A 288,358-nucleotide genomic window follows, 5' to 3' on the forward strand; every position below is an offset into this window, starting at 1 on the left:
TCTCCAGGGTCTCCTCAACCTGCTCCCTACTATCGCTACAGATCACAATGTCATCAGCAAACATCATAGTCCACAGGGACTCCTGTCTAATCTCGTCTGTCAACCTGTCCATCACCATTGCAAATAAGAAAGGGCTCAGAGCTGATCCTTGATGTAATCCCACCTACACGTTGAATGCAACCGTCGCTTCTACTGCAGACCTCACCACTGTCACACTTCCCTTGTACATATTCTGTACAACTCTCACGTACTTCTCTGCCACTCCTGACTTCCTCATACAATACCACAGGTCCTCTCGAGGCGCCCTGTCATATGGTTTCTCCAGGTCCACAAAGACGCAATGCAACTCCTTCTGGCTTTCTCTAAACTTCTCCATCAACATCTTCAGAGCAAACATTGCATCTGTGGTGCTCTTTCTTGGCATGAAATCATACTGCTGCTCACTAATCATCACCTCACTTCTTAACCTAGTTTCCACTACTCTTTCCCATAACTTCATGCTGTGGCTCATCAATTTTATTCCCCTGTAGTTACTGCAGTCCTGCAAATCCCCCTTATTCTTAAATATCGGCACCAGTACACTTCTTCTCCACTCCTCAGGCATCCTCTCACTTTCCAAGATTCTGGTTAAAAATGCCACTGCCATCTCTACTAAACACCTCCATGCTTCCTTAGGTATGTCATCTGGACCAATGGCCTTTCCTTTTTTCATCCTCTTCATAGGTGTCCTTATTTCCTCCTTGCTAATCTGTTGCACTTCCTGATTCACTATCTCCACATCATCCAACCTCTTCTCTTTCTGTCGATCTCTTCATTCACCAGTCTCTCAAAGTACTCTTTCCATCTGCTCAAGACACTCTCCTCTCTTGTGAGTATGTTTCCATCTTTATCCTTTATCACCCTAACCTGCTGCACATCTTTCCCAGCTCGGTCCCTCTGTCTAGCCAATCGGTACAGGTCCTTTTCTCCCTCCTTAGTGTCCAACCTCTCATACAAGTCATCATACACTTTTTATTTAGCCTTCACAACCTCACTCTTCACCTTGCGCCTTATCTCCTCATAATCTTGTTTACTTTCTGCATCTCTATGACTATCCCACTTCTTCTTTGCCATCCTCTTCCTCTGTATACTCTCCTGTATTTCCTCATTCCACCACCAGGTTTCCTTTTCCTCCTTCCTCTTTCCAGATGTCAGGCCAAGCACCCTTCTTGCTGTCACCCTTACTACATCTGCTGTAGTTTCCCGGCTGTCTGGTAACTCTTCATTGCCACCCAGTTCCTGTCTCACCTCCTTCCTAAACTCAACCTTGCAGTCTTCCTTTTTCAACTTCCACCATTTGATCCTTGGCTCTGCCCTCACTCTCTTCCTCTTCTTGATCTCCAACATCATCCTACAGACCACCATCCTATGCTGTTTAGCTACACTTTCCCGTGCCACCACTTTGCAGTCTTCAATCTCCTTCAGATCAACTCTTCTGCACAGGATGTAATCTACCTGTGCTTATCTTCCTCCACTCTTGTACATAACCCTATGCTCCTCCCTCTTCTTAAAATATGTATTCACCACAGCCATGTCCATCCTTTTGGCAAAATCCACTATCCTCTGACCTTCTTCATTCCTCTCCTTGACACCATACCTACCCATCACCTCCTCATCTCCACTGTTCCCTTCACCAACATGCCCATTGAAATCCGCTCCAATCACCACTTTCTGTCCCTTGGGTACACTGTTCATCACTTCATCCAACTCACTCCAAAATCTTCTTTCTCACCCATTACACACCCAACTTGTGGGGCATATGCACTAACAACATTCATCATCAAACCTCCAATTTTCAGCTTCATAATCATTACTCTGTCTGACACTCTTTTCACCTCCAAAACACTCTTGACATACTGTTCCTTCAGAATAACTCCTACCCCATTTCTCCTCCCATCCACACCATGATAGAACAATTTGAATCCACCTCCAATCCACCTGGCCTTACACCCCTTCCATTTAGTCTCTTGCACACACAATATATCAACCTTCCTTCTCTCCATCATATCTGCTAACTCTCTCCCCTTACCAGTCATACTGACAACATTCAAAGTTTCTACCCTCAGTTCCACTCTATTTACTTTCCTCCTCTCCTCCTGCCTCCGGACACGTATCTCCCCTCTTCTTCTCCTTCTTCTTCGGCCAACAGTAGCCCAATTTACCGCCAGCACCCTGTTAGCTAACAGTACTGGTGGCGGACGTTGTTAACCCGGGGCTCGACCGAACCAGTATGGAAATTTGTATTGTTGTTTCGCATATTGATTTGGCAAAATTTTACACCAGATGCCCTTCCTGACGTAAACCTCCCCATTTATCCGGGCTTGAGACTGGCACAAAGAAACACAGTGGTTTTTTCTTTGAATAATCTTCTTAATTTGAAGCCATGGTTTTCTGTTAATTAATTTGTAATTTACTTAGATGTTGTTAGGTGATTTTCTATTATTTCCTTTGTACCGTTTCAAGAATTCCTACTACATTTGTCGAAAGGCTAACTATATTTTAGCGGTTCTGAATCAATTAGTACTTTTCAGTACTCAATACTTTTCTGTCTAGGTTCTTCTTAAATATTGTGTTCAGTCACTGTGTACAGATTGCCTCAAATAAGGCGATACATTGCTGAATGACTTGCCATTTACACTTCATTGTTAATTGACATCAAGTTAAGAAAAGAAGGAATTGGTCTTTACATGTAATCAAAATAAAAAATGAAGTAAAAAAAAATCTGCAATGTCCAGCATATGACTTTCTCTACATAAAGCTGTGATATTGAAAATATAGGACAGGCCAGCATTTTATTACAAAATTTAGTATGAAATGGAAGAATCATATATTGTTTCCCTAGTTTTGCTGCCATTAGGACAAAAATATGTGCAAAAAAGCAAAATCATTATCACTGTAAAGAAAATCTACTTTGGAGAATTTGCTCAGCATTATTAGGTGTCTACCATTTTATATTGCTGTAGACAAGTTTCTTTCAGACCAGATAAATTGTTTTGGATTTATCATGTCACAAACGCACCTCCTCATACACAGGCAAACAAACAGTCAGACATCACTACAGAAGTGGTCAATCTGTCTTCAGGAATGCCTAATTCATTGAAAATGGAAAAAAAACCCATATGTCTACATGGTGACGTAACTCTTGTGTACTAGATGATATGACCGCAATCAGCATATTTATGTTTTACAGAAGTCTAAAATCTTTTGTTAGTAGTTTGTGACATTGCTTACACTTATAATTCCTAATAAAATGACAGAATACAGTATGTTAGCAAAAAGAAATGGATTCAAGCTAGGAAAATAATTGGAAAGAAAACTTCTGTGGTACTCCAGGAACTAAAATAAGAGATCTCTGTGCTAACACAATCCGTGACAACACCATTAATTCATTCATTCATTACTGGTTAAATGGCCACTTTCTGAATTTAGCTAGTTGCCCCCAAAACCCTTTTCCTTGTGATCCTGGATGTGGTTTGGGTATCTAATACCACTTCCAACCACTTCTTCTTTAGCTTGCCTATGTACATCATGGCCTACACTTCCATCTTAGTGCAGTCATCCTTTACCTTTCACTCCCCATGCCCAAACCACCTTTTCCTGTTTCTCCTTAGCAGAACACCTTTAATCTCGACATAAAAGCATTCATCTTCTTAGCACTGTGTTACACTCCACACACTTACCTGATTCTTCTTAACCTCAGTTCTTTACAGCTGTGCTTCACATTCTACTTTCAACTGCCATGTCTCACTCCCATAGAGTACACTATTCATCATGAGTGTTCATAAACTTTACTAAAGATTCATTTAGGAGTCATAATGGGGTATAACTCCCAAAATGTCTACTATGCTCATCTCACCTTGGCTATCACTGCTGCACCCGCAATTCCATCTTGAGTCAACGTCACCTACTTCCCTACTTTCCCCAAAGCAACTTCAATGTTGTCATCTAAATTTACATTTACTACTTCAGTATTATGCACTTCATTCATATATTTTCTTCATACAAAGGAGACAGGACCAAGCATGTTGCTAGGTGGAAGTAAAGTCACACGCAAATGAATTCTAACAGCACCAACTCAAACTCCCAACACCCATTCAGCCTAAAGTAGACTTTTGGATGCAGCTGTCTTAATTAGCGTAGACATCTGATTTGCTTTAATTGACAGCATTTTTAAAACCTACAGTCACAATTTAGACAGGTGACAGAATATCCTACAGAAGGCCAAACTAAGGTCCCATGTTTATTTGGAATGTGTTTTTCTTTTCCTAGAAGAGGGTGGAACAGCTACAGATACCATTGAGAGAGTAGGTTATAGATGATCTTTTATTGAATACCAAGGGTTTCCTTATTCCATAGCCTTCATACTGCATGACACTGTATTAACTGCTATTCTGCTTGTAGGATTCAAGGTTGCAAGACACTTCGGTGTTAGATTTTCAATATACTTGTAATCTGGCATTTGTTTTACCATTATTGATGCTTGGCTGTATTGGCAGGCTCAAGAACAAGAGCCCCATTTACTGTAGGAGCCATTGTCATTGATGCTTGTCTCTTACCACCACCTCTAGCTCTTGAATCTATGGACTGGCACTTTGTAGCTCTGCACCTCTGAAAGGATTCTTTTCATCCCACCTACAAGAACCCTTCTTTAATACTCAAAGTTATGCTCTTCTACCTCTTTGCAATTGTTGACTGGTACAGTGCTTATACCCCACTCAACAAGATTGGGGCACTGTTAGGTAATCCTGCCAATAGTGGGACATCCGCTGTTTGAACACGGAGCTGCTGCTTTTTCACAGTATGTTTGAATAAGCATAATACACAATCACAAGAAAGACATAGCTAGAGCTGCTGACACCACGGGCTTAACACTGGTGAAGTGGGTTGAATCTCATGGTCTTCTTATGCTTACACTTTGCAGAAAAAGTGTTTGACTATGGTATGCAAGGAGAAGTAGTTTGAATGTCCACTTCAGCACAGTAAGTTGGGGAAGAATAGGGCAATATTATTTTTGCCCTCTTCCATGCAATGTATGTGTCTTATACTGGGGTATGGTTCATTTTACAAGGATGCAGGTTTCAGTCCCACAAAGTTCTGGATGTAAAATCTTCTCCAGCAAAGTTTAGATTCATTCATTCAGGTTTTGCTTCTGACACAATTTATCTTTGTTTTCGGAGTGGGATGTGGCTTGATCATCCAAGCTGAAGCTCATATTAGCATTGAGGATTTGGCCAAAAATAAGTAATGTTTAATTTTTTCCACTCTTTGACTTTTTGCTCCCAAAGAAATTCACATCATGTTGAGATGAGTGGCCTAATTTCATTAAACCTTTTCTTGGAATCCCATATTCATAATCTCTCTTGTCACCATTATCGGGTTTTATTAGTCCTACCCACACAACATAAAGAAAAGTCAATTCAGGTCCACAGCTAGCAGCATTCCACAGGGCACCAGTCGATTGCACTACTCTCTCACATGGGACCACTTGGGACAAATTTATAATGGCTAACTAACCTAAAAAAGCACTTATTTAGAATGTAGGAAGATAAAGTATATCTGTTTTATCTCTTAACTCAAGAAGCCTTCACACAAAAAAATGTGGGAAGCTGGAAAAAATTCCTGAGTAAACAGGTTGAAGGAGAAACTGTGACAAACTTTAAAAAGTATCTAGATAAGAGAATGGGGCAATGTAGCTGTTAGTTAGCTAGACAAGCTTACTAGACTGAATGTTCTGCTCTTCTTCGTCAGACTTTATTTTCTATACTCTTATAAGGACACCTGGAGAACCAAAGTGAAAGTCCATGCAGATACAATGATACCATGCAGACTTCACTCACACTGTGGCTGGGATTTGAACTCTGTCACTATGTGCACCACTCCCCGAGTTCTTCAAGCAAATTAAACATTTCTCTTGTTCAAAGAATGGTAAGGCAGCTACTACTGTAGTGACATCAATCTACACGGCGACACTGTTCTGTTATTGTCAATAAACAGGTTTGAAATGTCGTACAGTTAGCCACAGTCCTTCTTGGTCTGGTTGTGCCAGATGCAACACTTTGACCTGCTGCTCTGTTCTGTTTTAGCAATTGATAGTATGTATAATTCTGAGAAGAAGAACAAAAGGGCATTCACATGCATTTTGTCAAAAGGAGACTTACTGTCCACCTTAAGAAAGTCTCCACTTACGTATAAGCAATGTATCTATTTTGTACCTGCCAAAAATGATATATCCTTACAGTACAGATTATTGCATAATAGTTATTTACTGAAACTGTCATGGAGAATGCAGTGCCACAAATCATAGAATGGAATCAGCCATTCCAAATAGCATCTACTTCCAAAGCTAGTCAAATAAGACAGTTCAAACATGGCAGAATAAACTCAAATGGAATATATTTGTATTTTAGTGACACAAGCTGATCACGTTGCCTTTATACTGTAACTTTAACATATGCTGATGTTTCCTATTATATCATACATAACTTCCAGTTTATATGTCTGAAATTGTGTTGAGAGCTACAAGGATAGACTGAAGCTTCCTTTGACATTGTAATTGCAATGAAGTATAATGAATTTCTACTGAGGAATCAAGGCTTATTCCATGTCGCACCCTCCAAATAAGTTACATTTCCCTCATTTTGACCAAAAATTTCCTTAATCCTAGTATCTCTTGAATGTATCGGTGAATGCGCCATGAAAGTCCACGCATTGATGTACTTTTGTTTATTTGTTTTTAGAAAACAAATCATATTAACTTGAACTAAACAATTACAATGAAATGTATAGCTGGCATTTGTCACTGCCAAACTGTAATGTTTTTATTAGTTATGATGTACAGTATATTGTCAATGGTCATCGGTCATTTCTCCTCATCTTCCTATCGTCATACTTTGAAATCAATTAGCACTTGTCTACAGTATGCAAGAAATAGTATGATTATACACTTGAAGGTGAAGTCCAGATGTTTTAATGAATCAGAGGGCTTAATTAACAGTACAAAAACAAGTAAGTTGCTGTGCTCCACTGATGTTTTTTTAACACTTCATAAGCCATTTTTAGTCAGACCTACTTTTTGAAAAAAAAAATTTTCTCCTGAAAATTAATTTTAGGAGCTGTGCCTTCTTTCAAAATATTGTGTATTTGTCAAAAAAGCCAACAATTTTACAAGAAAAATCTAAAACAAAGTGGAGCTTTTTTTCCACTCTTCTAAAATTAATGATCCTTGTTCGCATTACATAATTAGTCATTACGTCCTTCTTGTTACTCTGATTGCCTGTTAAACCTGGCAAGAATTATGATGGTGAGCTGAATTCAATTTAGGCAAAAGTGATAACTGCTGTACAGTGCAGTGTAGAAGCAAAAATAAAAGTGGCTCAAGGGTGCCATCCTGTGGTAAAGAAAGGAACATTACATTTGGTTTCTAAAATCAGCCCACACTAGAGCAGAGGTGTTCAATTCTCATTGTAGACGGCCACAGTGGCTGCAGGTTTTCCCTTTATTTGATTCCATGGCTTGTTGGTGCTCTCATTCATCCATACCAAACATTTTTAAAACTGTTGATGTTTGTTGTTGTCTTTTTTCTAAGACCAACGTAAAAAGTATTGGTGGACTTGAACCAATCAACATTGCATAAAGATTGCATAAAGATGGTCATCTTTCTGATTTTCAAGTATTGTATCATTGACACAGGTTAGCTGTTCATGTGTTGGTTTGTTTTGTACCTCATTATTGTTTGGCTGCTAATGAAGGAAAAAAGAAAATTAAGGTCTTGGAATCTTAACCAGCAAGTTAATCAAAATTAAGGCAAAAAAGTTAATTAGCTGCAAAAACTGGTCACTAATTAAGAAAAGGGTTACAATAAAAACCTGCAGCCACTGTGGACCTCCAAGATCAGAGTTTACACCCATGGTTTATAGTTTATTATTATTATTCATTTTATTTATTTTAAAATTACTATCATAAATCTGTTTTCTGAACCTACTTATTTCTTTATGGGATTATGAGGAATTGGAGTCAGCTCCAGCACCATCACACAGGAACCATTCCCGGACAAATAAAACATCAGATAAAACACCAATTAAAGTTACAGTGAATAAGCAATTTTGAACAAATAAGTTTTGAGATTAGCCTGGAATTGGTGAAGGGTAGTCATGTTCCTAAGGTAAGCAGGTAATGATTTCCATAGGGAAGGTGCCGATCTGCTAAATGCTCGGTATCCCATCGTGACAAGACGTGCTGGTGGATTATTTAAGTTGATGGATCTGAGCATGCGAGAGGGTTTAGTGACTTGTAGGAGCTGTGAGAGATACTGTATGTGGGGGCAAGATTATGAATGGCCTTATATGTAAGGACTAAGATTTTGTAGTTGACCCTGAACTTTAAATTAAAACTAAAATTAAGGCAAAACAAGTTAACTAGTAGCGAAAGCTGATGACTAATTAAGAAAAGGGTTAGAATGAAAACCTGCCGCCACTTTACACCCCTGCTGTTCATTATTATTATTATTGTCATTATTATTATTGTTGTTGTTGTTATCATTACCACTAAGTGTTAACTCTAGCTTTTCTGTTTATTCTGATATAGCTTAAAGTTGTTCTGGGTCTACCATAACTAATTGATTTTATTTTTTAACTTGTAGCCAGCCTTTCTTTTTTGTATATCCTCTGTAAAACTCTGGACAAAATGTAAAATAAGTGTAAATCTCTGTCAAACAGTCTTAAAAGAGTATACATAAGTATACAGAGTTCATATACAAGCTGATACCTCCTATAAGCCTCCAGTGTAACACATGGCAACTCTTGCAGTTGGTACTTATAGTGCCTTTCATATTACAACCTATCTAAAAACAATGTACAAAACAATTCACGATATTTAATTTAGATGGAACAAACAAGATATTTTCACCAACGAAAAAGCAGCACCAATAAATAAATAAATAAACAAAAAAACTCTATGATTAAAATTGAGAGAGAAGACAGTATCAGAACAAGTTTAATACTGTCTCTTTATGAGTGTGTGAAGTAAAAGATGTAACTGCCCTGGGATATCCAACAATTTTATACTTTAAAATACTATGAATAATACCTAATTGTAATAATACGTTATGCTTCAAATATAATCAGCAATTAAAAAAAAATGATAACATGCAGCTCAAAGTACCAACACTACTTCTAATACTGCTAATAATAATAATAATGACCATTGTTACTTTTCAAGGGCAAACATTCTGCCAGTTTCATTATCAGCAAAAATAATAAGCAAGTAAGTGAAAATGTGACTCTTGACAATATCTTCCCTGCTTGTATTATTTCACTTTCCAACCACCAGAGGAGGCTAATGTCTATTTCCTCCTTATAACTAAAAGATACATTTTTTTAACATATATTTTTCAAAACAAGCTAAAAAATTGATTTATTACATTTCTTTTTGGAATCTTCCTTTGCCAGACATTTTAAATTATATCTTTAGGGTTTTAAATAGATAACATATGGTTTTGTTTCCATGGCAGTGAAATGCACCGATACTTCAATGCAGCACACAGACCACAAAACAAAATACTGACACGATCAGCATTTTAGCTGCAGATTCAAATCTTGAGACTTTTGTGAAGTAGAAATGAAATAGGTGAGATTTTTTCCCAAAGCTTGTGAAACATGTGCAATAGCGTCTCTTTCCAACTGATTGTTTCTTAACACATTTTTATAGTTTAAAAATAATTTTGCAGATGAAAGAAGGGCCTTCATCAGGTGAGCTAGATGACAACAAGATCATCTCATAAAATCAGTGAGGGGCTTGGATTTTTTTCCATTCCTATTATGAACAACACAAGCACTTTGACTCTTCAAAGGTGAGATCATATTGTGTGTATTTTACTGTGTTTTTTTATAAAGTATATTCCCTTTTTGCTTGAACCCCTGTAGACAGTAACTGAAAAGAAACTGTATTTTGCCATGTAATTAAAACAATTTATTTTAAGCATACCTTGTGCTGGTCAAAGTCTTGACGAGTCTGAGCCCATCAAAGCAACACACAACTGCTAGGCTGGACCCAGCATGAGATGGAGTGCAGTGTGTCACAGGCCACAGACGCAGCCATGTGTGTGTTGTTTGAAATCCAAACCAATCGGCCTGATAGCACGTGTTTTTAGCATGTGAGAGAAAATCAAAGTTGGTGGAGGATACTGAATCCTACCGAAATATTTGCACACTACATTTACTTATTTAGCAGAGTTTTTTTTTTCAAAGTGCCGTACAATTCATAAGCACACACAAGCACTAAACCACACATTCTTTGTGTGTAACAAGGTTAGGTTTATTTCACAGAATAAAATATAAGTCAATCAATAAAGCTGCAGAAGATTGGACATGTTTAAAGTCTAAACCCTACAAAGATATTTTTTAACTTAAAGATTCACTAAAATAAGTAATTTAGCAAATGCATACATGCATCCAATTTACAGGCTTAATTATTCCTAGAAATTGGTGGCTATTCATATACTGAACAGACTTTTCGCATTATCTCTAAAGGAAAAAATTCGTATTTGTTCAAACCAAGTTCAAGTTCACTTAAAATCACTCTAAACCCAAATATCATAAAGAATACTACTACTGTCAAATAACCGATGAAGTAAGGAATAGTTTTGGCTGAAAAGAGACTGCGTTGGTCAGGTTTTTCATTCTAACTATGATAAGGAAACCAGAAGCATCCATCCATCCAAATTTATAGACATTGACTTAGCATTTAACCTCTGAAAGGCAATGCGTTGTGGTAGATGGAAATCTATACTTATCTAAATAATTCTGGCAAATATATATATTAAATATGAATGACAGATGATTTGTATTTGGGTTCTTGCAATAGCTCCCAGGATCAGAACACATAACCTTTTAAGAGCAAATTTTGACTGTGTATTAAATCCAGACATAGACAAGTCATCAACATCTGCAACTCTAACATCAAGAACCACTGTGGTAATTTCGCACTTTATTAAAGACCACCATCTCTCTCTGGTCCATGGAGATTTCTATATCCAAATGTAAAAGAATTTTCTTCTTTTAGTCAGTACATCATAAATGCTCAATAATTATGAAATAAATTTCTACCCTCTATCAAATCTTACAAATATGAAGCTATTGTTTTCTCAGACCATACTCCTCTTATTCTGGAGCTCAAGTTGTTATACTCCGCAGACCCATCTCACATCTGATGACTCAATCTATTGATGCTAGCTGATGGGGATTTTATAAAATTCATCTCCACACAAACTGGTATTTTCTTAGAGGCTAATGCTTCCCTAGAGATTTCTGTAGCAATTCTGTGGGAAACGCTGAAGGCAGACACAAAAGGACATATTATTTGATACTGTATGTTTCACATAAAAATAAATTGCACACTAGAAGAACATCAGAACTGAGATTTCTAGAACTGATGGGGAATACACGAGATTGCCAAATCAGGTGTTGTATAAGAAAAAGGTTGGCTCTGCAATTAGAATTTATTCTTTTGACAACGGACGGAGTGGCTAGGGATCTGCATTGGCAATCATAAGGTTGCTGGTTCACATTCCATAAATGCCGGAAATGATTCCAGTCTGTTGGGCCCTTGAGCAAGGCCCTTAACCGCCATCCTGGGTATGATGTTAACCTGTATTCAGCCCTGTTAGTAGTCCCTCCAACCTGCAGGGAAAATTTGGGGATTGGTGGCAGGATTGGCACTCCAGCCACCATAAAAAAATTTCACACTGTTCCATTCCATCTAAACTAGTGTGGTGCTGAGGAGTCACCCGTTGCATGGCTGCACTCAGGTCAACAAACTTTAAACTCAGCTGTATCAACGCATGCTCCTAACCTCTCTTTCTCTTTTGACTACAAAAGAAACAGAACAACTTATCTTTAATTCATTATCACCACCATTATGAACATAGAAAATACCTGATGATACTGAAAAAAGGTATTTGGTGCAGGTTGAACCACTTTTGGCCACCAGTTGCCATCTTTTGTGCCTTGCAGGGTCATGACTTACTATTGCATTTATGAAGTGTCTTGCAATGGGTCATTGTGATCAATCAATTTAAGCAATTGACATTAATCCAGTATGACAGTCGGTGATTCTACAAGAAAACCCGCAATGACTCTCGGTGGTAATTTTCCATGGTAGACCCTCCTTGATCTGGTGGTTGTCTGACTGCATCTCGAAGACACTAACAAGGTCAAGAAGGGTTGCAACAACAACAACATTTATTTATATAGCACATTTTCATACAAATAATGCAGCTGAAAGTGCTTTACATGATGAAGAAAAAGAAAAAAGACAAAATAAATAAGAATTAAAATAAGGGAACACTAATTAATATAGAATAAAAATAAGGTCTGATGGCCAGGGAGGACAGAAAAAACAAAAAAAACAACTCTACAGAGGTTCCAGGCCACAAGACCATCCAGCCCTATCTAGGCATTCTACCTAACATAAATGACCTCAATCAGTCCTCATGGTATTCAGTGTTCTAATGGAAGAACTTGACGATTACGGTCATGTGGACTTCTGGCCTTTAATCCATCAATGTAGGGACATCAGAGTGCTATGATCAGGTGGTGGTGGCGCAGGTCACCACCCCAGAAAACCGGAAAAAGAACAGAAGAGAAAGTAGGGGTTAGTATGGATTTTTAATATAAATACCATGAATAATAATGATAATTAATTGAATATACAGAGCATCAGGATTAAACTAAGATGAGCTGTTAGAAAGCCATGTTAAAGTAATGTGTTTTCAGCAGTTTTTTAAAGAGTTCCACTGTATTACCCTGGCAAATTCCTATTGGCAAGCTATTCCAGATTTTAGGTGCATAACAGCAGAAAGCCACCTCACCACTTCTTTTAAGTTTAGCTCTTGGAATTCTAAGCTGAATTCACTCATTTGAAGTTCTAAGGTTATGATTGGGAGTGTAAGGTGTAAGAGATTCCGAAATATAAGATGGAGCAAGATTATTTAAGGCTTTGTAAACTATAAGCAGGATTTTAAAGTCAATCCTGAATGACACAGATAACCAATGTAGTGACATCAAAACTGGAGAGATGTGCTCGGAATTTCTTTTCCTAGTTAAGATTCTAGAAGCTGCATTCTGCACTAGTTGCAATCGATTTATGTCTTTTTTGCGTAGTCCTGAGAGGAGTGCATTACAGTAATCTAGTCGACTGAAAACAAAAGCGTGGATTAATTTCTCAGCATCTTGCAATGTTATAAGAGGTCTAACTTTTGCTATATTTCTTAAGTGGAAAAACACTGTCCTAGTAATCTGATTAATATGTGATTTAAAATTCAGGTCAGAGTCAATAGTTACCCCTAAATTCTTTACCTCCGTCTTGACTTTTAATCCTAATGCATCAAGTTTATTTCTAATAAACTCCTTGTATCCATTATTGCCAATCACTAACATTTCTTTTTTCTCTTTATTTAGTTTGAGAAAATTACTACTCATCCATTCAGAAACACAAGTAAGACATTGTGTCAGTGAATCAAATGAGTCGGGGTTGTCAGGCACTATTGATAAGTAGAGTTGTGTGTCATCAGCATAGCTATGGTAGCTCACGTTATGCCATGAGATAATCTGAACTAACAGAAGCATGTAAATCAAAAAGAGCAGCGGACCCAGGATGGGCCTTTTCGAACACCATATAGAATATCATGGGTATTTGAAGTATAATTACCAGAACTTACAAAGAATTTTCTACCTGCCAGGTAGGATTCAAACCAATTTAAGATACTGCCAGAGAGGTCCACCCATTGACTAAAGCAATTTCTAAGAATATTGTGATCAATTATTGTATCAAATGCGACACTCAGATCTAAGATGATATCAGATAAACGGCCTCTGTCTGCATTTACCCAAAAGTCATTTACTACTTTAACGAGTGCAGCTTCTGTACTGTAATTTGTTCTGAAACCCGACTGAAACTTATCAAGAATAGCATGTTTATTGAGATGGTCATTAAGCTGTATAATGACTGCCTTCTCTAGAATTTTACTTAAGAAAGGCAGGTTAGAAATAGGTCTAAAATTTTCCATTTCCATTCTTAAGAAAGTCTGGGAAGACCCCCGTATCTAATGACGAGTTTACTATGTCAACAATACTATCAATTAGTACACCCAATACTTCTTTGAAAAAACTTGTTGGTATTGGGTCGAGGACGCAGGTGGAGGGTCTCAGTTGAGAAATTATTTTATATAAATCAGGTAAATCTGTCCTGGTGAAAGAATTTAATTAGTTTAAAATGGAGTACTGGGGTTTAAGTGGTTCAGTATTGGGGAGATGTGCTATATTATATCTAATATCATTAATTCTTTGATTAAAAAATGCAGCAAAAGCCTTACGAGTTTCACTGGAAGTTTTTTGGAGGCATTCCACTGAGTGACCTGGATTTAGCAGACGATCAATTGTAGAGAATAAGACTCTGGGATTACTAGCATTGTTATTTATAATTCTAGAGAAATAACAGCACCTCTCAAGATGGACTATGTTGTTGTTTTCTGTTATTTTAACCTTCAATATTTCATAATGGACAGTCAGTTTAATTTTTTAGTAGAAAGGTACATGAGGGAGCTATTTCTGATCTATAACGTGTAGATACTGTAGATGGTTTATATTTCCTTGACATTAAAAATGTTTGAATAGCTTATGACATTTACAACTTTGCACAGTATCATCTAACATATGACACTTGGAAAGTGGTCTATGCATCATTATGACTATATTACGACTACATTTTGAGTGATTCTTCTGCCCAGTGTATTGGTCATATTATTATATTACTTTCACAATAGTTATACAGACGTTTTATAAACATCAATAATAGGTATAAAATATATCCTTTTTAATAATGGCATATTTCAACAGTATATTGTGCCAGTGTTTACATTTTAATAATCTACACCATGGTCAAATCAGTATTGAAGGAATATTTTCTGAGTAGGCTGTTATTTAGCCAGCCATGAAACAGCAATCGTATCCCTGCAAAGCATTAAAAGGTGTGGCCTCAGTATTCCTTATACAGTCTATGCCTGGAGCAATTTTTGTCATTTTTTACAACCTTGTGTGAGCTGTTCATTTTCTTTCATTTACATAACTAATTTACATATATTAAATAAGTATTTTAAATTAATGTATTAATTAAACTGTTTCTGTTTCTATTAAAATTCCTACTGAGATCAGAACACTAGGGATTAAAGAATAGTTATATATAAAATAACAACTTTAATAATAGGGTTGTAGAATCCAGAACCCATAACACATCTAAGCAAGAATATGAATACTTATGCGGTGTTATATAATCCTTTATTAATTATATATTTTTTAATGTATAACTTCTGTTCCTCCTTGCATTCTGATGGGCCTTCATCTATAGTGAAAAAGAAGTGAAGAAAAAAATCAATGGGAAAAGACAAAATTCATAAGAGCATTAATATAGTGCAGCAACGCATGAGGGCAACAGCACCAACAAGTTTGTGGGCAACACTACTGTGATTGACCTCATCAGCAATGAGATCGAGACCGCGTACAGCCAGGAGATAAAAGACCGGACCATATGGTACCATGACATCATGATGAGGAAAATGAATCATACTCCATTCTATATCAATGGCTCTGCCATCCAGGCATTTAGTAGCTTCAAGATTCTGGGTATCAAGATCATCATCTGCCTGTTATGGAGTCTGTCAACTCCAGTGACATCTTTAAAAATCCTTAGCATTGGCTATTTTTTCTGAGAAGGCTAAAGAACTTTGGAGTGGGAAATAAAACCTTGGTGATCTTCTTCCTTTGTACCAGTGAGAGTACTGTCCTTACTGGATTCGTCATGTACTGCTTCCAAAATCACTGGGGCAGATCTTCCATAGCTCCATGTCTGAGGAGGGCTGAATCCATCATTACTGATGCTAGCCATCCAGTTTAAAACACTCCATCTGCTTAATGGACAGTTTCTTCCCCAGGGCATGTGGTCACAGAACTATTAATAATCTAAATTTACCTGCCCCATACTGTACCCATTTGCTGCATTATGTCTAATTCTACTCTATGTCACTTCTGTACTGTCATCTGTGTTTACCTGCTTTTGACATCAACACTTGTACTTGTTTTTTGCACTGATTTGCAGTACTGTTGACCTGCACAATTTATATGTCTGTATAATTCTGTTTTTCAGTATGTGCAGTACATTTCATTCTATTTAATACTACCATACTTATTGTCTTATTGTCTGTATATATATCCCTGCAACCCCCCCACACCACAACCCCCACCAAATGTGGCCCAAGAATTTCACTATGCTAATGTAGTGTATGTGATAAGAAAGAAAGAAAGAAAGAAAGACGATAACAACAGACTGTCGTACACAAGTATGATCATTTAGACTTCTTTGTAGCATTCAGTTAGGTTGACATTATGTCTTTGAACTATTTCAGAAAATCTGTGTCTGCTGTGAAAGCCAGCATGGTGAAAAATGTAAATTTAAGTACAAAGGGTTCCCCTGCTGGGGTGTAAATTACTGAAAGCCCTGTGAAGTACTGTACCAGCCCAACCCACTATCCTACCTTTAAATATTGAGTATCTGTCCAACCATTTTTGAAGCCATTTAATCATTTTCAGGGTCCTACATCATGGTAGAGCTTATTCTGGTATCATCAAGCTCGAGACCAGACCCAAACCTGGATGAATAAACTCAGACCATTGTAGGAATGTCTCTCACACACACACACTCACTCATGAACAGCCAACATAGAAGCCACAGTTAACCTAAAATAGATGTCTTTGGGAAGCGAGTGTAAACAGTAGTACTTGGAGGAAATGTGGTGAATGTGCAAACCTTCTAAGTCCCAAGAGAGTATGTCAGCCAGTCAGCCATTTACTACCAGCTTTGTCCTGAACAGGGCCATGGGTTGTTCAGGAGCCTAACCAGCAAGGGCACAAGGCAGGAACAAACCCTAGACAGGGGACTATTCTATCACAGGCCCCAAGACAGTATGTGCTTTTTTAATTGTGATTTTAAGATTTTGGAACTGGTGTTGTGTTGAAACCATTGCTGATGTGAAGAAAAAACATATATATTGTGTCTTTAAAAAAATTGCAAGATAAATACTTGATCAACTTACCTTATGGTTTGCACCTATGACTATGCAGCTCTGTAGCAGCAGGACTAGCCACTGTATAACGAATTGTTAATTTAATCTTTTACCAAAATTTCTTCTTCCGGGAACAGTTCCAGTGCTTATCCTGGCTTAAACAACAACAACAACAACAACATTTATTTATATAGCACATTTTCATACAAACAGTAGCTCGAAGTGCTTTACATAGTAAAGAATAGAAAAATAAAAGACACAATAAGAAAACAAAATAAGTCAACATTAATTAACATAGAATAAGAGTAAGGTCCAATGGCCAGGGGGGACAGAAAAAAAAACTCCAGACGGCTGGAGAAAAAATAAAATCTGTAGGGTTTCCAGACCATGAGACCGCCCAGTCCCCTCTGGGCATTCTACCTAACATAAATGAAACAGTCCTCTTTGGATTTAGGGTTCTCACGGAAGGACTTGATGATGATGGTCACGTAGACTTCTGGCTTTTAATCCATCCATCATTGTTGGAGCATCATTAAGCTTTGAGTAGGTGGAGGTGGCGCAGGCCACCACCACAAAGAAACCGGAAAAAGAAACAAGTCACATTTACACACTTTCACTAGCCCAGTTTGAAACAGAACCTTAATGACTTGAAGAGAGAAAAATCCACTCAGACAAAGAGAGTTTGTGCAAGCTTCATACATGAAGTGTTCACAATGGGTTTCAAATACCAAATTCTGGAGCTGTGAGGCAGTACTTTGCTACCATGCCAGCTACTAATATATCAATTATACATTGTAATGTACTGTAAATAATATTATTATTCAAAATCTATTATCACAATTTCACTGTCTACATTATTGTACAGTTTCCAGAAAACCAATGATCATTTTTGTTGTCTTTAGAGTGAGAGTACTCAACAGATGCGAGTGACGCTGTCATACGCAGATAACACCATCTCACAATACCTGAAGATTGTATCTGTACCTGTTCTTTAACTGCACTTGCTTCAATGCTAGTAATCGAGCTAAACATTGGTAACTACAATCAATCTGACATGTAAATCAGTACTTTATTCCCAACTAGCTGAAATACCTGACATTACTGGTATAATCAAACAGAGAAAAACTTTCTTTTGGCTAAACACAAGCCACGATTAAACAAAATAATGTACTCAAAGACAAAAGCTATAATTCAGCATGACAGTGAAACTGTTCAAAAGAAAATGCAGCAGTCTTTGAAGTGGTACTTTGGCCAATAGGAAATCTTTTCCTCCTTCAGCTGTAGTGCATTCCTGCTGCCTGAAGGAAATTGTAGTCCCCATGTTGGTGCTGTTTTGTTGGTTTGCCTGTTATAACCCATCTCCCTAAAATCATATACAGTCTGTATTTTAAGTAGCAATGTGCATGCAAATTTTGGTGAAATTTGGTTTTGACATTTTTGTGTTATACAAAAAGACAAACAAACGAGACATCCAAATGGCTTTTGATTTTGTTTATATAGGTGTCACTTGCTTGAAATTAGTTTTGCTGAAGCTCATACAAACTAAACATCAATACTAACATACAACATAAAGACAACAATAATCATCATTCAAATCACAGCCCAAAAATAATTTATTTAAAAAGCACTTAGACACTGGGCAGCACTGTGGTGCAGCGCTAGTTTTTCTGCCTCTCTGTAAATAGACCAGAGTTCACGTCCTGGGACCTTACATTGTATACCTCTGTCTGCATGTATGGGTTTCCTCCAGGTGCTTCAGTTTCCCCTTACTGCTCAAAGACTTGCAGGAAAGATGAATAAATATATACATGTGTGTTTGGTGTGGGTTCGCCATGTTATGGACTGGTGCTCTGTTTAGGATTTGTTCCTGCCTTGTGCCCAGTGCTTGCTGTGATTGGCTGATCTGCTTTAAATGGGTTAGAAAATGACATGACACTTAGACATTCCTGAATTCTTCTCAAGATGTTTAATTTGTGCAGCTCATCATTTCTGAATAAGTGTTATTATGAACTGTGATTGTTCTGGCCTTGATTGACTGTTTACCAGAAGGAATCAAAATGAATAGAATATTAGCAATTCATTTTTGGAAAGCAGAGTGAATCTACAGTGATGAGGAGAAAATTGTCTTTTTTAGAAGTGGTGCTCACCATTTCTTGTAGCTGCTTCTTGTCCTTGGCATAAAGATTGGCAAACCATTGTGTGGCTCTTTTGGCCATATCGCATTACAGAGTGATAACCAAAAATGAAATAGTAGTGAATAAAGAAATCTAGTAATAGAAATACAAAATACACTCAAAGAAATTAAAAAAACAAATGTTTCTCTTTGATACTCATATATGTACTGTGTGGTCTCTCTGTCTCTTCTGTTTGCTTTGTTGGCTTGCCATCTAGTGGCCAGACTACACATAGCCGGCTTTCCCCACTCTCATAATGGAAAGCAAAAGGTGACTTCAGGTCACATTTCTTGCTAATATACTGTAGAAAAAATCATCAGAAAGTTACGGAGGAGTATTACATATTTCATGCAGATGGGCTGATTTTGCAACATGGAAAGAATGTTAAAAAAATTGGACAGAATATTTATGTATTATTTCTGTAAATTACATACATTCAACCAGCTTTAAATCTCATGTTCCTACTCAGAATTGCAGGAAGCCACTTTAAAATTGCAGGATACACCCTAAAAGAATTACAATTAAAAGAAATGGAGGGATGAACAGATTGCAACTTAAAGAATCTAATAAGTAGAAATCTCAATCCTTGTGGTGCCTCTGGGTCTGACTAAATAGGTTTTGTCTTTTCAGTATGGAAGAACAGCTCACCCACTTACCCATTACTCAGGCAAAGAACTCTTCCCAACAACACTTTAGTGCCTCGGTCTTTCTCAGATTCCCTCTGTGAATAAACCACCTACTCTAAGTGAATCTAGGACTCTAGTAATAGTTGATCTTTAATTCTGAAGTTACCCTTTTGGGAACTGTTTCTGAGAACAGGATAGCCTCCAGAAATCACAGTGCCCTCTATTGGCCCTTGAATTCACTACACCTCTGGCTGTACTGCTCTTTAACTGTCACGGGGCTTTCATGACTTTCAGGTTACTATTGAATCTATCCTGGGATGACACCTGAAAGATTTTTTGTAGCTTTCTGCCAGTCCCCCTTGACTTATCTTTAACATCAATGCTCCTTGAGAAAATATAGTCATTTTATGCTTAGTTGACAAACTACCCTCTGGTTGCACTTGTCTCTGCACACTATCATGTCATCCTTCACCAGTATAGATTTCCTTTCTGTACAGGTCTAGTTGGGTACATACTGTGTCATTTGTCATTTTACTGCCCCCTACATAATAAAAAAAAGTCTGATCGTGTACATCACATACTGGATATAACAGTTGGGGCATTAAAAAATAAGTAATGGCACTTCCTGTTTCACTCAGAAGTAATTAGTTTATTGCAAGTCATCACTCCAAGCATTTCTGAAACAATAGTAAAAAGAACAGTGTGGCCTAGTGGCTAAAGGATTGTACTTCAAACCTTTGGTGCTCCTTTGACCAACACCATTGACTTCCTTTCATTTAAACGGTCTGTGCTCAGATTGAAAGAAAAATGGGATATTTGTATATGTAACAACTATTCTGTTTCACTGTAAAGCTCACAAGCTCTTAGTTTCTAAAACAGAAAAACATCCATCCATCCATTATCCAACCCGCTATATCCTAACTACAGGGTCACGGAGTTCTGCTGGAGCCAATCCCAGCCAACATAGGGCGCAAGGCAGGAAACAAACCCTGGGTGGGGCACCAGCCCACCGCACGGCGCACACACACACACACATACACACACCCACACACCAAGCACACACTAGGGAAAATTTAGAATCGCCAATGCGCCTAACTTACATGTCTTTGGACTATGGGAGGAAACCGGAGTACCTGGAGGAAACCCATGCAGACACAGGGAAAACATGCAAACTCCACACAGGGTGGACCCAGGAAGTGAACCCGGGTCTCCTAACTGCGAGGCATAGAAAAACATTATATATAATTTTGTGGTTCATTTTGTATATGGGGCAGCATGGGAAAATAACTTTGCTTCACTGCTGTAGATGCAGGGCTCATATCCTGTCCCAAGTCCAATCTGTGAGGTGTCTCTCTAAACTGGTCTTCAGGCAGGGGTATCGTTTTCCTGACTGTCAATTTTGTGTTTTGCACAGATTATAGTTGTTCCCAGTTTGATTGTCAAAGTCTTCTGAAATGGAGAGTAGGACAGTGTTATGCAGATCATGGTTAAAAACCACTGTTGCAGGCAGGTTTACGGTATTCACACTACCAACTCAACAGGACAAAGCCACTTACCACTCAGGTTGAGATTTTAAGATGGACAGGTCACAAGACAGTGGCCATTTGTCATGATCATTTAGACAGGAAACTCAGGAATTTTACTGTCATCCACAGGAGTCTATCTTCATTTAGTAAACACAAAACCTACAAGATTGCTGAACTGACACTTTTTTTTAACCTTAATGTCTATGAAGTGTGGTTGTCAACAATGAAAATAGCATAGTAGCGGAACCTACAGTACAATTTAATAATCTCATTGACACATAATTATGTAACCCAGCCACAGGGTATGCACAAACCAGTGTGTTTCTTTGTGCTGGTCCCAAGCCCGGACAAATGGGGAGGGTTACGTCAGGAACAACAACAACAACAACATTTATTTATATAGCACATTTTCATACAAACAGTAGCTCAAAGTGCTTTACATATTAAAGAATAGAAAAATGAAAGACATAATTATAAAAAAATAAATCAACATTAACATCGAATAAGAGTAAGGTTCAATGGCCAGGGGGGACAGAAAAAACAAAAAAAACTCCAGACGGCTGGAGAAAAAATAAAATCTGTAGGGATTCCAGACCATGAGACCGCCCAGTCCCCTCTGGGCATCTGGTGTAAAATTTTGCCAAATCAATATGCGGACAACAATACAAATTTCCTTACCGGATCAATCAAGCCCCGGGTTAACAACGACTGCCACCAGTACTGCTAGCCAACAGGGTGCTGGCGGAAATTGGGCTACTGTTGGCCAAAGAAGAACTAGGCGAAGTAGAGGGGGGAGACATGTCCGGAGGCAGGAGGAGAGGAGGAAAGTAAAGAGAGTGGAACTGAGGGTAGGAACTTTGAATGTTAGCAGTATGACTGGTAAGGAGAGAGAGATAGCAGATATGATGGAGAGAAGGAAGGTTGATATATTGTGCGTGCAAGAGACTAAATGGAAGAGGAGTAAGGCCAGGTGGTTCGGGGGTGGATTCAAATTCTTCTGTCATGGTGTGGATGGGAGGAGAAACGGGGTAAGAGTTATTCTGAAGAAACAGAATGTCAAGAGTGTTTTGAATGTGAAAAGAGTGTCTGACAGATTTATGACTATGAAGCTGGAAATTGGAGGCGTGATGATGAATGTTGTTAATGCATATGCCCTGCAAGTTGGGTGTGCAATGGATGAGAAAGAAGATTTTTGGAGTGAGTTGGATGAAGGGATGAATAGTGTACCCAAGGGACAGAAAGTGGTGATTGGAGCAGATTTCAATGGGCATGCTGGTGAAGGGAACAGTGGAGACTAGGAGGTGATATGTAGGTATGGTGTCAAGGAGAGGAATCAAGAAGGCCAGAGGACAGTGGATTTTGCCAAAAGGATGTACATGGATGTGGTGAATACGTATTTTAAAAAGAGGGAGGAACATAGGGTTACGTATTCGCCATAAACTCACTCATAAACTCTCTGCACTTGGCCTGCACCCCACCCTCTGTGACTGGCTCCTTGACTTTCTGACTGGCAGGCCCCAGTCTGTCAGGATTGGTAATAAGATTTCAGCCACCATTATTACAAACACAGGCACCCCACAGGGATGTGTCCTCAGCCCCATCCTCTACACCCTGTTCACCCATGACTGTGTCGCCTCCCACAAACATAACATCATCCTGAAGTTCACAGATGACAGCGCAGTGATTTGACCATCACTGGTGGGAATGAGGCGGCCTACAGGAGGGAGGTGGACAGTCTGACGTCATGGTGTGAGGACAACAACCTCACCCTCAACACAGACAAGATGAAGGAGATGATAGTGGACATGAGGAAGGAGAGGAGACCTTACCGGCCACTGTTCATCCAAGGGCTTGAAATGGAAAGGGTGAGCAGTATGAAATACCTGGGTGTCTACATCAATGAGGACCTCTTAATACCACACAACTGGTCAAGAGGGCTCAACAGCGGCTGTACTTTCTAAAGGAGGCTGAGGAAGTTTGGTATGTCGACTAAGATCCTCTGCAACTTTTACAGCTGCATTGTTTTGAGCATCTTGACCCGCTGCACCACCGTGTGGTACGGCAACACTACTGCTATGGACCTCAAATGCCTTTAGAGAGTGGTAAAGACTGCTGAGAAGATCACCAGGACCCCAATGCCCTCTCTGCAGAACATCTACAACTGCAGAGTCCGCAGGAGAACTGCCTCGATCCTCGGGGACCACACCCATTCCCAACACAAACTGTTCACACTTCTACCCTCAAACAGGAGGTATAGAAGTATGACACGCAGGACTTCCAGGCTAAAGAACTCTTTCTTTCCCAAGGCCATTAGACTCCTAAATAACTGACTGGGCCACCTCGTTCTATCTACCTCACACAACTGTATTTGACTTGTCCATCACACACCTACCTGCACAATTACACTTTATACTTCTATTTTGTTTCTATTCTGTTTTTATACTTTATGCTGCCTCTGTTACTTATTATTTATCTGCTACTTTTTATTAATGTTTATCTTTATACGTTGGTTTTGTCATTTAGTGTGGACAGCAAAGAAAGAATTTCACTGTACAGGGAAACATGTTTCCTTACTGTGCACATGACAATAAACTTGAACTTGAACTTGAGAAATATATGGAAGAAGATGATGCGCTGTGGCAACCCCTAACAGGAGCAGCTGAAAGAAGAAAAAGATTGACACATAATTATGTAGATTCCAGACAAAATGATGAACAGAAGCCAAAAAAAGCACCAGCACATGAAAATAAGCAATAAAAATGGTGTCCATTATTCACAATCCTGAAACATTTAATGACAACAAGGCACCAATTTCTAATGTTGCAAAGTACCCCACAAACATGACATTAACTCAGCCTTGCTTTAAATCTTCTTACAGTAGAAAGCCATGTTAACTGCACCCATGTCAACCAAAATGTTCTGGATTTGACATATCACTAGAATTATTTTCCAGAATTCTCAACAATTACCTAAGTGTATTTTTTAAACACGAAGTGAAAGGTCAGATTCTTATTATTGTGAATAGCTTTTGCCTTGGATCCGATCCTACTTCTTCCAAATGTCACTGAACTCAATGAGACTAGAGAGCCCTATAGACTTACACAGCCAAGTAATCCTTTCTGCAGTGATAAATGTGAAGGCTTTTAGAAATTTCCTTTGATCATATTATGATTTGTCACTAGAAAGTGCATGCTTATAGAAAATACTAAAGTTGGTCTCATTTAAATTGAAGATCAGACCTACCGTATATACTCGAGTATAAGCCAACCCGAATATAAGCCAAGGTACCTAATTTTACCTATAAAAACTGGAAAAACTTATTGACTCAAGTATAAACCTAGGGAGGAAAATGCAGCAGCTACTGGTAAGTTTCAATAATCAAAATAAATACCAATTAAATTACCTTACTCATTAATTGAGCACACAGCCTGGAATGAGTCTCACAGAGGCTGCACAGCACCACATAGAGCCTGCAGCAGTTCTTCTACCACCCGCAGACCAAACCAGGTACAGTGGAACCTCGAAGTAATTTCCCCCATAGGATTGTATGTAAATACAATTCATCCATTCCAGACCGTACGAACTGTATGTAAATATATTTTTTTAAAGATTTTTAAGCACAAATATAGTTCATTATACCATAGAATGCACAGCATAATAGTAAACTAAATGTAAAAACATTGAATAACACTGAGAAAACCTTGAACAACAGAGAAAACTAACACTGCAAGAGTTTGCGCTATAGCACTACGAATTGCTTGCTAAAAACACTTTTTTTTAATGAGTTTTAAGCATAGGGAAAAAAAATTAACATTTGAAAAATCCGTAATTTAATAAACCACCAAGAAAAGTAACATTGTAACAATGCAACTACGAACCGATCGCTGTAAGCAGAAGTGAAGTGGAGGTTAAAATCCAATAGAAAAAAGTCTTTATTAAATAGAAAGAGGTTAAAACAATGCTCGAATCTGTCTCTTTAAAAACAAGCCCGGTGCATTCTTTAACTGCCTTCTCGGCCCTATGCGACCAGCCCCCTCTCTCGCTCGCTCTCTCTCTTGTGTGTGTGTGTCTCTCTTGCATGCGTGTGTGTGTCTCTCTCTCTCTCTCTGTCTCTCTCTCTCTCTCTCTCGCTAGCTGCACAGGGAGAGACTGAACACGTGCGGAAATCATTGGCGCGCACAAACCGAAAGGGAAACTGGCTTGTTCATAGTCCGAGTGTGTGGTTGTGAACAGATGCAAAAGTTTGGTGAACTTTTTGGTCGTAACCCGATTTGTACGTGTTCAGAGACATTTGTGAACTGAGGTTCCACTGTACTGTACACTCCAGCTTTTTGTCGGGTTGGCGGGGGCAGTGGGACCTGACTCGAATATTAGCACATTTTGGGAGCTGAAAAACTCAAATGAAAAAAACAAATTATTAAGACAGCTTTTTAGCTTTCCTTTTAAATGAGCAGGGTTTATGAGAGTTAGGATAATAACTTTTCAGACCTGAAGATCATATTTAATTACCTTGAATATAAAAAAAAACAATAAATGAAAGAATCAACAAATGCTAGTGTCATCTGTCTTTTAAATACTTTTTGTTTACTGGTAAACGCATTAAACAGCCTGAGGAAATTCACTACGACAACATCTGCAACAATGCAGACAATCAGACCTGGGGAACACTGTGATTTCTGAATTCAGTATTAATTATTGCTAGATAGTCAAGATAGACTACCACTCTCATTAGTGCTTTGACATACCGTGTAAAAAACAATCAATGATTATACTGTATCTACAGTATTTAGTTTTTTCTGTGAACCACTATTTAATGGTTATTTAGAAATGATCATTATTATAACAGCTCCAGTTCTAAAAAGTTGAAGTAATAGTTCTGATCTATAAAGAAAAATACAGTATAAACTTTCTCATTTGCCATCATTCAAGACTTCTTAATATTCTGAACAAAAAGGGAATTGATCCAAAATTATATTTTCTGTGTTACCTACAATTTACCAAGACCAGTTCTTTCGGTCTATTTTCAATGTTATTGTTATCTGAATGCTGTTGCAGTAATACAATGAAATATATAGTGGAGGCTGACAAAGTTACATGCTTACACACAATTAATATGCATTCTCCCTAAAGCTGACACACATATTAAAGAATACAATATGCACACAATTTGTATAACATTCTTTTGCTTCCAGGTCCTCACTCATTTGCAGCATATAAAGTTTTTAAAGAGCCACCAATAAGTGGAATCTGGCCAAACAGGCATCTGTTTCAATTTTCTTTTCCCTCAGCATTTCAAAAGTAACCAAGTGTCTGTTCACAGGATTATGTGAGACAGAGCCTTGGATGAAAGCAGCAAGTGTGCAGTGCCAAATTCACCACTTACAGTGAAAAGTACAAATAATTGGCCTTTGTTAGGAGCATTTATGAAATAGAGTTTCCCAAAATAGATAGATAGATAGATAGATTTGTCATATCTATCTATCTATCTATCTATCTATCTATCTATCTATCTATCTATCTATCTATCTATCTATCTATCTATCTATCTATCTATCTATCTATCTATCCCATCAAGCAGCATTTGAATAAAAGTATCAGTCAATCATTTGGTCAGTTGCTGCATTAGTGAAGCAATAAATCATTCAATAATCTCATTAGTCATTCAGCCAGTCTCTATATTATAACATTAATTGGGCTTCCCCGTCCCATGTGCCCACAGTAGGAGAGGAAAACAGGGCTAGCTAGAGGAGTGAACAAGGTCATAGATACTTATGATTTTTCTTTATTTTGATGGTGTGCCTGGGACCTTAACACAAGAGGGGAACTGCAGTAGGTACTGCACTCCATTAATAAAGTAAGGTGGTCCGGCATACACAAAAAGCTTACATGGTGTCCTGTGTGGTTTCCTTCTGTAACTTAGTTTCCAAAAAACAAAAGTTAAAGCTGATAAGATTCATAAACCGCAACTTAACAGCTCTCTCAAAGGGTTACAGCTTTGAATAAGCACAGTTATTGTGGTCACCCTTACTTAGAACAACACAAAAGCCAAAACATAGACAAATAGGGATGTTTTAAAATAATCAAATTTAATGGAGGGTTACACAGACAGAATACAAAGTAATAAATAAACAAAGGTAAAGCAAACAAACTTTAGCCAGATTGGGCCAAACTTTATAGGCACACACACTCAGGTGTCTTTTCTCTCTCTCCTTCCTGGCTTTTCAGTTCCTCTTGCCAGCTGTAACCACCCTTCTCTGGTCTCCATAATGAATAAGCCACTGTCAATGAAGTGACTTTAAAATCCACCACTTATTACAAGCACACATGGCCAGAACATGTTCTAGTGGCCCCTGCACTCTTACAAATAAAGTCACTAATGTGGTTCTTCAGAGCAATGTCATAGGGGAAATATTTTTGGTTCCCAAAAGAGCCATTCACCTTTATTTATGTAGATCTGTAACAGACTATACAAATAAACATGAGTGAAATGCCATTGGGTTCCTGCTTTCTTGTTGTAAACAATTATTCAGGTGTTCTTGATCTGTTGAATCCTGCTAGACAGCCTACTATACATTAAAGATTTCTCTTTTATCCACAAAGTTGGAGCCTTTTCAAAGCCCCGATAACTGGTTTGTTGCCAAGCAATGGTTTAATGAGGAACTACATAACCCAGTAATGTGCCATTACTGAGCCGATATTTTGAAGAGTGTGGGGTCCCTGTAATGTTGTTAGTTAAGCTGCTGACTATCATCACTAACAGGGTGAAGTTTACCATGATGCTTGAAACAGTGTTATGGGAACTCTGCTTTTGCTGTCTGTCAATAGATGTAAGCTAAATTATATTGATTCACTCATTTTAATATACCATTAAAATTCTCGAAGCTGATCAATCCAACGCAAAGTCATGAGGACCTGTAATCAATCGTAACAAGTGAACCCATCTGTCATAAGGCACTTTCAAAAGCTTGCACATTGGGGTCAATTTAGAAATACAAATTTAACTAACATGCACATCTTTGGTGATATTGGAAGAAAAAGCAGAGTACCATAAAGAAAACTTATATGCAGGCACTGGGACAAGTTGTGAATGCTATACAGACAACAACTAGGCATGGGATTTAAACATGTAAACCCATAATACTAAATAATCTTTTATTTTCTTACCCTGAATTACTTTTTCACAGAATAATGACTTATTTATTTTAATCATTTATTTACTGTTTCAACATGAGCTTATTTTCCCTGTTTTGTCTATCAGTGGTTGTAACATTGCAAGTTCATCTTCAGGTTATCTATCTATCTATCTATCTATCTATCTATCTATCTATCTATCTATCTATCTATCTATCTATCTATCTATCTATCTATCTATATATCTATCTATTTATCTATCTTATAGTGTCTTTCTATTTATTATATAGTTCCTTTCTCTATCTATCTATCTATCTATCTATCTATCTATCTATCTATCTATCTATCTATCTATCTATCTATCTATCTATCTATCAACGCTGATAAATGAGGTGTTTTGCCTTTTACTCATTGTTGCATGTGTTGACTCACTTGGTAGCCTGTTGCTCTCAGCATATCAGGTCTTCATGACAGATCCTTTATTATTTGTTTTATCAAACCACAACCCCATAAACTGCCCTAGGACTGCGTGCCTCTGTCTTCCAGAATGTGTTTCTGCCTGTGGCATTTTGTCTCTTATTTAACCTATCTGAGTCGGCTGCATCATTTGCAACTTTGTAACTTTTACAAGTTGGATCATTTGTTTTCTCTATCTTTTGCTGGTGCCCCTGTTTTCCATGGCACCTTGGACACCTACAGCCTATATTTTTTCCTCATGCTGGTAGTCCAGCACATATTTGTTTGTCTCTCTCTTATTCTTGGGGCCTTGTTTGATCCTGTCCCTGTCATCTTATCTTGATTATCCAGTTGCAATCCTGTTACTTACTGTGCAAGCCATCACAGAGTGAAAAAAACATTATGAAGGTGTAACATGTAAAAAAAAGATTTAATTTGTAAACCTGGTTTTGTGCTGTTATTAATGAAATCACCTGTTACATTAAATATATATATAAAACTGAAGCAGCATTGATATGTCATTTTAGTTCATGCATTCAATGTGATGAAGCAATCAAAACCATTTCAAAATAATGTAATATAAAATAGTAATAAAAAAAACCTGGTGGATGGCAGTGTGGTTGTTCAATTGTAAGCACTGTTACACTTACATGTGTGGAGTTTGCATCTAATTTTGTTTTTCTTTTTTTGCTGAGTACTTCCTTCTCACATCCAAAAAAGATGTGCTGGTTATGTCAATTGGTGACATTGGTTCTAAACTGGCCCAATGTTCCTTTGTGCCCTGTCTAGGATTCCTACTTCACTGTGACCCTGACTTGAATTTAGTGGTCTTGAGGATGCTATGTTATGTCTTTGCTGGTGTATACATATCCATCTTGAAAAATCTGTCCATTTTAGATCTATCCATTTTTCCACATAGAACTTTCTCTAGTACTGGATAGCAAAGAGGCTGAACCCATCCTGGCAGCAATGGGTGCAAAATAAAGCAATAAAGGTAACTCAATTTAGTGTCAGGGTCTGTAATACTTTGTCACAGAATACACCAGAGGTGTTGCGAGCTTTAGCACTTATATAATAATAATAAATTATATATATATATATATATATACCCTTTCAATTGGTCACAGGGCTTGGCCCCACCCGTTAATGCCACTAATTGAACATTATGGAGTATGGAGGCCGTGACAGGAATTTTGCGGCCATTGAAAGGTATGGGAGGTCCCCAATGAATTTTTTCGTAGTAGAGGAATGTCAGGTGTCCCCCATTGAGTTCCATGCCAGTCAGCCATGCATATTTGAGAGTGTAATGGCAGGAATGGGTGGTGCCATCTCCATAACCAGGAGCTGGAAGTAGGGGATCATGAAATGGGGTGGAGGTGATGCTCTTGAAGATCAGGGGCTGGATGTCTCAATTCAGGGGCTAATGCCTCAGAAGCCAAACATGACCACTGATGTACACCATCTACAGTAGAAACTCACTTTGAACCACTCCATTCTTTAGTCCATATAACAGCAGTTGTTTTGGATGAAGGAGGTATCTATTGAAAATACAAAGACATGAACACTGTGAAAACATCAAAGTGCTATGCAAAAGGCAACCCAAGTTGGACGTCTGTGACAACATAACATTCTGCACATAGCTCATTTGGAACATCAATATGACAAATAAAGATTAAATTAATATATTTTGGAAACTCTTTGAAACAATAGTCAAAGCATGTTACATCTGCTGCGGTGGGCTGGCACCATGCCCAGGGTTTGTTTCCTCCCTTGTGCCCTGTGTTGGCTGGGATTGGCTCCAGCAGAACCCCGTGACCCTGTGTTAGGATATAGCGGGTTGGATAATGGATGGATGGATGTTACATCTGGGAGCCTCTTGAACCCAAAATATTGACTGAGATGAGCTGGGCAAGTGAAGGCACACACACACAAACCGCAAGGATAGGTGTAAAAGTGTCAGTGCTTTTATTAACAAATCCAATCAAAAAACACAAAGTGCAATTAATGTGGTGATTGAAATCTTCTTCTATTTTAAATAAATAAGTAAATAATCCATAAAATTGTGAAGTCTGTGGTTAAAAACAATTCAAATAAATAATTCATTAAAAACGGGGGTAAAATCCAGAGACAGTTCGCGAAAAAAAAAAAAAAATGTGAGCCCTAATGATTCCTTCTAAAACATGGTGTCTCCTCCCTTATCCTATCTGGATCTCACAGTAAGAAGAGACGCCCGCCAACAGGTGCAGTCTCCCTTTAAGTCCAGGCTCATGTCCCCATTACCAGGCCTGAAACAATCATGGGGAGCCGCACCAAGCTGCACATCCATCTCCTGCCATTTGTCCCTTGGTGTCAACAGGAGACGCCACATAAAGGGCCATTTCTACTCCCCAGTATGATTCGATAGGATTGCCCCTTCATTAACCCCAGACTCCTCAGCCAGAGGCTTACTCATGACCACCTGTCGTTCGTTCCTTTTCCGCATGGGCTGTCTCTTTCAACCTTCATTCTCTACTTCTTTTTTTCTTTCTCTCATCTATTTCCTGATTTTGTCTTTCTGCGCATGCTTCTTTTTATCTTATCTGTGTGATTGGGTGCAGGTGTGGTACACCGTTACCTCTAAGGTGCAAATGAAGCACCTAAACTGATCTGCCCACCTCCACACGTGTGTGCGTGATCAGCCAAGTACCCCAATCAACTCTGGAGCCAAGTGCGCTCGCACACACCCACACCCAATTGGAGCCCACACATCCCTGAATACGATTACTTATTTAAAAATCTGCCCTATGCCACAGACCACTTATCACAGCAGGTCAAATTTTTGATTGGGAAAGTAAACTTTCAGAGTTCCCCTTTTCTAATTCTCAGTTTGGAATAAAAATATAGACATACTGTTTTTTTTTTTCCTTTCTTTTTTGTCTGGCCTTAGTATTCTACTACATGAAAAACACACTGTGGGTTGTTGAAAACTGACAGAAAAAGAAAGCACAGATCTGTTTTGGTGCAGTAACTTAGGCTTTGGACTTCAAACCCAGAGGTTGAGGGTTCAAATCCTGCCAGTGACACTGTGTGACCCTGAGCAAGTCACTTCACCTGCCTGTACTCCAAATGGAAAAAGAAAAGAAATGTAACCAATTGTATCTCAAATAGTGTAGGCCAGACAACATTAGTTTTGTATAGGAAACTGTATTCCAATTCAAGTGATTTCTTGAGTGGCAAAGTGTAAGGAGCATTGCAGAAAGTCTCTAACAGCAGCACAGGCATCCACGATCTGCTGCTGTTTATTCCTTCTGGCTTTCCTGTGTTAATTACTCCCCATCACCCCCACCATCGTAATTTAAATGCTACATTTGGAATGTTGTTGGTGACTAATTGAATATATAAACATTTTCTGGAGCCTCATTAACTGTAATAGCTGTTTTTGCACTAAGTTAAGTCCATATTGTTTCCTGTGAAGAACCAAAATGAGTCCACAAATACATATTTACTCAGAAAGCCGTGCCAGCAAGCTAAGAGGCGTCTCTACGTAGGACATCTGCATGCATGGATCATTTCCACTTTCTCTGTAACTCATACTTACCTCAACTAGCAATCAACAGTCTATAAAACACCCCAGATCTAAGTCTGATGTTTTAAAAATGGCATTCATCATCTTGCCTGAATTCCTTGGCATTAGGCACCCTTTCATGTGGATCACTTAATTATGTTATTCTGTCCACTTGCATTGTAGTTAATCCCATCAATTTATTAATATTCTTTATTTTTTTTTTTTGGTCTACATTATGACTTTCATGCGAGGCAACAAAAAGTCCATCTTTCTGTTTTCATTGACATTTACAGGGAGCCTGGTGCTAGTCACAAACTGATGGGACCAAAACCCATCACAGAAACAGACACCCACCTTCACTTATACCCAGCTGATCTAAATAAAAAGTGAAAAGTAAATTCAGTAGAGCTTTGAATAATTTGTCAGGGATTTAGTTATTGGCTTGTGTTTGACTTTGGAGTGAACTTTTAATCCACTCCCTGAACAGACTGGAATGTGTTGTCCATAGCATGTTTTTCTCTGGAAGAATCCTGTATAATTAAACAACATTTGGCCTACAATACTGCCTTACACAGAGAAAGTGAGTGAGGGAGAGAGGAGAGCAAACGTAGGGGATTACTTTTTTGGAATTCTTGCTTTGCTGTTTTTTCATCTACTTGACATAAATAGAAGAGGAGAGTCCCCTCCTGTGTGGAACAGGTGAAGCACACACGATTAATGAGACTCCAGCCTCAAGGAGAACAACACCCTTCTGTGAGGAGCTCGCTGGCTCTTCCTGTCCTAGCCGTACCACCCACCGACATGCTGTTAGACTGACTGCTAATGGTGAACCAGCCGTGGCTAAGTGTGAATGCCTTGTTCGTTATGTTGTACAGGGTTGCTTGCTTTGCAAAGTCAGAGAAACACTTTAATTAAGAGTGCTTTGGATTGCTCAAGGAAATGTGCTATATCCAATAGAATAATTCATGAAAGGGCTTTGTGATGCAGCTATTTGAGAAATGAAATGAAGAATCCATAGTTTCTTTGTAAGCTGTCTTGTGGTAGGGATCACTATGAACGTGTGCACTATGTTACACTGAATATCTGATTTTTAAGGACAGTGATCCGTAGTATTGTTAGATGGGTGTTAAATAAAATAGACAGTTTAAATGTTTGGAGTAGAAATTGCTCCAGCATGGTGTTTGTATATATATATATATATGTATGTATATATTTTAGGCAATAGCATGAGAACAGGACATGTCAACAAATATTAGGAGTTAATCAGAAATGCTGACTATTCCAGGCACTAGCCTGCCAGAACTCTATGGAAAGATATTAGATTTCTGGGTATCATGAACAAGATTAAGTCTACTATGGTGCTGGCTGCTAACAGATGTTAGTTAGACTACATTTGTTCTGCCATTTTAATATACCATTACATTCTCAAAGCTATTCAATCCAATTCTAGCTCATGAGGGGCTATAATCAATCAATCCTGGAAAGGGAACCAGTCTATCAGAGGGGACATTCATGCCCACATACGCAAGGAGGTCAATTTAGAATTATCAATTTACCTATCCAGCCATCCATTTTCTAACCCGCTGAATCCGAACACAGGGTCACGGGGGTCTGCTGGAGCCAATCCCAGCCAACACAGGGCACAAGGCAGGAACCAATCCTGGGCAGGGTGCCAACCCACCGCAGGTCAATTTACCTAATTTAATTTAATTTAATTTACCTAATTTACACCTCCATGGGGTTGTGGGTGGAAAATCAGAGGAAACCCTTCATAGACAGAAGAATAGCTTGCAAGTGCCATACAGACAATAATTAGGCATGTGATTTGGACGCATTACACTTAAACAACAGTGCACCACAGTCTTGACCTCTATTTTTACATATTCCTTTTACAAAGATTAATGACTTATTAAATTTAATAAATTAATTGCTCTACTGTTTCAGCATGAGTTTATTTCCTATGTTTTTGTGTATCAGCTGTTGTAACACTGCAATTTCATCTTTAGGTCTATCTACAGTATCTACTGTATCTACCTAACATGAAAAGCAATAGACAGAGTAAAGATTTCTTATATGTACAAGGCTATGGAAATAATTGAGCATATGCCATTGTAATAAGTGTATATGTTTAATATGTCACTGTGTTCTGTACAAATATTTTATAAATCTACTTTTCTTTTTACTCACATGCACAACTAATACAAAGCCAGATTTAGCACAGGGGCTCATCATTTAGAACTGCTAGGCAAGCATTAGAAGACAAAACAGGGACAACTGCAAAATGGGCATTGTACACTATTTTTCATCTGTCAGAGTCAGCATGAAATTGAATCTTCTTTGCCTTGTTTGGAATTGTACAATTCACCTAAGTGGGGGCTTGCATATGAAGAAAGAGTATGAAACCTTGGAACATTGCCCAGCACACATTTGAAGCCAACGGATGAATGGAAGATAACGTCATCTGATCCAGAAAATCCTTCCAATCCAGCGACAAAAATGGCAGACTCTATACATCGGGCCCCAACTCCCAAAGGTCTTGTCATGGCTTCCTTTGTCTGTTATGCCACGTAATCTGTCATTAAAGAATGCAAAGTTATTTCTTCTATGTGATTTCTTACCGTCATATCACTAAGGGAGGGGTATCTCCTTTTTATATTACTGTATATCTATATAGTTTCGGGTTATGTAACATGCCACAATTGAAAAAGAACTCATTCCAACAAGGGAGCTAGCACCCCCTGCTGGATATAGCCATGTAAAAACATTATGATAAAGGAGGCTTTGTGCCTTTCACCTATTATTACAACCTCTATGGTAACCTTAAAAGGTATATAGAAAGAAAATTGATGATACCTTATCCATCTGTTCACCCATTTTTGAAAGATTCCTTGCTTTCAGCGCATGCTCCCCACCACAGAAACAGTAGGTCAATTCTATGGCACAGAATTGAGGAGACAATCTCTTCCAAAATAAGTCCCAAAGATAAACTCCATTGGACATCAGTCTAACATTGTACTTACTCCTGGACACATTCGCTCTCTGTAAAACTCGACCAGTTTAGAGCTACTAGTTAAGCTAATGTGCATGTCTGTGACAGCATCTGAAGAAATTGTATTTGAATGCAGGGTACATGTACCATATTTACTACACTCAGATTGTGACTAAGAGACACAACACTAACCACTGCATAATTCCACAAAGCCAAAAGAAAAATATCCGTACTTATTGTAATTGAAATGTTTAAACAAGGACTGTGCCAGTATTTATCAAGTAGGAAAATGGTTCTGACTTGCTCAGAAATCTCAGAGTTATGCAAATTTGGTCTTACTCTTAGCAGTAAAAGTACAAACATTGTATCAATTTCACAAAATTAGGAAACTAGTCCTAACTTCACCAGAATTTAGGAGAGCTTGTGATCTGTCCTAACTTGCTATGAACTGCCAGAAGAATGCATTCAGACAGACATCAACACACACATCCTGGGGAAAATAAAATGTTTTGGAAATGCTGGAGAACAATGAACTTGTAAAAAGATATCTGTCGATTGACAGGGATGGAATAATATTCGTAACAAATCTTGTGCATTACATGATTGCTCCATGTATTTGGAGAAGCCATGTATACTGTTTTCCAAAATGAAAGTGTTGGTGACATTACATATAAAATGTAGCTTTACAATAGCAATGATTTGGGATTGTCACAACCAACTATATCTCAAAATTTGCACTAAACTTTGACTGTCCTTACAAAGAGTGAGATAATATGCAGATTAATACATTTCCCCACTACTCCACATGACGTAATGTTAAAGCACTCTGTATTAATGATTAATGAACAAATCGGCATGTACATTGTCACACATGTCTCGCATGGGAGCCAGCTACATGGACCAAAAAAAAAGAATTCCACGCCAGGCCGAGGTTTAGGGTGGGGGGATTAGGGTACACTAAACCTTCTTATTTTATTCCTGCAGACCAGACACAGGAAGTTCTGCCTGAGTCTAAAAACATCACTTTCACTTCAGCACTGAGGACGTCACTTCCGCTCCCGGCTCCAAGGACGACGTCTCTTCATTTGATCAGTTTTGTTTTGGACTCAACTCTGTACTTTATTGTACTGAAAAGTATGCCTTTTTGCTGCCAAGGTCATGTTTATGAGTGGCTGCCCCAAACCTTTTTTCGTGTGTCGAGGAAATTCATTTCACAACATAAAGATCATTGCCCCAAGTATGGATGAGAATCTATATGTGAAGTTACATCACATCATTCATTGTTTAACAAACATGCTCATTATCTGGCCTTATTCACATTGCTTTTTTGTGTCTCCATCTTTCCATCTTGGTGCTCGTTACAGTATTATTTAAGATGTTGTTGTGAAATGGTAACCATTACGTACAGCTGAGAGCAATATCCTACTTTATTATGTTTTCCTTCTTCTTCTTCTTTTATTATTATTATTATTATTATTATTATTATTATTATTATTATTATGGTGAAGTTGTATCAGTGGTATCAGAAAAACACAAAGCGTCATCATGATTTCTAAGGGCAGTACAAAATGTCATTCATTCTTAAACACAAACTCAAACTCATACTACTAGCTGGGAGTAAGAGTAGGACAATTCAAAAATACTTCTTATCTCCTACTCTAGGGTAGGACAAATTCTTATCCTAGTCTGACTTTTAGTGCAATTCCTTGGAATAAATCTGAGATGTCTGATTTCAGTGTAGTTCAATTCCTTACTAAGTGCTCATCCATTCAAGAGTTCAGCATGATATAAAACTTTGAAAAATATAGTATTAAAAAATGACACATAAAAACATAACATAACGTTGAATCATAAAGAGAAACATCATATGTCATGCAATATAATGTCAGTCAGTCAGACAGTTATTGTCCAACCTGCTATATCCTAACACAGGGTCACGGGGGTCTGCTGGGGACCAGCCCACAGCAGGCAATATAATGTATATACAAAAAATATACTTACTGTATATAATACTGTATTTACAGCATACTGTATATAGTAGCAAAACATGGTTCCAGTCTGTGGTAACCAAATGGATTTTTAATAATTGCTCCTTCCCTTTATTTAGCTTACTATCCTTAGAACAACTGCTCAGTATGCCACGCTGATATGGTGACAACATGGCTGTTGTGAGACCACTTTTCTATAAGTCCACCCCAGCAGCTGGCATTAAACCTGCTCATTTAAATAATGTCAGCTCAGACTACTATCTCTGTCCCACCCTTGGCACAGCTACTCTTCTTGTTTTTTGCCTGCCCACACTACTGCTAAAGTTAATGCTATTTCAGAATATACTGACGATCACTTTCGAGATCCAAATTACAAAAAGTAACGGAATACGTTGAGAAGGGCTAAGCAAACCAATGATCCTCTGCTTCTGCAGAGGTAGATCTCAGCTAGTCTGGTAAACCATAATAACACCAAGCCTCACCTACCTACCTGTCTTTTGCAGTCCTGTCATTATTTTAAACCAAGTGTTTAGACCAGTGAGGGAGCAAACCACACACAGCATAATGAGACAGTGAAGAAAATGGAAAAAAAAAAAAAAAGTGGTCAACTTGTCGACGACTTTTTTGTTTTTTTTTCATCTTCACAACGTACACATACATATATTTATACTGTATATAGAGAGGAAGATTTTGAGCTATGATTCCAACTATCCTCAGTCAGCCAGACATGTTCTTAATTTGCTTTTTATGATATATATTCCTGAAGGCAATATTATTTCCTGACTTAAGCCAGCTAAATGATTGCTTGTCGCACCATGGCCAGTGATTTTTTCAACTCACACAAATAAAAGAGAGCTGAATAGGTGTGAGGACCCCAAAATAGGTGTACAGTACTGCTTATAGCTTCAAAAAGGCAATAAACTGCCTTGCCTGAAGATCCTGACCTTTACTACTTTTTTATAAGGTCTTCAGACTAATGGCTTAAAAGAAAGGAAAAACTAGGGCCGAAAGTACATAGGTGATGCATTCATCTTGATTTCCATCTTTTAATGTGCTAGTAGCATGTTATTATGAAAGCTCTACCTCACCTTAATATTTAGGACATTCACGACACAAGTTAAAGTTCAACATGAGGGGGAAAGAATGGTAGTCCCAGCTGCAAAGCGTTAAAGAACCTCTGGATGTCAGACACAGCTGTTTCACCTTAATCTAATCTTTACTTTAGCAGTTTGTGCTACATATGTAAACACTGTGATTCATCACAGTGAGAAATGTATACTTTAGTTGAATGTGCTTCAAATATATTAAAGTGGCTGCCATCAGAAAGTGCAGTAACTGGAATGTGTTTAGAGTAAAGCATTAACTTCAATGTTTTATACTTCATTTGTCAATATTAAGGCCTGGTTGAAGAATGGGTCAAGTAGTTCAGACATGGCCACATTATTTGGCTTGGCACTCTTTGTACTGTAAATTACTTACCCATGAAATTTGCATTTCTTACTTTTGTCCAGTAGGTGGAATAAATCTTGTCCATCAAGAAAACAGAAGGCTGTCAGTAGTAACTGCAAAACAGCAATATTTTCTAATTTTTGTTTGGGTAAAAAAGCCTTTGGGGAGACAGTGTGATGTTATAGTTAGTGCTGTTACTTCATGACTCTGGGCACCTAGGTTTGAATGTCTGCATGGAGTTTGCATGTTCTCCTGGCCACAATCAAAAACAATACGAGAGTAATACAATACTAGCCGGTACATACTTATAGAATACTTATAGATATTGTCTCACTGGGTCACATATACTGTATATACTCGCATTTAAGTTTTCAAGCGGATAAGTCAGAACTTGATTTTACCGTATAATTTTTGGCATTTTATAATCTTGGTCGTATAAGTCGAATGTGGAAAACTCACACTATTGGTCTAAGAGATTATGATATGCTAACACCCACCTGAGAGAATAACCATGGAGCACAATGCCTTTTATTTTCTATGTATTGTGCCTACATCACCACATCCAAACTATTCCGAAGCGACATTTGCATTGATTTGTGTTTTTTGTATCTCATATCCTCCTACACCTTTATCGTAAGAGCATCCCTTATCTACAATGTAGTATTCAATCAGAAGAAAATATGAAGGTGGTTTTAAATTAAAACGTCGTAGAAGTAGCAAAAGAAATTTGATGCGTCTGAGAAACTGATGCAAGATTGGAGTAAACAAGCTGTTAAAAAAAAAATTTAAGTGTCGCATTTTTGAACGACTGCGGTGGGTTGGCACCCTGCCCAGGATTGGTTCCTGCCTTGTGCCCTGTGTTGGCTGGGATTGGCTCCAGCGGACCCCCGTGACCCTGTATTCGGATTCAGCGGGTTAGAAAATGGATGGATTTTTGAACGAGTGTATTAGTTGGGGTCTGATTTTATGATCGATTTTTCGGGTTTCAAGACCCAACTTATACGCAAGTATATACTGTAGTTATAAATTAACTATAAAGATTGCAGTACATGTCAAAAAAAAGAATAGTTCCAGTGGATGTACATCAATGAACCCATTATTTCTAGTCTATTTCTAGAGATGTGTTGGTTGGAGAGCACTTTTTTATCACAACCCAGGACTGCTGGGGCTCAGTAGTCAAATTTTAGTCAAGGCAGAATGGATCTGCATCTCCAATAAAACTGTTGCAGAGTTAATGTGTCTTATTTGACTGATCAACACTTAATTTGGCCTCGTACACACTAGTATGTTTTTGTTTAATAATGCAAATGTTTGCCTCAATTTTCGACTTTTGTACACTCTACCCCAGCGTTTTCAACCCATGAAAATGAATACTTTTGAAAAAAGTGCACTGTTTTAGTGTGGAAGGGTGAAAATGAAGATTTTTCTGTTGTGCAATGGTTTATTCATGCTTATTATGTTGTTCTTCACTGATAGGATCCTGCTTATTACAATTTCTTATTCTCTCAATGGTCACCCTTCATGGAAGAAAAACACATTCCAACATAATGGGCAAAGAAGAGTTGCTTTCCATGGCACATGTTGTTTGCCTGAATGCATTTACCTTGTGTTTTGTGTGAATTCATTGTCAAGTGACTACTCACACTACATGAGTTTCCATTTGCATATGTGCTCAAACTGCACAAGCATGTTTGGTACAATTGACATGACAGTAATTCGTCTGATCAGGCGGTAGTCAAACTATGAGAAGCAATCACAACCCCTTTCATACTGCTCATAAAATGATAGTCAAGGAAGATGAAATTTGGGCCAACTCAGAAAATTAGTGGTCACCTGCAAACTGGGTTTAAAATTACACACAGGAAATGCCATTTGAAGATGTCTATGCTGCGTGTACGGCCAGTGTAGGCAGACGATTATGTCATATGCGTTTTTAATCATTGCAGTATGGATGAGAATACTTTCGTAATATGATATGAAAATGCTGGTGTAGACTGAGATTGTTTTCGTTTAAAAACACCATTTTTAAATGTTGTAGTGTGGACATAGCCTTTGTGTTGATGATGGGACTCTGGTTTTTTCCTACGGTCCAAAGAGATGCTCTTAGATTGATGCATTTGCTAGTATTATCTCATTGTGAGTGAAGACATATGTATGAGTGTCCCCTGTTTATATTTAGGCTAAAAATGGAACATAAAAAGATGAATAGTCAGACAGTTGAATTAAGTGACCTTTTCCTGTATTTTTAGGACTAAGACTGTATTAAGTTGGGAAAAGAAAGGATAATTAGTATAGTTGAGTCATGCAAGAAAAGTCATATGAAACTTAAATGTGCCGCATCAGTTTGCTATATTAGTCAAAATCTGAGGGATTTAATGCTGAGTGACAGAGTGAAATGTCATGTATGATTAAAATTAATTTGCTCTGCAGAAAGAATTAAGCAACTTAGCTGGTATTCGCCCCAAATTATTACCACATGCTGCATTTATTCCTCATAAAAAAACGTTCAACATGAAAGGTGCTGGAAACAGAAAGATGGATTTCTTCTTGAAAATTTATCTGCAAAACTTATGTGGGACTTTTAGAGAAAAATGCTTATTATAATAATGCAAATTCTACATTTATTTTTAGATGGATGCTGTTCTCAACTTAATGTGTCAGATTGCTTTAACACTGCTTAAAAATTTAAACACACTGTGAATGTAGTGTAAAGCAAGACTACGTGATCCAGTGAAAAATACTGTCAATTTTAAGAACCTTAATGTGTGCAGAGGGAAAAAAAATGAAGGAGTACTCAAGAAACAATATTATCATGATGGAATCCGAGGCCTATTTTATACAGTATACTGTACTACCCAACATTATTTGCCTTAACATATGGCAGATTATGAACTCTGAGAGAAGAGCAGATAAGCACCTCATCTCTGTATTAGGCTGGTATAATACCTTGAAGGACATCAAATCTAAGCATAAGAATTGATTGACTGAGTTTTAAACATTTTCATTCTTAAAAATAAATCTTTCTGACCCTGCTTTCTTGCTTTTTTTTATTATTTATAGAAATGTTTAGCCTGATGCCCACATTGCTAGAGTCAGTGCCCTGTTGTTTGTCAGTCTAGACTGCACTTTCGTTCGTGACACGGCACTGCACTGTGTTCCAGCACAAGGGCTTCCACACAAGACCAAATGTTGGCCCGTTCCCCAGTTTCCCAGTACTTTTCCATTCATCCGTCTCCCTCCTACACATTGAAGGGCATGTGTTTGCCATCTCTGACTAGAGTTTTAAATCTGAGCATTTTACAGTAAACTGAGCACACATCATTTTTCCACATGCATCGCGTCACCTAGGATTTTTGCTAAATACTTTACAGTCTTGACAAAGAAGTGGTAAAGCTATTACAAGCAATTCACTTTAAAAACAGACCAGGGAGCTTGTATTTCTCTCTACTAGTAAGCATTTGCCAAAGTCACTGTATTTACATATTTCCCCATCCTTTACAATTACAAAACTTCTGTTTATTTAATTTGCATTGAAAGGTCGCAGGGAACTAGACTACATTATGCCAACAATGGATGCAAGGCAGGAAGCAGCTCTAAACTGAATCCCAGTCCTCTGAAAAACACACAGCCACCCTTACAGCCAGCCTGTTTTTGAGTGCATCCGCTATGGCTCTGTCCTGTTTTTTTGGTTGCCCTGTCTGTGCGTCAGCAGTCATGTACTTACACTTTGCAATTCTAGCATGATTTTAAACACGATTCGCAGTTGTCCACTGGTTTTCTGAGTTGACCCACATTTGACCCACTTACCTTGGCAGCGACATTCATTTCTCTGGTGATTCTACCAGTGAAGTCAGTAGATTGGGAGATCATTGGGGGTCATGAGGTCACTGGAAAGGGGTCAACCATCCAAGTCTTTAGAGTCCTGGTGCATCTTGTTTTGCTCTATGGTTGTGAAACATGGACGCTATCCAGTGACATGAGACGAAGACTGGACTCCTTCGGCACTGTGTCTCTTCAGAGAATCCTTGGGTACCGCTGGTTTGACTTTGTGTTGAACGAGCAGTTGCTCATGGAGTCCCAAATGAGGCACATTACCTGCATTGTGATTGAGTGTCAGTTATGGCACCACGGTCATGTGGAGTGATTCCCCAAGAGTGATCCAGTTCATAGAATCCTCATTGTTGAAGACCTGAATGGCTGGACCAGGCCAAGGGGATGCCCACGAAACACCTGGCATTGGCAGTTAGATAGTCATTTCCAGAGGGTGAGACTTGTCCGCATGTCTGTCTGAGGTGTTGCCAAGCTGCTCATCATGTAGTGGGTCTGGCAACACACTGTAGCAGTGCATGCTCCTCAACCTGAACCTGAACCCACATTTTAGCTTTATTGGCCATCATTTCATGTGCAGTATGAGGGACTGCAATGCTTGATGGCAACATACAACAGGGCTGTCATACAACTGAAAGACTTTCTATCATGTTGGAATTTTTTTAAGCAGTCTTGTAACATGAGCAACCTCACAACCAGATTTTCAGATGCAAATTACATAGTGCATCAATTGTAGTACAGTATATTGTACAGTATATTGGGTACTGCAATTGTCATGCTTATTTTCACATTTTTGATTTCAAAACTTTATCATATAGAAACACACATACAATTACATTTCCAATGATAAAAGCATCTTAGAAAACCTTTACTTGTAAAACCCAAAATAAACATACACAATGGTAAATTACATAGAAATTTACTTGTAATTCTCTCTATAAACTAGATAGACCATATTGTTCATGCCTCAACCTTTGTACTGTAAGCACTACAACAAGAGTCAGAAATGCAGTTCTTTTTTATGCAGACATTTTGAGAAGAATGTGGTCATTACTTTTTTTTTTAAAAGTGTTCATTGGGACCATTTGCTCTTATAGCCTGAGCACCAACATCGTAACAGCATGTCAGTTCGACTGAATATGTTTGTACAGTTTGAGCATGTATATGACTAGCAACTATATTGTTCATTGAGTTGTCACTTGACCACAACTTCTATAAATTGCACAATGTATGCCCGGCACAAAGAGAGTAAACTTGAATTCTCAGCTCCCCCTTTTTCATCCTATATTCATCTTATGTTCCAAGAATGCATCCTAATCCCACATCTAATCACAGACTAGAGTGAATTTAGGATTGCCAGTCTTTGGACTGTGGGAGGAAACCGGAGCACATTCATCTCCAAAGACACTATGTTAAAAATCACTGTTAAACAATATTAGCTACAATGTCTTTATAATTAAAGGGTATACAACATTTTTGCATAATTTGAATGCACTTACTAATTACAGAATGGCAATTTGTCCGGTCCTTCTTTTGAACTGTTTAATGTTGCTTACACCAACTGACAATTCTCTTATCTTTGAGAAAGGCTTTGTAGAATTCCTGACCCTACTGAAGATCAAGTAAGAATAATTAATATTTACCACTGACATTTGAGTTGCCCATTTCAGGGAGAAACCCATAAAAAACGTGAACGATATAAGTTCAAAGTGATGGGGTTTAGTGCAGTTATGTTATGCGGCAGGCACGTTGAGCACAAACCTATGCTAAGCCTTATGAGCAGGCCTCTGCTTTCTTAAACATCCAAAAGCCTTTACCAATTAATTTTGCTAAAAACGTACATCCACATCTATATCTTTTTCTTTCAAATGACACAAGAAAATTTACTGGAAACGGTTGATTGGTTCCAGAGGTAAATATACTGACAGAGATGAACTTGGCCGTAGCATAAGCACATTTCTTTAGAGAAAGTGCTAAAGGGTATTGTGCATTACATTCAAAAAAACTATTCAGTTCAGGTAGAAAATTTAAATAATTGCTTACCTTGTTGTTATAGAAGATAACAGCTGTGGTGGGATATTTGCGAAAAAAAGGGTTCAAGGTATCAAAAAGTTAGAAAAACAACCCTGAAAAGAAGTGAACCTTTTTTCAGGTTTGCTTTGTACAATCAACCAGTTCAGTATTAAATAGCCCTGAGATTATAAGAGCTCATTGAGTAAGGCTATTCATACTTAAAAAAATAAACACATTTTTTACATTAGGGAGAGTTGCAAAATTCAGGTTTTCCAAAAATGGTGATCATGAGAAATAAATATACAACACTAGGGGACTGTAGCTTGTAGCCAGTATGTAGCATCTTGGAACACTTCTCCTTCTACTGAAATTTCGACGGCCTAACACTAATAGTGTTATTCTACTGCTGGCTGTAATTACTTCTAATATGAACAGAGTGACAAGCTGATGCAGTGGTAGTGCTGCTGCCTCACACAGAGACTGAGGTTCACATTCTGATTGTTCCCAGTGTGAAGTCTGCATGTTGTTCCCATGTCCATGTGGGTCTCCTCTGGGTGCTCTGGTTTCTTCTCAAAGTTCAAAGGTATGCAGATTAGGTGGACTGGCAATATTAAACTGGCCCCTGTTGTGTGTATATTTACCCTGTGATAGACTGGCAGCCTGTTCAAGGATTTTCCCTGTCACATGGCTGATGCTTGCTGGGATAGCTTTCGGCTTACTTGTGACCCTGCTCTAGAAAAATAATTTTAGTTAAATGGATGATTGAATATGCATTTTGACATGAATATGAACATTTAAATTAGTACAGGGTAATAACTGAAGAAACATTATATTTGGAAAGTGGATGAATGATACATACAGTATATATATATATATATATATATATATATATATATATATATATATATATATATATATATATAAAAGCATCTGTTAGTCAGTGTGCATTCTTACATGTTATTGATAATCTGTGACGGCTGACATTTTTTGACTTGAGACACACTTAACTAATCATGACAGCCTGTAAAACTGTGAAAAGGAATTTTTGTTATTTTGGGAAATATGATAACAAAGCTGTTAATCTTGGAAATTTCTTTAAAGCAACCTACTTAGAAAATCCCTTCTTTCCTTTCTTCTTTCTTTCCTTTTTGAGTCTTTAATAATGAGCTTTCAAACAAAGTGCTTTTTAGAATAATTGAAATGCCCATTGCTCATTCTTATCAGTGTCTGTTGTGTCAAACTTCAAACATAAACCATTCTCAAACTCTTTTAATTTATCTCAGGGTCACTGGGCACAAGGCTTACACCATCTCAGGTTATCCCAGTGTTCACTTGCGTGCACTTACCCACAGATTCTCTGGGAGCTAATTTAGAATTTCCACTTAAACTAACCAGCATGTCTTTAGGATGTATGAGAACAATTCATGCAGATATGGAAGACTGTGCAAACTGTACACAGGAAGCAAATGTGATTTTATTTTGTGAAGATTTGATTTGTGAAATCAGAGTAAGAGGGTAGCCAATCTGAGTCCCACTCAGCGATGATGAATCTGATGTTTAAACCACATCTTGTGAATTGATACTGTGAATAATGGCATTTGGTGCACTCTGGGTACTGGGGTACTACCCCATTGCATTTTACCAGGTTTGTGTTGAGACATAGATCTATGGAAGGCTACAAAAATTTACTGACGCAGAGGTTGGTCCCAGACACACAAGTGATAACAAGTTAATTAAAATCAAGGAAACATACTATGTTCCATTATTATTTGTCATTGTTTACAAAATAAGAATATGGCTGGAATGAAAACCTGCAGCTACTGTGGCCCTCCATAAATTGAGCTTGACATCCATGGAGTAGTAGCTTGTTATATTTATATATGCCTTAAAATAGATGTACATACTCAGATATTCATTTCCTTTGCACCTTTACTTAACTGTAATATTTACCTCACCGAATTTCTTCTTATGTTTGATACTAATCTTTGCAAGCTCTTTAATGGCCTGATAGTCATAGTGAAAGGCATTATAGCACCCACCATATTTTACTAGACACATCACAGGGAGGGTATCTTTAGAAAAAAACATCATCAGCAGTCAAGATTTGCCTTATGGGTAATCTATTATGTCACTAGTGTTAGTTATTTTCTTGTGCCCAGTTATGACATAATAGCCACTGGCTCACTACAGCACTAAACTGGACAAATAGGTAGAACCTTTGTGTGATTGCAGAAAATAACTAAATCTGCCAACATTAAATCCTGTATCTGTAATATTCACTAGAATTAGGACCTACAACTTTTATGCAACATCTTCATGTAAATTTTTTTTGGCTAGGGTATGTTGGTTTTGTTTTATATATTGTGAGCATAAAGAAAACTTTGTGATGTGGCTGATCAATTAAAAACATATAATACAAATAATATATAAGGGGCTGAAAACATCAAACTAGAAACTTAATAAGAGATTCTTCTTTCTTTATCAACATCTGCAGACTGCACAGATCATGGTTGTCATCTGCAGTCATCAGCAGGCAGATAGGACAGAAACAAGGCAGCTGATGCTTAGGTGGACAAGCCAGCTACTCTGACAAGCAGGAAGGAGGCAGCTGGTGGTCTCCTGTAAGCTAGCCATTTCTGTATATAAATAGAAACAAGTAATCTGCTGACTGGGTGGCATGACACTACAAAGGCAAGAAAGAGAAAGGCAATTGCCAGTTATGCAGATGATAAGCTGTCAGAGAAAGGAGGCATGGATGGCTAAATAGAAGGAAGAGATAATTGTTTCTACTTTTGGTGAGTACATGGAAAAAGCAAAATAACCCCAGGAAAGCTTTTTTGGCTAGCTCAAAGAACTGGAGGGCTGCCTCTCGATGTGACACAGTTATCTTTCCTATAGATGTGAATGAACTTCAGGAATGAAGCAGAATAGTTCCAAACCACTATTTGAGAAAACATGGCAGAATTCTGAGAAAAGGTTAGCCATTGCTTAGGGAGACATGTCTGACTTAATAGCTACAAAAACAAAACAAAACCACTGACTTTTTCTAGGACGCCTACTCTGTCCAAAGTCCCTGCTAAGCTAAAAACCAAATCTTCTATGTTTAGGCCTAAAGATTCAACTGGAGCTAAAGGCCTTCAAGTCTTGAGTCAGTTGCGTTATCCAGGGTCTGCTGAACCAAAGAATTGGCAAAAGCACCTGTCTTTTAAGCTCCAGCTGACTCCTCTGAATTGTAAACTGGAATTGTCAGCTGGCAAGAGGGAGACTCGTCTGAGGCAGACAGACCGGGAGATATGCATTTAATTGGGAAACTCTAGTGAGGGTTTATATCAAAACACAGAGAACTATTCTCAAACTGAGGTGTAAAACTGTGATTAACGTTGAAACAAGAATTGTCACAAGTCAACAACCAGAAGACATATGCCTCCAAAATTCCAGGTCAAAAGCACAGCTAACAGCCCAAAGGTGAGCCATAGCTAAAACAGACCTAAAACCGTAGCATAACCAGAATCTGTTCCAGAAAAAGAGAATTGCTGTGAATCAATAGTTAAAAAGAAGTTTGCCATAAGGACTCGCAGACAGTGATTTGAATGTGATATTGGGAAGTAGCTCGTAGCGACAGTGTAGCATATCCTAGTAACAAAGTCACAAATTGTTCAGACTGCAAAACAGTGATGTGTCGAATATAAAAATAAATGATAAATACATTTTTACTTGTTCATAACTAATGTAAATGACCAAAAAAAACACAAAAAAAGTTTGGGGTCCACCCCATATGACCACTGGGAAGAAAAAAAAAACACAATTTAATCAGTTAATGCTCAAGGGAGCCAAGTAATCTCTTCAGACTGAGTCCAAGACAGCACTAGTGACTAGGGAAAAATGGAAGCTTTTATAGAAGATGAGGAGGAAGAGGTGTGCCCAAGGTGGTGGAACTGGAAGTGAGGTGAATGCTAGAGTGAGGAGTTAGGCAGGCTTCTGCTTGGAGGATCTGCGGGGGAGACTGAAAAGGTGCTAGTGCACTCAGTCAACCCCGGCTCTGGCACACTGCATCTAGCCAAGCCCATTGACTGCCCATCATGTGCATTTTGTGTGACACATTAGATTATTAATACAAAGCTCTCATGTTTGAATATTCTAAAAGGTTAAATTCTTCTGAAGTTCAACAATAAAGCAGCAAAAAAATAATTCCCCTAGGAAGAAAAAATAATAACAGACTGGTCCAAATTATAGCATAAAAATTTTAAAAAGGCCTAAAGTGGCAACAAACTTCTTGTTATAATAAACAAACCTTATATTTAATTTAATTTAATTTAATGAATAAACAAAAAAACTTAAAAAAGAATTTTAAAACTCCATCATACACTACAGAAATAATCCCTCCAAAACAAAAGATTATATTGTCAAAGAACAAAAAAATGCTAAATAAACAAAACATAAGGTAATCCCAATAATACCCAAAACCAGTCCACTAATCCATAAGAGAGCCCAAGGACCAAATCCAAAAAAGCAAAACAAAAATAATCAAAACAGTAACAAAAGGAAAAAGAAGAACAAAATAGGGCTGGGACCTCATGCATAACGCAGTGCGTAGAACTCGCACTATAACATGACGTAAGCACAAAAGCCGAAATGTGCTTACGGATAGAAAAATCCAGATGCAGGAATCTGTGCATACTCCAACATCCACGTTATTCCGCTACATAAATCCCGGTCAGCGTGAAAAGTAACGCACGTGTACGCGCCTGCTGTCCTACCCCAACTCCTCCCAGAATTACGCCTCTTTGAATATGCAAATGAATATAAATCGCCCTTAAGCTCAACCTTCTGTGAAAAGACAATGGGAAAAGCACGGGGGAAAATATAAGAATTTCAGTGAATACCAAGTGGAGGCAAAGGAAAAACATACTATTTGTTGATTTAAACTGTGGTATAATCAACAAAAGAAAATTGATCGAGTGATATAGCGTGTTGGAAAAACTCGAAAGCTCAAGTTCACAAAGTCGCACAGTGCCAAAATAAAAAAGAAGTCACATATCAAAGTCGCCGTGAAAAGGCGAGTTGCAGCTCACCGTCTGAGTGTCATATGAAAGCTTATTAGGGTACAGACAAAAAAATATGCACACAGTGGGAAAAAAGCGCGAAATGTCAACTTTAATCTTGAAATTTCCACTTTAATCACGTAGTTTATTTTGTCATTAAAGTAGAACATCATAAACTTCATCTTAAAATTATTTAATTTACTAGTTTCTCAAATCCCATCGTAACTAAAGTAGTATGTTAAATGCTTTGTTTTGTATTTGATCTTCTATGTGCTCTATGTGTGTGAACCACTACATGCTTCCGTTCTTTATCGTTCTCCGACAGGACACAGAATCCATTACATTCATGATATTACAGCTCTCTGAATAATTAAAATACTGAGATGTATACATGATATCATTTTCATGATGATTGGAATAAGAGCATGTTATTAAACATGGGAACATGATGGTGCAGTGATTGTTCATTTCTCACACAAGATACTGCTGCGCCATGCGTGACCTTCAATGAAATAATTTATTGTAGCAGTAATGTCTCTTTCAAACGTACTAACCTCCAATTTCTGTCCTTACTTTTCTTTCCCCAAATACCCAATTGCCACACAATCAGCTCTGTAATAGATGTTAAGCCATCTGTAAGCTTACAGCGATGACTCTTCAAAACTTTTAAGGAACATTGAAATATCTTCATAATACATGTTTAATTATTCTATCCATCTATCCTTCCTGTGTCGCTCCAGCCTCAGCAAATATACAGTACAAGGCAGGAACAATACGTGAACTTGCTAGCGCTGTGGCACCGTGTCCTCACATGTTAAATTAACAATACAGATTATTTAAATAAAGTTAAAGTTTTATCTGTATAATATAATCAACTTATTTTGCTGCATTTCATCTTAGAAATGATATCGTCATCATATGTAAATATGTGCTTTATAAAGTGGCGCAGGTTGTGAGATATTATAACTGTAGTGCAAGTTTACAGTGGGGTAATTGTATTTATAAGTACAAACAGTTCTACAAGGAGCAATTGATTGAGTGCATTTATAGTTCTTGGGATGAAACTGTTTCTGATCCGCGAGGTCCGTACAGGAAAGGTTTTGAAACATTTTGCCGTGGCTGAGGCAGCGTGTGCTTAAAGCTGTATCCCGATTATTCTCTTTCCCGATCAGCTGCTGCTGTGATTCCCCACACAGATACAGTGATATAAATACTCTGAGTGGTGCAGTGAGAGTAATATGGAAAAAGATGATCCGCTGTGGCAACCCTTAAAGGGAGTAGCTGAAAGAAGAAAAAGAGGAAGAAGAAGATGGTGCAGTGAGAGTAACAACGCTAAAGCAGTTATGGTATTTGGAATACCATGACTATTCCCTGGACCATTATATTGGTACAGGTTAATTACAATCAGCTGCATTACACTAATAAACAATAGGCGGTTAGTTTCAGTGTATTTATAAAGCCGCGTCAGGAATGTGGATCTAAGAAATAAAGGGTAACAACACAGGAACAGTAGCACTGCTTTGACGCTGGGTGCCACCAGTCTGCAAAACCGAGCACAGAACTTGTGCACGACAGGGTATGAGGTACCATTGAAATGTGCATAGCTTTATGCCAAGTTTAGGTTTTATACAGTACATCGTGATTTGAATGTGGAAACGTTCTTATGCAATATTTCTGTGCGTACGCACCGCTTATACATGAGGCCCCTGGTGAGCACAGCTCTGCTTGATGATGCCACATCAAAAAACTCTGACCATCAGTTGGTTCAAATCGGGCTTTTTAGCTGAAGGCAATAATTGAGTGGTAATGAGAAAAGGAACCTGGGAAAAATTATAAAAAAAGAGGGGGAAAAAAGGAAGCTGGTAAAAACAACAAAGCTTACATAAATCAAAAAAGCAACAAAACCTCAAACGAAGAATCTTAACAAAAATCAAATCAAAAAGTAGCATTGTGTTAAATCAATGATCTAACTGACACTCTAAATAAAAAATCTGAACCAAATGGAAGGTTTTCTGTCTTCTTCTTCTTTATTTTTAATAATATATAAAAAAGGACGTGACTTTCTTCTTGTCCTTAAACAATCATTTTGTTTTTTTCCCACTGGTTTCTAGAATGTGTGCATCTCCAGGAATCACTGAAGGATTCACCAGCAAGAAGTGAACAGAATGTCAAACATGTATATGGCATCAGTGACATCACTTGTGAATAATACATAAAACATACAATGGTCAAGCACTTCCACAGAGCATGCTAATATTGTCCTCAAAGTGCAAAGCCTTGAATGACAAAACAAAAAAATAAATATTGTGTAGCTGCTCCTGAAAGTTTTCTCCTGGTACAGATGAGACCACACTCCGACTAATGTTTGAAGAGTATTTATTTGCTCTCCCTCTTTTTTACAGCTCTCAAACACCATAAAAAAATAAAATAAAATCAAGCTAGTTAATTAAACAATAAATGAGTTACACAGGTGTAAGGATAACAAAATTAAAACATACCATGTTCACCTTCTGACCAGAAAGTCAGGATTCTTTATTAGTCTGACACCACACTCATTTCCATCTTATTAAAACAAAACACCTTTCTTCAGCTTAGTGTCCGTTAAGCGTCTCACTTTGTGCATTTCCACTCCACTAATGAGCCTGATCACATGACCATAGCACCCTTCCATTTAGACCAACTTTGTATATTTATGTAGAAATACAGAGATCAAAAATAAATAAAATAAAGTTACACTTGAATAGAAAATAGTATCTATGAGCTCAAGTATCAAATTTAAATCTACTCTATATACTGTATATAAAATTCTAAACCTAAAAGTGCAACGATTTTATGTGACTTTTTATGTCACGTTTTTTGTGACGCTTTCAATTGGGCTTATTTTAAAACCTACATATATATGTTTGGTATTATTCTTTTTAGATTTTATCGAACTGTAATGTGATGTTGTTATATTTTCAGATTCTTATTCCGTTTGTAAATTATAAGCTAAAAAATATCAAGAACTCATGTCCCGTGAGACAAGACTTTGTGCCAAGAGATTTAACTACGCTCGAAGCTGGAAATAAAAGACAAAGAGTAGAACAGCTGTTGTACAGGCTTTTAAATGTTTGCAGCGCCACATGAGATAGAGGTCATGCGGCACGGCAGCAGCAGCAAGCCAGCAGCTGATTAAATAAAGAGGAAGTAAAAAAAAAGACTGTTTCTCATTGTATTACCGTTTAAGAGGGGGTTTCGGAGAAGCGACTGCATCTCCTTCGGGTGCGTTCAGCCCCCCTCTTCACAACATGAGCAGTAGAGACTTGAAGTGGCTAGCACGCAAAGCAAGCAGGCGGCAAAACCCCTAGTATATATATTGTAAAAGAAAGACACAAGTCGTCAAGGTTTGGAGTTTTCCGGCCCAATATACTGTAAGAAATATGTACAACACAGTTATTCAATGAAGCAGTTTCCATCTATCACAGACAGTCAAAATGGCGGAGCAGTTATGGAGAGGGACCGGAAGTAGGTAAGAGAGGAATGCTGGGAAAGAATCGAGATGGATGCTGGGAATGCTGATGTTATCACAGATCGACAGAGTGAAGACGGAAGTGGTAATGTGTGGTCAGGGAGTCGTGGCAGGTTCATGGTGGCGGTGTGTCTTTCTTTCTGCAGGAATAAAGAGAGAGAGGTTAGTACCCCGCCATTCCCTTCTGGCATGCGACTTTTCGCAACTGTTTGGGTCCTTACGTGGCCCCCTAATTGCACGTGTGTGACAATATATATACAGTATATTGTCACAAAGCTGAGACATACTCAAAGAAGTTTTGGGGCAGCCACCCGTATATTTTGGTATCCTGGCTGCAAAGTCGTTTTTTATCATAACAACAGCACTGATGTGCATACAATCGAGTCCAAAGCAAGACTGAGGGTAAGGGGAAAAAGGGCAGGCTTTTAAAGGGGAAGACAGGAAGTGAGGTCATGGGAATCGGGCACGTGTTCGCCACTCATTGGATCAGGCCCGGACGTGACATCAGGGGGGCCGGCGCCGGTTAGTTCTGTCTCCATTGGTTCGGTCCCGGAAGTGATGTCACGAGAGCCAGGTGGAGTCTCCCAGGGATGGTCTACAGGGAAGTGAGAAAAAGAGTCAGTGCACTCTGCCACAGCCCGGCCTGTCTCAGAACTGCCGTCACTCAAGCCCTTTAGCTGCCTCCCATGCGCACGTGTGTGACAATATATATATATATATATATATACACATATATTTTGTGACAGCTAAAGTAAATGCATCTAACAACCCCAAAATCCTAGTTTATTCTTTGAATGTTATATTTCAAAATGTACATTTCCACACTGGAATACCCATTAAAAAAAGAAAATTGAAAAAAATACATGATTTATTTAGTAATTAGTATAATCTATACTTGTATTTTAACTGAGAATTCTCAGTGTTCTGTGCCTGCACTCAGTGAAGATCACAATTGAAAAAATAAGTTTTATTATCGTTAGTAAATAGAGACACTTTGTCTGCTCATTAATTTGTGAGGTTTAATGAATTTTTTTTTATATTTTTGTGATAGCTGTTTGTTGGGGACTGAACCAGTAATAGTCATCCTAACTGCTCCTGTTTCACACCTCATAAAAAAACTGCAGAAGAAAGAACAAACAAATGCCAACATGTGTTTAAGTATATGTCTGGCAGGTCTTTCTCATTAATGAACTGTTTGTAACATCCTCTTTTATTGCTTACCATTCATGTTCAAAATGTCTTAATTCTGATTGGCTTAGACGTATTCTTTTTCAACTACAAGGGTGAAGTTTCACCTTGTCAGCATGCATTCTTATAAAGAGGTCTAATGTGGAAATTACAGGGACAGAACTTTATTAAATACACAGTAGTTTCTTGGGTTTAAATCCCTGGCTGGTGGTTGATCATGTTACCCTTGCACGTCTTTCCCATATCTGCGTGGGTTTTCTTCTGGGTATTCTAGGTTTTTCTCCCTCAAAAATATTTAGAAAAGTTGGTGACTTCAAATTGGCCTTGTGTGAGTGAGCTAGCAACTTGATGGACTGCCTTACTGCCCAGGACTGGGTCTGCTTTGTGCCTCATTCTGCTGCAAAAGGTTCTTGTCCCTCTGTAACCCTAAATATGGTTACATGGGGTTTTACCTTTTTGGAATGTACACTTCCAAAGACTTCCATTGAAGGACTACGAATAATTTTGGAGACACCTCACGATACACAGTCAATGAAGTTGGTATATGTCCAGTTGATTTATGTACTTACTTTTTCTAATTTAAGATCACAAGTAAGCTAAAGCCTCTCCCACCTGGAATAAAGCAAGACCCATCTTGGAAATGTCCGAAACAAGTTTACACTATAAATGTATCCATATTTTATGTCCATGAATTATAAATCAGGTTCAAAGCTCTGCTACTGATTAGCAAGCTATGTATTCTGAGGCCTCAAACCAGCTGACACTGGCACTTGAAGCATATTAATTTGCCAAAAACACAATGTCTTCTAATGCCAGCCATTTTACTGTTTTAAAACTGTGTTATGGTACACTTAGAAAAAGTTCCTTTCTTGATCTTTTCTCGAGAGATTTGCCTGTGAGGCTTTGTCAGTAGTAAGACTTGGTTTGTCTTGCCCATTTTATTGTTTAAGTTGGCATTGTCTGTGTTTCTTTAAAGATACTCAGGTTGGATCGTTTGGCATCTCTGATTTGACTTTTTCTGAGTAAGTGTGGCTGTGTTTAGGACAATGATGCCGTATCTAGGGTTGATTCTTTCCCTTTTTCATTTCGCTGGGATAGGCTTTGGCTTTGATTTATTATTATTTAATGTCACCCTAGGGTTGGGGAATGTTGATGCCTATACTAAAGAATCAGTTACAAGGCAGTAAACAGTGCAGGATTCATTTTTTGGTTGTGAATGAAAGTCGAGGTTTTAGATGAAAACCCACATAAACACTGGGAAAATGTGAGAACTTCACATAGGCGATGACCAGGATGGTATTCAGACACAGTTCCCCAGTACTGTGACACAGTACAGCTAAAAACTGTGCCAATGAAACATCCAATATAATATTCTACTGCCTGAAATATACAGTCATTTTGTCTGAGAAGTTATATATATTACTATTAACTCAAAGGCTCTTTCTTCAAGCCCATTTTTTCTTCTCTGTTGAGAGTTCAGAAGAACAATAAACAGCTAAAATCTACAAGAAAAGTGTAGCATTTGACTCATTTTTCAAGTCAGAAGCATTTTTGCCAACAATGAGGGCTTTCATTGACCTTGACATTTTTCCCAGACACCTGACCTATTTGACAAAGTCGGCTTCTGCAAAACTCAAATAATGACCCAAAGGCACACAAACTCATTGCCAAATGGAGATTTTCGGTAAAATTATAAGAAAGCTTTTGAAGTTTAACTGTTTCAGGCATTCCTTGCAATCATCAAACTTGCAGTTTGCTTCTTCAGCAGCAAAAATAGTTTCTAAAAGGTCTTTGTACCTTTTATCTGTACGTGAATGTGTGATACAGTAAGTAAATGATTTAATGTGGTCTTTAAGCAATCATAAGAAACCCAATTCAGTATATAGACAATTTTAGACTGAATTTGAGCACATGTATGTTAGACTGAAGATTACTGAAGGTTATAAAAAACAAAAAATAGCATCCCATTGAACAATGATACTTGCCAGTTGTTGGTGTTTTATGCACACCCTTGATCAACTCCATCCCTGCATCTGCTGCAATCCTTATGAATGGGGGAAGAGCACATCTGATCATTTTTATTCCCTGACAAGAAAAGTATAAATCAAACAAAATTTCAGATGATTTTTATTCACCCTTACCTTTTACAAAGTACTAATCTGGCCATCACGGGTCAAACCAGTCCAACTTAGTGCCGGTACCAATCCCAAATATGCAGCATAGGATGGTGGTCTGTAGGATGATGTTGGAGATCAAGAAGAAGAGGAGGAGAGGGAAGGAAGAGCAAATGATCAAATGGTGGAATCTGAAAAAGGAAGACTGCAAGGTTGAGTTTAGGGAGGAGGTAAGACAGGCACTGGGTGGCAGTGAAGAGTTACCAGTCAGCTGGGCAACTACAGCAGAAATAGTAAGGGTGACAGTAAGAAGGGTGCTTGAAATGACATCTGCACAGAGGAAGGAGAAGAAGGAGACCTGGTGGTGGAATGGGGATGTACAGGAGAGTATACAGAGGAAGAGGATGGCGAATAAGAAGTGGGATAGTCAGAGAAATGCAGAAAGTAGACAAGAGTACAAGGAGATAAGGTGCAAGGTGAAGAGAGAGGTGGCAAAGGTTTAAGAAAAGACATATGATGAGTTGTATGAGAGGTTATACAATAAGGACAGAAAAAAAGGACCTGTACCAATTGGCCAGACAGAGGGATCAAGCTGGGAAAGCAGTGCAGCAGGTTAGGGTGATAAAGGGTAAAAATGGAAACGTACTCACAAGTGAGGAGGGTGTGTTAGAGCAGATGGAAAGAGTACTTTGAGAGGCTAATGAAAAGAATGATAGAGAGAGAAGGTTGGATGAATCAGGAAGTGCAACGGATTAGCAAGGAGGAAGTAAGGATAGCTATGAAAAGCATGAAGAATGGAAAAGCTGTTGGTTCAGATGATATACCTGTGGAAGCATGGAGGTGTTTAGGAGCGATGGCAGTGGAGTTTTTAACCAGATTGTAGGATATGTACGAGCTAAGTGTGACAGTGGTGAGAAATGCAGTAGGTGTGACGGATGCATTCAACATGGAGGTGGGATTACATCAGGGTTTGGCTCTGGGCCCTTTCTTATTTGCAATGGTGATGGACAGGTTGACAGACGAGATTAGACAGGAGTCGCCGTGGACTTTGATGTTTGCTGATGACATTGTGATCTGTAGTGAGAGTAGGGAGCAGGTTGAGGAGACCCTGGAGAGGTGGAGATATGCTCTGGACAGGAGAGGAATGAAGGTCAGTAGGAACAAGACAGAATATATGTGTGTAAATTAGAGGGAGATCAGAGGAATGGTGAGGATGCAGGGAGTAGAATTGGTGAAGATGGATGAGTACTTGGGATCAAGAATTCAGAGTTACAGGGATTGTGGAAGAGAGGTGTAAAAGAGAGTGCAGGCAGGGTGGAATGGGTGGAGAAGAGTGTCAGGAATGATTTGTGACAAACAGGTATCAGCAAGAGTAAAAGGGAAGGTCTACAGCACAGTAGTGAGACCAGCTATGTTATATGGGTTGGAGACGGTGGCACTGACCAGAAAGCAGGAGACAGAGACGGAGGTGGCAGAGTTAAAGATGTTAAGATTTCCATTGGGTGTGACAAGGATGGACAGGATTAGAAATGAGTACATTAGAGGGTCAGCTCAAGTTGGACGGCTGGGAGACAAAGTCAGAAAGGTGAGATTTTGTTGGTTTGGACATGTGCAGAGGAGAGATGCTGGGTATATTGGGAAAAGGATGTTAATGATAGAGCTGCCAAAAAGGGGAAAAGAGAAAGGCCTAAGAGGAGGTTTATGGATGTGCTGAGAGAGGACATGCAGGTGGTGGCTTTAACAGAGTAAGATGCAGAAGACAGGACGATATGGAAGAAGATGATCTGCTGTGGCAACCCTTAATGGGAGCAGCCAAAAGAAGAAGAAGAAGAAGAAGTGTCAGGAAGGGTATCCAGATGTAAAATTAGCCATAACCATAATGATGAGAGATGATAGCGATTGTACATGGAGGGAGGGGATTAGGGGAGAGGACTGGGTAAGGGGAGAGGATAGCAGATTTTTCCATCACATTTAATTTGGAAATAGTTAACACATTTTTTGAAAAGAAAGTAAATCAGCTTTGTTCTACAGGTGTAGTAGTGGAGGAAGGGAAAGCCAAATAGACTTTCTATTGTGTTTCATTGAGACGCTGTGCCCACGGAGCTGTATGTATGGGTTGGCACAGGAGATGGGTTAGGAAAGGGAGAGAAGAGGAAAAATGAAAGAAAGAAAGAGAGAGAGAGAGAAACAGAGGCTTGCAGAATGAGAGTACGGCATTGGGACAGAGAAAGACAGAAGGCAATGCGGTCAGACATCCTACAACGGAGCGAGGGATCGGCGCTCAAGGGATGGATCATACCCACTGATTGTGCTAAGGAGTGGTGTGATTGAGGTGGTGTCCTCTCCATTGATCTGAGGGATTACTGCATGAGTTTGAAGGATGATGAGAAGACAACCGACCTCGAGCGGTCTGGCAGACGCTGACGGAAGCAGCCAAGATTAAGGGTCAGGATTGAGAGGACCGTGGCTGCTGAAGTCTCCCCAGCTGACCGAGCAATGTGTGAGCTGAAAGACTTGGAAGAGGTTGTGCTTGGCTTGTATGACCCAGTGACTGGTAGTTTTTATTCTTGTTTTAGCCTGGTTTTAAACATTTGGAATTTTCACTGTTTTTATGGATTATTTATGAACTTTGAGAAGTGCACATTTGGACACAGACTGTTTCTATTTTTTTTATTGTTAATAAAAGGACTTTTGCACTTTGCACCATCCCGTTGCTTTGCATGTGTTTTGTCCTCATCTGTCAGCTCATTCAGTTACGTTATCGATGGTGTCAGGTTTCAAGAAGCTCCCAAAACAGGGAGAGTTAGCATGGAGTTGGACCTGCACCATCACAGACAGTACACCATATAGTGGTGGTGATGGACTGGGAGAGTGGAATCAGCATGAAAATAAAACTAGAGCAAACATCACCAAGGGAAAAGTGGTGGAAATTAAACAAAGACAGGCTTAAGAACAGGTTTAGATGAAGTGCAATTACTTCACACTGAGTGTGTAAAGGAATGGTGGGAGAAGAATATCAATGATGTATTAACAGCTGGCGAGAGGCTTGGTAGTTCAACAGGTAGGAGCCCATTTGGGGACAAAAAGATATGGTGGTGGAACAGAGAGGTACAGGGTCTGATAAAGCCTAAGAAGGAGGCAAAGAAGACAGAGTACCAATCTGTGAGGGAGAAAGATAGAGAAATGTATATGTAGACAAACAAGGAGGGAAAGAAGACAGTAGCAAGAGCCAAGGCACAAGCTATGAGATAGGTGTATACAAAGTTGGAGATAAAAGAGGGAAAGTGGAAAACTTTTATAATGGCAAAGGCTAAGAACAAGGCTGGAAAGGGCATTAGATGGATATAGCAGATGAAAGATGAAAATAGTGTGGTCTGGAGTGGACATGGTAGGATCAAGAATAGATGGATGGATGGATAGATTGAAGAGGTATTCTGGAATGCTGTTGAATGGCAGGTCATATGTGGGGATGAAGTACCAAGAAGGAGTAGAACCAAGAATAAAGCACTGAAAAGAATGAAAAATGGAAAGGTAGCAGGACCGGATTAAACACCAGCAGAAGTGTGTAAGAGTTTAGGAGAAGAGGTAGTAGATGTATTGTGGGATTTAATGCAGATGTATGAGCAAGAGAGAATACCAGAAGAGTGTAGGAACAGTGTGATTGTACCAATGTACAGTAAAATGAGAATGGTCATATGAAGGATTGTGGAAACTCCAGAGGTATTTAGCCGATGCCACATACAGTGAAAAATTGGGACGAGGTTATTGAGAGGAGGCTTAGGGAAGAGACCAACATAGATGAGGTGCAATTTGGTTTTATGCCAGGGAGAGGAACAACTGATGGAGTCTTTGCATTGAGGCAGTTCTTAGAGAATTGTCCAGGATATATATTAGGGAGTGAGGACTCAGGTTAAAAACAATGTTGGGGTAACAATCAAAATACCAGTTAGAGCAGTCCTGCAGCAGGGATCTTCTTTAAGTCTCTTCTTGCATCTGGAAATAGATATGTTGAGTCATGGGATAGGGTGGTGCAGTGGTAGCGCTGCTGCCTCACAGTTAGGAGACCCGGGTTCACTTCCTGGGTCCTCCCTGTGTGGAGTTTGCATGTTCTCCCTGTGTCTGCGTGGGTTTCCTCTGGGCGCTCCGGTTTCCTCCCACAGTCCAAAGACATGCAGGTTAGGTGGATTGGCAATTCTAAATTGGCCCTAGTGTGTGCTTGGTGTTTGTGTGTGTCCTGTGGTGGGTTGGCACCCTGCCCAGGATTGGTTCCTGCCTTGTGCCCTGGGATTGGCTCCAGCAGACCCCTAGGTTTGGATTCAGCAGGTTGGAAAATGGATGGAGTCATGGGATAAAAGACCAATCCTCCTTTTGTATGCTTCTTGCTGATGACATTGTGTTGTGTAGAACCAGAAAAGTGGAGTGGAAGCCAGAAGAATGGAGGTGGGCTTTGGGAGATAGAGGATTGAAGATAAACAGAAAGAAAACAGGATGTATGAGGTTTAATGATAGTCAGGATTCAGAAGTTAGCCTGCAGGGAGATCTATTGAAAAAAGTGGATACATTTAAATTTCTAGGATCAGTGGTAACCCAAGATGGAAAACTAGATGCAGAGATAACCAATAGAGTGTAGTGTGGATGGACCAATTGCAACAATGTATCAGGAGTACTATGTGAATTAAAGTGAAGGTTAAAGTTAAGGTTTTTAAGGCAGTGGTAAGACCAGCAATAGTAGCAGAGACATGGGCAGTAAAAGGAACGCAAGAGAAGTATGATGTGGCAGAAAATGAGAGTGGTGAGATTAATATTACAGAAATGACTGAAAAAGAAATGAGACAATCAAAGGTACAACAAAAGTGGAAGAGATATCTAAGAAAGTAAAGGAAATACGGCTAAAGTGGTACAGACATACAATGAGGAGAGGCAATGGATACATGGGCAAAAGAGTGATGGAAATGGAAGTACAGGGAGAGAGAAAGAGAGGGGGCCACAGTGAAGATGGATGGATAAAGCAAAAGAAGATTTGAAGGAAAAAGGGTCTGATGGGAGTGGTGGTGCAGGACTGAGCTCTATGGAAAAGGTTGATCAACCACATTGACCACACATAGAAGTAGGAAAAAATGAAGAGGAAGGAGGCCTTTTACCCAATACGATGATAGTCATTACACCATACTAATTTTACACCCCGTAGATGTTTAAATGTGATATTTATGGTATACCACTTGCTACCTATCATCATGCAGTCATGTTAGCAGTGTTAAATGAATTCCATGTGTATTTAGACATTCTGTAATGAATTAGTGCACCAGCTTTCAGGGCATATAAAGAATACCCTACAAAACAGCTGATTTCGAGTGATTTGTGTTATGGTTTGTTGAGGGTCTTGTGCTGAGGGTTTGTTTTTTGCTTTTTTCGTATTTTGTTTTCTCTGTTTTGTTCAAACCTGTCCTGTTTTAACTTCATTCCTGGTCCGTGTACTTTTTGGTATTTGAAATTTCATTTTAGAAGCAAAACGAAAATACGAACATGAAAGGAATTTTCAAATTTTGATTTTTGATTAAAGAATAAGATGATTGAAAATAATGTATTTTTTAATTCTGTGGTGACAAATAGTCATAAACTTAAAATTACAAATACTTTTCTGGATTTATTTGTGATTCAAATAATGAAAGTGTTATAGCTCAAAAACAATAAAACAGACACATTTGTCTAAAACCAGAGATACTTCTTCTGCACGATTTTTGACGACATGTGCGAACAGTCCTCCTCACAACACATCGATCAACGGCCTTGAAGTTACATGGCATCAGCAGAGGATGGACCATTACATTGTTTTTCAGAACAGTAAAAGAGTGACACTCCGTTACGAGGACATGACTGCAGAAAAACTGAGTCACATCTTTCAGGTAAAAATGCAAGCGTTGCAAACTTTGCTTCATTGATGTAGCAGTTCTTTAAAAAATACCTTATTTTTCTTCATTTTATTCTTTAATCAAAAATCAAAATCTTAAAATTCCTTTCATTTTCATTTTTTCGTTTTTGCTTCTAAAATAAAATTTCAAATACCAAAAAGTACACGGACCAGATTTAGATTTTTGATTAAGGAATAAAACAAGGGAAAATAAGGTATTTTTTAATTCTATGTTAACAAATAGCAGTCATAAACTTAAAATTACACATACTTTTCTGGATTTATTGGTGATTCAAATAATGTAAGTGTAATAGCTCAAAAACAACAAAACAGACGCATTTTCTTTGTCTGAAACTGGAAGTACTTCTTCTTCTGCACGATTTTTCACAACACAACGCGTTGTTCGACGGCCTTGAACTTACACTGGCATCAGCAGAGGATGGATCATTACGTTGTTATTTGGAACAGTAAAAGAGTGACACTCTGGGATGAGGACATGACTGCAGAAAAACTGTGTTGCATCTTTCAGGTAAAAATACAAGCTTTGGAAACTTTGCTTCATTGGTGTAGCAGTTCTTTTATGAATGTTATTGTTGTTACTTACTGTAAAACAGCTAACATTTGGTGAGTTAATTTACTAACACTAAGTCTGGCAATTTTTATAGTGCTAGCATTTTTAATGGTTGCTCATTGACTTTTACTGGCTACTATAGCTAGTAAACGTTTTGTGTATTAACAGTGCACACAAGTGCAACACGTTAGGAGTGCAACGTGATTTACAGAAAGTTTTCTTAACATGTGTTACACTTGTCAATGAGCAACCATTCACACATTTACACACATTCAAAATGCGGAATGTGAAAAATGACAAAACTCTTAATACAGAAATTGTAAATGGTGATTAAAGGATAAAACATAAATCAATTAAGTCTTTATGGTGTTGGTTTATATATTATCAGTCTGATGTCATCACCTGACGTGACTTCCAGGGACACACCACTAGGAACTATAGTTTCTGTTATAGCAATGCGACTTCAAAATGGTAACATTCATAAAAAACAAATGGCATCATGGGAAAATACCAAAGCAAAATGGTACAAAATTACAACTGACTTCAAATACAGTAAATAATGTTATATCCTAATTCCTTGATATTTATATTGTAAGTTCACATTAATAGTAGCATGCAGAAAAATGTACTATTGTTAAATAGTAATGCAATCAAAACACTTGTTATGACTACAGTGAAAAAGGCAGGACTGAAGGCAAAAATCAGTATGACTGAGTGACTGAAAGATATAGTCAGAAACAGGCCATGGTCAAATATGGAAGTACCAAACTAGTACGTCAAAACTGATTTCCAATGTTCAGGATCAAAAGCATATGAAAAGCTTGTAATATCAACCTAAGAATCTTTAGCCCTAAGTATAATAATCATACCGATACCAAACCTGCCAGACATCAAAGGTCCTCTGAAGTATGCCTTTGCATTATTCCAAAGACTCAAAAGGCATTTCTGGGAGAGAATTTGTTTATGTAAGAGGCTCTTAGAATTTATAGCTCTGCCTGTGAAGCTTCAATTGTACTCATATTGCAATCATGTTTAACAACACACTCCTAATCTCTTTAAAATGTTGTAACTGGCTATAGTTGTAAATACACTAATTTCTTTTTTTTTTTACAGCTAATGTACTGATGCTGATTCTACCATATTAACAACTCATTTTATCAGCTTGCATCCATGTTTATTGTGTCCATCCAATTTTCTGAATCCACTTTTTCCAGTATTAGATTACATGGAGCAAAGAAAGGGTTAGTAATCTATTGCAGGACATAGCCACAAGCATAGACATAAACTTGTGCAATACCAAATTATCGATAATAATCAATTTATTAGGCACATCCTGTGTAGCTCATTCTGTTGGCTGGAATTGAACAATCTTCTTTTACAACTTCTGTAACTAAAGAGCTAGTAACACCTTAAGGCACTGCATCTAATGTTTTCTCAGAGAAAGCAGGTTTATTAAATGACTTACACAAACAAAATACTAATTTAGAATGTTAGTTTTAAATGTAACAATTCAAAAAGTAGAATTTTATTTAAACTTATTTAGAAAATGGCCAAAAAGAAACCCTGCTCTCAATATCCTTCTGTAGTCTAAGCAAAGCAGCTCAGTGTTAATGATCATAAACTATACTGGATAGCCCAAATTTTGGCTTACCTTTAAGTCTGGATTAATTATATTAGCCTTCTTGTTGTCCAGGTTCCTGATAGCTAAGGCGTAAATCATGAGCTTATACCTTATTAACATCTCCTGTGTTCCTTAGATTGCAAGGTGCAGAGTTGCTAACCTAAAACAAGCTGAAACAATGGTTTAATTAGCTGAAGAAAAACTAACCACAAGAAATCACAATAAATAAAGATTATAACCTTCCAATTCTTAGTGAAGCATTTTTGCAACATATTGAGTACAATAGCGTGTCCTGATAGTCGCGTGTCAGGAAAGCAAGATTGTAGAAAACCAGCGTTGACTAAGCATAGCATGGCTTAAAATAACACCATTAGGCAGAAGAGAAATATATAAAGACAGCAACCACCATAGCATGTTAAACATTTTATTTGAAAAGACAACACCCAACTTGTGTGAAGGAAGCTTGTTTCATGGCAGTAGCACTCACACTGATGCTTGCTTCTAAACCTAGGAACTTTCTAAAGATTGTTTTTAAAAACTTTAATACAAAACTGAATTTTGAAAAGTTTCTTTTAGGAAAAAAAGACTGAAATCAAAGTGTTTACACAGAAAATTACACTTGCTTAATATTCAGTAATCCTGCAACAGAAAGCAAGAGAAAAAGTTACTGTGTTGATCTCACACATTAGTTTAGGAAATATATATTTGTATAATTACACGAACAAATACTTTATACTGCTATGTACTTAAAGTAAAATAATAAGCAGTGGGGTAGTGCTACTTTGTTTATATCATTCACCACTGACATAATAAATACAGATAATATGTAGTCAGCTCTTAGAGTGCAATTACTTTGTTACTACAGAAAACCTAAAATATCTGGCATAAACAGTGATGTTGCATATTTATTTCAAGTGTTGCAGGGAGTTTGGGACACCAAAAGTAGCTGAAGTACCAGTCTTGGTGTTGTGTGTATTGCCACCCCACTTTATATAAAATGTTGGAGGGCTAATCTATAAATGGGACTGCCTGTCATTTAACTATAGTTTTTTAATTAGCCAGAAGATTATTAATGAAACCGACCTGCACCGGAGAGAGCCTGACAAAGAGAAGAAATGGAGAAGAGGCTCAAAAAGACCAACTTCATTCACTGGATCTTTCGCAAGTGTACATGTATACAGTTAATACAGTTTACCTTATCATAAGAACCTTCCTTCTAAAAAAAGTCTTGTTTCCCCACACCCTTTGTTGGTTCTGAGTAAGCTCCTATAAAAACAGATTTCTTGAGGACTCAAGCAAAATGACACCTTTCACGATTCAAAATTTTATTAGAACTAAGGGACCATAGTTGCTTTGAAAGCTTGCATATTGAACTATTTTAAATTAGGCAATAAAGGGTGTCATTTTGCTTGACTTCTCACTACATACATAATGGCCAACAATGTTCAACACCCTACTACTACCAGATTTCTTGTAACTATTATTATAGAGATACAATTCATTTGAAACCTAAAAAGGTAAGAAGGAAACACTAGTGTTTAATATACATATTTAAACTGATTGTTATTTACACACAAAATGATCACACACCTTCATATAAACAAATCCTATATGAACTCAACAGTGTATTTCTGCAGTATGTAGAATTTCCCAAAAAAGGAGAATGTCTTGTAAGTGGTGCCCCATGATAATAAATGCATAGCTGACATACAATCATAGGCGTCATCATTTTCTACCAATTTTATTTTATGAAAATGGTTTTGATTTGTTGCTTTTGCCTTCTGATGTGGCCATTCATTTTTTGCCTTTTATTTATATTTATATTTAAGGTTGAGGATAGTTTGATTGTTAGAGCTAATTAATCCAAAGCACAATATAAGACATTGAACAGTATGAATATTAAAGAAAAATGAAGCTCATATTTTTGTACTTACCATTTTGATATGCTGGTAATGATACCACTCGATTTATAATAGCAGGTACTCAAATCAATTCTTGCAGATTGGCACTGCTATTCTTACTGGTTGCCTACTTAACTGACAAGACCTCTGTTGGCTAAAGGTTCTAATCTTATTGCAGATTTGGCATTCTCTAGAAACAGATTCTGAATTCCATACAACAGTTCTCCCAATTAATCTAAATCACAATTTGTTTCTATCTGTGATCATCAGAGGTGACTGTATGCAGAGGGTGCAGACCTATAAATATCTGGGAGTGCAGCTGGATGACAACTTAGACTGGACTGCCAATACTGATGCTCTATGTAAGAAAGGTCAGAGCAGACTATACTTTCTGAGAAGGTTGGCATCCTTCAACATCTGCAGTAAGATGCTGCAGATGTTCTACCAGACGGTTGTGGCGAGTGCCCTCTTCTACGCAGTGGTGTGCTGGGGTGGCAGCTGTCACACACGGGCGCATGGGAGGCAGCTAAAGGGCTTGAGTGAAGGCAGTTCGAAGGCATGCCGGGGTGTGGCAGAGTGCACTGACTCGTTTTCTCCCTCGCCTGTAGACCATTCCCGGGGGATTTCACCTGGCAAGGGAGAAAAAGAGTCAGTGCACTCTGCCACACCCCGGCATGCCTTCGAACTGCCTTCACTCAAGCCCTTTAGCTGCCTCCCATGCGCACGTGTGTGACACAGCATAAAGATGAAAGACGCCTCACGCCTGGACAAACTTGTTAAGAAGGCAGGCTCTATTGTAGGAGTAAAGTTGGACAGTTTAACATCTGTGGCAGAGCGACAGGCACTAAGCAAACTCCTGTCAATCAAGAATAATCCACTGCATCCACTGAACAGTGTCATCTCCAGGCAGAGGAGTAGCTTCAGTGACAGACTTTTGTCACTGTCCTGCTCCACTGACAGACTGAGGAGATCGTTCCTCCCCCACACTATGCGACTCTTCAGTTCCACCCGGGGGAGTAAATGCTAACATTACTCAAAGTTATTGTCTGCTTTTTTTTTTCATTTTTTCATTTTTACTACTATTTAATTTAATATTGTTTCTTTGTATCAGTATACTGCTGCTGGATTATGTGAATTTCCCCTTGGGATTAATAAAGTATCTATCTATCTATCTATCTATCTATCTATCTATCTATCTATCTATCTATCTATCTATCTATCTATCTGTCTATCTAGGTTAAATTAAAAATTGCAGTTTTTGGCAACACCGAGCTGACCTTTAATTGGTCTTACAACATTTAAATGTCTTTGGACTTGGCAGAAATGTTAAAAAGGCCTAAAATAAAACCACAACTGCTGTGAAATATATCCTGTACACTGCAAGTTGCTGTCTTGTTTCATTGCATTTTACTTTTCAATTTATAGCACAATATGTTACATTCTCATTTGAAATAAGGGCATTGATAAATTCTTTATTTTGAAATGAAACGTAGTAGCAATACAATTCGTTTCAAAGATTAGCTAAGTGCTAAGTGAGCAAAGATAATTTATGCTTTATTTGTTGTATGTTTACATAGAAAAATAATTAAACTTAAATGATTAAAATAATTTTAAAAATTGCATCATGAGGGAAATACAGAATGCTCACACCCTCGTTTGTTTTAATAATTCTACATTGCAAAATAACCTGGTTAAATAATAAAATTGTGGAAAAAATCCTCCAACAAATTTGGATGATCAAAATAACCAGAATAAAAAAATCCTTTAAATTAATTTAATGTATTACATTTATTTTCTGAATTCATGTTTTCAATTACTGAAGTTTTTCCTAGAAACATTTACCACAAGGAAAGAGCCTACAGTGCATGAGAAGGCAGACAATACAAAAAGCCCACTCACATTCACATGTACCACCTCTAAATTAGGACAACTGAAGGTTGCCAAATAATCTGGAATTCACATATTTAGGATGTGGCAGAAAACATGAATAGGGAGAAAGCCCATGTGAACACAGGAGGAACTTGCAGTCTCCACGCTGAAAATGACTTGGAGAGCAGCCTTGGTTCCCTAAACTGTGAGGCAGCACAATGATGCCCAGACTCACAGCTACAAAATATTCCTTTTTTGTACTTAACCTCTACTGTAAAATGTATGAATGCTTTGTTTTTTCATAGAAGCTACTGTTACTTTAAAATCAATTGGTCATCGCTTCTTATGATTGGTTTCTTTTTACACCTTAAATTGATCACTTTACTGCCTGTTTGGTGACTTTATTTTTAAGAATTGCTGCACATTATGTTTCTTCTCACACAAACTGCCATGGGAAATAACTCGTTATGAACGATATACAGTACAGATCAACTGATTAATTACACAAGGCTGTGCTGTGAATAACCTGCTACCAGTTTTGTCTCTCATCTCACTCTGAAAAATAACAAAGCTTGCAGTGTGAAAAATAAATGAATACAGTGGTTGGATTAATGAGTTGAACTGATTGATTGAATGATCGTTAGGCTGTGTGAAGGTTAACTGAGTGAAATGAATTGATCAAAAATGTCATACTGTGTGATATTTGCTTTAGTACAGTACATCTTAACAACACTTTGCATTTGCAATATGGACAGACAAAGACACAAAACATTTTTTTCCTTTTTATTATCTTTCTTATGCTTCAGTTTCAAATAATAAATTAAAAACTATATTTGTTTTTTATTTATTTGGAATTACAGATTTATTGCAGCAAACAAACAGATCCACAAAATCAAAATATGAGTTTTTGACAAACTTGAGGGTGAACAGTCAAGTTAAATTTTCTTAAATCATTTCTAATTCATGAAATTCAAGTAAAAGAAATCATATTTTGATAACACTTTAGGTACTGCAAAAATACATCTATTACTCGTTTACTCTTATGTAACATGACATTAACAATCACTGCTTTGGGTCTTCTTCATAACACTTATAAAGCATAAGTATTTATTTATCTCTGCAATGTGACCTACTAACAAAACTTCATTTTGAAGTGGTGTGAGGAGACTTAACTGAGACAATTTTTTCTTGATATTACATATTTAGTATAAGACCTGAGAATCCTTCATATAAGAAGTGATTTTACCATCATGTCAATATGCCACACTACGCAGACATGAATAACTTATCTTTTATGTTTATACTTATGTTTTAAATGTGTTATGAAGAACAAAAGAAGCCTTTGTCAAGGTCTTATTACCATCCATCTATTATCCAACCCGCTATATTCTAATTACAGGGTCATGGGGGTCTGCTGGAGCCAATCCCAGCCAACACAGGACGCAAGGCAGGAAACAAACCCCGGGCAGGGCGCCAGCCCACCGTAGGGCGCACACACACACACACACACACACCAAGCACACACTAAGGACAATTTAGAATCACCAATGCACCCAACCTGCATGTCTTTGGACTATGGGAGGAAACCGGAGTACCCCCAAGCAGACATGGGGAGAACATTACATAACACTCCACGCAGGGAGGACCTGGGAAGCAAACCTGTGTCACCTAACCGCAAAGCAGCAGTGCTACCACTGCGCCACCATGCCGCCCCAGGTCTTATTGCATACGAGTAAATGAGTAATAAATGCATTTTTGCAGCACCTCAAGTGTTAACCCATATTTCATTATTCAGCTAATTTGTTACCTGAACACGAATTACCTTATTGTGCAAAACTCTCAAAATAACACTTGTCATTCCCAAGCTTGTGTACTGACATATGAACTCCAAATTGATCGAGTTCCATTGAAAACATTAAACCCATGTTGATATAAAATGCAAACAAATGTAAAAAAAAAGTAAACAAAAGTCCAAGAATTCTGGGAAATCACAATATTCATTAAAATTATGTTAAAATTAAATTATAAAATAATTTTAAATTAATTTAGGTGACTCTTGAAGTAAACATCAAATTGAACAACACCAGTACGTTTGCATAAATAATGTTATTTTCCAGTCAACTTTTTTTGTCTCTTTCTGGCATAGCAAATAATTGTAGGGCAGTAATAACGCAGTATGTTCACCTATTCACAGTCTTTCAGCATTTGCTTTTATATCTCTGAGATGATGTAAGCAGTACACCAAAAAGGGATTTTTTGTCACACTTAATGTGACACTTTGCTGCTTTCCACATCCATTTCACGTTTAGCACCACTTATATGAAAAAAGAAAAAAAAAAACAACTTGTACAAACAGTATTTGGAGCATTTCTTCTTGATTTAAGGATCAATGAATGACACTGCAATGTATCGTGTTCCACTTGTAGTAGGCAAGCCTTCGTGTAAGTGAGTAAGTCTTCCTGGATGCATAAAACTCCATCCTTTTCTAGGAGATTCAACTGAGCAGTTATACCTGTGAAAACGGCAGCCACCACCCTGTAATATTAGGAAAAGAAAACAAATTTCAAAAAAATACAGTGATTTGACAGATGATAGTTCAATTGTAAAATTTAGGAAAGAAAACAGGAAGAAACCTATCTTTACTTAAAGATAAGAGAAAACTGCCTAATTACATTATTAAACTACTTATTAAGTATCAAATTAATGAGATAACTGGATTATGTAGCTACTACCATAACATTTAAGCAAGATGGAGTGAATTTGCTTCTTGTGTCTGTAAACTTCTTAACGTTTCCCAGTACATATAGCACAATGAGTGCTTTCAATTGTGAAGTACACCCATAATTTACAGTTGCTAAACAACAACAACAAACCTCCGATGAAGAGCAAAAACTTTGGACAACGTTTTCCCTTGCCCGGACGCGGGTCACCGGGGCCCCCCTCTGGAGCCAGGCCTGGAGGTGGGGCTCGATGGCGGCGCCTGGTGGCGGGCCTGCACCCATGGGGCTCGGCCGGGCACAGCCCGAAGAGGTAGTGGGTCCTCCTCCCCATGGGCTCACCACCTATGGGAGGGGCCAAGGAGGTTGGGTGCAGTGTGAGTTGGGTGGTGGCCGAAGGCGAGGACCTTGGCGGTCTGATCCTCGGCTACAGAAACTGGCTCTTGGGACGTGGAATGTCACCTCTCTGAAGGGGAAGGAGCCTGAGCTAGTGCGCGAGGTCGAGAGGTTCCGGCTAGATATAGTCGGACTCACCTCGACGCACAGCTTGGACTCTGGAACCAATCTCCTTGAGAGGGGCTGGACTCTCTACCACTCTGGAGTTGCCCCGGTGAGAGGCGCCGAGCAGGTGTGGGCATACTTATTGCCCCCACTTGGAGCCTGTGCATTGGGGTTTACCCCGTGGGCGAGAGGGTGGCCTCCCTCCGCCGGGTGGGGAAGGGTCCTGACTGTTGTTTGTGCATATGCACCGAACAGCAGTTTGGAGTATCCACCCTTTTTGGAGTCTCTGAGGGGTTGCTAGAGGGCATACCTTCTGGGGATTCCCTCGTTTTGCTGGGAGACTTCAATGCTCACGTGGGCAATGACAGTGAGACCTGGAAGGGCGTGATTGGGAGGAATGGCCCCCCCGATCTGAACCCGAGCGGTGTTTTGTTATTGGACTTCTGTGCTCGTCATGGATTGTCCATAACGAACACCATGTTCAAGCATAAGGGTGTTCATATGTGCACTTGGCACCAGGACACCCTAGGCCTCAGGTCGATGATCGACTTTGTGGTCGTGTCGCCGGACTTGCGCCATATGTCTTGGACACTCGGGTGAAGAGAGGGGCGGAGCTGTCAACTGATCACCACCTGGTGGTGAGTTGGCTTCGATGGTGGGGAAGATGCGGTCAGACCTGGTAGGCCCAAGCGTGTTGTGAGGGTCTGCTGGGAACGGCTGGCAGAGTCCCCTGTCAGAAGTAGCTTCAACTCCCACCTCCGGCAGAACTTCAACCACGCCCCGAGGGAGGTGGGGACATTGAGTCGAATGGGCCATGTTCCGTGCCTCTATTGTTGAGGCGGCTGACCGGAGCTGTGGCCGCAAGGTGGTCGGTGCCTGTCGTGGCGGCAATCCCGAACCCGTTGGTGGACACCGCGTGAGGGATGCCGTCAAGCTGAAGAAGGAGTCCTATAGGACTTTTTGTCCTGTGGGTCTCTGGAGGCAGCTGATAGGTACCGCAGGCCAAGCGAACGCTGCGGTTGTTGCTGAGGCAAAACTTCGGGCATGGGAGGAGTTTGAGAGGCCATGGAGAACGACTTTGGACGGCTTCGAGGAGATTCTGGTCCACCGTCCGGCGTCTCAGGAGGGGGAAGCAGTGCAGTGTCAACACCGTATATGGTGGGGATGGTGCGCTGCTGACCTCACTTCGGGACGTTAGGGTCGGTGGGAGGAGTACTTCAAGACCTCCTCAATCCCACTAACATGCCTTCCAATGAGGAAGCAGAGCCTGGGGACTCTGAGGTGGGCTCTCCCATCTCTGGGACTGAAGTCACCGAGGTGGTCAAAAAATCCTTGGTGGCAGGGCCCGGGGTGGATGAGATACCGAGTTCCTTAAGGCTCTGGATGTTGTAGGACTGTCTTGGTTGACACGCCTCTGCAACATCGCATGGACATCGGGACAGTGCCTCTGGATTGGCAGACCGGGGTGGTGGTCCCCTCTTTAAAAGGGGACCGGAGGGTGTGTTCCAACTATAGAGGGATCACACTCCTCAGCCTCCCTGGAAAAGTCTATTGGGGTTCTGGAGAGGAGGGTCCGCCGGATAGTGAACCTCGGATTCAGGAGGAACAGTGTGGTTTTCGTCCTGGTCGCGAACAGTGGACCAGCTCTTCACCCTTAGCAGAGTCCTGGAGGGTGCATGGGAGTTTGCCCGACCGGTCTACATGTGTTTTGTGGACTTGGAAAAGGCATTGACCGTGTCCCTCGGGAATCCTGTGGGGGTGCTCGGGAGTATGGGGTACCGGACCCCTGATAAGAGCTGTTCGGTCTCTGTACAACCGTGTCAGAGCTTGGTCCGCATTGCCGCAGTAAGTCGAGCCCGTTTCCAGTGAGAGTTGGACTCCGCCAGGGCTGCCCTTTGTCACCGATTCTGTTCATAACTTTTATGGACAGAATTTCTAGGCGCAGCCAGGGTGTTGAAGGGGTCCGGTTTGGTGGACTCAGGATTGGGTCACTGCTTTTGCAGATGATGTTGTCCTGTTTGCTTCATCAGGCCGTGATCTTCAGCTCTCTCTGGATCGGTTCGCAGCTGAGTGTGAAGCGGCTGGGATGAGAATCAGCACCTCCAAATCCGAGCATGGTCCTCAGCCGGAAAAGGGTGGAGTGCCCTCTCAGGGTTGAGGGAGAGATCCTGCCCCAAGTGGAGGAGTTCAAGTATCTCGGGGTCTTGTTCACGAGTGAGGGAAGAATGGAGCGTGAGATCGACAGGCGGATCGGTGCGGCGTCCGCAGTGATGCGGGCTCTGCATCGGTCTGTCGTGGTGAAAAGGAGCTGAGCCGTAAGGCAAAGCTCTCAATTTACCAGTCGATCTACGCTCCTACCCTCACCTATGGTCATGAGCTATGGGTAGTGACCGAAAGAACGAGATCGCGAATGCAAGCGGCTGAAATGAGTTTCCTCCACAGGGTGTCTGGGCTTTCCCTTAAAGATAGGGTGAGAAGCTCAGTCATCCGGGAGGGGCTCAGAGTAGAGCCGCTGCTCCTCCGCATCGAGAGGAGTCAGATGAGGTGGCTCGGGCATCTGATCAGGATGCCTCCTGGACGCCTCCCTGGTGAGGTGTTCCGGGCACGTCCAACCGGGAGGAGGCCCCGGGGAAGACCCAGGACACGCTGGAGGGACTATGTCTCCCGGCTGGCCTGGGAACGCCTTTGGGATTCTCCCGAAGAGCTGGAAGAAGTGGCCGGGAGAGGGAAGTCTGGGCCTCTCTGCTTAAGCTGCTGCCCCCGCGACCCGACCTCGGATAAGCGGAAGAGGATGGATGGATGGATGGATAAACAACATACACTAGAAATAATATGATCTTTATGTAGCTTGTTGTGCTTACAGTATATTTTACAATTCTGACATTTTTACTACATTTAGGCAATTAAAAAGCCATACAAAACTCACCTGAAAATCTCTGCCTTTACTGTTCAGCGCAATATTGATTGTAAATGTAGAAGTGTCATGGTGTGGTCTCAACGATGGCTGTCTTTCAGGGGTATACTTCACAACGAAATTCAGCAAGGCAAAACCCTGCAATGAAGACAATTCACTGTTTATACCAGTATCTGTGTGTCTGTCACGTGTACATTATAAAATAATATGTTTGAATATGTTTCACAAATGTCTCACATTCAAATATTTTTACAGAAAAAAATGGTTTAAACAGTAATACTGACTTTTCCTAACCAATGAAATAGCATACAAATTATGTAAATCATTTAAATAACTGTATAATAAAAATAATACAATGTTAAAATGTTTTTGAAGCTATCACTTGCCACCCAAAATTCAAGCCAAACGGCCATTCCTAAACATATTGATGTTTAAGTCCTGATATCAGGAACATAAAGTATATCAAATCAAAATCGATCGAAAAATTAAATATGTTTACATTTAACGTTAAAAAACATGTTCTTCGCGCATCCATTTATCTTTCTCTTTTAGTATCTCCACAGCAACCAACTCACTCTAATAACCATCAATCATCCATCTCTGGCATGAAGCTAAATAAAACTGATGGACATGAAGGGCAAGGACAAAGATGTTAAAACATTACAACATTAGAAAAATTGTGACAAGAACAGGCCATTCAGCTCAAAAGGCTTGTCCATCCTATTCATCGAGATCATTATTAGGTCCCCTATAGTCCTTCTCTCCACCCCACTACTTGGTAATTTATTTTGTGTGTCTGTGGTTCTTTATGTGAAGAAAAACTTTCTAACACTATACAAAGTCTGATGTTAACAAGTTTCCAACCGTGTCCCCATGTTCTTGTTGCAGAATTCATTTTTAAGTAATAGTTGTTATCAACTGTTATTCCTTTCAAAATTTTAAACACTTTGCTTGTGTCACCTTTTAATCTCCGTCTACCTTATCTCTTCTAATTAAATTTTTCTTGTTTATTGCAGACTAGCTTATTTGAACCCCTGCTTATTTCAGTAATTGGCTGGTTATTCAAATCATGTACTTTCAGCACTGGATAAAGAATTTGCAGGAAATTTATTCTGAAATAGTTACAGCCTATCATTGTTCAAAATTATCGGCATTTCGACAGGGATCAAGTGGGCACTCGTCACGTTCAAAGGATGATGTTGCTCTCTTAATATTGAAAGGTCCACCTCTTACAGCAACGAAATCAATGGTTATATGGTTGTGAAAAATGCCAACTGTGTCTTCCCTTTCCCTGTTTATACTACTTTACAATACATCAGGATATGACATCATACTAAAAAGTACCTTAGAATTAACTATACCTTCATGGTTTTGAAATTCTAATATAAATCAATAACAAAAATATTACAGTAAACTTTCAGGCATATTAGATTTTGAACCAAAATATGATGTCTGCTCTTGGAAAGTCTAAAATTAGACTGATTACGAAGAAGTTTAAAAGGTTTTGCTCTGAATATTAAGTTAAGCACATACTAAGCTTATTTCTAAGATTTACATAAATAAGACCAGAGGTTCTGCTGAGAATCCCTTGCTCTCAAATGAAGTGCACGCTCGTATTAATAAAGTTCCAATAATGACAGATGACAGACAGTTAGAAGTAGCAGACTGAAGTAGATGGAGAGCATTGGTTTTAGAGTACAAAATGAATAAATGTGTTGACAGTGTGTAAAAATCTTTAGTTTTCTTCAGTCTATCTCATGATTTTTCACATATGAGATAATCTTTAAATATGCTTTATACATTACAAATATTGTTTTCATTTTCCACATACAGACCAAAGAATGAGGGGGAGAGACAGATCTTCAATTCAAAAGCACAATTCCATTTGAATATGTTTCCTGTTTATGCACTACACTAATTTTCTGGAAGTATTTATTTAACAATAGTTTATTCAAAGCATTTTGCATGTTGTGAGCATACAAATGGATGACTTGACATGTGGATTATTTTGTGACACAAGTAACGTAAAATTTTCTCATGTATGTCGTTGAATTTGTTTGCTGCTGTCCAATGTTGGTCTGCAAAGATTCCCATTTTATCAGAAGTTTTGTTATGTCTATTTTCCAAGAAAACATTAAACTAAATGTTTTTCTCAGTGATCACTACAAAATCCATGTAGTATTGCTTTAGGGTGCCCATAATGGTTTTCCCCCAGGAATGCATTCTCAGCATTATTCCATAAAATATACTTCTATGATACAAGTCCTAACAAATCAGTTCAAAGCTTCTTACCTTTGTGTAATATCCAGCAAAAACTTTCAAGGTTACTGGAGATATAAACTCTCTTATAAAATGCAGCCATTCTTTTTCATAGTTAATTTGTGTCATATGAATATCATCTGTTGGAACATTTTCATAACCACCAGAAATGCGCTTATCCTGGTGGGGGAAAAAAATCACTCAAGATTAAAACTGTAATACATATTCAAGAAATTAGATTGGAAAGAAGGATAGGCTGTGGATAAACTGAGCATACATGAGCAATTTGTTTTTTGCTGATGACATAATACTCTGTGCCAGAGAGTCTGAAAAAGTGCAACACTGCAGCTTTAAGGCATTATCCCTTAGGTGACTTCAAAATAAAATAAATGCTCATGTATTTTATCATCTTATGCACTATTAGAAATTCAGACATGAACTAAAACCATAACAAGTACAACGGTTGCATCTATACTGTTTAAAAACAGAAAATGTAATCAGTCATCAATTAGTCTGAATTAGACTAAATCCTTACTTAATACAGTACCAGTAGGAGAGTTATGATGTGATTCACAAATATGATCTCCACAAATTATTTACCTTATTACTTATCACAAATTATTTACTTATACACTGCATTAGAACAGACTAAATAAACTAGGTCTAAGAAGAAATATGGGAAATTAACAAGTTATTTGAAAACTGTCCCGAAGAGGATATAAACGAGCCAGGGCAAAAAAGAAAGGGGGCGACAGGAGAATGACAGATCAGGAGGCTTAAAGGAAATGAAAAGAGAGACAGAATTGTGACATAGCTGTTGCTTTAGAGAGGAACCAAGTGGTCAGGAAAAATGCCTCATATAGAGCGAGCAGACAGTGTGCATATGGTACACTCTCTCCTGCTGAGCACTGAGGGAGCAGGAGCAACTGACTCCAGGAAGTCCCCAACAGAACACTAAGGGGTGACAGTGGGAGAAGACAGCAGTACTTGCAGGGTACTCATGGATGCAGAGGGAGAGTGGTGGGTACTTGCCAGAGGATGTCTCTCCTGCTGAGCAAACCATAGCATGTTAGCAGAAGGAACGTCTGTTTCAGACTCACCTTGTGATTTTTTTTACAATTGAATCCTGACTGTATTTTATTCTTGCTTTTAACCTATTTAGGGAATATTTGTTTAATTGCATTTTAAGCCCCACCTGGTTCCTGTTTTTATTCTAGATTATTTATTAAGAAGACTGCACTACACTTTATTTTTTATTTGAACACTTGCTGTTCTATCTGCTCAGTGCCTAGCCCATCCTCAGTTTATGTCTTTCAATGTTCCAGGTTCAAGGAGGAGTATGCCAGCTGCAGGCAACCCGGGCACTACACAGTGCACTTTACTTCTCCTACAATAAATAATTGCCTTTGAATTTCTTCCATATTTTTAAGTTCAGTTCATCATGCACTGCAAGTATAGTAATCTATTAACACTTCATTCTGTTTGTTGACTCCAGTGCACCTAATTGCCATGTCTACCTTCTTCCAGCTTACAGCCAATAGGAGAATACAACGTGGGAAGCATACCAACAAGAAAGTGGCAAACTTTCTTGCCACAAGCTCATATAATGTGGAATTTTCCAGAATTTACTTATAATGTGAAGACTGCAGCCACCAAGGTTTATTTTGTATATAATTTACATTACCCTAGAGTACTTGCTTTTCTTACTTTCTTTTCCTTTAGTGGCTGACATCTAAAATATTCTATTTAACCTTTACTGTTATAATTAACTATTTCTCTGAAACTCTATGTTAAGTGCTAATGTGAATATCATTTGGCATTGTGATAAGATGTATAGAGCACTGACCCAACATAATATATATAGTTTTCTTTATTTACAAAGAAAACTAACTAAATTTAGCCTATCAAGCTAACATAATTTGACTAGACTCTTTGATGAAGTAAAACCATGGAGAGAATGTTGAGATTTTCCATAAAAAATGCATGAATTCCTTTCCATAAGGTAAAAGTACAAACATTAATTGCCACGTGAGATTTAAAATAGTGGACTTATGAGATGTAAGGCTCAACAAATGTGTATCCAGTGTGACCTTGATATAACCAAAAATGTACAGAAGTGTGAATGGTTGCTTTAACATAAGCTTAGAATATGTGCCGGTATAAGAAAACCAATTATATTAAAAGAAAAAAATACTATAAATGCTAAGTAAGACAATGACTGTGGGAAGTAATAAATACAGAATAATCATCCACATTCCAATAGTGTGCTTGTTAGGTAGACTGCTGCTCAAGCTGCTCTGAATTTTCAACTTTGATAATGAACACATGGATGAATGGTAAACTCATAAAGAACAACTCTGATAACCACATTGGTTACAATGATGAAAATTAGGTAAGTAGTGTACAATTAAAATTAAAAAAACAAATAAAATACTTAATCAAAACTGTATTAGTCATTACAAATACTGTAATACTAATTTTATGCAACATAAGAGATACTGACCCCCCAAAAATGTATGCATTAAAAATGTTTTGTCATTCTATTAAATGAGCACCACTTGGGTACCATGTCTCTATGAGATTTTTTATGATTTTTTAACATCTAATTGTATTTGAATAGAAATTATTTAAATGACTGACTCTGACATTTCTTGAGTTAATATGACATATACATATAAAATTTATGTATCCATCTTCTATCACTATTACTTCATTACAGCATCTTAGATGGAAGCCATATTCACATATATGGACATCAACTCAGTCACACTGGGCTTGTTTAGATTTGCTACTTATCCTAACCTGCATGACTCTGAGTAGTTAGAGGAAACTTAACTTCCATGGACATGGAAAGAACATGTAAACTCCATAGAGGCAGGAACAGTCCTGGAATTTAAACCAAGTTCTTCCTGTTCTCACCAATTTACCACAGTGCTGCCCAACACAGGAAAAATGATTTTCAGAATAATGTCAGGCAGTAACGTCATGCTAAATCTACAACGTTTCTGTTGTCAGAAATCATTTTTAATGTTAGGATTTCCAATGTTTGATTACGAAATTGCTCACCCCCAGTGTACAGTCTAATGAATTATTGACACTTTGTAGATAATTTGGATTGCATGTTATATATCTCCTTTACTTATGATACATCAAACAGCCAGGGGTGCTTATTTAAAAAATTATAGAAATTGCCCATATGAATTGCAGAAAGCAAGCTTCAACTTACTATGTTTTTCCCACCAGACCAAATGCCGTAGTTCTCCATTTCTTCGACCAGTTCGTCACAGGCAGCCTCAGAAAACACCGGAAACCAAAATACATCTGGGCAAGGCTATGACAGAAAAGAGACATTTATCAAACCACTTGTATAAAACACTCTTATTCAAATACAACATGATGTGTTAGAGAAAAGGGATACATGTAACCTTGGTTATATTGCTAACATAAAAAACCAACTCAGCTACAGAGAGGCAAAATATAAAAAACAATGTATGTTTGATTATACTCTCTTCATAATTACTAAAATGACTGCACATTTATAGCATATTATATAGAAATATTTTTTATGACATCAAGTTCAAAAGAAGGAACAACACAGAAATTCAAATATGCTTAATATTTAAAGCCAAAAATGCAAAAGTGTCTGTAGAGTAATGAAAATACTATTTATTTAGATGCACTCAGTATTATTGACACGTATTCTTAAGGTTACACTCACCTGCTCTGTAAGATTCTCTGTAAATATTTTAGTATAGTTTGAATGGATGTATTTTTCTTTCCAGTCCTGTAATTAGAATAGGTAATGGTTTGCTGACATCATTTGGTTTTCTGGAATTCTTACATTTCTTAAATTGAGGAACATTTTAAGTTTAGAATAACATTAGAAGGAGAAACTCACTTAAGAAGTGTCTACAAAACAAAATTGGACTTGTGAGAGTTTGACAGTTGCAAGAAATTAGCAGTTGTTGAAAAAGTACATAGTAAATCTTGTCTACATGCAGCACAAATGAAATGGATGCTAATATTTTGTTTCAGATATAATTTTTTTGCAATTGTGAAGTATGAAAAAAAAACGTACAGGTATTTTTTGGTGTAGAAAGCAAAGAATATTGGTCCCTATAGGTTTGGTAACACCTTGTTATTCCTTTTGGACCTGCAAATTCCTTGGAAAAAAGGTCTAGATGAAAATAAAGGGGGAAGTATATTTTGGTAATGTGACATGACTAATCAAAAGTTTTGCTGTTTTTCTGTCAGCCAGTTTGGAGAGTGTTAATGTGGGGCTCAGGCAGGAATGGGGGTGCTGGGGAAACAAAGTACTATGTTTTGAAACAACGCCTGCACAAATGATTGATTACAAATTAGATGAAAAAATAAACTTTGCCAGTGTAACCCTTTTACTCCAATCATGCAGACACTTAAAAAACAATTTTCAATGCTTTTGCTCCTGAAAAAAATTGTTGAGCATCAGATGAAAATATGGGAAAATTGTTTTTATATAGATAACTAAAACACTTTTCTCCTGTGTCAGTGGTGCATATTTTACTGGTGTTTTGCTAACTTATGATAATGAGAAACTCTTAAGTTCTTTCCGCAAATGCAGTTTTGTGTGAATGGCTTATAACTAACAATGATGCAAATTATATGAACAAAGCCAAAAGGAGAGCTGTTATAAGAAAAAAAATAATAATAATGTGAGTCAATCAGTCAAAATTCATATCATTATCCTAATGAAAGCATGTTGTAAGGATTATAAATTGCTGATCAGCAAAGTAGAGAAAGAGTTAGAGAGTAATGAATAGAAATATATTTTAGCATCTCAATCTGCAAAGCAAGTAGAGGCATATCCTCAATGACATATGACTATAACACCTTTAAAAAACTTATTTAAGAAATATTTTCTTAATTTTTGTATGTATGTACATTTTGGAGGTGGACACATTTTAAATGAGTTATTTATTTAATGTTAATGTATTAATTTGTTTACTACAGTACAAAATGCACAGAAAAGTGAATAAAAAAGAAAATATAAAATAAAAATGTTTACTAAAAGTATACAAACACTTAAATAGAAATATTACTTTAGTGCTCCAACTAAAAACAAAAGAATACATCCTGCAGTAAAACAGAGATATTCATGAGCCATAGCTGTATAAAAAGTAAAATATTCAGTATATAATATGCAGACATTCTTCCATGGAGCACAGTTGGCCTCTATTTATGCTCAACCCCCATCAGATTTACTTCTATTATCAGACACTATATAAGAGCCATTCATCATCACACTGGGGCTTTTATGCTGTCTCCTTGTATGTGATTCAATTCAGTCATTTCATGATCTTATTACTAGAATGCCTACTGGGAAATGAAAACACTTTAAAAACCTCCAACACGATTCCATATCTTCCGTTATGAGTCACAAGGGGGCAATCAGAAAAACCTACTTACACGATGCTGACATGTTAACATTGCTTTAAGAAAGAAGAGTGTCAAAGGAAGCTTTTCAAGGAATGACACAGTGCTATATTTTTACAAGAACAGCTGTAACATAAACGTAACACTCAGCTCCAAGCACTGACATTCATTTAAACAGTTGTGTGGTTAAACAGTTATGTTTAGGATCAATTTTATTGTTTAATCAAATAGTATGTTTAATGCCTATTTAAAAATAAAATGATATCTAAATTATTTTTTTTGTCAGAGGAAACATTATTTTCATAATATGGCAGGCTTGAAGAAACTATTGTTTGAAACGGTAACACTTCTTTTCGGAAAAAAAACTGAATAAATGAAACCTCACTACTTACAAGTTTACCTTTTCACTAATTTTCCAAAACTTTACCTTACCAATTATAACTCATGTGAAAAAGTACTAAAATAAGAGGTGTGAGGGAGCAAATGAAAAACCTCCCATTTATTCAATACAAACTCCAACACTGTCATCTCAGAGTACACTTTTAGAGGGAACTGAATAACCACGTAGCTAACTTTCCTCATTATACATTTGTAATCTCTTCATTCTAATGTACTATGTAACCATAAACTTTAAATTATAAACTCTCTCTTACTCATAAATTGATCAAATCTAATCTTTATGGTCTTGAGATATTAGCACATTCAAATATGCAATAATGGAACAAATATTTAGCCATTATAATAGATACATAGGTAAGATAGATTCACAAAATGAAAAAAAAAATACTTACAGTTGGATTTTCAAATATCTGCCACAAGTCACTATTCAGATGAGAAGTATTATAATTAGCAGTTGAAACAAGTCTTCCAAATTCATAGCGGTTGGTAATATACATGAAAACTCCCTAAATTAATAAGAAATCCTAGTCAGTTAAACAGAAATGGAAACTTGTATTGAATGAGAGAAAAGGGCAGCTAGCTGTTAAAAATGAAACACAAAACATTAGTTAATTAAGCTGTAAATACATTTATGGCCATCATTATAATTCCCTTTATTAGTGTAACTCAGAAATCCAATGTTGGAAATGGATGGACATGAAAATCTTCAATGTGAGCGCTATCAGTCACTACATTAGCTGAGTAAGTTAGGCTGTTAGTCATTTACAGTATGAAGCTACAATTAATGGTGTCTTTTTGATATTACTTTGTTGTACAGTGTGAACACTGATTCAATAAACAATAAAATAATTACATTTATTTCACCCCTTTGGACAATATATTTTAAATATCAAATTATATAGTGTGAAATGTATTCTGTCTAAAACACTGATGTACTGTACAAATTGAAATACTGGGTTGGTGAATATATTTTATAGTCATAGTTTTCAAAGTACAGTATATCTGGCTTCTTTATTGTATAATCTTATATATTGTAATGTAATTTGTCCATATACGTTTGGTACTAGTCTTGCAAAACTGACAAGAGTTCTTTATTTATATTACTAAATTTACACTGCTAAAATTTTGTACAAACTTCTTTGAATACTTGTAATCTTATCTTCTTTATCTATAATTTTTACTATGAAGACTCACATATACTAACCACTCATATAATATTTTCGATCTTTACTTTATAGTTGGCTTCATTTTCAGCATACACATGCAGCTTGAAAAACAGTATTTATTATATTTCATTTGCACAATAGTTTGTAATAATACAATTAGGAAATTATTTTATTTACATTCATAAAATATGTACTTTTAATGACAATAATTTTAAAAATATCCCAAGAGCATCATCATCCCTATAATGAAAGCTTGCTTTAAACACTAATGCATTTTTTTTATCATCAATGATTACCCTCATACCTCAGTGAAATGCCTGGCTATAGAGAGCTTTCAAAGACAAAGTATTACTGGAATTTATTACAACTAAACTCATTTGGAATCTTCAAATTTTAAAAGGGTAAATAAATAAATACTTAGTAGAAAATGGAATATATCCAAAGCACAAAATAATGAAAATACATTTCATGTAAAGTAGGAAAAGTAAGAAGTAAGTGAAAGAATCTAGAAAAAAATAAAGTTTGAAACAAAGGAACAGATATACCGTACTTAAAAAAAAATTACAGTCTCCAACTGGGGGAAGATTTTGAAGCAGAGACATATATTTTAATAATATACAGTTACATTCCTTTTCAGCCCAGGCTATATTTGCTTTATTGACTCTGTAAGAGATAACTAGACGAAAAATATTTACCATTTTTTCTAAACATGTTTAGTCCATGGTAAAGGTTCAATACATGCCAGAATTTAAACTCTTTTAAGTTACTGGTATTAAACATAAATGTAACAATTTATTTCATATCTAATAATGATAGAGTAAATAACTTGGACTGAAAAGGGTAAAACATCAAGATGTGGCTTCATTTTTTTATTTTGTAAAGAAAGCATCAAAGCAATGAATGCAGTATGATGAAAAATGTGATCTGCATATACTGTACATCTGGCTCTCAACAAGTGGAAAAATGTGTATTGTTTACTTTTGTTCAATCACTTAAAACATGAAGAAAATGCTTCCCTTTTGCTGGCAATTAAAACTAATATGTTCAGCTGAGAATAAAGATGTTACTAGTACACATGCAGCCTACCAATAAATGAGTAAGCATGGCACTAATTTAGCAAGAGACACATTTGAATCAGGAAAACCCTGTTCAAAGCCTCAGTAGTTTTGCCAGCTAATTTAGGAATAATATGTGAGTTACAGAAATTTGTCCAATAGGTTAAAATCTGGGTAAGCAGTAAACAGAAAGCTACTTCATTAACCCTTCAGCAATATTTTTTCATTGAGGCAAAAAAGTAGTACAGAGACTAATTATTCAGCAATCACACACCAGGAAGACACTGTGGATAGTATGCCTTTCCATCATGGAACACACCATAAAATTGCCACAAGCAGGTAGAAGCATAGATACAGGGATGCTGAGAGTGCTGCACTACTTGGTAGAACAGCCTACAGTAATTATGATTACGGAAAAGGGTCTGGGCTAGTATTAAGTGAACAACAGTCTATCGGTCCTCAAAATTCATTTCCAAGTAAAATAAACATTTTTTTCAGTATGGTTTGGCTTTCTTGCACACATCCAATGCTGAAGGGTAATTGATAGTCTGTTGATCCTTGCTCGTTGTATTAGCAGCAATGAGCAGCACTCCACAGCATCTCTAAGAGAGTAAAAAAAAGTTGAGGAAAGGAACAGGAATGCCATCCTAGGCTTATGGACATTAACTTTCACATCTGCTATAACGATACATTGTCAATTACAATTTTCAGATTCACATGAAAATCATCAAGGTGGGCAAGAATTCCCCAACTATTGCTATTTATGAAGCAAAATGACACATTCACTTTCAAACACACCTCCTGCCATGTTCATTACCATCAATTGAAATAAATTCCATTTTTTACCATTGCATACTGATATGAGGTGCATACTGTAGAAATATGAATGAAAGAGACAGGATAGTTTTTATGAGGAAACTCCCAAAAACATATGGAGGAAATGCATAGTTCATATGTAGGGACCACCAGTGAGGAATCAAGACTTGCTTGGTTCTCCACAGCGATACATAAATAAACCCCTGAAGGTACATGAGACTATTCATTAGAGATTCAAAGCAAAATGCAATATTTAACTAATAATATAATTAGACTAAACAACATATTCATTCATCTTCCAATTAATGTAAATGATCTTTAATAATAGCAATTAATAAATTAAAACTAAAGAAGGAAGGGGTGGCTACTTTATTTTTGTTTTAGCTGGCACATCTGTATTTAAGATAGAGCAAAGTATGTGTAGAAAGCATAGAAAATGATTATTACCAATATGAAATGTGAAATATATCTACAGGACAAAATTATTGGAATACTAGTATATTTTAATCATTTTTTATTTAATATATTTGTTGCAGCCTTTATCACTTTTAAAACCAAAACGAAACCAAAAAGCAACTCATTGAAACATTTTGTTTAAGTACATTGTTTAAATTATCGATAAGCTACCCTGGTCCTAGTTAGTAATATTCATAGGAAATAATCTCTGCATTAGAGGTGATTTCTGCTTTTAAGTGAAACTCTACAAAATTAGCTTTTCCTTTTTCAGGACTTCACTTTGTGATTTTGAGCCTTTATTAATGAATTTGCTGTCTAATTTTTTGCAGTTTATACAAGGCAAAGAAAATCCAATGCATGGTTTTCTGAGGATCTAGGGCCTATCATAACAGCCCAGGAAAGTCCACTAGTCAACCACAGGGGCCACTCAAGCACATACCAACATTTACCAATTTGAATTTGCCAATTAACCATACTCACAAGTCTTTGGAGATGTAGAATGAAAACCAAAAATAACTGGAATGAAACTGTGCCCAGATGAGAGATATTTTATCCAGAACACTGAACCTATGAAGCAGCTCTTCCTGCTAAATTTGCAAGACGTTTATTGAAACAAATCAATAAATTTCAAATGACTCATTAATAAGATATAGTCTCTGATTGGAAAGATGTTGCAGTGAAAACCTGCAGGGATTATAGCTGTCTTAAAAATTACTCAGATGTGTTTTTTTAATAAATTATGTTCTATTACTGATGTGAATATAACATAGTTGAATATAACTTTCTAATGATTTCATACTTATAATGTCTCCACTGTGTCTTTATCCTTTCACAACTATCTCAAAATACACAGTGCCCTAGTATTGTAAACTGTTTATACTGTATTTTAGATGCATGGTTGCAAGTATTCTCTCTGTAGAGGAAAGAAATGCATCGCTCATGCATACTGTCCAGTCTCTAATGCTATTTGACTAGGATCTGCATGCCTGAAATCTGAAATAGTGAGTAATGATATGTACAGTATCACCTAAGAATTTATATTGTACTCCACTCTCGTGGGTTCCTGCAGATTGGTATTGCCTACCACTGTGACATGACAGGATATAATCTCGTTCAGGGGGCTGTTTATAGCAAACAGCAACTGCAGTTTTAAAGACAATGCTGCTATGCAAATAGAGGTGATGCAGGTTTAAAGACAAGTTGTTACTATGCGGCACGTGCCATTGAGTGATTTGCAACGCTGCATTTCATTAGATTCACCAGGAGATGACTGGGGCAAACCCAGCATCTAGGATAAATGGACAGAGTGGAGGAATGAAAAGGATCAGCTTTGGTAATCAGTTTTAGAAGGCAGTTTTGGGAGACTGTGGAAAGAGAGATATGAAGAGGCTGGTCAGAGTGATCTCAGGCAGCATGAATTTTATTTTATTAAGGAGATATGCTGAACCTGTGACAGGATCAAATCAAGCTTAAACTCTGTGGGATATCACCTGTAGATAGCAGAGACAGCTCCCTGTGGGTACCTGCTTGAGGTAGAAACATGACTGAGCTCATAGGCAAAAGGCATAATAGCTGCTCACTCAGAGCAATGGAGATGAATGAAGTGAGGAACTGTAGTCGGCAAGCCTGGTTGGAGACTCCAACCAGTACGAGGTTGGAATGAGTGGGGCAAATAATTCATTATTTGTGTTTTTCATCAGGAAAGTGGCAAAATTTGTGATGTGGTCAGGTGACAATGTCCCCTGACAAAGATGTGTCACATTTGTTTCAATACTAAGACTTGTCATGTCCATGCTAAATTGTGCTTGCTCATATAATCAAGCATTTAGCTGGATTGTTATGATGAGTTACCTTTAGATGATGTGAGATGTTACCATTAATGAATTGTTGCATTCCATTGCAGATAGCTTAGATTTACTGTGTACTAGTAATTTGTTTCATATTTATCTACTGAATGAGAAAACGTATTAATTAAAGATTAAATTATAAATCCTCATTTTACTGAACACCTTTCAGTGTATTCTCAACCAAAAAATAATTTCTAGTAAAAATATTTTTTTACGCAGAACACGGGAAATGCTTTCACCATGTTTTAAAAGAAACCCTTAACACTCCTGTTAAAGATAAAGTCTTACAAATTACATCATGAAAAAATGTGAATTGTGTCTACATCATTTTTTTAGTTTGTATACAACTGCTTTTAAACTTTAAATACTTTCAATAAAGATATGATTATTATATTCGTAGGATAAAGTTATCAATATTTTACAAAAGTCTCTATAATTATCAATGTAGGGATTGTCCTCCTTTACATTTTAAAATCTGTGCTTAGTAGTACTGTATAAGGGGGCTTATATCACTGCAGGAACGTTTTAAAAATTTGTCCCCTAGCAGCATGCACTGTACTCTAGTGATGAGCGAACCTTATGGTGCTCAAAAAAATATACAATTGCACAGAGTTGAAGAGTCTTTGGGCACACATTATCCGTGGAACTAAACAGCTGCATATGACTGGCTGTTTCCATTGTTTAAAGTCACAGCAGCTCCAGCAAATGGCTAAATATGCATGCAAATTTGCCATGTGGCGCTGCCCTGCCAGATCATAGGGATCAACATTATATATCGGTAGTACTCATAATATTCTCATTATGATCACAGAGGCTAGCGTATTGATCGGGTCATGACATTGTGAATGCTGGAAGCAGCTTGACAAATATTGTGCAGTATGCATCAATTAAAGTCCTGCATATGGCTGCTACAGCTCTATGATGTCATAGTGAATTCACAATGCATCATGGGTAATTGGAAAAAAAAATGTTTGACTAAGACAGCCACAAGGCAAAATTATAAGAAATATTCAGCAAACAAGGTCACCAGTGAATACAGCATATTTGCAGTGAAAAACAGTTTTGTGAATTTCACCGATCCACACTATAACAAAGAATTTATACACAACAATTAACATGTAAAAGAATAAAAAAAAGGTAAATATTAACATAACGATCTGGGTATCTTTTGGCACTGTATGAAGATTTTATTATACAGCATTTATAAAAATTGATTATTAGTAAAAATGGGCAAAATTTTCTAAAATGTTCAACTGAATGTGCTATAGATTTGAACATAATGCAAGAATGCATATAGGTCAAGGTTTGACACAAAAAGATGAGGAGTACATAGGCCTACTGCAGATCCAAAAAAGCATTAGGGAAAAATAAAAACGTACACAGTGTAACAGGAAGCATATTTCAATAGTAGTAGTTTTGTTCAACAGCTTGTTTAAATATAAAAACATAAAAATTTCACTACCTTCTGTAATATAAATATTTTTGTCAGAACTGATATAGCAGAAGCAGTAATGGTAAAATAAAGTCCATAATATAATTGGCACATTATGTTGACCACTTGAGGTTGTCACTAATTCTATTGTGATTTACCCTAGTTTTCCTTTATTGCCTATTAGAAGAAACAAATGCCACCACACATCAATGGATTGATAATGTAATAGTTTAGTGAGGGCAAATAAATGGCATACTCAACTAAAAACATTCTTCACCAACAAAATACTAATCTTCTCAATTTAAAACAGCTTCTGGAATGAATTAATCATTCCCTGGAACATGGCTTGCATGTTGAGAATGATGATGTCAGTGATGGAAACAGCAGGCTAACTGATTCAGTTTACAGTGGCTATAAATGGTTTCATGCTCTAATTACTACATGGACTACCCTCAACATCACTGGACAACAGCATGCAAAGATAAAGAATGTAGGCTTGATCTATTTGAAATGCATTTGGTACTACCTATAGGTCATGCATCTGACATTTATAGTACTTGTTCATTTCTGACATCCCTATTGCAAGATTCCCATTTAATTAGAACAACACTATTAACACACAATTAAAGTACTAAATTGAATATACATATGTCATATAGTACATATGATTTATATTTATTTATTGATATCAGCTGCCAATCTAAAATTCATTAAAATTCTTATTAAAATCTTAATCTTGTATAACACAATATCCTAAGAGATAAAAAGTTTTATAAGTAATCATTAATGGTATATGGCAAAACCAACAATATATTGAATATAAACTGGCATATATTCATTAGGTATATTATTCATAATCACTCTTTCTTCAAATTAAATTAATTAATAAAATTAAGTTGACTTTTCTGCCATTAATAAAGTCTTAAAATGACAATGAAGCACATAAACTGTTTCCACCAGGTGTTGATACCAAGCATTGTACTTTTAACTTGGATCCATATGTCAGTCAAGCAATAAATGCTACATTTATATCCAGGGCAAAGATATTTACATTAAAAAGTGTACTTGACTACATATAAAAGTTTTAGGGTTTGTGTCCTAACATTCTGACGGATTTTCTACCTTTTTTCAACTAGTCCTACTAACTTAAACATTTCAAACTTACTTTTTATTAGCCCTTATTTATGGCATCTGAGATTCAGTTTTATTTTTTTTATATTATTGGAGTGTGTAGATTCATCTAATCATCCAAATAAGACAGCAGTTTTAGGATTCTATGTCTACAAACAATTTACAGAATATACTTCAATAATCTGAAAGAATAAGCTATGCTTCTTATATATAAACATCGCTAACATTGGCAAAATGGTATCCCTTCAACTTTCCTCCCACTGCTAATACACAAGCGAGGTGAGCACATCGGCAAAATGAAACCTCCGAAGAAAGACAAAGTCACTAAGCCGCTAACATCGGCAAAATGGTTCTTTTTAAATTTTCCTCCCACCGCAAATGCACAAGCGATTACAGCACGTTGGCAAAACAAATGCTGCTAGGAGAGAGATGCCCAGAGTAGTTCCTTTCAATTACCTGACATCTCTACATTTAAATTTTTTTTCTGACGATTTCAATAGTTTCTAGGACCCCGAGCTTTAAACAGCATGGGCTTACACAGCTAGTAAATAATAAAGCACATAGAGCAAAGCCACAAACTGACTATATAGAGTTTACAAAAAGCAGTAAGTTTCATTGACATTTTTCATGTAAATCTTTTCACGCACAAGAAACCTTGTTTCTTGAAGAAGAAGAAGAGCAGCAAGAATTCATGGAACGTTTTTCTTTAGTCTCCCTCCATAAACATGTATCCCATTAAGACTTGGGTGATGTTCTATAAAATATTACTTTAATGGATAACTATATTCCAACCCAAGCCTTGACCATGATCATTTTTGTAACAGCTACATATTTAAAAAAGAAACAAAAAAAAAAAAATGTTTCAGACAAAACATAAAATTGTGAACTTCATTTTTTAATAAATCACTAGGTTGATTTAGTAAATGGATGGATGGATGGATTCATTTAAATGACAGCATCTGCTAAGATTCTAGTTCTTGTTAGCTGCAGTGGGTGCCTAGTCCCAGCCCTGTTGTGCTTTATTGTTTTAAAGGCAGTGTCTTCTTTCTTGAGAGGTAGAACATATTCTATAAATGCTTCAGGTAGAATTGACCCTGGTTGCTACATTGAAGATAAAACAATACAAACACACACACACACATACAAACATATGGTATATTAATATACAGTATGTATAGGATACAAATACACATACTGTATATATTGAATAGTAGATTTTATTATTAACTACATTTACTAATTGTAAGTTGAAAAGATGAGTCAGGAAGTGAACTTTGTTAATAAAAAAAAAATGAAACCACATGGTTTCCTGTTACCACTTTTAAGGAAACCAGGTACTTTTGGCTGAAGAATATAGAAAATATACATCAAAAGTGCATATTTTTCTAAAAAAACCCAAAAGATTTTAAATGTTTCAGCTAGCAAAAAGGAAGCAATCTGCAGCAAGAATGACAAATTTATAATTAATTTAACAAAATAAAACTCTATAAAATAATTAAAACAAAATAACACCTTTGGGGGCCTGAGCATATGGAATGATTCCGGAGAAGGGGAGTCTTTTTCCCTTTGTATTGTCTAAAATGAAGGAGAAGCACCATGTAAGTCGTGTAACATTTGTTAATATTTTTGTCAAACCCCTTTTAAGAGGGGGAGAAAAAAGAAATTCTAAATAAAGAAAAGATGATGTATTAAAGCTGACAGGGATGCCATGTATGTTTATGGATCATGGGACATGCAGCCAGCAAGCAAAGCTGGAATTGTAGGCCATAACCTGTAAGACAACAGTAACACCCTCATGTTGCACCTTGCAATTCAGTTGCTGCCTTATATTCAAAAGCTTGCAGCACAAAATAAAAAAGCAATGAATGAAAAGTCAGAGGTGATAGTCAACAATTAACTCTAAAGCCAGCTGCATGGCCTCATTGGCTTAATGCAAGCAATTGGCAAATAGAGACAGGGAGGCAGAATGATGATGAAGGTGACAAAACAAGAGTCCGTATACCAACAAAAAGAAAGAGTTCATGCCTAGAAGAGAAAATTTCACATTTATGCATGCATATGTTTTTTTGTATTTCATTCCATCAGTGTTATATAAATTTAAGAAACAACAAATTATTGGCAGACAGTTCACAGTAATACTTCTATTTTCAGTTTATTTAATTTTCAGCAAGATAAAACACAATAACTTCTTTACCATGCTATTTTATGATAACTATTTTGTATATATACTAATGCACGAATGTCAAACTGGTTTAACAAATATTATTAATGCTTACAGGTATAACTTAAAAAAATATATTCCAAGGATGTCTTTATAGAAATACATATCAGTTTTCATTTTATACTGTGCTTTTTATATCATGAGCTATCACAGAGTGTTTTACTTAATTAATGGCTTTAACCATGCAATTATTGTTCACTGCTCTCATTAATTCCTGTGAAGCAGCCATCTAATCACCTGAATTATGTATCTGGCCTTTGCTTACCAAATCCCGCACATTTCTGCAGAGTGCCATGTCAGGATCCAGCTTCTCAAGCACAAAGTAGTTTCTCTCTTTTAATTCACTTCTAAGAGTCTCGCCCTTAATTAGGTAGACGTGGGCCATGTAAGGAATGTTCCACACACCACTAATGAAAAAGCATAAACTGTAGCTTTAATGTACATGATTCACACTTTCTGAAGAAAAAGGAAATTAACTTTTCATTGAATATTTCCAACCACAAGAACACCATGATCTAACATCATTTTAATTTTTAATATAAAAAATTAAGAACATATGCAAAATATCAAGTAACTCTTCTAAACCACTGTAAAAAGATACTTGCAAGCATCTGATATTCATACATAGAAATGGAGTGATAAGTAATATTAATCATACACTTGAATATTTGAATGAATTGACATCTGACAACTGGGAGGATATTGCATTAAACTGAATTCACTGCAATGGTATGACAACCATTACAGGACTTTGATTGCATGGAACATTATCCTTTTGAAAAGCACCAATTACAGGTAAGTAGCCGAATGCATTTATACGTTGCACCTGGTTGGCAATGATGTTCAAATACCCTGTGTTATTCAAATTTTGCTCTTATATAAATAGAACATGTGAAATGAAATCGTATCACACACCATTTTACAACCACAGTTAAAAACTTTTGCCCACTACAGTATGGCTCTATGGATGCATCAGGAACTGCAAGTTATTACACTGGAAATATACTTCTAATTCTTAAGTGTTTGTGTTCTATAGTACAAAAAAAGCCTCTTTGTTTTTTGCTACCAAAAGAAGAATGCAAATGGTTGAGTTAGCTACAGCAGATCACATTGTGATACAACCAATTCAGATATGCTACTTTTGGCAATACAGTTACAGTCAACAGTTAGATTACTGAATTTAGCCTCTCACTTAATTCTAAACAAGTCATATCGGCTTGCATTGTCTCATTTAACCAGCAGTCTGTTTCTGACTACAGCACTGCCAGTGGATGACTTCTCAGTTGAGGCCTATTGATATACCCATTATAATATTGTACCTGGAACCCCAGTCTGGATACATTATTGTCAGGACATCTAAGGTCCTCTATCCTTCTACAGTCTAAGGAACATGAATGTTTAGTGTCTCCCTTTATCCCTGTACAGCAGTTATGACTTATAGGTATATGCCAGTTTTCATTGTTTGCGCACTGCATGATTCTGCTACCAATGGAGAAACAGATTAAGTGGGGAAAAAACATGTAGCTAATAATGTGGACATGCAGTATATAAAAGCATCTTACTGTATAACTATCACATTTATTTAAAAAAAAATTCAGTGTTAATGTACTGTACAAGCCAAGGAATTCAGATGATTAAGTCAAAGTAATTTTCTTTAAATATATTTTTTAAAGCATGGCAATTTTTAGAAATGTTTTGTATATGTACAGTATTTATCAATTTTGGTCAGTTCCTTTCCTTTTTTAATAAAAATCCTTGTAGAATATAAAATAACTCAAAACTTACACACGTTTTCCTTGAACAATATCAATATAATCTTCGGATCGAGCATAATATCCATCCAGGCTTAAAGCACCCCAGAAGTTAGACCACAGTTTTCCATGGCGGGTTACAAGTGGACCAATTATTTTTCTATAGGAGAAACAATATTACTTTGACAAATACTAATTATATTATTTTAAACAGTAATATTATATGCTATGGGAGCCTTACAATTATATAACAAAAATGAAAGATCTAGCAATCAAACACAAAAGCCAGATGTAAAAAATAACCTTTGCACCTCATAGTTTGCTTGTGTAATTACTGTCAGAATGTTTCTTTACATCTGTATAAATAATGGCATAAGTTGCTTGCAATGGGGGCCATCTGACTGTGTTAATTTGAGAAAAAAAGCCTCATGAATTCTGAGCTGTTTCACTAGTCATCATGAAACCATATGGTAAACATTCATTTGTGCTTTTTAGGTTTCCCACCACGATGAGCTCATGTTCATCTGCTCAGACATTGATGGCACAATTTATATTGGTTAAAAAGATTTTTTAATATGCACAATTGCTCATTACTTGCAAATGTTTTTAATGTGAATAATAATTAATGAAATGTAAATCCTATTGGTATAACAAACTATAACAGGCTTGCCATGTTTTGCCCCAATACTGCATTACCTGTTTTGCTCAATTAATAACTTCAGAGTCTTTGGGTTTGTTAGAACGACATCTGCATCAATACTGAAATAATAGTCACAACTTTCATCCTGTCGACAAAGGTCCCTGTCAAAAAAAGAATACTATAAGCATACAAAAGCATATTCATCGTAATTTTTCTTGGTATTAAAACAGAATGCTAATTATCTAAATTTGAAATAAAATGTTATATTATGGCTAATAGAATCAAGTTACAGATTGTGATTTTGGGGTTTAATTCATTTTCAGTGCTTGCTTTTTACTTTGAACTTAGAACTAATTCTTCACAGACCAAAGCAAAGCAAATGTATCTGCACTTAGGATATTGGAGTAATGATGTGAGGAGGATGTATGTATATGGAATAGAACATTACTGAGGCAGGGTTTTAAAAAGGCTGGATTTTCTCCTTATTAAACTTATTGAAAATTTGCTTCATTTGAGAAGCATACACCTATGTTCATTCACATATGTTTGATCAATTCAACACACAATTTCAAGGAAAACAAAGTTATCTCCAAAAATATAACTGGGCTGAGTGACAGTTCATCTTAAAATCTTAGTGTAGTCAAATAAGAGGGGAAACATTTTTTTGATTTACCCATATTTTAAAAAATACTCTGTGTGGAGGGGAATTTAAAGCTTATAAGGAGATTAGGTGGTGTATCTGAAAGAACTTGGGTCTTATATTTAATCGTAAGGTTAAGTCCCTTGACTACATGATTTTAAGTTATTTTTTTTAAATACACTAAAGCTAGACTGAACTGGAAGATAATGCTAGGTTAAAGCAAACGTCAGCAGTTATGCTGCAATTGAACTGCTCTTTTGTTATTTAACCCAGGCAATTGGTCTGTCTGAAAATGTACATAATATTTCGTAGATCTGTGTAACTATCCAAACCCCACTGATAGGTAAATTCTAAATTATTTTAAATCCTTTTAACTATAGTAAGAGACTTCTTAAAGCACTTGTAAATGTACGCACTACACATAGCTAAAATCCAGCAAAATTTAAAAAATCTTAAATGGTTCCAAAACCATACATTCCCATATTCCTTGCTTCTCCTTGGCTCAGATTTTCCTCGGGGCCAACAATTTTAAAGCTCTTAAAGGCATTCCGGTTTTGCTCCCAAAACCTCTGAGTATGCTTTTCATGGTAAACTTCCTGTTGAAAGAAAAAAAATAGAATTTGGGACTAGTCAAAAGAAAAATAGACCTGTTTACTGATGTAGGATGCAGTACATTAGCCAATGCAAACTTACATTATTGTGGAGGAAAATGTAAATTTTTTCTTTAGGATAATCCAGATTCAAAAGTCTTTCAAAAAATTCTGGTACAAATGGTGTTGCTTGTTCAATAAATATACCAATCGTAACTGTGGGGTACTCCTGAAAATAAATCAAACACATATTATATAAACTAAATGTTATTGGGATCATACGACTGCAAGAGAGGCAAAATTAAATTGCCAGAGAGCGTCGTATTTCCAAAAACAAAGGCTTAGATAGAGTATGGCAGCCCCACTTTGCGACTCTGCAGAGTAAACAACATTTAATCACCCTTCCATAAAGAAAAGTACAGCTATGGGGAAACTTTCAGACCAAAACATTCATTCTTCCATTATCTGAACCTACTTATATACAAGTATTTGTCCAGTTACTGAACCCACTTAAACATATTCAGGTTTGAGGAGAACAATAATCCATCAAGCAGCATTAGGCATAATTCATACAACTCTACATATCGGGCCAGTCCATCACTGACACAATCACATACACACTACTAAACTTAGTACTTTAATAGTACATTTTCCTAAAAACTGTGAGTCTTTGGAAGGTTATTTTCCTCAGGAGCTGTATCAAATGAAGTTTCTGAATTAGCTATACCATCGTATGTCTTTTGCTAGCTAAATTTTTAATGCCATACTTTTCACCTTTGGTAATATAAAAAATATCATCAAACGTTTTGTATTTTCTCGACATATGATATGCATGTATGTATAAGATATGTAACTGTATACTGAATATGAAAACAAAGGCTGCATGTTATTGCATTTGTTGTTACTTTCTTATCTGTGCAAATATTCTGAAGCTGCATTCTGTAAAGTAATACTTTGATCTGAAGTGGATTATTTAATCAATAAGCTGAATTCATTAATCAGTGGGTTTTCTTCAACCAAGTGCACTCCTGAAGATAAGAAAATGTCCAGGGGCCTCATGTATAACGCCGTGCGTAGAACTCGCACTATAACATGGCGTAAGCACAAAAGCCGAAATGTGCTTACGCGACAGAAAAATCCAGATGCAGGAATCTGTGCGTACTCCAACTTTCACGTTCTTCCGTTACATAAATCCCGATCAGCATGAAAAGTAACGCTCGTGCACGCGCATTATGTAACGCCCCAAATCCTCCCAGAATTATGCCTCTTTGAATATGCAAATGAATATAAATCGCCCTTAAGCTCAGCCTTCTGTGAAAAGACAATAGGAAAAGCACGGAGGAAAATATAAGAATTTCAGCGAATACCAAGTGGAGGCAAATGAAAAACATACTATTTGTTCAAATTAACCGTGGTATAATCAACAAAAAGAAGATGATTGAGTGACATAGTGTGTTGGAGAAACTTGAAAGCTCACGTTCACAAAATTACACAGTGCCGGAATAAAAAAGAAGTCACATATCAAAGTCGCCGTGAAAAGGCGAGTTGTAGCCCACTGTCTGAGTGTCATATGAAAGTTTATTAGGGTACAGAGAAAAAAAAGGCACTCAGTGGGGAAAAAGCACGAAATGTAAACTTCAATCTCGACATTTCCACTTTAATCACATAGTTTATTTTGTCATTAAAGTAGAACATCATAAACTTCATCTTAAAATCGTTTCATTAACCAGTTTCTCAAATCACATCGTAATTAAAGTAGCACGTTAAATGTTTTGTTTTGTATTTGATCTTCTATGTGCTCTATGTATGTGAATTACTACTTGCTTCTTAAACCGGCTCTCTCTTCTTCCGACTGGACACAGAATCCATTATATTCGTGATATTACAGTTCTCTGAATAACTAAAATACTGAGATGTATACGTGATATCATTTTCATGATGATAGGAGTTAAAGCACGTTATTAAACATGAGTTTCACGGCGCATTGATTGTGTGCGATCTTCTATGAAATAATTTATTGCAGCAGTACTCAGGGGCGGCTCTAGGCTTGTGGTGGCACTGGGCAGAGGAAGAATCGGTGGCTCCTTCGCCCGCCAATGTCAGTAAGGTAGCTTATGCACTGTGGATGGCCACGTCCGTTGCAGACACTGCATAGCCGTGCTCATGACACAAGCATTTAACTTTTGCCGAAATTTGTTGCTGCGTTTTTAGCTGTGTTGTTATTTTCTCTTTCTGTTTTATATTCAATATATATTGGCAGAGCCACCACTGCAGTCCTTGCTTTTCTTTCCCCAAATACCCAATCAGAATTGGGGAGCGCCGATTCTTCAAAACGTTTAAGGAACATTGAAATATCTTCGTAGTACATGTTTAATTATTCTATCCTTCACGACACTCCCAGTGAAGAATACAGAGTATTTAAATGAAGTTAAAGTTTTATCTTTATAATATAATAAACATATTTTGCTGCATTTCATCTTAAAAATGATATAGTTATCATATGTAAATACGCGCTTTATAAAGTGGCTCAGGTTGTGCAATATTACAACTGTAGTGCAAGTTTACAGTGGGGTGATTGTACTTATGAGTACAAACAGTTCTACAAGGAGCACTTAATTGAGTGCGTTTATAGTTCTTGGGATGAAACTGTTTCTGAACCGCGAGGTCCGTACAAGAAAGGCTTTGAAACGTTTTGCCATGGCTGACACAGCCTGTACTTGAAGCTGTATACCGATAATTCTCTTTCCGATCAGCTGCTGCTGTGATTCACACTCAGATACAGTCATATAAATACTCTGAGTGGTGCAGTGAGAGTAATATGGAAAAAGATGATCCGCTGTGGCAACTCCTAACGGGAGCAGTTGAAAGAAGAAGGTGCAGTGAGAGTAACAACGCTAAAGCAGTTATGGTATTTGGAATACTATGGCTATTCCCTGGACCATTATATTGTTACAAGTTAATTACATTGATGCGTTACACTAATAAACAATATGCGGTTGATTTCAGTGTATTTATAAAGCCGCGTCAGGAAAATAAGGTGTAACCACACAGGAACAGTAGCACTGCTTTGACGCTGGGTGCCGCCAGTTTGCAAAACCGAGCGGAGAACTTGCGTACGATAAGGTATGAGGTACCGTGGAAAAGTGCTTGGCTTTACGCCAAGTGTAGGTTTTATACATTGTGATTTGAACGTGGAGAAGTTCTTACGCAACATTTCTGTGCGTACGCACCGTTTATACATGAGGCCCCAGGAGATTATACATGCCCTGTATTATCATGGACATTTAAATGTAGTTTAAGCTCTTAACACAATACCTTGAGTATACTATGTATGAAGTTTATCTGTTAGTTATTTTAGTCAACTTATACAATAATTACTGTTAACTATGTTGTTGGTATGAGTATTAGGTATATCTACTTCATTATGCCCCATGTGTACTTTACCTGCACATGGAGAGCTGCTTCAAGGAAAGAGACTTACTAGCTTGGCACAGGAGAAAGTAGGGTGAAATGACACTTTTTACAAGCAGACCAAACAATTGTGCCAAAAATTTCTGCCCATTTGCAAACAACCTAGGAAGAGCCAGTTTTGATTACTGGATTTATCTCCCAATGAAAATCTACCATCACAGAAATGTTAACTTAGGCATCAAAAAAATCTGATAAAGTCACTATGATGTTTTGCATTAACCACTCTACTGTGGTTATAGAATAGTAAAGATGGTAACATGTTTGTCTGTGAGTCAGCAGGATTATAATTTGAGTGTTACCTATATCATTTTTGAAAAAAAATAGTTATCAATATTACTGAGCTGATATAAAAAAATGTAAAGATTAACAATTTATTACCAACAATTGTCTTATAACACAAAAATATTGCCTCACATTGTTCTAAAACATGTAAGATATTCACTCTGTTAAGCCTTTACTTCTGCTGTATCCATTTTTTTGTATGTATTTAATACTATTTTATTATCTAAAAGCATACTAACATATTTTGATTTTCTTTGAAATTTCCAATACCATCTTCTATATTCTGTAATTCAAACTGATTACATTACCAAAGTCCCTTAAGAAAAAAATAACTGCTGCCATCTCTGTCCTGTATTGTTCTTAATTACTTTGAATATCTGTCTTGCTTCTACATAATGATTTAGCTGGGAATTTAAAATTATCACTCCAGTTCATAAGTGGGCCATTATTATTCTATATGTTTAACTATTGCTATACCTACTGTCATGATAACTGTGTTATCAATTTAGAAAACCAAAATGGCTTGCAAAATTCATTCCTTAAGTGCTGGTAATATATAATATATATAATAAATTCATGTATTACTTTATAATGTTTCCATCTGTAGTTTACAACATTTACTTTGCATTATATTATACTATAATTGTATTTACATTTCACCATTAAATGTCAAGGAACATCTCCAAAAAAGCAAACAATACAGAGCTTTTAAATTACACAAAAGATACTGCACAGTATATCCTTGAATGATATTAGCAAGAACAAAGTCTTCAATGGTCTTTTGAAAGACTCAACAAACATTACTTGAGGAGAAGGTTTAGGAAATGCTCTGCCTAATTAAGGACCACTAACATTTTGAATTATGTACTCTTCAGACATGCAATATACAACATGTATGTATGTATTATGCTCCTACTCTGATGATTGTAATAAATTTTTTTTCATTTTGTCTCTATGTACTGACATGCATTATGTAATACAAATTTGATCTTGAACCATTGACATGGGCTGTATGACTTCAAGTAATTCGTATGGAATGACCCTCAGCATATCTACTAAACTTTTCAACAAGTGAACATGACTTATATTTGTTGATGTTCCATAAAAGGGAAGAGTCTGGGCTAAAAGCACCTTGGCTCACTTTCTCTGTTTACTGGAACTTGACCTTTACCCCCTTATTCAAATATGAGTCTGTGAGCGTCCAAGTGTCAAATGAAAGGAACAAGTTATTGAATTTATTTTCCAGTCGAACAACGGAAATTTGTACAAGCAATAGTCAATAAATAATTACAAACTGTGGCTTCTCACTTAAGGTGTTGTTAATAGGTCTATTCGTGAAACATTGCAATAGTGTTAATCGGCAGGCTCTGAAATAATGGGTTACACATAGAAAGAACAGGAGGTTTTATGGCAGTTCTTTAGTTTGTTTAAAAAGTCTAAGAAGTGCTCTACTGAAAGATGTTGACATGGTTTTGCAAAAAAATGAGTTAACAAAAAAGACAGCAATAGATATTCATATTGTAAATATTTTGTCTCAGCTGCTGAATGCTGAAAAGGACAACTTCTTACAAGCTAGCAAGTCTTACGAATTTGTTTTTAACTAAAACAGTTGAAGCAGAAAACTGTAGTCACTGATATTCTACAAGTGTAGGCATGCAAAAGGTATGCTTTTTATTTTAACAAGTCAAGTTAAACTTAATGTATTACATTTACATGTAATTTTATTATGTCCTTTTATTTTTAATATTATTTTTTTGTTTTTATGAGCCAGGAACCAGGCTTCCATTAATTTATAGAATCCTTATTTTAGTTACTCAAAGGAAAATCGATACTTTGCAGATATATTTTGAGCTTTTTATAAGTTAGTGAGATACTGTATTTATCTGATACAAATATAAGTTTTGGCATCACTTTCTTAGATTAGTCTGTCTGAATTAAAACTAATATTTAATTCATATCAATAGTCATAAATATTTGAGAATGTGAATCAGGTATCCTAGATTTTTTAAGTCAGATTAACAAAAAGTATTTCAATGTAAAATATCAAATATATGCAGTGTAATACTTTAATACTATTTAATAGCAAGCATGAATAGTAGAGGTCTATTGTTCTGCTATAAGTGAAGTGTCTGCTTCAATGTGAATGTATAGAGACACAACAGTGACTAATTTTTACTTGACATTGTAAAATTTACCATTAGGCACTGTACTCAACAGTATATTGAATAGTTGTGTAACAGTCATGTGGTCTTTATAGTTTTCATTATAATCATTTGACATCAAATACCTTTCTACATTGGTCTGTTCACATGAATTTGCAGTCAGTGTTTTGGAAAAAGTGTGAAAAAACAAAAAGATGACTGTAAAAACATTAATTAGGCTGGTATTCAACTGGGGGACAGCAACACAAACTAATATATGACCATGCCACCCCAAATTATTATAAAGAACTTGAAATTCACAAAAAACGTAAATATTCCTCACTACAAGCAAGAGACACCAATTTTAAAAAGGGTGTTTCACTAGTAAAATTAATAAATTATTATTATTATAATAATAATAATAATATATAAATACCTTGGTTTCCAACAGGACAAACTTACACAACACAATCAAAATAAATATATTATTACGCAAAAATATAGTTTGTCTTTCACAAACATTTAAAACACACCAACAAGCATGCTGCACAATTTTTTTTTTTTTAATTAATTTTATTACAATCAATACATAGCAATCAAGTTTTTACAAAAAAAGAATTATGTTAAGAACAGATAGATCCCCACCCCTGAGAGAGAGAGCAAGCCAAACGGCTTGTAAAAATACCTAAATTAATAAATTCTCTGTGCTTTATAAACTTATTTTAAAATATTACTGATTAGATCCTGCCATGTTTTGAAAAAAGTCTGTACAGATCCTCTAACTGAGTATTTGATTTTTTCCAATTTCAAATAATATAACACATCAGTTTCCCACTGACTTAAAGAGGAGAGTTTGGGTTCTTCCAGTTTATCAGAATAAGTCTGCGTGCCAACAGTGTAGTGAATGCAATCACAATTTGTTTATCCTTCTCCACTTTAAGCCCTCTGGAAGAACCCCAAACACAGCTGTTAATGGGTTAGGAGGGATTGTGAGTCCAAGGCTGTCTGAGAGGTAATTAAAAATTTTTGTCCAGAATAATGTTAATTTGGTGCAGGCCCAGAACATGTGACCCAGTGAGGCTGGGGCTTGGCTGCAACGCTCGCAGGTTGGATCATGCCCTGGAAACATTTTGAGAGTTTTAGTCGAGACAGATGTGCTCGATATATAATTTTGAGTTGTATAATTGTATGCTTTGCGCATATGGAGCTCGAGTGAATTCTCTGCATTGCTACTTTCCACTCCTTTTCTGATATATTAATTGAGAGATCTTTTCCCAGTGTCCTCTTGGATCTTTGAAAGGAAGGGATTGTAAAATGATTTTATATATTGTAGAGATGGAGTCTAATTCCTTGAAATTAAGCAATATTTTTCCAGCGTGGATGAGGGTGCAAGATGAGGAAAATCTGGAAGGTTCTGTTTAACAAAGTTCCTGATTTGAAGATAGTGAAAGAAATGTGTAGCTGGAATGTTAAATTTGGAATGTAATTGTTCATAGGATGCAAAGACGTTGTCTATATAAAGATCTCTAAGCAAGTTAATTCCAAATTTTTCCAGATATTAAAACTGCATATGTTTGTGAAGGTTGAAAGAGGTGGTTCTCTTGCAGGGTGCCACAGAAAGAAGCTTCTCCGTCTTAAAATGCTTTCTACATTGGTTCCAGATTCTAAGTGAGTGGAGCACAATTGGGTTATTAGTGTATTGCCGATAACGTGTGTTTATTGGAGCACAGAGCAGGAATACAAAGAAGTACTGCAGGATTTTACTTCTATTGCGGTCCATGCCTGTGTATGTTCTTCTATTTGTGTCCAGGTTCTTATCGCCTGTATATTTGCGCCCAGTAATAAAACTGGAAGTTAGGTAGAGCCATGCCGCCTTCTGCCTTTTGTCTTTGTAGGGTCGCTCTTTTGATGCGTGGATGTTTTGAATTCCAAATAAATGAGGTTATTGTTGAATCTAATTGCTTAAAGAATGATTTATTAATGTATATTGGGATGTTTTGAAATAAAAAGGAGCTTAGGAAGAATATTCATCTTAACAGTGTTAATTCTTCCAGCTAGTGTGAGATGAAGGGTTGACCATCTATGCAAGTCTTGTTTAATTTTTTCCATGCAGACGATAAATTTTGTTGATATAGAGCTTTATGTTTACTTGTGATGTTTACCCCAGGTATTTAAACTGTTCTGCAATGATAAAAGGTAGGGTGTCTAATCTAATATTATATGCTTGAGAATTCACTGGAAAGAGTACACTTTTATTCAGATTAATTCTGAGACCAGAGAGCTTTTGAAATTCTGTGAGTGCTGCTAAGACTGCAGGCACAGAATTTTCTGGGTCCGATATATACAGTACCATATCATCTGCATATAATGAGATTTTCTGTTCCAGTCCTTCTCTGCTAATCCCCTTTATCTGATCAGTATTTCGACAATGTATTGCCAGTGGTTCAATGGCAATGCAAACAGCAGGTGACAAAGGGCATCCTTGTCTTGTGCCACGCTCTAGTTTAAAGTAGTCTGAGCAAATGTTATTGATGCAAACTGAAGCTTCTGGGTTAGTATACAGTAATTTAATCCATGCACAAATGTTGGGCCAAACCCAAACTTCTCCAATATAGTAAAAGGTATTTCCATTCAATCATGTGAATGCTTTTTCTGCATCCAATGATAATAATATTTCTGGGGTGTTTGATTTAGTTGGTGAGTATATTACATTAAACAGGCGTCGAAGATTTGAAGATAAGTGTCGGCCCCTAATAAATCCAGTTTGGTCTTGTGATATTACCGAGGGGAGCACTTTCTCCATCCTTCTAGCTATGATTTTAGAGAGTATTTTAACGTCGTTATTCAGAAGTGAAATTGGTCTGTATGATGCACATTGTAATAAGTCCTTATTTTGTTTTGGAAAGACAGTGATTAATGCTTGGCGAAAGGTTTGTGGAAGAATTGGTTATCTCTGGCTTCTGTAAATGTTGCTAATAGGAGGGAGCTAGCTGAGCGGAGAATTTCTTGTAAAACTCTGCAGGGTAGCCGTCAGGGCCTGCTGCTTTTCCACCTTGGAGTGACTTTATAGCATCCAGTAATTCTGATAATGCCAGAGGTTTATCGAGTTCCTCCACACTAAAAGCGTCAATTTGTGGTATCTGTAATGTATCCAGAAATGCATTAGATTGTATATTGTCTTCTTTAAACTCAGTAGTATATAGGGATTTATAGTAGTCTCTAAAAGTGTACATTATATTTTTGTGTTCGATGATTTTATCTCCGTTCGTATTAGTGATTACCGAGATTGCATTATGCATATCTTGCTTGTGAATTTGTTGCGCTAAAAGCTTATTAGCTTTCTCTCCATGTTCATAATAATGATGTCTGGATTTGTAAATTAGATGTTCAGTTTCTTTAGTTGTCAAATGCTGCACAATTAAAGCCATTAACACATATGCCATACCAATACTCATGTATTCCTTTGGAGTTTGTCAGAAACAGACATACAACAGCTCCAAACAGCAAAACACAAACACTAATCACAAAACACAAACAACACCATCCCGAAGCAGCAATATAACTCACTTTTCCATGTGGTAAAGAATGTTACTTATTTTGAAATGTATTTTTGTAAAAGGATTAGACTATTGTCTACGGCTATAAAGTTAAAGAACCCGTTTTTCAGGGGTGGTATCTGCTCATTGTAAAGTATTGTCCTTATTTTATACCCAATGCTGACAAAATAATGAATTGATAAATTAACTGGCTCAGTAAATTATGTTTTTTCTGTGCTTTGTTGTGGTGATAGTGTTGATGTCAAACAGCTGTTGTGAAATTAAAAATAATTATGCATAACTTAGAACTTACCTTTACTTTAGATAAATCAAAGAGATCATTGTCACATATGCCACAACCACTTTTAAAATTCCAGGCATTTGGTATGTAATTTGCAAGGAAGTTCAGGTGTATCTGTCAAGAAAAGAAATGTACTGTATGGATTTCAATACTCTTCATGGCCCTCATTTAAACTGTTTTTTGATCTGCTTAGGTACAGACCATCAGCTCATTGGATAGGTACCAGCACAGCATAATGCACACAGAATAGTACACATCAACATTACAAATGTTCACACCAAAGCCCATTTAGTTGCTTCATTTAGTTTTATAAACATATAAATTGCCAACAAGGATTGGGCAAGCATGAGTTTATATATTCACTGTAAACCAGAACAGTTCCTCTGTAGTTTACTTCAGACTCCCAATGCTTTTTTTGTACTGTTATATATTTGGCCTCACCTAACCCCTACTCAATCATGTTTGTATGGAATTTATATGGAAGTGGTAGCCAAAAATGTCATGTGGGCTTCAATAGCTTTAACTTGTTTTTGTATGTAGTTTGCTATTAGGTTATTATAATAAAATATCTTTAGTTATATGGTTGAAAAAAAAAATAAAAAAACAAGACAGCTGGAGTTATGCTTGATGCCTTTAGTAGGAAAATGGAAATATTTGTTTGACCAGTCCTTTGATGATAATGTCAAGAGCAGTAAGAGTTCACATAAGTTTCCCAAAATAATGTTGCATATGTAGAAGCTACTCACTTTGGTATTTCTGTTGCCATGAATTATAACTGGTAACGTGTCATATAAACTGTTTCTTGCTCTCACTCTTTCAGTGCCAAATTTCAGGAGGACTTCATCTAGAAATAGTAATAAGAAAAAAGGAATAGTCCTTAGTGTACCTTAAAACATTAAAAATTCCTACTAGAAGAATAATCTGTTTTTAAAATCTCACAATCCAGGCATAAAAAATGTAACTCACCAACTGCACCATTAAGATTCTGAAAAATCTGGCACTTGTGATCAAGGGTCATATTTAGGCGTTCCTAAAATTTATAAAGTAACAAATGAAAATGTGCTGTTACTGCCAAGAAAGTTTATGTAAACTTTTAAAAACACAAGAATTTCTTAACCCATTATATTCTCAATTTCAATTTAGGTTATATAATATAATATAATATAATATAATATAATATAATATAATATAATATAATACGCAAACTGTTTGACCTATTGACCTGAAATTTGGTACTCATATGCTACGTGACATCTACTGTTCACTTTCGGGGTGATGATTGACCTCCAAGGTTGTTCCTCTTTTTATTTTTATTTTATTGTAGAATCAACTCTCGGCAGCGGCAAGCAGGGCGGCTGTGTGGCACATGCGTCTGGCGTCCATTCTCATCCCTACCACATTCGCCATCACTTGCTTTACCTCTTCATATCTTAAATCATTCTTGAGGCAGACTGAAGACTTAAGTGCCAGCTTAAGTGAAAAATTAAGGAAAACGTACTAAGTAATTGTAACACAAACACTGACTTAATCAGTTTTAATGCGAAATGCTGATGACGAAATAAGAGAAGAATCGGGCCGCTAGGGTGGAGAAATGAAGAGCTGCTCAGGAAGCAGCAAGCGCTTCAACCTCTGAGTAACGAATGATAAACGTGCAGAGAAACAGTATGAAAACTAGGAATTCTCAAGTCAAGTGGATTCACTGCACGTTATTGTGCAGTGCACCTTTACTGGTATAATATAATATAATATAATATCCATCCATCCATCCATTATCCAACCCGCTATATCCCAACTACAGGGTCACGGGGGTCTACCGGAGCCAATCCCAACCAACACAGGGCGCAAGGCAGGAAACAAACCCCGGGCAGGGCACCAGCCCACCGCAGGGCATAATATAATATAATATAATATAATATAATATAATATAATATAATATAATATAATATAATATAAACTATATTACTATTACAAAAACTCTTGAGTGTGTTGCAATAATCAGAAAAGTAACAGAACTATTAACCTAGCTTGGCATTCCCTTGTTTCATATATACTGCTAGGGCTAAAATTGTGTAAATGTGTAGGTTCAGGTCTAGAGAGCTATGAACTATAACAGGAGCAATATAAACCTGTTACACTAAATTAGATTTTATAAACTGGGGTCAATCTCCAAAAAACATTTTTTTGAAGGAAACCACTGGAATTGTCTCTGATGGTTGTAGATAACTATGGCAATATGCTAAAACATTACAAATTCTAAAACTTTTTCTTCATATTTCATAAAAAATTTGAAGTTTTATTTCATCGTTGATGGAACATGCAAAAGTAAACAAAGTAATAAGTCAAATAATTTCAGTCAAATTGCCATAAAAATAATTACAAATCACCAAATATTTTCCATTGTTTTTTCTTACCCTTTGCAATGGATCAAGATATATTTTGGAGTAAAAAAGCTGATCATCATCATTATCTTGTAGATCCCACTGTTGCACAAGCTGGCTAATATAAGGTGCATATCCAATAATTCCTGCAATAATTGGCAAATGCATTAATTTAAAGTGGATTTGTAGGTCAGATGACTAAGCACTGCCATTTATTTATATAGACAAGAAGAAACAAAATAGGTTAGGCTTTAGATTCTTATATTTACACAGTAAAATTCTTTCAAAATATAATTGCCATTTTTGTGTAATTTTGAAGCTACTGTTTGTAAACTGAAGTTGGTGTCAGCACTGCTCAGAAATAATCAACAATGTGTATGTTTGTGACTACCTTGACAGATACTCTACATTGACTCAATACAATATATTACTGACAGCTGGCACAAAGGGCTGTATGCATTTGCTGTTTAAACAAATAAAGCAGTCACCGGTGGTATGATAGGGCATATTCGCCTTCCTACTGTTGTGAATATGCAGTGCAGACATCCCTGAACTTTGTTTCCATTTTTGTAATGTTTACATGTTTATTTTTGTGTATGTGTATATATTTTTATTCTACAGTACAATGCATATACAATATTGTATTTTGTTTTTTTTTCACATAGTTTCTGCCATTTTGAATCCACATTTGCAGGCCACTTCCTTGTTATTAACAGTTGCTATGCTCATTGTTTGTTAACTGTTGGTGAGATCGGTAGCACATTATCATTCTCTGCTTATATAAGATTGTGGCACCCAACAGCATGTATATGAGTTTTGGATTTTCTTAAAAAATAATTTATTTCTTCAGTGGTAATTTGAGGCAATTAAGGTGAAGTAGTGATAGGATATTTGTCAATGTTTTGTTTCACTATGAAGCTGGCTCAGAGTCTCTAGGTTTGTTGGTTTCTTTTTTGCTGGTTCTTCAGTATAAGACCATAGCCTCTATTGAGATAAAGGGGATTATCAGAGAAGGACTGGAACAGAAAGTTTCTCTATATGCAGATGATATGGTACTGTATATATCAGACCCACAAAATACTGTCCCTGCAGTCCTAACAGCACTAACAGAATTTCAAAAGATTTCTGGTCTCAGAATCAATTTGAATAAAAGTGTGCTCTTTCCAGTGAATTCTCAAGCATACAATATAAGATTGGATACCTTCCCTTTTATCATCGCGTATCAGTTTAAATACCTAGGGGTAAACATCTAGCTAGCTGTGTGGAAAAAAATTAAGCAAGGCTTGCATAGATTGTCAACCCTTCATCTTACTTTAGCTGGAAGAATTAACATTGTTAAGATGAATAATCTTCCTAAGCTTCTCTTTTTTTTTTCAAAACATTAAATATACATTGATAAATCATTTTTTAAGAAATCTTTAAATGCCTTTCAGACATCTTAGATGTCACAATCCCTCCTAATCCACTAAGAGGAGTGTTTGGTGTATAGTACTTCCAGACGGACTTAAAATGGAAAAGGACAAACAAACTGTGGTTGCCTTTACTACACTACTGGCACGTAGACTTATCTTGCTCAATTGGAAGAATCCTAACTCACCTATTCTAAGTCATTGGGTAACTGATGTTTTATAATATTTGAAACTGGAAAAAATCTAATTTGCACTTAAAGGATCTGTACAAAACATTTTCAAAACCTGGCAGGATCTAATCAATAACATTTTAGAATAAGCATTTAAATTGAGGAAGCAGTTTCTCTCCCCTCTTTTACTCCATTAATCTCTATTCATTTATTATTTTATCTATTCATTTGTCTTTACTAGCATAAAGTTTTAGATAGATAGATTGAAGAGTCGCATAGTGTGGAGGAGGAACGATCTCCTCAGTCTGTCAGTGGAGCAAGACAGTGACAAAAGTCTGTCACTGAAGCTACTCCTCTGCCTGGAGATGACACTGTTCAGTGGATGCAGTGGATTCTTCATGATTGACAGAAGTTTGCTTAATGCTTAATTTTATACTGCTGGCCTAGCTCTCTTTCTCTGGGGTTGGGGTTGATTTGTTTCAAACCTTTTTTTTCTTTTTGTAAAACTCGAGTTATGTGTAAGGAGTGTTATTTGATTTTAAAAAATTCAATAAAATTAAAATATATAATTAAAAAAAAGACCCTAACCTATTTCATCAACAACAATATTGACTGTTCATTTTGGGCTTTTCCTTTCCTAATCGCACTTCTTCAATTTTGACAAAGCCATTGTGGGTTTATGTGAGATCTAAAAACATTCAAACACACATCACTATCACTTTATCTAACATCATGATTTGAAATTGTGGAAAGAAATTAAAAGGCAAACTGCACCTAAAAAATGCCATTTACTTAGTAAAGTAAAATAAACAGGGTGCTTAATGACTATTTTTCCCTTTATGTCAAGATTCATTCCAAGTTTCTTTATGTAATACTGTACATTGAAAGTAGTGAAGCAGGCATACACTGTGTGACTATATGTGACTTATTTGACAACAAAGTGACTTGATCAAAGACATCCAGACACCAGCTTGAAAAGTTCAACATGTAATCTTGAATGCAACTCTACATCTGCTTAGTCAACAAACCATTTTTTTTTTTTTTTGCTCTGTCTTCATGCTGCATGGTTAGCATCCTAGTTTTACATCCTAGTTCTGAAATCTGAGAATTCCTAGTAAAGGTTTGGGATAACTAGCCTCAAAACACCCACTAAAGATGCATTGTTCCACTGCACTCATGAACTCCAATGTCATGTAATGTGCCAGGCACCAGGTACCCTTTTTAGGGAGTCTTTATGTGACAAGCAGTCCGGGACTTGTGTTTCCTCTTTACCATCTGTAAGCATATTTAAAATAATGTAGCCTATTATTATACTTTCACTACTGTATAGTTCTACCTATATAAAAACTAAAAGTATAAATTGAGATAATTGAATCCAAACAATAGTTCTTTAAGCACCTTTCTGGGAATTACACTTCTGTGTCCTGTATTTGACAATATAACAGTGTGCTACAAAGCTAACATTCACTAACAGAGGCCAGGTGTTAAGAGTCTTACTTTTGCTTGATACTTCTTTCTTATGATCTCTGGGCTGCCTTTTTCGTTCCGTTTAAAAAGCAGTTAGACTCTGTGCAGGCTCTTCATTTTGATCATTCTCTTTGTGTAGGGTATCACAAAATCAGGATCAAAACATGCTCATTTAACCTCCATCATTATTTTTTGGTTCATCTAAATTAGCAAAGACTGGGTTATGCACCCTGAAGTACTAAGTTTGTTTGATAGTATGGTGAAGCTAAGCTGATAAATTAATATTTCACTGTAAGTCTTTTCAATAGGTATAAGCACTTTGAAGAATACACAGTGAAGTTCTATATAAAATAATCATGGGCAATTTGAGGTGACATGATTACCTAGGTATATTTGTTGAACTTGTGACCTCTTCATACAAGTTCCTCTTTTTTCCCAAAGCAGACCAAAACTCTCAATGTTCTAATGTGAGAATGGCATTTAGAAAATGGTTCAGACAATTGCACAGACTTTCCAAAAGTCTGAGAACTCTTTGAAGCTTTGCGATTTTGGGTGAGGTCCCATTTGTAATAGCTGGAAATTGTTCTGAGTTTCTAAACTAAGGGATGAAAACAGTGTAGGACTTATTAGTATGTCTGGCATTTTATAGCTCAATACGGTAATCTGTAGTTACGCTAAATTGTAGGGTTTCACTATGCCATGGGTAGTGGTAGTACATATGGTACCATCATTAAGAGGCCCTTGTATCTTATTCAATGAGACATTTAAGCAGAGATATGTCAGAGCTGACGTGAAGAAATGGAAAGGGAATAAATGATGAGGAGATGAAAATAAAGTTAAATTACAAAGCATATATGTAAGGTTTTCACTGGAAAACCACAACTAAGCACGACCGGGCTAAATCAGAGGTAGAAAGCATAAATGAAGGCACTGTATACCGTAACGTGGAAAAACTCATTGTGGCTTTACAATTTTAGAAAGGGCGAGGCTGCTTCTTGAAGATTGCTAGACAAGTAAAGGACATCATTGTATTTTGTTTTTAGAAGACCTACTGTTTTGAAACTATCATTTGTTCTGTTTTAGGGGTTGGTTTTGTATTTATAACTTCTGAAGATACTTACATGAAACAGACAGCCAAATTATCTGTGCTTTCCCATACTTGGGTTGATCTGTACAAGATTCTGCACCTGGACTGAATTACTCACACCAGTTGGCAGCTCAAGTTTCCTGTTAACTCCTATCTATTCTTCTGAAATGCAACTTATCATACCCCTGCAGTTTATATACTGTATATCTTCATCTATGTGCTTCTAACAGGGAGAGATTTATGGCAATGCTTTACTGAACATTGCAAACAGCAGTCATATATTAGGTTCTTGCATTCTCTTTTATTTTCCTTTGAGTGAAATGGAACAGACCTAGCAGCACTCAGTGTGGCACCGTACAATGACCAGAGATATCCATATCTATATCAGTACAGTCACAAACAATATGTTACTGTCACTACTTTTGTTCAGGAAGGTAGCCAGGCCAGTGTCAAAGCACACAAAAAATGTTTGTTTGTAATCAAAAACACAGTTGTGACTTTTTAAGGCCAATCTAAAAAATATTTGTTAGATGATAAGTAATTAAAAAAGTATACAAATCCACTGTTTTTGTCATTTACCACCTGTTTAAGTCTGATTTGTCAAAGTTTTTTTCCACAATCTACAAAAACCGTAAGCGTAAGCTTTTTGCCATCAGAATATCGAAAAATAAACACTGATAAGATTTTACTAGGCCTAAAAAGTATGTGAGAAAAGTATATATAAAATTACAAGCTTAATTATATAAAATGTCTTTAACATTACATATGTATATTGCCTGAAAAGTGGTAGAAATAGTACTGCCTGGCACCAGGATTCTTGGACAAAATCTTCAGGCTTAAGATTTAACAAATATATAAACTTCTCAAAAAAATTGAAGGAACACTTTGAAAACACATGAGATCTCAATGGGAAAAAAAATCAAGCTGGATATCTATACTGATACTGGGTAATGTGTTAGGAATGAAAGGATGCCACATCATTTGATGAAAATGAAAATTATCAACCTACAGAGGGCTGAATTTAAAGACACCCCAAAAATCAAAGTGAAAACATGATGTGGCAGGCTAGTCCATTTTGCCGAAAAATCATTGCAATTGCAATTCAAAATTATACTCGGTAGTTTGTATGGGCCCCACGTGCTTGTATCCATGCCTAACAACATTGGGGCATGCTCCTAATGAGACGACCATGGATGGTGTCCTGGGGTACCTCCTCCCAGATCTGGACCAGGGCATCACTGAGCTCCTGGACAGTCTGAGGTACAAGCTGGCGGCGTCGGATGGACCGAAACATAATGTCCCAGAGGTGTTCTATTGGATTTAGGTCAGGTGAGCGTGGGGGCCAGTCAATGGTATTAATTCCTTCATCCTTTAGGAACTGCCTGCATACTCTTACCACATAAGACCCACTGGAACCCAGGACCCACTGCACCAACATAGGGTCTGACAATGGATCCAAAGATTTAATCCCGATAACTAATGGCAGTCAAAGTGCCGTTGTCTAGCCTGTAGAGGTCTGTGCGTCCCTCCATGGATATGCCTCCCCAGACCATCACTGACCCACTACCAAACCGGTCATGCTGAACAATGTTACAGGCAGCATAACAGTCTCCACGGCTTCTCCAGACCCTTTCACGTCTGTCATATGTGCTCAGGGTGAACCTGCTCTCATCTGTGAAAAGCACAGGTTGCCAGTGGTGGACCTGCCAATTCTGGTATTCTATGGCAAATACCAATTGAGCTCCATGGTGCTTTGCAGTTAGCACAGGGCCCACTAGAGGACATCGGGCCCTCAGTCTGTTTCTGATTGTTTGGTTGGAGAAATTCACACCAGTGGTCTGCTGCAAGTCATTTTGTAAGGCTATGGCAGTGCTCATCATGTTCCTCCTTGCCCAAAAGAGCAGATACCGGTCCTGCTGATGGGTTAAGGACCCCTCTATGGCACTGTCTAGCTCTCCTAGAGTAACTGCCTGTCTCCTGGAATCTCCTCCATGCCCTTAAGACTGTGCTGGGAGATACATCAAACCTTCTGGCACTGGCACATATTGATGTGGCATCCTGGAGAAGTTGGACTACCTGTGCAACCTCTGTAGGGTCCAGGTATCGCCTCATGCTACCAGTAGTGACATTGACCGTAGCCAAATGCAAAACTAGTGAAAAAATAGTCAGAAAAGATGAGTAGAGAAAAATGTCAGTGGCCTTCACCTGTTAAAATATTCCTGTTTTGGGGGTCATCTCAGTTTCCCCTCTAGTACACCTGTTGTTCATTTCATTACACCAAAGCAACTGAAACTGATTAACAACCCCCTCTGCTACTTAACTGACCAGATCAATATCCTAGAAGTTTCACTGACTTGATGCTATACTCTGATTAAAAAGTGTTCTTTTAATTTTTTTGAGCAGTTTATATTGCATATGCCATTTAAATAAGGATGATGAAACAGGGTAGGAAGAAGATCCAATAGGACTGTAAGAGTAAGAATAAAACCAAAACTGGGAATAGGAATAACAATCAATTGGCCAATATGGAAAGAAAATCACCATCAGGTAGTGGTAAGCCCTGTTACATGTAAGTGGCAGCATACATATTGTATTACTTACTATAAGTGTAATGTGCAGAATTGTGTGGCAGTTTTAAATTAGGCTGCTTAGAGTCTTCTTAGATTCATGGGATTTTTAGTCTGAAGAATTTCTAAAGGGCACTGTTACTTGGCATCCCCAAGATTTTATGGATACGTCCATAAAACTGGAAATAGTACTGGGTTTAGCCACCAATAACACCATGAGGAGGTTTAAAGGAGCACTCTTCATGGAGATATTTTTTCATTTGTTACCCAATGTAATGTAAAGTGATGATTGAGAAAAATGTTTTGTCTCAAATGTTAATGCATAACGACAGAATTGAAGAAAGCACTCTTGACCAATTAATAACAGGGAGAAGTGAATCTTCAATTCAAAAGCACAAAATTCTACAATGATTTTTCCAGAAGTAATTATTAATAATATTTTGTCAAAAATGTGTTTTCTACATGTCTTGAATATTGATTGGATAACAGACACATGGATCATGATATATATATGTAATGTGAATTTTTTTTTCTTGTTTTCATTGACATTTTTCACATCAATTGCTGTTACAGTTACAATTGCTGTTATGTTGTATCATACACTCTTTTCTCTTGTTCTGTGTGAAAACATAAGGATACTTTTTTATATTAATGTACTTCTAAAAGCTATCAGAATTTCTTTCAGTCTGGAGTCAGGTGATGAGTTGGGGCAAAGTTTCAGCTGCTGAGAGGAAACAGGGCTAGGGTAAAGAGAGAGAGAGTAGACAGGGACCAATATCCATAGAGTTAGACCACTGGAAGTCTAGGTTTGTTGTTTGTTGTTATTTTTTTTTTTACTCTATATTTGTGTTCTTTATTTTGTGAACTCCTACTTTGAATGTTTTCAAAAATTCAGAAATTACATATACTTTGTCCTCCCTTCTGTATCAAGAGTGCGTGTGCTTCATGTTACTAGAACAAGACTTTGGACAAATGAGAGGAGGTCATCCAGTCCATCTTGCAGCAGATCCAGCAAGAACATGAATTCAAATGTTGTAAAAACAGGATAAATAAGAGCACTTGAGGCTGAAAGGGATAAATATCAAGATGATAAGTTGGACCAGTGTGCTTCTAATTAATATTTTGGTACTCTTTGTACAACATATTGAAGCAATTTTGTTCATCTGCCACACCACGGGGTCTTCCATTCAGCAATAGATTCCAAAGTCTTGATATTCCAAAAGGTTGGGCAGACATCTATAAAAACTTTTTCTATAAGTGCCAGGTAGGCTTAGCATGTCACATGCGGTAACCCTCTGTATTATCAATTTTCACATGTATACAGCGTAAGCATATTGGTTTAATACTTATTTTACTCACTGGTAATCTTGCTAAATGTAGCATTTCAATTTTTGGTTAATAATTTTGAAAATCCTGAAAATTTGCTGTGGTAGTTTAAATAAAAGCAGCTGAAGCCACAATAGCATTCCAGTTGGTGAAGAAAGCAACCCATGAACATCACTTTGCAATTTAGGGCTTCAAGTCTTAAAACTAAGGTTGTGGCTTTGTGTTATGAATCACCCCCTAAAAATATAATCCTTGATATACTGCTCTCTATTACAAGAGGTACAGTAAATGGTTATGCTAAATGAAAATGCATTGCTTAGCATTGATGAAATCATAATTTTAAAGCAAATGTGAATTAAGAGTAAACCGTCAAAATCAGAGTCAAATACAACATGGAACAGAAAGCAGTTCATTTCTGATGCCAATACAGAAATATATACATGCACTATAATTTTCATCATCCTTTACGGTATTGCATTAAAACAGCACTGCAAAATAGCCATTGACAATCAGTCTAGAAAGCTGAAGAGTAATGTGAAAAAAGGAAAAAAGCTGTCAAATGAGAAAATTAAGCAATGTCACATGCCAAAACTGAAACAACATCAGATCTGTTAGTATATACAGTATATGTGGTGTATGTAAGCATATACACTATGACTAGATGCTGGTAAGTGCCTTTGTGGTTATGGACCACATCTTTGCTTTCTTAAAGTTCTTGCTTTTATTAACAAGGTTAGATTTTTTTTTTGCTTGTACCTCTGTTCTTTTTCTCTTTCATTTGGGTAGGGGTTGAATGTTGTTTTGCTTTTTTTTCTCCTCCGTACCGGTATTTCTTTTTTTCTTTGGTTTTCTCTATATTGATTTTTAGATAAATTGTATCTGCTAGGTTTACATTAACTTTTTCAATGAGTAATATGCCATTGTAATGTTCTGCTTCTTGAAAACATAATACAATGTTTAAAAAGAAAAATGAAAAAACTAAATTTCCTATATTCTAGATCAAATACTTCGTTAACATATTACTTGAGCCTTTTCTCCACATAAAACTATAAAAAATTGGACAGATTACGCATACTCTTTTAAATGTCTATGAAACACCATGAATGACAATTTCTCTTTCTTCATATGCAGTACAGAAGAAAGAAATAGTTAACTTTGCACATTTAATACATCTTGAACCTGAACTTCTCCAGGCTGATGATAAGGCTATCCTCCTGGCATTGCAAGCAATCTTTTCTTCCATTTGGGAAACTGGCGTCATCCCAACTGACTGGAAAACAGGTGTCACAGACAGCCGGGGGCCTTGCCCGGCCAGGATGCCTCTTCACTGAGAGGGCAAGGGAGCATGCATGGGCAGAACATTACCTCCCCCAGGACACTAGATGGCAGCCCCATTGGTTGCAGCAGTGCCTCGGACACCCACAGGGCTTCATGGGAGATGGAGTTGTCTATAGCCCTGTTGGGATCCAGGTGCACCCGCAGGAGGAGCTGCAGCTGCTCCTGAGACCGTATTGGCGATCCATTCACCACACCCGGAAGTGCTGCCGGAAGTAGGTCATCAAGCACCTGGAGCACTTCCAGGTAACAAATAAAAGGAACCAGCAGACAGTACTCGGTGAGCCAGAGTCGGGAGGAGGGAGACAAAGCTTGCCAAGGAGGAGTGGAGGAGAACAAAAAGAGAAAGAAAAGAAGAGTATTGTGCTATAATTGTGCCTAGTGGGACTGTGTTGTGGCTTGTGGGAATGGGGAAGATGTTGCCCACAAGTGAAGAAACAAAATTTTAAAAATGTGTGTTTTTATAAGTGCCTCCAGCGTCTGTCTGTGTCGGGTTGAGTGGCTGCTACGCCCTCTACACTTTTCACACAGGACTTGTCGTCCCTATCTGGAAAGGGAAGGGTGATTGCCTGGATTGTGGCAACTACAGGAGGATAACACTGCTCTCGGTGCTGAGTAAGGTCCTTGCTAGTGTTGTCCTCAGTAGAGTTCGTGATCACTTGGTCACCTACCAGTGACTGGAGCAGTCTGGTTTTACACCTAAGATATCTACCACTGACCAGAATCTGGTACTGAGGGTTCTCATGCAGAGTTTCTTTGCAACCTTTGTCGATTTTTCATAAAGAATTTGACTCAGCTGATCGAGCTGCCCTGTGGGACATCATGCTGGATGCAGAATGGAGGCAGAATCTCTGCGTTTTTGCAGTTGATTCCGGCATTCATCGGAGTGTGTTCTTGCTGCTCCTACTCTTTTCAATGCTTGCATTGACTAGGTGTTGGGCAAGGTCGTGGGGTCAAGCAGCTGTGAGGCATCTGTTGGTGAACAGTTTGCTGAAGATGAAGTCAATGGAGGCTCCGACAGGGGCTCTTGAGAGACTGAGTGAGGAGCCAAGCCAAGGGGACACCCACGTAAGACAGAGGGTCATTCCCAGAGGGGTGTGGGGTTGCCAACCAGGATCCCAAGCTGTTTTGTTGTGTTGTGGGTGCGGGAATGTGCTGTATCAGTGCATGTTCCCCAACATGACCTGACCTGTCTGAACCTGATTTGACTGTCAGTGGTAGAATATCCATTTTATTTCTACCATCATTTCACATGTTCTGCAAAGAAGACGTAAGTTATTTTAGTGTAAAACATTATCATCCTGAGGTACATGACAGCAATATTTATTACTAAACTGATAATGTATAGCAAACTGTCACATCATAAATATATCAGATGAACTACCACACTCTTTTAAAATAATTAATCTTAATGAGCTTAAATCCTTTCAACTTTCAGATTTTAATTCAATAATGACCTCTGTAAAATTCTTGGTCAAAGTTTTGCTAAAAATAGATCTGCTAAAAATAAATATTGTTTGACAACAAATAGTCCAAAAAAAAGAAACTTAATGCAATTAAGCAATACCAGAGTACACATGCATCTTTTACCTCCAGAATTGAGGAATCGTTTTCCACTACGGACTGATGGATATTTGTCTGCCAGTCTTTTATCTGGCCAGATCAAACTTTCGGCAGAAAAGACCACTTTATGGTTTGCTTGTTGAAATTTCTTCAGTAGTTCCTCAGGCCCTCCAGCAAAGATGACATCATAACTGAGAAATTAAAAGGGAAAATGTCCAAACAAACATAAAAAGCTGATACAATTAATATTATCCTTTTTATTCTAACACAGTTCTATTCACACACATAGTCAGTTAAATAAGTACAAATTACTAAAAGTTTACTATCTGGCATGCTGTAATATATTACTATGAGAAGGACACTGATATAATTTGTCAAAGTAAATCAAAAGAGAGCTCTCTGAAGCTCTTGAAATATTCTGTTCATATGGGATCTACTGTATCTATACATTTTCTAAACTAGATGGCTGCTTTTCGTGTTTAGCATTATAATCATATTTCATTTTTTCTTTAATTAATTTTACTAATTTTATTTATTTTTTATTAAATGACCTACTAATTTATTTTTACAGCTGTTTTAGTCCAAACATTTAATGGAGAATAGTAGCCAGTTTTGCCAGTAGTGGGAACAAAGAAACATCCAAGCCTCACTGCCAATCTGCTATATTTTGTTATATTTGGCACTAGTTTAAAATGTTACCTGGGAAACAACATTTTCATGGAACATATCCCAGCACAAATAAGTATACTACAGGCAGCACATCTGTTTTGTCAATCATTATGCAACTGAAACACAGCTAAATTAATAATAAAAAAACATAAAAACTAGACAAAATCATCCAACTGAATATTAAGTATACAGGATCTGTCAATATTAAATAAAATGAATGAAAAGCAGAATTAGAACTCAGAGAAAATAAATATACTGTATTCATAAAGCAAGCTTATTCTGCCAAACACAAAAACGTGGACAATTATTTTCATGCTAGACTTAGTTTTGCTACAGTACATATGCAAACTGCACAGAATATTTACAGCAATCTGTAATTTCTTTAGTGGATCCATCTAGAGCTCATGACCTCCTGCTCTTCAATTACCTTATGAACTGGACATTTTTATTTTCACTCAGTGACTCTTCATTTTCTTTCTTTTTCCCTTGTGCTTTGGTGTACTTTCCTGACTGTATTCGCAGCACATTTTTTTCATTCTGTTGTAGAGTGGAAATTACTCTTCAATGTGCTATATGATTTAGTTATATACAATGTAGGAAGAAGAACTAATAGATTTATTGTACTGTAAAGGCACAATGAAATGCTATATTAATGTTTATGGTAAGTTCATGGGAAGTACAGACAAATATAGATTTTATTGTCACTTGGCATATGTATAATCAGTTATTTCATTCACCTTACTATATTGTTGTTTTTCTAACTACATTGGCATTGACTGATACATTTCTTTCTATTATGCTTTAATAGATAGCTCTTTGAGAAAGATATTTGTAGTTAAACTATTAAATAACTGATTGAAAAAACATAGCAATAACAAAAGACACATTTTAAATACAGTATACAGCCCAAACAGTTCAAGTTAAAATTTACTGTCATACTGTACTGTACAGTATATAGAATAATGAGTTTTTTTTACTTGCATGTCTCCTACAGGTTACTTAGTGACAGACTTATAAAACCTCAATCAGAGAATGAATATAAAACTCCAACATCAGGCAGTATTTGACCACTTCAGGTCATCAGTGAATGTGACTCCAAGAAATTGAATGCTGCTGACACCCTTCAACATCATGTAGACAGGAGTGTAGTGTGCCTCCCAATTCCTAAACTCTATGATTGTTTTCTTGGTTTTGTTCTGACTTTAAAGGAGACAAAGATATCTTGCACCATAGTGTCAGAAGGTATATCTCTTCTTTGTAAGCCATCTCACCATTATTTGTGATCAAGAATATTACGGAGGTGTCACCAGTAAATTTAATGATGAAACTGGAACTGTGCATGAACACAGAATAGCATGTGGATCAATGCACAGTTCTACAGGGTGGTCCAGTTCTAATTATGCAGATCCAGATCATCTGGATGACGTTGATCAGCACGAAGACGATTCTTCATGTCGTCAGTTCGCACACTTCTTGATGGTCCGTGACTTTCTATGTAATAAACTTAATAAGTTATAGCGTAATGAAAATTGCATAATTAGATCTGGACCACCCTATATTCTTGTGCTGAGCATAAGTTTGGAGGAAGCAATAATGCCTGTGCCAATGCTGGGCTTCTCCACTTTTGAAGTTCAAAAATCAGTTGCAGAGGGTGGCATTAAATCCCAAGTGTAGAAACTTGGTGATTGTAAATGGTAAGATATACACTTGTAGTTCATACACAGTACTTTTGGTATGAGTTGCAAGTGATACTGTATCCTCTATTGACTGATAGTAATGACATTGTTATGTTTTTTGTGTCACAGCACCAGTCTTTTAAAGTTTTTTAGAACGATGGCACTGAATTCTACCAGGTGGTTATTGTTGAGACAGTCCACTTTTGTTTCCTCTGACATGAGGATAGTTGTTATCTTTTTGAAAGAGGTGTGGGAACCACAGATTTTCTCAATGGGGCAATAGAATTGTTGGCAAAAAAACAACTCCTTCACTTACACACCTTCACTTGCTCATTGTTGCCTAATTTAGCATCATCAACTAATATGTACCTCCTAAGGATAAGGAAGAATGTTTACACAAGGACAATGTGACAGATCTGCACAGACAGTCCAGGCCAAGAGGGTCTCTGTCCGGTAAAAATGTCTAGGAAGGCATATGAAATTCTGAGATGGGAAGTATATTTTTGGTTGAAACTAAGCTGTTGCATAAGCTGAGCTGGGTCACTGACACTATAATAAATCATAAGTTGTATTTTATATTCCAATTAAAAATGGAAATAAGTGAAAATCTCATACATTATTTTCTTGTTCTTTTATTGAAAAAGAAATACAAACAGTACAGTGTTGTTTGCATGACCACATTATTTAACAATGTGCTTTTATATTTTAGATCTTTCTGAAGTACAGTACTTAAGTTGTACGTTTCTTTCTAGCAAGAACAACCACTTATACTTATGTTTTCCTGACTGATTAACACGGATTATTAAAGGCCACAAAACTAATATTTTATGTAACTGAGTCGAACAAACAGTTTGAAAATGAACAATCACTGCACAAGTGCACTAATTTTGTGAACAGCATTTAGAATTGTTTTCAAAGTGTGCTACAAATATAAAGTGTAATGCGAAAAAAAGTTTAAAAAGACTTCTAAAGTGCTAACGCAAACACTGTTAGAGCAAACAAGCCAGGCCTCATTTATAGCTCTGAAGTAGACATGAAACATTTGGTTTACCTACAGTTAGGAACTTCCCCACCAGCTTTCTTTTTGTCAAAACTTCACTTTTTCACACTAATCAAACCTGAATTTCTGCTTCTAGTTTATTTCTTAATATGCTTTAAGAGATCTGAAACACTTCCTTCTTTACTTTGGACTACTGAGCCTTACATATAGCAAAAAATATGGTCCTTTACACTCTGGCTAATGCAGATTGTATTGCAATTGCTCAATCAACTTATATTGATTTATAAATAGTAAGTAACATACAACCTAAGATTTTAGCCTTCTTTTGCTAATTTTTTGCAAGATTTGTTTTATGCATTGATTCAGTTGTCCATTTTCTGGATCTGCTTTTCAGGCAAGATACTAATGGGTGTAGGACATTAACCAATTCTAGATTGGAGGGAAGTCTCTCAAAGGACTCACTTATACACAGCAAATCATTTCTGGACCAGATTAGAGCTATTAATGAACCTAACAGCATACTGTATCTATAAACTGTAAACTGAATATCCTGATGTAACACCAAGTGAATATAAAAACTTCTATCAACCAGCTGAGAATAATACTGAGTCAAAACACTATGAGGCTTTCTATGGCATCCATTCATTTTATAAAAACAAATAAGGAGAAACAGGTGTTTATTTTTCATCTGATTTTTTTTCTAGGCCATACTTTTCTCATTGCGTTATAGGATACGTTTGATATTTTTCCAAGTGAAAAATGATTTCTTCACAAACTAGGGGGCTCCGACCCCTGCTCGCTTTGCTCGCCCACCCCCGTGTTTGGTTTACTGGATATAAAATACAATACAATTTATTTTTTGTACGGCCCAAAATCACACAAGAAGTGCCGCAATGGGCTTTAACAGGCCCTGCCTCCTGACAGCCCCCCCTTTCCTTGAACCTCTAAGAAGACCAGAAAAAACTCCCACAAAAAAAACCCTTGTAGGCAAAAAAATCGAAGAAACCTTGGGAAAGGCAGTTCAAAGAGAGACCCCTTTCCAGGTAGGTTGGGCATGCAGTGGGTGCAGAAGGGGGTCAGTACAATACATAGAACAGAATGAATCCTCAGTACAGTATAAAAATAAAAATTCTAGAAGTACGGAGTAAAATTACACATTAGATGATATCACATAATATGATTTGGATTTGTTTTAAGTCCTGGAGACCTCATTCATCAAGCTGCCTCCCCCATTTTGCCATTTCACATCTGAAATAGCGCTAATCTGATGAAAAAAACCCTCTTTCCCACGATTCCTGCGTTCCTCCATCAGGGATGACTTTACCATACAATTTAAAGAGATTGTTATTTTCTTGGGAATTGTTACATATGCATTATATTCACTTTTACTTTAAAACGTTTTGTAAAAACAATACTTGTCCTTTATTTCTGGCCCCGTGCGTGGTTACATCTTTTTCTTTCCAGACGTATAATGCTGCTCGTGTTGTGGGTGGGGGAAAATGTAGCTCAAAGTGATTTACAAAATGAAGAATAGCTAAAAATAAAAGACACAATAAGAAAATAAAATAAGTCAACATTAATTAACATAGAATAAGTAAGGTCCGATGGCCAGGGTGGACAGAAAAAAACAAAAAAAAAAAGATGGCTGGAAAAATAAAAAAAATAAATAAAAATCTGCAGGGATATGTCTTTGCTGTTTTGCGAGCTGCCTCTTCTGCTTGTTGCATGTTGTTGTTTTAAGAGCTGGGAGCACATGATGCTTGTCTGCCACAAGCAATCCAACAACTGCTAGGTTAGATGTCTGTGGACTTGTTTTAAATGATGGCTCACTGCCTGGTCTCGCGTGACATTCTAAAAACAATACTTGTCCTTTATTTCCGGCCCCGGGCGTGGTTAAATTCTTCCTTGCAGGACGTATAACACTGCTTGCGTTGTTGGGGGGAATGAGGGCTGCTGTTATGTTGCCCTTCAATCTTTTTAAAGCCTGTACAGCCGCTCTCCTTTTTGCTACTTTGTGTCTCTGCTGCTCACGTTGTGATCGCTTCTCCGTGATCATAAATATACACCTGACCGAATTGTGTTTTCTTTGAAATTAAACTTGTCGTTGCATTAACTTTTGTGAGTCCACAGATTCCCATAGCGTATGTTCTATTATTGTGTAAATCTACGTTTCTATTCGCATTGAATGTTGCGAATGTGAAAAGACTTTTTCTGCTCCTTTCCTTTTATTTCTGACCTCACTTTGTCCTGCTATTTTTTCAATTACACCTGGTCCTGATGATTTTCCTTATTTTTGCGCTAATGCGACCTTTTATTCGCCAACGTTTCATTTATAACATATTGTCCTTTATACGCTTTATATGCACTGAGACACCTGTATCTGTGTGTGCTGCTTCCCTTTACACTACTGATTTTTTTTTGCCCATTCACTTTCGTCTCTTGGATCTTTTATTTGTCTTTCGTGATCTTAACGTGAAGATCACGTATCGTCTCCTAGTCATTCATTCCACAGGATTTTTTTTATAATAGAGAGACATGGTATTATATACATTTGCCACACAAAATTGTGTTCTAAAGTTATGCGTATTCTGCAAATATTTTAAAAGTACATAGGTTGCGCTGCTGTTTTATAATAAAAGCCACAGAACACTGAGCATCACCAGAAAATAAAAGCTTTAAAACTTACTGAATACAGTATGTAAAATTTTCAAGCCAAGAAAATTACAAACAAACAAAAAAACATAGTATTGTGAGATTCAGCCATTTTTAAAAAGACCAGCTGTATGCACTACCTCAGTGCCTGTCTTCCTGAACCTTTCACCCCCTGGGGCATAATTGCCCCTAGAAAGACCAAATTACAGTAAACCTTTCCTGCCAAGTGCCTGGTACTATGCCGATTTTCTTTCTGTTTATGTGGGAACTCCTCCCACAGGTACCATACAAGTGAATAGAAAAACACACCCTTACCTCAAGAAAAAAGTACCAGGGATACGCAATAAAAACATTATGTTCAAATCAGTTTTGTTGTCACAAACATGTGTTGGAAATACAGAAGGCATGTTTTCTTACATCAAAACTTTAGTTGCTTTAAAGTGTACATATCTGGTAAGTTTTTAGGTTTTTACTTCGCGGCTGCGCTCCATGCTCTGAGGCTTCCATTTTACAATTTCCAGGCAGGCAAGATATTTTTAAAAATGCATTAAAAACACTTAATATTAGAACACAATTTTGTGTGGCAAAGGTTGTATACCATGTTAAACTTTGATTTGAAAAAATACTAAACATATCCTTTAATACTGACATTTTGGCATGTGCTGCACATTAGTAACTTCATTGTATGTGCATATACAGTACTCTTATTAACCATAAGAATTTCTGTTTCATTTTTTTTTCATAAACAGCTATTTTGTAACGTGAAAAGTATTATAAGATACTTTCTCCATCCATCTATCTCTGTTCCTCATAACTTAGTTCAGTGTCACAAAGCTATAAACTAAAGTTTCTTTTATTACATAGATGGTTTCACAGGATGAGTACAAGACAACATTGTGCTGTTAGGTTATAATAATGTGTTTTGATTAGATAAGCTTGACTTTGCTCTGTGGTATACATACTGTGTGATAATTCAAAAAAACTCTTTGTCACACTTCCAGATATTTTTGTTTGGGTTATTATATGTTTCAGATATTTTATGTATAAAGATATTTAATTCATTCATTAAACTAATGTACCACTGTAAAGTCCCTGTATAAGGATTTGTGTAAAGAAAGAAACATTAAAACCCTGGCAAGGGTTTGAACATTACTCTGTTGCCCTTGGCTAAAGCAGAATTATTAACAACTTAAAAAAGTAAATTAGTTGCTCTTTAGAATGTGTAAAATGCTACAGTTTCCCAAATGTAGGAGTTATCTGTACTATCTTGACTAAGTAAATCATGAGAAATCACAAGATGTGTAATACAGTAATCTATTTTTGCTCTGCATTTAGAGGACAATTTATTATGAACTATATTTGCTATAGTCTGATTTTGTCTAAAGAAACATCTGGCATCATTAAAACTTTATCACTTACACAAATTTGAGAATTTGTTATCTGGCATACTTAATAATTCTTATTTTGATTATTTTTTAAATGCAGACTGAGCACATATTCTCCAAATGATATGCCAGTACGACATTGGTAATACTATTAACAAAGATAAAGGAAAATAGTATTTGAGCACAGCGGATTTCAAAAGGCCTTGCACTTAAAGAGACAATGTCCATTAACTACTGCTTTATATTCTTATGGTTATTGCAAAGGGTTAAAATGAATTTGCAACATTTTCAGTGTCTATAGACATTCTAACAAAAGTAATAAAACATAATATTCTTGAAATTCCATAATCAGGACCAGGGTCTATCTGTTGGCAAACAGCACATAACAAAAGTCAAGAATGGATAGACAAGAGATTATCACAGGGCCTACTGTCCTCTCCTACACACTCTCACTCACTGGCTCAATAGACAATCACCAATTAACTAAACATGGAAGACTTTGTGACATGCAGATACAGAGGGAATGTGCAGATGTCACAAACAAATGCATCACTGTACATTTGCAATTTAATTACTGCATTCTAAAATATTAAATAATGACAATTATAAAAGATCAATGATCGACTGCTGGATGAAATACACTTTAAATGTCACTTAACATGAGTTCAGATACTGAAAACTGAACAGATTCTTAACCATGAAAACGTTTGCATTGGTGTACAAACAGTATATATTACATTGAGTTGTGCCCTAAATTACTTCTATTTATAGAAAATAATATAAAAATTCTGAGTGAACAGTAAATATGGGCAGAATAAAGCAGCATACCTGTCAACAACCAGCACAATGAGGTCTTCTTGATCAACATAACTTGGCATTATCTCTTTTAGTAGGCGTATTTTCTGACCACCTCCAATAGAATTACTTACATCGCCTCCTTTCCATTCTTCACCTTTGCCTATAACCTAGAAAAGTATGATATAAAAAAGCCACATATGTTCAAATTATTTTATTAAAAACATTAAAAATAAAGGAATATGAAATGTTGTTTTACTGGCTGGTTTAGTCATATACAGGTTTAGTGTGAAAGGGTTAAAACAGATTTAGCAAGAGTTTAACAACAATGGGAGATTTACCAAAAGGTGTAAAAAGAACATATAATTATTCTGCTGTTATTTTACATTTTTCATCCTTTGTATAGCATATGTATGCTTAGTACAACATTTTCAAAATTACACAATCTTACATTTTCAGACAGATTAAATTACCTCTTGTTTGTCAAACAGAGTGCACATTATGGCCAATGGAAATGTGCTTTAGTGGCGACTTTTTTCAACGACCTCTTCTTAGTTGAGATGTGCACAAAATGTCACATGTACCACTGACAAATTACTCCTCAGTTACAGCAAATTTTTAAAGGCCTTTGTGTAAAACAGTTCTCTTACACGATGAAGTTGTATTATCTTTAAAGTTCAATAGTTCAAATGACATTGCTGCTTTAAGCTGTGATAATTATGTCTTAACCTTAGCCTTGCATTCATTGCATTAATGTATACAAAGAAAAGAACCTTTGGTTAAGTGTTTGTTTTAATATCCAGCTGCAATTTATGAGAAATTGTTTGCTTGATTGAATGAAAGTAATATATGAACATATCTGACTTAGCTAATAAACAAAAGCTAACAAGGATAGACACCTGCAATGTAAAAAAAGAACACATCAAAAACTCTTACCTTCACTGTATAGTTTAAGGCTTTGGCTGTTTGCATGAATCGAAGAAAGCCATCAGTTTCCTGAGTTCCAACAGTAATTACAAGTAGTTTATCTGAAAATAAATATATAACATGAATAAATCAATCTGCCTTTTGAACATGCTTATTTCAATTCAAGATCATGGGGAGATGAAATGTATTTCAAAAGCACTGGATGCAAATCATGAATTAGCCTTGCATGGATCATTGTGTGGATTAGATTAGAATAAACAATTAATATACAACATGTTATTCTGATATGGGAGAAAAACCTGTCATTTTAGAGGGGATGTGACACATACAGACAGTTGATTTACCATGATGCCCAAAATAAATAAATAAATGACCCACATGCATACACAAAATATAAAAAGAAATTAATTAGAAATTAAAATATTTTTCTTTTATTTAATTTGAGAAGGGCCAGTAGAGTTTTAGCTTTTTTTAAGTTACTTTTGGAAAAAATTAGAGTGCAACATGTTGCATTGTTTTGTAATATTGCCTCTGGGAATTACTTTAATGGAAGCAGTAAAGCAGAAACAATTTACCGGTAGTTCCTTTTCATTAAATCTTATTTTGCAGAATTTTACTTTAAAATAATGATATGTTAATAAGAAGATTAATAAAGGTAACAAGTAGAATACTGTTAGCTGAAATTACCTAATGTAACATATCAATCTAAAACAGTAAAAAAGACGCCTACATGTCTGAAAGGCTTATTTGTCTAAAAAACTAGTCCATACCTGGCACATGAACATTGATATTAATAGAAAGATACACAGAGACAGAGAGAGAGATAGAAAACTCACACAGCTTTTAGACAGCAGCTCTTTGCAACTACTGGGGGACAGGAACCGCTGGGGGTTATAGCTGAAATACAGTAGCCACATTAGATTGGCCAGAGGTTAGGATGCAAGAAAGCTTTTGATTTATAAAATAGTCCATAAAGTAACCTTTAAATGAACTGCAGCATCTCTAGGCTTGCTCATTATTTGTTGGCTGTGGATAAAAATGTTATATGCTGTATGTCAGGTAAGGTTGGGAAGCATGTACTGGTACAGCCAGAGGTGGGTAGTAACGAGTTACATTTACTCCGTTACATTTACTTGATTAACTTTATAAAAAAATTGTATTTCTAAGAGTAGTTTTACCGCACCATACTTTTTACTTTTACTTGAGTACATTTGTGAAGAAGAAACACTATTCTTACTCCGCTACATTGGGAAACACTCAAATCGTTACTGTTTTCTTTTAGATACGCTATATTTTTGACACAGAGAAGCCGCCAGTGGATCTACGGCATGACTGTTTCACCAATCAGATGTAGCAACAATAATCACAAGACTCCGTTTCACCAATCAGACGTAGCAACAATAATCACAAGACTCCATTTCACCAATCAGATGTAGCTATGCAGTCACATGACCACACACAAACTGTGGCGGCATAGTGACACAAACTCCTCACAGACAGGGAAAAAAAGAATACATGAAAAATGAGAGCCAACTCCTGCTGAAGCTTAACCATCACTTTACTGAGTGAAGAACAAGCATGTTTTAACCAAACATGCACAGACACAGACAGTCAAAGTAAAGTAAGAATTCTTGTATGTGCACAAGCTGCCTTGTTCTAATGTTATTTTCTATCAGCTGTACTATTTGGAGGGCAAGTAAATATGTAGTATTATACTGTCAGTGTACAGTATATCTTGTCACTGTAAGTAGTTTGCACTGTTCAAATATACATGTTACCTACTATAGGTATTGGCTTCAAAAGCTTTGTTGTGAAAAACTGAGATTTGGAATTTTGTGTTATTTGTGCATCTTTATTTTGTAAAGATGTTATTTATTTTTACTCATTTTGTATTTTATTATTTGGAAATAGCAGAATTTGCACATTATTTTATATTTTTGTCTGTCTTATTAAAACATTTCTAAAAAATAAATCATTTATTATGATCAAACAGTTACTCAGTACTTGAGTAGTCTTTTCATCAAATACTTTTTTACTCTTACTTGAGTAATTTTTTGGATGACTACTTTTTATTTCTACTTGAGTAATATTATTTTGAAGTAACGCTACTCTTACTTGAATACAATTTTTGGCTACTCTGACCACCTCTGAGTATACAGCACATTGCAGCACCAACCACATAAGAAAACAGCTTGGAATCCCAGTTTGGAACCCCCAAGACAGACACGTAGTCCAGTCCCACCCTCCAGAAATGACCATCTCTCTGCCGTAGTCAGGTGTTATGTAGGTGTCCCTTTGGCCTAGTCCAGCCATTTTGGTCCTCAATAATAAATCAAACCAATGGTACCCAAGGATTCTCCGAAGAGACACAGTACTGAAGGAGTCCAATTTTCATCTTGGGTCACTGCATTACATCCATGTCTCACATAGCATATGGCAAAACAGGAAGCAGCAGACTTGGACCTTTGTCCTTTTTGCACAGGTATCTGAAGCATCACACATCCAATTCCAGCGAGCTCATGACACCCCCATTTTCCCAATCATTCAATGTCACTGCCGAGGCAAGTAAACCTCTCAACCTCTCAGCAGACAGACTCACTGATGATAGCTGTGCCCAAGAGGTCATTAAAAGCCTGGATCCTGATTTTTATCCAGGACAATCGCAAGCCAAGACACTCAAACTCCTCGCTCAGTCTTGGCCCATATCAGAACCTAATTTGACTCTGCAAAGATCACAGTATCATCGGCAAAGTCAAAATGAGTGAATCTATCTTCACCGACCCTGCCCAACACCCAGTCCATGCAAGCACTGAAGAGAATAGGAGCAAAAATACACCCTTGACGAACCCCAATATCAACTGAGAAAAATGCAGAGGTTCTGCCTCCTTCTGCATTTACGCTTGATGAGAACTCTCAGTGCTATGATGAAGTCGATAGTAGACTTCTTAGGTGTAAAACCAGATTGCTCTAGTCTTTGGTAGGTGAGCAAGTGATCACAGATCCTATTGAGAATGACTCCAGTGAGGACCTTACCCGGCACGCTTCCCTTTCCAAAGAGGGACAATGCCCGTCTCCCAAATGGAAGCAAAGATTACTTACAATACCAGGAGGAAAACCTTACCACCTGCATGGATAAGTTCACCCCTGATACCACAGATCCCTGCAGCCTTCCCTATCCTCAGCTGGTTCACCACCTGTGCAACCTCAGTGAGTTGGGTGGTTCACGGCAAATTGGAGGATCAGCCTCATGAACCGTGGACCCAGAGACCCAAAAATGTCCAACGTCCTAGCCAAAGGATCAATTTTAAACAGTTTCTGAAAGTAGCCTGCCCAGTGGGTCACAACTGCAGTGCCATCCATAAGGACCATTCCATCACCTGCCCTGACTAATTATGTCATATCATCTACTGTTAAACCGTACTTCTAAAATTTTTATTATTATGCTGTATTAAGGAATTTTTCTGTTCTGTGTATTGTATTGTATTGACCCCCTACTTTTGACACCCACTGCACGCCCAACCTACCTGGAAAGGGGTCTCTCTTTGAACTGCCTTTCCCGAGGTTTCTTCCATTTTTCCCTAAAAGGTTTTTGGGAGTTTTTCCTTGTCTTCTCAGAGAGTCAAGGCTGGGGCTGTCAAAAGGCAGGGCCTGTTAAAGCCCATTGCGGCACTTCCTGTGTGATTTTGGGCTATACAAAAAAATAAACTGTAACTGTATTGTACTGTACTGTGAATCAGATTCAGATGTACGTAATGCTTCAATTTCTCAGTAAGCAGGACGTGGGTCACTAGACCATAGATGGTGTGTCACTTGCTCACATATTCTTCTAACAAATGCCTACTTATCTGTCCTCAGAGCCCTTGCAGCCATCCTTCTCAGTTCCTGGTACAGACCAGAGTTGCCTTCGAGCAATGCGCTGTGATTCCTCTCATTGATATCCAGGGTACACCACATTCTGGGAACACCAACACAATCCTCATTAACCTTCACATCACTCTCTCACATCACATTAGGATCAGCATTTACACCTAAGTCTGCAAGTTTCTCACACAACCTGCATGCAAAGTCATTAGAAGCAGCTTGACCTTGGAGTCTGACCAAGTCTAGCATCATTTTCCTAGTAGGTGGAAGCCTACTGGACATAAGCTGGATGTTCAGAATAGCAACAACAAGTCTGTGGTAAGAATGGACAAACTGAGCACTTCTGTAGACCCTGCATTTCTGTAGGAACCTTCAATGTCTGCCCACAAGGATATGATCAACCTCCTTCACTGCACCACCAGTATTTGAGTGCCATGTCCAGTGATTCACAGCCCCTGACCTTTTGTAAAGTCAAGGAACAGTCACCAGACCCATGGGGACCAACATAACCCTCATAGCCAGCCCTGTCAGTACCAGTGGTTGCTTTGAAGTAACCCATGACCAGAGAAGCATGGTAACTATCAAGGACCAAGTGAAGTTGAGAACAGAATGTCTCCCTCACCTAGACATCACTGGCTAGAGCATGCACTGAGACAACAGACAAGGCACCCAGAGAGTGCCTTAATCTGAGTCTCATAATAAGCTCATTGAAAGGAGTGACATCGGACATCATTGGGAGGAGCCGATCTGCCACAGCAATAGCTACTCCCTGAGTATGACAGCCATCAGAGTGACCACACAAATAAAAGGTGCTACCAAAGGAGATACATTTTCTTCACATTATAACTGTATCTGTAACCTGCAGGTGTAAACCTGATGTCTTTGTATTCATAACTGTTTATTTTGTACTGAAAATCTTTACTTTTCAGGAGGGTTACAATATTACATCTGACCCAAACTGGCCCACTCAAAATCTGTGTGACCTATACATGTATGTAATAGGGTGCATTTTTGCACAGTTAATACTTCTGTCTCAAGATGCCCCACTTCTGTATCTGAATGCAAGCCATCTGCAGGGGCAAATGTTATATATTCATGTTCTTGTGACTCTTCAGGCTTTTGATTCTAGTTGCTCACATGTTTAACAACAGGCTCACTGGAAACATTAGTTTAGCAAACATCTGTATATGCAGAGTTGACAGCATAATATGCTGCAGAAATTATGCATGGTGACATGTTTCTAGGCTATCAAATGATTTAAATAAAAACATTTAAATTAAACAGCAGTTCAGTCATTTTTTTAGTAAATGCTCTTTATTTGCAAGCACAATAGTATGTGCTTATACTGTGACAAATCATAAGAAACCCTACTGATGTGTGCTTATAGATGTTATTTTTCCCAAAGAGGGTAATTACAGAGTCTATAAAAGACAGTAGGGCAGGCTTCAGCATAATTCAAAAGAGTTTTCACTGCTGTCGTAGATGGATCAAATACTATAAAACCAGGCTGATTTGAATTTGTATTACATTAAGAAAGAACATTTTGATCTGTATCATGAGCATGTACACAATAACATAGATCATATGTAAATGATCCATTCCTGCAATTTTCCAACATTGGGGTGTAAAGAAATATTAACACTTCAAAATACTAGGGTATCAACACCAATTCTGGAAGTGGGCTTCTAGTATATGATAATTTGTGACAATACATACACTAATATATTTACATAAACACTTCAAAACCAGGGAAATGAGAAACATAAATGAACATAAGTATAGTTTTGACAAAAACAGACCACTTAGACCAACATAACTCATTAATTCTGTTCGCCTAATTTTTTCAAAATATTGTCTAATTGAGTTTGTGAAGGTCTACCAAGTACTACTATATAATTTGTAATTTATTCTACATAACTTTGTTTATTTGTGATAAGAAAAAGCTTCTAACATTTGTGTGACATTTGCTGTTAGCCAATCTACTCATTGCTTTTAAAATTGTGAACACTTCTATCATGTCTCCTTTGCACCTGTATTGATTCAGCTCTTTTAATTTTTCCTTGCAGTTCATACTCTGTACTCCTGAAATTAACCAAATAAGTCTTAACTGTAGTTTTCTTGTGTAGTTATATCTGTTTGCAATACAAATCCTCACTTTTGCTTTGTATTGCTTAACCCTCAAGTTATTTGTACTTGACATATCATGCTATGGAACCTAACATCTTTTTTCAATTTCAATTCTTTATTGTCATGTGTACAAGTACAAGTACCATGTACAATGAAATGCTTGCTTGCATGTGTCCCTGCAGACAGTGAACATAGACAAAAAAAACACACATAGACACAATAAATAAATTAATATAAATAAGTAAATAAATAAAACCAGAATCCTAGGAATAAATTGAGACAGTGGCAGAAGTATATGTGCAGGTAGCAGTGGAGGTGACACAATTGTTCATGAGTCTGATTGCAGTTGGGTAGAAACTGTTTCTGAACCTGGAGGTGCGCATCCAAATAGACTTTAATCGCTTCCCAGATGGGAGGAGGGTGAAAAGTGACAGTGCAGGGTGGCTGGGGTCCCGCCTGATGCGGTTCACTTTCCTGAGACAGCGTGTAGTGTGGATGCCATGGATCGCAAGGAGCTGTGTGCCCATGATCTGCTGTGCTGTGTTCACCACACGCTGCAGAGCTCTGCAGTCCTGAACTGAGCAGTTTCTGTACCAGGATGTGATGCCTCCTGTTAGAATGGATTCCGCAGGACACTTGTAGAATCTGCACAGGGTTGTGGGGGACATCCGGGCCTTACTCAGTCTCCTGAGGAAGTAGAGGCATTATTGGGCTTTCTTGACTACTGCCGCAGTGTGACTTGACCATTTAAGGTCATCAGTGAGGGTGACTCTGAGGAACCTAAAGCTGCTGACGTGTTCTACAGCCTCACCTCCGATGTAGATGGGGCTGTGCTCTGTTGCCTGTTTGCGGAAATCCACAATCATGTCCTTAGTTTTGCTAACGTTGAGGGCGAGGCTGTTGTCCTGACACCATTCTGACAGGAGTCTGACCTCCTCCATGTAGGCCGTCTCATTGTCCTCGCTGATCAGACCTATTCCAGTGGTAGCCTTTCTAATTGATTTGGTACACTTTTTGAAAAATGGTGCCCTGTTCAGGGTTTGTTCCCTACCTTGCGCCCTATGCTAGCTGGGATAGGCTCCAGCAGCCCACTATGACCCTGTTCAGGACTAAGCGGGTTAGAGAATGACTGACTGACTGACTTTTTAAAAAGTGAAGCGTCAGCTTCAACTTCTGAATCTTTTTCATAAAATGTACAAGTACGTTCAAGTTTTAGACCACCCCAAATATGCACTGACATGTAACTTTTTTACATTCTAATGGCATACATAACATTTATAATTATTTACATTTTTATTCCACTGTCACATATCTGCCCAACTCTGAATTCTGTACAGAACTAGAATCATAGATCCCGACTCTAGTGTATTCACAATTCACAATATATATATATATGCAGCTGGAGATCCACAAAGGGAGAAAATGAATCACGTATCATAAAGTAGTTTTTATTCCTGAGCTTTCAGCCCCTGCCAGTGACCTTCATCAGAAGATAATGCTTAGACTTACAAGAATCAAAGGCAATATATAGAAAAAATGACGTTGTGGGGAGGCTAAGTCAGTGTGATTGGGTTATTGGTTGTAAAGTTTTATTTATTATAAACATGTTCTTCTTAAGTTTGCATATGCTGGATTTAAGTCCAAGTGTCTGTTGATGGTGTTCTCATTTGATAGCCAAGATTCGGCCAGCTCTCTGGCACTTTTAGTACTGGCCTTAAATCTTACTTGTACATTGTCCCAGTTCAATGTATGTCCTGTAGATTTAGTATGCATATAGATCAGTGATTGTGAGTCCTTTCTTCTGACGCCGTTGCAATGTTCCTGTATACATGTTGCGATTCTTTTTGATGTTTGTCCTATGTATACCGCTGGGCAAGAACTGCATGGAATGCTATAAACTGCGTTTTGTGTTTTTGCTGTCGATTTCTTGTTTTTAGCATTAAAGAGGACCGTGCACAGATTGTTCGTGGGTTTGTATGCTATTATGATGCCTGACTTGGCCAGGATGTGTGCTGTATCTTCAGTACAAGTATATATATATATATATATATATATATATAGCTCACAAGTATCCCCATAATATCTTTGATTAAAACAAAAAGTGCCATTTGTTCTTTATTGTATTGACTTGCAGGAATCTCAAGTCTAGTGCTAATCAGTAGCCTCATAAATGCTTTACAATGAAAAAACATTTTGTCAAGTAATCTTGGGTCTACCTCAAGAGCAGAAAAGTAGTACTCTATAAGACTCTGAAAGATCATGTCCATTTGATAAACAAAAGAAGAAGTGGGTGTTGTTTTTTTTACGAAATGACAAACTTTATAACATTTCCTTTCAGCATGTTTGTTCTCCTATTGTTCTCTCAGGACTTCAGTCTGAACAGTGTGTCAGAGTATTGAAAACCCAGTTCTTAAAATGCCTGCTTAAAGAGCTCTTTAAAATGATTACATTTAAATTAATACTGATTTTCCTTTTAATGTACATATATAGTGTAACATAACATAACTCATTCTGACATGTATCTCTCTAACTTTTAAGTTACGTTGTTAAAGGTGCTCAACTCACATACAGTATATAACTATTCTTTTATATATTTGCTATGGAAAAGTGGTATCAAATCATAATAAAATAAAAGCAAAGATTTTAATTTAGCAAAAAAGGGAAGCTTTAGAGCATATGTGCACCAAATGATAAAAAAACAAACTCTAGCTTTGCCATTTTTGAGCTAAACAAAAACTGATGCTGGATACTCTAATTATCTGGGCAAAATGTACCCCTTTTAACTTTTTGACATAGACCGTCCCTGAACGTCCATCTGCCAGTAAGGGCATCCCTCAAATTCTGATTACATCCCATGGACGTAGTAATTTATTTTAATTTGTTTATTTTAGCTCCAGAATAGCCAGCCAAGATGCAACAACAGGCTCCCAAATCCTTATAAAAATTAAGCAAAAGAAATAAGCAAAAATAAATAACAAAAATAACAGTAATAAAAGGCAGAGGACAGCCTCCAGGCTACATTGCCAGCTTTGCTGAAATTAGGCCCATTTGCTTTTCGATAATAAACGTTGTCAATTAACAGCCTATATGTGTAACACATGTTTCATTAGTTTTGTTTTTATTATCATGTTCTGTTGTTATGCCTTGTTGGAAATAAACATTGCCAAAAGCTTACTTGAATTAAAACTCAGTGTATTAAAGCTATTGCTGTTTTTTTTCTGTGAATATATGCAGCATACAAGAGGAAAGCTACACTTCATTATTCAAATAAGCAGCAGAGCTGGGACATCCTAGAAACATCTGTTAACCATTAACCCAGAATCATTTATGGACAAGTATAGAATAGTTTAATAAGCAAGAAGGGCTCATAGAAAGAAACAAAACCAGCAGTAAAATACATTTTACACATCTACAGGTGCCACATTGAGCTGTAAGGAGATCATTAAATACTATCCTCATGTTGCCTTCAGATGTACAAAAGAGCTGAATGCCACACATCCCCAGTGCCAAAACTACTGCAGCATGGATTCTGATATCTGCCACAGCATGCAAACTAAGAGGGAATTGGGGTTTATGAAGAGTTTTACCCAATGCAGGACAATTTAGCAGAAAAAAAGAACTAAAAAGTTCTAAAGACTAAAAGAAGACATGTATTATTCGATTCATTAAGAGTATGATCTTGCAATCACCACAAAGTACAAATTCACTATACTGGCCATAGCTTTATAACTATAATGGGAACTCAGAGCAATATATACAAGACACAGTCATGAGAGGTGACCTATGCCAATCATGAAACAAGCTTGTCATGCTGCAAAGAATTCCCTTTAGAAAATGATATGCAAATGTGAAAAATGAAACAGGCAGCGCCCAGACATTAACACGATTTCCCCCTGATGCAGCCACAAGCCAATGCAATGTTTGAAGGCACATGTTTTATACATCAATCCTTTTGTCCTACAGATTTATTTCTTTTCAATTTGCTAAATGTGCTTCAAGAGATGTAAAAAAAAAAGTGTATGACAAAAATAGAAACAAATGCAGTGTGGCAAATAGATTCACTTCAAGTCAGATTGCCAGAAAATATGCATGCTGAGACCATGAAAAGCACATAATATAGATTACACTATGATGTACACTACAGTCTGAAAAGTATTCAAATAATTCTATCTGTGAATTGCTTTTACTGTCATGCATCTTTATACCTGTCTGCAAAGATTCCTCTTACTCCAGAAAGTGTTTAGCCTTTGTTTGCCTTGTAGGACTGGCCTATTTATAAAGGGGAAGATAAAAGGAATGCTACGTACTGACAAACAGCACACATCAGAAAACGTTAACACTGATTCTCATTCAAAGAGCTTGAAAGGATCAAGTAGTGGAAGAGATAAATATTGTGCAAGAAAAAGAGATTCTTAAGACAAGTTTATCAAGAGCCTAAGGAACTTTTGAGAACATACATCTGACACACAAAGGCAAAAATGTGTAACATTGAGAGTTACACTGTATATCTGGAGTTCAGAATAGAGGTGAGCACCCTAAATCATTCAGCAGTGCTACAAGACTAAAGACAATGATGACCTTTGAGTGATTAGGTTTTGCATAAGATTCAGTAAGTCTTTGTGGTTGCAGTGCTGTTGTAGCTAGTAGAAGACCCCACAGTTCTTTTTAATAATCCATAATGAGGCTACAGTTAAGCATAAGTGTAATGCACAGTGCAGTGCCCCAGGGCTTGCTACAGTGTGGTAAGTGAGATTCATTGCTAAAGCAACAGTGTTTGACTATCGTGTTGCTCATTCTGTAATGCTTTCTGTGAACCATAGTTGTACAAAGGGTAATCTGAGTTACTGTAGCCTTTTGCCAGCTTGAACCAGTGCGGCCATTCTCCTCTGACCTCTTTCAACAAGAAAGCATTGTTTTTTGTTTATCGCAACATTCTGAGTAAACTCTAGAGACTGTTGTGTGTGAAAATCCCAGGAGATCAGCATTGACAGAAATACTCAAACCAGCAATCACTCCATGGTTACAATCATTGAGATCACATTTTTCCCATTCTGGTTTATCATGGAAACATTAACTGATGCTCCTGACCTGTATCTGCTTGCTTTTATGAACTGCACTGCTGCCACATGATTGGCTGCTTAGATAATTGCACAGATAAGCAGCTGTGTAGGTGTTTCTAATAATTTGCACACTGAGAGTATATCTTTCAGTAAGGTTGTATACACAGGATAATTGAATTTTAAAGTTGAAAACCCAATGTTTTCATGTTTCTTCAATGTTTAATACGTTGATAATTCAAAACAGTTAACAATTATGCTGGTAATATAATATGTGTACAACCTTCAATAATTATCTTGATCTATCTCTGGATCACATGGTGGCGCAGTGGTAGTGGTGCTGCCTCGCAGTGAGAAGACCTGGGTTCACTTCCCGGGTCCTCCCTGCGTGGAGTTTGGATGTTCTCCCTGTGTCTGCGTGGGTTTCATCCTGGTGCTCCCGTTTCCTCCCACAGTCCAATGGCATGCAGGGTAGGTGCATTGGTGATCCTAAATTGTCCCTAGTGTGTGCTTAGTGTGTGGGTGTTTGTGTGTGTGCCCTGTGGTGGGCTGGCGCACTGCCCGGGGTTTGTTCCTGCCTTGCGCCCTGTGTTGGCTGGGATTGGCTCCTGCCTTGCGCCCTGTGTTGGCTGGGATTGGCTCCAGCAGACCCCTGTGACCCTGTGTTAGTATATATCGGTTTGGATAATGGATGGATGGGTGCATGGATATTTCTGGATCATCTCCCCGGGCCTTGATGACAGTCATACATCTTACTTGCCACAGTCAGGAAACTTCACCTAACTATTATGTCCAGTAAGAAAAGGTCACTCCAAAGGGCTGTTATTTATTAGAAAAGGACATTGAAATTAAGTCTTTCATTTAGGGCAAACAAGAAGAGATTCTCAGTACAGTCAAAGGTCCTGGTTTTGTAGGGGAGATCCAAAGCTTGGGCACAAATATGTGTGACTCCATCTTTCATAACGACATCAATGTGATGTACCATGAATATTGTTAATAAAAACACTATGGCCACCATTGTGAAAATACAGAAAACATTGGTGTCCACGGCAAAAAACACAAAAAAATTTCAATGAAGTGACCACAATGAAACAACCACTACCAAAACAAAAATAATAACAAAAAAGCAAAAAATTTAATGACCACAATGAAACAACCACTACCAAAACAAAAATAATAACAAAAAATGCATCTCAGAGTCCAAAAATGTGATTATAACGCTACCTAACTACTACTAGAAGTGTGTTTGAGCTCAGTTAATCCAAGTATTTAGATAGCTTTTACTAATTTATTATTTATTTATTAGACTATGCCTGTATCAACTCTATGTTCTTGCACTTCTTATGTTCAACTTGCAATTAATCTTTAAAAAAAATCACTATTAACATTTACCTCTGTGTGCTGGCACAAATTCTCTGTATGTTTCTTCATCCTGTCATTTGAATAAAAGCACGATGACAAGTATATCAAAAGAATTAACTACCCAGCAGTGAATTGTAATACCACTTTAAAATGGCTTGACATCTTTTTTCACAGTGATTTGTGATACTCATTATTGCTTAAATTATTATTAATTACTGTGCAGTTCACATTTTGTACCTGACCCAAATCAGTGACATTTCAGCAAAACGTTCAGTTTATGCTGCTGCATTCCAAGATACTGCTGACAGATACAGGAAGATGAACCAACTGCTACACTTCCAAAAATCCTGCATTAAAGTACAGTCAATGTGGTATTTTTAGAACCAAAACATTTCACATTTGTGATACGAGGTTTACCACAACCAAGATGTCAGGGTCAAAGTTACAATAGATCTCACCTTTTTAAATATAGGGATGATTATTAGAGGGAGGAACAACAGCGTAGTCTTTCAAATGCTCATGGTAAACAGCATGTGTGATTTTTAATTAACTACTTTAATTGAGTGAAACACCGCAGCAGTAGCAACAACAATCACTAAAATGCTTCTTGATCTCTGGGACAAAATTACACATCATACACCAGTATATTTTAACATACTGAATTACCCTTTTTTTTTATATTTCAAAAAAAAGAAAACTGACTTTTATTATATGTTTATATAGAAAGTAACAAAATGTGACTGAGTAACTCAATATTGCATTTACCAATGCTGCTACTCCAGGTAAGCAACAAGCAAAAGGTAAAAATGCCTATAACATACCTATATAAGTAGTAACTTCTTCTACAACAAGATTTTTTGAAATGAAACTAGTTTATGATCTCCTTAAGAATGAAAACTGTCTTTTCTATTTAGACAAAGGCATAAAAATAAGTCACATACAATGTGAATGAAGGACAGCCTAAGTTCTAAGTTGTAGAAATTTCTGGTTGTGGTGCTAAGTGGCACTCTCAGAGTCACCCCGAGAACCCTAGCTTAGAGAAAACTAGACATCTTAAGTGAAAGAGTACTTCATGACGTTGTTCTGGACAAAGAATTAGGCTCAGCCTGGGCAGTATACTAATTTTATATTAATAAACACTCTTCTTCCCATATGAGAAATCTTAAAAGAAGTTTAAAAGTGATTTACTTCAAAAAAAGCAAGCTTATTTTGCATCTTGTTGATCAGTAAAACATATGAATGTGTTAGAGTTACCATAATTGTGATCTGGTTAGGATATTCATTTGGCATAAAACTGAAAGTGAGCTATATTGAAGAACTTCTCTCTCCACCATATTTAACTAGATTGTTACTAATTATTTTAAATGACAAAACTACTTTTTCAAGTATACATCAAAATGCTGGAGATATGCTAACCTAGCGGTTTGTGCTACTACAGCATATATTCCAGTCACAAGGTTTTAATCCATTCTCACACTGATCACTTTATGTGGAGTTTTCATGTTATGTCTGTGTATGAAAGGGCTTTATAATTTTTTCCCTATTTTCAGAATGTTTGTTTAATTCTAAAGTGACAAAACTTAAAATTGTATGTGTTCTAAGATGGACTGGTGTTGTTTCTAGGCTTTCTTCCTAACTTACAGTACATGTGATATGCCCAAGACAGACTGTTACTTTCTGTGAAACTGAATACAAAATGCAGGATCAAAAACTAGATAGACTAATGGCTAAGATTTTTGAATTGCAATTTACCTTCAAGTATATAAAATTCCGTATTGCTTCCATATTGCATTTAAGATGCACCAGCCTTTCTAAAACAGATTTTGAGAAAGAAAAAAAATATTGGTATCCACAACCATTGCATTACCATTACATTACATTGATGTACCAACATTTTTATCCTTTTATGACATTTATTTCTCTAGACAAGTCTGTACAAACCAAACCATTTATCCTTTCACAGTCTCATAAGCTTATTTCCTGTATTTGATTAGCTGCAGAAGGTCTTATTAGATGTGACAAATGAAATACCTTAAATTTATGATGCACCCCAATTTTAAGCTTGGAAACATTTGAAAAAAGTGAGTTTTAAATTGGAAGCAATATAGTACAATCTTTCAAATGCGTCTTAAGTTACAATATCTATCTGTTCATAAAAGATAAAGCTGGACAAGAAATTATGCATTTTAATAGTTCATACACCTACTATGACAGTATATTTTTATCGCAAATTTAATAATACTTACTAGTGCTTCATTCAATTAGCCAAATTGTTGTATGCTTTTAATTTGTACTAGTGTCATTTTAAACTCGGAAAGAGGCAATACAAATGTTATTAAATTAATTTGAGTCTATGGCCACACATTAAGCAATATGATATTGGGCTGGTGTCTAGAAACTCTAGAAGCTTTTGAGTGATTGACTCAACTTGTTCCTCACTGTTTCGGCAGAAAGAAAATGACCTGCTTTACTTCATGACACATCAAAACTTCAGTCAGAAGAAGAGAAACACATGGCATTATTGAACTAAACATGTATAATAGTAGAAAATATATTTGAATGCTTAAGAGAGGAGGACATAATCAAAAAATACTATTTAAAAAAGCAGGATGTCATAAATCTTTTAGAAACGCTGAGAACCCTTGTGCTATGGCAAACAAGATGACAGCGCACCCTGACCACCGAAATGCAAGTTTTCATTGCCCTGAGATGCCTTTCTAGTGGAACATCCCAGAATGTTCTAGGAGACACCCTAGGACTGAATACTTTCTCCGTAAGCCACTCACTGACCATTACAAGTAGTGCCATGGCAGCAATGTAACACCACAATTTATAACATGGTTCATGAAATGAGAAACACTGGCAATCAAGAAAGGATTTTATGCAGTCTCTGGCTTTCCCACTGTCATTGGTGCCATTGATAGCTTACACATTAGGATCACATCTCCAAACTTATGCAGCCATATCACCCTGTAGCCCTAGACTGGTTGCCCACGGAAGCTAAGCAGGGTTGAGCCTGGTCAGTACCTGAATGGGAGACCTTCTGGGAAAAACTAGGTTGCTGCTGGAAGAGGTGTTAGTGAGGCCAGCAGGGGTGCTCACCCTGTGGTCTGTGTGGGTTCTAATGCCCCAGTATAGTGATGGGGACGCTATACTGTAAAAAGCACCGTCTTCGGATGAGACGTTAAACCGAGGTCCTGACTCTCTGTGGTCATTAAAATCCCAGGATGTCTTCGGAAAGAGTAGGGTGTTACCCGCATCCTGGCCAGATTTGCCCATTGGCCTCTGACCGTCATGGCCTCCTAATCATCCCCATACATTGATTGGCTTCATCACTCTGTCTCCTCTCCACCAGTAAGCTGGTGTGTGGTGGCGTTCTGGCGCACTATGGCTGCCGTCGCATCATCCAGGTGGATGCTGCACACTGGTGGTGGTTGAGGAGATCCCCTTGTATGTAAACCGCTTTGAGGGCCTTGAAAAGCGCTATATAAATGTAATAAATTATTATTATTATTATTATTACTTCTGTAGAAAGGGGTATTCTTCCCTAAATATATACATTATTTGTGATTGCAAACTTAATATTAGAAACACTGTCGTCAATTGTCCAGGTACATGATGTTGCAGTATGGAGAAACTAAAATGTAAGGCACCTGGCAGAAGATGGTGAGTTCAATTGTGCATACCTCCTCAGAGAAAACAGGTATTCCATATCTCCCTGCTTGTTAACCACTGTGTTACACCCATCATTTGAAGCAGAAGAGAGGTGCAACATGGACCATGTACACAGAAGGCAGGTGTATTAAATTGGTGAAAGGAAACTTCACAGCTTTACATCAGTCAAGTGGTGCACTACAATATTCCTTTGAAAAGGGTATAAAAATGATTGTTACATTATGTGTACTACACAAAATCGGCCAGCACAGCAGCATACCACTCACTGAAACAAAGGCACAAGAACCTGAGGATGACCAGCCAGACAGTACTGAAATGAACAACAATGGGGCGGAATGTGTAATCAGAAACACACGATACAAAATAAATGTTTCAGTGTAAGCACCCTCGTCCATGAATACACGCACACACACACATGCACACACACCTTATTTTGGGGTAATGGTGTATTTATTTACAAAAGGACAAAATGTAAAGGTTCTTTATTTTTCTCACCATCTGGACAAACACCTGTAAAAATCAGCGTGTTATTTATGTTTATGAGTGTAGAAACTGAGGTGGTGCAAGTGCACAGGCTTTCTAGTTCAATTATTATTAAATAAAACCTTCTTAAGTAATAATTTGTATTGCTTATACCCCAGGTACATTTCTCAGGGACAAAAGGGACATATGGTATTGGGTTACCCACATTCAATGAAATTGTATGTCCTTAAAATTATTAATTTACTCTATTGTACCCTTGCAGAGTTAGCACTCACCAGAAAGGGAAACAGACACTGGTGGAACTCCTATAGATGCAAGAAATCCTGGGTTCAAGTGAAGCAGCAAAAGTACCAGGGTTTGAGTGGCCACATTATGTTTTCAATTTAAATATCTGGCATAGTCTTAAGAGTTTACAATATTTCTTTAAGTGACTTTAATAATTCTCTCTGCAACCCCACCACATCCACCCTCAGCTCCACTTGTCTCTGCACATGGAGCACCTCCCTCTTTTGAATTTTGAGACGTTCTGTGTCATACTTAATTATTTCTCCACTACATGTACAAACAGCAGGATTCTGCTGTGATCTTGCCATGACAGAGCTGTCCTGAAAGTAAAGTCAACTGGTGATGCTGCGCTGCTGGATTCTTGTACAAAATATAAATTTACTATATTTCTGTTTTTTCTTCCCTTTTTTCTGTCATTTAGTTTTGTATCTGAGACTGTTGGGAAATTCATGAATACTTGTTTTATTACAATTTTCCCAAAACAGATGTTTTGAATGTCCTCTGCATTTTAAGATTTAATTTGCATTGCTTTATATTGGCTAAATTGTTTGAAGTGATACTTTTATCAGAGGTTTGGGTCGCCACACCTCTTAAAAGGATGTGTTTGTTTGGGCTTGCTTTCTTTCACCAGTGAGAGATTTCCTCTTCTCACCAATCTTCTTGCAAGCCTCTGTGAAATGCATGAAAAAGCCTGGCAAAAAACTAGTGAGAAGTGCACCAGTGAGACTCCCTCCAGTCATTATCAAGAAACTGGCCCATATTCATATATTACAAAGTATGGCTGAAAATGTAACAGCTAAAAGATACAAAAAACAACAGTAGTATACTACCTACAGTACACTATATTAAATGCTAATATAAAAGGTATATACAATGCTATTATGGGTAACCTGTACTGCCCAGGGTTGGGGCACCAACTAAATTTGTTAACAAATTCATGTGTACATTCTTCACTTGTACAAATGTGGGAATTTGTTCAAAATTTGGTAGAGACTGGCTTGACAGTGTGGATTTGTATACTGGACAAACACACACAAACTCACACAAAAACTCTTTCAGCTTTATATTAGGTAAGATTGGTACACACAGCATATGAAAAATGCAAAATATCTTTTTATTTTGTTTCCGTAATTGTTCTAAATCATTTTCTTAAAAGAGTTTAGGAATAAAAAGTATAGTAAAAATTAAAAATGTTTTCTGCACAAAATGTTAAGTGTGTTCAGTAAGTGAATACATGAAATCTGTATATTTTGCTTCTGTGAAGACAGCACTTCACTTAACTAATTCCTCCAATTATTACAAAGAAATTTTACAAAGTGAATTTGTAAAAGTTGAATGTGAATTAACTGCATGCTTTCCACTTTTCTGTAGTAAAAACTGATGAATTTGCTCTTAAATCATGCTAGTGTTAGAAATCAGAGGGGGCTGAGGTTGTCCTGTCTGGAAAGTTTATTAATATCCTTCCTGTCCATGTCATTCGGTCGAGGGGTGAAAAGGAATAAAGCATGTCTAGTGTTACAATTTATGCATGGGAAAGAGGCATTTTTCAACTCTGTTGAAACAAAGTTCTGCACAATGTAGATCTGTTTCCAAATGTATATGTAGTAATTTAAACTTTGCAAACAAAGGTCTTCGAAATGCTCCCAAAAATCTTTATGACTGCCAATGACTGACTATTTTCTGAGTCCTTTAATTGATTTGCTTTAACACACACCACAAATATTCCCAATAACTATCTGTGACATGCTGACACAGCAGGGTAACCTCTGGCTTTGGCACAGTTAGTAAGAAGTTTAGAGAAATTTTAAAACTATCCTTGGGTCCTGCTTTTGTAAACTAAAGGCAGCATTGAGATTGACCAACAAGTTAGTTGTAAATCTATTATTCTTGTACGGTATATGACTTAGTACTATTAGTATTATTGTACTTATTATTTCATTCTGAATTTGAACAAAAATAAGTAATACGATTTCTATGGAAAACTGAGTTGGCCTACCTAACATTTTGTTTCTGGTTCCAGCAATATGTGGCCAAATGTTTGTGAAAACCGAACCATCACACCTATTTGAGCTTTTTACACATCGAAACCATGGGCATTAACATGGAGTATGTTCCCCCTCTGCATCTACAACTGCAATAAAAAAATCTGAACTTTTTCCAGGGTATACATAAATTGGCTATAATAAACAAGGCTAAAATTTCCTCAACAACACTTATTTTTATAGCATATTTCAATACAAAGAATGTAGTTCAAAGTGCTTTACATGATTTTAAAAAAGTTCCACGAAAAAACAAAACAAATTAGAAACAGGTAAGAATAAGAATGAATAAATGACATAGAAGAATAGTAGATAAGAATCAATATGATTTTTCATTAAAAAAAATGTAAGCAACAGAAAAAGAAGAGTCATTAAATATAGATTTGTTTTAATGTTTCTAATGCCAAATCCAATGTAATAGTCAGATGGACAGAAAAATATTTAAAAAAAAACCCAAAAAACAGGTCTGTGATGCTGGTGAAAAAAACAAAATGTGCAGGGATTCCATGGTAAAAAGATAACCCAGTCCCCACTCAGCATTCTACCTAATAACTTTCTAGTACTCTGAGACATCAGACAATAAGCTTCATGTATCTGTTCATTACTGGAACTGGTCAAAATGAGCTGAAGGTCACTGAACTACCCAACAGAAACTTATGATTAAATAGTACAATGTACTATCTCTCTGTAACTACTACAAGTAGTACACATTCCTGAATCTGATATGCTATAATATGCTACAGGTAAAAAAATACAACAGTAAACTAAACGGCTAGTTCTAAAACAACTTCAACACAAAGAAAAACAACTGTAGCTGCACTTGTACTGAAAGTGAATAACCATGATCCTAACATTGGCCAGTCCAGAGCTGATGCTACATTTAGCCTTTCTGCATCGACTCATTGAAAATAAACACAGCAACTGGATAAAGCTAAAGTCTTTTTCCAGATAATTTTAAGCCTTGTCACAGGAAATTACAGAAATAGACATTCCCTCATTGTCAATGAAACAAACTGCACTATATCATGGAAAAACCTACTATTTCCACCCATCTGCTTTGTAGCAATTGGTAACATTCTGTCTACAAGCAAGCAGTGCCTTAAACTTAATACATGTGAAATTGGAGCCTAACACAGGAAATGACAAAACTACACCACTTCTTAAATAGTGAAGAAAACTGCACCTGTCTTCTTAGTCCGTTACTGAAACTTCAACCCCTCCTGGGGAGTAACTGAAATCTATTCCTGTAATGAGTAAAGCGGCCAAGTAATGCTCAGTAATCACTGGAAGAACTCCTCTTTGTACTCTTACAGTAACAGACCATTTCTTCTTTACCATAATACTGCAAGATGTGTTAAGGATTTCCAATATTGATTCAGTTTCCAGAAAATGCATCACATGTCACTGTCCTTTAAAGACTATCTATATCCTGCTAGTAAAAATATATGTAATAATATTTTTGGAGGTATATACTTTAGGGAAGGCAGCATTCTAGTTAAGTGGTTACAATGCTGGCCCAAACTTCAGGAAACTAAGGTTGTATTCCTAGTCACTGTCTTTCTAGGGTTTGCATATTCTCCTAGCATGTGCATGAGCATGTTAGGCTAACTGACATATCTCTAAATTACTCTGTGAAAATGATGGAATAGTACTCCATGAAAAGTGGGTTCCATGCTTTGTGTCCAGGGCTGTCAGGATAAATTCCTGTTTCCATAGCTCTGAATGAGTGGCAGACCACTTCTGCATCACATCAGCTACAAAGCAAATACCACCACAACCCATCGTCACAGGAGATACATGTTCCATGTGCATGAGCTAATAAAGTCAGTCATTTTCTAACTTGATTAGTCCAGAACAGGGTTGCAGGGATCTGCTGGTGCCTATTCCTGTTAGCATAGGGAGCAATACTGGAACAAATCCTGGACAGGGCTCCATTCAGTTGCAGGGCAAACACTCATACACACATCCACCCCAACCACACGCTAGGGCCAAGTTAGGATCACCAATTCACCTAATTTGAATGCCTTTGGACTGTAGGAGGAAATTGGAGCATCCAAAGGAAACCCATACAGATTAGGAAAACATGCAAACTCCACAGGGATGACCCGGGACATTAACCATGGTTTCTTTACTGTGAGGCAGCAGTGCTACAACTACGCCACCATGCTATGCAATACCTTAAACTACTATAAAAAATATACTTGCGACAGATGGTCGACTGTCTTCAATTATCTACTTATGTGCAGTCTGAGAGCACGTCATCATTGAAAATGACAAAAAGCAGACCGGACAGCACTTAAACATTACTGGGTTAATGCCAGCCAGCCTGCCAGGCATAGCCATGGTTCAGTACTGTCATAATTTTCAGTCACAAAAGATTAATTCACTAAATCTGTTACATTCCTTGGAGCGCTCCTGTGCAGCCTTCCCAGCACTAAGTGTAAATACAGAAAAGCCAGAGATAAACCACAGCTGCGTCAGGCTAGACAGCTGTTGAAAACTTTCATTCTGTGCAAGCAAGAGAGAGACAGAAAGAAAGCAAAGTGTGAACTCTTCTGAAAATGGCAGCAACACAAAAATGTGTGTGTCCATTGGGGAAGGGTGTTTTAGCATTAAACAAATGATGAAAACAATTAAGAAATACATTTACATACACCTCTAGGATGCTAAGATGAACTGAGAAGTAGGAATCATAGGAACATGCAGTGAAAAGATATTATGCTTCAGTGCAGCATTAAAGGATATACACACAAGAAAAGAAAAAAATACACCAAATAGCTGGGAACACAGCAAACAACTATTTCAAATTTACTAAAATCTATGCTGCAATCCAAAAACTCACTTGCATTATTCATATATGCACTGTTTTCAGAAAATATTAAATTGTTTTTTTCTCATTTTTTGAGGTGAAGCAAACTCAAATTTAAAAATATTCTTAAAAGATTCAAAATTTTTACAATGGTGTCTTAGTGGGGTGCACAAAGCAATAGGCACTAACATTCAGTTCCAAGTCTAGAAACAGTGAGATGTTTACATACTCTTTGAATGTCTGTGTGACTTCCTGATTATCTTGCTTGTTAATATGTTCAAAATTGTCCCTGTATGACTGTGTGTGTTTATCTCCTGGATTAAACAGGCATTCTAACAATACATGGTTTCTACTTTGTGCCTAACACTGCAGTAATAGGCTTATACTCACCACAACCCATGAAGAGGTTAAGACAATGGATGGAGGACATTTCCTGGCACATATGTGCAAAATTACTCCATAAAATTAATGCAGTTTTGGACTTTCCTTACATGAAATTTAAATTAAAAAGTGTAATATTGCATCTAATAGCTATTTGTCCATTTTGCTGTGACACATCAAATTAAGTTCGTAACCATTCAATTTTCTTGTAAAGTCATTCAGTTGCTTCAATGAAGTCCACCTAAAGTCATTGGTAAATTAGTTGATAGGATTTCAGAAGAGGTACACATGTCTATATCATGCTCCACATCCTGGCAGTGCACCTACAAAGACTAAATAGCTATCTGGACAAAATCCGCAATTAACTTCAGAAACAGTATAAACATAAAAAAAATCTGTTGACAAATTAAGCAGGTATGTACAATAAATGGTTCGGATGAAGGTCCTTTATATTTCTGAATAGTCCTAATTCACTTAATAATTATATTTGCTGACTGTTATGAGTTACCAACAGATGGCTGAGGTTAAGCACATAAGCATTTACAGCTTACAGTATGCAGAGAAAACATTCAGTAATAATGAACTTATGTGTAGACATAAAAGCATTCTCTTTGTTAAGCACATGTAAGTAAAGTCTAGAGAGAGGTATTCACAACTCTGCAGAAAAATTAAGGTTATTGCAACTTTGTCATTTTTGGCCAACGTTATAAAGGAAAAAATGCAGCTTGTATGATTTGCTGTCCTCCCTATCAGTGATCTGGAAGATTCACAAAGGAAATTTTTATGGCTTTTACATCTTCTCACATTGTCAGAAAGGCAAAACTTTCTTTTTAAATTCTATCAGGAAATGGTAAGTGCTGTTAATAATAATCACAGGTTACATGCAGAGTGAATTGAAGTCTGTTATTTTACAGATGAATTATGAACACATTAGCCCCTGGTCACATTTTTCTGGCTTCTATGACTGCAGGCACCACTCACTTTCAAACTCCTTATTGCCTTAATCCAAGCCTAACCAGGGTCTACTTTCCCAGGCAGTACTGATGCTGTGAGTTGCTCCCACTGTGCACTTGGGATACAAATTAAGGTCCTGCCCCAGCACAGCAGGCAAAAAGCAACTTTCTTGGCCAGTCAGAAGAAAAGGTAACTGAGTTGAAACAAGTAAACTATTGACAGCAAGGGTGTCTTTTGATGTAGCAGGTTCACTCCACCTGTATAGTGTTATACAATAGACATTTAGGACTAAGAGACTTAGAAGTAGACTGCTATATTTATTAAATATAATGAGTAATTAAATATAATGGCATCCAGTTTTGTTTTGGTACCAGCCATGCGATGATTGTGGGATTTATGGTCTCAGAACTAAAAATAGGAGAATGGATGCTCCTTACCTGAACTCCTTACCAGTCTGTTTTATGTCTAGTTAACAAAAAACATCCTGAAAGAACTCACAGTATATCCAAAGACTATGCGTTTGTCATGATTCATGTTTTTTGAATAATTGCTTATTATTTTTGTTCATTTGTGAACATTCTGGATTGTTCTTAATATTATTATTTTGTTTATTAAACATTTAATATTGTTCTTCGGACAATGCCATTTTGTGTCCTATTTAGTGGCTATCTTTGCGTGGTCACAGCCACACTGCTGTAAGTTGCTCTGCTTGTTGCTGGTTATGTCTCATGAATGTCATGACATATATGGAGTGTTAAGGCCAGCCTATAATAGATGGTGGGACAGCAGGGTAAGAATTCTAGCTTTCAATTCACTCAGATAAACAATACATATCTCATACTTGTTTTTAGATAGGGATCTATGTTTTGGTAGTCTTGGTTTTTAGACTTTGGCTCTCCTTTTTGACCACAGATTTGTCCTAACATTTGGTCTTGTCAAAAGTATGTTTTACATAACCCTTTCTGTTACCAGAATACATTCTCTCTTGCTCCTTTAATATTTTTCCATCTCTTTCTTTCTTTCTTCTTTTTTCAAAAAGAGTGTAAATTCTATTTTTGAATTGTGCTTACAACAGCAGCTACCTATCACTGATGCAGTATGTTTGAAAACCATTTTAATCTTTACAATGTCTTCAGATGCTGACTTAATAAAGCAGCTTCTAAAGTGGTACTTAATATAATACTTAAGCAATAAAGTTATTTAATACCTGTATAGGGTGGTCCAGATCTAATTATGCAATTTTAATTATGCTATAACTTATTAAGTTTATTACATATAAAATCACCTGAAAAATCCCAGACCATTGAGAAGTGTGTGAACTGACGACATGAAGAATCATCTTCGTGCCGAACTAGAATCGTCTCCACATAAATCAAAGTCATCCAGACAATCTGGATCTGCATAATTAGATCTGGACCACCCTGTATAGCTCATGTGAAAAGGTAATTCCCGCCCTTAGTTTCTCACTCAAAAAGCTGACCAAAGTTAATAATTAGACTCAGTTGCGTGAAATCTTCCAGATATGGCTGAAGCAAGTCCTGTTAAATATAAACCTTACCATATATTGAAATTTACCATTAGAGTGAATAGTCACCATAAGTTATTTTAGGATTAGTCATAGGAAAGAGATGGTGGAAAGAAGTTGTTGAAACTTACCACTCAAGAAAGAAATACAAAGCCATTTCCAAAAGCTTAGGTCAGTGTTCATGACTTAATAGTAAGAAAAAAGACTGAGTAAAAATAGGAGAGGAGAGTTGCAAGGCAGAAACCTCTGCAATCTTAGAGTAACATCAATGTTCATCTGGTATTTGCAAAAATCACCTGAATGATCCCCAACCCTTTTGATATAATATTCTATGGACAGATGAATCCCACTGTGACACAGGTTCCACAATGCCTGAAGTAAAGATAATATAGCGTTCAACAGTAGCAACATTATACAGTATCTCCAAACACATGGGGATGGTAATGTGATGGTGTGAGGATGCTTTTCTGCATCAGGACCTGAAAGACTTGCTATTATTGAGGGAGCCATGAACTGTGCACTTTAGCAGAATACTATTAAGTAAAATGACTAGTCATCTGTCCATGACCTAAATCTGAAGCATTACTGGATTATTCAACAGAACAATGACCCAAAACACAAAAGCAAGTGTACAACTGAATAGCTCAGAGGAAACAGTTTTAAAGTCTTGCAAAGGTCTAGTACAGGGGTGGCAAACTCCAGGCCTTGAGTGCCACAGTGGCTGCAGGTTTTCATTCTTACCATCTTCTTAATTAGTGCCCAGTTTTTGCTGCTGATTACTTCTTTTAATTAACTTGACTCAGGCCACATAGTTGTTTCTTTTTCTTTAATTAGCAGCCAAACAATAATGAGACACAAAACAAGCCACCACATGACCAGCTCCCCTGTGCCCATTACACAATATCTGAAATTAAAGAGAAGTGATGGTCTTGGTAAGGTTGATCTCTCAGGTCACCAAAACATTTTGATGGTGCTCTTAGAAAGAACAGAAAAACAACAGTTTTCGAAATGTGTGCTGTGGCAGAACGAGAGAAGCAACAAGCCATGGAATTAAATAACGGGTTTAATTAACAGCAAGAATGGGCTTCTCATTAAGAAAGTGAATGGAGTGAAATTGGTTGGAATTTGAAGCCCCAGTTTAGCTTGTCATCTGTTAGCTCGTTTCATATCTCAGTTTTACTTGGCTGTCATTTAATTAATAAAGAGGGCTAAACTCTTCTAACGGGGCTATTAAAGTGATGGGGAAAAAGTTCATTAGCAGTGAAAACTGTTTACTGATTAGGAAAAGGGTTAGAATGAAAACCTGTAGCCACTGCGGCACTCCAGGCCTGTAGTTCACCACCCCGGTCTAGTAAAAATTCTGATATTAACCCAATAGAGATGCTGTGGTTTAATCTGAAATGAGCAGCTCACACTCGCAAATCTACCAATGTGTCTGGACAAGCAGTTCTTTAGAAGAAGGGTGAGCTAAAGTTCTTCAGCATTGAATTTTAACTTGCATTTAGTAGCGAACTGAGTCATTTCAAGAGCGTGAAGGAGGAGCGGGTAGGAGTTATACGATAAAATGGTTTAATATTTATGCAAAATAACCTTGTGAAAGGGCTTGGTGGCAGTTATTACCATTTAACAGTATTTGCCCATAAGTATGAAATGAACACAAGGCTGATGTTAGGTATGTATTCTGCTAGTGTTTTATTTGCACCTAACTGTTAGGACTAAGCAGGTTAGACAATGATTGACTGACTACATAATTGCTTGCAGCCAGCTACATACTCCCACAACTTTTGCAAACCAGTTAACTTTTCTATGTTAAAAACAAGGGAAACTACATTTATGACTGACACCTTTATCAAAGTTGACTTACAGCATACAAGATACAATTGGTTACATTTAATTTGTTTATCCAGTTGGCAGGCAGTGACATGCTCAGGTTCACACAGTATCAGTAGCAGAAACTGAACCGACTTCCATAATTCAAAGCCTTAAGCACTATGTTATACTGCCTGCACATCTCCAAGGTGTATAGTAATTGGCATCATTGTAAACTTTATATTCCAGATTTTAGACCTGCACAGGTGAGTTACACCACATTGGGCAACCTTTATTTTCACAGTTTTGTGACAAAACACGGTAAAATTAGCTAAGTATTCAATACTCATCAATCAATTTGACATGCATGTCCCAGGTTGGTCTGGGAAAAATGCAACTTTAATTTAACAAAGGAATCTGCATTGTCACAAAACTGTGAAAAACAAGCTCAACATGATTTAACCCTTTAAGGTGCCCATTAAACATCACACTAAATCCCCTTCATTAGATGTTCAAGTATGAAAAACAAATGCCAAAATTATTTTGAATTTTGAATTGAATTAATGAAACTTTAAAAACATTGAAGTGAAAATATTCCTCACCAATTTAAAGGTAACATTTAAATAAGGGGCAGGATATGTGTGTAATTATTAAAGTTCACACTTAAACTTTTTTCTTTTAATATTTCATAATGTTAAAAAAAAGCCCTCACCAAAGTGCTGCCTGTTGCGATCGCCTTGTCACCTCACTCTCGGCCAAGTCCAACAGCATTGATGGGGGGCTCGGTATGACATGATTTTTGGCGGTTTAGCCCAGCTAAATAACTCACAGCGAGCCAGGCCTGCAGAAGGTAAACTTGAAATAACTGTAAAGACAATCAGGTGTCAGAGCTAGTGGCACAGTCTCACTCATTCTCATAGTACATGGAATGCCTACGTGAACCTGATGCTGTGTTTACATGAGGCATTTCAGTCTGTTTGTTATTTGATGGTACTATGTGCTATGAGAATGACTTGAGACTGTATCACTAAGGCTGATGCCAAATAATGTGTGTTCATGTACCATCTTTCAGTTTCTTGCGTATCTTTACATCACAGCTTCCAACTTCCTGCCCCCTAACACTAGATTTAACATAGAGAAAAAAAACTTTATACATTATTTTTCTCTTTCATGAAAAATCTTCCTTCTTGTCAACTTTTTTCCTCTTCAGAATTTTTTTTCTCCCATCAAAATTTTCTCCCTCTCCTTAAAAAAATTTTCTCCCATCAAAAAATAAAAATATAATCATTTTTTTCTTCACATAAGATTTTTTTTATCCCATCAATTTTTTTCCTCTTCTCAAAAAATTTTTTAAGACTTTTTTTTCACCATCAATTTTTTTTCTCACCTTTGGCCCTTTTGGTGCTCTGTAACTACACAGTGTATCCATGCCATTTTAGGAAAAAAACAAAAAGCAAAACATTTTTGTGAGATTCAAGCACTTTAAAAGAAGACCAGCTGTGTACTTCACCTCACTATTTGACTTCCTTTGCAGCAACCCATTGAAAAATCATCTCCAAATGCTGTTACTCACATTATTCAATATTGACACCCAGATGCGAATTGCTGTCTCTCTTATGTAAACAACTAGACAATTATCACTGAATGATTGTCATATGATCACTCGCAGTTTTTTTGCTTTCATACATAACAAGCAGCATTTCTGGAAAAAAGAGGACGGATGTAATTTACTTAACAGAACATGAAAGACTAAGTAATACTGAAACATTATTCAGGTTTGAACAGGAATCATTCGCAGCAAACCATGCTGACTGATACCTAAATACATTGGGACAGCATGTAAGATTCATGTAGACCTTTGTTAAAACATTTGAATTAAATGCATCAAATTTTACCCTGAATAAAACTAAATGAATCCGTATAATGTCTATTTAGTTGTTATTACTTGATTGCATGCTATGTGCATGCTCAGTCTTTCTCTCACTGGCTGTCACTAGACTACTGAAACACGCATGTGCAGCAGGTAAAGTCTTTGCAAAACAACACGATACATTTATTATGAGTGAAGGGTTTAGGCTTCTGTTTGATTCAGTATGTGTACCAACATTAGGGCAGCTCCTGGAGTGAATATCAAAACTCCACTCATCATGGCCACAAAAGGCAGACAAGTGAACAGGAGAGGTATCCTTCTATCCATCCATCATCCAACCCGTTATATTCTAACTACAGGATCACGGTTAGTCTGCTGGAGCCAATCCCAGCCAACACGGGGCGCAAGGTAGGAAAGAAACCCCGGACAGAGCACCAGCCCACCGCAGAGACGTATCCTTACCCCAAATAAATAGTACTGAAAATCTGTGATAAAATGTATTACTTCCAGTTTAGTTTTGTTGTCACAAGCGTGCTTCAGAATGACAGAAGGTATACCTTGTTAAGTCTAAAGTTTTACTGCTTCAAAGAGGACATATTCAGTATGTTCTGAGGCTATTGTTTTCACATTTGACCTCAGTGCTCTTCACCTCCATTTTAAGGCACAACAGCAGACTGTTTCTTTTTTTTTTAATTTATAAATATTTCTTCACTTTAGAGCACAACTTTATAAGGAAAATTAATATACAAGAGACAACCCAAAAATTCCTGTTATAGCTCAAAAAAAACCTTTATTCTAAACCTTAATTCAGTTCCTTTTTAGTCACTTTGAAAATAATCTTTCTGAGATGCAATACACTTGTCTTAGCGCTTCTCCCATTCCTGGAAACATTTCCTGTACTTACTGTATATTTGTTACTATGTCCAGAGTCTCCTGCATTTTTGGCTGGATTTCTTCCATGGTAGGAAATCTTCTTTACTTCATTCTCAACTTAAATTTCAGGAACAAAAACAACGCACATGGAGTGAGATCTGGTGAATAAGGGCAGTGTGAATCAACAAACACATTGGTTTTGCTCAAAAATTCATTGAGTGACAGTTTAGTTTGTGCAGTTGCATTGTGATGATTCAAAATCCAGTTTTGGGTACACCACTTTTCCAGACATTTTTTTTCTGATGCTTGTCATAGATGCCTCAGCAGTAATGTTATGGATTAAAAGTCTGATCATAAAGAGTTTGTTCACCATGAAGAAATCCGGCAACGTCAGCAAACGCTATCATCATTGTCTCTCGAAAATCTGCCATGGTGGCCCATATAAAATAAATTGCCAATGATTATAGAATAAATGCCAGAAATATACACTCCATCAAATAAGCACAATGCCACATGGTGGACTGATTAATCAGACAGTAAGCTTATGCTTTCTGGTGATATATTCTAAAACTACACTTTATTCCCTTGCTATTGACCAATTACAGGAATTTTTGGGTCTTCCGTTGTATATCATGATTATTGAAAAAAAAATTTTGACTTGAAAAATATCTAAGTTATCCTTTAAAGTTAATACTGGATCACAAATGATCTTTTGAAAAGATTTAAAAATTATGAGATGTTTAAATTTTATTTACCATTCATTAGTTGGGGGAAATGTAGGAAAAATCACAAACTTTCATCCTAAACAGAAGAAATTTAGGATGCTTTTACTGGTTTCAAACAAAAAACAGGTCAAATTTTACCCTAGGACATTGCAAGGGTTAAGAAACATAGTAGTTTACTGTGTGATTTTCAACAAGGCAAGTCGGCACACTGCCAGGTATATTAAGATGTCTATAAACTCCACCTTCAGATGAATGTTTGGGGTTAGTAATGGAAACTGAAAATTGAATGGTTGTTTTTATCAATATGGCTTCTGCGATCAGTTATGTAAATGACAGATAATGAAACTCAAACTATAAAAGATTATGCAGAGTATTAGGGTGTCTTTGCCTTCTGTAAATGTTTTCTTACTGACCATAAATATATTGAAAAATATGGAATGTTGGGGTGGCACAGTGTTAGCACTGCTGCCTCGCAGTAAGGAGACCTGGGTTTGCTTTCTGGGTCCTCCCTGTGTGGAGTTTGCATGTTCTCCCCATGTCTGCGTGGGTTTCCTCCGGGTGCTCCGGTTTCCTCCCACAGTTCAAAAACATGCAGGTTAGGTTCATTGGCAATCCTAAATTGCCCCTAGTGTGTGCTTGGTGTGTGAGTGTGTGTGTGTGTGTGTGCCCTGCGGTGGGCTGGCACCCTGCCCGGGGATTTGCTCCTGCCCTGTGCTGGCTGGGATTGGCTCCAGCGGAACCCTGTGACCCTGTTAGGATATAGCAGATTGGAGAATGACTGGCTGACTAGAATGTCATAACTGATTAACTAGCAGGATTTTTCTTGGACAGACCCTTGTTCTTACTTTAAATGTGTCAGGACAGGCTATTAAGCACTGTTCAAAAGAGCAAATAAAATAATTTTGATTCAGCAATAATTGTTTATTTTATATAATACATTTTAGAGTAAGTAATATTAAAAAGTGATATACTAGTAATGATAATGGAACTATTAATTTCTGTTGTATGCAGTGTTTTTGGCACAAAGTTATTCTAAATGATTTTATGTGGCAGTAAGTACTGAACTGTAACTGAATTAGAGTAGAGCTACATGCACAATGCACAATCTGCCAATCTTTGATTTATATAGCACATTTTATGAAGAACCATATTTTATAGTGCTTTAAGATGCAAATTACAAAATCACAATTTCTCTGTCAGTCTTTACTGTATTTTTATAGTACTTTTTCACACTTTACTCAAAGCAGCACTTAAAATAGGAATCAGTACAGTCTATTAGTTAATGTGATATGAAGTGCTTTTTATAATAAGCAATAAACCAAAATCTATAAGAAGGACTTAACTTAAATGACATTTATCCATCTGTTTTCATACTTGCTTAATCTAATTTTATGGTCATAACCAACTCAGTCCATCATAGTTTACACTCAAACACCCACACTCACTGATGCCAGGCTAATTTAGAGACATCAGTCAACTTGACCTGAACATCTTTGGAATGTGGGAGCAGAACTAGAGTACTCAGGGAGAAAGAAAATGCAATCAATCCATGATTTATTTACACAGTGTAGTACATTTCTCTGCAAATACTACTCCAAAATGATAGTACAAGCTAAGCAATGGACAATGAATGATGTGATCATGGATGAAGCCAGCTTGAGTGCCAGCAATCTCATATTCTCAAGAAAGCTGCAACAGTGCATGTTGTCTGGCACCTACAGTAGCTTACAATTCAGTTCCTATTGCTTAATTTCAAACTTTATTAGACTCTAGTTCAATGTAATTATTGATAGGAAGTAACAGAGTGTGGACTCAGCAGGTAAGAATGTGTCTTTGAGGCACTGTTTCTGGCCTTCAATGATTAGTTCATTATTAAACGATGGTAGCAGCTGAATAAAGTGAATGGGCACAGCAGGAGATGCTTAGTTTCACAACATAAACAAACAGGACAAGGTTCCAAGTGGCAAGACAGTTTCCTATTGCTTCTGTACTGAACCCAGTATCACAACCACTAAAAACCATCCAGGAAAGTATTGCCCACACATACTGTTTTGTGGTGGAAAACATAATTGCTAACTTATGCTTAAAAGTTTTTCATTTATTTATATAGTTTAGCGGCATATTGTTCTACCACATGGGTTTTCTATCTGAAAAAAAAATTTACTTTTATTATGTGAATGAATGTTTAAAAATCAACTTTTCACTTTTATTTTTGCTTTCTTTGTTTGTTTTGACTTTTTGCCCCTTTTGCAAACTTATGTATTATACAAATGTCTTCTGCTTCTGTGTAACATTTTTTCCATCATCCAATTCTATAAACTGTCACTTACTCCTAGACCAGAATTTCCTTGTTCTTGGATTTTTTCAAAATAGCCTCATATATTTGGTTCCAGAATGGTGATTACTTTTAAGCCATGGGCAATTTCCTTGAAAGCATCTAGTAAACATAATAACTCACTTAACTGCTTTCAAATATTCTATTTAAATAATCTTGCTTTTAATGAAAAGCCTTTGGCTGAAACAGCAAAACTGCCTATGCCTTTTTACTATAATCATTACCATTATCCCAATTAGGTCTGCCAAATCAGACTAGCTTAATGTGTAACAGCATCAGGCATCAGATATTTACGTTGCCTGTATAACTACAGAGGAAAGCTGCAAAAACATTAAAGGAGAAAGAAGAAACACAAACAGAGCACTTGACACTTCCTTGTTAACTGTCAGCATTTCTTGTGAATTGAGTAGAGTGCCACTGTCTCCATGATGTGAAAGACTAGAGCAAGTGCGTGAGTTATAGGCTGCTTCTTTTTTCACATACCAATGACTGTCCTGACTCACTGGCTATGCTCCCACATTTACAAGAAATGATTGCTTGTTGCCAGAGAACCTCAGAAATACTCAGACGATGAAAAAAAAAAACTGGAGTCTGGAATCATATCCAATGAAAGTCAACAAACTGCCTAGACAACATGTGCTTACAGAAACTTTATTTCTAGCTGTAATAGGAGATGGTAGCATGCCCACAGAACTGCATTCAATAAGGTAACCAGTCCCTGCAAGATTATATGCATTTTGTTCACTGCTTCCAATCATTGTAATCAAATTTGATTTTTATTGTTTGTACTACTGTTGTAATTATTTATTACTAGCAAAATACTCTTGCAGCAGAGAAGTAGTGTGTTAAAGAAGTTATGAAAAAGAAACGGAAACATTTTAAAAATAACGTAACATGATTGTAAATGTAATTATTTTGTCACTGTTATGAGTGTTGCTGTCATATATATATATATATATATACACACACACACATATAAACATATATATACATATACATATACACAAATACATACACACACACATATACATATATACATACATACACAACACATAAATATACATACAGTATATATATATATATATACACACATACACATACATATATATATATATAAACACATACATACATACACACATATATATATATATATACACACACAGACACATATATATCTATACTATTAAAAGGCAAAGCCCTCACTCACTGACTGACTCACTCACTCACTCACTCATCACTAATTCTCCAACTTCCCGTGTAGGTAGAAGGCTGAAATTTGGCAGGCTTATTCCTTACAGCTTACTTACAAAAGTTAAGCAGGTTCCATGCCGAAATTCTACAAGTAACGGTCATAACGGTCGACAATGTCCGCCATGTTGAACTTTCTTATTTATGGCCCCATCTTCACGAAATTTGGTAGGCTGCCTCCCTGCGCTAACCGAAACCGATGTACATACTTATTTTGATGGTATGACGTCACTGTTGGTCGCCATATTGAACTTTCCAACGTCACTAATTCTGCAACTTCCCATGTAGGTAGAAGGCTGAAATTTGGCAGGCTCATTCCTTACAGCTTACATACAAAAGTTAAGCAGGTTTCATTTCAAAATTCTACGAGTAACGGTCATAACGGTTGACAATGTTTGCCATGTTGAACTTTCTTATTTATGGCCCCATCTTCACGAAATTTGGTAGGTGGCTTCCCTGTGCTAACCAAAACTGATGTACGTACTTATTTCAGTGGTATGATGCCACTATTGGCCACCATATTGAGTTTTCCAATGTCACTAATTCTCCAACTTCCCGTGTAAGTAGAAGGCTGAAATTTGGCAGGCTCATTCCTTACAGCTTACTTACAAAAGTTAAGCAGGTTTCATTTAGAAATTCTACGCGTAACGGTCATAACAGTCGACAACATCCGCCATGTTGAACTTTCTTATTTATGGCCCCATCTTCACGAAATGTGGTAGGCGGCTTCCCTGCGCTAACCAAAACAAATGTACGTACTTATTTTGGTAGTATGATGCCACTGTCGGCCGCCATATTGAACTTTTCAACGGTCTTTGTTACTTATGGGCTCATCTTCAAGAAATTTGGTACACGGTTCCCAACGCTAACTGAATCCTACTTATGTAGATATATACATCCATAGCCTGCAGCTCGGTCACCATGTGAGGCGGTGTTGGGTCCCCCATCCCAACGCCTCCCACGTTGCTGGCTGCCTGCCTATATAAGGCCATCCGTCGCTTCGGTCTCTACATTCCCTTCCTTGCTTCGCCACGGGATTCACATCTCCCTGCTCATAACTACAGCCTTTTTATTTAATCCACGGCTTCTCCGTTGTTTTATAGTTGTCCAGGAGAAAAGCAATCTTGATTCAAATCATTGGCAACTTTTTGTAGGGTCTGTCCCTGAGACTTATTAATTGTCATCGCGAAGCAGAGCCTTACTGGAAATTGGAGGCATTTGAATTGAAATGGGAGATCAGAGGGTATAACGGTGAAGCGAGGAATACATTCAGAGTGTGGCGCTCTGCTGTTTTTTTGTGAAGCTGCCTTTACACAGCTTCTCCTCTGCTTTATAAACAAATGCCATATAAGGCCGTCCTTTCTCCTTGCTTCGCGGTTCTGTACTGTTTTATTGTTTGTTTACTACGATTATAGTTATTGTGTAGGTATTTTAGACTTACTTTACATTGTTCAGGTACCCATTTCCTTTATCATTCCAACCGTACCCCCATTAACATGTCTATCGAGGTGATCACCATTGATCAAAGAACTGTCACTTACCGTGTGGTTTCCATGCCCGGAGATGGCACCTACCTTTTCCATTCTCTTTGTTACATATTGCACCGCTATATCAGGCTCACTCTTGATATCCAGAGGAACATTGTGTCTTATGTATTGAATGACTGGGACAGGTTCAAGGTGTGGACTGATGACGGTACAGGAGATAATTATACTACACAGGAGTACTATGACAGTGAAATGCTTAAGCCCTTCACCTATGGTTCTGCATGTGAGTTGATGGCTGCCGCTGAATTGTTCGGTTGTCGCTTTCAAGTGTACCGAAATGACCAAATATTTTACACCTTTCGACAACCGCCAATGCCTCTTAAACATCTTAGATTCACAGGTGATGATTTCAGTAGTAGACACTTTGATGTTTATGAATGTTTAAACTCTCAAAAGCTGGATGTGAAGTTATCGATGAAACCGGTTGTATGCTTACAACGCTTGACAGATGCCGAATGTCACTTCAACACAAGTCCTGCAAATACTGTTGTAATTGAAACAAACCATGAAACTCAAACCGATTATGACAGCAGCAATCCAAGCTGTGAGATTTCAGACAAGATTACTTTTCACATGGCCAACTGTACGTTGCATGCTCAAGAGTAAGCTCAGCACACAGCTTGGTCATACTACAACTGGAGGACCGAATTGACAATGTGGTATACAAAGAGATCCTTAACAAATAATTATTGGTATATTTTCCCTCAGTTTAAAAAAGGTGTAATTCTCTTCTTATTAAAAATATTACATCAGTACTTCGCCGCTGCGAAGCGCGGGTATTTTGCTAGTACATATACAATATACACATATATATACACATATATATACATATCTACATATATATACATATATACATATCTACATATATATACATATATGTATGTATATATATATATATATATATATATAATATAGCAAAAAAGCGAGTACTGCTTTTTACTAAGAAGAAAAGAAAACCTTTTAAACTGAGGAAAATATACCAATAACTATTTGTTAAGGATCTCTTTGTATACCACGTTGTCAGTTCAGCACTCCAGTTGTAATATGACCAAGCTGTGCGAGCCTACTCTTGAGAATGCAACGTATAGTTGTCCAGGAGAAAAGCAATCTTGCCTCAAATCAATGGCAACCTTTTGTAGGGTCTGTCCCTGAGACTTATTAATTGTCATTGCGAAGCAGAGCCTTACTGGAAATTGGAGGCATTTGAATTGAAATGGGAGATCAGAGGGTATAAGGGGATGCAAGGAATACATTCAGAGTGTGGCGCTCTGCTGTTTTTTGTGAAGCTGCCGTTACACAGCTTCTCCCCTGCTTTATAAACGAATGCCATATAAGGCCGTCCTTTCTCCTTGCTTTGCAGTTCTGTACTGTTTTATGGTTCGTTTATTACGATTGTTATAGTTCTCTTTGTATAGCACGTTGTCAGTTTAGCACTTCGTTTGTAATATGACCAAGCTGTGCAAGCTTACTCTTGAGAATGCAACGCATAGTTGTCCGGAGAAAAGCAATCTTGCCTCAAATCAATGGCAACCTTTTGTAGGGTCTGTCCCTGAGACTTATTACTTGTCATCGCGAAGCAGAGCCTTAGTGGAAATTGGAGGCATTTGAATTGAAATGGGAGATCAGAGGGTATAATGGGGATGCAAGGAATACATTCAGAGTATGGAGAAACTCTAGAGACAGCGTGTGTATTAACTTGTGGATTTTTCTGTGAGTATTTGGAGGCAGCGTGACGAAGTTGCTTCCGCAAGACCGTGTTAGCTGTGGAGCTCAGCTCAGAGCATATTCTTTTCCTACCTTGTCAATTGTGTAATGCGTTTTTTGAACAGGTTTGATTCATGGAAGTGATCACTGGTACAGCGTACTCTCTTGTGTGATGTTGCGATGTCCACTTTATTTAATGTTAGCTAAGACCCGCCACTTAAAAGTTTTTCACTACAGCAATTTTAACTTCGTTACAAAGTGATCCAAAGTCTACTTTGTGTCTTCTCATTAAACTTGTATCTTGCGAATATGGTATTCGTCGTAGGCATGATAAAAGGCACCGGGAGCATGTCTATAAACTTAATTTAAACTTATGGTTTACACCATGCTTTTTTCCGCAGTAGCTACACTTATGAATATGCTTGCATTCGTTTTTTCTTCAGCGCTCTGTGGAGCTCTTCCTTGTTTTCTACGTACTGCGTTCACAGTCAGTTCACGTGATTATGTGGGAGAAGTGATGATGTGACACGCAGCTCCGCCTCCCACGGCCATCGAAATGCAGTCTATTACAGTATATGGATAAAAATAGGTTCCAGTTATGACCATTACGCGTAGAATTTCAAAATGAAACCTGCCCAACTTTTGTAAGTAAGCTGTAAGGAATGAGCCTGCCAAATTCCAGCCTTCTACCTACACGGGAAGTTAGAGAATTAGTGATGAGTAAGTGAGTGAGTGAGTCAATCAGTCAGTGAGGGCTTTGCCTTTATTAGTATAGATTGTTATTTTTTAGCAGGCATCTCTTATCAGTACAAAAGCAAGGCACAATACATGAGTGACCAGAATGTAAAAAAATAATAAGGAATACAGAACAAAATTTTAAGTTGAGCATGTCTAGTGTACTGCTAAAGTTAAATCATCTAAAACTAGGTGAGAAACTAGACCTCAGACAATATCAAAATTACTTGACAATTGCTGCAGATTTCTAGAGCAAAGAGTAGAACGTCAGAAACACTAAAAGTCTTCACATAGTCAGAATGGAAGGCTAATATGCATATAAAAGGCATGACTGCCACATCTATCCATTTATTTACAGAACCAACTGCATCCTATTTGAAAATCACAAGAAGCAGCATCAAGGGCAAAATCCCAAACAATTCTGGGCATTTTAAACAGCCCTAGTCACTGAAACCTCCTTTCTCTTTAAAAGATTTTATTCAACAAGTATCCAAGAATCCATCCTGAAATTTACATAAAAGAAAGAGGAATTTGGTGATCTTGGCCCATGAGAAGTACCTTGGATATGGATGAAGCTACAAAAAGAAGAAAAAGTTCAAATGTTCTGTTCTAAATCTTTTGAAAAGTGCAATCCATAGTCCACTTTAATTAACACTGTGTAATAGTAAATTTACAGTATTATATATTCTCTGTAAGTGTGGCCTACTTCTAATGTGTGTAGCAGGTAGGTGTCTATACTCACCAATCAATTATTTCATAGTGAATTTGAGGAAGCAACGAGATCAAGCTCTTGTGATCACACACTTGACCACCTATAGGCATGTCATAGTAGAAAAAACTATATTTACCCTATGGATACTACCATACACACAAGAAGACAGCAGTTGTGGCATTTAAATGACGGACACAGCCTATAGTCACATGCACAGTATAATGTAAGTACAGTCTGCCATAGCTAGATGGACCTTATTAAATCATTTATTAAATCAAAGTGGCAGAACTGAAAGACACAGTGTTACCCATAACAAAGACCTAGTATCATAGAAAAAATACCGTTGAATATATTTTCACAGAGCATGATCCAGCATCAATTCAATTTTAATAATGAGTGATTCAAACACATTTGCAGCATAAAATGCACATGCAGCAAATACATTAGATTGGCTTGTTCATTTATTATGCCCATGGCATATTGTTTAGCGGCTTTCTTTTGAAAGTGCTTTAATAGTAAATTACATGGAACAATTACCATATCCAGCCTTGCCACATGCCTGAGAGAAATAGATATAAATCATACATTAGCATTTACATGACATAATAATACAGCTCCCTAAACCTTTATATACTTATATTACTTCTTCCTAAGCCATTATGTTAATCATCGTGCAAGCTTAATTAAAAGGATGTCTTAATGACATTCTAAAAATAGTTCTCTAAATCTGGTGAGTACTGAGACATTCCCACTATAGGTATCATTAAAACCTTTCTGGTTGAAATTATGAAAAAAATCACATATTAATTGTATATAATGATATTAGCAGAACTGGAAATATAATTATATTTTTGTCTCTGTACTTTGTAATCATGAGTAGAACTGTACAGTATGTGTAATAAACTATTAATGTTTGTGTCAATAACGACATGATGTTCCAGTTTTATGCAGAAAATCCCCTGTGCTAGTTGAAAGTTTCTTTTCACATCTTTGTGCATTAGTGGTTAAAGAGCCCAAATTTCTGCACAACTTCTTCTATTTAACACAGACAAATCTGAATTATTTCACTTAGAAAACCCTAGACACTTTAAGAGGCTTTTCTCCTTGTCATTACACTTTGTTTGCTATAAAATGTTCTCATTCTCTTCTGTACCTGGTCTTGGAGTCATCCTGGACAGTAATGTGCAGGAAAAATTTAATTTTATCATTTATAAAAAAAAATCACTACAGTTTGTGGCCACCGCTAGATTTCATTTGAAATGTTGCAACTATTTTTCAAGGGTCTTCAAATGATAAATATTAAAATATTATGGTAGGTTCATAATGGCAATGACAAAGCTCTGACCCAAACAAAATCATTACATTTATCCCTTTTCTATAATGGTTTCCTGTCAAATATTCAACCATCTTCAAAACTCTGTTAGTGAGCTATAAAGCTGCTTTCATCAAGACTTTAAAATATATAACTATGCATTTTGCACATACTGTATATAAATCCATAACCCAGCTGAGATCATTCTGACAACAGCCTTCTTATTGCTCCAAAACCCTATCTCACCCCTTAATTTAATCTGTGGCTCCTACTGTGGAAATAGGGGTCATCAACACACAACACAAACCTCAAACCTTAACAGATACCCTCCCTAATTAATTCCTGAACACTCTCATCCAATAACCCACTCATTCTCATCATATACTGTATACATTAGGTCAATTCAAACCTGTTAAATTTATCTCTACACATAATAAGGAATCATTGAGCATATGTTGCACTGAATTCATTCTGTTGATATTATTATTCCAAACAAGCAAGCTCAATCATTTAAATTCATATTTTTTTCTCATAGTTCACTACTTACTGATTAGTCAGGAAGTAGCATTCAAAATTCATTTGCAGGATAGTAAGCAAATATTTGTATGTCAAAGTGTCTTAACAGGAAAATTGATACCAAGAATCAATAGTTTAATGAAAAATGGACCAAAAAGAACATAATTTTGAAATGTTCAGCCATCTGTATCATTTGCAGTCATATAATCACTATCATAAATGAATACAATGTGAGGTACCACTATCTTCAAAAATGTCACTTTCAATGAATCTTATCCACCACAGTCTGAGTCTTGCTGCTGCAAAAATCGAGGCCTTGAAAGCAAGCTGTGATCACAGCAACAAAATACTCAATCTTTTTCTTACTCAGCAAGAACAAGGAACATGTACACCCCCCAAGCATGTACTGGCTAAGCACAATAAAGCTTTTAATAATGCTAAGGTATTACAATAATGCATGACAGCCATTTTATCAAACTTAAATAGTGACAGACTGATGAATAATATTATTGAATCTTGAATCAAGTACTGTGTCAGCTGCAAGTTCTGCATGTTGTGATTATATCTTGACTGAGAAAATTTAAAGTCAGGTAATAGACCCTGATGAATAAATAGATGTACAGCATATGTGTATTTACATGTGATATTTTTGCAAAAGAGATTTCAGGGGAGCAGCAAGCATGTGTAGGGTGCAAGCTGACACTGGCTGAGGATATGCCTCTTTTCTACGAACTGCCACTTGCTTTTAAAGGAAAACCCACCTGCAACTCCCATTTCTAGATGCTGAATTTATAATCAAAGAGGCAATTATTGAATGATTACTTAATGATCTCACTATGAATTGTATGACATAGACTCTCTGTTATGTTTCTGACTTATGTATGTTTTTTTCTTTTTATTTCTGTTGTTTTTGAATTATTTTTTTAATACATTTTTGTTATTTTGTACATTTCATTGGTACTGTTTTATTTTAGTATTATTTAGTTGTTATGTATTGTTTGCTTGTGCCTTATAGTTACATTCCTTGTATTTATATAAATTAATTCTTTATAAAAAAAGAACACCTTTTTTGTTTTGCCAATTCACACTGAGCCAGAGATTTCTAGTTATCCTGTTATTTTGAGACATGTTCACCCCTGTTTTGCTATTCTTGCATTTGATTTTACAACACTGAAATTAAAGTGGCACATGTGAATTATTTAATTTCATGGTTATTCTCTCTCACACCTTGTTAACACTAACTCAGCACCTGCCCCTTTCAAACATTCTGTGCATGCCTAATTTTATAGATGCTTTACAGCTTCACCATTATTTCTAATATAACTAAAAAAATATGTTAGAGGAAGGCTTGGGACCAGAGAAATAATCTTGTACATGGGATGAATCTGGCCAAGGGCTGGAAGTTGATGATCTGGGTGTAGAACTTTCTCTTTAGGTTTGTTTGTGAAGTTCAACAACCTCAACATTCAAATGCAGACTAAAAAACCCCAGACACAAATATTTAAGACTAAATATTTCCTGAAGTGTATACTATCTACCAATGTATTTCTTCTTTTCACACTTTTAACTCTTTCTTAGGAGGATGCTTACTTGAAGACACAATTGCATCTTTGTTGGCTCCTAAGGATCAGCTGTTGTGGGTTTGTTGCTCCAGCTAATCTTATTGAAAATGTCTTTTTTATCGCTGGCTTTGTTGATCACTTTTCTAGCATTCTTATCGTGCAATAAGCATGTCCAGGCAAAAAGTAACTTTATAATTTGCAAATTCTTCTGATACCTCGTCATCATGCAGCTCTACAAGAATTAAACAGTTGTCTGGTGCTCCACGTAACTGAAGTTATAATTGTTTAAATTTTTTTTAAGCATATGTTAATATTTGATATGGATACTCTGAAATTAAGCTGATTTACAAGGCTGACAATTGGAAATATAATTGAACAATGAGATTTTATTATTTTTTTTAATGTATATAGTCATGGAAGGGATGGGTATGGATCAGTAATGTATCTCCATATCATGTACATAAACAGATATTTTTGTTCAAGTCCTTAAGCTTTCCCGATTCTAAAACAAATCTGGTACAGGGCAATTAAGGAAAGCTTATTAGTCACACAACACACTCATGCACACAAAATATTCCCTGACTCCAAGTATTTTATGCAACAGATAAATTGGGTGAAAATTCATGACTCTTTCAATTTCACAACTATGCAGATTTTTATATGCAGAAATAAAGCCTAACATATAGCAACATATAGAAGTATAGCATAACATATCTAAAATTTTAAACTTCTTTACATTCTTTTATTACAGAGGCCTCTAGTTACAGTGAGGGATGGAAAGTCTTTTGTTAATTTACACAAATCAGCCAATTCACTTTCCCTATCTACCAATTTACTTGCGCTTAAATTTCATTTTACTTACTTCACTATATTCCAATATGCATTAAAAGAGACAATTCTTCAAAGAGTAGGGAAATTTATTGACTCATTAAAAATATTGTAAATTGGCAACTTTATATAGTTTGTAATGCTGGAAACTTTTTTTTCTTTCAAATACGTATTCCAGATGCTTAGTTTCAGAATATTTTTTGAAATAACTGCTGTGGTTATGCTTTCATCCTTTTTGTCACTGTCTAGCTAAGAATTTTGGAAATTTGCATTGTTTTTCTGCATATTAGGATAAACTATCACGCTAACACAATATAGGACATCTCAAACTTAGTCCTATAAACTCCTGCCATCTTTAGTATCAATAAGTTGGAAACTAACCATGGATGGGACTCAAGGCTGTACCCACACTTACAACTCACACTCACATAGCTCCAATTTTAGATTCACCTATTAACCTAACACATGTCTTTGGGTACTATTATTGTTAGTATTACTATTATTATTATTTGACAGATACCTTTACATAAGGAATCCTGTAAAGATTAGACTGTAGTTTGTTTGAAAAGGCAATGGAAATGTACCAGTCAAGGGGGAGTATCGACCTTTGACAACATTAATACTAGATGGAAAAGGAAAAATAATCAATTAACATGTAAATAAATAAATAAGTAAATAAATAATTTAATTAATGAATAAACATAAAATCAAGAGCACAAATGGTAAAGTGAGTCTTCAAGAGGCATTTAAATGCCAACAAACACTGGGAGGGTATTAGGCTGCAAAAAATTACCTTAATAGCTAAAGAAAATGACCTTAATTGCCCTCTCTCCCATTAATAGTGAGCACGGTTTACTAATTTAGGTCAAGTGATGTCCAGATGTTGTAAATAAACTAGGAAATTAGAGCATTATTATAAGAAAAAAGAGCCAAATACAATCCTAATAGGATGCAGGGAAGGGAACTGGGAGGATTGGAAAAGAATTGTCTAGTCTAAAGGCCATGTAGAAAAGTCACTCAAGCTTCATGAGACAACTATATACAAGTGTGGCCATACTGTGTAAAAAACTAATGGCATGTCAATTAAAGGATGGAGTTTGAAGAGTAACCCATGACTTTGTGCTTTTTTAAATAGTTTATAGTATTCCCTTACTATGTGAATATAAAATTTTGCTGGCAGATACTTAATAAACTGGGACTCAATCCAAATCTGACTCACACTTTGCATTCAATGCTTCTAGGACTGGCTCTTTTCCAACTCAACACCTGAATTGAATTAAATGAGTTTAAAAATGGATGGATGGGTGCATGGAAATTGTTATAAATATACACAACCTTGGCATCAAATTGATTTTCTTAATGCTTTACAGTTACAGTTATTTCATAATGTAAAATACTACATATACAATAAACTTACAAATGTGTTGTTTATGCCAAAATGGAGTGCTTAGGCTTTCATGTTGTTTTATTTTTTGTTTGTGGATAATGAGCAATATTTTAAATGTCTGCCAGCATTCTCTAAGAAAATACTCATAGGGCTGCTGTAACAACTCAGTAATTACTGCACAGCAATATGTTTTCTCAGACTGCAAAATGATATCACTAAAGTTTAAATTTAACTTGAAAGCATACCAAGACTGTCCTTCTTAACTTTGTTAATAAATGTTTTTCTTTTAGTAATAGAACAGTAGTGCCTGCTAAATGGGACTCTCCTCCCTTCTCTCCAATATTCTTTACATATACTATACTCTATATTCGTATCTGTGGAGTTTAAAAGCAGACCACATGCAAGTAAAGAAAACATGAAAAGAAATACCTGAGTGAACGATGTAAACAAATAAAAATCGTAACATCTAATAATGATAATACAATGTAATGTACTAAAATTTCACATTATTTTTACTGCTTACCCATTTCAATTTAAAAGAAGAATAATAATAACAATAATAATACTTTTTATTTATACAGTACCTTGCCCGTGCTCAATGCACTTTCACTTTCTTGCAAAGACCATCAACAAAAGCTACGTCATTAGAAAAAGCAGGAACTGATCGAATGCAGGAATTTTTACTCATGGACAAATGTATATTTCATCTTCAAAAGTAGATAGCCCCTGACACCTACAATTATTACTTATAACCTGACTGATATCTTTATTCAAGCTAACTGATTTGATTTGATTTTGATTTTTTGATATACATTTAAATTTTGATTTATTCACTTCTTAGGTGCTTTTATTTTAAATATATAATTTTCTTTCATTTTCAGTCTTCCTTGTCTCTAACATATTGTAATACTGCAGAATTGTTCAAAGAAATCAGAAAACATACAAAGGCAGCACAAATTAAATAGCCAAAAAATGCATAATCTTTGCAATAGCCCTGAGTATACAATACATTTCCTTTTCACTATCACTTTTTTCCATTTGCTATATATATTTCGAGTCTTGGGGGCAAGTCCCTATCATGGAAGTACCAACCTTTCTGTATGTATCAACCTAGAATGGGCTGCAAGCTCACCACAGTCCACACTTGTACCTACACTTACATGAATCCATGGATCCATTCAATCTAATGTGCTTTTTGGATATGGGATGAAAAATCGGATAAAAAAAAAACTCCCATTGACACAGGGATAAGTCTCCACCCAAGAGCTGTAAGGCAAGAGAGATAACCTCTCTGCTACTGTGTGGCCCAGATAATCCGTTTAACTATAGTCAGTCTCTTACGGAAGCACTTTTATTCCTTATTTTCTTGTAGACTACACCAAAACATTACCACACATTCACCTTGCATAAGATCTGCACATTTCTGCATCCAAGAACCCTGATCTGTGTGTTTGTATCGTGGAAGGGTTTTGGGGTGACTTGGGGCCCCCAAGACACAGATACTTCTATTCAAATGCCCAGATTCATTGTTTCATAGATCTGCAAATATGTCCTACCCCTCAAACTTGTTTTCTTATCCCTGCACTCACCTGGCATGGAAGGAAACACATTTCACTTGTCACTGCGACTATGGATCCATTTGCAGCCAGAACTGTTACTGTCCTTCACTTCTTCTATTAGAGAATGTCTCCACTTTTCTTTAAACCCCAAATGGCAAGACACAGAAACAAAGCAAGCAAGGGGAACAGGTAATAAACCTTTATTCAGTCACTATAGTCTTTAAAGTTCTCATAGATTCTTAATGTACCAAAAAGCGAAAGTATATAAATGTGAATAGGTGTGGCAGTTGAATGATACAACCTGGCTGTTTCAGGAACTGTCATAGGCGATGCTGGCCAACACACTCAATGTCTCTCATTAAGATTACATTGCTGCATCACATGGATTTCTTGTGTTTTCCCTGCTTCTTCCTGGTGGTTATCCGTCTCTCTATTTCGCTACTTTCACTTTAAGCTAATGACTTTTTAAAGCTTGTCCGTTCCAAGATAAATACCCCAAAAACCTCTTTGTCCATTGTCATTTTGATAGACCATAGTGGCACATGTTGACGAGGCATGGTTCGAGCTGCTTTACTTTTATGTCTAGATTGCCCCTTTTAATGTGGTAAGTTTAATTCTTGCTAATTTAGCCTTCAGTCTGTCGCCTCTAGTAACACATCCTATTTCTCTGGTAAAAATTTGCTAATTATACAGAGGTCAAATGTTCAAGTACACGAAAAGTGCTCTTACAGTTTAAACATACAGTTGTAATAACATAAAAAACTGTCTGTATCCCTTTTTAACACTTTAAAACATAAACATAAAATTACATTGCCCTACACTGTGGCAAAGGCCAATTTCTTAAACTCCTGTCTTAGAATCACTTGTCTGACATGCTTGGGCTATCATAAAAAGAGTACTATACCCTGATGTAAAATGACCAATAATATTTGAAGAGACAGACTCCCAGATCAGTCTATGAAAAACCTGCCCAGTTGTCAATGTTGTAAAGCTCCAGCCCTGGAGAGCCAAGTACATCTGAAAATAATTTACAGGTGGGAAATGGAGAAAAAGAGAGCTCCTTAACCATCATCTAAGTAATTTAAAAATCACACTTTACTTTTGTCAGTATCTGAATTTTACTGACATGGAGTACAATGACATGAACCACAAATATTTCAAAAATGTATACAATTGCTATGCCCTGACACTGCTATAAAAACAGGTATTCTAAACATGTTATATCTCACATGAAATCAAACAGATTAGATTTTTTCTTAAGTTGTGGGGAAGGCCTCTGCGTGCACGAGAGCTGATAACCAATGAGTACCCATCCACAAGCACAATGCATATTGTGCAGCAAAGAGCAAGAATAAATCCAGTTATTTTGGACCTCACAAACAGAGGCAAGACTCCTCTGCCTGATATCTCATAGTTTATATAGCAGTATAGAATGAAATAAAATAATAAAAAAGCAGAAATTGCATCTGAACTCACTGTACTTGTACCTAAAGGCCTCTGAATCCGCCAGGCAGCACTTAATTTGCTCTCAGAAAAAAGGTCCAGCTTGTGATACTTTGGAGACATGAAACTGTACTGGGAAGATTTGGATTTGGACATGTAAACTGACATATTCAGGCCACAAGATCAGTAAATTAAGTTGCAAAGTTTGACATGCCCTCTGACTAGAAGTCATGAAATATATTGTCATCTTAAGTCATTTTCATATTATTATGATGACTACAATAATTACTCTTATCACATCTATTTTACATACTGTACACTATTAATAAAATAGAGGCAGGGAATAAGAGATTTTCCAAGCTGTTTCAGTAAGAGCTCTGTAGACACTAGACTAATGTATATCCCTATGCAGACATTAAAAAATTATCAAATAGAGAACAGCAATAGAGGAAGCAGCAGTGTATGATTCATCGTGTTACCCTGCCGAATGCTGATGTTCTACAAAAGGGTACGGCAATTGTCTGAAGAGTGCTGATATAACTGGATGTAGTAGGAGCAGCAGCTGTCTCAACAGGCAGACTTCATTCATGCTTCCTCATGTTCACTTGGCCTTCATCAGTATGCAGATCAGCTTCAAATGCTAGCTTATATTCATGTGTACTGAGACATACTCAAATTTCACTTATTTGTTTGCTGACCCTCGGAAAAGAATACACCTATAGTACTGTGCAAACGTCTTTAGCACTATAGACAGTTCACAAAAAATTGTCTTAACACAGTTATTTTATATGTCCTTAAAAAATACTAACATAGTAGACCACTTTCCAGTTAAAAATGTGGGACCTTTGTAGGCATATATCCCAATGCTTGATTAAGCAAATATAATAAACAGGTGCTAATGATTAATGACATAATGTGTAGGTTGAACCAAAGTCATTAAATGAAACAGAAGAGCTGTATAGATCGGATAAAACTGGGCAAGTTGCAACCATAGTAAAGAGAAGATGTGATCACAGTCACAAAACATACAGTGGTCATCCTGCATTATCAAGGTATCCCCTAAGCAAAAAATTCACAGCAGACAGGTATAATATCCAAGCTCTTCTACAAAAGCACAAATAAACAGGCAAAGTTGAAGAAATGCAGTGGTTAACCATGCACCAAACAAGAAATACATCAAGCTTACTTCCCTTTGAAACTAGAAAATGCCCCGCACTGCCATCAGCTCAGGGTAAGCAGAAACTATTGGAACCCACGTATACTACTTGCACATGTGAAAAAGTCTTCTCGGAAGTGGACTTCTTTCAAGAGTTGCAACCAAAAAGCCATTCCTTTAATGTAAAAATAAAGCCAATGTATGGCAACAAAGACTGGGAGGGGGGCAGAAAAATGAGAGTAAGTGCTCTTGATTGAGTCAAAATTAAAAAATTTTCGCTCTAACACAAGGCAGTTTGTCTGCCAAAGAGCTGGAGAATGGTACATGGATGAATATTTGCAGGCAATGTTGAAGCACGGTGAAGGTTTCCTGATGGTTTATGGTTCCATTTCTTCAGTGATTTGATCAAAATTGATGGCTCCCTCACTGCTAAGAAGTACAAGAAGATTGTTATCCATCATGCTATAACATTAAGGAGACATCTGATCAGCCTTTCCTTCATTCTGTAGCAGGACCCTAAACAAACACACAGCCAAAATCACAGCAAACTATACAGTAAAAAGATAAATATGGAATCCTGAAACATATGGTATGGTCCCTTGATCTCAACATCACTAAGCCAGTCTGTGATTACTTGCAGAGACAGGAGACAGAAAGATAGCCAAAGTTTGCAGTGGAACAGTTGCTATTTGTCCAAGAGACTTCGAACAATCTACCATGTGAGCACCTTCAGAAACTACATGCAAATGAAATTAGGAGAATTGCAACTACTTTTTATGTCACACCAAATATTTATTTATCTTTTTTCTTTTTACTACAGTTTATAGCAAGTCTATTAACTACTCGGAACTATTCATGTCCCTATTTTGTAAAGCATTTCCTCCTTATGGTATTTTTACAAGAGCATGTGACACTTTTTGCACAGTATGTCTAAAAAAATTTTAGCTGCAGGAGATGGAGCTGAGGAATAATGCCACTTCAGTATAATGTTACTGCTATAAATAATAGAAAAAACATTCCAGCACTGATGTAGCTCTTCCCTGATTTGTGCATATTTTAAGCAAGTGTTATCAGAGAAAATGGGGGATGCAAATTTAGTTTCAGTTAGAATAACCTACCCGTGGGTGGTCCACTTGAACATTTTTGTAGGAAAGTGAACAAGTTAAGTTACATTGGAGGCAACTCAACTGCATTGCTCTTTCACTTCCGTTACACAATAAATCATCATGTTGGAGATCTTATGAACTATGTCTATGTCTCTGTGCTGCCTTAACTCAACAGAAAAATAATAAGCACTCAACCCAAAAAGTCGAAGAAGGATGACAACATTTGTACGGAAGAATTTAAAAATTTAGCAGAACTGCGATATTAACTGTATGAACTTCCTGTGTTTTGAGAATATCATTTTACAACCACAAAGCAGATGTGTTCAAGAAACAAAAAAAAGGGAATCAGTGTCAATATGTCGCATCAAGGAAACACAGTATAAAATGCATTACATTCCACTACAAGAAACATCTCAAATAAATTACAGACTGAAAAGTGGATAACAGTCACACATACAAAAATAGTTTTGAATTAAAAGAAGCAGAATTGAAACCGTCGGCACCTTATCATTAGACCATTATTGATGTTTTCCTAATTTAAAACATTTTTAGATCCACCAATAATTCAAAATACACCTCCCAAACTATACCATCTGCACAGGAGAAATACATTAAAGTTTTGCTCAAATGATATGTTTCTCTGTTTCCTGGAATAGGAAAGCACAGGAGTGCCCAAGCAGCATCCAGAAAAAAGTGAAATGCATATGATTAAAGTCTTCATCATTATCAAAAGTCAAGACAGTTAAGGTATATTATTGTTTCTTGTAATTATTATTCAAATGAATGGAGAAAAGTATTTTTGCGATAGAGCCTTAATAACTGTCATTAAAAAAGCATTATACTAATGCTGATGTAAAAGTCTACATTTGGGGATTACTTAGACATTCAATTATTGTGCCTGAGCTGCATCTAAAAACAAGTCTTTCCTGAAAATTACTGTAACTTAAGATAAATAATGTGTTAGTGCTTTTCTTCTACCATGGACGTGACTAGGCACTAATTTAAATAATCTGAACCATTACGATGCCGCAAAAAAAATACATGCTAGACAAATTTTTTGAAAAACATTTGCCATCAACTTTCTAAATCTATGCTACTCTTAAATGTAGCCAAATAAATTTGTATAATACTTTGAAAAGCACAAATAGTAAAAACATAAGTGTAATTTCTCAAAGTGAAATTCAGCTACTTTATGATTATGCTTTTCATCTTTTATAATTCACAACATAGTTTGTATTAAATAGAATCAAGCAGCATAATCAGTACTGCTGTCACATGGCTACAAAAGAGTAGGCTCAAAATCAGGACAGATCATTGCATAAGCTCCATACACAACCTCCTCAAATTTGCCTCCAAATGCCCTTTATATACGGGCAGTCCTCCAAAATCCCAATCATGTAAAACCTTTAGCAAATTATTCATTCTAGATTAACCTGTTGTGATTGACTGTGCATGCCATTGTGCCCTGAGATGGTTAGTTGCATATTTTGTTCCCAATGAATAGGCTCTGACTCAATGCCACCACAAACTGGAATGTAGAGAATTCAGAAAAGGATAAAATAGTACTTTCATACAGAGTACCTTACTACAGTGCTTAACATTAATGATTTACAGACATGATATTTTGCTAGTTACAGCTTCTGGGTATCATATGCTTGGCTTCACTTGTATACCGTATACTTTTACAGATTCTATACTATGAGTATTCTGTGTTTGAGTTGGGTTCACACAAGCAAAATCAATAATAGGGTGACCTAAAGTACTGTTTTGTTTCAAATCTGGTGTTGAAAATAATTTTTATTCTGTCCAATTTCTGTTTTGGAAATATCCATACATGGAAACTTTCCTTTCCTCCTTAAAAATTAAAGTTTCTTTAATCTTGTAACCAAAACTGTAAAAACTATAAGGAGATGCTGAAAATGATGTGTTAGTTTTAACACCTAATAAGTGTTAAAATCAGTACCATATAATATCATGACAAACCCATATTCCAAGTTTAATTTCCACAACTCTCTAGTATGTGCTGCCATAACAGCTCAATTAACAATCAGTTAACCTGAAGCAATTCATTTTGTAAAAGAACACCATGCTCCTGTCTAACAAGTGTCCGCCGAACAAGTGTCCTCTGTTGGGAGGAAACCGGGCGCCGGAGGAAACCCACGCAGAACGGGAGAACATGTAGGAAGCTACACTATCATGTAATAGAAAAAAGTGTATGCTGTACAAGTTAAGGTTAAAAAAATTGGAACTAACTCTTTGTATTTTAAATTGAGCTACAAAATTATTTGCATAACTATATATGCTGCAGAATATTCAGGTTATTGTAGATTATTGATCACTTGTTGGTCAGCAGTTAATCTGAAAATGGACAGAATCACTCACGCACAGTGAATAAGGAGTGGGGACTGAATCTTCAGTTTTTCAGTGTACATTTTGGTCTTAGCTGTCACACCACTATGGCATATGCTGCTTGAGAAAATATGGTTGTATGCATGGTTGTATCTAAAATTGAATTGCATGCAAATGGACTAATGTAGTTTAATAATACATTTTTATGTTATTCCAGTAAAAGGCAGTTCTGCCTGGGATATTGGTCACACACTCCACAGCAAAGTACTTTCAAAGTGCAGCATAGGAAAAAGGGATAGACCTAACTCATGACATATTTATGAATACATAATTTGTGACCCTGCAACAAACAGGGCGACATGACGTATAATATAAATAATGGCTTACACTTTACTGGTATTGCCTAACAATCACTTACTTTCTGATAGGAATAATATAATGTCATTTAATCATAACAATTAAAGAATATGGTTCAGACAAATAATGGATTTCAGATTCTTTATTTAATTAGGAAATGAAGACACTAACTAAATACACTGTTTAGTTCTTTTTGTTACATATGACATAACTGAAATAAATAATAATTTGTATTAATAAGGTGTGGGGTATTACAACTGCCTCAGGTAAGAAGACAACTTAGCCTAGAGTCAGAGTGGTTGGCGTAGTGGTGGCTCTGAGGCAAGGGATCTGCACTGGCAACTGGAAGGTTGCCAGTTCGAATCCTGTAAATGCCAAAAGGGACTCTGCTCTTTTGGGCCCTTAAGCAAGGCCCTTAACCTGCAATCGCTGAGCACTTTGAGTAGTGAGAAAAGCGCTATATAAATGCAAAGAATTATTAATTATTAGAGTCAGGAACAGACCTGGGGAGAATGCTCATTGGCAGAAGAAAGACATTGTGAAAAACAGAATGAGAGACTGGGGACAAAAGGGACAGTTCTTTTGTTAAATCTGGCAAGTGAGCAAGTACTCGACAGACGATGATGATAAACAATTTACAAAACCAGAATATATGCACTAGAGCACTTGGCAAGAGAGTACAAAGCTAGTAGCTGAAATAATAAGCTTCTGTTTTGAATTGGGAGCTCCATTTCTTTAAAAAAGCAACATGTCTGCCTTACTTTTTGCAATGGTATGCTTTAACCTTATACTATTTGAATGGACGTAATTAAATAATTTATGCTGAAAGCATGTAACTATGTAGTGAGTTATCGTCAAAATTAAAAGGATGATGAATTATCCATATTAAGCCACTTGTAAAAATTTCCATTTCAGTATGAAGAAAACTAAAAATCACTCCCATTACGAATAATAAATTTCTCAACTTCAACACATATCCTTAACACCTTGTAAAGCAATTCTAAGTGGATGGAATAAAGTATTAACATACTGTAACATCGTCAAGTGTGTGGTATAACACGTTATTATCACTATCTGAAATAATATCAAAGAGTGAGATGTCCCCATTAATTCTTTCCATAGCTGGTATGTCATTTCTTCTTGCACCCCATTTTAAATCAAATGTTTTGACTAATGTGACATTATAGTGCAGCAGTTTGGTTACCTCACAGAGATTGGACCTAATTTTTATTTTCCATGTCTGTATGGGTTTACTCCACTGACTCTAAGTTTTTCACACAATCCAATGACTGTCAGGTTTACAGGCAGTTTAAAAGTGACATGGTCTGAGAGAATGTGGGTGTGTCTGTGTATGATTATATTCTGACACAGTATTTGGCTTTCAGCAACTCTATTCTGTATTAACAGATTCAAAAATCAAAAACAATAAAAGCTAAGAAAATTAGTCAAGCAAAGCAAGCAAACAGTTTGCAAAGCACAAGCAATACAAAGCAAACAAATGATACTGTTAGCCTAAATATAGTTTTATTATTATTGTTGTTGTTGCATGTTCTAATATTATCACAAACTGGCATGTGCTAGTCCTAAAATAAATCAAAAAAAGAGTGTGAATAAGATTGTGTATGTTCACGTCGAATTTCTCATTTAATTCTACTTTTTAAGACATTGGTTATAAAACATGATGCTTCAATAAGTTTAAAAAAAATCCATAGCTTACCTTCCTGATTACTGATACCAACTGTTTAAATTCTGTACTTTTTTATTTTATGTTTTTCTCTCATTTTCATTGTTTTTTTTGGGGGGGTTACTTTTAAAAGCATTTAGGATTTGTAAATATAACCATAAAGGCACAATCAAATTTAATTTACACATTGCTTTTAGTGCATCTTATGTATGCTGTTTTTAAGATAAATCTTTTAGGGTAAAAATATACAAATATCTACAGAGCATTCAATTAATAAGACCATGTTAAAGAAAAGTCAGCATGTGCATGTATTGCATTAGCAAACAAGAAGTCAAGGCAGAAGAGATGGGATCGAAAGATTAGAGATGTAAACAGGATTAAAGTAATCAGTATGCTTGTCATTATTGTGTAAATCTGAGGAACTACAAATAAAAATACTTTGTCAGGTAAGCAACAAGTCCCTGATATTATGTACTTGGTTATCTCCAAAGCTCAAACTACAAACATGCATACAGTATATGCCTGCATTAATTTTCATATTACACCTTCTACATTTATTTCTTGGTCAAAATAGTCAAGGCCTATCCCAAAAGCACTGAGAACAAGTTGAGAAGCTACACTGGACAGAATACCAATCCATCACAGGTCCCCCACACACTTAAAAGCTCACTCTTACTCACAACGGGGCCAATTTAGAGTCACTAACTAATCTAACCTGTACATCTTTGGGGATGTGTGCTGGATAATGGAGAACCCATACAGCACTGGGCGAATGTGCACACTCCACATAGATTCACACCCAGAATGCTGGATCCATAATGCAGCAGCTCTAATTACTGCACCATCTGGGCTGCCCCAACCACAAACTTAAACATCATCATCACCATCATTATTATTATTATTATTATTATTATTATTATTAGTAGTAGTAGTAGTAGTAGTAGTAGTATTGCATTTCCTGAGGATGCAACCCTATAAAAATTACAGATGGCAGAAAAATATACATTTGTTTTGATCCCAAGTAAAATCTTTTGTACCAAGATGCAGCTTCATATCTGAGCCAAGATGTTTTCTAAGTGCTGCTGTTTTCTCCAGGACTTTCTGGATAACTAACCAAATGTAACTAAAAACTGCACAAGTAATGGTTTTGGCTCTATGACCAGCAAATATTTAAAATATGTTCAATAATATGAAGTTTGAGTTTTATTTTCACATAATACACGTTTCTTTATCTCACTTTTTCTTGTAGCCTGTAGAAAAGTAATTTAGTTTTCAGTTGGAAACACAAGGAATAACTTCACACCAAACTATAAAAAAATAACTGAGCTGTACAACAGAATGTAATTTTTGTTGGATGGAAACTTTTATCTTCCTTACCTTAACACCTGCCATGACTGACATTTTATTTTGTAAGAGAAAACTTAAAATGTAGGGTTCTATACAAAATAGCATGTCATTTTCACAAATTATAACCTACAATGAGAACTACTATTAAAAACTACAGTTGGCTTTCTTATGGATATAGAAGAATGTTTTCTTTAAACAATGAATGTACATTTAGCCTTAAGCATAAGCTTTTACATCAACATAGAAAACAGTTTTCGTAAATAATCACATTGAGGAAGGCCATGTTAATTGTGTGTTTTCTCACTCTATAATGCAGCACCTTCTAAAAGGAATAAAATACAGTACTTATGAGCATGGCTCACCCTTTCATTGTGCATAGTATTTTATAGGTGCTATTTTCTATTTGTTTACTTGAATAACTTCTGATAATTATTGTTATTATTAGATTTACTTTTTTAAACAAAGTACATATGTGAATTCTTCTTTTAATAATCTCAGTTAACTAAACATTACCTTATATAATATCTTTCACAGCAAGACATGTCACAGAATGCTACACTGAAGCTCAGATCAAATGCCCTAGTTTTAATAAAATTCAGACAGCATATATTTTCCACATATACTTCTTCCCCTTAATTAATTTGAGGGAGCTGACAGGACAGAGTACAAGTCAGAAACCAGCCCCTGACAGGACGCTAGTCCAGCACTCACACAGACATAGTGACATTCTCTCATACTGGACCAATTTAGACTTATAGGTATCTTTAATATGTGAAAAAAAACTGATAGAATCTCAAGAAGCATACAAGGGAAGAACATACAATACTCTGCACTTAGGGCAGCAGGGCTCTTCATTCCATTAGTGTGCAGTAATAGTCAGAGATCACGATTATAAAAATCTAGATGCACAAACTCTACATATTGTCTTCCACAGGAACGTGCAAGTAAAAATGTTATTCAGTCTAGAGAATTTGGCTTAAAAGAGCTGTACAATTTACTGTAAACCCTAATATATATCGATCATGAATGGCAACACACACAACAATAAAGTTTAGTTACAAATAATATCAAAGAAGCTAGAATTATATACTGTGGTGGGTTGGCACCCTGCCCAGGATTGGTTCCTGCCTTGTGCCCTGTGTTGGCTGGGATTGGCTTCAGCAGACCCCCGTGACCCTGTATTCGGATTCAGCGGGTTAGAAAATGGATGGATGGATGGATAGAATTATATACTGCCCACTATAAAAATACAGGAATACTTATGAATGCTTTTTAAACTATTTGATCTCTCTGGCAATTTGACTTCAGCATTCATAGCATTCCTGCTGGTATAGCAGAGACTCAGATGCTGGTCAAAACTCACATTGTGGCACATCACTATTAAGCCAAGTTTCAGCTTTTTTCTTTTAACCACACAAATAAGTCTTGGAAATAAACAAATTAAGCCAAATATGAAATGTTGCTTTAGGCAGATCTGTGCCTATATACTAAATGATGCATTTTGTGGCAATTCAATGTAGGAATCCTTGTATTTCTCACTGCCGTTTTTGTTGGAAATCACTTTTTTTAATGAATATATTTATCTGACCACTGGAAATAGAAAACTGGTGATAAAATAGATTAAAATAGGATACATACAAATTGGGCATATGAATATAGCAAATTGGTGTTCACTTAAGGCATACACGCATACAGCACTGTGAAAAAAGAAATTTCTGTAGTGATTTATATAGGTTTTAAAGCGACTATCCTGCCTGATTTTCTAAAGTTAAATTCTCTAAATAATGTCTGTCTGTCATCAGCTGAGATGGTTTCCAATTGCTGTCTGACACGCTCTTACTAAACCATCTGCATCAGATACACCCAATAACTTTAGCTGCATGTTAGGTAATCTGATGGAGACTTTTAAATTTTTGATTTGTCAGAACAGTAATTAATGACAATTAACTATGAGCAATTAATGATAGGTTGGACTGATCTCAGAACATAGAATAACTCAATAAGAAAGGACAAAGCAGACTGTTTTTCCTTAGGAGACTGCGTTCCCTCAATGTGAGTAGTGACATCCTTTACACATTCTACAACTCTGTGATGGCCAGTGCAGTTTTCTATGCTATGGTGTGCTGGGCTAGTAACATCACTTTAAAACAGGCCCACTCAATCAACAAATTAATTAAAAGGACAAGGTCAGTTATGAGATGTACTCTGGGCCCCCCTGGAGGTAATAACAAAGGAGAGAGTTAAAACAAAAGTGGGCATCATTATAAACAATGCAGCACATCATATCTCCTAAACATTAACACTGAGTACTTTCAGCCAATTAATTATTCAGCAGAAGTGTGTGAGGAAATGTGACTGGGGCTCCATCAAACGAATGGCAATACACCTGCATAATGCCTCGCTGGGACTGTGACAGCCAAGTCAGAAGTTTTTTTTCTTTTTAATTTTCTTAATAAACTAGGGAATGAAGCTGTAAGTGATGACAGACTTGATCACATTACTGTAAAAGGACATCATAATTTCCTTATCCACTTTAAATAGTCTGAGTTTACATCGAAAAAGTAAGAGCTGATTGTATTTAGAGTATATTTTTTTTACTAATGGTGTCATCAGCATACTTGGTAATGGAACAGTGGTCACTGTTCAGTCTTTAGTCATTTGTGTGCAGTGTAAATAGTAATAGAGACAAAATACAGCCCTGAGGAGCCCCTGTATTTGGAAGAACGACTTTTGAAAAAAATGTAATGTACTTTAACTGTCTGTGAACAATTTAAAACAAAGTCCTGAATCCATAATGTAATAAAGTTTTGTATAAAGTAATGTAAAATTGTGCTCTGACATATGATCTATCTATGTATCCATGCATAGAGTAAGTCTGTTCACAATCTGATATATGGGTGGTCACCTATCAGGTAACACTTGTGGTCGGTCGGCCAATTGGAAGACATCCGCCACGCCCTCTCAGTTGTGACAAGCAGATCACAGAAATGATAAATTAATAATACCTATCAAATAATGCAAAAAGTACACAACACATGTTTTGCCCTAATTGGGGCTCATTAGGTCTACACACTTTTGCTTCTCCTTGTGGGGATAAAACCTTGGACATCAGTGCTGAGGCAAATCCTCAGATGTTGTACCATGGTGGCTGGTTCGCTTACTTGACAGTATGCAGAGTATTACATGCATAGGTGTGATCACAGTCTGATATTTTGGTAAAGCAAGAGCTAGTTACAGTATAAAAGCAAATTTACTGTAAATACAAAAATCTTCCACAGTTATTAGGGTACACCCACAGAAACTCTACTATCATTTCACAAAATAGCACATATGGATTCATTTACAACATTTTGCAATTAATTTCAATGACTTCATTCCCTCAGTTTCTGTATATTTCTGCAAACATAATTCTTAGTAGCTGAACAGAGCTTAAGCTATAAATATATCTAATGAAATTTTTCATTGGTCTTTTAAAATAAGGCTAATTTTCTGAGAATGTTTGCTGCTGCACAACACATGTCAAACAATGAACATACATAATGTTTTCCTTGTAACAAAAACATCTGGACTCCTTATCTCAAACAAACAAACAGATCCTTAGCACCACTCTTCCCAAGTCCTGAAATAAGAACCATTGAAATGTTACATTTTGATATTGCAGTTGCTTCTTATAAAAATAGAAAAATGACAGTCTTAAATATATTTGGAGGAAAAAAATGTTTACTGAAACTTTTTTAGCATTCTTTTTCTAAATGTAAAGCTTAGTGATCATTATATGGAGTTTGAAAACTGCTGCAAGACAAACACCCGCCCATCATTTGCCACAGTCTATCAATTTTGTATCAATAAGTGATTTAGAACTAAGTTTAAAGCAGAATGAAATCTAATACTACATATATTATTAAGTAATTGTAATTAACTAATTGTATGAGTACAGGAAATTTAAAAATAGGTGTAGAAATGTACCAACAATTTGCATTACAATTAACATGTCTTTGATCTACATCCTACTGAGCTTAAATGCTTTATATAAGACATTTATTGTGCATGTAAATATGTAAACACAAGTAATCTTTGCCAAGTAAAAAGCTGTGGAAGTCTACATGAAAGTAAATTATCTGGATACAGAAACACTGGTGCTGCTACCCCAACAAAATGTAAATAAATTAGATCATTAAAATATTTTTGTAAGCTATTATATAATCTTTTCTTAAAAAAACAACTCTTATCTATTCAGGTTATTCTACTAGTCAAAGGATAATAAAATAAGTAACAGTTTACAGTGATAAAAGTGCTGTTTCAGATAAAACACATGAGAGAGCAAGAGATACAATATGTGATGGAATGTGTCACACTTGCACAAAAGTGGATTAGTAAAAGATAACTGCATTTAGAATGTGCTGCTCCTTCTTATGATCAAGGAGGATATACAAATACAGAAAGGCACTATATAAGATTGTAGTAAGACTATAACTGAAAGGAAAAGGAAGAGCCTATATGAAAGTTTTGAATTGGGAAAGATATGTAGCTTTATTGGGGTTATTGAGGCTCTCCAATCTGAAGCAAAGAAATTTGAAATTTTTGGAATATATGGCACTGCCTTTACGAAGCACCATTGCTTGGTTCATAAATCAGAATACTAGCAACCTGGGCTGGCCCATTTACAAAAGAAAACTATGCAATTGCCTGGAAAATGTACCAGCACAGAAGGACTCTCTCTAGATATTCCACATTAAACTATAATGCGAACTATTAGGAAATTGATCATAAGGTATGTCATCTTGCCAAGCTCTCTCTAATCATATCAAATGGCAAAAGATTGTGTCAGTCTAAGCTCGGGCCAACCATGCCCCAACTCTATGGTACTGGTACCAATTCTAATCAGCAGAGTAACAGACTGAAGCTTTTGGTTACTTGTTACAGGGCCCTGATGCTGTGGAATGATCTTCCTGCTGCTTTAAGAGGTGTCCCTTCAGTCTCAGCTTTTAAATCCAGGCTGAGGACTCATTACTGCAGTTTTGCATACCCTGAGTAGAGCTGCTGATTACCAGTGCATATTGCCTCTCAACTATTAGTCATTAGTACTAAAATATAAGTAATATGATATTTATAAACTGATACTAAAGCTCACCTATTCTTTTTCTCTTTTCACTATTATCATGTGGCACTTGATGCTACTGCTCTACTACCAAGTTGCTTGCCTGCCTATGGAAAAGTCATCTCTGATAAAGGAGCACTGGAGTTATTCCGTAGAAGGGTCCTTTCATCAGACTGGCCAGCCCAGCACTGCCTCAGCTGTGGAATGGCCAAAGACGGCTTGTTGGCCAAGGTTTCTAGGACTTTGTCTGTCTGGCTTGTCTTGTATTTCATCAAATCTGTATCCTCATATGTGATAGTTTTGTATTTAGTTAGTGGTAAAAGCTATTAATCTATTCTTGAATTTTGCCTTGTAGTTTGTACTATTGTATTGTATTCCTCAGATGGCAATGACAGATTAGCCATCTAGCACTGTGTCTTTGTTTACACCAATTGCATGGCCAACCTACCTTGAAGTGGGTCTCTCTCTGAATTGCTTTTCTAAGATTTCTTTCAATTTTTTCCCTAAAAGTGTCCTTTTTGGGGAGTTTTTCTTTTCTTAGGGAGTCAAGACTGGAGGGCTGTCAAAAAGCAGGGCCTGTTAAAACCCTTTGAGGCAATCCTTGTGTGATTTTGGGCTATACAAGAAATCAATTGTTGTTCTTATTGATGATCTACAGTGATGTGCAGCATTTTAAAATGGCTAAAACTGTCTAGCTGTTAAGGCAAAAAGAGGAGACTGTTTAAAGAGTTGGCACTCCAAAAACACAAATGCTAATTCTTAGAATACATTGTCTTATAGACTCAGTTAGTAAGGATGTTATTATTAAGTCATCAAGGTGCTGATTCCAATTTACTTTGCTTCGTCACAAGCACAAGTAGGAATAGATGGCTTTGATCCCAAGGACAGTGTTAACAGTTTTGTCTCTTCCAAAACAGAACCTAACCAGCAGCTAACATTACAAGGTGAGGAAATTTTGAATGACATTGGACAGCCTTAATGGAGTGGCTGTAATTTCTGTGGAAAATACAATGGCACAGAAAATTGAAATAGATAATGTACTTCAGACTTTTTTAGCCATGAACGGCCGGTGTATACATTCTCAAAGCTAAGCATAATAAATATAATATGCTGCCAGTCTGGTTTCTGAGGAATTTATTTCCCTGTTTAGGTCCAGTTTAAATCTGTTGATTTGCCTGTGAAAGACAGTAAATGTCTGCAATTGTCCACCAGTAGCTGGTTAGGTATATTAAACATTCATTAAAGTCTCATAGATTTTCTAGGGTCATCGTGTGTGTCATATAGCTCAAATGAGTGCTGTGCTACAATACTAAATGTGTATGTGTACGCACAGATACTGGCCTACATGTGTATTTTATGAAGTACTGTTCATTAGTTGTAATGTTGCACATTGAAATGGGGTGGCACAATTGTGTGTTGTATAAGCAGCTGAAGGACTTAAACTGATACTGCTTATAACACACGATATTTGACTCATTTAAATTGTTCCGTTTGGGGATTATCCAGTACCAAAATGAAACTGGACATTCATTATTAAACTGCTGTACCTGGATGAATCAACTCAGGTTGTGTTCATTTAGTGGAATTGTATGATGAACTAAATTAGGTGTTTATGAACTGCACTCTACATTCCAATATGCATTTATTTTTGTGAAGGGTCTGTCTACCTACTCCTTACTGAGAACTGCATGGTTGTTATATAGTATATTGAAAGTATGTGGGAAAAATTGGCAAGACACTGCCTCCTTAAACAGCAGTTAGGAACACTGAGCTCTTGCTGTGGACCTTGTGAGCTCTAAGAGTGTGCCCATAAATTAAAGCAGCAAATAAAGATTGCCTTGCCTCCCTCCAGACCTCGCAATAAGAATTGGCTTACTTTTTCTTCATGGAAACCCAATTTATTTGATTTCACATGCAGAAAAAAAGAGAGACAGTTATCAGACTATCTATTTACGTGCCTATTTACTTATGTTTTATCTCTTAAGAACCTAGAAGCCGCCAACTTAAAGGGGATAATTGTGATGATTATGCCAAAGATGAAAGGAGCATATGTTTTGAGTGGCAATGGTGTACATAGTGAATGCTCACTGCTTTACAATTCTAAATCTTTCTATTTTTTCCTTCTCACATTACTTTGCTCCCCATAGTGTCACTGCCATTATAATAAGTATATTTCTAGACCTTAGAATGCTGTATTCTTCCAAAATCACTGCCTGTAACTTTTGATCCATTTTACTCATATTATTTAGGAAGCTTTTGAACAGTGTATCATCTGTATTTTGTAATTTCCTTTTCATTTTGAGGTTATCTTTTTTCATCTTTTTATTTTAATATGTGCCACCATTTTGTGTTTTACTTTTGTTCAAAACCCCATCATTGTGTATGTTTTTATGCCTGTTTCAATACTATTCACAATTGCTTTTGTCATTACTACCACATGATTAAAAAACTGTCATGATGTGATGTCACAGGCAATTTCCTATTTATGATGCTGGCACAGTATTTGTAGTGTCCAAGTTTCTAAAGGCTGTACAAAATCTTTGTCTGCAAGTTACTTAAAAAAAACTCAAAAGAATGATTGCATTGTTACTGACTTAGCTTATATCTTCTGGTATTATTGATTTACTGAGTGAGACACTGCTTGTTTATTTGACTGTGCACTCTCCTGGTCTTTGTGGATTAAACAGCATTCTCCCTTTATACAGTTGCAGCCGAGCATGTACATTGTTGAATGCATGGGCAGTAGCTGTAAAGCCAATTGGCCAAAAAACCTAGTCATAGTTTGACCTGCTTTTTCATTTTTATTTTTCTAAAAAACATTAGTTCTAGAGTTTTTTTTCTGAACTCTGAGTAGATTATTTCTCTTTTTCCTTATCTTGTTACTGACTGCCATTGGATTGATGCATTTATCAATTTACTATTCAGAAATATGACAAATTTCTAGTCCAGGGAATAAATTGATGGGGGTGGGATATATTTTCTGGTCATATACTTTATTTATCCAGAAGAAAGGAGAATATGGAAGAAGATGATCCGCTGTGGGAACCCCTAACAGGAGCAGCCGAAAGAAGAAGAAGAAGCATACTTTATTTATCCTGTGGTTTAATTCTTGTCTGAAAATCCCTTACAAGAACAGAATCCAAAGAACAGCTTCTTATATTCAAATGAAACCTTGAGGTGAACAATTTACTAAATCAAAACTGATTCCCAAAAGATTCAGTAATTCAAGATAACTGAATTTAGAGTAACAAACAAATGAAATGTCTCAGAATGCCAAAGTAACTTGCTAAACAATGAAAACTATCAAATGCTCTAAATGTAAATTAATTTGCTTAGTAATTCTGTATCTTTTTAAATTATATTCTTCAAGTTTGAGTTTATTGCTTGGTTATTAAACTTCAAATGTTGAATGAAAATAAACAGCTGTTATTCTGTTATGTGACATAAATATGAAATGCTGCAGCAGATTTCCTATTTAAACAGGTAAAAGCAAAAATATAAGTTTTCTGAATGAGAGCAGTCCTGAGATAGAGGAGCTTATCCCATAAACAATGCCTGAAATAAAGAAAGCAACCTCAGACTAGATGATGAGCACAGGACCCACTCACAAACACACACACACACACACACAGTTGTTATAATGGACCACTTTAGTTTTATCAACTGGCCTAATCTTGCAATCTATTTCTATTTCTAATCATCTAGATGAATGACATAAAAGTATATGCATTGTAAAGTACTTTGTGGGCTGGTATATATACAAAATATATTTTTTAAATCTACCTTTTGTAAATATTTTAAAGTAATCTTTATCATATCTGTCAGTCTGAAATAACTTAGTACTTAATAGACTTTGAAAATGAAGTGTACATCAGTAAATTCTTCCCCTGATAAAGTACAAAGCTCAAAGTGGAAAGTCCACAAAAGCTAGTGTTTCAAAGCACTTCTTCCTACACTATACTAAAGCAATGCAGATTCTACTGAACTTAAAAAAAAAATAATAAAAGCAAAATAAACAAGCATGATTACAAATCATAGGACAAGATGTAGGTCAAGGATTTGCTCTCCTTTTCCAATCTGTAATGAAATTTCAAAACGGGACACATGAACAGTATTTTAATTTAATTGATGTATCGTTGCAGATTTGGAAATTATTATTTTAAAATGAAATGTTTGTAAAGTATGTTATACAAATTACAATGTACAATTACATTTCACAAAAAAGTAGAACAAATACACTATGAGTATGGAAGCTGTGAACAGTCCTTTTAAAAAATGATAATCACAGATAGAATCAAGTAATAGGAGTTGAAATACTGAATCTAGCAGGAGAAAGGCAAATTAAAAAAACCTACGATAGTTAATCGCCTACATCTAATTAATAAAATGTTGAATTATATAATAAGATTATTAACATCATCATTTTAACAGAATTTTTCTAGGGATGTCAGGTTTTTTGCAAAAATGCTTGGATGTTTCTTTATGTCCTAATCCAGTTCAGAATTGTGGTTATCCTATAGCATCTGCTGGGAGCATTTGGGGCAAAACACGAACAAACGCTAGACGGGACGCAAGTCCGGAGCAAAGCATAGTTCTGTGTACTTCGAGGACAACCCCACGCGGACACGGGTGGTAAGTGCACACTGGACGCAGCATGAGACTAAACTGGGATTCGAACTAACAGTCTTATGGCGAGGTATGCCAGCAGTCTTTTTTTTTTTTTGTCACTTATAAACAATACCTTTATGCATACATTTACTTACACATAAATACGAACCAGTTGGGAGTATTTTTAACAGTAAAGACGTTATCTGAAAACATACTGGACTTAAAATAACATAATTCGAAAACTTAATTCTGTTAAAAAAATGAACGTTTTGCTACTAAACAGGTGTGTAATGAATGCGATGCGGCTGAAGTTCAAAATGGTAAGTGAAAAAGTGCAGATGAGGTGAAGTCCGTCCATCCATTTTCTAACCCAGTGTGTATCAAGCAGGACTGACTAGGCTTAAGTCTACGATTTCAGACGCACGGACGAATACGCACGCACGTACATTCACCTTCCATAAATTCACAGCTGACACAGGCCGAACGCACAAATTCTTAAATAAGTAGCGCCCGGTCCAGGAACTGAATTTAAAATGTGCTTACCAACAGAGCTAAACCCCGCGCCACCGAGCTAAATCCCGCGCCACCGTACAACCTTTGATTAGACAGTCACTTTCAGTATTGTCTAGCCATGCGTTTTTACGTCCTGACCGTGCTTGTTGAAGCCAGGAAGAATGCGTTAAGCTGACTAAAACTGGGTGCAGTCACCCATGTAAATGCGAATTCCTGCTGGGATATAACGGACTAGAAGCTGCTCCAAACAGGAGTAACTACAGTTTTTCTCTAAAGTCATTGGGTCATTTGCGTTTCAACCATTTATAATATGCTGAGCTGTTCTGCAGATAAATAAAATAATGATAATAAATTGCGTGCCAATTTTCTAGTAATGACTTTTTAATAAATACTGTAGATTATAAGTAGCCATTCTTGCAGTCATTATTAAGTCACATCCTTCCAGGATCTCCGAACACAAACTTATGAGGAAGCGCTCACCTGTTGGTAGCGGCATGGGTTCCATGTTAGAAGTAAGATGAACGGGTGTCACCAAAAGTAAAATTGGCACCGAAAAAAATAAAAGTTTGAGGCGCTCCATCGCCATGTTCCGCTGCTCCTGGTAAGTGGGTGAGTGAATTAAAAAAAAAAGTTTTCCCTCGATTTGGTAACGATGATAGCTTGACTGGACAAACAAATGGGAAGAAGAAAGTTTCTTGTCTACCGACAAACGCTCCCCGCACGCCTGCAGAGCTGGACCCCCCACCCCAACCCTATTTAAACGCCGGCTTGCCAGAAGTGAGCAGATAGTGTCATTCGAGGCGTGGCTCTTTAATTACACGTCCGTCTGAGTTGCACACTTGCCGTTAGCCGCGCGCTCGCTATGCCAGGCACAGACACAGAGCTAGCGGATTCACCGAGAGTAAATCGCGCGTCTTGTTTGCCTGACACAACAGCTGTATTTAACTCCGTGCTACTTTTGTTGATCCTAATTAAAGTTTGCACCATGTGCGGTCACTTTTTCCAAGTTCTTAAAGAAGTATCCGGGGTTTATTCAGCAGCTTATACGGGTGTTACTTTTACCCCTAGGCTGTAAAGCTACTGTAATCGCCTGCAGCAATTATGGAAAGCTGACTTTTATTGACTTTCCTGTGAACTCTGTGGGAGCCTCTGCTCGAGACCACGTACAAAGCGTCTTTATATGAGGACATAATAATTCTGTTCTCTGGAACAATGCTAGAGAAAAAGGTGCATTGGTTATTTCTCAGTCGAGCTCTCTTTTGTATAGAGCCTTAATACTTGAAATACTGAAATACTTAAAAACGCAAAATCCTCCATCCTTCCATGTAAAAAACTCGTTTAAATTTTACGGTCTCGGTCCATTTAAACTAAATTTAATATTCTGTTTGTTTCTATTATAAGCGGTATATTAGACCAATTAACATATTTACAGTATTATACAATGTACAATTTCGCATAAATATTCACAGAAATAATTATATAATGTACCAACTAATGGATGCAATCATCTAAGAAGGAAAAAAAAGCATACAACAAAAATCAGTATTAGTTATTTGTAGTCACCCTTTTATGTCGAAAGTCATGGGTTTTTCCCTTCATGCTTCAAAATATTATTATACACCCTTATGACAGGAGGGGTGTTAATATTTATTATCTCTGATACGTCTGACCAATTGGCTATTTCTGTAAATGGAGGTGTGTCCAAATTCAAGTTAGAAACTTATAATGTACATTTTCACTACCTAAATGTGACATATTTATTAATGATTAAAATATGTTTTCCTAAATTATTTGCTTTGTGCAGGGGGTAGTTGCTCATCACAGTTATATTATATCTACAGTATTGTATTTAGAATCATGTTCCACTGACCTCACTAAATTATTACTTGGATGTTTCTTTATGTCCTAATCCCCCACACTATGCAACTCTTCAATTCCACCCGGGGGAGTAAATGCTAACATTAATTTTATTTTAATTTTTTTCATTTTTATTACTATTTAATTTAATATTGTTTCTTTGTATCAGTATACTGCTGCTGGATTATGTGAATTTCCCTTGGGATTTAATATCTATCTATCTATCTATCTATCTATCTATCTATCTATCTATCTATCTATCTATCTATCTATCTATCTATCTATCTATCTAAATCAGGTGCTTTCATTCCCAAAATCATGACACTTCATTTTCTCTGTTTGCCTTCTACTTGTTCTTTTTAGTGTGGTGTCCTGCCTGATATTATATTACTATATAGCATGTTTTTGATCACTTAATGGTTTTAAATCATTCTCACTGTAATAATTTTGAATTATCATAAATATTTGTTTGTGATTGTGCTAGATGGGAAATGTGCTATACCCAATATGTAATGACTGAGATATAATCCTGAAAAGTCTCTCAAAGCGTCATATTTTCCTTTTACATTTGTCTTATTTTCATTCAAGGATATGTAAAATGTTTTAAAGCAACACCTTTCAAAAAACAAAAAGTCTTTTATATTAGAGCTTTTTTGATATTGCAGCATATAGTGTTTTTCTATGCTTTTTGCAGAATACGAATTTTGTTAGTTTCACTTTGTACACAGTTGCTTCAATAACATCTGTACACTTTCTACTGTATTTAGCCAGGCTGTTATTAGAAATGAACATCAGTTCACTTAAATCACTACCATGCAGCGCACCTGGGTACACATTCTGTGATAACTACTGTTATTTACTGTATGCTCGGTCAACAAATTGCAGCCTGCAATGGCTAATTTGTAAGTGTAACCATCAATTACTTCTTTGTTTATCACTCTTTACTCTCCCACTCATTGACCCTACTAAAATGTTAATGCATGTGTGTTTGGTGATGCTCGTAGAGCAGGGTGTTACCTAAACCAAAAGCCTTAAGCAGCATTCATCATGATCAGTCCATTTAACTGTCAACCACCTTTTATTAGCAGTAGCAGCTGTTTAAATAATTGAATTTTGCTTTTCGACTGTATATGCCCTTAAAATTGTATTGGTCTTATGGTTTTGTAACTACAGTATTTTATTTTTTGGAACAACAATATAGTATATTATGATTTGGCATTCACTAATAATAATAATAATATCTTTTACAGAAAGAGAACACAAGAAGAGTTAGAAATTCACTACAGAAATCCTATTTACTGCCACCTGGTAAAAAAAACTAAAACAAAAAAAAAAAAATGAAAGAGGTAGTTCCTTCATTATCTGATAATAAAAGTGTACTATCTTCAGATGCTGGTCTAGACTTTTCTTGTCTTGTAGTCTTTATTCCCTGGAGACTAGAAGAGGTGTAGTCAGCAGAAGGTGAGAACTGGGTAAAGACGAACCCTGCCAGTAGAAACAAAAGGTAACTGTGAGCTGTTCAACCTCCAGATTCTCGCCTTGTGTTCCCTTTAAAGTCAGTCCCCATAAGCTTTGCATCAGTCTCCCATATACAATGTTGTCCATCCATTATCTGTGTCTGCTTTGTTTAATTGAGACCTATTTCTTGAAATATTCCTGTCTTATAATGAAATAAAGGATTTTATTTGCAGTGAAATAAAGAATTCATTGCAGTTAATATGCCTAAACACAAGCCTTTGCACCTCTACTTGTTATTTTCTGGAGTTAACTTGCTTAAGTGGGCGGTATGGTGGTGCAGTGGTAGCACTGCTGCCTCGCAGTAAGGAGACCTGAATTTGCTTCCCAGGTCCTCCCTGTGTGGAGTTTGCATGTTCTCCCCGTGTCTGCATGGGTTTCCTTCCACAGTCCAAAGACATGCAGGTTAGTTGCTTTGGCGATCCTAAATTGTCCCTAATGTTTGTGTGCCCTGCCTGGGATTTGTTTGTTCCTGCCCTATGTTGGCTGGGATTGGCTCCAGCAGACCCCCATGACCCTGTATTAGGATATAGTGGGTTGGAGAATGGATGGATGGATGGAACTTGCTTAATTAGATAAACATCTTCATATTTATTTACAGAGTATTCCAAATTGTGATCCTAATGCAATATTTTTAAATTGCAGATAGCTATAACTAGGAACCATTGTGGCAGACCCAGGATATGCTGGAGGGAGTATTTCTTTCGCCAGGACTGGGATTGCCTGGGAATTCTCCAAAGAGATGGAATCTGTAGCTGGTCACAGGGTAGTCTGGGCTGATCTGCTTGTGCTGCTGCCTCACCTGGAAAAGCGCATGGAAAGATGAGATGTATGTCCTTTGAGGAACAATTATTTCTAACATTGAACTTAGTCCTATCCACCAATGTAATTTGCTTTGTCAAATATTTGTATTGTTTTTGATAGGTTTATAATAATTACTTTCTCTGTTATTTCATCATTTTTGATCTATCTTCAGCCCAGATTGGCAGACCACCCTTAACACAGGGATAGTTCTGGTAACTTAAAACATGCAGAATTTTATCAAAATCAGTGCCATGAAAAATACAAAAAGAGTAATTCTGAACTCATATCTATAAAAACATACACTAAGAATAACTAATTTTCATATTCATTGTTATTGTTATGAAGATTGGCATTGTACACTTCCAAAAGGTTTTTATGAGTTTTTCAGAGAGAGGTTAGAAATATCAACAATGTCCAAAAATAATCAAACCAGAACCCTCCATGTATAGACAGTATTAACACATACCGTATAAATTACATGGAAAGTGTAAAAATAATTTGTACTATATATAAAGACATTTACAACACCCACTACCATCCTATAACTTTTTAAATCTATTTTTCAATTTCAGACATAAAAATGATGATGTACTTATCAAAAATTGGAAATGACCAAATATAATTCCAACAATTCCTATTTGAAAGTTGAAGTTTAAAGTGGCCCTGCTGTGTTTGTCTGCAATTGATTAACCAGCCTGGACGAGTGCCACAAAACTGTAGAGCAGATTTCTTGTCTGGTGGACACAGAAACACTATTAAAATATAGAGCTATTGACCAAGGTTTTTTTGGGTTAGAAATACATCTAAAAGCAATTACAAAATAAATTGTCATATATATTTCTGAAGCTTAAATAATATTAAACAAAAAATTCTTAGCAGACTGTTGATTTAAAAAAAAAAACTGAATCACCAGGGGCCTCATGTATAACGCCGTGCGTTGAACTTGCACTATAACATGGCGTAAGCACAAAAGCCAAAATGTTCTTACGCACAGAAAAATCCAGATGCAGGAATCTGTGCGTACTCCAACTTCCACGTTCTTCCGCTACATAAATCCCGATCAGTGTGAAAAGTAACGCTCGTGTATGCGCTTTATGTAACGCCCCAACTCCTCCCAGAATTACGCCTCTTTGAATATGCAAATGAATATAAATCGCCCTTAAGCTCAGCCTTCTGTGAAAAGACAATGGGAAAAGCACGGGGGAAAATACAAGAATTTCAGCGAATACCAAGTTGAGGCAAAGGAAAAATATACTATTTGTTCAAATAAACCGTGGTATAATCAGCAAAAGGAAGTTGATCGAGTGACATAGCGTGTTGGAGAAATCTTCAAAGCTCATGTTCACAAAATTGCACAGTGCCAGAAATAAAAAAGAAGTCACATATCAAAGTCGCCGTGAAAAGACGAGTTGTAGACCACTGTCTGAGTGTCATATGGATACTTATTAGGGTACAGAGAAAAAAAGGCACACAGTGGGGAAAAAGCACAAAATGTCAACTTCAATCTCGACATTTCCACTTTAATCACGTAGTTTATTTTGTCATTAAAGTAGAACATCATAAACTTCATCTTAAAATCTTTTAATTAACCAGTTTCTCAAATCACATCGTAATTAAAGTAGCACGTTAAATGCTTTGTTTTGTATTTGATCTTCTGTGTGCTCTATGTGTGTGAATTACTACTTGCTTCTTAAACTGGCTCTCTTCCTCCAACAGGACACAGAATCCATTACATTCGTAATATTACAGCTCTCTGAATAACTAAAATACTGAGATGTATATGTGATATCATTTTTATGATGATAGGAGTTAAAGCACGTTATTAAACATTGCTTTCACGGCGCAGTGATTGTGTGCGACCTTCGATGAAATAATTTATTGCAGCAGTACTCAGGGGCGGCTCTAGGCTTATGGTGGCACTGGGCAGAGGAAGAATCGGTGGCTCCTTCGCCCGCCAATGTCAGTAAGGTAGCTTATGCACGGTGGATGGCCACGTCCGTTTCAGACACTGCATAGCCGCCTCGTGCTCATGACACAAGCATTTAACTTTTGCCGAAATTTGTTGCTGCGTTTTTAGCTGTGTTGTTATTTTCTGTTTCTGTTTTATATTCAATATATATTGACGTAGCCGCCACTGCAGTCCTTGCTTTTTTTTTCCCCAAATACCCAATCACCACACAATCTGCTCTGTAATAGACGTTAAACCATCTGTAAGCTTAGAACGCAGATTCTTCAAAACGTTTAAGGAACATTGAAATATCTTCGTAGTACATGTTTAATTATTATATCCTTCACGACACTCCCAGTGAAGAATATAGATTATTTAAATGAAGTTAAAGTTTTATCTGTATAATATTATAAACATATTTTGCTGCATTTCACCTTTAAAATGATATCATCATATGTAAATAGCGTCCGTACAGGAAAGGCTTTGAAACGTTTTGCTGTGGCTGAGGCAGCGTGTGCTTGAAGCTGTATACCGATAATTCTCTTTCCGATCAGCTGCTGCTGTGATTCACACTCAGATACAGTGATATAAATACTCCGAGTGGTGCAGTGAGAGTAATAAGGAAAAAGATGATCTGCTGTGGCAACTCCTAACGGGAGCAGCTGAAAGATGAAGAAGGTGCAGTGAGAGTAACAACGCTAAAGCAGTTATGGTATTTGGAATACTATGGCTATTCCCTGGACCATTATATTGTTTCAAGTTAATTACAATCAGATGCGTTACACTAATAAACAATATGCGGTTAGTTTCAGTGTATTTATAAAGCCGCGTCAGGAAAATAAGGAGTAACCACACAGGAACAGTAGCATTGCTTTGACGCTGGGTGCCGCCAGTCTGCAAAACCGAGCAGAGAACTTGCGTACGACAAGGTATGAGGTAGAAAAGTGCGTGGCTTTACGCCAAGTGTAGGTTTTATACATCGCGATTTGAACGTGGAAAAGTTCTTACTCAACATTTCTGCGCGTACACACCGTTTATACATGAGGCCCCAGGTCTGACCCTAACAAACTAAAGGGATATTGTGCAATTCACATGTTATAAAAGCAGCTTTTATAGAATAACTATACACAGTTAATCTATCAATTTATATAAAAAGTGTTTTTCAAACCTAAGCAGTACTAAAAATATGGTCCACATATAGTGGATTGCTTTGAATATTTGTATCTAAGGTTCACTTTAAATAGTTACTTTAAAACATTTTTTAACCATACTTTACTATCACTCAGCTTGACACACATATTTATTTTTAATGAATGGTTTGTTTCTATTGTGGTGTGTTTCTGGGTTTTTCTATTGCCTGACAGCAGTGGACCATCAACTCTACATATATTTAGAAGATGGTGGGAAGAAAGGCAGTTTTTCTTGCAAAGGAATTTATATCTTATGCTTGTGGAATCCCACCAAAATGTACAAAAGCTCTTTTTACTATTGAGAACCTCCTACCTCTTGTATAGTGCAAAACAGGAGGCATTACCTATTCAGCTAGGTATGTGACCTCTTTGACTCGCTTTTCTTAAGTAAAGCTAACAAAGAAGATAAGCCATAATATGTCTCTTACAAACTGCATTTAAAATTATCTACTGCACTTGGATTACATCAGCAAGAAAATATGAAGACCATGCTCATCTTGTCTGGGAATACTAGCAGCACAATGATGTAAAATTGTAAATCTTCTTTAAAACAGTTTCTTGCTCCAAGCAGGTCACTGGCACCAAAGATAGAATTAAACCTTGCTTCAGTTCTGGTAGTCTTGTGGAATTATTCCAGGAGGTCCAGTTTACTCCATAGTACACAGACATGCAGCCAGGTTAATTGTTGGCTGTAGTATATACAAGTACAATATGAAGTTTTGATCTAGGAGTAGAATGTCTCAATATGCCAAAAGTAATGCAAGCGCTTATGTATACATTACATAAAAAAAAAAAAACACCAGAATGATTTTGTTGCCTTACAACACCAGGAAAATTGATTTAACTTATTGCATGGTTATGGGCTATTTGGAAATCTCTAATTTTTCTAATGTCTTCATAGGATTTCATCAAGGCAGTTGAGGTTAACTGGTAATTCCAAGCTTCCTTCAGTGTGAATAAGTGCAACCATTAATGGACTAGTGTCCTAGTCATGGTTGGTTCTGCCTTATACCCTTTGGTACTTTGGCTGAAAATCACAAGAAACTCAATTATAAGTAACCAGTAATGGCGCACTGCAGGATAACGTGCAGTGAATACACTTGACTTGAGCATTCATAGTTTTCATATGATGTGCTTGCTGCTTCCTGAGTAGCTCTTCTTTTCTCCACCTTAGAGGTCCACTTCTCTTCTTTCATCTGCATCTTTTCGTGTTAAAACTGATTAAGTCAGTGTTTTTGTTGCAATTACTTTTATTTAATTTTTCACTTAAGCTGGCATTTAAGTCTTCAATCTGCCTTAAGAATGATTTAAGATATGAAGAGGTTGGGGAAGTGACGGCAAAGGTGGTAGGGATGAGAACGGCACCCGTACACATGCGCCACACGGCAACCCTGCTGGCCGCTGCTGAGAGTTGATTCTACAATAAAATAAAAAGAAGAATTACCTTGGAGGTCAATCGTCACCCCGAAAGCAGATAGTAGGTATCACGTGGTATACGTGTACCAAATTTCAGGTGAATAGGTCAAATGGTTTGCAAGCTACAGGTGATTTAAAATCCTGGACAGACAAATGAACAACCACGGTAGCGTACTATATATAAAGATAAAAGGTTTAAGATAATGCATGTGACACATAAAATACTAATAAATCATGTTAAAATTGAATTGAAAGATAATACATTTTCATCCTGTTCTGTTTGCAAAGATCTAGTAAATAATGTGTCCATTTTCAGGACAGCCTGAAAGTACAGTATATGCATATGCATAAACAGTACTTCCACACATATTACAGATAATGGTGTGAGTGCCATAGAGGACAAACAGGCATCCCAGCTGGACGATGGCATGGCCCCTTGCCAAGTTGGAAAGTGCCAGAGGATAGACGAGCAGAAGCTGGAGGCCAGGATCAGTTCCATCCCCTGCACACTAGCTTGGACACCTGCAAGGGTTCTTGGGAACTTGAGTTCAGAAGTGCAGCCCTGTCAGAATCGCTGGGTGACACAAGGGGGGTGCTGTCAGGGTGAAGGAACCACTGTGTTAAAAACATTCTGGCTCAGAGAACTGTGCAGAAACCCATCCACAAAAGTGGAGTTCATTCAGAAACAAAATGAGCAAAAATAAACACATTCCAAAAGCTGAACAAAAACATAAAAACAGAATAAAAACAAAACACTAGTAAAGGTTTTATAAGTAGAAAAATAGACCCAAGGGGCTCATTTTTTCATATTACTACTGCATGCAAACTGAGCAAAAAACATATCTAGACAAGTATCTGCGATATCTGCTGCAGTATGCAAAACAGTGAGTGGGTCCCATTCTAGAATCACACTTTTCTGATGCTACTTTCCTTATCTGCTGTAATGCTGTGTCCCTTGTCCCATGAGGTCAATTGACAAACTCACATTACTATTAAAGTATTCTACAGATATACATTCAAAAATACTTGCTGTAAGGTGGGCTGTATTAAAATATATTTAATTATAAATTCTGAGATTGAGGAAGCATCACTTATGTTTAGATTATTACAGATTAAGAAATTAATGGCTGTACTGTTTATGCAATTTTTTTTATGGTTAGAAATATAATTAGTGAGCTTAAATTTTGATAGGGTACATTGTGGTGTGTCAGAGTTAAGTACACCAAAATACAGAGGTTAAAAAATGAGCTTTACACTTAAAGTTTGAAGAATATTGTTCAGGTTCACAGAAAGAGTTGTAAAGTATATTCCAGAATTGTCTCTAAAGAAGTGTAAAACAATTATACTTCCTCCTAAATTAAAGAAACAAATGTTTTATCTTTATTTATTACTATTATTTACTGTATATTAATAGTTTTATTAATAGTTAAACTTTCTGAGATTTAAACATTCATGTGTTCAACTCTAACAGTAATTCAGTAATTATACTTCAGCTCTTCAGATGTGAAAGGTTTCTTTCATGGCCAAAAAAATATTTACATCCTGTAAAGCTGAAAAACGGAAGTGCCTGTTAAGTTTTTATTTGCAAGAAAACTGGCACAATCCTTGGAAATGAATCTTAAATGAAGCATAAGTTACTTGATGTTACATAATTTCTATGTTATTGGTAGTTTTCTTCTGAAAAAAAATTACTGTCACTGTTTACAATTCACCAAATAATGATTTGACATGTCAATTTAAAACAGCTAGTTAACTTTCATGTCTATTTGTAGTAATGGTAATGAATAAAATAATAACTCAAAAATCACGCTCAGGTTAGCTGTTTATTTTACAGTTTATTTTTCTGTTGCTGTTAAACTTTGAGCTCATTGTATTTATTACTTTGATTTGACATGCACTACAGCAAATATGATAAACTGTACTTGCAGTAAGGAATTCAGCCTTTCACAGTACGAGAATAGCAATAAGGCATATTTTCCTCAATCAGATAGCTAGCTGCAGCCACATATTTGAAAAGAGAGACTAAGCCAACTATTCACAAACAGATCCCGAATTCCTTTTATGCACTTGAGGCACTGTATTACAGTCTATTGTTTCACCACCTCTCACTGTAATATATTCCAAATATTTCTAAAGAAATAAAATCTATTAAAAGGTTAAAAAAAATCACATTCAGTTGGCCTTTTTACAAGCTGTCAAAAAAAATGAGAAAATCTGGCAGCAATACAAAAAAAATTTAAGAGAAATGTAAGCTGATGTTATCACTTGTTTCTAAAGCTTCCATATGTGACATCATAGTAAATTGTGGTTTCTTTCTGATTGTAGTCGTAATGAATCACTTAAATTCATGTTTTGGCATTTCCATGTCAAAAATTCTGAAAGTTAAGCAAACCGAAATTCAATTTAATTCAGTTTTTTTTTTTTGTTTAGAGCTCTTCAGTGAGTGGAAGCTCAGAGTGCAGTAAGATGTTCACAGGTAAAAATGTAATTACCACTATACAAATTAATGATTACATAATGCATGAACATAATGACACATATTTGTTTAAACACACAGTAAACCAAAGCAGCTCCACAATGATCAGTATGAATGGAACCTAAAAATTTCTGGCAATTAACATTATCATTGAGCTATGGTCAGTTGACAACAGATGAGAGGAAAAGGAGGTCCATGGTCATGGAGCTCTGGCCAGCTGATCACCCACCCTCCCACGGGCACTCTATAGTAAAGTGTGTGCTGGGGCTTCTAATATGTTGATAGAATGTTTCCATCTGTAGATTCCAATACTCCCACTATCACAGATGTCTTTCCCTTGGGAAGGAAAACTTCTAGGAAGTAGCACATTATCAAAAAGTGACATGGCAGAACTCTGAGAAGCGAAACAAAAGAGGGAAGGGTTAGAAATGGTTCACAATTATTTTATTACGAATATTTTTATACAAATGACTAACAAACAGATATAATACGAACAGCTAATCACCAGCTCTAGTCAGGGTATTATTAATCCTTGTAATCATTAGTAGGCTGGCATCATGAGATCCTAATTCACACTCTAGGTTTCTAAGCAGTTTCTAAATTAAAATAGATAGACAGGGCCTTGGTCATTTAAAGTGTATATGTAAGAGGGGGGAGTTTGAGGACAACCCCAAGCTTAACTGAAAGACAGTGTAAAAAACAAATTAAAATGTAAAGGAGGCCTGTATACTGCTTTAATTATTTTAAAATCTATTAGGTTAAACATCCTCCCAATTTCTGAGTGAACCAGGTCCAATACATAATCATATGTGAGTAAAGCAGAGAATGACATTGACCTATATTTTAAGATTCAAAAGTCATTGGAGGAGACAAAAAATGTATAAGGAAAGACAATAATTAATTTTCGACTTGGATTATGGGACTGGAAACATAGTGATGCCACTATTTAAAAAAGTAACATAGTGCATCAATATCAAATATTTAGAACTCACTATACCATTAAATAGCTGTGGTGAAGAATACACACCATTTTACTATATTTACATGTGCACACTTTGAAGAATGTATCTTTCCCAAGAAAGAATATTACAGTACCTAGTGTTCAGTGCTACATGACAATAATGATTCTAAAAATCTGTATGAGAATGATTTAAGAAATGCTTTTAAAACTTTAAAATAATGTCCTTTTCAAATATGCAATCTGAAAGTCAAGTACCAAATTTGTTTTTTTACCAAAAATACACAAGGATGTTCTAATTACTGATTGAAACTACACAAAGAATGGGCATTTCTTGCAACTCTATCTTGGGCTAATGTTTGTAAAGACATTCGAATAAGATGACAAGAAAACAGCCACTTGTCCTCTGTGGTTGTTGTCTGTCACAACAGCTTAATGTCTGAATGCCATTCAGGCTTTGGACTTTTTGTCTAAGCAAGTCATCTGGATAAAACTGTAAAGCCAAAACCCTAGACATATACAAGAAACTAGCCAATAGATAGATAAATAGTATTTTGCTTTTCTCAAGGGGGAATTTTAGCATGTTTCTGTTTTCATTGATCATTCTTGTTCAGATGATATGCTGCTTTCCTCTATTTCTCTACTTTAACAGCTCTTCACTTGGAAAAGTTAATATAATCTATAATGAAAGTTATGTGTGTCATTTTTCTCTAATGCTCTAGGTGTTTAGTTGCCTTATTTGAGGTGTGTACATGTGTGTAGAGAGAGATTAGGCAATTAGCAAGGCTGCAAAATAAAAGAACAATTTTTCAGGTAGCATGTGTCTCCTACAAAATTCAGTCGATGCCTTTTTGGACTGAGGAAGGACTCTCCTTAAGACATTTCTGTGAAATGTTCAGCATTTCTGACTTCACTAGTGGCCCTGATGGCTCGTCCCATAAGTTTCTGGTCCACGCTGTGTAGAGTTTTCAGGTGCCTTCAGCCCTAAATAGGTCCCTTCCCCATCTTTGACTAGCTATAGTAAGTTAGTTTAATATATCTCATAACGTTAAAAGACTTTTTGGTACTGTAAAATATAGAAACACTCTGTGATTAAATGTACAATTATGTATTAATTTATCTTGAGTTCTGATTTGGAAACTTTTGTAGAGGTTAATTCCATTTATTATTTTATTAATTTAGGCCTAGAGCATTATTCATAAATTCTGTGCAATGGAGCAGTATAGAAGTTTACAACATGGTTGAAAATAGAGGCAAGAGAGAAAAATTCTGAAAAACGTGGATAAAAAGTGAAAATTGAGAAGAGATTGTCAGCTCCCAACAGAGATCACCCCACCATTTATTTTGAAGTCTTATGCCCTACACCTTAGTCTTTTACTAGATTTTCTTTGTAAACTTATAAAGAGTATTTATTCTGTAATTTTGTGCTTTTTAGGATCACCAAACTAAGTGAAGTAAATCTGTACACTCTTTATGAGATTTTAAATATGAGCCATATCAAGAGCTTTACTGATGTTAGTGGAGATAAACTTGGTCTTTAAGACTGTCTGTCATCAAGAAACAATATTCAAGTAATTAGGTGCAGATTTGGTCAAAGAAGAAAATCTCAAGTGAAGCATTATACTCGCAAAACATGTGATATCCAGTCTTGCAAAAGAACATATAGATAGATACAGAATGTCTCCTTTCTTTAAGAAGAGAAGAAATATCTGATCAAAAAAGTCATTGGGCCGATGGGAGAATAGTACATCAAAAGAGATGCACTGAGCTTTTTTTTCCTAAAGCTTGTTAATGAAGTCATGACAACCCTTATTTTTATAAGTCCGTTCTCCACTGACAAAGTGTCTATTTACTGTGAGAGGTATATGGCAAGAGAATTTCTTTAAGAGAGAAAAATAATTCATAAATCATGAAAGTTGGTTTTGGGCAGACAAACAACCACAAAATATTCTGTGAACATTTAAAATGAATATGATGTATAGCATGCTGTAACTTATTGTCTTTATGAAAAATGAACCAATCAAAACAAAGTTTAATTATACTTTTTCACAGTTGCAGCTCTTTTCCTTTTTTCAGTATTTTCACTAAGAAACAAGTAGATCAAAAGGTTAAAAATCACTGAAGTACTGTATGTATTTTCCATGTTTCCTTTCTGATCATGGGGTTTTTAAGCTTTTTTATCTCGTTTCCATCCACAACCAAAAAACACGAACATTAGGTCAACTGAAATCTCTAAAATATGTTGTGTGAGTAGGTGTAGATGTCTGTGTAAGTGTGCCCTGTGGTATACTTGAGTCACATACAGAGTTGGTTTCTGCTTAAAACCCCTTTACTGTAATATCCCAGTACCACAAGACCCTATAAAGTGGGATCAAAAACGGATGTATGGTTGAACATTTGCCCCAGTTATAATTAGAAGATTGGCTTAATACCTTGACTCGATATATCTCATGTTATCTAAGCTAAAATCCAAAAACTTTAACCAATACTGTAAGTACCTGAATTTTTAAATAGTTAATTGGTCAAATATAAATAAGTGTGGATATACTTTTAATTAGTAGACGACCATGCTTCAGAAAATTGTGCTGAGTACCTATCTCTTTCTCTTACACCACATTCATTTTTAAAGCTGATTGCACCTCACATATAATATTCACTGTCATTTTTTGCAAAGAAAGAGTTTTTGAAGAAGCTATTCTTTGAAAGTAACATAATTGATGAAATCCTACAGTAAATAATTTTCTTCTTTCTTCAGTTGCAAAGAAATTTATTTTGCATATCTATCTACTATATACTATAATAAAACAGTGTATAGTCCCTCAGTTTGGCTTTTTTGTGATTGGTCAGTTTAGCTATTATGAAGTGATGAAAGAGGAAGTGCGAGTGTGAGAAGGACGAGGATGGGTAAAGGTGTGCGCTGAGTGAGTTGCCTTTAATGTATAAAACAGAAGGCACCTCAGAAATACAGACAGGAGCATGCATTACGGGAAGGCACTCAAGAGAAGAAGTGCCGGAGAAGAGATACGGAGGAAAGATGCTGAAAAGTACATGTAGGGCAATAGATAGCAAATATTTTTTAATTATTCTATTGCTTGTCTTTGACAGGTACTGTTGCTAGTGTTAGTGCTATCCTTACAATAATTTGTAACTGCATATCACTTTGTTCAGAAAGAAGTAATTTGGTTAAGAATATTATTGGTTTATAGGCACCTTTCTGAAGCCATTTAAAAATAAAATTATATTACATTTTCTTTATACAAACAATTTATAGTACAGTATATGGGAAAAAGATGAGAAAGACTGGGCCTTAGCTTCTTTTAAGAATCTAAATGGAATGTCTATTGAAATGTTAGCTTTCTCGTAGTTAACATCAATAACACACCAGTAAATTTTATTTTCATAACATTTAAAAAGATTTATTAAAAATGAAATTACATGACTGAATGCTTATATTTGTTTATTAGCAGGCAATCACATTGTAGATGACTTGTTGTTGTGCAGTCCCTCTTGAAGTTTCAAATGTCTAAATACATTTACATTTAGTCAAGAGAGCGGAGCGGGGAAAGAGTTTCCCTCTTGGAGTTTAGGGCGTGAATGTATACTTGCATTGGAGTTGATAACATGGGAGCATTGGTGGTTGTGAAGGATTATGCGTGTCGATATGCTAACAAACAATGCAAGCACTCTCTGTTGGTACATATGGGCCCACTTCAAGTCATGGTTTTATGTGATTAAGAGCATTTATTTGTGTAAAGACAGAGAGAGGGGTTAGGAGCATACGCTGATACAGCACATTATCGCACCCACCACATGATAAACTAACTCAGGATCCCAGATTAGGACCCGAGTGCAGCCATGTAATGGGTGACACCTCAGCACTACAATAGTTCAGATGGAGTGGAACAGTGTTAGGTTTTTTATGGTGGCTGGAGTGCCAATTCTGCCACCAACCCCCAGGTTTTTCCCTGTAAAAAGACTGGAAAAATCTTACACCAAATTTGTCTCAATTTTCCATCAATTCAATTTGACACCAAATTTACCCTTATTTACTCAAACATTTATGCTCTTAATCATATTCATTCTCTTAACTTGCTCTAACACTTCTTGTTGCAGAAAATACCTTCTTCAAATTGGTGATTGATGGACAGTAGTATATCAGTGAAGTGTAATGTATCACTGCCTCATTACTCCAGTAGACTGGATTTGAGTACAGTGTTTGTGTTCATCCTGAGTCTTGCTACAGCCTAAACATGTGCCTGCAGGTTAACTAGCACAGTAGTAATACCAGACAGAAACTGTCAAAGGGATGATTGATGACCTTAAGCCATGCCCCCTATTGGGGTAGACATCTGTCATTACTGACAATCTCTAAGCCCCTCCTTTTAGGGGAAGAGGTTTCTTAAATCAAATTTCATAAATCATGTTGGGCGGCGAGGGCGGCATGGTGGTGCAGTGGTAGTGCTGCTGCCTCGCAGTTAGGAGACCCGGGTTCGCTTCCCAGGCCCTCCTTGCGTGGAGTTTGCATGTTCTCCCCGTGTCTGTGTGGGTTTCCTCCCACAGTCCAAAGACATGCAGGTTAGGTGCATTGGTGATTCTAAATTGTCCCTAGTGTGTGGAGGGATGTGTTTGTGTGCCCTGTGGTGGGCTGGCGCCCTGCCCAGGGTTTGTTTCCTGTGTTGGCTGGGATTGGCTCCAGCAGACCCCCGTGACCCTGTCGTTAGAATATAGTGGGTTGGATAATGGGTGGATATTTGGGGGCAGGGCTTACAGTCTTCAATCATCCCTTTGACAGCACTTTTAAATTGGCCAAGTAGGAGTAATTTTGCAAGTGTGTGATTTTGTTGCTTCCTTGCTGTTCCTGTTACTACAGTAGGTTCTCTCTCACCACAATCCCAAAACTAGATCAAATGAGTTCCACAAATAGATTGGCAAAAGAATGAATGTAAAATATAAAGGATTCCTACTGTCATCAACAGTCTGAGGAACCATACTGCAAGAAACGTTAGGCTCAGCCAGAAATTCAGTTCAGTTCTTCAAAGGGCACAAAGTTAAAAGAGAAATAAAACATTATTAAAACAAAACAGAGTTTAATCAAACATTATAGAAGCATTTCAGACATTTTAGGGAACGCAACATGAAAACACTAAGTCTACTGAATTCATTCTATTATAAACATTTTCACAGGGTTTTGCATCATTCTGTTCACATGCCAAATAAAATGTTGTCATTGCTAATATTTTTGTAAGTCTTCTTTACAGTGATAGAAATATTAAGAATACCTCGTGAAACATCATCAATAGAGATTTTGATTAGATAGATAGATAGATAGATAGATAGATAGATAGATAGATAGATAGATAGATAGATAGATAGATAGATAATACTTTGCCGGAATAAGTGAGTCAGACTGAATACTGTCTTTTTTTCTGAAAAATCTGCTTAACAGCTAGTGTTGCTGGGATGGGCTAAATCTCTTTGTTTTCCCCTTTCAACACAGCATTTTAAAAATGATTGACTACACAGAATGGCAAATGTCATTTGGTATTAAATACAAAATATGGTTAAAATGTTTACATGTTATAGAGCTAAAAGTGAAAGTGGTTAGACACAGTACATAATTAAAAAAAGAAATGTTTAAACAAAGAAATCAGGGCACTTTATACAAAAACAACAACCAATCAGTATTTCATTTATATAATTATCATTCTAGAGTAAACATTGAAGTTTCTCTGAAACTACAGAACTGTAACATTACTGTTTGCATGTGTATATTCGGGCCAAATGGCTTGTTCAGTGACATACTGTGAATCAGAAGTTGTGATTAAACTGGCAACCTTGTGATTCTTTAGCTTCTAAGCAGCACTGCCTTCAGCCACTGAATCAAGCATGTTTCATATAGTCTGAAAAGGCAAGGGAGAAGATAATGCAGTTAATCTAAAGCTCTGTACACTTACCCTTAAACGGTTTTTCTGTTTGTTTTATGACAAAATTAAATGCATAAACATGCAAACAAATGTTATGTTACATATCTATGTTGTATCCCTTTTCTTTAAAGCATTGCATTCCTTAAAAGATATGTGTGGAGCAATTGTTTCCATGTTTATACAAATGGAGTGCTGACAAGTGAAGACACTTACTCTGTGTCCCAGTAAGGCAGTAGTGGGGATTCATTCTGCAATATTTACTTTAGAGAATGGTATGAATAGTGGATACCTAATGAAAAACTTTGCAATGCTGGCCTTTTAGACAGTGGAAATGTCAAATAAACAACATCATTTTGCATAAAAAACAAGAGTTTGAGAAACAAAAGAGACTTGTCCATCAGCTAGCTAAAAGCTGAAAGTGTAAAAATTTTCAAAGTCTCTATTTCACAAAGTCATTTGCAGAAGTTCTCAGATGATTCTGCACTTATGGAGTGTAATGATAAAGGGGAGGAGAGAGAGTATAGGAGTCAGGTGGAGAAATTTGAGAATTGTCTGCAACTTAACATCAGCAAAATATAGGAACTGTTTTTTGACTTTCACCACATCAAAAAGCCTCTATGTCCAGTCACTAGGTTAGGGAGCTAATGTTATGGTGGTACACTCCTACAGGTATCTGGGGGTTCACATTTATGACAGGTTGGACTGTTCTCAAAACACAGAGGAACTATATAAGAAAGAACAGAACAGGCTCTTCTTCCTTAAGAGATTGAAACACTTTAATGTGTTTGGTGACACACTTCACATCTTCTACGTCTTTTTGACGGCCAGTATGATTTTCTACACTGTGATATTCTGAGATGGTAATATCACTTAAAGAGAGCTCCACCGAATCAACATGATAGTTAAAAGAGAAAGCTCAGTTATGGGACACACTCTGCCCCCCTTTGAGGTAGTAGAGAAGGAGAGATTAAAAACAAAAGTGAGTGCCATTATGAACAATGTTATACATCCTCTCTCTGAAACACTAATACTGAGGACTTTTAGCCAATGAATTATTCAACAAATTTGTGTTATTTAAAAGGCTTCTTTAAAGAGCTAGATTTCCCCATGGGGACAAATAAAATCTATCTATCTATCTATCTATCTATCTATCTATCTATCTATCTATCTATCTATCTATCTATCTATCTATCTATCTATCTATCTATCTATCTATCTATCTATCTATCTATCTATCTATCCCATGACTCTTTGTGTAAAGAAATGTTTCCTGTCTTTACTGTTAAATGTCCCTTAACCTCCACTTATACATGATTCACTACTTAAAAGAAAGAATTCCGATTCATTGAGATTTATTTCCATATCCTATTGGACTGCGATCCTTTAGTCGCATGATTGATTTGTTTGCTCTTTCAGCACAGATTCTAGTGTTTCAAAGTCTTTGTTTGTATGACAGTGATTAAAACTAGCACTTTGAATAGTCTGAGCATGATGTCCCTTGATATACATTTAAGTATTTATTCAGTATAAACCTCAAAATCCCTTTCAGAGTTGATTCCTATACGTCAGCATTGCCCATTATGTATTTATATTTAATGTCCCTTTAGCATTCATGTTGCACTGTGCACTTTCTATTTTCAGTTGCATTTTCCAAGAATTCAAACAGCTTTACTTAAATTCCCAAGGTCTTTTTGAACTGTTTTTGTACAGTTGCTATTATCCTTCTAATTTTAATGTATGAATTAGTGTTGGTGGTGTCCATGAAGTTCAATAACTATATTGATATCAATATACATTAAAATAATTAATGCTTGTGTTTGAGGTGCTCCAATGATGACCACCCCACTTAAATCATTTTCCTCCTACCTCTACAAATTGCATCTAGCGAATTAATAAACTTGAAATCCAATCTGACAAATATATCTAATTTTCCTTATAGTACAATATACTATATAATAAATCAATGCACAAATTATACACAATACTTAAGAAAAAACACTTCTGAAGAAACAAGGCTTTTCTATTTATTTCCTGCATTTTTGTAAAACATCCAAAATGGCATTAATTTTTACTAGTGGGGTCAATGAATAGCATTTTAGTGTGTGATCATCACTGCAGTCATATTAATAAACATGAATGTTTTTTAAATGTCTCTTCAGTAGAAAGAAATCAAATTGATCAGGTGGAATAAATACACTGAATATTGATAAGTAATAGCCACGACTATTTCAGCAAAACATTTGTGCTTTGAAAAATCAATGAAAATACATTACTGCATAGACAATTTTTGACTCACTATAGTAAGGGACTCAAGAAGATAAATGAGTGAATGGAAGGATTTCTTCTACAGTGATCCTAACAAAATCTGAAAAAATGAAAACTAAAATATAAAAAGAACAGAAACACAACAGAATTAGCACAAAAAGTTCTCAGCACTATCAGCAAGTAGACAGTGAATTGCAGAAATCCTGGCACAAACTCAGAAGCAAAGAGATTACAGTAAGAAATTATTTTAAGACCACATGATGACAAGCATAGAAATTATAATGAAAATAATGAGATCTGATGATGCAACCACACAATTAAAGGGAGAACAATGGAGGAACTAGGCATAAGTGCACAATTACAGCCATACCAGTAGACGATCCTGTTTTGGTTGTGATAACAATAAGCTATTTCTGCATAATTAGAGACTTCAGCAGCATGGATGATTAAAATGATATTGCCATTCATTAGATGTGAAAAATTACTATGCAGTTATTATATAATTGCAAATTGTTCATTACCGTTAGCCTTTTTGTTTTGATTGGATTGCCTTAAAGACTCTTAACAAAACTTTATAGTTCAGTTGTAATTACTGGTTAGAAATTTTAAAAAGACTGAATAAAATTTTTCAACTAGCCTAAACTACATTAAAGCGTCCTATAAGTTGCTAAAGTCATCATGAATGGTCAAATTAATATTTTACACTTGAATTTTCAGGAACAGTGGAATATTCCAAGACAAGGAAACAGTCTAAAAATTTTACATCCAGAAATGTAACAAGAGATACCTTCATTTTCCCCCTCAGCTGGATTTCATTGGAGACTGCATAATATTTATATTACACAGTGGGAACAGGAAACATGCAAAGATAGTTCAGTAAAAAAATTTAACTAGCTTATGTGGTTATTATTAGATAATAGAGAACTTCAGTTGTATTGCATTACATGCCTGCTTTAAATACATCATTTTAAAGTAGGCAATGTGATGTCAAGAAATGAAAAAGGAAAATGGGCACAGGAGAGTGAAAAAAGGAAAATTAATGATACAGCCAAAACATCTTAGGCTACAGCTTTTAAGCTTCTATAGACTAAAGTCAAGTATACTTGACATCAAGCTCTTACGTCACAGCTCCACATGTCTGGTTTGAATTTGAACTGAGTCACTGTTTCTGTGGAACTTTTGCATTCTTTTTATGTTCACATGTTTTTTTCACAATGTTTTAATGAGATATTCATTTAAATGTTGACTTCTAATTTTCGCAGTATGAATGAATGAGTGCATGATTATGACCTGTGATGAATTGGCAGTCAGTTCTCCCTTGGCCCAGTGGTTCTAGAAGAAGCTCTGGCAATGGATTAAGTGGGTCCTGAAAATGGATGCCAATACTTCAATATCATATTGAACAGGTGTGTTATAAATTTTCTTATCTACTGTCATCAGATATTCCAAATAATCATGAACTTGTACATGAAAAGTGTAATGACATAGAATGTTACTAGAAATTGTATGATGTTTATCAAGAGACTGGTGAGTGAGGCAAAGAAACAATCTATATATATATATAAAATCCAACGTCTGTCTGTCTGTATGTCTGTCCGCTTTTCACGAGAGAACTACTTAACGGATTTAGATCGGGTTTTTTTCTATAATTTGCTTAAACATTCTGGTTGATTTTGTGACTTCTCTCACCGCGCTCAGTATCATATTTCGGTTGCAGTATTGATTTTTTTGCAAGAATCAAAGAGAGTGGCTGCAGGCTGAGGGCAAGGGGGCACTCACTCATACTCCAGACTCCACTCGAATCGGTCTACCTCTTGCCAAATGTTGGAGTGTACCTTGCCTTCACTTAGCTAGCGTTACCTGTTTGTTCAACAGACATTATCATCTACCGATTGTTAAGGATTAACATCTGACATTTTTGAGAGTGAGAGATTAGAGCTACATGTGTTTTACAGGGTAGCTGCTGATTGCCTGAAATATCATGGCCACGTGCTTTTCTGCCAACATGGGGGACGCTCCACTGTCAGAGCTGAACACGATCAGATACAGACCTACTTTCTACATGGACAGAATTGCTTTTTTTTTTTTAATTTATTTTTAAAGTTTTTCCTGTTTCACTATTATATGGGTAGTGATGCAGTGGACAGCTAGTACAATAAAGACACTCATGGCTCAATCTAAAATATAACTGATACAACTTAAGTGAATGAAAACGCCCAGGTTGCTGTTCAGCATTTTAAAAATAAAGTCCCTGGTGCTAATTCATTGATTAGTGAAAAATTCTTTTTTGATGACAGGTATTCTGTGTAAATGAAACACTTTTTAACATATGTATACTTTGTGATTTTGTTCCATTCCTAATGTAGAAGTACACTCTGCATATCCCAAGGGGGATATGATGGCACAACATTTATCAATAATGCTTTCTAGTCCACAGACATGAGTTTGATTTTAAGGATAAGCCTGGCATTTCTGAAGTCATAGTTATTACTTCACAAACATGGAATATATACATTTGCAACACAAAACTGTAAATTTAAAAAAATACATCACCTGTCCTTGAATTTTATAATGGAAACCATGCGGTACAGGGCCTGACTGGAAAACAAAAGCCTAGAAACTTACATCCAGTTTGAAGCAGCAAAAGTTTCAATATAAGAAAATATGCCTTCTGTGTTTTTTATGCATTTTTGTGACAACAAAGGAGATCTGGAAAAAGCATTTTATCGCATATTCCTGGTACTATTTTTCTTGAGGTGAGGATACATTTTCTGTTCACTTGTGTAATAGCAGTGGCCTTAATGGGAGGAGTTCTGACATAAATAAGGAAGCAAATCAACACAGCACTAAGCATGTGGCAAGAACACATTAGTGTGATTTGGTCTTTCGAGAGGAAACCACACTCCAGGGGGTGAAAGGTTGTTGTGGGGGAAGACATGCATTGAGTTAGAGCATTCAGCTGGTCTTCTTTAAAATGGCTATAATCTCATAATATAGGTGTTTCTTTTTTTAAAAAATGACATGTATAAGTCATTTGTACAATGCATGTGTAACCTCAAAATACTCAATAACTTTCTTGGCTTGAGAAATTAATGAATTCGGTAAGTTTTTAGGCTTTTGTTTTCAGGTTGGCCCCCAAGCCCCATGAAATACTTGGACAGGATATGCATTTTTTTTTTTAATTTATAGAAAATGTGTTATTTTAGAATGACAACTGCATATATACAATGTTTGACTTGAAAAATACTGAACTTGTACTTTACATTTGGTTACTATCTATGGCAACTTTGCGTGTACTCCCTATGTGTACATTGGTTGTTTCCTTCATTCCAAAGATATGCATGAGAGTTCAGTTGCTGGCACAAATTTGTCTCTGTATTAATGAATGACTGGTATTGTGCATGAGAGTTCCCTCTAATTGAATGGTGCCCTGTAATCTCTGTAATGTAAAAGCAAATTGGAGCACTCAGGAGGACAAAGGAAAAATATGTAAACAACGCCCAGATGGTAATCAGATGAAGATTTATACCCAAGACTATGGAGCAGTAGTGCTCCACTGTGCTACCATACCATCCGTCTACAAGTAGACATCATAGAGTTGATTTTACTTAGTATATTGCACAGTGAACAGCTTCACAAACCAATTAAGAACAGATATTATGTCAGTTAAAAAGTTATTGAGTGCTATGAGGCAGCAGCACTATCCACTGTAAAACCGTTCCACCCCATAAAAGAACCACATTTCTGGAAATTCTGATTATAAGACCCACATTTTCTGTAGACGTAGGCTCTTAGTTACAAGACAGTTGCATTTTTAACACATTCTTTACTATTTTTGTCACTAGATTACCCATTTTGTTATTTTTTTTCCCCACACAGACTTGAAAAGACTGCTCAATTGAATTAAGGAATTTACTTTTGGAGCAAATGCATGTCAATATTAAGATGTGCATTTGGAGGAAACACATTCATTACACAAATTCTAAGCAATGACATAATCAAAGTAGTTAGTATCATAAGTGGTTTTCATTGTTGAAATTACTTCTAAACATTAAGAGTAAAGACAAGCAGTATCTAAATATCCTACTACTTCGAATGTACCTCTTACAGTACTTTTACTAAAATAATGTGTTGTTTTGGAGCATTAATTGCAAGGCAAAAATTAGAAGAGGTCACACACTCCCAAACTCATTTTGTTTTTTAAAAGTTGGTCAATAAAATAGTCAGCCATTTACAGTATTTTATAGAATACAAAGAAGCCCAAAATGTGAAATTTGAACCTAATCCAAAAAACAAATTATGGCTTTTAAATGTATAATCTGCCAGAACAGTCATTACATACAAAGTACAGACAGTCCCACTAGAGCAATCCCATTAGAATTGAGGAATTGAATTCTAGAGGAAATGCATGTCAACATTTAGCTATGCAGTTCATGGAAACATATTCAGAACACAAACCATGAGCAGTAATAAAATCACAGAAGTCGGTATCATACATGGTTTTCAGTGTGGAAATTACTTCTTAGCACTGATCCTTTTAAAAGTAAGTTCATGCAGTATGGAAACGTATTTAATTACTGTTGGCAGGATATGTGGCTGGTGACTGGAAGCCACAAGTCAGCAAATTCAGATTGCATTGTGTGAACTCTGAGTCAGTTCTTTAGTCATCCTGTGCTCCAGCTGTATAAATGTGTGTCTTTCCAACCTCTGTTCTTAGAATGATGTACTAAGGATGGTATTCTCTATGAGAGGCTCAATGCAACTCATTACGTAATACTTCTAATTCTTTGATGTGGAAAAATTGCAAATTACAAATTTACCCTTTTGAGAAAATTCAGATTGTTAAAACAGCTTTAAATCATGAGAACATGGTGTTATTTTAGCATTGTACTGTATTATTTTAACTGTATTTCCTTCCCAATAATATAAAGTAATTTAAATGTGTAATTTGGAGAGTTTAGCATAAGATTCTAGTAAAAATTAAATATTATTTGTGCCCTTTTAAATATTTGAAACTTCTAATGCTGATAATTGAATTTTCTTTAATGTTTTTCTAGATTTCACAGTTTGTCATGGCCCTACTGTAATTTTAAAAAATTGGATAAAAACATTCACGGTACATATACGTAGACCAGTGGTTCCTAAATACAGTCCTTCTTATTTTGAACTGATCTCATTATGAAGTAACCTGATTTTTGTATTCTTTTATTCTTACAGAAGAGAAGAATATTTTCAGAAATTCTGAAATATCTGCATTTTTGGCAGAAATGCTTACATTTCCTATGCACTTTTCTTTTTACCTAACCCTTTTCTATTAGAGCTTACTCCCTTAATTGGTATCCAAATGCTGACAACACTGACTAGAAAGGGGAGAAAGCACCTGAGTACCATATTTACTTGTCTGATGATTGTTAAGAAATGTTTAATGAGCAAACAACTGAAAATGGCCTTGACGTAATTGCTTCTCAATAGGATTCAATGTAGTTTGTTTAATGTGTCTGCACTGTGCATAGATAATCATATATAATCAAGTATAAAATAAGGGTAATAAACACTACAGCCAAGGGTTGGGAGCATTCGCCGATAGCATGTTGCCACACCCACCACACAATGAACCACCTGGATTGGGACCCAAGTGCAGCAGGTGACACCTCAGCACCACAATGGGACAGTATGAGTTTTTTTTTTACAGTGGCTGGAGTGCTAATCCTGCCACCAACTCCCAAGTTTTCCCTGTAAGTTAGAGGACCTGCTTGCAGGGGTGGATGCCGATTAACATCATACCCAGGATGAAGCAACTGCAGGTTAAGGGCTTTGCTCAAAGACCCAATGGAGCAGAGTCACTTTTGGCAGTTATGGGATTTGAACCGGCAACCTGCCAATTGTTGGCACAGATCCCTAGCCTCAGAGCCAAGACTCAGCCTTCAAATTAAAAAGGAAACCAGCAAAAGAAATGTAAGCATTCAAGGTTGCCTACTTAAGAATTGTCTTAGAAGTATTTAGAACATTTACAGCTTAAGTGGAGTTCCCTTTAGAATTTCTCAAAATGCCACCAATTACTTGCTTGCATACATTGCTGCAGGACGTTGTAGATACCAAAAGTATGCAGGCATTTGCAGGACATAGACATAAAAACACAAACATGCACTTTCATACAGCTTCAACTTAGGTTCTTTTAGTTAGCTCAACATGCATTGCTCCAGTGAAATATAATCAAACCCTGCAGCTAGGCTGACAACTGTGCCACCAGGCCACCGTTTGCCTGATTCAATGCAGATTATTTCAAATACTGAAGAATTGGTGGCATATACAGTATGTGTGCCACACCAAGTTAGAACAAAAGAGTCACACATTTTAAAGATATGAGAAATAATTATATGAAACAAAACAAACAATAAATAATAGTAAAAGGTAAAATGTATGTTATCAAGTAAAACAGAAAAGAAATTAACTCTAATAGCCCCAATGGACATGAGTACACAGTGTGGTCCCTGACTATCAAAAACACTCTCTCACTGACCTTCACTATTTTACTTTCTCTCTGTTTCAGCTTTTGTATTCCTGACTGTGAAAGTTAATTGACTTCCCAAATCCAAGCTCAATAATCCGCTGGCAGGGAACAGCTTTGAAACTGTGCCAAAAGATGTCAATCTTTGAAACTATTTCTGAAGTTAGAAATGCTCTCTGATATCCTTGTGTGGTCCCCCAATTGAGCTCACTTTGGTATCACTGCATATCTGAACACCAACTACTAATTAAATTTCAAATCATACTTTATAGATATTATTCTACATAGATAATAAGCTTCACATGTTCCATGTGGGAAACCTTTTTTAGCTTCAGTTGCTCTGGAGATGTTCCCCTGGTATTCTATAATTCTGGTATGACTTTTCCATTAATTCAGCAACCTTGGGTTAAATAAGTTGACACAAAGTCAAACCAGTAGTACCCAAGGATTTTCCAAAGAGACCCAGTCTTTGTCTCAGGTCACTGGATAGCATCCATGTCTCACAACCATATAGCAAGACAGGAAGCACCAGGACTCTAAACACTTGAACATTCATCCTTTTGCAAAGATACTGGGAACATCACACACCTTTCCAGTGACCTCATGACCCCTCCCTCTACTGTGTCCATGTTCTCTTTTTTTAAACTTCATTTCCATATAGGTAGCCTATAGCACGTGTGCCATAGCCATAATACCAGAATGAAAAATGACCAAATAATCAACCATCCTATCATTAAAGATTAATACTATTATTGTTTTTTCAGAACTGCTTCTGAAATTCTGGCTTGACCAATGCAGACCTAAGCACAAAAAGGCAGGTTCAGATAATATACTTGGAATAATATACATCACTTATAGTCAAGGATAAAAAATTCCATTTGAACTTTTTAAATTGTACCAGAGACCACACATTCTGAATAGGCAGCCCTGCAGACCACTTGGTTCTGGGAGCTGACAGACCTACAGCACCTATATAAGTTGTGAATTTTCTGACATCATACTTCTGTTTTAAACCATAATAAAGAGTGATATCTGTTAGCAACTTCAGTCTTTGCAGTCAATTGTGACACAGTTGGAAATGAGAATTTGCACCTCTAAAGAAGATATAATGGTCATGGAATATGGCATGAAGATTAGAGTGCTAACTACTGTACATGTAAAATCTTGAATATTTCATTAAAGTTTACTTAATTTTAACTGTTTATGTACTGTATTTTCCTCCATGTTCTGCACTTTATCCGGTACAGAAATTGTGGCGGTCGGCTAGAGGTTGTGCCCAGCCGGGACACCTGGAAGGACCATGAAAGGGCAGCCGCTCTGGTTGGTATGGGGGCCATGGGAACCGAGCATGGAAGCTCAACCCCATTGGGACCCGAGGCACCCAGAGGATTGAGGAGCCCTGGATGGCAGCACTTCTGCCACACCCGGAAGTGCTGCTGGAAGGAATACCAGGAACACTTGGAGTGCTTCCGGGTGCTCATGCGGCACTTCCGCCACACCAGTAAGTGGAAACAATATAATTATACACATAGCACTAATATGCCAATATATGAAAAAGGGAATTTGTTCTGTCCTTCAGAATTGCTTTCCACTGGAAAACATAACAATTAAGAACTGCCTCAAAAGTAATGTGTGTGTAATTGTATATATTTTGACCACCAGAGGGAACCACCAAGCCCCAAACCCTAGACAAAATAACACAAAGAAAATCCCAAATATTAATAAATGGTTTTTATTCACAATACCTTTATTATTCAAATTTCACACCACAATCTCCAATGAACATAATACCTCCTTCTTCTTCTCCTGCAGATGAGTTTTGCCTTCTGCATCCTGGCTCTGACTCAACCTTTGAAGCAAGATGGCTTCCTTTTATGATAGGCCCGGGAGTATTTCTGGAGCCACGGCCTGGCATAATGGAAGCTCTTCCAGGTTTTACGGAAGCCTCTTAAACCTGGGAGGTTTGTTCCCAACAGCACCCCCTGGTGGCACACAAGGACCCAAATAGGGCCACTCTTCAAAACAACAAGTCCCAGGCAACCCTGCGGGTGTCCAGACTGGGTCCAAACCAGAGGAGCACTGCCAACTCTTATACTGGGGGATGAACATTTTTGAATCTCTTAGTCTATTCATTATTCTTTTATCCCAACTAGGATAGGAATGAATAACCATCTCAGGCCAGGATGTGCCTCCTCTCATGCTGTTCTTCTGTTATGGCCTCCCAGCTGGGCAAGGATATATATAATATATATAAATTGTGAAGTCCATTGGCAGAGCCATTCAAAGCAGCTTGTTATACAATTGGGACATGAGCAGTGTGACTCATAGAGGCCTGGGTATCAAGCACTTAAAGGGCAGCACTTAGGAGGCCCTTTGCCTTGGCTTAAATCCATTGGCTTGACTTATATCCTGGATCCTGGCTTGGATCTGGTTATAGTTAAGGAAAGTAAGTAAAGCTGTTGTTGCCTCTGATTTCAAGTGAGCTGCCTGAGGTGGAGCTGTGACATTAATATCCAGTCTGTGAATGTGACAGATGAGAGGACAATGGGAGTCAGAAAGAAGATTGCAGCCACGTGGAAAAATCCACAAAAGATCAAAGTTTCAGCACTAGTGTTAGTACAGGGGGTGTTGTGCTGTGTTAGCTATCATGAATTACATCTTGCCTGAAGAAGGGGCCTGAGTTGCCTCGAAAGCTTGCATATTGGAATATTTTTAGTTATCCAATTAAAGGTGTCATTCTGTTTGACTTCTCAGCACTAGTGTTAGAAAATGACTGTGGTTTCAGCAGCAGAAAAACCAATGGTCCTTATAAATGTCACACAGCACCAGCATTATCTGAAGTGAGTGCCTTTTGAGCTGTTACAATATATATAGTCAATCTGTTATAAAACCGTAGTTAAAGCCAAGGTCTTTTTTTAAAGGCTCTCTGTGCACCATTTCCTCACTGTAGAAAATTTCTGACATTTGGTCTCATTTTGAAACCAGTGAAAACACTGTGTTTCCCCCTGTGTAAGCCAAACTACATGTCTTTACCAACAAACTTGCCACCATAATTTACTTTTCATATGTTAAAGTTCTGTTTTTAAAAATATATCATTGTCCTTCAAATTATCAACAAGTGTAGTTGAAATATGTACAGTATATAACTTAAACCTTGCCACAACAAATGTCATGTTATTGATCAGGCTGCAGACCCCTATTGCTGTCTCTGCCCATTAAGTTCAGAGAGTACATTCCTTCACATATTATGGGTGTTCCCACTGGTGTTAGCCTTTTGATTTGTCATCTATTCTTTCAATTAACCTTCGCCCCTCTTCCCACAAATATTTCTCCTCTTAGACCCATCTACCCTTTCCCTGTCTTTTATTCAAGAAGGAACAATTTTCTTTCAGAACAATTGTGGCAAGGGCTATGATTGCTTCTTATTGGAAATCTCTTCACTCTTTATCTTTTAATCTATAGAAATCCTCTCCTTCTAGTTTAGTCCTCCTTGATCTCCCTACAGTGCAGGTTAAAAGGTCATCCATAGAAAAGTGAATCTCTGGTATAATTAGTTTGGGGAGAGGTGGCTGATCTATACCTCTATCCTACCTATCCTACATTTGGGATATTTTCTTTTCTCCTGGCAGGATCTGCTGCTTTCGCAGGCATCTCTTTTCTGTTATGTTGTGCTTTTGGCCTGCATTTGGTAGTGACTTGTTTTAGCAGAACCGAGTGTGCTGTAGGCGAGGTGAGTCTCTGACCCAGTTCTATTTTTATTATTAGTTCTCCCTTTGTTTCACATTGTTCTTGCTTCTTCTTCATTTTTATTCACAGTACAATGTAAACACAAAAAATGCATACACTCATTTGAAAAAAAATGTTGAGAATTGAGGAGCCATTAAAATACTTTGTAATATTTTGAACTACTGTTGAAGTGATTGAAGGTAGAGAAATTTAAAAAAGGAGAAAACGAGTTAATTTTGGAATTATTTTTGTGTATTCTACTGTCAATGGAATGCCCTAATAAACCTTAAGCATAAATAAATTTAAATGAATTTTGTATTATTTTTTGTAATAATTTGAAACGCAAAGTTAATTATAAACTCAGAATATTAGTTCTTTACTAAGAGAAAAAGATGTGAGAAAATGTTTATTCCATTTGTGATTCAAACAAAATACAAAAAACTGAAAAGTGTGTGAAGTCTTGCATGTACAGAAAGAGATTGAAAAAGTGATATATTTCTAAATGACTTTGGTTGTATGTAAAGTTCAGCATTAAGACTTATTACTTGATGTAAGCTCATAATGAAATGCAATGCCTCAGAAAGGCAGATATTGAATCAAAAATGATTTAATTGAGCATAATAAATGAATCCATCAATCTTGAATTGACATTGTTTCACTGCTAGCAAGAACTAACAATAAATAAACAAAACCAAAGTTACATAACAAAGGAACACTAAAATCCATTGAGAGGCTCAAGAGATTTAATTTACAACTACTGCACTATCCAGCATGTATGCTCAGCTGCTTTATGTTGCTTTTCTTGTGCTAATTCCTTTCACTTCTGTAAAATGTACCGAAAGTAAGCTTAAGGAAAGTTTACTTGTTTTTTTTTTTCTCTCTTCTTGTCTCACTTTCAAAGAGTGTTACAAGGAAGACAATTCAAGTGACAAGACTTCCTACTGCCAGGAGTGCTATACCTAGGGGACAAATAGATTTTGTCATTTAGAGTTAACATCCTGCATAATTGCTTAAGGGGTCACTTGAGGGGTAATTCCTAACACATTATTTAAATAAAGTTCAGGTGGGGGGTGGGCTGGGAATGTTCTTGTTAAATAAATTTCAGAAATAGTCAAAAAGTATGAAATAAAAAACTGAATCTGATTTGCGCTAGATAATGTTTGAACAGGGACTTTGTCAAAAAGGCGTGGACCTTTAAAGAATACAGAAGTTGAGATTCAGTGAATAGCTATAAAACATTAATAAAAACGTGTAGAGTAGGAAATTGTAACACTACATTGAATTAAGGGAAGCAGTTTTAAAATTACATACTGTATTTCATTAGCAAGATTATTTATTTATATAGCATTTTGCCCTTTAGATATTAAATTGATATCGATTAACAAACCATTCCACACAGTTTAAACTTAATTCTTATACTGTAATCAATAAAATATTATATACATTAATACTTATACTAGTAATATGTACTAATTCATATATAATCATTAGCATCAGTCAGAACATAAATGAGGTTTACACATGAAGTATAATATTCCAAACACAATTCTTAAATTTTTGCCAATTTACAGGTTTCCAAGGTCCTTGTCCTTTTCTCTAACATTCACTTTCTTGTACCTCTCGATTCTCTACTTGCATGTCAGCTCCTGTTTATCTCCCATCCCCATTTTAATTGCCTCTATGGATCTTAAATCAGGTGAGGCAATAACACAAACAGGTAGCAACTATGCAGCTCCCTCTTATTTCACATGACTCATCTCTATTTACAGGGACTTCCGGCTGCCCTTAAACCTTAAGGGTACCAAGTCTAGATTATATGTTCCCACCTACAGTATAAAGAGTATTTGTATTTCTGCTACAACAGACAGGAGAGGATGGGGCCATAGTACGCAGTGACCCCAGTTTTGGTGGCAAGTGCTTAGTATTTGTTGTCTGTCACTATAATTTACGCATTCAAAAGAGGGTGTTGGTCTGAAGGTTGCTCACAAAGAATGTTGCATATTTTCACACGATAAGTAAAATCTTCCCTTGTGCATGCAACTCTGTATGACATCATGTGAAGATAAACCATAGAAAGCATTCAAAATTCATTAAGTACTAGGGTGTTGTACTGTGTTAGATATTACAGATGTAATGAGAAGTCAAGCAAAATGACACCTTTTATTGGCTAACTAAAAAGATTACAATATTCAGGCTTGACAGCTTGCATATTGTAATCTTTGTAGTTAGCCAATAAAAGGTGTCATTTCACTTGACTTCTCATTACAATTCATTAAAGAAGACATTTTTTTCATTCTTTCCTGGTCTGGAATGATTAATCAGTGAGCCCATGACAATTTCAGAAAAAATGTTTACGATAGAATAAGAATTATCAAAAAAAAAAAAAAACCAACAACAAATAGTGTAAAGGATGGCTGGTAGTTTATCCCAGCTGGGACACCTCAGTAACAGAAGGATGGGGGAAGGCAGCTTATGGGCACTGCCTCCCCCAGGATGATAGATGATGGCAGCTTCCCTGGACTGCAGCAGTGCCCTGGATGCCTGCAGGGCACTATGGGACTTGGTGTTCAGCAGCACAGCCTTGCTGGGTACCATGGGTGCCACCAGGAGACGCTGCAGGGAGACTGGGGAGTTCCTACTGTCATGGGGATGGAAGCACAGAAGTACTTCCGGGCTGAAGAAAAATACAGTTCTCCATCTGACCCAGAAGTGTTGACGAGTCACATGGACGGAAGGACAGAAGCACTTCTGGGTCGAGGACTATATAAAGGACTGGTGGAGACCCAGCAAGCGAGCCAGAGTTGGGAGGTAGTAGGACAGAGCTTGCTGGAAGGAGTGGAGGAGAAATTTGTGTGCTTTATTATTATTATTTGTTTAATTGTGTATGGTGGCTGTGGTGCTTGATCAATATTAATAAGAAGATTACGCATTAAAACTCTTTTTACCTGGTGTCCTGAGTGTTTGTCTGGCAGGTTAGAGATGCAACAACGCCCTCTAGTGTTACAATAGGATGATGCTAAAAAGTTCTAATTATGAAGATTATTAACAAATTTTAGACATTAGAACAATCCAGACGAGAACAGGCCATTCAGCCCAACAAAGCTCGCCAGTCCTATCCACTTGTTTCCTTCAAGAAAACATCAAGTCGAGTTTTGAAAGTCCCTAACGTCTGACAAATGGTTCATATCTTTTAAACATAACTTTTCATCCTTTATGTTGTATTGCATTTCATACAAGAATATTTGTTTTCTTTCAGCTCACATTTCTTATATTACATTTAATAACACTACAATTTTAATGTCTTCTCCTAGTTAATGAACCAAGTAGTAGACATAAAAAAGAAAAGTTTCAGCCCATCACATGTTACTCTCTTCTTAGCATGGTGTCAAGAAAGGTTTTTTCTTTAGCTGCTATGTGACCCAAAGCAGCATTTGGACTCTGCATAAGTGAAGTTGTGGAAAGTGCTCTACAGAAGGAGAGGACAGATCTTTTTGAGAATCAGGGAGAGAAGGAGTGTAAAATAAGTGTTGTGGCATGGAAAATTTAAATGGGTTCAAAACCTGCTGAGGCATGCCCCAAGTAGCAGCAGGTTTTTTTTTCTGTTTATATGAGTTATTTGCATTTTCTCTTTGTTCTTCCCTTCTTCTTATTTATAAAGCTTAATGACACTCTTATTTTTCGTACTTTGTCCTCATTTGCCTTATTTTCAGGGTTCAGGGATGGTATGAGTGAGGCGCCTAATTGGTTGTGTGTACAGAGACAAAACTACAGAATGGTCCTATTTTGGTTCACAAAGGAAAAACTTCTGTAAGGTGAAGGTCATGTACTTTTTTGAAAAACTTATGGAGCAGTATATCCCAGTTCCTGCCTTGGCCCCTGAACTCATGTGTTGGTCATGACATTTGGCGTTACTGGCATAGGCATCTCTGCAATATATGGCAACTAACTCAGCACCTGCCAGCAGATGGAACTGATGTCATGTCATTTTCTAACCTGTTTAATCCAAATCAGGGCTGCGGGGGTGCCAGAACCCATGCCAGCTCGAATAGGGCACAAGGCAGGAATAAACCCTGGACATGGTGCCAGTCAATCTCAGGGTGACCACATACACGCACACACACCAAACACACACTAGGGACTATTTAGCATGGAACTGGTGTGCAAACATTAAATAAGTAGTAAACTTGCCTCTGTTAATTTAAAATGTTGTTAAAATGTTTATAGAAGACACCACTTAGTTGTTATGATCATATTCTTCCCATTTCATATCAGGAACAAAATTTCTTTTGGGAGTATATGGAGATATTTTCATTTTGCCCTGGTCCTACTAGTCTGATTTCAGGTAGCAGCCTGAAGTTTTCCGTTCCTCTTTGGGGATTTAAGAATAGAGTCCTTGTAAGTGACCCATTAATTGATGTTTTGTAAAGAAATTTAAAGGATATTCAAACTTGTACATCTCACTCATTTGGATTAGTGATCATTATTATTATCATAAATTGCTTTAAATATTTATGTACAGTACAATTTAGCACTTCCTCTCTAAACAAAAATTTGAAATGAATGAAGATTCATTTGCATTTCTGCATTCAGTGCTGAGTATTTGATGTTGATGACTATATGATAAAATAATATGTTGATCGACCTTTATTTTGTGTGATTTTTTATGACATTATTCTGCTGACATTTTTTGATCACAAGTGCTACATATGAAATGTGGTGTCTTACTCTCTCTCTCATGAGATTTAAATTAGGCCTTTTCTTTCCTAAGCTAGTCTCCAACGCCACTACAGCCACTCCAAGTTTCCTCAGGTCCTTCAATTTGGCTCCAAGATAATTTGCACTCACTTTCACTGACAGCCACAGACTGGGTTAATGGATTTAAAGAGAGAAGCCAGTCTTGTAAGTTTTGCCCTTTAAGTGCTTGATCATCTGTCTCTCACTCTTTTTCTTGCATTCTCACTCACACACACTTGTGTATTCTGTATGGCTAATCTGGATGGTTCTGCCCCTTCTCACAGCCTCTCTCTCCCAGGTTTGCATGGCCTCACTCAATTTTTTATGCCAAAGATGCCACTGGTACTGGTTAACAGTTACCATATGGTTGAGAGCTACTAAATTGAAGAGCAATTCCTTGAACATTGTTTTTTTGATGCATTTGTAGGATTTTTGTGAATTGGGTGTTTAGTTTTGCTTTTAATATTGTAGTTTTGACTTTCTCCCACCACATTCTTTTAGCTTTGGTTATGTTTTGACTATATGTCTGCCTTTGATCATGCTCCTGCATTATCTCAGATAATATATACATTTTTAATCTGATCTTTAACCACTGTTATGAATTTTTTCTCATTGTTTGCTCTAGACACCTTTGATGAGCAACTAGCCAAGTGTGGCCTTCGTTTTTTTACCCTTTTGACTACTGTTTCCCTACACAGAAATTGGTTTTGGACTGCTGAACTGAGCAGATGACATATCATGAATCACAGAAAGCCAACCAGAGTTTAAGAAAACATGACACAAGTGTGTTAGGGGGTGGAGGCATGTCTACGTTATGCATGCACACTAAGGGAAGACAATGATACCAGATGCAGTTTAGTCTAATTCAAGAGTATGCCCTGATTCATTGCTTTGTACATCACAAGTTTTGGATACATGCCTGGAAATTTTTGTGCTTGTGTTTTTAGATTACCAGGAAGTAGCTTAGTAGTCAGATGGCTTATATCTGCCTGACATACTCTTTATATACAATTTGTCCAGTTCACATGGGATTATTTATCTGTATAAGTCACATTATCCTAGAGTTGTTTCATATTCTTGAGTTTTCCACCACTTATCATGCATGTAGTTCTGTGTATCTCTTTCATTTCGTTTGCTAGTTGATAGCTTTTTGCAGTGTGGTCTGTTTAGAGCTATTGTTACCATGATGTACAGTATAAAGGCTTAGTGGAAAGAGCTGCTGTCTCAAAGGGACAGAAGACTTGGTTTGAATCCTGGTCTGGTGCGTGGCTGTGTACTTTCTGCGTGCTCTCTAACTGTCTTTATGTGTTTTTTTCTGGGAACTCTTCTTCTCATATTTTAAGGATGCACAGATTAGATTGTGTGGCACTGGTGACCCAAAGTTAAACTTTACAAGAAAGTGTGGATTTGTGACTCAGGAACATTCAGTGATAGGCTTTCAAAACATCTCTGTAAATATGGTGAAAGATCCTCATCTGGTTCCTGCCTTGTGACTAATGTAAAACCCTAAATTGATAATTGTGGGCGAATAAAAAATGTAAGGAAGAATGTAGAAAAGTCCAGCCCCATCCTTGTCTATGTGGTGTGCACACATTCTTACCATGTTTGCAAATATTAAAAATAATAATAAAAAGTAATAATACATTTTATTTATATAGTGCCTTTCCCATGCTCAAGGAACTTACAGAATTTAAGAAAGATCGACAGGGTATAAAGTATATAGCATTGTACAAACCAGATAAATAAATAAAGAAGATTAAGACAGTAAATTCAGAGAAAAAAACCTAACAGACAACATAATTGATGGTCTAGCACACACACATAGATTACGTGAGCATCTTGACAGAGAGGTAAACTGAGAGAAAGGTAGTAAAGTCAAGTAGAGCTAAAAGCCTTCCTGAACAGATGAGTTTTGAGTTGTTTTTTAAAAGAATTCATGGAGTCAGCTGACCTGATTAATTTCGGTAGGTCATTCCAGAGTCTGGGCACTATACAGCTGAAGACCCTGTCACCCATAGAGTTTAGATTAGTGTGGGGCACAACAAGATTGCCTGAATCAGAGGACCTTAGTAGGCAGGCAGGCACATAGTGATGGAGGTCACTGATGTAGTTTGGCGTAAGGTCGTTTAAGGCTTTGTAGGTTATTAGTAGGATTTTATATTCGGGTTCTGTAAGACACAGCGAACCAGTGAAGATGGAGCAGGATGGGTGTGATGTGCTCGCTGCTGCTGGTTCAAGTAAGGACTCTTGCAGCCAAGTTTTGAATAAGCTGGAGCTGAGATATAAAATTAGAAGGGGCACCTGCCAGTACGGAATTACAATAATCGATGCGGGATTTGATAAAAGCATGGACAAGTTTCTCAGCATTAGAAAAGGAGAGGAAGGAGCGAACATGGGATATGTTATGGAGGTGAAAATAAGAAAGTTTCTTAATGTGATTTATGTGGGCGGAATAAGAAAGGGAGGAATCAAAGATGACACCAAGATTCTTTGCAGTAGATGCTGGTCTGATGAGATCACCACCAAGATTGACCGGGAAGGAGCTCATTTTATTAAGTTGTACTTTAGTCCCAATTTGCAGGAGTTCAGTTTCGTTGCCGTTTAATTTTAAAGAGTTCTGCTCCATCCAGGTTTTAAGTTCACTGAGGCAGGCTGTGAGCTGAGAAAGCTCTGATAAAGTTCCACTTGTAACATTGAAGTAGAGTTAAGTATTGTCTGCATAAAGATGATAACCCAGTCCATAGCTACGAATAATATGGCCAAGGGGAAGCATATAGATAGAGAAGAGAAGAGGGCTGAGGACAGAGCCCTGAGGAACTCCTTGTGTGACTGGCGTTGAGCTGGATCTGCTGTTGCCAGAGATATGCAGTTTAAACTGTTTGGAACCTCTCAACTTGCTGTGCATGAATGTGCTCTGAAATGTTTATGTGAGTTACTTCTGGGTGGTTCTGTTTCCTCTCTCATCTGACAGATGTGAATTGGTGACATTAAACTGGCAATTCCTGACTATGTCTTGAAAAGGTCAAGCATTAGATCCATTGAATAGTCCCTAGCTGTCCCATTACCCTGCACTGCGATAAGCCAGTATGGAAAATTAACAAATAAATCAAAAAGAACATTTGCTGTAATATTATTTACATTGTGATGAAGTGAAATTAATAAAATAAAGACTTGTTTACTGACCCACTGGTTTGCTCAGATCTACAGCCTCATAAGCCTTGTTCAGTTGCTGGCCACTGTCCTAATTTGGATTACAAATTCTCCCCATGTTCCCAAAAAATATCACAGAGTACTTTAGTTTTTTCCACTTTTTGCATAATTTCCAACAACATCAATATCACAGACATATACAGACTTGTTATGGCAGGCAAACTCCTGGACTCAGTTTATATCTTTTACCAAATAAACCTCTGTATTCAGTATTGTTTTGACTTAGGGGATAGTGTTCATTCTGACGTCTAAGCAGTTTATATATTTAAACCATTCTTTTGCATTAAAGGAATGTCCTTTTTGATCCACCCATGATTTTTCACAAGGACTTCTGTAATTAAACATCTCAGATCTGCCCAGAAAGCTCATCTGACTTTTGTCTGAGTACAGTTAAAATAGAATTGGTAAATGCCAGCAACCCGCTCTTTATATGGAAACTTCTGAGATAGCCATTCCATGAAAAGTTACTGATATTCCTTTCCTGTTTAGACAGGAGCTGATTTGAAGCTGTGTTTAGCTTATGAGGGTGAACTAGTCTGATTAGGGAATACATCACTGACCACACAGGAAGGCAGCTTGGTTTGGAAGGATGGCAAAAACCACTTGGATTGACTTCCAAACCTGATGAGAAAACACAATTAACATAATTTATAGATGTACCAAGATTAAGCAGTTGGAAATACAATGTGGTTTTGCTCCACAAGCATGCATGTAGAGACTTAGGAGTTGAAAAAAATGAGACATGATGGTTATACTTTGATTTATAAATGAAATCTTATAGGCTTAGAGAAGTTGTCAGAGAAACTTCAGTGACCTTCACTTTGCCATTCTTTCCTTAAAACATAAGATGGTGATTGGTGCCTTTAATAACAATGAGGCCTTAGGAATGTACACTTTTGACCCGATTCTATAAAAATGAACACATTTCTCTGCTATGGTTAGCAAATGTTTGGTTTGTTGAGGCATAACATGTACTTATGACTAGGAATGTGCAACTGATAAAAATAGATTCTAGTATTGTTGCATTAAAAAAATTAAAAATGGGCAAAACCTAATAAACTTATACTCAATCAGTGATTATTTAAAATACTCAAGGAATTGTCTGTTGTCTAGCTATCCATTTCCTTGGCATTGACTACTTGGAGATTACTTTACAACAGACTGAAGATGGTTTATATCTCACAGGTGGCCTGGGAATGCCCAGGAATCCCCAGGAAGAGCAAGTGGAAGGGACCTGCAGCCATAACATTCTCTAGGGCAACAGTCTTATAAAATTTGAATGGGCTATTAAAATTTACATTCTCTGAAAAAGAACACTTATTTAAGTAGCATCATTCTTTTATAAATAACAATATTAAACACATAAATGTCTAGGCAAAGTCGAAATTACGAGACACTTGTAACAATATATTTAAAGACTCTTTTGAAACCATGATTTGTAACTTTACAAATTATTATTTTAACAAACAGTTACAGCTGTTCCTCTGGGAATGTGTCCAAGGAAACACAGGAAGGGGTGCAGTCAACATGTAGAAGTTTAATGTGCCTGTCTGTTCTTTCTTCATTGAAGAACACACCATCCCCGATTGAACCTGGATCACAGAAGCCCCACCTTGGTTCTTCACAGAATTGTATCTTTAAGAAGTTCCTTTCAAACAAGAGTATTAATATTCTGATGACCTGGGATGTAGAATGGGCAGACTCCTTACTAAAGTGAAAAAGACAACAGATTGCACGGTGCATTTGTGAAGAGGTCTTAACATTAAATAGAGCTCTTTTTATTGTGCTTTTCTTCAAAAAGCTAAATAAACTGCACATGACAAATTCATCCTTTTTATTCTCTGTAGTACCCATTTCCAACAAATTGAGAATTTAATCTAAATACATTCATAACTGCACCCAGAAATGATGATGTTATACTACTTATACCATGTAGAATTGTTGTGAAGGCTGTGAAAACGTTTTAATCTTATGTTTTCATGCAGAATAGAGATAGCATAATATGTCAATGGTGAACAACACTGGACAACAGCAAACCAAAAAGCAAGAGAAGGCAAGGACAAATGATGCACAGCAATTAGAATTCCATTTATCATTATCCTAGCATCTGCTCCTCATTAATTTTTCTACAGCTACATTATCCTTGTCAGAGTTGATGCCACCTGTTGCATAGGTAGCTGTATTACAGCTTTCATTAAGCAAGAATGACAAACCAAGTACATCTACACTTGCTTTCAAATAAATGAAAAATTCAAGTTTTCTAAGACTCCACAACTGTCACTAGTAGTGATATTTCTATTTTAATAATATTTTCACATTCTATGCCCATTGTTGCCAAGCAAACAGTACTCCTCCAAACAATTTTCCACCCATTCGTTTTAATCCCAACAGCAAAAGTTAGAATTCAGAAAAATTCTGACCCATGCAGACATCAGTTTTATGAAGAGTGTCATGTCAGTCTTTAGACACAGGAGAAAATGTATTTGAACACAAAGAGTAAATTAAAACTGAACATATGTTACCCTGCCCAGGAATGAAGTTAGTCTCCATATGCTGTGAGTGTGAATTTGCAAATGTAGTAATAGTACTTCTATTTGATATAATTTTTAACAGAAAATACTAAAAATACTCTCTATATATAAAATCTTAAGCCTAAATGTGCAACGATTTAGTGCAACGATTTTATGTGATGCTTTTATGTGACCTTTTTGTCATGCTTTAAATAGGGCTTATTTTAAACCTACATATATATGTTTGGTATCATTCTTTTCAGAATTTACCGAAATTTAATTTGATGTTGTTAGATTTTCAGATTCTTATTTAGTTTTTAAATTATGAACTAAAAAATATCAAGAACTGTTGTCTTGCGAGACAAGACTTTGTGCCAAGAGATTTAACCACGACCAGGGCCTGAAATAAAAAACAAAGAGTAGGACAGCTGCTGTTTAGGCTTTTAAATGTTCAAAGCGCCACACGAAATATAGATTACACAGCATGGCAGAAGCAGCAAGCCAGCAGCTGATCGAGCAAAGAGGAGGTAAAAAAAACCAAACTGTATTTGTTTCCCATTGTATCACCATTTAAGAGGGGGTTTCGGAGGAGCAACCACGTCTCCTTGGGGTGTCACAACGCGAGTGACAGAGACACAAAGTGGCTGGTGTGGAGTGCAGGCCAGGGGGATTGGTAAGCGAAGTGAGCAGGGGGTGAACCCCAAAATATAGGTATAAATTACATATGTGACACATGGTAGATTTTCTTTTACTACTGTTTTATAACATAGAAAAAGAAAACAAAATGAAACCTCTAAACATTTATTTTTTCTTTTTTAAATCAGCATTTCCTTTGTCAGTAAAATAAAAAAAATTTGCCATCAAAAATGTGATAACCCTGATTCTGAATCATTATCTATGCGTACCTATGTTTTTCTGTTGCCTTTCCATGTCATTTGTTATACTTTCCACTTACTGAAATGTAGCAGTGATATACCGTACATTCATGTTATCTGCCATCTTTTGATTCAACATCATAAGAACATAAGATGTTTGGCAATCAAGAGAAGTCGATTCAGACCTTTCAACTAATTTAGTTAACTAATAGGATAGTTATCTCTACCAGATATACTTTTTAGAATTGTCAAGATTTCCTCAACCCTTTAAGTAAAGAGAGACTTCCTGGTTTCCATCTTGTATCCTTTCTTTTCCACTTATCTTCTTGAGTAGGTTATCCATCATTTAACTGAAAGAATTGTGATTGGACAACCTTCTCAATGCCTTTGGGAGTTTTTAAGAACTCGATGAGCACTATCCTGACCTATCAGGCCTGTCTCATTAAGAAGGAGATTTTGTTTTCTTAGTGTATCACGACAAGGCCTACATCTTCTTCGGTTTTCTTCCTATCCTTTTTGCCATCTCTTATTTTGGGAGTGTTACTGTATGTAATGCATCACCTCCACTGGGTTTTTATAAAATGTAAAAGAAAAGTGACGCTTTTCTAGCACCATGTGAGCACATACACCAGACATTTAAATATATATATATATATATATATATATATATATATATATATATATATATATATATATATATATATATATATATATATGCACTTATAATACATTATAATCCATCCATTATCCAACTATACCCTAAATACAGGGTCACGGGGGTCTGCTGGAGCCAATTCCAGCCAAAACAGGGAGTAAGGCAGAAAACAAACCCTGGGCAGGGTGCCAGCCCACCGCAAAATACATTATAATTTTCGATACATTTTGTTACACTGGTAATTATCATTGTAACTCTTTATAACACATGTTTACATTAAAGCATATACTTTAATTGACTAAAGTGCATCTTGCTATTTGCAACATCCTATTGAACTACAAAATGTAATGACTGCAAACTTAATATTAAAAAAGAAATTTACAATATGCCTCAGACATTTATAATATCTGTCAGTGAAAAAGGTAAAAGTAGTCCAAAGTTGTTTTTCTTTCCTTCACGTCAACTGTAGTTCAGAGAAAAACTTTACAGTACAAATTAATATGTTAAATCATGGTCCTAAGTTCTGTTTTTACATTTTACATTGTACGATGTACAGTTTTAACAATTGTCATACATGCAAATTGCAGGAGTGGCTGTTGTGCTCTCAAAAGACAGGAATGGGGAAGGAAGATGAAGCTGCACTGCCTGTAATAGAGTCCCTTTTACAGGGTGGTCCAGATCTAATTTTGCAGATCCAGATTGTCTGGATGACTTTGATTTATGCGGGGATGATTCCTGTTCAGCGCAAAGACGATGATCCAGGTTTTTTCAGGTGATTTTCTATGTAATAAACTTAATAAGTTATAGCGTAATGAAAATTGAATAATTAGATCTGGACCACCCTATATTTCCCATAACCTTGAAGACCAGCACAACGATGAACAAGAACACTTCCTGCCCTGTGATTCTGGTCCACACCCCTTACACCCTGGGGCCAATTTAAGAGATGACATGTCCGGAAGCCCATCTTCAATCCTGACCCAGGTCTTGAGGAGAATAGATACCTGCAAGAAGCAAGGCAATAGTGAGAATAATTTGATTAGACCATTGGCCCTGTATTTTTGTTTATTTAGTGACTAAGTGGGGACAAATTCTGTTGGTTATTAAATGGGGACAATCAAGCACCGTAAACTGCTAACTTTGTTTCTTGATTAATCTCTACACAATGTGGGCATATTAAATGGAAGAAACCTGGTGTATTCCCACTTCCAGTAAATTTGAAAGGGACTGAAAAAAAAATATATACATATATAAATAAATATATATACTGTGTATATATATATATATATATATATATATATATATATATATATATATATAAGATTTTGAGGCAAGAAGGAGGTTATTTTTTAAAGATGTTTAGGTTATTTTAAATCAATTATTATTTTTAATGAAAATACAAAATATTACAAATAAAATCAATAGTGAAGCTGTTTAATTTTTTTAATTAAATTTAAATGGAGAATATATTTCCAAGTTCTGTTAAACCAGAATTATCATAGCTTAACTTCTGCCCTGAGCTGACATCCTGTTTAAATCCACTAACATGGTGGTCTGCTGTGCTTGTGTCAACATACCCAATGTACATTTGGCTAACCAGCTCTCATTAAAAGCATGACACTTTCATGAGGAAGGCAGTCAGTGAAAGAGCAACAAACATGTCCTATCATTAGAAATCCCTGCAAATTTAAAGGTTTTGCCCGCACTAGACAATCCTCAAGAATGTGGTCTTGAACCTCAATCAGTCAACCAAAATTTAAAATAACAGATCTCCCTATCATGTGCAAAAACAAAAAAATAAAAGTAGCAAAAAGTAAATAAATATATAATTCAATCTACTATGTAATGATTTTAATAAAAAGTAAATCTAATGAAATTTCAGTTGGCATAATATATAAGTAAAGTAAAGAAAACCTTAAGGTTTAACAAATCCTGACTAAACATATGCCTGTTGTCAAAAGAAGATTTGGACACCCATGGAGAAGAAGTTCTGCGGTGACTATGAGGAGGAAAGGGTAGACATGAAAATACATTTTCTCCTAATGTACCTTTGTGCCAAGTTTGAAGAAAATAGCTGCTCGCCAAAAGTGTTATCTGCTAAAAAAAATAACACAAAGCCAAAATAAAACATATGTTTTTAATTGATGAAGCCATTTTGGGTGAGTGACTAATTGTACCTGATCTGTCACAATCTTTTCATGTATATTGTTACTCCAAAAAAAAATCTATCTATTGTGACACTAGAGGGCGCTATCGCTCCTCAAACCCCACAGACAAACATTCAGGACACCAGGTAAAAGTACCAGAAATATTTTTAATTTATTTTCTTTTTTCAATTGTGCCACAGTGCACCGCAATCACCACCATAAACCAATCAATAAACAATAATAATAATAATACAGTAAATCAATCCTCCACTCCCAGCAGCTCCGTCACACTACCACCCAACTCCGGCTCAGCTTACTGGGTTTCCCATAGTCCTTTAAATAGTTCTTGACCTGGAAGTGCTCCTGTCCTTCTGTCCATGTGATTTAATAGCACTTCCGGGTCAGATGAAGACTTGTATTTTTCTTCAGCCCAGAAGTACTTCTGTTCTTCCATCCCCGTGACTTGGGAGTACTTTCGGGCTATAGGGAAAATAAAAATCCCCCCATCTCCCTGCAGCGTCACATGGTGGCACCCACAGCACTCCATGGTGCCCTGCGGGCATTCGGTGCAACTCTAAGCTGCAGGGAAGACTCCATCTAGGAGCCTGGATGTGTCAGCCGGGATGAGCTGCCGGCCGTTCATCACAATTCCCCACCCTTAGCAAAGCACAGTGGGGCGTAGCGTCCAGCCCCGCGAGGGTTGTCTTCCTCCAGGAGGTGTCATTGGCTGTGGATGGTCTGTGGCTTTGTCCTGTAAAATAATCACATGAGAACAATGGGGAGACATTGCACACATGTTTAACTTCCTCCTCGGTTCTCCGTGGACAATTTTCTAGTCCCTCCAGCATGTCTTGGGTCTGGTTGAAAGTGCCCGGAATACTTCACCAGGGAGGCGTCCTGGAGGCATCCTGATCAGATGCCCAAGCCACCTCATCTGACTCCTCTCGATGCGAAGGAGCAGCAGCTTTACTCTGAGCCCCTCCCGGATGACTGAGCTTCTCACCCTATCTTTAAGGGAAAGCCCAGACACCCAGCGGAGGAAACTCATTTCAGCCCCTTGTATTCGCAACCTCGTTCTTTCTGTCACTACCCATAGCTCATGACCATAGGTGAGGGTAGGAACATAGATCGACTGGTAAATTGATGCAAAGCCCGTATTACTGCGAATGCCACACTGATTTGCCTGTCGATCTGACGCTCCATTCTTCCTTCACTTGTGAACAAGACCCCAAGGTACTTGAACTCCTCCACTTGGGACAGGATCTTGGTACCAACCCTGAGAGGGCACTCCACCCTTTTTCGGCTGAGGACCATGGTTTCGGATTTGGATGTGCTGATTCCCATCCCAGCCGCCTCTCATTCAGCTGTGAACTGATCCAAAGAGAGCTGAAGATCATGGCCTGATGAAGCAAACAGAACAACATCATCTGCAAAAAGCAGTGACCCAATCCTGAGTCCACCAAACCGGACCCCCTCAATGCCCTGGCTGCGCCTAGAAATTCTGTCCATAAAAGTTATGAACAGAATCCGTGACAAAGGGCAGCCCTGGCGGAGTCCAGTTTGACTCCGCCAGGGCTGCCCTATCTATCTATCTATCTATCTATCTATCTATCTATCTATCTATCTATCTATCTATCTATCTATCTATCTATCTATCTATCTTGTCAGGGATGCCAGGGGCAATGACCTGGCCAGGATGCCTTGGAGGACCGGAAGAGGGCGTGTGCCCACCTCGGACCACGTGGGGGCCGCCACCCTGGTTGCTTTGGGGGCCACGGGTACAGAGCTTTGTAACTCCACCCTGTAGGGGCCCATGGTCGCCGCCAGGGGGCGCCTCCATGCCTTTGGAGCCCTGGACCTCAGCACTTCTGCCACACCAGGAAGTGCTGTGGGGAAGAGGAGCAGGGACACCCGGTGTGCTTCCAGGGATACAGCCGGCACTTCCGCCACACGAAGGCGTGTCGGTGGGAGATTGCCGGGAAGCACCTGGAGCACATCCGAGTGTGAATAAAAGGGGCCGCCTCCCTTCATTCGAGGCTGGAGTCGGGTGGAAGTAGGACGAAGCAGGAGAAGCGAGATTGGAGGTGGCCCGAAGAAAGGCATTGTGTGAGAGGCCTGGACTTTGGGGGACTTGTGGTGGTTTGTGTGCACTAATTAACGTTTGTAAATATTATAAATAAACGTGTGGTGGTGGAATTACATGTCTGCCAGTCTATGCCGGGTCCGTTTCATATATATATATATATATATATATATATATATATATATATATATATATATATATATATATATATATATATATATATATATATATATATATATATATATATATATATATATATACTGTTCAAAAAAATTAAAGGAACACTTTTTAATCAGAGTATATAGCATCAAGTCAGTGAAACTTCTGGGATATTGATCTGGTCAGTTAAGTAGCAGAGGGGGTTGTTAATCATTTTCAGCTGATTTGGTGTTAATGAAATGCAGGCAGTTCTTGACCTAAATCCAACAGGAACACCTCTGGGAAATTATGTTTTGGTCCATCTGATGGTGCCAGGTTGCACTTCAGACTGTCCAGGAGCTCAGTGATGCCCTGGTACAATTATGGGAGGAGATTCCCCAGGACACCATCCGTTGTTTCATTAGGAGCATGCCCTGATGTTGCCAGGCATGCATACAATCACGTGGGATCCATAAAAACTGCTGAGTACGATATGGAGTTGCTGCAATGAAATTTTGGCAAAATGGAATAGCCTGCTGCATCATTTTTTCACTTTGATTTTCAGGGTGTCTTTGAATTCAGCCCTCTGTAGGTTGATAATTTTCATTTCCATCAAACGATGTGGCATCATTTAGATCCTAACACATTACCCAGTCCATATCAGTATAGATATCCAACATGATTTTTTTTCCACAAATTGACAAATATGCAATAATAATACTATATGCTGTACAATTAACTATGCATTTATTTATTTATGTTTCTATTGAACTAGATGAGCCACCTGCAGCATGAAGAATTAAGGACCTATCATTAAAAGTTTTGTACAATTCCACTCTCTCCTCATCACAAATTCACATAAATGATCCTGCCCTGTCTCTCCAACTAGCTCCAACAAGCTGAGCCAAAAGAACATCAAAAGCACAACGAAACAAAAATGGCAACAATAAATCTGAAGGAAATCAAACAGAATATGGAAAAAAAAAAAATTTACAAAACTCATTGGATGACTAAAATTAAAAATTACAAGAAATTAAAAGGTTATGAGACCATAAAAACATAGAATGAATTGGCACAGTACCTGAAAAAATAAAAAAGCCTTAAATAGAGACAACTCCTGAACAAATACAATCATAGTAACCACAGCTTGGCCATTGCAATTGGCCACAGAACTAGACATCCTGGGAAAAGCGGCAATGTGGTCACTGTAAGCATACAAAGGTGGAGCTAGAAATGCACTTCATTCTAAGCCCCATGAAATAAGGGACAAGTCGTTCACCAAATTAACATTTGCTTCTCCAATTTAAATAGTACAAAAAAACTACAAATTATAAAGTATTAGGAGGAAAACGTTAGACCATGATGAAGGAAACTGGTTCCTGTCATAAGGAATATCACTTTACTTAAGTGAAGATCTATGTTGTGGTATTTGAAATGTACTATCTCAATATAGTTGGGCCCAACAGCCTAAACAGTATTAATGCCAACCTTATTTCAAAAAATCTGAAACACGAAAACAAAAACATGAAATCTGGTCATTTTAAATATACTGAGTGCCAGAGATACCAAAAATAATTCTAAAAAACAATATATAACAGTGTAACTTATTTTTGTATAGCACTCTTTACTTATAACAGGCGCAGAGTGCTGTGAACAATTTTCAGTTAAAATACAAGTACGGATTCTAGTCAATTGCTAAATACAGAACTGGTACACATACAGTATAAATGCAGATTTGTTAAAACACACAATTAATTAGGGAGAACAGAGCAATTATAAATGGAAACCCAACAATATCCATCCATCCATCCATTATCCAACCCGCTGAATCCTAACACAGGGTCACGGGGGTCTGCTGGAGCCAATCCCAGCCAACACAGGGCACAAGGCAGGGACCAATCCTGGGCAGGGTGCCAACCCACCACAGGACACACAAACATACCCACACACCAAGCACACACTAGGGCCAATTTAGAATTGCCAATCCACCTAACCTGCATGTCTTTAGATTGTGGGAGGAAACCGGAGCGCCCGGAGGAAACCCACGCAGACACGGGGAGAACATGCAAACACCCAACAATATGTGCCCATTAATTCATTGATTAAATTGTACCCATCAATTATTTCCAAATCCTAGATCACAAAATCTTTTCTTCTGAATGTCTGTATTCAAACAAAGGCAGAATCAAGCATGAGAGTATAAAGGAATGCTCTTGGTTCTTCATATTTTATTTTGTATCTCTGTCTTTTTTGGGGATCAGCAGTGATGTCTTATAGCTCCAGGAGATTTGGTTTGGAAATATCATTGCTAGGCTCATTAGCAAATCTAATTTGGGTAAATATAAGTGAGTATGAGCATGCCCAGATTCATATAGTGCCTGCTAAAAGCCAGTAGAAATAGCATCCATCAAAATATCATCTCAAGTTTTAAAAAAGTAAAATATTTTAACAGCATAGACAAATACTAACACTGTACAAACATATGAGTTGTTCAAGACAAAAACAACATCATTCAATTTTGTTTTTGCTATTTTATTAGCCTTCTCTTGCCTGTTAGTTGAAACAACATTGCTTAATAGACCTGCATGTAGTAATGGTAGATGGCCAAAGAAATTGTGAGAAAATAGTATTACAATAACATCAGGGTGCACGGTTTGCAGTAATTATTGTAAACGTTGTTATTACCAATAAAACCACAAGGCACTGAGACAGTCCACTTTGTCAACAAAAACTACTCAGTGGTGGCTTCTCTCAGAAGGTAAGATGCTGTGCGTTTGTGCCCCTTGCATGATTATTTGTAAGCTGTTGCCTTGGAATACATATTTTGTTCAAACGTTACATCAAAATTCACAGAAAGTCCTAACTTCCTAAATTGTTTAAGAATAGGTAATCAAACTGCAAAGATTGTCTACATTATCTAAAAATTTTGAACAATGATCCAAGCTGCACCACAGTCTTGCAGTTGATGCAAAAAGGAAGGAATGAAGGATTCTTATGCTTCAGTTTCATGCTTATTTGGTAGCAGCAGCATTGAATGAGCATAACCATTAAGGAAAAAAAAAATCTGCTCTTTTTGGTTTGAGTGAGGAAAGTAACTGCTATGAAATTTGTGAGGGGCAAGCGTTAATGAATTTGTGTTTCATTGTTGCCACTCTTTGCAAGAAACTTTACTGTTCAGATATTTAATTCTATTAATTACAATTTAAGGATGCACAGTGGTTAGCCGAGCTGACTCAAAGCTCAGGGCACAGTTTTTGGCCACAATAATCAATTGAGCACAATTGACAGACACTTGCCTACCCAATGATTCTTTAAAAACCATTGCACCATTATAATCCACTCAAAACTAGTTCAGTTTTCCTCCCCCATTGAATTGAAATTATTTCACTGAGTTTGCTGAAGTTCAAAAAACGTTTCCATGATTTCACCGCACTCAAGGTAAAGCAAATTCAGTTGGGATAACTCATCACTAGTGTAAATATGGAGTAATGTGTGCATGTGATAAGGTAGTGGCCGGCTTCACAAACTCCGTCATGTGATACACTGTAATTGCATAAAAGTCTTTATTACATTGCAGATGGACAATGGTGGTTGTTAGTGCACTTGGCCAGTACCTGTGGTCCAGATAGGGTAGAGTGCAGGTTGGTGTCCATTGTGGAGTGCTTTGAGAATCTGTTATTATGGCTCTGGGAGTTATAGGCCATAGAATAAACTTAATGACTCATATTGCAGGTCCTTTGTTAGAGGAGGAAGAAACTACAATCATTCTTTTGTTAAATTGAATAAGAGGGAATTGCACTTTTAGGACCCTAGATGACAGCATGGGTTCCGCACTGAAAGAAGAATGGAAAATGTGTTCTATGGGTGATTAAAATTGTTTATATATTAAACTTTTAAAGATGACCCTCTCTTACTTGATTTCACGCACAATGTATCGGACATATTTTATTTAACTGCAATTTGACCTTTTATTGTTAATAGTGACTTTGGCACAATAGCAAATTGTGTATATAATTGTACATCTGGTTTTGGCCTTATTCACTGCTCCATTCGTGTTTGGTTCCATCTGCTTAACATTCTGGACAGTTTACACCTCAACCCTCTCCTGTTACATCTGTATCAATGATAATATCACATTTGCATCACATCTATGGCCAGCCTCACCAGATTAGATCCTTGGGCAGTAACCGTGGCCAGGATAAAATTGTTCTAATAATGGATCATTAAATTTTGCAAATATTTACAATTTCTACTGCTTCTGTTAACACAGTGAATTCAAAGTCAAAAGATTAGTTGAAATTACTTCAGCACATTAAGGTCTTGCAAGAGGAAGCAGATGTGGATATTATACAAGCAGACTGTGTGAAGTTATGATCTACATTTCAAACACAGCACAGCTGTTTTTGACATGTTTTCACAGTGTAGTGTTTACCAAGATATGGAATTTATAAATATTTTTTTTAATACTGTTTTTCCAGTAACAAATTTTCTTTTAAATTGTGACTATAGTAGAAAAAAATCTCCAAGTAAATACAAGAAAAATATATTACACATGTTGAGTTTACTTCAATGTGTGTAAAAACAGAAAAAAGCAGACTTTAAAACCAGATAATTAGAAAGGTGTGGCAATGTAATATTAGTTTTAATTTGTGGCGCCAAACCCTGGAATGCTGACTCAATTTAAAAATTATGTTCTCCTGTAATTTCCTCTAAAAGAAGAATTCTTCAAATGGTGACTTGTTTTCTCCTACTGTGTTATTATTACCCTTATTTGCTTTCTTCCTTGCTATAGCCACTCATACACTGCAGTTTTTTGTACTTCATAATTTGTTGTTTTTCATGCATTGTATTTCACTTTTAATGCAGTCTTCCTGGTAAGCACCACAGTGCCAACCTGCCAGACTTGACAGATCAGGCTGCATTATCCTTACGAGCAATGTAAAATTCTTCATGGGGAATCATCCTAATTCTGTGATATGCTTTCAGAATCCATCTTACCCACATGCCCAAATCACAGCAACTGTCTCTTTTCAGTTCAGAGATTATGTTATACTGCCAAGCTTATCACCCTGTGACGACGACTGAGACCACCTAGAGGTCCCTATGCAGAATTACCAAATATCTACAGCTGTACTTGCAATGTTGCTCAATACTCAGAGCTTGTTATTAGAATATGAGAATAGGGATGCACATTCAATGGAAAAGCCAAAGCTGTCTCTTTAACACCATGTTCTGGTATACCCTTATCAAAACTGTCATTGGTCACATTCACATCCTGAGACACCTGCACTCTTCCAATTCAGGCATCTTTACACCCATTACCAATTCTTTTTTAGCATACAGTATGATGTTTAATAGTCATACCATGCATGACTGAGAGTAAAGCAAATATACTGTATATTCCTTCTACTTACATATCATAGCAAGACAGTGCTGTATTTGAAAGGACAACAACATATTTAATTTTTTACTGACTTGCCTAATAGTAGGCAATCAACATCCTCAGTGTGACTACAGTGCCTGGTCATTGGTCATGTGGATTTTTAATGTTTAAATGCTACATGTGTGTCTTCATGGAATTCAATTCTTCCACTCTCACCCTTAAATTTGCACAGGGTAAGTTAATTAATGATCCCAAATTGGCCCTATGTATGACTGAGTATTGTCCCTACACTATTAAAATTAAAGGTTCTCAGGTAGTTCTTCAGAGCGATGCCATAATGGGAACCATATTTGGTTCCCAAAAGACTCATCCACATGAAGGTTCCCAAAAGAACCATTATTTATTTAGGTCTGGGACAGTCTCCATGCAGTAAATACCCATGAATTAATGGTAACAGATTTGTGAAATACCAATGGCTTCCTGATTTTAAAAGAACTTTAACTGCATACTATAACATAGGTTCTGGTGTTCATAATCTGTTAGTGCCCTGCTAGCTAGCCTATCATACACTAAAGATTTCTTTATTTTCGTTTTCGTATTAGGAAGTTTTTCAATGCACTAAGAATCAACTTCCCACAATGAAATTCTGCTTTGTCAAGTAGTGGTTCTGTCAGTAACCACACAACTCTGTGAAGAAACATAAAGTGCCATTAAAGAAGCAATATTTTTAGAAGTGTATTTATGAATGACTTTATATTCCTGCCTTGTGCCAAATGTTGGCAGGGTAGGCCCCTGCCTGCTGCAAGCCTGAATTAGATTAATTGAGTATGAGAATATTATATCATGTTAATCTTTGTGGAAGCTCCGCTTGAATGATTTCATATGTAATAAAAACTGAACATTTATTCTTACTATGAAATGTGCCATAAAGACTAATTGCAGACCAGGGTGCTTATTTTCAGGATTAAAGACATCTGTATCTGTAGTTTTTGACTGCAGCCAGTCTCTGAATCAGATCCTGGATTGTGTCTTTTATAGATCTCCAGAATTAATTAACTTAGCGCTTACTAGTTTCAACACTTCTGTGTCTGGGGAACTACTCTAATAGACTCTAATAGCTGCAGATTTTCCCTGCAATCAGGCTTTTGATTACAAGTTCCATCCTGCTTTTAGCTGAACTTGTTGTTTAGACAGACTGCAGATTGTCCTGTGTTTGTACTCAAAGTTTAAAATTAATCAAATGTAGCAGAACATGTATTTATGTACTGTAATCTTTTAAAACCCAGAAATACATGTATCATCTGTTCCAGTTTTGTTAAAATGATTACTAATTTTTTCTGCAATGACTTTAAAAATGTGTTTTTCCAATAAACAAATACTGTACACTGTAGCAATGAATGAAAACTGATAAAAGCCTACAGTACAGCAAAAGAGTGAAATGAATCCACTTTTTTAAAAACAATTGAAAAACAAGAGTCTCCAAAGACTCCTGAACAAATTTTCACCATTAATTATATGTCTGTGTTATGTGTGTATTATTTTTTTCTTGATGTTATGGATTCATTGTGATTCTTATCTAATTTTAATTTGCTTTTCTTTGTTTGTAACTAGTTTTTGACATCTTGTAAAGCACTTTGAGAAACATCTCGTGTATGAAAATGTGCAATAAAATAAATGTTGTTGGCGAGTTCTAGGACTTTTTTTTGTGGGAAAGAAAAACCAACACTGCAGGCCTATTTTAAACTTACTACTGTAGTTTAAATTGTGAAAACTAGTAAAAAACAAAACTAGTAAAACTGAAAGCGTGCTAACCATACACTAATTAACAAATTGCAGGCATCTGTACGGGCCTCAGGGATTGGAAAAGACTTTACTGGCTAGTGTCCGCACTTAGATAACCAACAGAAAAAAACACTATTCACATGAAACAACTCAGTTCTCAGTGGATCAATTTTGTTTAAATTTGCCACATTTAACTCTTTTGTCAGGAAAGTTTCATTTTCATTGACATGTCTGAATGAAGCCTGGTGCACAAACTTTTGAAACTGGAAAATCTCCCATTGAAAAGCATGGCCGAATTTGCAAACTCAGCTATCTTTAAAAAGAGAAACACTCTATGTGATAGTTATGGATTAGTTTGCTGTTTTAAATTTACCTTGAGAGAGGTCACTTATATTTTTATATTATGTATATGTTCCTCTTTCACTCATCCTACAGCAGCTACTTATTGCAAAACACATACCCAATACAAGTTAGTCAAATGCCAACAGAGATGTGTCTGCACGAAAGCTGCTGGTGTGCTAGCTCAGTTCTCCTGCTGCTAGGTAAGATAATTATAAAAGTACAAAAAAGGAATTATGTATGCATTACTCAATAAGCAAAGAGCGAACAAATACTTACTCAATATTTAAGTTACATTGAAAACAACCTCACAGCTGCATTATCTGCACATTATAATTATTCAGTATTTTTCAGACACTAATTTATCAGCAAAGCTCCAAATCTTGCAGTCTATCGTGATCTGAAACAGCCAAACATTTTACATTGGGACCACAACAGAGATTTTAATTCTCCATAAGGTACATCTTTGAATAATGTTATGTGCCTCTGTGCGCTGTAAAAGGAGCCACTGTGTCACTTGAACATATATTACCAATGATAGCTTTGTATCTGGTCCCTCTGGTAAATTCAATATAAAACAAAGAGAATCTTGCTAATCTAAAAATCTTTTTTATCGTATTTCTTGTAGGAAATGCCCAGCCATTTACACAGGTGAAACAAGTAGATGGCAATTGAGTCAAAGACCTTACAAAGCCCTTTCATCATAGCCACATTGATCTCTCTGTTTGTGTTCATTCACAGAGCTTCACAGACTCTTTTAAAAAAAAGCAGAAGAAGCTAAGCTCAGTCTCACCTTGACATCACATATTTCTCCAAGTCAATGACCACCTACATTTTTCATCTCTCCCTTTATCTTCTCTAAAGGCAGCATTTTCACATATACTCTCACCTTTTTCTTTTCATCTGACCTGGCTTTGCTCCCCACCCCTCATATACGATACGTGCTTTTACATTTCAGTTAGAACATAAGAAGTCTGACAAATTAGAGGATACCATTTAGTCCATCAAGTTTGCTTGTTTAGCTAATAGCTAAGCTGCCCAAATATGTCTTCCAGAGATTTCTTAAGGATTTTCAAGGTTTCTCCTTCAACAACATGTCATGGTAGCTTGTTCCAGAGTCCTACAACCCTTTATGTAAAAGAATGCTTCCTGGCTTCAGTCTTAACTTAACTTCCCCTTAATTTCCACTGGTGCCCTTGAAGACGTTGATTCACCCTTAAACTGAAACTTAATTAAGCTGGATCTAATTTATCAATTCCTTTGGGGATTTTAAAGACCTGGATTATGTCCCCGAGCAGTCTCCTCTGCTCAAGACCAAACAAATTTAATTCTCTGGTCTGTCAGAGTATAAAATGTCCCTAAGCCTCGGGATGTACCTGGTTGCTCTTCTCAGCCCAGCTTCAAATGCTGTTATGTCTTTTTTGTAGCATGGTGACCACAACTGCACACAATACTTCAGATATATTCTCACTAGTATGTTACATAATCTAAGCATAAAGTCTCCCAATTTATACTCAGGAAGTTTTATGATATAACCTAATATTTTATTTACCTTTTATTGTTTCTAGACATTTTTTAAAAGATGAACACATTGTGTCAGCACAAACAGTGTCTCCTATCTTGTTTTTATAATTGACATTCCTGCTGTCCATGTGTAGCATTTTGCACTTTTTTACATTTAACTGTACTTTTTCAAGTATTCTTCAAATTCTGAAGCTTGTCCAAGTCTTTTTGAATTCTTTTTTGCTGCTTCCTAAGTGTTTGCCATTCCTCCAATTTAAGACCCATCTGCAAATTTCATAAGTTTACTAACTATAGCACAATTGATATCATTAGATAGATAGATAGATAGATAGATAGATAGATAGATAGATAGATAGATAGATAGATAGATAGATAGATAGATACCTTATTAATCACAAGGGGAAATTACATTTCCCTCCTTGAACCGTCACCTTATCGTGGTGGAGGGGTTTACGTGTCCCAATGATCCTAGGAGCTATGTTGTCCGGGGCTTTATGCCCCTGGTAGGGCCACCCAAGGCAAACTGGTCCAAGGTGAGGGATGAGACAAAGAACGGTTCAACAAACCTCCAATGAAGAATAAAAACTGTGGATGACGTTTTCCCTTGCCCGGACGCGGGTCACCGGGGTCCCCCTCTGGAGCCAGGACTGGGGCTCGGCCGGGCACAGCCCAAAGAGGTAACGTGGGTCCTCCTTCCCATGGGCTCACCACCTATGGGAGGGGCCAAGGAGGTTGGGTGCAGTGTGAGTTGGGTGGTGGCGAGGCGGGACCTTGGCGGTCTGATCCTCGGCTACAGAAACTGGCTCTTGGGACGTGGAATGTCACCTCTCTGAAGGGAAGGAGCCTGAGCTAGTGCGCGAGGTGAGAGGTTCGGCTAGATATAGTCGGACTCACCTCGGCACAGCTTGGACTCTGGAACCAATCTCCTTGAGAGGGGCTGGACTCTCTACCACTCTGGAGTTGCCCCCGGTGAGAGGCGCCGAGCAGGTGTGGGCATACTTATTGCCTCCCGACTTGGAGCCTGTGCATTGGGGTTTACCCCGGTGGACGAGAGGGTGGCCTCCCTCCACCTTCGGGTGGGGGGAAGGGTCATGACTGTTGTTTGTGTGTATGCCGAACAGCAGTTTGGAGTATCCACCCTTTTGGAGTCTCTGGAGGGGTGCTAGAGGGCATACCTTCTGGGGATTCCCTCGTTTTGCTGGGAGACTTCAATGCTCACGGGCAATGACAGTGAGACCTGGAAGGGCTGATTGGGAGGAATGGCCCCGATCTGAACCCGAGCGGTGTTTTGTTATTGGACTTCTGTGCTTGCCACGGATTGTCCATAACGAACACCATGTTCAAGCATAAGGGTGTTCATATGTGCACTTGACACCAGGACACCCTAGGCCTCAGGTCGATGATCGACTTTGTGGTGTGTCGCCGGACTTGCGGCCATATGTCTTGGACACTCGGGTGAAGAGAGGGGGGAGCTGTCAACTGATCACCACCTGGTGGTGAGTTGGCTTCGATGGTGGGGAAGATGCCGGTCAGACCTGGTAGGCCCAAGCGTGTTGTGAGGGTCTGCTGGGAACGGCTGGCAGAGTCCCCTGTCAGAAGTAGCTTCAACTCCCACCTCGGCAGAACTTCAACCACGTCCCGAGGGAGGTGGGGACATTGAGTCGAATGGGCCATGTTCCGTGCCTCTATTGTTGAGGCGGCTGACGGAGCTGTGGCCGCAAGGTGGTCGGTGCCTGTCGGCGGCAATCCCCAACCCGTTGGTGGACACCGCGTGAGGGATGCCGTCAAGCTGAAGAAGGAGTCCTATAGGACTTTTTGTCCTGTGGGTCTCTGGAGGCAGCTGATAGGTACCGCAGGCCAAGCGAACGCGGCTTCGGTTGTTGCTGAGGCAAAACTCGGGCATGGGAGGAGTTTGAGAGGCCATGGAGAACGACTTTGGACGGCCGAGGAGATTCTGGTCCACCGTCCGGCGTCTCAGGAGGGAAGCAGTGCAGTGTCAACACCGTATATGGTGGGGATGGTGCGCTGCTGACCTCGACTCGGGCTGTTGTGGGTCGGTGGGGAGTATACTTTCAAGACCTCCTCAATCCCACTAACATGCCTTCCAATGAGGAAGCAGAGACTGAGCACTCTGAGGTGGGCTCTCCCATCTCTGGGACTGAAGTCACCGAGGTGGTCAAAAACTCCTTGGTGGCAGGGCCCGGGGTGGATGAGATACCGGAGTTCCTTAAGGCTCTGGATGTTGTAGGACTGTCTTGGTTGACACGTCTCTGCAACATCGCATGGACATCGGGACAGTGCCTCTGGATTGGCAGACCGGGGTGGTGGTCCCCCTCTTTAAAAAGGGGGACCGGAGGGCGTGTTCCAACTATAGAGGGATCACACTCCTCAGCCTCCCTGGAAAAGTATATTCGGGGTTCTGGAGAGGAGGGTCCGCCGGATAGTGAACCTCGGATTCAGGAGGAACAGTGTGGTTTTAGTCCTGGTCGCGGAACAGTGGACCAGCTCTTCACCCTTAGCAGAGTCCTGGAGGGTGCATGGGAGTTTGCCCACCGGTCTACATGTGTTTTGTGGACTTGGAAAAGGCATTGACCGTGTCCCTCGGGAATCCTGTGGGGGTGCTCGGGAGTATGGGGTACGGACCCCTGATAAGAGCTGTTCGGTCCTGTACAACCGGTGTCAGAGCTTGGTCCGCATTGCCGGCAGTAAGTCGAGCCCGTTTCCAGTGAGAGCTGGACCTCGCCAGGGCTGCCCTTTGTCACCGATTCTGTTCATAACTTTTATGGACAGAATTTCTAGGCGCAGCCAGGGTGTTGAAGGGGTCGGTTTGGTGGACTCAGGATTGGGTCACTGCTTTTGCAGATGATGTTGTCCTGTTTGCTTCATCAGGCCGTGATCTTCAGCTCTCTGGATCGGTTCGCAGCTGAGTGTGAAGCGGCTGGGATGAGAATCAGCACCTCCAAATCCGAGACATGGTCCTCAGCGGAAAAGGGTGGAGTGCCCTCTCAGGGTTGGGGAGAGATCCTGCCCCAAGTGGAGGAGTTCAAGTATCTCGGGGTCTTGTTCACGAGTGAGGGAAGAATGGAGCGTGAGATGACAGGCGGATCGGTGCGGCATCCGCAGTGATGCGGCTCTGCATCGGTCTGTCGTGGTGAAAAGGAGCTGAGCCGTAAGGCAAAGCTCTCAATTTACCAGTCGATCTACGCTCCTACCCTCACCTATGGTCATGAGCTATGGGTAGTGACCGAAAGAACGAGATCGTGAATACAAGTGGCTGAAATGAGTTTCCTCCGCAGGGTGTCTGGGCTTTCCATTAAAGATAGGGTGAGGAGCTCAGTCAACCAGGAGGAGCTCAGAGTGGAGCCGCTGCTCCTCCCATCAAGAGGAGTCAGATGAGGTGGCTCGGGCATCTGATCAGGATGCCTCCTGGACGCCTCCCTGGTGAGGTGTTCTGGGCACGTCCAACCGGGAGGAGGCCCTGGGGAAGACCCAGGACACGCTGGAGGGACTATGTCTCCGGCTGGCCTGGGAACGCCTTTGGGATTCTCCGGAAGAGCTGGAAGAAGTGGCGGGAGAGGGAAGTCTGGGCCTCTCTGCTTAAAATGCTGCCCCCGCGACCCGACCTCGGATAAGCGGAAGAGGATGGATGGATGGATGGATGGATGGAAATTACATTAGAAAATGTAACAGACCCAGGACAGACCCCTGAGGGGCGTGGAATATTCTCCTTTTATCTGTACTTTGTAATTTGTTGGTTGGCTAACTTGTGATCCAGTTTTGTAGTTTTCCTCTCAAGCTTTGAGTTTCTAGTCTCAGAAATCATCTATGGTGTGAGTCCAAAAAACACACACCTGATGAAGCTATACATCCAAAAGGTTCTGTCTTTAATCTTCTTTCCTTTTCAGTGTGGTATTAACTGTCACATTTTTTTTTCTTTGCAGATGCACGCTGACGCAATCCTACACTAACGCCACATTTAGTATAGTCTACCAATGCATGTAATTCCATTTTATTATCAGTTTTTATTTAATATGACTCAAAATATATATGCAAAAATATGTAATCAACAAATATGTGACTCATATTCACTCTTTGATAAAGTAACTAAACAAATTAAAATGCTCCAAAATTCAAATCAGTTAGCTAAGTCCTTGAATTCGCCTCAATGTTACATCATGAATACATTTTCTGTCTTGCTAATAGTCTAAATTACAAAGTCTTACATTCTGTTTATGGTCATTCAATCAAGTATTAATAAAATAGATTATGTGTTTGTGTTAAATCACTTCAATTACATTTTGAAAACCTTTATTTACACTTAGGAATTAAGTGTTTTTTCATTTATTTATTACCTCAAAAAATTAACATACAAATAGATATCTCAGTTTAAATGATTTATTAAGACAACTAAAGCTGATGTCACATTATGTAACTTTTTGACGCTGGGTATGTCAGAGTTACCAACTGCAGTTGCTGATCTCATTGCATGACCGTGTCAGTTTACAGGACTGAAAAGCACCGGGCATATCACATTTAGCAACTGTGAGCTGAGCATCCAGCACAGTCATGCTTTCCTCTTTCTTTGATAGCCAATACCACGTTACATGACAGAGCCAGTGCTGTATGAAGTGTTAACAGGTACGGCAAGTTCAGCCACAGTCTCAGACCTTTTTCTTTTTTTTCCCCTCATTCTGTTGTGGTATTTAAAACACGAGACATCAGGCATACAAGCTTCACTTCTATTTGTGAGGTCCAAAATACCCACATTCCATATTCATTATATGAATTGTACTTCTGGATGACCATTCACTGGTTGTCAGCTCTCACACGCATAAAGTCCTCCCCTATAGCTAAAGACAAACCTTTTGTCTGGGCAAGTCACAGAGTAGTTAAAGTGAGCCACTGGGCATGTCATATTACACAACTGCCCTTTACCGTTGTGTGCTGCTGACTGCCTCCAACTTGATAAGATTATACAAATTAAGGGTACAATTTAGGGTTGCCAGATTAGAAAATTAGAATAGGCGATACTCTTAAAATTTCTCTCTATATTACTATATGCATAAATTTATACATGCCCCCTACACACCCAGACCAATGTATTATATAAAAGTAGAGACATAAGTTAAAAACGTAAAGCAAGGATTTTAATGGGTTATGAGGAAAACAAAAATAAAATCATTTGAAAATTATTTAATACAAGCTAAAAAAAATCTGTAAAACTGAAATCATTTGAAAATATTTATTTAATACAGACAACAGAGAAATATTATTATTATTTAATACAGGCAGTTAGAAAAAAAATGGGCCGTAGCAAGTAGTAACAACACACTTTGTTGACACTGTATGTTGCAATGCTTATATAGAACTTCACAGCAGCACAGCTGGAGTGCAAAATGGTAACAGTGTTGCTGTCCTCAGCCAACCATAGCAACTGAACAAGTAGCAACCAGGCAGCAAACACGAGTTTCCTTGTTACATTTGGGTTATTTTCATCAAGAGAATCCAAGAGAAGAAAGTATCATTACTTATAAAGTTACAACTAAGTACCTTAGTAGTAAAAATAAATTTTTATTATGAAATTTGAAAATGAACTAAATACGGGACATTTGGGTGTCCCTGAAAGGTTAGTATGAGACAGGAGACAAAATAATCAAATTTGGGACATGTCCCATATATAAGGGACATCTGACAACCCTAGTACAACTGAAAATCTATTGAAAAGTTGACTGATGTGTCATGGCCTTAATAGTCATCATTATATGAGACTGGATGCAAATTCCAGCCTGGGCTCTGTCTCTGCAAGTTGTATGTTTGTCCTGAGCATGTTTGGTCTAATACTGACTCCACAAACACGGTTATGAGTGTGGGCTGCAGTGGTTTACCATCTAATTCTTTCTATCATGGGTATCTCGTAGCAGTCAATGATTACTATGTTAAAGAAGAAACTCACTACAGCATCTGGGTGTAACCATCAGGGATCAGAGACAGCTACCCCAGAAAATATTCATAAAAATCAAACTTATATTTCAGAGCTGTACAGTTTTTTTTATACACTTTTGCTATATATGCTGCTTTTTCAAAAGAGGCTAAGGTTATAGATGTGTAAGGGTTGGTCTTTGAAGTTATATTTAGTTTCAGTTCTGTTCAGTTTATTGTATATGTGACGATGTGGGTTCAGGCTCCACACTCCCTTTGATATTGGAAGCACATGAACCCAACACCGTCGATAATGTTGCCGAGTGAGCTAGTCAATGGAGGCAAATTAAGCATCTGAGCAAGGGGAAGGTAAAAAGTGCAAAAGTGCTTTTATTTATAATTGTCCATCAAATCAAAAACAGTGTTCCAATAAATAGTGCAGATCTTCAATAAAATAAATAATCCATTAAAAGAACACGTGGGGGTTAAAACTCAATAGAAAAAACAATCCTTAAAATCGGAGGTTAAATCTTCTTATGGAATCAATCTTAAAACACTAACACAATCCGGTGCCTATTTTCTGTATGCGCCTCACCTGCTTATCCCAGACGGGCTCAGCAGCAGGCAAGACGCTCTCTGCAGCTGCCCTCCTACATCACACGCTCGAGACTGGAGACCTCCCGATCCCTGGCTTCAGTCTGGCACTCATCCCAGTACCCGAGACTTGATTACCCTCAACGCCAGGTCGCCCACGCTGGGGATTCCATCACCAAGTCTCCGACTTCCGCTGCCTTTCCATGGCCTCTACGCCCGCCGCTTTCACCTTGTCACTCCCGCTACCAGATCGCCAGCGGAGCGACATCTACACAAACACCTGGGTGTCGGCCTAACACCCAGCTTCCTCAAGAGCTGCCCACGAAGCCGATCGCAAGGCTCACCACACGCCCGCGTCCGCTCTCTCCTGCACCGCTTGCTTCCACGCCTCCCTGTAACCTCCGTCCTCTCCTTTCCTTTCTCTCCGACGATCTCTCTTCCTCTCCCCAACCGACTTGCGCTTTTTAAAAAACGGAGGGGCCATCACAGCTGAGCATTAGCCACGGAGCAATCGAATGTGGGCAGTTCCTCACCTGTGCACACGGTGAGAAACGCCCACATCGACGCATCGCCCCGCTGCTCGCACAACAACGCCCCTCACGGCCGCCTCGGTGTGGTGATTATTTATTTAAAATCAATGGCCTTTTCTCCACGAGCTGTGGACCCATAACACCACAGTATAATGCTCTTCACTTGGTGCAAGCTCAGAAAACATTACTACAAACTTACAAAAAAGAAAGTAATTTGAAATTAATGATTGTAATTGGAGCCTAACAATACCTGTCCATTAAATAATTGTTGAACTATAATCTGTGATGCAGTGGTTTTGAAAAGGAATATATCAATTTAATTTGGAAGAGTCAAACCAAATATGGTATAGTGGCGCTGATGTTAGTGCTGCTACCATACAATGCATGTGGAGTCTCGATTAGAATCCCTGAATATTCGGTGTAGGGTTTAAACATTCTTCCAATGTACACTTGGATTTTTGTTAAGGTGTTCCAATTTCTTTCTTCATATCAAAGACAAAACCATTAATTCTTTCATGATTCATCTCTTTATGGTCCTGAAGTGTATAAATCAGGTTCAGAAAGATGGTGAAGGGGCTGAATGAATGGATGTATTAAGTAAAATGCTGTATAACCTTTGTCACACGTGTGCTTGCGAGACAGTTTATGGGCTCAAATAGGTGCAGTTACCCGCCGAACCGGGGGTTGGTGCTGCCCTCTAACTCTTTTTTCCTTTCTCCTGGCAGAATTGAAGAAACCACCCAATAACATCACTTCCAGTTCCAACCTTCAAGATCACACCTCTTCCTACACACCACTTGCTGCAGACCCACCTATACTAGGTGTGGCAGAAAGTAATGAGACTGGCAACACTGCAAACGATCTGGCAACGCTGCGCTGTTGTCCTTGATAGAGCACGTGTATCAGTACCCTCCCATAGCTCAGTGCGAAGTTTCAACTCCTTCCGCTAACTACGGATTTTGTGACTGCTATTAGCGGTTGTGTTTTTGGTTGTGCGTCACGCAAAATGGAACAGCGGAATTTGGAGCAACGTTGTGCCATTAAACGGCAAGTGTGACGTTTGAAAAGTTAAAACAGGCCAATGGGGAACATTATCCCGAGCTCAAGTTTTTCGCTGGCACAAATAATTTTTGGAAGGCAGAAAACACGGTGAAGATGAACACCATTCAGGGAGGACTTCAACTTCGAAAACCAATGAAAACATCGAACGTGTGAACACTCTTGTGAGATCAGACCGTCGTTTAACATTAAGAATGTTGAGTGAACAATTAAATTTGAACAGATTTACCATTCATCAAATTTTGACTGAACATTTGCACATGCGAAAGGTCTGTGCCAAAATGGTGCCGAAAAACTGCCCTCTCCATAACAGAATTTTTGACCTCAAAAGGCATTCCTGTGGTTCCCCAGCCCCCTTATTCACCTGACCTCAGTCTGTGTGACTTTTTCCTTTTTCCTAAACTGAAAAATGTCCTCAAAGGACGTCATTTCAGGACTTTAGAAAACATCCAAAAGAGTGTAACGGACATGCTGAAGACCATACCGGTTGAAGACTTCCAGCGCTGCTACCAACAGTGGGAACAACGTCTCCATCGGTGTGTAGCTGCCCAAGTTAACTACTTTGAAGGGGATAACATTGATGTTTGAAAAAAATAAAAATTTTGGTAAATAAATAATCAGTCTCATTACTTTTCTGCCACACCCTCACTACCCTCATTTCCCTTTGTTATAGTTCCTTTTTTTTTTCTCTGTCTGTAAAGACATCATTTTTTTGTGTGCGACAGTATATGAGGAATTCCCCCAAACCTTTGACAGTGTCCCTGTGTTTATTTTACACCTTCTATTGCTTAAGTTGTGCTCTTAATGCTGAGATAACTAAATTATTGGTTAAGAATCAATTAGCTTCTGGCTACTTGTATTAATTCTTTACCCAGTATTTTAGACTACTAGTAAATGTTCTGTAAATACTCAACTGAATCAAAGCAGTTTGAAAGTCTGTCACAAAATGTAGATAGGCTAGAAAATGTCAGGGTAAACTGAACAGAACCATGTAATTGAATATGTTTTGAGATTAGGCAAGAATTTCAAATCTTTTTAGTTCTGCTATAAAGTAACATATTATTATTATTTTAAGTGAATTCCGAAGTTTGGAACCTTACAGAACAGATTACCTAGCATAAAGAAATTAATAAAAAAAAAACTCCTCACTTGTAGCCTTCCAAGACTGTTAAACTTGACACAGTGACCCTTACTTGAAGAAATAGTATAGAAAACAAATGGCTGTAAGGAGTGTAGGCCAAAATTTTACATAATCCCATGGCATATAATATGCTCTTAGTTTAAGTACTTTTTAAACCTGATTTCTACAAATTGCTTTTCCTTATGCATAAAGGTTTCTTTAACTAGCCACAGGAATAAAAAAAATATATATATATTTAATCTGTTTCCAATAATTCAAAAGTATTCCTAATCTACATGGGTCTCCCTTGTATTAGCTATTTATGAAAGATCGCCTGCAAATATTTCAATGCTAAAAATGTTTTCACTCCTAGTACAGGAAATGAGGTATGCCTTTTGGAATTTTCGTATTTCTTCTGACACAACAAAGATGTAACAATGGTGTCCCAAGGGAGAAACCCAAGAAAGCAAGTAACACAGAAACCCCACTGTCTGACTCCAGCTGAGACAGACTGTTCATGTGAAAGTCAGACACACCAGTTTCCTGAAAGTTATGTGAGACATCAATGTTTTGGCCAGAGTGCTGATTATACACAAGTGCAGTGTTTTGTATAAATCAATGCAAGGGCAGCTCGTGGGCGTCTAATCAAAGTCCCTAGCTATAAAAAGGTGCAGACTGAAAAACTATTAAACAATGTTTCTTTAAGGTTTCCAGCATATATGCTACATGACGTTACTGATGTTATAATCATTTGATCAAGGAGTCCTTATTTCATAGTTCTTTCTTTGGGAGGAGAAATCAAAAACTTTTTCATATGATTGTAATGACAAGGAGTCAGAAACATGATAAAAAGGGCGTAAGGAGTCTAAAAGACTTTAAAGTAGACCAGGACTTTTACTGGCCTACCCAGAAGAGGCATCACTCCAAGTCAGCCAGCTCCAACCACCTGTAAGCTTTGGCAGACTAAAAAAAATGTTAATCTGCTTTAAAGTTTAAAAAAGTAAAGAGAAGTCCAAAATATTATCCCAAAAGCACCTCATAACTGAAAGAAAACCATCAAATTCTGGCTTGTAGAGACAAGTTCCATAATGAATCTTTATAAACAAAACAAAAACAAAAATGCTCAAAAGACCGGAAATAACCATAAATGTTGTGCCTAAAAGGCAAACTAAAATGAAATCTACAAGGCAAATCCCAGAAACAAGCAAATAATCACAAAAAGAGCTAGAAAATCCAAGGAAACAGTCATACGCACAATGACTCCAAATAACATATATTGATCCACTGCTGGATCTGCACTGATGTCAGAGTAGCCCCAGCTCTTGGGGTTCCACCAACAGAATACATGGAATGGACGCCACTTTAAAGAAGCAGTACAGGATCAAACAAATAATAACATAAAAACCTGAAAAATAATAAATCAGAGATAACCAGGGCACTTTGTGGAGGTGCTGCAAGAGTAAACACTATCTCAGTATCCATATAACAAAATTGGGTGACTCGTAATGCCAGGTTTGATTTTTAAGGCTCATCTTGGAAAGGCTGAAGCTTTAATTTGTCTTAGATTAGAGAGTCATGAGAGACATCAGGTGAAAAAAGTGTGTTTTTGGATTTTGGGAAGTGGGAAAACATGGCTACTAATGGTGACGGCAAATCTAAAATGGAAGAACCGGATTGCTTGTGTTCATTATAATACTTTCAATTCTGTCTGTGTATTATTCCTTCTTTGTGTGTGTGTTACATTTTAATAATCATTGGTTTCAATAGTATGTCATCTCTTTGCTGATATTCTGAAATTGGAGAGATACCAGTAAAGTGCACTGTATTTATATTAGCAAGGAGAAGCTTAGGTTTGGCCAGTATTTCATTCAATGAAATCAAGGTTGAATTTCAGCATTTTACAGATGATGTTGCCCTTTTAGGGCAGTATGGCGGTGCAATAGTTGGATGGGAATTAGTGATTAATTTAATTGTGCTATACAGCCTTTCAATAAACATATTTTTATTTAGTATAATATAGTATGTGCACTGTAATTTTACCCCACAGGGAACATACCAATAACCTCTGGTTTTAGTATAAAACCAAGACTAATTTCATTTGGAAGATTAAAAGAAAGTAATTCTCCAGGAAAAACAGGGTCTGGAGTGTTGGGAGCTTTTGTCTTTTGTGTTAATTCATTCATGTTTTTAAATAGAAAAGAAAAGAGAATTACTCTTTTTAAGTCCTCTGTTTAATAGACTCAAACCTGCTAGTAATTCAAGGAATTTAGGGACATCTGGAAATGTTGAGTATTTTTTTGTATTCATTTTTCATCAATATTATTTATTTAAATTATTTCAGTTAGTTTGCAATTGGACCGGAGTATGTGTGTGCGGGTGTGCCTGGGGTTGGCTTCTGCTTTACAACTAGTGTCACTGGGTTAGGTTTTGGCCTCACTTGAATCTGAATTGAATGTTTCCTTGAGAATGATATGTAAAGAATAGCAGCCCAGTAATAAACTCTTTAAGATCCCACTTGTCTATGGAAAGTGTTGGTTAAACATTCTCAGTCCTTGGTTTTGCACAGTAAAGAATACAGTTTAAATATTTGTATTACTACTTGTGGTGGCTAGGGTTGGCTCCACAATACTTAGTAGCACTTGCACTCGAAAACCATCGATAACATGACTGAGATGGGCTGAATAAATGAGGACACAAACTGTCAGTAAGAGGGTGCAGCAAAAAGTGCAAATTGCTTTCATTAAACTATCAAAGTGTTTTAAAAGTGCAGGGCTCTTAAATAAATAAATAAATAATATGAGATTTTAAAAAAGTGTCCGTGAGGGTTAAAACTTCGAAATAAATACTTCCTTATAACACCATTCAAATTTATAGACACTAATCCATTCTTAAAATATCACAGAGCCATAATGCCTCCTCTGCTCACCTAATCAGGTCTATGCAGCAGGCAGGGACACCTGCTGATAAGCCCAATCAAACCTTACAACAGACTCAGGTCCTGCCTCCAATCTTAGGCTTCCACAGGCCACCATGCAGAGTCTTACTCCCTTGACACTCTTGTCACTTGTCATTCCCTTGTACTCCCTGCCACTCATTGGACTTAACACAGGAACCCTCCTGGAGAAGATAGGTAGCTACTGCCCACCCCCAAAATGTGTTCTAAAGGAGTGACCTCAGCTCTGTTTAAGCATTGACCACACACTTCTCCGCTGGGCTCACAAACCTGGCCGCCTGCCTCCATTCTCAAAACAGCACTTGCCCTCTTCTGTTTTGTTCACATTAACCTCAGTATCTCATTCATTTTTTCATCCTCTCTGCTTCACACCCAGGCTCCTTTTCAATCTGCCATTGTGTGCAGGTGTGTAATCTTGACACTCCAGAGCGTGAATGAAGCAATTGACTGAACCGCACATGTCTCCATGTGAATTGGCAATCAGCTGATCATCCCAATCAACACCCTGGAGCCACTCGTGAACACTTTCTTGTGCACCTGCACTCACATGGAGCCCGAGAGCATCTGCCGTCAATCATTTATGTATAAAATTGCACATTGCCACAAACCTGTTTCATCATATTACTATCTACTATTTGATATTTAATTTTGTTTTTGCTTATGTGTTCCTGATTTCGTATGGTGGCACCATGTCTTGTGTTTGAAATTTTACATCTTGTCATTCTATTTATGAGTTTCTACATTGTCCCTGTGTTTGCATGTATTTTTCTCCAGTCGTTCATTTCCTCCTCCAACAATGTGCATTTCAGGTTAACTGGAGACTCAAACTGACCCAGTACAGGCATGTAGGTCAGTGTTTCATGCAAGATACTGACTCCCTTTTCAGGATAATTCGTTCCTTTTACTAGCAACCATTAAGATAGATTCCAACTGCACTCAACCTTGAATTGGATTAAGTGAGGATGTGAATTTCATGTTATATCTTGATGTCAATCTATAAGCTGTTAATCACAATATAGTGAAAGTGCAGGGAGCAATAAAAATGTAATCCTTGATTTACATGTAACTGGTCTTTGGTTCCAGACAAAAATATATGTACTAAACATTGGTATATGATATGCATGTGATGTGCTAATGTATAGAGGCTTGCAGGAAATAAAAGGCAGCTGATTCCTAGAAGCATCCATCCAACTGAAGTGCATCAGGCAGTAAAAGAGTAATATATTGAAACTACATAGCTTGTTTGTGCTTATTTCCATTATATACATGTCAGACTAATTTTGGTATTTGATGACCACATTCTAAAATGGTAAAATTTGATGCCAACAGCAGTCATACCATTTCATGGATGAACATTACTTGTATGTTTCTGTTGGTTACCAACAGAATACATTAAAGAAAAGTTTCAAGGGCTCAGCTCAAAAAGCCGCTATCGAGCTAAAAATTATAATAAGCAAAATAAAGAAGCGTATAATGTCAGGCATGTGTCATGCATACCGTGGTGTGAAAAACTATTTGCCCCCTTCCTGATTTCTTATTCTTTTGCATGTTTGTCACACAAAATGTTTCTGATCATCAAACACATTTAACCATTAGTCAAATATAACACAAGTAAACACAAATGCAGTTTTTAAATGATGGTTTTTATTATTTAGGAGAAAAAATCCAAACCTACATGGCCCTGTGTGAAAAGTAATTGCCCCCTTGTTAAAAAATAACCTAACTGTGGTGTATCACACCTGAGTTCAATTTCCGTAGCCACCCCCAGGCCTGATTACTGCCACACCTGTTTCAATCAATCACTTAAATAGGAGCTGCCTGACACAGAGAAGTAGACCAAAAGCACCTCAAAACTAGACATCATGCCAAGATCCAAAGAAATTCAGGAACAAATGAGAACAGAAGTAATTGAGATCTATCAGTCTGGTAAAGGTTATAAAGCCATTTCTAAAGCTTTGGGACTCCAGCGAACCACAGTGAGATATGGCCATAAATAATAAAACATCAGTAAATTCACAAAAGATTACAAACAGGTTAGTCAAGCCAACATGATGGCACATAAAAATAGGAATATGGTACAAGAGAATGAAGGGTCGCATATTAAAGAATTTAAACATTTGTAACATCCACCCATTATCCAACCCGCTATATCCTAACTACAGGGTCACGGGGGTTTCCCGGAGCCAATCCCAGCCAACACAGGGCACAAGGCAGGAAACAAACCCCATGCCGGGTGCCAGCCCACCATAACATTTGTAACAGAAGAATAGATTTTTGTTCTTTAGCTACAGTTCCAAGGAAAGGTAGTCACATTTGTTAAAACACAGACTAATCAGTTTAACCCACTGTTCCGAGGGTTTGTTCTCAGAATTTTGCAAATAAATAATACAACTTTAAAGAAGATACTGAAAAATAACAAAAAGTGAAAGTCAAGGCAATTAAAAGATTGCAAGGCTGTGACATTTAGTGTAGGTCAGAACGTTTTGCAGAACCATTTGGAGCTGATTGAAGCAATTTGTGGGGAATGTCGAAAGGCATTGAAACAGCTGAGATGTATTTCTTTCCAGATTTATTGGGCTGACTATGAATAAGCACAATTTCTCATGAAAGAAACTTTCTTCAGAAGGCCTTGCATAGATTTGGAACATGTAGCTGCATTAATAAAGATTCCAGCTTTGATTAGACTGCTATTAGAAGGTTTCAAGCAAAAGGTAAAGCCTATAGGCATTTCAGTATACATTAACATATAATTGAATTGAATTTGTATTGCTAAATAGCACAGTTGCTAGGAATTAATTTTGGTGTTGCAGTTATACAAAATAGCAGTAAATAATGCTATACTCATCCATTATCTGATGCTTATCCATGTCAGGGTCACGGAGATAGCAGTCTAACCGATGATGCCCAGACTCCTCTCCTGTGTGTCCTGGATTTGCCCCATTGTCTCCTCCCAGTTGGACATGCCTGCAACACATCCCTAGGGAGGCGGACAACAAATAATTTTATATTGAATAAAAATCACAATAAATACAAAAAACATTATGACAATGTGAACTGTCCAGCTCCGTGCCTACAATAGAGCATGCCTTCCTCACCAGTTTGTCCAGGCATAAGGTGTCACTCTTCTTTATGCTGCCTTCCCAGTACACCACCGCATAGAAGAGGGCGCTTGCCACAACCGTCTGATAGAACATCTGCAGCATCTTATTACAGATGTTGAAGGACGCCAGCCTTCTAAGAAAGTATAGTTGGCTCTGTCCTCTCTTACACAGAGCATCAGTATTGGCAGTCCAGTCCAGTTTATCATCCAGCTGCACTCCCAGGTATTTGTAGGTCTGCACCCTCTGCACACAGTCACCTCTGATGATCACGGGGTCCATGGTGGTCCTGGTCCTCCTAAAATCCACCACCAGCTCCTCGGTTTTGCTGGTGTTCAGGTGTAGGTGGTTTGAGTCGCACCATTTAACAAAGTCCTTGATTAGGTTCCTATACTCCTCCTCCTGCCCACTCCTGATGCAGCCCATGATAGCAGTGTCATCAGCGAACTTTTGCACATATCAGGACTCCGAGTTGTATTGGAAGTCCGATGTATATAAGCTGAACAGGACTGGTGAAAGTGTAGTCCCCTGCAGCGCTCCTGTGTTGCTGACCACAATGTCAGACCTGCAGTTCTTGAGACACACATACTGAGGTCTGTCTGTAATATAGTACATAATTTATGCCACCAGGTATGAATCTACTCCCATCTCTGTGAACTTGTCCCTAAAAAGCAGAGGTTGGATGGTGTTGAAGGCGTTAGAGAAGTCCAGAAACATAATTCTTACTGCACCACTGCCTCTGTCCAAGTGGGAGAGGGATCGTTGTAGCATGTAGATGATGGCATCCTCCGCTCCCACCTTCTCCTGGTATGCGAACTGCAGAGGGTCGAGGGTGTGGTGGACCTGTGGCCTCAGGTAGTGAAGCAGCAGCCACTCCATGGTCTTCATCACATGTTACGTCAGGGTGACAGGCCTGAAGTCATTCAGCTCACCAGGATGTGATACCTTTGGGACTAGGGTGATGCAAGATGTTTTCCAAAGCCTCGGGACTCTCCCCTGTTCCAAGCTCAGTTTGAAGATGTGCTGTAGAGGACTCCCCAGCTCCGGGGCCTTCAGCAGTCATGGTGATACTCTATCTGGACCCACTGCTTTGCTGGTACAAAGTCTCCTCAGCTCTCTGCTTACCTGGGCTGCTATAATTGTGGGTGGGGATGTCTCTCCTATGCTAGTATCAGCAGAAGGATGGGTGGAGGGTACAGAGGTGAGAGTAGGTTAGGGTGGTCAAACCTGTTAAAGAAGTTGTTCATCTGGTTTGCTCTCTCTACATCTCTCTCGATGGTGGCACCCCGCTTTGACCTGCAGCCAAGTGATGATCTTCATCCCATCCCACACTTCTTTCATGCTGTTATTCTGCAACTTCTACTCCAGCTTTCTCCTGTACAGTTCATTCACTGCCCTGAACTGGACTCAGAGTTCCTTCTGCATGCGCTGGAGCTCATGCTGATCACCACCTTTAAAAACCTTTTCTTTTGGTTCAAAAGGCCCTTGATGTCACTTATAATCCATGACATGGCTTGTTGTTAGCATAGCAGTGTACTGTTCCTACTGGAACTACAATGTCCATTCAGAAGTTGATGTAGTCAGTAGTACAGTCAACAACCTCCTCAATGTTCTCATTATATGATCCCTGCAGGATATCCCAGTCCATAGTTCCAAAGCAGTCATTTAGGGCCTGCTCTGCCTCAGGGGACCACTTCCTGAATGAGTGTGCAGTTACCTCACTCTTGGTTTGTAGTGAGGCAGAAGCAGAACCAGTTTGTTTATAGCCCATGGGATAAAACTGTTTCTGAGCCTCAAGGTATGTGCAGGAAAGATTCTGAAGCATTTGCAGGGTGGGAGAAGATCAAATAGATTGTGGCATGAGTTAGTGGAATCCAAGTAGATTCTGGTGGCTATGCTGAAGCAGTGTCCGCTAAAAATGTCCTCCAGGACTTGAAGCTTTATCTTCTGCTGTAAACTGTAATCCTCTGTGCAGCTATGATACCACACACAAATACAATTAACAGGTTAAAATACTCTCATTGGTACACTGAGTGTAACAACGCTAAAATAGCTATGGTACAGTATTTAGAATAGTTTGTCCATTCCATGCATGATTAGATTGTTACAGAATGATTACGATCAAATAGCTTTAATTTGTAAATGATGAGCAATTAATTTCAGTATATCTGTTAAAGCAAGCATCATGGAGGTGAATCTAAAAAAGAAAGGGAGACCACAGAAGCAGTAGCACTGCCTTGACGCTGGGTGCTGCCCATTTGCAAAACCGAGCAGAAAAGTGAGTACACATAGTGTGAGGCTGACATGAAAATGTATGTGGCTTTACACCAAGTTTAGTTTTTATCATCTTGACGTGAGTGTGGAAACAGGCATACACTACATTTTTGAGCATATACACTGTTTATATATGAGGCTCCCTGTGTACAGTGTCAAGGCCTCTGATTCATATTTACCATATTTCACAGACTGATGTTTGTTACTCAGAAAGTCTGTGGTCCAGACCCTTGTGTCATAGGTCAGGTTCATTTAAGGAGTTTGCTATGGAAATGCTCTGATTTGATTGTGTCAAATGGTAAACTAAAATTCACAGAACAGAATCATTACATAAGCATCTTGTTAGTCTAAATAATAAGGAAAAAGAGTAAAAAGCCATGTATCTTCAATTGCTCTTTTGGCATGATGAGCAATATGAAGGAGGTCAAGAAAAGAACATTTGACAGACTTGCGATACTGAAGAGTCAGCTATTGAAATATTTTCCTTTTAACTGAAGTCAGTACCACTGGTACTGTGTAGATACTGTAGATGACCAAGGACAAGTTAAAAATGTCTGCAAATACTGGTGCTTACCTTTAAGCGTAGCCTCGTAATGTGGAGGAGAAACATTGTCTGGGCTGTCTGCTTTAAAATATTTTTGTCTCTGGAAGAAAAAACATGGATGTAAGTAAGAAACATCAGGTGGATAAGGGCCATTAGCAGGGTCCTGTGTAATGGAGGCAGGCCTTTCAAGCTTGCAGTAAAAACTGCTCAGCTGATTAGGTAGATAGGATAATTTAGAGGTAAGGAGAGTTTTACATTTGTGACCAGTTATCACAATAGTCCTCTTCAAACAAATTAAGAACTACTATTGGAAGAAAGATGTTTGAGGTTGCCCTATATATCTACATTTTATACCTTTACCTAGTACCTTACCTAGCTAATGTGTTTTGGGTTTTTTTTGCATAGCTCTACATGTCTTTTTCAGTTCTTTTGAGAACCATGGCTTGCTGTTGTTGTATTTAGTAACTGTTTTTGTTGGAATTAAATATTCCTGGCAGAAGCTTACACTCTTTTTAACCAGGCTCTGGAAACTCTTCTTAACTATGCTTCTCAGAAAACATCAAAACAAGTGTTGATTCCAGGCCACCCTGTAATCTCTCCATACCCATTAGTCCACTTACACACTGTTTTTATTTAGGTTTTTGATTATAATTTCTCACTGTAAGAAGAGGCAACAAATATCAATAACAAATATTCACCTGGGTAGTGGACTAGAGTTTTACATACTATAGGACGGGGTTCCCAACCTTTTTCAGCTAAGGCCCCCCTAAGAGACTTACCTAAGGCTGAGGACCCCCCACCTATCACCATCCAAAAAGTGACATATCCCACATGTCAATAATAAACTGCTATACAGACCTACTACCTGTTAAGAACATGTAACAAAACTATATATAAAAGGCATTTTTACTATGGAAAAAATAGACTGTTCATAATAAATAAGTTAAACTCACCCTAGACCTAGTGAGATTTTGAGTTTGGAAGTTCTTGCACAGTCTGTTCCCTCTGGGTTGCAGGTGGCTTAGAGACAATCTCAAATCATTTTCCACATTTAGACATACTCTGTTTTTGGCATTCAGTACTTTCAATGCAGAAAAACCTGCCTCACACAGGTATGTTGTTGCAAATGGTAAGAGGCACCGGGTGGCTTTTTCACTCAACAATGGATATTCGTTTCTGAGATTGCTCCAAAATTCTGACAGGTGCATGACAGAGAATTGCTTTTTGAAATTTCCGTCATTGGCTATTTCAATTAATCCCTCTTATGACCTCAAATCAAGACTATCCACTTCAGTTCTGGACTCAAATGGAAATGGCTTTCTGATCCAGTTTAAGTCACGATTGTGCAGGTCTGGAAAACAGTCACTAAAGTATTCCGGTATTCAGGTGTGTCAGATGGACGGTATTATAGGCAGGACTATGTCTGTGGGCACATTGGATGTTCCTAGCTCCTAATGAAGGAGTGGGAACATTACAGTATTTCCTTTGTTTAGCTTTACATCCCAAAGTCCGATTTTTTTTATAAATGCATGAGTGCTATCTTGCAAATTAATATGCTGTGATTGCGGCTCTGCATGCTCTGATTCAAGGTATTTAAAAGTTGAAATATGTCAGCCGAATACACAAGCTTCAGAAACCTATGACTGGTTGCCAAAACAGTTAGCAAACAAGAGAATAAGAGAAAAGAAAAATTCAAGCAGCTGTTCACAGAGATCGTCAAAAACTGCCCAGTTTTTTTTTACTCGTCGTAAAACTGCCCAGCGAGACAGCCACCGGTCCTCAGAATGCAGCAGAAGGCTTTCAAAACTGGCACCCATGTCATTGCACAGTTTGGCAAAAAGCCTGTGTTTAAGAGGATGTGCTTTCATACTATTTACAACATTAACAACACCCGGAAGCACTTGTTGTCGTTCTCCTTTCTTTTAGTGACAAGTCTTTCTCTGTAAAGCATACTATATGTATTCGTGTATTCACGGTATTTGAGGCTCTGGCTTTTATTAATGCGATGACTCCACTATGCTTGCTTGTCATGGCAGTAGTGCCATCCATAAAGATGCCCATGCAATAAGACCATTCAATTAAATTTGCTTGCATCAAAAATTTGAACAATCTTCTAACCTGTTGTTTTCCCCTGAATTTCTTTGCAGAATAAAAGCTCCTCAAACAAACTTTTAATCTCCAATAAATCTAACATAGACAATAAACTCTGGGGCATTAGCTACATCTGTGCTTTCGTCCAACTGCAATGCAAACCAAGGGCTGTTTTTTACCTGCTCCAGTAATTGGTCTGTTACATCCTAAGCCATGACAGATATCCGTTTATACACAGCGTTGTCTGACAAAGGGACAGAGTTAGTTTTACAGGCCGATTCTTCACCAAGCAATTCCTGAAATATATTTTTGTTCACCAGTAATATCTGATCTTCTCCAACTGTGTGAGCTTACTTCATAAGGGCAATGGGATACAACAACAAAAAAGACGCCTTCAGTGCCCTCTCTAAAACCGCTTGCTGTGTGAAAGTGCTCATTTGTTTCACAAGCAGTGCTGCTTTCCTTAGGAAAAGGTTCATATGTTTACTAACAACAACTTTTGTTCTAGATGTCTTTTTAATTTAGACGGCTTTAGACATTTTTTTGGCAGAATTTCCTGACAGAGAATGCACTTGATGTAATTAAGCCCATCTTTTTTCTTAGCCAGCACAAATCCGAACTCTATGTATGGAGCTTCAAACTTTCCAGATTTAGATTTTGCTTTAGAATATGACTCATTTGATGAATTTGAAATAGAACTGCAAGAAGGGTTTTCTTTGGAATGTTTCCTTTTTAAAAAATGATCCATCGTTACGTATGTTTTAGCATTCAACATATTATGTCTAGCTTGCTGTGAACTGCTTTAACGCCACAATGTACCCCTATGGCGGCTTTGGAGTAGCATTTGAAGAAAGCATTTATTAATAGGCAATTGGCAAGTGCACTAACAAAGTAATTATGATATTACTAAAATACAAGGTGAACTACAAAAAAGCTTTATTATTTACAACTTTTTATTAAATAATAAAATTGTATGATTTTTTTTTTCCCCATTTTGCCATGGACCCCATGACATATCCCTGTGGACCCTAGGTTGGAAACCACTATTTTAGGAGACCATTTCATTAGCTTCTTGTATATGGAGGTCTCTATACCAGCATGGAATCATTAATGTTGTCAAAGATAATACCGTATATACTCGCGTTTAAGTTCTCCTGTAGATAAGTCGGGGCATGATTTTACTGTATAATTTCTGGTATTTTATAATGTCGGCCATATAAGTCGAATGCAGAAAACTCCATTGGACTCTATTGGTCCAAGAAAATATGATATGCTAATGCCCACCTGAGAGAGTAACCACGGAGCACACTGCCTTTTTTTCTATGTATTGTGCCTACGTGATCACACAGTAATACCCGAACTATTCCTAAGCGACATTTGCACTGTTTTGTGTTTTTTGTATCTCACACCCTCATACACATTTATCGTAAGAGCATCCCTTATCTACGATGGAGCATTCGATCAGAAGAAAATATCAAGCTGGTTTTAAATTAAAAGTGGTTGAAGTGGCGAAAAAAATTGGTAACTGCGCTGCTGCAACAGAATTCAATGTGTCTGAGAAACTGATGTGAGACTGGAGGAAGCAAGAAGATGTAAATAAATAAATAAATAAATGTCGCATTTTTGAACAGATTGAACTGATTTTATGATCGATTTTTCAGCTTCCAAAACCTGACTTATACACAATTATATATGGTACTTGGAATCTGGGACTTCTCAGCACATGAGACCTAAAATGCAAAAAACTGAATTTCATTATTAACATTGGTTTGAGGTGGAAACATTAACTGCAGTCAGAATAACTGAGGCAGACTCCCTCAGCAGATATAGCAGTTTGCTATTAATCCTCATAAACTTCAGATTAGGGGAGCAGGTTTTTCCCAGCAATTTAACATCTGTGCATGACTAATTTCTTAATACAAAAGCATACTACATCTCCTTTAAAGACTGTTCAAGGACAAAAACATTTGCACTGTTTATTGAGCATCTGCTTCTGGAAATAATGTTATGAAGATACATACATGCGCATGTTACTATATGTTCAGTACACAACTATGTTGCTATTGCTTTTTATTCCTAGTATCATATAAAATCAGCAAGGGCTAACATACAAATGTACAGCAAAATTAAAAAGAAAATTTAAAATAATCAATTGGGCTGCTTAAAGGACAAATGTATTTTTTAACTGTTCAGAAAAGAGCACTAGATGTGCAATTATGCTGCCTTGACACTTACAGTTACTCGCCTCTCCAATTCTGAACCACAAAGTCACTAATTCTAAAAACTGAGTTTGATAAGCAAACAAAGTATCATAAGTGAGGTGAGTGGAGAAAGATGACTACAATTAATTTGTAATTCCAGTTGGAAGGTTGTTTGAACTTTTGAGATTCATCCAAATCAAAATGTTAGTAGACATTTTAGTCTTATTTTCTTGAATCTGTGTAGCAATATTTTATATTTGCATTTACGTTTGTTTTCTACGACAAAAAAATTCCCAATACAACAATAAAATAAATTTCAGTGTTATTGATTGCTTTTTAAAAAAACACCTGATAGTACACAATGGACATAAGCTTGTTTGGACATAAATTCTGTTTACGACAGTGTAATGCATGTTGCTATGGTGATCAGTTTAAAATGGCATCTATGAATCAAAAATGGATTTACCAACAGAGATATGAAATAACAGACCTATTTTTATTACTCTAGTAATCCTAGTTTTTTTGAAATACTACATTTGTTTTTGTTTAATTCTATGTGTTATGCATCATGTGATTCATCAGTCAAATTTTGTGTTAAGTGTAATTTTAGCATATGTAATCTCAACAAAGTAAACTCAATTTCTTAAAGAATGTAGGTCTGTCGAAACACTTTAATATTTTATTGGCTAACCTACTTAAAATAACTGTGCATTATACAGTTATTTCCTACTCAACAGAATGAAAATAAAGAAAAGAGGTATTACGTTGAGGTTATCCCATTATATAAAAAGGGTGACCGGGCAGAACCAAGCAACTGTAGGCCAGTAAGCTTAACATACATCACAGGTAAATTAATGGAATGAATTATTAAGGATAATATTGAGCAGCACATGGAAAGTACTGGAGTTCTTCTGAACAGTCAGCATGGGTTCAGAAGAGGGAGTTCTTGTTTTGCTAACATGCTGGAATTCCTTGAGGAGGCAACAAAAAGATATGATCAAAGTGGAACATAAGATATTATTTATCTGGACATTCAGAAAACATTTGATAAGGTTCCACATGAGAGGTTGTGCATCAAAATAAAAGTAGTGGGAGTTCAGGGTGATGTTTGTAGATGGGTACAGAATTGGCTCAGACACAGGAAGCAAAGGGTCTGATGGAACCCTATCAGAACTGGCCAACATTAAGAGTGGTGTTCCACAGGGTTCATTGCTAGGGCCACTGCTATTTTTAATATGTACTCGGCGTTGCTCAGGAATCTATAATCATTGAATTTCCCAAATGAAAGAAACAGAACATAGAAATAGAACAAACAGTTTTTTGATTCACATTTTATTGTAAGTTCCTCCACTGTGGATTCTGTCTGCTGTGGCATTTCAGATGCCCTTGAAATAGACTGTCTTGTGGCATCTCAAGTGGACTTTCCAATTGAACGTCTTTTTTTCGGTGGCATGGGTATATTTGCGAAAAGCAGGACAATTATAATGTGTTACATGGTATTACATACAGAAGAAGCACCATAGTGAGATGAATTTATGTTATTCAAGATATGTTGGAAAGTGAAAAAAATAGCAGAATAGTCAGTCAGAAAGAGCAACACTGAAATCGTACTGTGAGTCGGAAAGTGAGCAAATATAACGGACAGTTATAACAGTTCCCCTTCATCCAATCAAAGCAGTCTGACTCATAGACATATATAGATAGACGCCGCATTCACTGTGTTGCACTGTTGACATGATAGATCAGCGCGTCTGCCGTATTGCGAGTAGCAAGTGCCATTTAAACCAATACAGGTAGACGTGGAAACCGGGTTTTCTGATGAAAAAACAAGAACTGATTTTTGTGAATCGTTTACATGCAATTATTTATATCCATTTATACACTAATAATGTCAATTATTAAATAATAATTATTAAATAATTATTCCCATATAAGTAACATTCTTCTATCTCCGAAACATGTTTAGACTTTGTCCTGTTCTTACGGAACACAGTACTAAGGTATAGGCTAATGCCCGAGTCACCTCACGTATAGATTACTGTAATGCTATTCTATCTGGCACCCCACAAAAATGTATCTATCGCTCAGAACTTATTTAAAATTCCGCTGCCAGGATAATAACCTGCTGTTCTAAATCCACTGAACACATCACACCAATTCTCTCTCAACTTCACTGGCTCCCTGTTAACTACAGAATACAATACTAAATACCACTCTGAACATTTAAAGCTCTCCAGAACCTCACTGATCTCTTACAGACTGACACTTCTCACGCTCACTCAGATTGTCATCTGCAGCTGTACTTTCTGTACCACACATTAGACACAGTGTTATGGGAGCTCGAGCGTCTCTCATGGTGCACCTCAACTTGGGAATTTTGTTCTGTCTCATATACGTCAGCTCGATTCAATAACACATTTTAAAACTGCCCTTAAAACCTTTCTTTTTACTAATGTTGTTTATTTTATTGTAAAGTGACCTTGAGTGCTAAGATTATAAAATGGGATTTTCTAATGGTGAAATATAACCAAAACAATTCTCCAGCCTTACCTATGAAATGTAATCCCCCAGGATCTGGTTTGGAGCATACAGCAGTTAGTACAAATCCCAAGCACATGCGTGAGGCATCTTTATCCATTACTTCACTCCACAGCAGTGCCACTCTCAATGTGGCTGCGATGTTGACATACAACGGTGCTGATCATGCGGTGTGTAGTAATTCTATGTCTACGGTCGGCCTTCTCATACTTGGACACTTTCGCCATCTCTTGGCAATTTAAAGAAACATGGGTAAAAAGTGATGCACAGAGACCAAAGCTGCCACTAGATGGCGCTGTGGTAAACTTCTGTTGCAACCTGCGGCCATCTTAAGTACAGGGACCTGTGCCGAATGTGGTGTCGGTGAAAAGGTGCCCCACAATTCACCACAAACATTTTTCTGACCAAACATACCCCATGACCTTCTCCCGGTCACAAAGGAGCCCCATGCCCAGTCTGGTGCCGATCGGACACCCAGTGCAGATTTGTATGGCGGACAAACAAACATACACACACACATCGACTCTGCTTTATATATTAGATTTGGATAGGAATATAAGGATAAGGAATAATTAACAAGTTGGTTAAGTCTGCAGATGATACCAAGCTAGGTGGATTGGCAGATAATTTGGAATCCATTAAATCATTACAGAAGGATTTGGACAGCATACAGGCTTGGGCAGATTTGTGGCAGATTAAATTTAAAGTAGGTAAATGTAAAGTAGTACACATATAAAGTAAAAATGTTGGGTTTGAATACAGAATGGGTGATCTGAAAATCAAGAGTACACCTTATGAGAAGTGTTCAGAAGCCATTAAGAAGGCTAGCAGAATATTAAGTTATTAGCACGATATGTAGAGCACAAGTCCAAGGAGGTTATGCTTAAGCTTTATAATGCACTGGTGAGACCTTATCTGGAGTACTGCATGCAGATTTTTTCTCCAGGCTACAAAAAGAACATAGCAACGCTAGAAAATGTTTAGAGAAGAGCAACTAGGATGATTCCAGGGCTAAAGGGGATGTATTATGAAGAAAGATTAAAAGAGCTGAGCCTTTTCAGTTTAAAAAAAAAGATTAAGAGGTGACATGATTGAAGTGTTTAAATTATGAAGGGAATTAGTACAGTGGATCAAGACTGCCATTTTAAAATGAGTTCATCAAGAATACAGGGACATATTTGAAAACTTGTTAAGGGAAAATTTCGTACAAACATTAGGAACTCGGGCAACTGTATAAACATGTTGTAGACCTGAGTATTACACTGGCTGTATAAGTGCTAACAGCATTAGTCCTAAATGTTACTCTGGCAATGGTAAAGGTGTGTCTTACGTATGCACCAGGCTCAAGTGTTACTCAGGCATCAATGTAGACGCATTTTCTCCTAGACTCATAATGGCGTCTCATAAGAAACTTGTTTCAGCAGCCCACGCTCTTGACGGTAATACAAGCAGTGATGTTGAGCAGTCTCTCAACAGCATTTATGACGAAGTGAATTTGTCTTCAGGCAGTGAAACTGACACAGACAGTGAAACCAAAAATGATTCTGATGAATCTGAAAGTGACACTTTTGTTTAGGTTTCTGTTAAACTTGCTTTATTTTGATTTTGTGGGGCAGCCAGCAATAAAAGTGAACGTTGACAGCCAAGATCCACTTCCTTACTTGAAGTTATTTCTTGATGATGACATGATTGAAAGAATTGTTACTTAGATAAACAGTTATGCTGAACAATGTCGGGTAAATGACCTTGCACCTAAGCAGTTTTCCCATTCAAAGATATACCACACAAAAAGACATATTTTGACAGTATATATGGTATTAGCATAATTATTATTATTCATTTCAAATTATTATTATTTATCATTATTATATTTATTTGTATCATTATTGTACTTTTTACACTTGACAGCATATACAGTATTACCATTATCATCATTATTATTATTGATGTTATTGTTATTATTGTTTGTATCCATATTATACTTTTTACACTTCTGACTTTGTACTTTTATTGTTTTGCACATTTTACAGTAGAAAGATGAGATTAAAAAAAATGCCATTCTTTAAGCCAAAAATGCAATGCTTTTTACATGTTTTTTTGAGAAAATATATAACACTAAGGAGATTAAACAATTCATCAGGTTTTATACTTTGTTCTGATTACATTACCTTATCTAATACATCACGTCCTCTGACTCTTGCAGAACTTTGATAGCTCCTCCAATCAACTAAAGCCACCAGTAACTTCTGATTCATGTCAATTGCTCTGAACACTGCTTCATTCAGAGGGGTGTTTTGCTGATTGTTCTGTTGATCTTAGCATCGCTTCGTAAATGTGGTTGTATGGGCTTTCCTATCAGTTAATACTCACTTTCTGTTGAGGTGTTCATTACTCATTTACCTCATTCTAACCTTAGAAAATTATGTTGGTATTTTTTCTAAGATGAGGAAGAGACCTCATGCATTTTGAACTTTAAGTTACTTTTAGTTAACCCCTGAGTTACACTCAGTCCTTACCCCTGTGTTTAATAATTCATTGTTATATCTTTATATACACTTGTAATAAATTGTTATATATTAACTAAAAATTCCATATATGTTGTGAGTGCCATGGAGGATAGACGGGCATCCTGAATGGATGATGACATGACCTCTTGCCAAGACTGCCAGGGGCTGCTGTCAGGGGAGGACTGACCTGGTTCCCAAACAACCCCTGCGAGTGTCCAAGCTGGAATGACTCCAGTGCACCATTGCAACCTAACATAATGGGAATGGAACTGCTCCTGCTCTCCAGCTTCTGCTTGTTCATCCCCTGGCACATTCCTTCTTGGCAAGTGGTCATGCCGTTGTCCAGGTGGGATGCCAATCTGTCCTCCATTGCACTCACAATATGTACTATCTGTATTTTATATAATCAACCAATAAGAAACATATCATACAAACCACTGTTAAATAATAATCCACATAATGATTGTTTGATAGAATATATTTAACAGAATATAAATAAATAAATCAATAAATACAGCAAATGATTTTGACAAAGGTTAGTTATCCAAAGTTAAGACAATTTGAAAATAATTTTATACAATTATTTTTTCTTCAATTTTATAAAATTCTTTTAGTAATTTAATATTAAACACAGCATATCCACCATTCATATCATAAAACAGTTTGTACAGTATATGACAAATTTAGTTTAAAATTTCATCCTATCATTTTTTAAAATGTGTTTTATGAAAATAAGAAAGAAATAAAGTGAAAAAATATACATGCTAACATATGGACAACATTATGGCACAATTGTTGTGCTGCTAAATCCCAGTCTAGAGTGCTGGGTTGAAATCCTGCTTCAGTCAGCAAGTGTGTGGGTATTTTCTAGGTTTTCTGCTTTCCTTCCATTTGCTAAACACATACAGGTTGGACACATACATAAGTCTGTCCTTTGATGGTCTGGTGTCCTGTCTGTTTCTGTTTTCAAAAAAATAGAGTTAAAAAATGAATGTATAAATAAATGAATGGGGTGCATGGCCATCTAAAGAAGTGTAATGTCTGCAAGTTGACTTAAGGAAAAGTTGGCACTCTCTATAAAACTAACCGATAACCACAATCTGTTATCCTTCAAGGACGATTGTGTTCAGGAAGCTTGTTAAAATGTGAAAACTTCTCAAGCATAACTTGAGGGAAAAATTAATTTTTAGCTAGAAAAGATGAAAGCTTATGAAAACTATAATAATGCCAGCAAATTGCTGGTATAGGACAACTAACAGTGTTCTATAAACGTACTTCACATCTGAGAGCAAAAACATGTGGGAAGTTTGGAAAGTCTTTTCCCAATAAATACATGCCATGGTATGTATGATACATTTGAAAATGTATTTCTTCCTTCAAATTACAATGTTGTTGTTTCTATACTGTCCAAGAGGCTCTTTAAACTGTCATTTTCAACTTGATCAAGTGTTGTTGTTTAAGCTAACTGGTGCATTTATGTGTTTCCAACATTTGTAAATTGTTACCTCAAACAAATTTTGCAATGTTGGTAAATCAACACCAACATAAACAACCTAGAAGATAAACTTCAGTTATATTTCCTCTTAATTATGTTTAATATGTCTTGTTCTATGTTTTTATTAAAAGAAGTTAATACATAAAATGCAACAATTTATATCCCACCATAAAAACAACAAAAAAATACTTTAGGTATAGGATTCTGTTTGCATGAGAACAGGCATACAGTACAGATTTCCAAAACCAGAGTGAATGGACAGTTCAGTTAATTAGTCCACTGCAGGGCTACACATGGGGATCATTAATATCATTTGAAATCTCCTGGAATTACAATTAATGCAGTTAATCTTGTTCATGCATTGTCCTATTGGAAAATATATAAAACACGGTCTGCCACAAAAGATTATGCAATGAGCAGCAGGTTCACATTGATAGATAATCATGCAATCAGATGACCTCTATACAGGCAAGCAGCTATTAAACAGGACATGTATGAAGAGTTCTCAGAAGTGTCTGCAAATGGAAGCAAGTGGAGCAGTGGGAAGGTGCATAAAAAAGGGAGCAAGTCTATCAGAGAGAACACTCACAGACACAAACTCACTTGGTCAGATTTAAATAAATAAATGTAATGCAATAAATTAGAAGTGGTAGGAAAAGTCCCTTTCACAGAGGTAAGAAAAATAATACTAAAGAAAAGGAAACTTTTCAACATAATGCAGACATACAGAAACAGAAATACCGTAGAGTTTGACGAGTGAAGTAGAAAAGTTTAAAAGTAACTGGCAAAACTTCCACTATAACAGGCACTTTTATAATTATAGCAATAAGAAGATGGAAGATGTATAAGAATGTCATAGAACATATAAAATGTACAGATAGAAAAAGTACACACGCATTTCATTTTATTTCTCAGTGGCCATATTAAACATTGCAGAAATAACAAGAAATCCTACAAATTTCAATGAAACAAAAAGCCACTACCAGATGCAGTAATAGTGTTACTCAAAAATGTTTAGCAAGTATTTGGCATGGTGAAACAACAGTAGTCCTGCTGCCTTGCAGTAAAGAGACCAAGATCGCATCCTGGGTCCTCCTTGCATGGAGTTTGCACGTTCTACCCATGTCTGTGAGGATTTTCTCCAGGTGCTCTGGTTTCCTTTCACAATCCAAAGACATGCATGTTAGGTGGAATGGCAACATTAAATTGGTCCATGTGTGTTTGCTCTATGATGGACTGGCACCCTGTTCAGGGTTTGATCTTGGCTTGTGTCCTTTGGTAGCGGGGATAGGCTGTAAGAGACCCTGTGGCCCATGTTCAGGACAAAGCAGTTTAGAAAATGACTGACTGACTGTTTAGCATGTAATATTGATAATAACTTAGTCATCACATTTTTTAACCTGCTTAATCCAAATCAGGGCCTTGGTTTGGGCTAGAACCCATCCCAACCAGCATAGGAACAAACCCAAGATAGGGTGCTAGTCCATTGCAGTGCAAACACACACATTATAAAATCCACCTTAATAAAAGAATAAACGCCTGAGTGTCTGACTGTTTTTCCATCTGGTTGCTGTGTCTGTATCATTCCAAAAAAATGGCGCATCACAAACATTTTAGTAATAAAATGTATTGCATTTGTTGTTCTAACATAAGCACTGCCTTTATACAAAATGGCATAAAATACAGAATTCTGCATTGCATGGTACATTATAAACATTAATCTGTCTGTTCTGATTACTTAGATTTCAAACTATCTTAGATGGGTAACAACAGCTAGTCTAAGTCAGCATAGTGCATACTATTTCATCTCAACATATCCTGAATATGTTTCTGAACACAGCATAAAGAACAGAAAATACAAAACACAATGAGTTATTAAAGAAATAATATCTCATATTATAAAGACACCTTAAATTATTTTTTGGATTGGTCATGATTTAAACTGGGATTTTTTTTCTGTTACTTCATAAGTTCAGAGTTAAGAAAAGTCACCACAATCAAGCCAAAAAAGCTCCGTGATGACTCAAACCATATGTCTTGACTGCTGTCTTGGCAGACCTTGAGTGTCCTCCCAGTGGCTCTTTACCACAGACTTGATGGCTTTGTTACATTCATTCTAATTCCAAACAAATAAGCAGATGAATATTTTTTTAAATGTCACAGGATAAACAAATGTACAGATAAGTACTGAAATGTATTTCACCTAATATTCTTTTCAGGACACCAGATAAAAATTACTGTATTTAGTAATATGTGTTGAAGATGCTGACCATCGATAGATAGATAGATAGATAGATAGATAGATAGATAGATAGATAGATAGATAGATAGATAGATAGATAGATAGATAGATAGATAGATAGATAGAGTTATTCAGAGGAATAGTTTGATCAGAATTTATAAAGACAAAAATGTATCAGTATAAAAGGAATTAGGAATATAAAAATCCTACTATATTTTATATGTAAAAGTAATTTGATTTAAGTGCTTAAATTTGAAGTAACGTTTAAATTTAAGATAGATAGATAGATAGATAGATAGATAGATAGATAGATAGATAGATAGATAGATAGATAGATAGATAGATAGATAGATAGATATGCAGGATTGTTAATAATGGCACTCCGTTTTCTTTTAATTCTCCCCTTTCCTATTATCCTCAACAGGTGGAGAGTGTGTCCCATAAATGAGCCTGTCCTTTTAATTAGTTTGTTGATTCAGTTGGCTTCTCTTTAAGTGATGCTACTGGCCCAACACACCACAGTGTTTAAAACAGCACTGATTATCACAGAGTTGTAGAACATGTGAAGGATATCATTAGCCACATTAAAGGAGTACAGCCTCCTAAGACAAAAGAGGCTGCTTTGCCCTTTCTATAATTCCTCTGTGTTGTGAGACCAGTCCAACCTGTCATTGATGTGGACCCCCAGTACTTGTAGGATTGGAAAACCTCTACATCCACTCCCTGATCAATGACCAAACATAAAGGCTGTTTGGTGTGACAAATGTCAATAACCAGTTCCTTTTGTTAATGTTAAAATGCAAAACAAATATCCTGCACCCCAACACCTTTATCAATGTGCCCCATAAGTGCAGAATCATCTGAGAATTTCAGCAAGTGACATGACCTGGTATTATATTTATATCTGAGTTGTAATAGAGTCAAGAGAAAAGGAGATAGGTGCTCTTTACAAAGGATGCTCAGGGATCTTTAATGTGTACGAAGAGTCATGACCTCGGTTTTATGTCTCATCTGAAGGTCGGCACCATTTTTACAGCACAGTGTTCCCATCACTGCACTGGGGCATCGGGATCAAAACACAGATCACAGGGTAAGTGTCTCCATTGGCCTCACCAACATCAACCCAAGCTTTTCCTAGATAGTTTCTCATCCAAGTATTAGCTGGGCCCAAACATGCTTAGCTTCAGGTGGATCATTATTTTGAAGTGCATCTGGTATGGTTGCTGGCTTTTTGGTAAAATACAGACGAACATTTTGAAATATGAACATATACACATACTTAACCATATCATCATTTGTATGCATATATTCCAATGCCAAGCTGTATAAACTTGAATGCTTATTGGATTTAAGCATACCAGGTGATGTGTATTTGTGTAATGAGGGAGGGTGTGCATAATTATTAGGCCGCTTGTTTTCCTCCGGCAAAATGGGCCAACTGACTCAAAAATTGTAAAAGTCTTTCAGTGGGATGCAGCACTCTTGAAATTGCTAAAATATTGGGGCAAGATAACAGAACCATCAAACGTTTTGTTGCAGTCAAAAGGGTCACAAGACATGTGTTGAGAAAAAAAGACACAAATTAACTGCCAAAGACTTGAGAAGAATCAAACGTGAAACTACCGGGAACCCATTATCCTCCAGTGCTGTCATATTCCAGAACTGCAACCTACCTGGAGTGCCCAGAAGTACAAGGTGATCAGTGCTCAGTGATATGGCCAAGGTAAGGAACCACCACTGAACAAGACGCATAAGTTGAAACATCAAGACTGGGCCATGAAATATCTAAAGACAGATTTTTCAAAGGTTTTATGGACTGATGAGACGAGAATGACTCTTGACAGACCAGATGGCTGGATCAGTAATGGGCACAGAGCTCCACTTCAACTCAGACGCCAGCAAGGTGGAGGTGGGGTACTGGTATGGGCTGGTATTATTAAATCTGAGCTAGTTTGAATTTTTCGGGTTGAAGATGGACTCCCAAACCTATTGCCAGTTTTTAGAAGAAAATTTCTTGAAGCAGTGGTACAGGGAAAAGTCTGCATCTTTAAAGGAGACCATGATTTTTTTTTCGCCTTGAAGATGAAAGAATAATGACATGGCCCCCTTCCTCAAATGACCTAAACCCTATTGAGAACTTGTGGGCCCTTCTTAAATGGGTGATTTACAGGGAAGGACAACAGTACACCTCTGTGAACAGCGTCTGGGAGGCTGTGGTTGTGGCGGCACAAAATGATGATGGTCAACAGATCAAGAAACTGACAAGACTCTATGAATGGAAGGCTTATGACTGTTATTGAAAAGAAGGGTGGCTATATTGGTCACTTGTTTTTTTTTTTTGAAATGTCAGAAATGTTCATTTGTAAATTTTAATTTGTTTGTTTATTATCCTCACTTTAACAGATGAAAATAAACAAGTGATATGGGAAAATGTTCATTTTTCCTTTAGTTGCGTAATAGTTCTGCACACTAATAGTTTCCTAATAATTGTGCACACATATGTATTCCCCTGTGAATGTTCACACTCACATTTCCTTTGTAAAACATTCAGGTTTCAGGTTTATTAACATTTTGGATTGACTGATAGCACTGTAGTTGTCCCATATTAAAATTAATCCTCAAAAATACAACTTGCCTAATAATTGTACACAGAGTGTATGTTAAGTAAAATGAATACAAAAAGGACATTAAAAACTACACAAAAGACAATTGGCAAATCTTTTAATTAACTTTAATATACTAAAGAAACAAATGAAATATGAATATCATATTGAAGTTGTTTTTGTAAGACACCTAGGATGAAGACATTTAAATAAATAATTTAAAGACATCCTTAAGCCTCTTTAATTCAAGTCAGGCTTGCAGGGGACATATTTTGTTTCCACAGCTTTGGGGACAAGGCAGGGATGCAGATGTTTATGAATAAAGCAGGACTAATTAATTGTATAATTACACGGAGTAAAACATTGGCTTCTTCAACAGTACAACATTTTCTTGTTCGGTGTGGGCTCCTCCCATATCCAATTCTCTACTGGAACAATATTTTCCAATAAAAGTGAGTGGGATTTTAAGGGTATCCAAAGCAAATGGACTGTTATTTTGCTTATAAACTAATCTTCATAAACTCAGCATGGGAAGAAGATCACATATAATGTTTATACATATCTAGAACAGCTTTATTTATTTATTTATTTAGTATAGATTCAATTTAGCCTGATACATAGCAGTTAGTTGAAATGTATTTTTAAATGTAATAAACACACAGTATGGAATGATAACAAAATGCTGTGTGTGTTATAGAGATACTATAGAGTCCAGAATCTTAGAAAACCTCACTTCAAACTGACTTTAGTCCACAGTGTTTTTTAATGGCATGAAAGGAGCTGCAACCTTTCCAAGGCAAAAGTTCACCGGATGGGAACCACTGGCAACCAGAAGAAATGAAAACACTTAAATCAACTTGATAGATGAGAGCAGCTGGGGAATCTGATGATCTCAAATACTTTCCTAAACAAAAGCTTTGCAAACAGGAGGACCTACCAGATAATGTTTTGTCATGAAAAATATTACAGAAGATACCATATAGATGAGACTAAAAATATAAATGTAATGGTTTTATTTATTACAATGTATATCTTTAAAATCTAAGTTATTTTTCTCTGTATATCTTCATAACTCTTTGATAAATTATGCTGTTCATATGTACAAACAATACATTCTTTTATCACATGCTGATTTATCACATAAAATAATTTTTTAAATAATGATTCATGTGGAATAAGATTTGCTTCATGAACATGTACTCTGTGTCATCAGGTATCGTCTGAATTTAAGACAGATTCTTTAGGAGCCAGCATCTTTGACAGCTCTAAATGACAGAGACGCAGCATGAATCAAGGATACTGAAGATTTAGCGAGAGCTTATTGTGAAATGCACTAGCAAAATTAGGGGTTGATTTATTATTTTTATCACTGCTTCTATTTGTAGCTTGAAGAAAGTGGAAGACTGTGCATCATTTGAACTGTCTGTCAGTATGTCTCCCTTTTAAAATACTACACAAGAATAGTTTTGGTCTGGAGAGGTACTGCTTTATAAATGGACTTAAAAATCTTTTTCAAAGAGAAATCTTCAAATTTACAAAACTTACCGAAGCTCAATTTTAAAATAATCAAATTGTTGTTCATCATTTCTACAGATTCTCACAGCATAATACTATTTTACACCGCATAAATAGATATGTAATGCTTTAATTAAACTGACAAAAATAATGTTATGAAAATGTGCTGTTGAAATAGATTCAAAAGCAAAAAACTTATATGAACTCTGAATAAATGTGTTGGCTGTGCTATGTGGATGGCAAATGGAGGTAAATGTAAAAATATTCTACAGTACACAGTGAAAGAGAAATGAACAAAGCTCACATTTCCAAATGATGTTTAATTCATTCACCTTTGTATTCTGCAATGGCATTAGTGAGTGGCAGGTAGAATGAAATGTCACACAACACTTTTATCTTTGAAGAAACTTTTGAAATGCAGTTTTGTATATAGAATAGCAACTGTGGAACTCAAACAAGCATTAGGCACTATAAAACAGTGATTACTGTTTAAGGCTAAATGCTTATAATCATACACACAATTAACAACCATTTATATTTAAATTATTTTGAATTTTTACTGTTGAAAGACAAAAATATTTTCGAGGACACAGCAAAAGTTTAACAACACCATTTTTTATGGCTAGTAATCTCTCTATTATAAAAGAAAATCTTGAGATGAGACGAGACTATTGCCAAGAGATTTTTTCAAGTTGGTAGAGGGAGTCCCGCCTTCTTCTCAACCACTTCCAGTTCACGGCTCATGGCCACGGTCCTCTCACATCTCATTCGTGTGAATGCTTTAGTCATACACAGTTCTTGCACTCTCAGCTCTTATAAATTTTTACGTTTTCCTCACTTTCAGTTCCCAATAAAAGAAGACTTATTATGTCCAAATCTTATTGAAGAATTCTATCCCGAAGGGTTATCAACAGAAGAAATGAGTACACAGGCAATCCTCACACCGAGAAACAATTAAGTCAAACAAATTAACTCGAAAATTGTCGACTGGTTACAGGGCAAATTGGTTAAATGTGTATCAATAGACTATGCTGAAAAAGTTGGTGGTGATGGTGCAGAAGATGAAAACATCAACTTACAATATCCCATAAAATATCTACAACCGTTAACGCTGCCAACCAAATTACTGTTGACAGAAGGATGTATAGTAATGTTAGTGCATAATTTATGTATGAGTGATGACAAGAAAGGTAATGCAGTACATATTCCATGGATAATATTAGACACCAAAGGAGATCTTGATATGCCATTTGTATTAAAACGTTTACAGTTTCCCGTTAGAATAGCTTTTGTTGTGACAATTAACAAATCACAGATACAAACATTCAAAAAATTTGGTTTATTTATTTGAGAGAAAGAAACCATATTCACTCACAGGTAAGTTATACATTGCGTTGTCACGATGCAAGTCCAAACACGGAATCAAAATTCAATACGATATTGATGAAAAGTTAATTTCAAATATTGTTTCTACTGAAGTTTTACAGTAAAAGTGTAAGTTTATAAAGTATTTGCGTGTTACTTTCAAAGCCAAACAGAACAAAAATGTGTAAAGCAAAAAATACCTCTAATTTTCTTTCAATTTATTACGTTTTACTATTTTTTACTATGGTTAATTACTCGCTGTAATGTAAAATAGTTACTTCTAGAATGCATATGTAACAATTCCCAAGAAAATAACAATCTGTTTAAACTGTACATCCGCTTCCCCATACGCGAGCGGCAGAGCCGTGAAGTGGCTAGCACATAGCACCTACCTGGGGGTTTGGTGAGCGAAGCGAGCAGGGGGCAGAGCCCCCTAGTTTACCAAATAATTTTTGAGCTTATTTTTGGGATAACTAGATATATTTGCTGCAATCGTTTGACTTGTACACAGTCTCTGTTAATTTCAACAGTATTGTACCACCAAGAAACAGAAACATGGATCTCCTTTATTGTACTAAATCCTGAACTCACAGTGACTTGTTCACTTCTTTATTGATTTCATTGACAATCCCATCTAAAAAGGGTACCAAAGAAATGAAAATCTAAGGAAGCAGCATCAGTGCTGTAGAGTGAATAGAGTATGGTACATTCATATTTTGGGTTTAATTTCTGTTCTTTTCAGATTTTTTATTTTGGCCATACATTGTCATGCTGAAGGAGGGTTTCGGCATCACCATCTTCTACAACTTTTTAAGAGTTGGTGTCACCGCATGACATAATGTGTAAAATCACCCCTTCACTATCCCAAATAACACTGGGCATGTTTTTCCCTGCTAACAGGGTAACTTTAAACAACTTTTGTCTGAAAAGTTTGAAGACTCCATTCTGTTCACATCATTTTGAAATCTACTTAGAAAGTTACAGATTCATATTTTTTCCTCAGTAATGAATTGTGACAGAAAATGTTCACCCCCAGATTTAAAACAGGGAGAAGACCTAAAACATATCACTTTTCTCACAGTTTTGCGATTGATGATTGGACTTTGTGGAATCCAACGTGGAATATCCTAAGGCAAAAATAATGTTATTTACACTTTCCTTGGAAACTGAGAAGTTAGTTGCAAGCTTTCTGGTTTTGATCGGTCTGCCCTGTCAGAAGACTTCATCAGAATGTTGAGTAACTCTGAAGTAACTGCTGCTGTTGGTTAGCCAAAGCGATGTGTCAATGAACCCTGCTTGGCCTTTCTCAGAACCCACAGCCCAGCGAGAAACAATGCTGTCATCATTTTGTACATTTTTAACTGCCTGTGAACATTTGTTACTGATTCCTCCTGCACATGTGTAAGGAAGCAGATTGTTCAGTAGCACTGAAGTAGCCAGCAGGGCATTTCAAATTATTGTAACTACAGAACATCCTACAGATATGCCTATCAATTTTAATAGAAGGAAAGAAAGTACTGCAGCATTTTTAAGTCTTCTACTATAGTTAACTCTACATAACTTTGGTATATGATCTTGTGAAAGTGCATACCATATCTGCAAATAGTCAAGAAAATAAAGAAGGTAAGATGAATTCATAGAAAAAAATATACATTAATATAGTAAAGAAAATACTTGTTTCAGATTCTTTATGGTTGAAAAGGAATGACAAATAAAAGCTGAATTAAACTGGAATACAAGCAAAAATGTATCTAGGGATACACTGCTGAAAATATTAGGTCAGTTACTTGCAAACATTGGGAGGCCAAGGAGAAACAGTGAGGTTTTCTGTTTGTTTTGAATGAGGATGAATTCTTACTGACAAGCGCATAGTGTAGGAGATCCAAAAATCTGAGGAGCCATAAAACTAATAAAGAGCTTGCCAAGAGCTTTGAGAAGAACTAGACTCTCAAAACAAATATGCACTGCAGTGTTGGTAAAGGCCAGCACATCCTTTAGAAACAGGGATTAACACTGTAGTTAATTGCCTTTTACTTTTCTGAAACATAGAGTTGTGCTGTAATGTAACATCCAAAGGAATCAGCAAATTTTGAATTGATTTTATATGACAGCATACATAGTGA

General features: G+C 37.0%; 1 protein-coding gene across 2 annotated transcripts; it reads right to left on the reverse strand.

Annotated features, from left to right (window-relative positions):
* Positions 1-70,527: 70,527 nt before the first annotated feature.
* Positions 70,528-194,531, reverse strand: plod2 (procollagen-lysine, 2-oxoglutarate 5-dioxygenase 2). Of its 2 annotated transcripts, XM_039760547.1 has the most exons (20): positions 194,101-194,531; positions 128,689-128,780; positions 127,786-127,922; positions 119,603-119,766; positions 108,685-108,797; positions 107,240-107,303; positions 107,020-107,117; positions 106,286-106,387; positions 96,646-96,771; positions 96,427-96,548; positions 95,369-95,473; positions 94,707-94,832; positions 93,187-93,328; positions 92,213-92,275; positions 83,190-83,303; positions 80,705-80,770; positions 80,213-80,317; positions 77,020-77,166; positions 74,740-74,865; positions 70,528-71,130 (listed from the first exon to the last, which is right to left on the reverse strand). In XM_039760547.1, the coding sequence occupies exons 1-20, from the start codon at positions 194,204-194,206 to the stop codon at positions 70,975-70,977; spliced, it is 2,274 nt and encodes a 757-aa protein (XP_039616481.1). In that variant the 5' UTR covers positions 194,207-194,531; the 3' UTR covers positions 70,528-70,974. The 2 variants fall into 2 exon arrangements, with proteins under 2 accessions (XP_039616481.1, XP_039616486.1); XM_039760552.1 differs by lacking the exon at positions 92,213-92,275.
* Positions 194,532-288,358: the final 93,827 nt, after the last annotated feature.

Source organism: Polypterus senegalus, chromosome 1 (genome assembly GCF_016835505.1).
Source record: "Polypterus senegalus isolate Bchr_013 chromosome 1, ASM1683550v1, whole genome shotgun sequence".
NCBI lineage: Eukaryota > Metazoa > Chordata > Cladistia > Polypteriformes > Polypteridae > Polypterus > Polypterus senegalus.

Bases quoted from the DNA above. Each gene is read 5' to 3' on its own strand.
- plod2 (XM_039760547.1), bottom strand. From the start codon at position 194,206: ATGGCGATGGAGCGCCTCAAACTTTTATTTTTTTCGGTGCCAATTTTA. The intron at 107,304-108,684 runs GTAAGAAAAAAC...TATAAATTTTAG, and splicing joins ATCTTGATCCATTGCAAAGG to GAACGCCTAAATATGACCCT. The intron at 107,118-107,239 runs GTGAGTTACATT...TACTATTTCTAG, and splicing joins GAATCTTAATGGTGCAGTTG to ATGAAGTCCTCCTGAAATTT.